The sequence below is a fragment of the Bipolaris sorokiniana genome (genome assembly GCF_000338995.1).
Source record: "Bipolaris sorokiniana ND90Pr unplaced genomic scaffold COCSAscaffold_6, whole genome shotgun sequence".
In the NCBI taxonomy this organism is placed as follows: domain Eukaryota; kingdom Fungi; phylum Ascomycota; class Dothideomycetes; order Pleosporales; family Pleosporaceae; genus Bipolaris; species Bipolaris sorokiniana.
Genome location: NW_006911900.1, coordinates 1 through 257,562, shown reverse-complemented (window position 1 = coordinate 257,562; position 257,562 = coordinate 1). Strand labels below are relative to the sequence as shown.

The window sequence follows — 257,562 nt, the reverse complement described above, 5'->3', positions numbered from 1 at the left end:
GTATATTACCTTATATCTCTTCGCGTAGTTTATACGTTTATAAATAAAATCTATATTATAGACTACTATTTTAGTACTAAGAAGTCTAAGAAATATAATTATCATACTTAGTAGAAGAAGGAGTACTTTTTCGTAAGTTGGATATATTTTCTCTTAATTATAATACGTTACGAACTCTAATAAATTCTAGAGTATATTTAGACTAAGTTTACTAATTTTATTATAGTAATAGACTTAGTCGCTACTATCTACTATGATGATAAGCTAGATAATAACTAGTACGATACTAAGTAACTTATTTAGTCCACTATTCTAGATATAGCTTAGAAGGTCTAGATAATGAAGAGCTAAGGGAAAAAGTTATCAATAGTTAGACTTCTCTCAACTCCGTACTAAGTACTAGTAGAAATTTAAATAGTCTATACTATTTAGAAAACTATATAGTAGTAGTAGAAGAGATAGTAAAGGTAGATAAAACTTATATTCTAGACTCTATAAGCATTAGTTCTAAGATAAAATTAGAGAAGAAGAAGAAGTGGATAAAAAAGTCTAAGAGAGAGATAGAAAGGACTCTATTAGTAAACTAGCGTAGTCTTAAAGATAAGAAGAAGAAGAAGAAGTCTTTTATCTTTTCTATTAAGTAGATAGTTTAGAGTAGTAGATAACCAAATTAGCTCTAGTTAGATTTACTATAGAGATATCCTAGTTTTATTTTATTATACCTATTCTTAAAATGATTTTTCTCTTTTCTCTATATTCAATTATCTTATAGTAAAGCTATATTCTTTATACTCTACTTCTATACTTAAATTTACTCAAATATAGAATAGAGTAGTTCTAGTTTAGTAAGATCTTACTCATAGTGGATTTTAAGATTATTAAGAGGTCTTATAAAGTTTAAAGTATAGTTATTATATAGAGTATCTAAGATATAAGATATATAATTTCATAGCTAAAAATTTAACTTCTTACTCTTCTACCTTTTAAATAGAATTATCTAAAAGCTTAGAAGCTTTATATGCTAGTAAGAGAATTTGAAGATTTTTATATAGTAATTTTAAATTAAAAATCTTTTGAATTTATAGCTCTTATAGTAACTATAAATAATGTAAAGCACTACTAAGCCGGATACACCACCAAGCCGGACACTTTTTCTTAGCATCACGAACATTACTTATAGAGTAATATATCCCAACCACGTAAAGAGATATTAACTTAGAGAGAAGGTAGATTTACTCGTACTATTTAGGCCTATCATACGGGTTAGTTTAAGAGTATTCAACGCACTGCTGCTATCTATAACGTTCCTTTTTAGCGGCTTTCTAATCAGCTTAATAAAATCACTTTTTAGCCCTAGGTATCTCTAAACTACTATAAACTAACTATAATTAAGGAGCAAATAATTATATAATATATTCTTAATCTAGATCTATAAGAATTTGCTCTCTAACTATATAAGGTAGCAGATATAGTAGAGAAACTACTACGCGTATAAGATAGCTAACCTTTAAGTAAGAACTAGGTAGAGCGACTTGTATCGCGTTTAGACGAGCTTATAATAGCTTTTAATTAAGTAAAGGACTGCTAAAGAATATAGCAGGAAGATCTAGAGGTTATTAACGCGTAGTTTAGTCTCGTATAAGAGATAATTAAGAAGTATAGAGTATATTCTAATAATATCTATAACTTTAATAAGACTAGCTTTTAGATAAGTATAATTAGCTTAATAAAGGATATTATAGGCGCAGAGCGTTATATAAGGCCTACTCTTACGTAGTTAGGTAATTATAAGTAGGTTATAGTTATTTAGAGTATCTACGCTGCGGGGTATATTACTCTACTATTTATTATCTATAAAGAATACGTTTATATCTCTACTTAGTATAAAGAAGTAGATACACTATATAACTAGACGCTCTTAGTATTATAGAACGGCTAGACACATAATAAGCTTAGCCTTACGTAGTTAAAGCACTTTAATAAGTATATAAAGACGCGTTAGGTAGGGTTATATAGGCTACTTATTCTAACGTCTATAAGAGCTACCTAAACTAAGAATTTAAGGACTACTATTTTATAAAGAAGATTCTTACTCTTTATATGCCTGCTTATTTGTCGTATATACTCAAGCTACTTAACGTTGTCTACTTTTCGCCTCTTAAGCAGAAGTACTCTTAATGCGTACGAGACTTAGCACGCTACTACGTCTAGTATATTAATAAAGAACGCTTCCTACTAGCCTTTTAAGACGCGTTTTTTAACGTATTTACGTCTAATAACTATAAGAAAGACTTTAAAGTAGTAGGGCTAGTCCCTCTTAACGCGTAGAGAGTTATTAATCGCTTTAACGTACGCCTTTATACCCTACTATAAGAAGCTTAGCTAAAAACACCCTAGAAGTCTAAAACACCTAGTAATTTATATAAATTTAGATTATAGTTAAAGCTAGTAAGAGACTTCTTCGTACAATTACTAATTACTGTATAAGAAGACTTCTTAAAGCTTATTAAAGAAGCTAGGGAGAGACTATATAAGAATATGCTTATAAAGGCCCGCGTATAAGAGCTTAAAGAGTAATTAGTAGTAGTAATAAAGCGCTAGAGGCGCAAAAGAAAGCGAATTTAGATAGGTAGAATACTAAACTTTAGTATAGGAGTATTATAGGTAGCTGAAATTACTTCTACTAGTTATATAACATTAAAGAAGGCGCGTAGTAAGAGTAGTTAAGAAAGGTCTTAGCTAGGTTAACGGCACTATAGAACCTATAGAAAGATAGGTCATAACTCTTATACGTGCTAAAAGAATGTAGAAGAAGATTCTTTGTTAGATATAAGTAAGTCATACGACGCATCTATAGCTAGTATAGAGTAATTTAAGTTTTAATATATAAAGTTTAAGATGCTAAGAAAAATTGTCTGGCTCGGTAGTATGTCCGGCTCGGTAGTGCTTTACGTTAATAAATATTTTCTCTCTTTGAAATCATTTTAAAAGGCCTTTTCTATTTTTTTATGAGGTAATATCTAAGGTAAACTAGAGTAAAATTTATCGTTGAATAAAACTTCGTCTTTAATTTTCTAGTTATTAGAATAATAGTATTAGTTTAATATAGTTTATATTCAACTTTAGACTGTATTTGCTTACGCTTTAGTATCTTTGTAAGCTATATATATTTTAGTAACTACTATAAAAGAGTCCTTATAATTAAGTCTATGTATAATTAGTAAGTTACTCTTTCTTTAATTCTAGTTCTAGCTTTACTAAAGTTTAGTTCTATATACAATCTAGTATAGAGATATACTAATAAACAAGTAAACTAGAGAAGTTTTTACTTAATTGATTAGCGAAAATAACCTATTCTAATTATCTTAGTAGCAGACAATAGAAAAATATAGTCTCTAATAAATATAGTTATTTATAATCTTAATTTAGGTATAACTTCGTTTATAGTAGATAGTAGATAGTTTTACTTTAATATTTATAGTTTAATAAACTTTGAACTAGACATTAATTGTAAATTAAAGACCTTTACATAAAATAACAGTTTTAGGCGTATAACTGGAGTAATAAACCTACAAAATAAATATATTATTAAATATTAAAAGAAAAATACAAATAAATATTTACAATATATATATTAAACTTACATCTCTTTATTCTTGGTTTTATATAGGGTATTAGGCACCACCTAATATAGTGGTGAGAGCGATGAGAAATAGTAGATTTTAGTATTTTTATTACTACTATATCTGATCTTCCACCTATCTAAATTGCGGCCTAAACTTAGATAGTTATATCATAACCTAGAAATTACTTAGTAAGCTAGATATAGATAAGATATATATAAATAATTATTATATATATCTAGTAGATATATATTATATATATAGGAGTTTTTACAACGTACTAGTAGTTTTACAAGAAACTAGAGTTCTTCCACCTTTAAAATTACCGCGTTTTCTAGTATATTCTAAGCGAGATCCGTGCCCACGCTTAACTTCACACTCGTCTGAGAATATATTCTTTTTAAAATCAATATTAGAAAGCTCTTTTAGCTGTCTCATAGCGTAGGCTAGTCTTTCTCTAGCTCTAGACGCGTTTAACGTTGATTTTTTAGAGTAGATATTTACTGTCCAGCCTTCTACTCTAAGAACTCTTTGAAGAGCTCTAGTAGAAACTTCTAGATTATTCTCGCGGATTAATCTAGAATTTATCTTCTTTGGGCTCTTAGTTATATGCCTATTAATAGCTCTTCTAGTCCTAGTAGAAAGCTTTGAAACCCGGCCTCTACTAGCTCTTTCTTACTTAGTAATGTTTTTCTTTTTTTATTAATACGATAAATAGCGTTATAGATAGATCTTAGAGGCTTCTAAAAGAAGATAGAAATATTTTTAATAGCTATATTAGCGTTAATAAGCCGATTAACTTCAGCTTCAAATTTAGAAAGTTTCAGATCCATCTAGAGGAAATAAATGTAACGATGTTACAACTTCGCCATGTATCGGACCAATCCCAGAGCCGGATCGGAGGTAGTACTCGCCGCCCTCTTCATCAACCACTCGTTGTGAGGTCGGATCCGATTCGGATCCGACTAAGATAAGTATATAAGGAGACACTCCCTGTAGCTAGCTCTGTAGACTTTTGATATCCTTTCGTACAAGGCCTATAGGTGTCTATTCGAATTAAGGCTCGTTTGATGTCCCACGCACTCCCATATGCCTCTGAGTGACACTACCGCCGATACTGATCCGAGTAGTCTTGCCTGCGCCGTTACAATAAAGATCTAAGAGACTAAGAATTAAAAGAGTAATATATATATAATATTTTAACTAATTGCTAACTAATATACCGCTTATATAAGTATAGGCTAAGTACTAGATATATTAAGAATCTATTATATATATAGGCTAGAGTAGCTAAGACCATTATTACGTGATCTATATATCTACTACTACTATATATATAACTATTAGCTATATAGCTCTATCTACTCTAGATTTCTAAAAGTTCAAAATCTTTTAGAATTTTTCTAAGTATTTAAGTAATTATAGATCTACCTAATGCTGCAGTAGAATATCACGTAACACCTATGTAAAAGACTAGAAGATCTTAGCTTTAAAAGGCACTAACTTTTATATCTATAGCCACTATAGCTGCTGAGTAATTATGTTTTAAAAATAATAACTTTGTTTACTTCGTTTTTTTTTGTCACCCCACTGTAAGAAACTAAGTACTTATCAAGTTTAATAAAGAATGGTAATATCAATAAACATTAACTTAGGCTTAAGCTAATTTAAGCTTAAATTACTACTAACTAAAGGCCAAAAGGATAGTAAATTGAACTTCATTTTATATTTTCTAATTTAGTTCGAATCTGAAAAGAATCTTATTATAAGAAGTAATAGAGTAATATTTCTTCATAGATAATCTATAGAATAATATACCTACTTTAATTCTATTAGAGGCGTTAGTCTTTACTTTACAATTATACTTTAGTGAATAGTCATATAAAATAGAAATTTATTAAAAAACTAATTATAATGTATTAAGACCGTAATTATAGTCTGAATTTAATATAAAGAGTCTAGAGAGACTTTATTAAGTAAAACAAGGTTTGGTATATCATAAGTATTTTAAAATATAGTAAAATTAAATCTTTATGGATTTTGAAATTAACTTTTTACTAGTAATAGTTATAGCGGGTTTCTAGTCCTATAGAGTATTAATGTTTTCTAAGTTAACTAATAGACTTTAATTAGTAAAAATTTAGCTTAGATATTTGTCAGAGTAATGTAGGATTTACTTCTCTTAATATTAACTTGAAGTTTAGTAACTTATAGCTTATTTAGTATATTATAGATGTAATAGAGGTAGTTTAAACTAGATGTAAAGTCTACTAAAATAATATCTACATAAACTATATAGAAATTATCTCGATAATTGATTAGTAAATTGTTTATATTCTACCAACATATAGCTAGATAATTATACAGTATGGAAAGTATTACTTTGTAATTATATATATTCTATAGTAAGTATAAAATAATCTATAATCTTCAAAGCTGGAGTTTATTTAAACTTTATTAGACACTACCCGAGTATTCAGCTTTATAAATATCTAAACCTAATATATATAAACTAGTAGATTATTTATTAATATTATTAACTGAGTATTCCTTTAAGTAATAGCATTTAGATTATAGTAACTTATATAGATATGTAGGTCTCTATTAGGCTTTTAAATATATCAATTAAAGAAGGTAAATCGATAGTAACTTCAGTTAATATACTCTTTTTAGAGATTTTTTTAAATACAAACTTTTATAGCTTTTAGCTATTTAGGATTCTACTTATAAATAAGATTATATCAATTTAACATATGCTTTATAAGAATAGTCATAGAGTAATTATCATAATATTTTAGTAGCTCAATAGTCGCTATTCTACTAAGAATATATTAGTATATAGAGTAGTTGGAAACAAACTCAGCTGTCTATTAATTTAGGAATTTTAAAATTAGTTTGTTATAAATGTTGAATAAGATAGAATTTATCTTATAGATACTAGTTATATAAGAATTTATTCTTCCTCTATTTCATAGTATAAACAAACGTATTAGTAGAAACAACTACTATAGATGATAAGATATATTTTAAAGCTAGAGCCTAAATAGACTCTAAGTTAAACTGTAAAGATAGTTAAAAAAGGCATATTTAGAAAATTAAATAAAGTTTCAATATACTTGATTTTTTCCTAATATAGACTAATATATCTCTAGTACTTATCTTCATTTTGGAAGAGCATCTTTACGCGAAATATTTAGTTATGTATTCGTATTAGAATAGAGTAATTTTTTTAATATAGAAATAGGTAGGATGAAATTATAAGTTAAAAAGTATTAAGCTAGCTATATAAATTAATTTTAAGCAATATCAAACTTTGATTAAAATCATTATTTCTATTTAATTCTTGACATGTAATTATCAGATCATATGTCTAAAATCATAAAGAGGTAGTTAAAAGTCTTTTTTTAATACTATAGATATATAACAATATATACTTATTTATTTAAGTCTACACTTGGTTATCCAATTTACAAACTATAATTTTAAACAGTAGCCTTTACATAAGTACTAATAGAGCGCTAAATAAAGAAAGTGTAATAGTAGAATTTAAATTCTTTTTTTGCTCTAGTAAAAACTCGAGATTCCAAGCTAACTCTATAACGCTTTAAATGTAAAATAACGTGTGGGATTAGTGAGCTGGCCGCCCTACTAAACTTAATGTGATATTCTACACAATTGAGCCATAATAATAAGAGATAATATAATTATATTTTATTATAAGATAGTCTATTATAGTCTGTATTAAGTCCTTTTATAACCTTAGGTGTAGCACTTCGTGCACGTTAGCGGCGCGCGCTGGCGTCTCTTACCCGCCTAGCTCTGGCTAGTCTCTATAACTACCCTTTCTGCCTCTGTAGTAAGCTGCTAAGCCTGCTGTACCTAGAGAACTCTACTAGATGCTATATATTAACGCTACTAGCTCTGCTTCTATTATTAACGTTAATTTTCTATACGTAGCTTCTTATTCTTCTCTATAAGTATTATTGCTAATTGCATTATAAGTTAAGTGCTTTTCGCGAGCTAGCGTATCGCGATACTTATTAGGCTCTTTAGCTACTAGCGCAGCCGCTCTTAGAGATAGCGTAGCTACTGCTAAACCTCTACTACTATATATAGTGTCTCTATCTGCGCTACTGTCTATGCTGTAACGTTATTATCTATAGTAGTCTATAATAGAGATAGCGTTTAGATAACAGTTAGCGACGATAGAACGCGATCTAGATAAGAAGAGATAAAGCCTATCGCCTAAAAGCCTACCTAGATATTCTACTGCGTGAATATAGTCGGCCGGATCTATGTATAGGCTATAAGAAAGTGTATTTTATTAACATACTAGACGCTATAGTGGGTGAGCTTCTTTACCTCGCGTCTGTACGCGCGCTTAAGAGAGGAGTAGTAGCTTATGTCTGGAGGCTGTAGAAAGTGCGATATATAAGACGGTATATAGAGAGTAATAATCTTATTCTCTATATAGTACTAGTCGAACTCTAGTATAGCGTAGCTACTGTAGCCGTCTATAATAAGAAGCTAATAGACTCTAACTATACGAGCGGCTATATACTAGTTAAAGTGCTTCACCTACTCTATATCTAGCTCGTCTATTATCTAGCTATTGTCTAAGACGCTAATAGTCTAGTCTAGTAGGAGGTTATAATACTAAATATCTTAGTGGACCTTACTATATAGAATTATAAAGAGTAGAAGATACTAGCTAGATACATTAATATACTTAATAGCTGTTACCTACTTATAATTACCTAGCTATATAATAACTACGCGACTAACTCTATTAGCGCTAGTAACTACTTTTAACGTTGCAGTAACGCCTATCGCGAATCTAGTCTTATTAAAGTTATAGATATTCTAGTTAAGGACGCAGTACGTTTAGCGCGTCTCTTCTATTAGCTTAAACTAGGCTGTAATTATAATAGAATTCTCGCAGGAGGCACGCTAGCTATATCATCTTCTAGTCTACTTTATTTAAAGCTCTAGCTAGCTCTAGATAAAGCGTAATACCTATTTATTACCTATAGATTATAGAGGTAGATCTTAGCCACGCGCTGTAAGTAACGCGTCTGCTATCTATCGTACGTTAATAATATAGGGCGGAAAGCCTTATTAATTTAGCTCTAGAATCTACTAAATAAGAGACTACTCCTTACTAGGTAATAGCTTACGCCTAGTATACGGAACCTCTAATCGTAGCTAGATACCGCGGAGGCGTATCTAGAGTGTTAATTTTAGTATGTCGTACGCTTTCGCAAGAGAGTAGATAGATTATTTTAGATTATTACGATAAGACGCGATAGCAAGGCTTATTTTACCTTCACGAGAGGTCTATACAGAACGTTATTGTCGTAGCATAGTAGTTATTATATAAAGTGTTGCGTTAAGTTTAGTAGGGCGGCCAGCTTACTATTCCGGCCAGCTTACTAATCCCGCACGTTAGTAGAAGTACTTAAGTAATCACTTCTATATAAGTTTAATAGATCCATCTTTATAAAATTACCTTAATTATTTCTAGACTATAGTATTTTTTTAGCATTATAATTTTCTAACCAAGTGTGATCTACATAATATTTATAAGTATTCTTTTAAGCTTTTATCTCTACTTAAACTTCTCTATCCTATAGAACTAATAAGATACTAGCTTAGTAGCTAAACTTACTAGAGTAGCAGTAATTATAAAAAGTTATATTATCCAATATAAGACTTTTCAATAGTAGTTAAAGAATAGAGAAATAGGCGTAGTAGAGAATTTAAGCTAGGTCAAACTTAGTATCATAGTTAGAGAGTGAAAACTTCTAATTTAATTATAGATTTTATGTTATTAAGAGTTCTAAAGCTTTACTAGGTTAAGACTCTATGTACGTATATAATATTATATTTCTACTTTCTATTTTAAATGCTGCTAGATACTAAACTACTGTTTTTAAATATATCTCCCTATAAATAATCAAAATCTAGGTTTAATGCTTATAGCACTAGTATAATATTTTTTAAAAGATGGAAGAACTATCAAAGTCTTAATATAAGCTTTTTTTTATCTATACTAATACTGTAGTCTTCAAATTCTGTAAAGATCTTCTTCCTTTCTATTAATACATAGTACAAAGCTACACAACTCTCTACCTATCTATTTCTAAATACAAAATATAATTGAAGTAGTATGATTACATTTTGAATACTTAACAACTATTTTTACTCTACTTTAGTAAAGTATTATAGCTCTAGATATTCTTTTACTATACCTATTATATAACTCTATACTAATACTATTCGTAAACGTTTACTTTAATAGTAATCTAAGTTTATTATACGCTGATTATAAATACAAGCTTATTATAACTAAAAGATGAAGTCTACTATATTACTTAAGTAATTAATTAATAAGGTGTACTTACTTAGTTTAGTTTATTAAGAATTCAATATAAGTAATAGAAACCTTCTTAGTAGTTAGCTAAATTATCTAGTTATATTTAGAGAGGTTTTTAGTAGTAAAAACTAGTATATTTCAGTTGAAAGTATATTCTTATATTCATTATTTAACTAAGGTATTTAGTCTATTAGTTTCTACTAATAGAGTACTAGTATGATTCTTTTTTAATCCCACTTCTTCCTCTTTCTAAATAGTAGGCTATTCACTAGCTATCTTCTCCTATTAAAGTTTCTACGTTTTTTAGTCAGTGATCCTTTATATTAGGTCTATAAAATAGTTATAATTTAGTTAAATATAGCGATTAATTTCTAGATTAATAAGTTCTTAGTAGTCTCTTTATCTCCACCTTAGCGAACCTTATATAGCTTTTCTAATGTTAACTTGACTTATATAAGTATTAGAATTCTAAACTACAAGGCTTTAGTTAATAGAAAATTAATAAAATCTTATTTATAACAATATTAAATATAATAGTACAAAGTTCTAGATTCACGTTAAAAATACTTCGATTTAGACATAACCTTATTAGACAGCTATAATGATATTAAAAACTATTACTATTCGTATTAAAATCTTGAACATAATATAATAGCGTAGATAGGACTACTTAAATCTATATTAAAATAACCATCACTTAAAGGTATATAGAAGTGCGTAGAAAATTAAATCAGTCTTAATTTAAATAGATATTTATAAACCTTATATAAAAGAGTATTAAAAATCTTTTAAGCTACTATAGAAAATAAGTAAAGTTTTATATTAGTAGATCTACTGTAGACTAGTGCGTGCCTATATTTAGATCCATTTTAGATGTTCGTTTAGTAGGTACTTAAACGATTATAACTTTAGTCCGTATAGTGCTCTATTTAGTAGGCAGATTTACTATGAGTATTACAGATCTTAAAATCCTTCTGGTTACTTAAACAATATTATAGTGTTAATAAGAGTTTTTAGAAAAGCTTAATTAATATCCTTACTTTAAATAATCTAGTTTTCGGATGTAGTTGCTGCTAGTAGCATTTTAATAAGATTAGGCTTAGTAGTATTAGTAAATATTTATTACTAGTTAATGAACAATTCTTATAACAATCCTCTAATTACCTAATAAACTTCATAGATATAGCTATCATTTTATTAGTATTTTTAGTTTAGTACCTAATAATCTTTAAGAACCAGATAGCTAGTAAGCCTTAGTAAAAGCGTCTCAATGTTACTCTTCCATAGTTAATCTAGCTCTTTATATATTACTAATAGATATTAATTCTTATTAGCGTGTTTAAGAACTTCAACGTAGTTTTTTAGATTAGTAATATACTTAGAGGTAAATATGATCTCCCTTAGAATAATCTCCTCTATAGAAACTTTATTAGATAGAGTAACTATAGCTATTCTAGCTCTATTCTTAGTTAGAACGATTAGATACATTCTAACTATTCTCTATTAATATATTTTATAAGCGAGCGGGCTATATAAGTTAGTAGGCTACTTTACTAACTTTACCCATCTCTTTACGTATATAGCTCTACTATATCTAAATAAAATTCATATTTATAAAAATAGTCAATGAAGTACTATCTAAAGCATTTTTTTTATATATAAGTAAATTATAGCTACTCTCTCTATACCTACTATACCACGCTAGAGCCTTATAGCTAATACCTAATAACTCTTCTTCTTAAAGCTCTTCGTAAGTAATCTACCAATTAGCCTTATACTTAGTAAGTAGATCTTCTTTAGCTCTCTTCATTTAACTTCTTACTTTTCAATCTACTTCTTATTACGCTACCTGCGTTTTATTATAGCTTTATTTACCTTCTTACGGCTAACTATCTAATTACGTATAAGCTTAGCTAAGAGCATTATCATCTTAGCTACTTTCTTAAGCTATTTAATTACTATAATAAATAAGGTTATTAATAAGTTTAAATACCACTAAATATAATCACTTATTAACGTAGATTAAGCTTTAAGCTTACGTGTATTACAAGGCGTACAAGCCTACTAAAGAGCCTCTATAATAGCTAGTAGAGTAGGCGTATAGAGCTCTATATTAATTCTTAATAGAATTCTATCTAGGTAGCGATAAGTAAGGCCTATACTATTAAAGGTAGAGTACATATTAGCTATCGTAAAGAACTAATTAAATACTGCTTTAGACGCTAGTCGAAACTTAAGTTTAGTAATATAGGTTAATATAATAGTAGATTAGACTATCTACCTCGCGGCTATACGCGCGCTTTAATACTAAAAAGTGTTAGAATAAGGAGAGTGCTACTTGTTTTATAGCGAGCTCAGAGGTAGAGTCGTCTACTTAACTAGCGATAGACTTAGAGGTAGCGAATGAATAGGTCCTAGAGTGAAAAGAAAGAAATAATGTTAGGGGAGAGGGACTGAAGAATTAGATTGATCTGATTTTGTCTTATTGTCTGCACTAGTAGTCTGCTCTGTGCAATCCTCTCTTATTTCTATCTACTAGCTATTCTACTACTATATATATCAGTTATACTAGATTTTAGAAGAATCTATCTCGTAGTAGATTACGTAGTTATAGACGTAATAGATAGGTAAATCATATAGGGATTAGTTAACTAAAGAATCTAAGTATAGTGCTGAGCACCCGGATTATGTCAGAGATTACCTGATTAGCTTATATCTCTAACAAAACATATAACTTTTATTGTTTTTTCTAACATCACAGTGTAATAAGATTAAGATAAGACTTAATAATGTTGAACATATCCGTAGCATTAACCCTACTAGTGCGTAATGGTATTAAAAGCTAGATTCATTCGTGTTAATAGATAGAGCTTCGTATAGATGCGCGTAGTTACCTTTTTAATTATGTACTTTACTTATTAGTCTTAATAAAACTAAGATATCTATTTCTTAAACAAATATATCTAAGAAGACTAAAGCCCTAATAATTATAGGAGAGATTGGATGCAGTTTGTTATCGATAAGAGAGAGGCTTAGGTATATTTTTGCTTTGTGCAGATCTATGCGTTTTGATGTACATTATGGCGCCCGCATCCATGCATTCAGCGCTCGCGTTTGAACTACTAGCAACATGCTCAGTAAGTCCTTCAGAAATGAGATAGAATCGCAAACCATTTACTAACAGCCCTAGGTCACCCGGGCGCGCGCTGCGACGCTCCATCTCCCTCATGGGCCGGTGCCCCTCCCCATCTTCATGCCAGTTGCGACCCAGGCCTCGCTCAAGGGCCTTACTCCCGATCAATTAGAGGACCAAGGATGCTGTCTTTGCTTGAACAACACATATCATCTGTAAAGCAAATATGTCTCGTCGACTGTTCCTGAGACTGACGGGTAGGAGAGGTCTCAAGCCTGGACAGGCGACACTCGACTCAATAGGTGGCGCGCATAAGCTGCAGTCATGGCGCCATAACATTCTTACAGGTATCACCCACATGCCAGCTCAAACATGAAGAGTCAAAAGCGCTAACGGGTGCAGATAGTGGCGGGTAGGTGGATATGCCACCTTGATTGCAAAGAGAGCGTTAGGCTAACGCGATAACCAGCTTCCAAATGGTTTCTCTACTCAAACTTGCCAAAGTTACAGAGGAAGGCGTCCGGTTCCTGAGTCCTCACGATGGTTCGCCTATGTTACTAACGCCTGAACACTCGATATCCCTTCAAAACTCCATTGGTAGCGATATCATCATGCAACTCGATGACGTTATTGTCACCACATCTCCCGACCATGCGCGTATGAAGGAAGCCATGGAACGCTCGGTGCGCTGGCTTGACCGCTGTATCCAGGCCCACAAGTACCCAGAGAAGCAGAATCTGTTTTGCATCATACAAGGTGGATTGGATTTGGAAATGCGTAGGGAGTGCACTGTCCAGATGGTAGCACGGGATACTCCTGGAATTGCCATTGGAGGCCTTTCTGGTGGCGAGGAAAAAGAGTCCTACTGCAAAGTTGTCAAGACATGTACTGAGCTGCTTCCCCAGAAGAAACCTCGTTATGTTATGGGCGTAGTATGTCGCATTGTCCCGCTTGAGCGAAGCGCCTGCTGACCAGTTACAGGGTTACCCGGAAGACCTGGTAGTGTCAGTGGCTCTTGGTGCAGATATGTTTGACTGTGTGTGGCCAACACGAACCGCTGTATGTTATTTCTTGTTCCCCTTCACTCAAGTTATATCACTAAAAACAGTTAGCGCTTTGGCAACGCCATCACATCCCGCGGTTCATTGAACCTCCGTAATGCTATCTATTCGGAAGACTTCAGCCCTATTGAAGATGGTTGCAACTGTACTTGCTGTCGACCAACATCAGCAGGTGGTCTCGGTATTACTCGAGCCTATATCTACCACGTTACTGCAAAGGAGACAGCAGGTGCTCATCTTCTTACCATGCACAACGTTTACTATCAGCTGAACCTGATGAAGCTCGTCAGACAGGCTATCATTGAAGACCGATATCCGCAGTTTCTCAGAGAATTTTTCAACAAGCTCTACAACGGGCAGAAGGACAAATACCCTCGGTGGGCGGTTGACGCCTTGAGAGGTGTCAATGTTGACCTTCTCAGCAATGATGCTTAGTTTTCGGGAGATCAATCAGCTACAGATACCGAGCATCGCTAGTAACAAAAAGCTATACTATTCACACTGGCTGATCGACATTCTTTTCAGCATTTCCCATTCACATGTTCACACTTAATCATTCCAAAGAGTGAGCCATGATCTGGTAAAGTGATAGCATTACATTCTTCACTATCTACCAGGCAATGTTGAGTTCCTAGTAGGTAAACACGATGTTATGCCTGTTATGCTTATACAAGCAAGCAACACTTGGCTAGCGGGTTGACAAGGGCCAAGAAGTATGTTCTTGAACACTGTTTCTGTCTAAGCGCTACCCTATAGCCCAAAGGTATTATGCTTCATATTCAGGTGGAGTCCAGATTTTCGTGCCTCCAAATGCGGGTATCACGCGACCCAGCACACCACTGAAACTTTGGACAAAAGGATGTGAAAGTACGCCTGTGACGTTGTTGAAGATCTTGATACCCCATTCAGTTTGTGGATTTGCGATCTGAGGAGCACCCATTATAAGTCTTTGGGCCTTGTCGACATATTGCCTAGTGATACGTTCATAACTGGCCAGAGCAGTGGGAATATCGTTGGGCGTCTTTGATAATTCGCCTGCAAGAACATAGGCGCCCACTATTCCCGCACCTGTACCCTATGGAACTGTCAGCATGTTTGGTTCGAGAATAGGACGATCGAGCCTATGGGCAGGAGAAGGAGACAAGTCACATACCACACCAGAGATTGGACTCGGACAATACGCTGCATCTCCTACCAAAGTGACGTGTCCCTTCACCCACGTATCCATCTTAACCTGCGCAATCTGCTGCATGTAGAAATCATCTGCTTTCTTCATCTCTCGGATACAGCGTTCTGCCTGGAATCCAGCGTCTGAAAACTCTTTTTCAAACCACGCTTGCTGTTCTTCTCTTGATCCTTTCTTCAGCAGGCGATCAATCTCGTCAAAACGGGAGAGATTAGCATCGGTCACAGCAAGGTATGCTTTCGTCGTACCGTACTGGTCCGGTCGTAGGAGAAATAGGCGGCCGCGCGGTGCGTTATACCATTGTGCATACTGGGTGTCAGTTGGATCGCGCGGCATAGTGAACAAGGCGGAGTATTGCCCTAGGCGGTACAAGTAATCGTCGTTGTTGGGACCGTGACCGAAGACGAGGCGTCGGGTACGTGACATCTGACCATCTGCACCTACAACCAGATCATATCTTGTAGGAGCAGTCTTATTCTTGAAAGTGACGTCGACTTTTCCTTCCTCTTTCTCCTCAATCGCTGTGACCATTTCGTCAAAAATGAAGGTTATTTGGGGGTTGTCTTTCACAGCGTCGTAAACGATACGCGCCATGTCTCCACGGAGTATCTCGTACTCGCTCGTTGCTGCATTCAGTTAGCATACATTTACCACTTTCCCCTATCAGTGATTCGTCTCATTTATTAACATGACAAGGCTTTCATGGAGATTTGGACTCATGACGTACCACTCTGGCGCTCTTCTTCTCCTGTTGCCTCAAAAGTCGCTCTCGTTTTTCCATCACGGTATACAAACTGCATTCCGACCTCGGTTGTATTGTATTCTTTGACCTTGTCTAATAGGCCCATTTTCTTTACAATAGGCAGACATGATGAGCGAAGGTCGACTGCCTGGCCACCTAAGCGTGGTTCGGGGCTACGTTCAATGATGGTAATTTGTGAGGATGGAAGGAGGCGGTTTAGCCAGTAAGCAAAACATGGGCCTGCAATACCAGAACCAGATATCAAAACGTTGAGAGAGATGGCGGATGATGTAGGCATTTCTGCGGAGGAACCAGTAGTCTGAAAAAGGGTTAAATGGCTGAATAATTGAATTGGGGTCGAAAGTGTTGACAAAGAAGGCAGAGAGGATTCAGCTGAGCAATTTAAGGCTATCGAAACCCTTGGTCACGAGCAAATGGTTGCACACGCTATCCCATAGACTCTCTCTCGGGACATAAATCACTTTATCTCCGCACGAAACAGCAAAATTGATTTCAGGGACAAAGATCAGGTATTCCCTACTACGGATGTCTTGAATCATTTTCAACCAGATCGATGGCCGGAAGCTAATCTACTGGGTTGGAATGACGTCAGCTAAGGGTACCATACGCAGTATTTAGTGGGCACGATATATTGGCAGCAGGGTTGGATGGGCACTCTGAGTAGTTTTGCTTGGTTGTTAAGCAGCACCGCGCCTGTCACAGTGTCGTTGGGACGCCTGTTGCGGAAGTCCGTAGCCCAGCATCGGGGTGTCGGGGCATGGACAGGCACCGAGCACGGTTGTTGCCGAATTGGAGCACGCCAGTGGGGAGAGGAACTGGGGTGCTGGCGAAATCTGGCCGACGCTTCTGCGCCTGAGTTTGCCTGATGATCGAGTTACACATGTACCATCGGTGAATATAACCATCTATCGTCTCGGCAATCCTTCAAGATATCTGTGGCAGGGCGTATGAAAGACGCCTTTTCATAAGGATTTTTCAGTCCTGTGCGACATGAGCGCACCAAGCTCGTCATACCTGTTGCGCAGAGAGATGTTGCAGTGAACGTTATCAACAAGGCCGTTTGCGCAAGGCTGTAGTACGAACTGTGTCCTGAGACTGGGCTAGAGAAGGGGCAATAGGAAACCATTGGAATGCTGTATGAATGCATAAGTAATCAAGGGCTGGGCCTGGCTACAAATTGCTAGAGAAGTGTTCTTCATTCGTCAACGCCAGTATTGAAAACATTAAATAGCTAGATAAACATATGGTCCCCGTGGTACTTGACGTTATCTCTGTACACGGTTGACTTGGCAGCAACCTCAAGCTCGCGCTTAGGAAAGTCCTTGAAAGACTGGGCATAGGTCGCGACCGAATGAGCAATGAGCTACGGCGTGTAAGTAAATCGCTTGTTCGTGGTCACCGTGGGAGATGGAAAGAACTTACTTTTGTGTTGATGACCCAGGCTGTGATGTTGACATTGCCGACATCGTCACAAAGCTGGTGGTAACATGGGTCATACCAGTCCCCTGCCTTGCCGCCAAACATGCCAACCTCTTCCTTCGTCTTGATACCTTCAGCGCCAGTCGCAATACCACCGCCTGGAATGCCGTTGCGAATAAATCCGTCATAGTCACTGCGACCATCAAATGGAATAAAGGTATAGTTCAGGCCCTGATCCTCATACCACCTAATGTACAGATCGCGAAGCTCCTCCGATCCTCTCGGGTTCACGGCATTGGTGGCATTGTAGATTTGGTAAGCAAAGTTAGGACTGGCCATCATATCGTAATCCATGAACAGACGGATCTTTTGATTCTCCTGGTCGGAGAGCGAGGCAACATAGTAATCAGAACCGAGCAAACCTTCTTCTTCGCCGGCCCACCACGCAAATCGGACACAGTTGGAGACATTGAACTTGGTGAGCTGGGAAGCGACCTCGAGGAGAGATATTGTACCCGAGCCATCATCGTTGATACCGGGACCCTCAGTCACACTATCGCTGTGGGCGCCGAGCATGACGCAATTGTCGGAATCGCCTTCAGTGGTCTGAGCGACAATGTTGACAGTTTGGATTTCATTGACCTCGGCATCAATATAAGCGATGCCATCAACGTGCTTTCCCTGTTTGAGCTTCTTCAAGACTGGCTCTGCTTCCTCTCCAGAGAGACCAAAGGTAGCAATATGGTTGGGCGATGGTGTTCCCAAAGTGCCCGAAACAGGATCCTTTTCATAGTTGTATACGACAGCCGCCACAGCGCCTTTGCGACCAGCGTGCTCGGACTTTGTGCCAAATGGGCATACTCCGCGCTGGATAAAGGCAATGTTGCCCGCCACGGAGTCGGGGAAATCGGATGCCTCGCAGCCTTGGTTGTTAACGAGGATGATATCACCGTGTACGGGCTCCTTGTCCCTGGTTGCTGGGGTCAGACCCATGGGTGCTGCTGATTTGGGCACGCCATCGCCAATGACCAAGCGCGACTCGAAGACGTTGCCAGACACGGCAGGGAAGGACTGGTTGGAGATGGTGTAATAGTCTCCAAGCTCGAGCAGAGTCTCGTAGATATATGATAGGGTGCCGAGATGGCCTACAGGGGGGTCAGTCTCATCGTCTTGACATGGACACACACACCACGTGAAGACGCGTACCAGCGCTACCAATGACTCTGGTCGGATGGTTGTACTCGGCTTCACCAAGTTTGGCAATTTCATACAGCTTCTTCGCGCGCGTCATCAATCTATCGCCACTGATGAGCTCCTGAAGCTCTGTCGAGTTGACTAGCGGCTTAGTCTCTTGGGGGTGGCCGAGCAGCGCCTGGTTGCTCGACGACAGCAGTGGGATCTGAAGCGCAGTGGCGCTGGTTACGGCCGCGCACAGCGCAAAGCCGGACAGGAAGACCATGATGTGCAAGTGGAGAAGGGCAGCGATGGATGTAACAGGACGAGGGATGACAGTTGCAATCACGGTGTTTGTTTGACGGGCGGATCGTCTTGTTGCCGTGACGCTAACACGCGCCTGCCCATGACGCCTGTCCCCGTGCACCAGGCCAGGTCACGTCGCACAGGCAGGATTCCTTTTGCAGAGCATTGAGAGTGTCGTGTTGGAGGAGGCTGAGCTAGACGTAAGCAAGTGTCTAAATACACGCCATCACCCTAATTTCAAACACATGTTTGAGGATGTAGTTTGTTCGCCATGCACACAGTGAGCGCTAGCCCCCGAGGTCCAGGGCATGTCGATAATGTAAGCAAATAAGTCCGTAAGTAGTACGTATTCAAGGAAGTATGTAATTGCATGTCTCTGAGCTACGTATGTGCTAACATGATCGGTTGCAACGGGACAGCTACTTGTATGATGGTTGCCCATGTCCACATTTACTGGAGCATCGGAGCTAGAGGCAAAGCGTTCTCTGTAGTGTACTTACTAGTTACGGCGGGAGATGATCGTCTTTGCTGGGGGGGGGGGAATGTAAGCGAAGATATGGTGGCCATGGAGGCAGCCCGTCGCAGCCCGCTGCAAAGCATAGCATAGCGGCCACGAGGATGCCCATGCAAACATTCCGAGGGGCGTGGTTTCGGCGTCAGCACCAGGTAGAGTACTTAGTCCATGAAGGAAAACCGTGCGGTATTTACTCCTTCCTGCACAATAGTGGTAGGACATATTCCATGAGACGGCGAGAAACAGGGACAAGTCCGGCGCCCCTTGCGACGGTGGCTGGTAGGCTGGTAGGCTAAGGCGTGTCAAGCATCGCCAGGACACAGCGGGCGATGCTTGGTGACGTGTCTGCAGCAATCAAGGCCAGACGGGCAGTGAGAACGGGCTGGCCAGAGCCAATAGCCGGGCGCGGATGCGGGCGCGACGTTGCAGGTTGCAGAGTTTCGGTGTATATGTGGTGCAGCAAAGTCTGGCTGGCGGACCAAGCATCGAGGCTGTGCCCCAGCCCATGGAGCCATGTTGCGACGGCCCGCAACGGGCAAACAGGGAAACACCACAGCCATGGCCGCCCGAGATGACGCCGGCGCCCTTTACATGCACCAGCTCCCCATCATGTGCTTGGTGTTTCGTTCCTTTTTATCTCGTCTACTCCTACTCCTACTCCTATTGCCGCCCTCGCATGCCAAACACCTCGCACGCCCGCTCATCCTGAACCTGACGGCGTCAGTGGCCCCGAGCGCTGCAATCGACTACACTACACAATCGGCCCCAGCCAATCGCCATCGTCATAGTCATGGCCCACAGCTCCCGTCCCTCGCGCGACTACCCCCACGCCCACACCCACGGCCATGGCCATCGCTCCTCGCGCGACCGGGCATACAGTACCGACAAGCCTCGTAGTCGACGGCCCTCAGAAGACCATCGTGGCAGACGGCGCGAGTCGCTGCCGCAGTACAACCACAATGGCCACAAAGTCTCAAAGGGTATCCACCCCGAGGGCGAGAGTGGTAGGAGTGGCTTCCACCCCATCAAGTTCCTCGTCATCAGCGGCAAGAGCAGCAGTACCCCGTCCATGCTTGTCAACTTGCTATGGCCCATTGTCCCCATCGCCATTGCCCTGGTCAGTGAGCCTCATTGCATACACAAACCATTGCACCCAACCCACACACTATGCTGACCCCTCTCGTAGCACTTTGTAAAGCCGGAATGGCACCTTGCCGTCTTCATCACAAACTACATCGCCATGCTGCCTGCTGCCAACATGCTGGGCTTCGCCGGTCAGGAATTCTCCCGCAAGATGCCAAACAAATCGTTTGCCGTTGTGCTCGAGACGACCTTTGGCTCCATTGTCGAGATCATCCTCTTCATGGTTTTGCTCCGAACCTCAAAGGGCGACTCCAATGTTCAGGTCATCAAGGCTGCCATCCTGGGCTCCATTCTCGCCAATCTGTTGCTCTGCTTGGGTTCATGGTACGCCTCCAGTGCCCCTGTCCTTGTTTCCGCTGTCATCTAATGTCAAAATCTAGCTTCATTGCAGGTGGGCTCAAACACAACCAGCAGGAGTTCCACGAGGCCATTTCTGAAAACGGTTCTGGCCTCATGCTCGTTGCTGCCAGTAAGCTCATATCTGCATCCTACCGCATACTCAGATATGCTAATACCCCATAGTGGCTCTTGTCCTCCCTGCTGTCTTCTACTCTTACCTCAACCAAAATCCCGACTACGAAAGTAATGTCGACATTGCATACAATACCCGCCTCATCTCCCGTGGCGTAGCCATCATCTCCATCGTCGGCTACCTTATCTACATTGTATTCCAGACGGTTTCCCACGATGGTCTGCTCCATGAGATCTACGAAGAAGACGACGCAAAGGACAAGGACCGCCACAAGGAGCTCAAGAAGCCCAAGCTCACCTTGATCGAAGTCTTGGTAGCCCTTGTCATCTCCTTGGCTTGTGTGTCACTCGTCGCCATCGCCCTGGTTCAGGAAATCCCATACATTGTAGAGCGCGGAGTCAGCGACGCTTTTGTCGGCCTGATTCTGATTCCACTTGTTGAGAAGATTGCCGAGCATCTCCTTGCCATTGACGAAGCCTATGACAATCAGATCAACATGGCCCTCGCTCACGTTCTCGGCGCCTCGATCCAAACGGCTTTGCTCAACGCCCCTCTAGTTGTCCTGGTTGGCTGGGGTCTTGGTGTTGGCATGGACTACAACTTTTCCATCTTCGATGCCGTTGCACTAGTGCTTGCAGTACTCACTGTCGGTTCGTTCCTTCGTGACGGCAAGTCCAACTACCTCGAGGGTGTACTTTGCGTCATGACCTACATCATCATCGCTGTTTGCGCTTTTTACTTCCCAAATCCAGCCGGTCATGGTGCTTCAGCAGGCCATGGTGCTGCAGGCGGGGCTGAAGGCGGTGCTGAAGGTGGCCACTAAGCCTTCATTGTTGAGTGGTTTAAGCATACAGACCGCCGCAACATTTGCTTCGGTTTGGGAATTACATAGCCATGGGGTTGCGGAGTTGAGTCCAGAAGGCCTAAGCCTACGTTGTTTAGATTCTTGAAGTAAGCATCTTTGGTGCTCTTCCCTTGCAACTAGCTTTTCTTTCCATTTGTACACTCTACTTTGTTATTTCATACAGCGTACTTAGCGAGCGAATTATATCAATTATTTCTTTGCGCACACAAAACTGATATCGTCATTATTTTTGCCATTATGCACATGAAATACGAACAGCAAACCACAAGCCTTCGCTATGTACATACTGTACTGTGGGATGCGATACAGACCTGTCGGTGTGGGGGAGGGTAGCGCAGTCGTCATGCCACATCCGCACTAGATCGCCACGCACAGACCACCACGCACACACTTGCCGAAATATCGACCCAATTCTCCTAACTCTTTCTTCAGCGATAATCCCACTAACCCGACAGCCACCGCCCCTTCCCACGACAACCTCTTTTCCCAGCTCACACAAAAAGTCGCCAAAATGGGTCGCGTCCGAACCAAGACCGTCAAGAAGTCCGCCAAGGTCATCATTGAGCGTTACTACCCCAAGCTGTCTCTGGACTTCGAGACCAACAAGAGGATTTGCGATGAGATTGCCATTATCGCGTCCAAGAGGCTCAGGAACAAGATTGCCGGATACACCACTCATTTGTATGTGCAACTGCCCTGCTGAGGGTTTGCTGGGAGTAATTGGTGATTGAGATGCCGGACGGTTGAATGGCAGCCTTTCAGGACTCACGAAAACCAATGGCTCTCACCACAACCCCCACTACAGCGCGATCACCAACTTTATCTATCCAGTCACAAAGGCTAACAAGTTGTAGGATGAAGCGTATCCAGCGTGGTCCTGTCCGTGGTATCTCATTCAAGCTCCAAGAAGAGGAGCGTGAGCGAAAGGATCAATACGTCCCCGAGATCTCCGCTCTCGACTTCACTCAGAACAGCGAGTCTGGCTCGCTCGACGTCGACCAGGAGACCAAGGACCTGCTCAAGAGCATGGGTGTAAGCATTTACCTTGTGCTAGTCTTAATTCTAGGCAATCCACTAACTTGAGGAACAGTTCGACAGCATCCCCACCAACGTCGTCGCTGTCTCTCAGCAACAAGTCGTCGAGCGCCCCCGTCGCTTCAACGACCGTCCAGGCCGCTCGTAGATGCGAATGCGAATCCACGATCGCACGGTCTCCCTTCTTCCTCCCTTCTCGATTTTCTGAAAATATGGTGTCTGGGAAAGGGTTTCTTCTGCCACGATTATGGCAAGGTTTTACGGCTATATACGGCGGCATGATGATCAGGAGTCAATGAAACAAAAAGGTTCTCCCCCCACTAGGTGTCGCTGAGTTCTCGTGTTCTTCAGCACGAGAACGATGCTTGATTGCCATTTCCCCTCCCCTTGCCCTTATGCTTGACGTGATACTAGTGTGATGTTGTGGCAAGGTGCGTAGCTTTCTGACTGGAAGTGTCATTCTTGAGTGCGAACCCGGTTCTGTCAACCTGGAGACATATGTGGCTTATATTCTATCCATTGTTGACTACTATCGATTTTCTCCCCTCGTTCAATGTTTTTCTTTCCGAGAACAGGCATCTCTCTATTCTCATCTCTCGATGAGATAGCTCTCAAAAACAGAATTCTTGAAGACCTCGCTATTCCTTCTCAACTCCTAACACAATTTGCATACCCGAGGCTAGTGCCCGAGGCATGTCAAGGCCACGCACCAGTATAGTAGTCTGATTGTTTGTTCACATCTGATATAATCGAGACGCTCGGCTCATTTGACTTAGTTGCTTCCTCACCACCTCCAATTTGAATGTCTCTTCAACCAACATCCAACACGGCCTGATGTAAGCTACTTGGCCTGCTCTTCAACGCATCTTCTGGTCCTCGCTTGATCTCCATGGTCCTTGCGGCCGCCAAAGTGGTTGCACCTGTCGACACTGGTTCTGTCATCGTGTTTGGCACAGGTGCTCCTTCATCAGCACCCACAGTAGCCCTGGCAGAAGGCATAGTGAGATTGTTACAAGTATCAAGCGAACCGATAGCAGGCAGATTACTTGTGTCCTTGAGGCTCTGGAAATCGCTCCGCATAGAACTCCAACCCTTCTTGACTACAGTTGGTCCGGGACCTTTTTCCAAGCTCGGATATCGGCCATGATAGTCTTGCGTACGCTTCGTAGGGTCAGTAATGAATGCCGATGAACTGAGCATCTGAAGGCGTGAAGTATTGGGTGAAGAATGAGCAATAGTCTTTGCACGGAAGCTGATTTTGTTGCGAATCTGATGTCGTCGACGATTGATGTATATAACAGTCCCGAGACCGGCAATCAAGACAGTGAAGACAGCGGTCGTGATTCCTGCTATGGCAGATACTGAGAGAATCATATCGCTCCAAAATGACCGATCGAATTCATAAAGAATGGTTTGTCGGAAGAACATGAGGGTGGAACAAAATCGTTGCGAAATTGAGCATAAACAGCCACTGACTCTACACATCAACAAGGTGTGTCACAGAATCAACAAGAAGTTTTTTGAGAATAGGCTGCTTACTCAATGTGGTCCTGGTAAAAACGATAAGCCATGTGTGACATTGTAGCCGACGGGAGGCAGTATATGGCGCAGACATCCGATTCGTATGACAATGTCAAAAAAGGATGTAAACCCATCACCAATGCCACATCCGAGAAATATTACAAGTCCACAAGTGGCACCTTCAAAAAATGTTACTTTATATTGAGGTAGGTTCGGTTCGAAGATGGAGACAATATTGTTTCAATTACTTCCCTTGACAATGCATGATATCACTCCAATCTTCAAGAACCAATCCTGCAGAACTTATCTATTACCCGTTTCTACGGTAAATGGAGCTTTGTTCCTCAGAAACTCTGCCCCCAATCAAGCGGTTACCGTTAACGCACGTTTTTGTTTGGTTTTGCAAACGGAAGCTAAACGGTATATAGATGTACACGGTAAATGTGATGAGGTTGTTTGAAACAGTTATAATGGATAGAAGATCATTGTAAAACATTAGGAATGAGCTGAAATGATATATACAGCTAGGATTGATTGGATGTACTTGCTGAGTAGTGACATGGGGCTGACTTGGGCGAATAACACTGCCCACCTAGTCGTTTAGTCAGCTGGTCACCCGCTACATCCCTGTTTCCTTGGATGTCCTTACTGTAAACGGCTCTATGTGTCGTACCGTTGTATTAACGGGAAGTAATCGTAGCAGGTAAATTGAAAGTGTGCCGGATCTTCCCTATCTTGAGTTCTAGACAGCATATCCCAATGTCAAAAATCAGACGCTCTAATCATATGATGCTCACAAACGAATCTTGTGAGTTGCTTTTGATATAGACTTCTGAAAGACGTAAATCCGTGCCACAGGATGCGGGACGTTCTAAACACCTAGAGTTGTCTTTTATGTCATTCTGTGTTTGAATCCCAACAAATGTCGTGGTCTTGCCTCTATGGTTGCAACAGTATGAACAGTTGATGAAAGAAATGGAATATCGATCGCCGTGTGTGATAAGTATATCAAGTCAGGCGAACCTGGCCAAGATACTGCTCACGGGCTCATCCATTCAAGTACTTTCTGTGTGAAAACATGTTTTGGTGGTTGGTGAAGTGAAACGACATCAGCGAAAACACACCAAAGCATACGATGAAGTTGTCTGTGATACTGAGCCTGACAAGGTACTAAAGAGAGGAAACCTCCTTCTGGCGTGTCGTGGTGCATGCGCCAAAACTTTGCCCTAGGCCGTTTACAACCATGTCGTTTGGACCACAATTTGGCTGGGGTGACGGCACGTCACGTGCAGCTCCAATGCTCTGCCAAGCAGTCCCCTAGCAGCGCTAGCTACGCGAGCGTGAATGTTTTCACCTACACTCTTGTTCTGACAACCCCAACCACCCCGCAGCACTCGGCCTCAACCACGAACGTCTATCTCAACCGTGGCCGGCTCATTTCTGGACCTTTCTTCTCTGTAATTACATACTGACTTGCAAGTGTTCAAGTTACCCCATTCGGTATATCAGGTCATCTGTCGCGCTTGGATCAACATGTCACCTGCTCCAATCGACCAGACTGTTAGTACCTTGCCCTCGTCGCCACCACAGCAGCACCCCACTCCCAACTGTGAGTCAATGCCTATTCGAGATATGTCCTATTAAGATCTAACGCCATGTACAGCGACACCTATTCCTGCTTCCAAACACTTTGATGATATATTCCATGCCAAGTTCATGAACATTATTCAGGAATGGAAAAATGACCCCTCTCGTGGCCAACTTACCCAAAAGGATCGCAAGACTTTCATCGAGACTGCGTTTTCCGAAACTGACGAGCTCTACTTTGGCCAACGCGTAATGTCCGACAATGACATTAAGCTTCGCGCTCTTACCAAAGTCTTCTACAAGGTATTAGCCGAAGAGCCCTGGTCTGAAGACTGGATACGCGCTCCGGATGTTGAGCGCAAGCTTTCCAAGTTTGAGATGCACGAGGACTCGGTTGCACTTGCAAAGAGATACGGCTTTACCACTCCACGCGAGGCGGTCAAGGCTGCACGTGAAGCCAGTGTCAAGAATGCCGATATTCTCAAGGAGGCGCAAAAAGAAGGAAAGATAGTCAAAGATCTCAAGCTCGACCGTGGCCCGTTTGACGACATTGAGATTGTGTATATTGCCGGCACAGTCTCATCATCAGCGACAAGCAAGATTGATCGCAATAGCATCTACCCTGTCTCAGTATCCTCGGTCGCCAATGTTCTCCAGAACCATATTTGTCGGGACATGGTGCGGCCCTACTCGATGGCTGAGCGCTTTGTCAACTGCACTGACACAAGGGATCTTGAGGAAATGCGACGATTTGCTTGCAACGTGTGCGACTTTTGTCCCCATCTCCTTGATAACGATAATGTCAGTTTGCTGGTAGTGCTCCTCATCCTTTCGCGGTCCGATTGTTGTCGCCGTTTTGAGGCCAATGGCATCCGTATTGAGGGCTCGACCATCAGTCATCGTAAGGCCGAGTGTATGAAAAACAAGATGGGATGGAGGACAAGCGAGGACAAGAAGCCCTACGACAATTTTGCTCAGGAATTCCAGACACGCGTCAAGAATGCCTGCTTCCCAGCTCCTCGAGCTCAGCGAATTGGCGGCCGGAAGCCTGCGCGCACTTCTTCCACTCCTACAACCACTCCCATCTACCTTCACAGTCCAGTCGGCTACATGGCAGCTCCTCACGCCTATCAACACCACGCCAACGCCGGCATCAATATTCCTGCCCCGCCACCCTACAATGGATTATCGCAGACAGCACCCAACACGATGAAGATGCAGCAGCCTTTTGCATCGCCTGGTGGCAGTAATGCAGAGCCCATGGATCTTTCTTAGATGCATCAGTGTCTATTGCATAGAGGCGCTACCCCTTCTCCTTGGACTGTCTTAATGCATCGATATGGCGTCTTCCTGGTAGTTTGTAGCTTCTTCAAAAGGGATATTCAAATGGCGTTTGGTAGTTGAAGGGCGGTTGAGCATTCGTAGCGGTGGCATTATGCGAGCTCCGGTTTGACTTGAGCCACTTTGATGTACAATAGCCGAATTTTCGCCTTTCATGGCTATGTAATGTAAATCTATTAAGCAGCTTGGCCTCGTTATAAGTGCATGGCAGCGTGGTGGTCTAATTGTGATTGCTATGTCCATGTCGCGAACCATGGCAGAGCGTGAACCCAGTCAAGAAGGTCCAGGTGTACTAAGAAGATCAGCCCTAGTGCCCATCAACCGAGCTCTAGGCATCATGTGTGCTTTTTGGCGTATCGTTTGGCCCTACTCCAGTCGTTGACCAAGTTCGGTTGCCAAGCCAAGGGGTCGTTGGTGCTCGACGCAGAATGATAATGTGTTGATCGGCCCCTCACTCACCGAGTCCGTAAGCAAGTAGACTGCAATCATGGAGCTCACCGGCTTTGACCTCTTTGCCTTGTTTCTTTGCTCAAGCATTTTCGGCTTGCTCGTTTCCGTATGGTCCAAGGCATGTCACTCACAACATGTTGACTTTTATGTTTGCACACTGACACTCTCAGTCTGAGCTCATCAGTGGGCGCGAGATGACGCTTGTCATGGCGGTGTTTGTGGCGGTCGTGGCAATGTTGTTCACGCAGTTTTCCACAAGCAAAGCGCTGGCTGACTTCCTGTCCGAGGACGTTAGCAGCATTCACAAGAAGCAGCTCGAGGACCTTGCAGAAGCCTTTGGCCGCCACACGGTTGGACTGAAAAGCGAGCATTACAGCGCACATGTGCGGCTACTGAATAAGATCAACGATGCAAACGTACGGTTCGATCGGATTTACAACGAGTATGAGCAAATGTCGACAAGGTATCAAGAGCAGATGCGCAACATGCAAGAGAAAGAGGATCGCATTCAGTATCTTGAAACAAAGCTTGGGGAATTTGGGCAGAGCAGGACTAGTATTGCTCGCGTTCCCTTGTCTGCTCCGGCGACGCAAATCAGCTTTGTGAAGCCACCACGTCGCCAAAGATTCAATGAGGGGAACCGATGGCCTCCTTCCACAGGCCTGCTCCCCAGGGTTGTCGAAGCTGAGAACGAGTAGTTGCTGCTGTGCATAGTGACGAGGAATAAACAGGGGTTAGGATAGACCGACTGGAGCAGGTGACAAAGGCATAGCAGGGCCGTGACTTCCGTTTTGGGCAGTTTTGGGCTTGTTGTTCAATGTGCAGGCGCGACGGGCACATGCACTTGGATCGTGGCTTCCTCATCAGTGCAATACGTGAGGTGTAGTGGATACATGCTGCCATAAGTACATAGTTAGATGCTTACTGGCCGTCTGCTTTACCTGTGCCAGGGCTTGAAACGCGTTGCTTTCTTTGAGCGAACACTGAGTGCTGTTGTGATCAAAGTCATTCTACTAAGCATCTTTCTTGTGGATGCTGCATTGCAGCACCAGGGATCCCATGTCCAAGTCTACACATATACTTGGCTTAAAGTGAGTTAAACCATTGCCGCCCCATGTTCGCACCCGCCATCGCTTGCAGGCAGGTTGACGGGTGGATTGCAGCCGGCATCTTCAAGGCCACACACTGGAATGATTTCCACCAACCCCTGATACAGGCTCGTAGACGTCATGGCGTGTCTCTGGGACCATGCAGGAACAGATGCTCGGGGTTCGCTCGCTCGCTTACTAGGCGCAGGCGGGACTTGGTCTGGCCTGGGTTGCAGGGAGGGCGACGCGACCTTGTTCTTCCGTCATAGCGCCCGTTGCTTCTTCCACACCACCAGACGTTTGCCAGAGAGACGGGCCTCGACGACGCCAACGGGGCAATCCGGGTCCTGCGACACGGCCTCCCAGTGCCAGGATGCAGAGCCAACGACAGTCAAGCCCCGCTGCAGCGCCATCCCCGCCGCGGCCAGCCAGGCAAACGACAACAAATAATGACACGAACCTCCTTTCACACCCGCTGAAGCGCCGCTCCCTGCAAACAGCCACCACCAACATGCCGCTCCCCCAGCCGCAGCCGCAGCCTCAGCCGCACTCGTCTGCCGTCCTCAACCCCACCCCACCCCGCCGTGCGCCCTCGACGCCCAACTTCAAGGCTACCCCCTCGATCCAACGCAGCCCCAGCGTAGCCAGCTTCCGCTCCTCGACGCCGGGCCTCACCCGAAAATCGTCCACTTCATCTCTACGCGGCGACGCCCCTCGGGCTTCTGTCTCGCGCCGCGCGTCCTTCAACCCCATGATGCAGTCGCCAATGCCAAAGAGCCCACTGGCTACCTCGTGTCACCAAGACAAGCCGCCGCTGCGCGCCTGTGATGTTGCCCTCGACTTCTTCAAAAAGGAATTGGCCCGCCACGAGGGCATCACCGGCGCCGTCAACGCGGGCACCGTCGTCATTGTGCACGACCAATGCTACGGCCACCGCTTCTCCAGGCCCAAGACGGCCAAGAGCACCCTCAGCCTCATCATGGAGCGGCCAGAGAGGATCTTGGCCAGTGTCTTGGGTATATCGACAGCCTATGTCCGGCTGGGAGAGCGACACGCAGACGGCAGCCACCCGCCCCATCCACACCACAACCCCCCGGACCGCGTCCCATTTAAGATCCGCAAGACCTCACGCGCTGTCGACATCACATCGCCTGTCGTTACCAACGTACACGGTACAAAGTGGATGAATGAGCTCAAGTCCTTGTGCGACGACGCCGAGAGGAAGCTGGCCTCGACAGGCAAGGAGCTAGCTCGGGATTCGCCTGCGGTTTTAGGACAGGCGTCGAAGGAGCTGCATGCTGGAGACCTTTACCTATGTCCCGAGTCCTTGGATGCCTTTCAGGGTGCGCTCGGGGGTGTCCTGGATGCCGTTGATGCCGTCTTCCAGGGTACAAGCTCAGGCGAGGGGCCTTCACGGGCTTTTGTCTGTATTCGTCCTCCAGGTCACCATTGCTCCGACGACTTCCCCTCTGGTTTCTGCTGGATCAACAATGTACATGTCGGCATTGAGCACGCCATCATGACGTACAACCTCACCCACGCCGCCATCATCGACTTTGACCTACACCATGGAGACGGGTCGCAGGCAATTACCTGGGCCCGAAACAAAAGGGTACACAACATGTCCAAGAATACACCCAACTGGAAGAAGACATCGATTGGCTACTTTAGCTTGCATGATATCAACTCATATCCCTGCGAAGACGGTGATGACGACAAGGTCCAGGCCGCCAGCTTGTGTATCGACAACGCGCACGGCCAGTCCATCTGGAATGTGCATTTGCAGCCCTGGAAGACTGTGGAACAATTCTGGGCCATCTACGAAGAAAAGTACATGGTACTACTCGAGAAGACACGGCAATATCTCAAGCATCACACCAACCGTCTGCGAACTTCACCGAACCATCCGGCACCCAAGGCTGCCATCTTCCTATCTGCCGGGTTCGACGCAAGCGAATGGGAGACTGCAGGTATGCAGCGTCATTCTGTCAACGTACCTACCGAATTCTACGCCCGCTTCACTCGTGATGTTATTCGTCTGGCTGAGGAGGAGGGCACATCTGTCCAAGGTCGCGTCATCTCCGTTCTTGAAGGTGGTTATAGCGACCGAGCGCTCACTAGTGGAGTCATGAGCCATCTCAGTGGTCTTGTAGATGGCCAAGTGTGGACCGATGCCAAGCTCGCAACAGGCCTTGCGTCCTCTGTGCGCGATCGACTTAGTGCCCTCAGTGTCGACGATCAGCAAGTCTTGACGCAGTCTGTAGAGACGGAAGCTACGCCTCTAGGGTATGATCCTTTTTGGTGGCACTCGACCCATCTAACAGAACTCGAAAATCTTGTCAATCCTGCTCCCTTGACTGCTCCAAAGAAGCCGCCCCCTGGACCTAATGCTCACTTCTCATCGCCTACGCAGTCATTCGTTGCCAAAGTCGTTGATCCCTCCAAGCTTACCCGTAACCTCTCTGCCAAATATGCCTCCAGCCCCTCGAGAGCGCCCACACCTCCTCCACCAGAGGTTGATTGGGCCACTGCTGCCCAAGCTCTCAGCAGTCTGTTGATTCCTACTGATCGACAGACGCGTAGCCACAAGCCAGAAGATCTGATGGAAGTAAAAGCAAAGAAAGAGAAACCGGCTCCGCCAGCACTGACGTCTGTACATGTGGACAAGTCAGGGCGGCAGTTGCGTGGCCGCAAAGCTGTGCCTTCATACGCTGAGCGTAGCTCGGGAGACGAGAAGTCGCATCACAAGGAGTCTCGAGCCAGTAGGAGGCAAACCATTGCTGACTTTGCTCCAGCCAGCTCCGAGGTTCCGCCGGTGCCTTCTGCCTCACGTCGCATGAGTATTGCCTCAAGTGTGTCTTCAATAGGAGACCGTAGAAGTTCGAGTCGTGAGCCCAATGTAGCAACGAGTAGAAGAGCTGTGGCTTCCTCAGCAGCACCTGTCAATGAGGTTGGCCTGAAGAAAGTACGGGGCCAGACAGCAGCGGCTGCAGCTCGCGCTGCTCAGCGTCCTTCTGCACCACGCGCGCAATCAAACTACTCCAGCACGAATATCGCACTCAAGGGTAGGGAGAACGATGACGTCGAAGCACTGACCTCTGGCCTGAAACGCATTACATTGAAAATGCCCTCAAAGGAGGAGCATGACGCTCGTGAAAAAGAGAGAGAAGAAAAGCTCAAAGTTGCAGAAGCTCCGAAGAAGAGCGGGACACGAAAAACGCCAGCGGCCCGCGCAGCTCCTGCCAAGCCCGCAGCGAAAGCGATGGGCACTGCTAAAAAAGGCACGGGACGGGCAGTAAAATCATCCAAGGTTACCTCTCCACAGGAATCAAAGGCACCTACACCTGTACCTGAGGATCCCTACGTGCAAGCTACTGCTGCCGCGACTCTGCGGCAGCCTCAGCCGGTTTCATCTCAGTATGCATCGGGACTGGTGCAAAATGGGACCCTACAGTCTCCTGATGGAACCGAAGTTCCAGATGAGAGCTTGAGAGTCGACCGACGGATTTCTGGTGGAATCGTGCAGCCACCGACAGAGCTACACGACATGGCCATAACCCCAGAGCAGATCCGTGAGCACCTGCCAATGCCATCGTTTGTTACCGTGACGGAACCATTGACAAACGCTTCCCCACCTCCTCGCGCCGACACACCACCGCCTCCACCGCCAACGAGCATGCCTCAGTTTGTCAATTACACGACTGAGAGTTTTGGTACCGCGCCGAGTTTTGCAGCGCCATCGAATGTGTCTGACCCGCAAGCGTCGGCAACTTTGCAGTGGGTGGCCAACACACACGCCGAGACTACGGACATGGCTGCGATAGCACCCATGTCACCTCCGAGCAAGCGGAGTGATCTTCCTGTCTTCACGGCGAATGGCGCAATACCTTTTGCGTCGAGCTCTGATGTACTAGGGCAAACAGCTACGGGCACAGGGGCCAAGAATGGATAGGGTGTCAGATAGGTGCATTCACCAAAGCACTTGTCGATTTGATGGATGAGTTGCCTTTGTTTTGTTATGTATTTGTGTTGAAGATTAGAGCGATTGTAATTTAGAGGGGTTATTGCCTGGCTACGCATGTCAGATATTTTTTTTTCTGTCTGACAATGTCTGGCTGGGGTGTTTGCTGGCGAATAGCGGGGGATCCTTTTTGTTCCCTTCTGTAATGCGCAAGCGAATCGGGTCAAGAGCCGTGAGGTGGATCTGAGGGTCCAAGGGCTGATGAGTCGGGCCTTCTTTGGATTTAAGCCTCGGGGTAGCGATTGCTTAGCGTGGGATTTTAGTAGAGTAGTATTTTAGGTGTAGAGTTGGTGGTGGTTTGTCGTGGTTGCCCAGGCTTGTGCGCACGTAGAAGATACCCCCAGATCTGACCATTGGGCAGTGGTCAGCGCCTATGGTGCAATTTTGTCCAATGGGAACATTCTATTATTCATGTCATGGCTGTGTATGTGGTCGAGTTATATTAATGTGTTGGATCACAAGACGAATTTTCCGTCCTCTCGTCTACTGATGATTGGCGATGTGTGTGTAGCATTGGCCTACCGCGGTACACGCTCGTATGTATGTCGGAAAGCATTCCGGACTATCTTGGCTAAGCGCCCAGGTGCCCATTCCGTACTCATGCGGTACTCGTGCAGTATTCGTATTACGCGGGCAGTGAGTGACCTGACGGCAATGGCTGCAGTCCCCGCATTCAAAAGGTTGCAAGGGCTGTATGTGGGTGGGTGGCCCGTCTGCCAATCATGGCTGCGAATTACCCTTCTAAGAGACAGGGATGGTACGGTACGCCTGGGCCGAGGGGCCTTTTGGGCAGACCAACGCGCGACATGCGGCCTGCATGGCTCCGTTAGCGTACGTGTGTGACGTACGTTTGGGTTTTGGCCACTAGTCTCCCATGCCCATGCCTATGGTGACCATGTGCACGAGACGAGATGAAGACAAGGCGTGAGGGGGAGAGGGGAACGCTGCTTGTTCGTCTTTCTTTTTTCTCTTTTCCCCCTCTCGACTTTCCCATCACTGCTGAAGTTCGTCGATTTGTTATTTTCGTTTTGTTTCCTGCTTGGCCGTGCTGCCGTGGGTTGACGGCTGACGTGCTTTGGGTGCAAGGCAAGGGCAAAAGGGTAAAGCGGGTACTCTTTTGTTTCGAAGGAACGAAGCAAGCGAGCGTGGCGTAGACGTGCCTATGCGTTTCGTCCCAGGCAGGTACATTCCGTGTCTTTATCTACTAGCTCTTCTTAACTTCTGCTGTCTATTTCTTCTCCCCTCTCTTCCCCTCCTCCTACCTCTTCGCCCCCCTCGTGTCACCCCTCCTCTTCCGCACTCTGCCATTGGTGATATAGCACAGTCAGGTCTGCCTCGAGTCTCCGTTTATTTGCAATAAACGTCGACATCCCCCCCCACCATCAGCTGTCATGGCGTCATCCGCGCCCCCAAGCAATGGCTCAAGCCGCAGCAGCCTGAATCCCTTTGCAAAGCGCGATGAACATTCCTCCCAGGCTATACTCCTTTACAAAATCACTACATCGCTCAGCTACCTCCTCCTCGTCATAACAACCTTCTACTACACGTTCCATGCCCCCAGTGGCCACGGCGCCCACCGCTTCTGGCAGAACAATATCCCCACGCCATTTGCACAGAGTAGCCTCTTCACGTCAATATACTGGCTGATTCTGTTTGCCGTGCAGCTCGTGTATGCTTACGCCCTGTACATGAGCGACACGGTGTACGTGACCGCAGCAGCAAACATTGGCTCTCATTTTATTGCAAACAACCTGCTACTCTTTGGATTTGTCAATCTCTTTGTCCGCAGCCACTTCTGGCTCGCAGAGGTGCTGCTCGTCATCAATTTTTTCAATCTGGCCTTTGCCTACTTTCGACACAGCACCACGCCCCGCGCCATCCACATTGGCATCGTCAGCGGCCCGCTTGCATGGAACTTTGTCGCCCTCGACTGGTGCGGTGCCATTGCCCTGCACACAAATCATGAGGCTTTCCGCATTGTTTGCAATCTCTTCATCTGGGGCTGGCTTGCCTTTGGCCTGTTCTTCCTTGTAGCCTACAAGGACTACACCATGGGATTTGCCCTATCGCTTCTGGCGTTTTGTACGTTTTTTTTTTCGTTCTTTCCTTCCCTCGTCCTGCATAAAAACACATAGAAAAAAGAACTATCCGCTAACATTGTCCCAATCTAGCAACGGGAGTGGGTCAGTTTCTCACTCGCCCACATATTCTGCAATTGCAGTGGATCTTTGCTTTTACTATTGGTGGTCTCTTGTTCGTGCTCAGTCTTGCTGTCGGCGTGCCGGGTCTGCTGGGTCGTGATCCTTTCCCACGCGGCCACGTGGTCAGCGAGGATAGGGAGAGGGCACCACTACTGGCTGATGACTGAGGAGCAGACAAAGGCGGGGTTCATGGCTGTTGAGCATGATAATGATAGCCTTGGGTGTGCTTCCTTTCAGATAAGGTGTACGTTTGAGGCGGTGGTTTGAGTCATACTACATTAGTGTGCAGTTCTTTTGATAGCTTGTTGTTTTACCTAGCCTATAGTTCAAGCATACCCTTCTGGTACGTCGTGGACCTGATGGAAATAGTGAGTCATGTCTGACTTGTAGGTGTATTATTACTTTATGTACACACTCCGCTCTGCAAATTGCTCAAAGTAGCAAGTCTTGATTTCCATCATTGACCCCTGGACTAATCACCATATGCTGCGGCTCATTTTGATTAACTACCCATCCCCCTCCAATCCCCCCAACTGGATCCGCAGTGATTGGGCTTCCGCCAAATGAGCTCTGTCGGCCCACACTTGCAAAATACATGTCAGCATCATTCACAGCACCCGCCATGCCGTTGCCGTTGCTGGGGCTGAGACTGCTATTGCCATTCGTCGTCACGTCCAGCTTAGTCCGCTCGGCCGCAGAGCGCTCCCGGGCTTGTTGAGCTGCCTTGAAGGTTGGCAGCTCTTCCTTTTGCAAAGCGGGCGAATCCTGTAGTTTTCGCGGCCGTGCGCTGCGGAACACTTGGTTGACTGGCTTGAGGTAGACGGTTGCCAGTGTACCCACATTAAGACACATTTCCTCCAAAGTGCCGGGGTCCAGTTTCTCAGACTCTTCAGCTGTAATCGGAGGCTTCTCCCCCATGACCACCTTTTTCGCTTCTTCGGGTGCCGAAGAAAGAAGACGCCAATACATGTAGCCTCGATCCCGTAAGTCGGGATTGTCAGTTTCTTCCGTTGCCCATTTGAGCACCTTGGGTACGATGGCCGACCCTCGAGTAGGTCTCTGGATGAACAGCTTGACTGTGGCTGTGAGAAGAGCCAACTGCACCTCGTGTGTTTCTTCTTGGAATGTGTCCAAGAAATCCTCAAGAAGAACATCAGAGTCTTCTATTCGGTCTGCATACTCACCAATCACCCAGATCATGGCGGCTTTTGCTTCGGGTTCATCAAGCGAGTCGAGGTTCTCGCATAGTGTCGAGATGATGGATTCATATTGGTTGGGATATTTGCGGAAGATGTTCCGGATGACGACTGTCGCTTCTTGCACAATATAAGATACCTTTGTACTGACAAGTGAGAGAAGGGTGCTGATGCAGAGCTGGGCTGCTGGAGCGATCTTGATGGCGAGCTTGCCAATGGCACGGACGGATTTTCGGACAAAATCAACGTCAATCTCAGTGGCATATCTACTTGTTGTTAGTTGAGTGGGTCAAGGAAAGTTGAAGGGTAAACTCACTCTGCCAGCTCAGTCAGCACCTCCTTGATATTGCGCTCAGTGGCCAGCATGAAGATAAGTTCGAGCTTGGTGACCTTGACATAAATGGGGTCATTGTATTTACAGAAGAAAACGCGGATATCGTTGCGCAAAACCTCAGGTCGGCGCTGTAGGATAAGAAGTGCATTGCGAAGGGCCAGGTACTGAATCTCGGGGCCTTTGGAAAGAAGGGTGACGAGCGGTGGGGAAAGCTTGTTACATAAAGAAGTGATGACCTTTTGGTCGGATATATAGTTCATTAGGTAAAGGATAACGCGGATGCAGGTAAGAACGACAGCGGAATTCGAATGTGAAAGGCGAGGAGATATGCGTTCGGCGAGGATAGCGGCTTCGCTGTTGTCTTGAGGAACATAGTTCATCATGGCTTCGAGAATATATGTCTGGCCCCATTCGGAGCAGTCTGGCAAAATGGAGACAATCTTGGAGGCGCTGGCATAGTCGATGGTGAGCTTGATGTTCTCGCTTCGTTCCCAAATGTCCATGAGGCTGGCGAGTGCACTGGACACTACGGTAGGGTTCTCGTCTCTTAGCATGCCATTGAGCCTATCGATGAGGTCCGACTGTTCGACCAGATGTCGGTCGTGGTCGTAGAGTTTAGCGACGCAAAAGGCGGCGGTTTTTCGCACATAAGGGTCGGCGTCTTTGAGAAGATTCTTGAGGTGGGGAACAGTGGCTTCGACAAATTCGCGGACATGCACGTAGGACATTGTACGTAGGGCAAGGGCGCGCACGAGGGGATTATTGTCGTTCATGTCCTCCTGTATGATGGGTAGTGCCTTGAGGGCAATGTCAGGTTTTATCCTGGCATAATTGACCAAGTACAGAAAGCACCTGCGTCTTCGTCAGCAGGGCACATGCAGCAAAATCAAAGGGTTACGCACATCTTCTTGATCTCCAGGCTGGGTATGTGCATGCAGCCAACAATGTCCGGGAAGAGGGCGACCATGTCGTTGTTGCTCATGGTCATGTTTGCGACAATCTTCTTGAGGGCCGTCTTCTTTGCAGAGAAGTTCTTGTCCTTCTTGCCGCCGCTGTTGAGCTCGAGGCGGAGTTCGGCGACCTTGCCCTGTGGAGCGGGCGATGGGTGTAAGCGTGGGCTGTCGAGAGCGTAGGGGAGAAACATGGTGGATGGATGGACAGCAGACGTACCCTCGCGAAGAGCTTCGCATCCTGGCCGCCCTGGCTCATGGTGGGCTAGTTGTCCTGATATCTGCCTGGCCGTCGCGCAATCAACAAATGGACCCTTGCCCAGCTGGCACCCCTCTCTGTTGGCGGGTGCGGGTGGTGGCGATGCGGGGTCTTGGAAGAGTAGCTTATTCGCTCGTGTGTCGGGCGTGGATGGCGTGGCGCATGTCGTAGGGAGGGTGGTAGAGGGATTGGGGCGGGCGTCCGGGGGATTGGGAGACGGGGGTTCAGACGAGTGGTGACTTTTATGGATGGAGACACGCCCGGCGGCGGTCAACACGGAGGAGGGGACGTGCATCCCTGCCAAGCACTCCCGCACTCCGTCTCCACCTACGGCGCGCTCCGCACCACCGCAGCCGCAACACCATCACCACCACCGCCACCATCCGCGTCTTGAAGCCACAGCCACAGCTAGGCACACATCTACGCCCATAACAGCCATCCACCTCTCGATCACAAATGGCTGCTGCCCCGCCTCCGCCTCCGCAATGGGTCGTCGACCTCAACTCGACGCCCGCATCCAAGCCCAAGAATCCCGCGCTCATCGACCCGCCTGGCTACACAGCCTCGCTGACCAAGAAGGAGCGTTCCCAGGCCTCCAAGAACCAGCGCGTGTCTCCGACCGCAGACGAGATGGACACGCTCAAGATGAAAAAGGCCTGGGAGGTTGCCATTGCCCCCGCTAAGCAGCTGCCCATGAATGCCTTTGGTACTTATTCCCGCCTTCCATCACACCTCCACCTTCACTAACTAGGCAACCAGGCATGTACATGACCGGAAACACGCTCCAAATCTTCTCCGTCTTCATGGTCTTTACCCTCTTCAAGACGCCCGTCCTCGCTGTCCTTGGTCTCCAACGCACCTTTGCCCCATACCAAACACCCGGCACCGCCGGCCGTCTGCTCGGAGTCAAACTCGTCTACATTGCCTGCAATTTGCTCATGTTAGCGCTCGGAATCTGGAAGGTCAATGCAATGGGTCTGCTGCCTACGACTCGGTCAGATTGGCTGGCATGGGAAAGCGAAAGAACATGGTCAGAAAGAGCTGTGCCCCAGGAATGGCTGTAGCCTTTTGTCATCCATTTTGAATAGACAAATTGAACATATGAAGCCCTCTGTGTCCATGGCCTCTACAAAATAGTCTTCTGTCAATCCGTTCCTTTCCCCTTGATTTTGACTGTCTCTTTGCTTTTTTTCGCAAGCGCCTAATCCCTAGTCTTCGTCTCCACATTTTCCACGCCAACCATAGCAACTGGCCTATCTTCCCCAACGGCCTTTGTCGTTTGCTTCTTACTCCTCACTTTGAGAACTAAAGGGTTCCGTACTGCGCACTCGAGTTCTGCCGCTGTCGTCAAATCTGCATGGAACAATCTCACAATGTCTCTCGGTATCGTTTCGGGACCAACATGTCGCATATCTTGCGCTATGCCCACCAGTGACATTCGCAAGCCCTGACTGTCCATGCCTCCTTCGTAATCAGCCGCAGTCATGCTCCTGATCTGAGCTAGAAGAGGGTTTTGGTCGCCCTGTTTCTTTCGGGTCCGACCACGAACATCTCGTTTGGAACGCCCAGAAGGGGCTGCGTCATTCTGCTTGACCATAGTTTCTTCCATGACCGTCAGCACGCCTCTCACATCCAGGGCCGTATCTTTTGCCGCCGCTGACGCACAATCTGGAAAATCAATCAGTTGCATATCCGGGTACCCACGATACCGATGATGCATGTACACGGGGTACAAGCTCAACATGACATTGGACGCCTCGATCTTGCTATGCACCATACCATGCTCATGCAAGAACTCGACTGCCTCGATCAGACCGATACATATGTGCGCCATCAGCCAGTCTGGAATGCTTCCGCTCCTACCACTGCTACTCCTTTCACTAAATTGCTCAAGCGTGGGCCCAAAGATAGGGCGCAAAACCATGTACGACGTCCCTGGCGCCTCTGTGTACTGAGATCCCAGTATACATGACCCTATATGCAGCGTAGTCACTTCCCCAGCCATTCTATGAATCTCTTCCACTACCTCGACTTCTCTCCGCACCTTCTCTTTCTCCGTAGACATCTTGACCACTACGAGCTGCGGCAGCATCTCGATCTGCCCTGGACGCAGTAACGATGTCCGGTTTTCCTGCATATTTTGGTATAATACATCTCCTAGCCTCTTAAACTCGAGCAGACCAAGTTGCTGCTGTAGGCGTGCGTTCCCAGTCATCTTCCCAAACGCTACTAAGATTGGTGCGCATCGGTTCGAAAGATCTTCGTCAATGTCCATTGTGGGCTCAGAAGAAGGAAGATTGCGCGGAAGACAGAGATATACAGCTGTACTTGAAGAGCTTATTGAAAGAGTCTTCACCACACGAAACAGGACGCCTGGCGGTCGCGCCACGGTACGAGTCGGTTCCGACATGACTTTTGTGGTATTGGAAATCTTCACGGTGTGGAGTCAGGATTGTGAAGTTGGCAAGCGGGGTATAAGTGAGAAGAGAATTGCATATTATACAATTTGCAGTGATGGTAAAGTTGGTTTGCGCGGTGAAGAGGGAATGAGGTGAGACCCTAGTGATGGTGAATGGGGAACATTTGACCAATTGTTATGAGTTAGGGTCCGTAACATAATGTCTATAGTCTGTTTGCTCCAAGTATCCGCTACATGCAGCCTGCTTCAAATGTCTCTCAGACCTAGTTAACCAGAAGATGACCTCGTGTGGCCATACTCCTTCAACGACTTCTCTATCCTCTCAAATAAACCTTCACGCCAACCTCCAGCTCCATCTTCCTTATGACCGACGCCGTAGTCAAACTGCCATGCCAATATACTCTCTGCCCTCGCTCCGTCCTTTGCCTCAAGGGTGCCCACTGCTACATCAACGAAGCGCGGTCGCGTGCTCACGGTATAGAAGATGGTCGTAGAGCACGTATTGCAAAAATATCGATGCACGCCAGGCGAAGATTCGTAATAAACCAGAGAACCAATTCGTGCATCCTTGCTATCAACCAAAGCAGCCAAGTCTTGCATGTTTGATGGAAACCCATTCTCATCCGAGGAGATGGGGAAAGAGATGTGCCGCAGATCTGCAAATGTCCAATAGAAGACGTCGTTTCCAGTATGCAATCGACAGCTATCGCAGCTGCAGAGCTCGGCCTTCAACTTTCTACTAGTTGGATCCACGTTCCAGGGCAAGTGCTCAGTGGCGACATGATCGTAGTTGCCGCGGTTCAGGACGAGGTCTACGCCTCGGCATTTACACCGGATGGGTATGGCGTCTTGTTGCTCTGTAGTTGTGTCTGGTGATTCCAACTGCAATTGCCAATCATCTGCCAGTTCTTCCACACCGTCGCCTCTGGTTTCGGTCTTGAAACACTTCAAAGGTGGACCGGAAGCATTGATATACTTCATCCATACGCTTGCGCCTCCATCTCTTGTATCGCCTATGAATCCCATGTGCGACCATTTCACCACTTCCACATCGCACGCAAAGTTGTTTAGTGCGCCCGTCACCATAAGCAGTGGCTTCGTCTCATCTTTGAAAGCGCCAATCATAGGGGTAGAACATGTTGCGCAGAACAAAAGGTCGAATGCTGGGCTGAAGTTGAAGAACTTGTAGCCTGAGAGGTCAACTGTAGAGCGTGGCGAGGGCCAAAACGCTAGCGAACTGTATAGAGAGCCCGACACATGACGACAAGTGTCACAGTGGCAGATGTGCGCTTTCAGAGGGAGGCTGAACTTGGGGATAGTGGTGGTATGAACGTGCGCCTTGCAAAGACAGGATGCTGTCAAGGTGATTGTATCGTCGGTCATGTCGGCGGTGAAGATGTTTGGAACTGTGGAACTGAATAAAGTTGGAGATAGAGTAGCAAGCCATGGTATCGAAGATTGTAAATGCTATGCTTGATTGTAATCAGGCACCATCGTATTTTCTTGAATACGGGACAACGTCATAGGGTTGAGAGATATTGGTCAGCATTGCGGGGCTGACAAACTGGCGTCTCGTACCTCGCATTCATGCACAAAGACACAAAGATATGTGACCAGCCATTTTATGGTAAGATTTTGCAAGCCCAGTATGCATTGCTACATCTTCACAACCCGCATGACGTCGAACAAGCCGACTTTCTGCTTTTCTGACAGGCCATCTTTCAACGCGCCAGTAACGTGCTCGCCGACTCTTCCACGCTGGTTGCTAACAACTGTCGTCTGCCCTTTCTTGAACTCGCATGTTCGACCTGTCGCTCCTGAGATCCACATCTTGACAGCACTGAATGATGGGTTGTCCAGAAGGTTTGTTCCGTATGAGGAGGCCCATGGAGCGTCGACTTGCCATGGCTCTAGGCATCCACGAAGATCTGCTGCAAACGCTGTGACGACGATAAGCTGCCGTTGTTGCCTGGATGCAGAAGTATCAGGGGCTAAGCTGCTCTCGCCTGCGCTTGGATTCTTTAGTTCGTCGACTAACCACTGGAGGTCTCGCTCATGTTCCGCGTTGTGCTTCTCCACGCTCCAGTCCTGAATCCCATCTACCTCGTCAAACTCTGGCATCTTGCGCAGAGCAGCGCTTGCGTCCGACTTTGGTATCTGACTCCACAGGGTGCATCCTAACAGTGTAATGTTCGTTCCCGGTACATCACTTCTCGTCTCGTAGAGTATCTCCAGTCTGCCTTGCGTTGCTGGCTCTTTTTCCAGCTGGTGCGCTAATTGTAGTCCTTCCATCCATCCAACTCCATGGAATTCGAGTGCTCCAAGAACTAGGTAGACTTTTTCATAAAGGTTACATCGCCGTATGAGAAAGGCGAGATATTGTTCATAGTCAAGCAGGCGACCAATATTTCCGGCGAGAATTAAATACGGCGCTGCTACCGGTATGTGAAAGGTGAGGTACTGTGATTCGTGGTCCAGGTGAAGATCCGAGAGAACTTGGAATGAAGTCTTGGGTCCGGAGAAGAGGCCTGACAGCCGCCGCATCTTGGAAATTTGCATCTCAGTCTTGTTGTGGATTGTTGCGTAATCCAGGGCCAACCAATAAGGTGAGACTATCGCAACTGCGATGGGGATCGTGGAAAGGTGTGTAGGGGTATGAGCCAAACAAGAAGGAAGAGAAGAGCTGAGAAAAGCGGGAATTATACTAGTCTATTACGCATAAACGAACAGGATTGCGTAGCTCCGTCTGATGCGCAGCAGCTGAGAAAGGCTGAGCCTTAGAAAGCTGACAATGCAGCACCGAAGCCTACCGCATCTTCTCGCACATCATAATGCAGAGGCCTACACCGCACAACAGCAATAACAACATCCACTGTCATCAAACCTGCTGTGTCCGAAATTAGATGCAAATCTCCTCTTATGTTGCGTTGTCAGTGTTGAGAGGCGGTGGCTGTGAGAGAAGAAGGATCCCGCGAGCGACTGAATTAGAATCCGCCTAAGCTGAGTTGAGATGGCGGCCTTTGTCAGCCCCACCATCTCCGCTCACCTTGCTTGTTAGTCCTACTTGCTACGCTAACAGTAATGCATGCCATTGTCAACTCATTCGCAACAGTCCTGTCGTGTTGGGATTTTTGATTGTCTGACTCTCGTTCCGCCCGCCAAGCAAAGCCTTCCGTCATACAAGTATCAAGCCTGCCCGTTCAGTCGTGGATAGCTAGCGAATCTGGCTTTGATAAGCCCTGGTGGTGGATATTCTTTGTTTTTGTGTTTCGGTATAGAGTTATACGCTCATGCGATATCCCGTCTCCTCTCTTAGTTTCCATCTAGCTGATTCATCTTGTGCGTCAAAAAACGCTTGGATCACGAACATACTGCAATCCATATCCACAAATTGGGAGTACCAAACTTCCCCTCGAAAGTACGAGTCACGTGATATATACTCTTCGCTTTGACTTAGTATTCCCCTCTGCCTCGGTCCCGGGAACACAAAGTAGTCGGTTTTCGAGCAACCGAGAGTATTAAGCGCAGACACAAGACGCGGAACATTTATCTGGTTCCGCGATATTGGCTTGGGAGTCAAGAGCTGAACGTACGTTATCCGGTTAAATGTATGCTGTATTTGCACATCCCCTGCCATGCAGCTTAGCGGCTGGTTCCTAGTATCCTCGCAATGACACCGATCTTTGATCCTATGAACATTTCCATGTTTGGCATCCTTGGTTGATTTGCTCAGATCAATTGTGTCTAACCTATCACCAATATCATCTACACTTTTGGAAAGGGTTTGGTAAGACTCCAAAGCTACTTCAATGGTGAGGCTGAAATCCTAATGTATCTAGCGTCTCACCATGGACGGGTCGAGATTGCATCTGCGCGATCTAGCAACCTTGGACCTGGAACCACTCAGCCAGTAATGGCTAAGAATAGTCTCGCTGTATGCACGCCAAGTATGAGTTCCAGGTACTCGTTCAATATATCACTGCATCTGCTTGAAAGGCGGTACCGGCCCTTTTGACCGTCGGGACAATGTTTGCCAGGTGACTTATGTTTGCACTGGAATACAAGTCAATTCCACACAGTTAATTCGAGGACAGTTGGTTGTGGTATGCGCTGGCATGGAGCGTGTCACAAATTCAATTACCTAGCGCATGGGAAAGCTGACGAGAAGGGCGCAAATCAAGTTCGCCATGTAACAATTACTTAGACTACGCTGGAAATTTGTATGACACACTAGACTCAAAAAGCATGTGTAATATAATTCACGTATTACGGCAGCTTTTTGCAACTAGTTTCGCCTCCCGTATCTGAGATCCGCCATCCAGGCACAAGTTACCTTCCTCTTTGCTCATCTGACCAATGATTTAGGCTGTATATCCCGCTCCACTGTCAGCTACCATGCGACTGGAAAGTATGTTTCTTCCTCGACCGTGTGGTCGAACACCATGCAACTAAAGTGCGGCAAAATCGATAGATCAACGCCACGAGGGCCCTACAGCATTCATCAGACTAGGACCAAAGCCGAGGGTCTTCGTATTCATCTATTCCGAGTATCTAGAGCTCATGGTGGCTTTGATAGTCGAATTTCAATCTAGGCTGTCTAGCAAATCATCTTCGACTCTGGGATGCATAGGCTGACTTTGCTTTTAGACTTGTAACCTGGCATGGAAAAAGATCTTGATATAAAAGCTGCTGTAATCACAGCACTGTATCAATCCAGAGTCGCCATCGCCTTTTATCCATTCGTTTCAATACCACAACCTACAATGAAGGCTCTCTCCTACCTCAGTTATGCCCTTCTGGCATACATCCCCCTGGCCGAAGCTCACCCCGGCATGGGCGATACAATGGCCGAAATGCGCTACCTAGCCGCTCGCGAGAAGCGCCAGACTTCTAAAGAACTCATTGGTGATCTCAAGACCCTCGCAGATTCTAAGCTTACAGCTATTGGCAAAGACATCAAAGCCATTATCCTGGACCAGAAGTCTGCCGAGTCAACAGTCATAGACAAATCGATTCCAGTTGGCAACATCGGAAGTGCAGCCTGCAAAGCTGATTTGTGTTGCCACTGGAAGTGGCTCGCATATGAGATGACAGCCAAGTTCAACGGCACCTCCGGCCGTTGCAACAAATTTGCCCGTCAAGCTGTGCGTCTGGGCTTCCACGATGCAGGTGTCTGGTCGAAGAGCAGCGGCTACGGTGGTGCAGACGGCAGTATTCTTCTTAGTGATGAAATGACGAGAACAGACAATAATGGTCTTGCAGCCATCGCTGACCAGACAAAGAAGTGGTACACTAAATACAACCAGTATGGAATGAGCATGGCAGACATCATCCAGTTCGGCGCCAATGTCGCGACTGTCGTTTGCCCGCTCGGCCCCCGTCTCCGCACCTTCGTTGGCCGCAAAGACAACAGCAAAGCGGGCCCCACTGGACTTTTGCCTGGGGAGAAGGACTCAGCAGATAAGCTCATCAAGATGTTTCAAGATAAGACCATCGATGCCCATGACCTCGTAGCCCTGGTAGGCGCACACACCACGTCGCAGCAGCACTTTGTCGACACCAGTCGCGACGGCGACCCACAAGACTCGACACCCGGTGTATGGGATATGGCCTTCTACCCCCAGACAACCAACAACGCACCGCCTCGTGTCCTCAAGTTCCAAAGCGATATCAACTTGAGCAAGGACTCGAGAACAAGTACATCCTGGGCGCAGTTCAGCGACAGGGCTACTGCACAAGGAAGGTGGAATGCGGCAAGTATTTCCAATCATTCTGTTCGAGAATTCAAACTGACAAAAGGATCAGGACTATGCCAAAGCTTACACGCGTCTGTCGTTGCTCGGTGTCAACAACATCAATGATCTCAAGGAATGCACTGGTGTCCTGCCTGCTGAGCGCACATCATTCGTCAACCAAGACCAAATTGTGCTGGATAGGTGGCTACAAGGAGAGTTTGATCAGCTCAATAACCTGGTGGATGACGCTATTCAGTTGACTGGTGTCATCTCGGGTAGGGATGCGGAACCGTAGAGTGCTCGCATCGTATCATTTCGTATGAGAAATTGGTGGTCATGATATGTTTCAAGTAGAATACGCACTGTGCATAACCCAGCTAGAAAGCTTTGTAGCTCATTTGCACTCTCGACTCTTGAACTGTCAATCTGCATTGTTTGTTCATCGAACTCTTTTGTTTTAGCAGTCCATGAACTGTGCAGCGGCTACTCATGTCCAGGACCAGTAAGAGGAACCGTTGAGATTATACTTGCTCCTGAATTCTCACGTCAAATTGATCGGACAGAGACTGTACGAAGAAAGTCAAAGGCCGCGTGAGAAAGACGCGAAGAATGTGTGTGTGTGGGGAAAAGGGGTTTAGCAATTTCAGGGTCGTAGTAAGACTAAGTCTAGGAGGAACAAAGACTTTCTTTGTTGACATCGCGTTCGTGAATCTGTAATGTTACCTCCGCAACCATCTTTACCCCTAATGTGATCATCTCTCTTGAACACCTGAGAGAATCGGTCCTATGGTTCACGCGTATTCTTCGTGAAAGCTGTCGTATCCTGTTCCTACAGTTGGTGTAGCGCGGGCTATCAGAGTCAATTGCAGCAACGTGTCTCGCACACTCCCGAATAGCCGCATGCACACAATCGCACCAAGTCCAGGCTTCACCCGAGAGGGATTAACAATGCTTCCGAGTACAAAGAAGCGTTTGACGTTTTCTTGTGAGTCTGCTGCGTCCTCCCCACGCTACTAATAATGTCGACGCTGGTCCTTGATCGCTCCGCAAAGGTTACCCCAACCACAATCCCAAGATAATGTCTTTCTCCCTGTAATTAAACTGTCGAGCCTGAGGATTTCAGTCGTACACACGATATGCAGCCCCTTGAACAGAGCAGAGACTATCGAATGCCTGGTCGTGTCGTTGAGCTGCTCGAGGGGAATCTGGCGCACGGACCGGCGTGGAGTTGGTTGCTCACAATCTTGCCTGCCCCTCATGATCATACCCCCCTCAGCTCACCTAATCCAGCGACATTGGCATTAGACGAAGTCTTTTACTTCTCTTGTGGGAGTAGCTGTCGTCCTTCAGAAGACGAATCTGCTTCAGACTAATGCACGCCGCTGACAAGGAAAGGGACCGAGAGCTGCGCCGAAGACACCGAGTCAACAACAGAAACTCTCCCCTCAGCGATCACCAGAGACACCACAAGAAGCCACCCATATTCTTCATCTATTGGAGCAGCCGTAAATGACTTTCCCACATCCGGAAAGTTAATTGCAGGCAGGCTTTGACGCAGCTTAATAATCTCGCATTAGCGATCACCCGCGAACCCCCACCACACTAAGGGCTGTCTGCATAGTGGTTAGCATACCCGGATAACAACATACCTTGTCCACAGAACCAGAGAATAACCGGAACATGGCATCGGCTTTCGGCCCTTGGAGAATGCTTGATAGACAGATGGTCACGATCCTTCGCATCTAGGTGTCATCGGGTCCTTGATGAACTCACATAGCTGTTTGCCAAGGGACTTCCTCTTTGGTCACTGTAATCCGACTCACCTACAAGCAGATCAGTATTGTGGCCAAGTATGACTTTCTATGTCTCTCAAAATCACCACACGAGCACTCTGTCTTACAAATTTGACACAATCCGTCAGTACGCTGTCTCATCTCCTTCCGTCGCTCAATCTTAGCCATCTGCAGGCCATGTGTCGAGACGTTCTTCCTATCAACCTGAATAGGGAACGGAGACGCGCATATGTGGATGCGATGGTAGCAGTATCATTTTCTCTCAATATCGGGATGACAGGCGGCTGCAGGAAGACACATACACATCAGGCGCGTACACTTCGCCGCACCATTGCGAGAATCCGTATGCCGGGGGACACGCCGACCAATTACCAAAACCCAAAGCTGGCAAGGCGAGCTTTCGATAGACTGGACAGTTGCATGTATCGCTTCGGGATGTTTCTTGTTGCTGACAGTGACGAAGTCATACGCAGGTCGTCACCCATCTACCATCCACGAATCGCATGATCGTACCACAGAGTCACGACTTTGGGAACAGCTGCACTTCTCATGCCTCTTTGATGTCCACCACTGGGAGCCGAATTGAATAATAGGAGCGAAAAAGCGGTTATTCGCCATGACGGTCCGATCTTCTCCAATTTCCTTGTTTCCTGGCTCTGCTCCATGGTTCGCCATTGCGAAAGAAGCACACTCAATCCCAATCTCAGGCAGCCCTTGTACGCGTTATTTATCAAGTATCAAAATACTAAGAACAAAAGAAGCTATTGGGTTCTCCGGTCTATGAGATCTGAGCTAAGGCATATGTCGAGAGCGCCTTGTGGTATGGATACTGTCACTGAACATCCTTGGGCGAATAAGGCTCAATTAGCCATGGAAGGTTGATCCTTGGATTGTTTAGCCAGTATTTGAGTATTCACAACCACATTCATCCACTTCATTGCTCTTGACTAGATTTTTGGGGGTCTTTTTCAGCAGCTAACCTAGGAATCACATCGCTGCATTAGTCTGCTTGAGCGACTGCTCTACCGGAATGGCCTTGGAGTCTACTGCTCCTGTCGGGTGGCATGTCGTTGTGATTGGCCATGGATATGGGAATCAAAGAGTAGGAAAAAGGAATATTGGAATCCCATAAGACATACGCATGTCTCTAGTAAGAGTTTGCGGCTTTTTGGCCGTTTGAGACGACAATGCTCAGTCATGGGTATCCCAATTTCGACGACTCCATGGTTACTGGCGACATCGGAATCAACCTTGGGCTTCTGTTCCCAATGTTAGAAAAAGGCAAGCTGAAGTAGAGGCATCTCGCACAATGCCAGCGAGATAGCGGTCTAGGAAATGAGGCCTGCTGCAACCGAGTATGCTGTTCTTGACGACAAGTCGACACCAAGGCCATTCTCTGAACCTCGGAATAGGAGACTGAACCTCACAAACTGCATGGCATCGGATCAGTGGCCTGTTCTATGGGTCTTCCGGCATATAGATGCAGCTGTTGGTTTCAGGATCGTGTCAATAGGCCAGGCAATGAGATCATAGGCGAATTGTCCAGAGGGTGCCAGGAATGCTTGCTACGACAGATGGAGATTGCATACCCATTATGCCACGTTCGGCATTGTCATTAGATCCCCAAACACCTTCTTTTTGTAAAAAGGAATTTTTCATCTACCTCTTGACATATCCCTGCGTCTCGCTGACGTTTGGTCTTCGCCTCGTCTTGCAAGCAACCATATCTTTGTCGATGATGCTGGAAGAATGGTTTTCCACAGTCTGGATATTATGACTCCGCCTCACAGCCGAACGGAGATACCACCATACTAGATACGTGTCTATACGAAAGTGAATCCATCAATCGCGAGGCATGAACGGTATCAGCGGTTTGTTGTGGGAACACCTGGCCATACGCGTAAGCTTTACTGAGGTTTGAGTTTCATGTCGGCTCTGACTGTCGTCGCAGGGGTACGAGTAGACTCATGGTTGACCTCATGCTGAGAATAGCCATATGCATACCATGCTGTGTTCCCTGGGCGTACTGCTTCAGATGACATTGGAGGTGCAACCACTCATCGCCTCCGCTCTTCTGTCGCAGGGATCGTAGAACAGATGTTTGAGCATGCCGGCTGGCCCGAATCACCTGATTACGGGCTCTTCTTTGTCTGGTTTTCTTTCCATTCCATTTATGGCGTCCAGTCGGAAGCAAGCAACTCGGCTGATGCTGAGCCAGCGCACAATGCAGGGTTCTGTGTGTGACAATGGCAAGCATATCGGCTATGTTCTCGTCTCGCGTCAGCGTCTGGTCTTTATGTCGCCTCGCACCTTCATACCTGTCGCCCGTACCGTTCTATGGTCTTATTTTAGGATCTTGCCTTTCATGCTATTCATTCGGCAGACGGTCTCTGTGCGGAGACATTTCTGTGAGTGTTGGGACTCATCATGTTGGGCATTCGCATTTCGAAAGAAATCGTGTAGTCTGCTGCAACCATACCGCGCCCGCACTAGAACCCGTCTCCCACGTTGCATAAAATGCCGCTCGGGTTCGACAGGGTCGATCGGGATTGCTATGGATTTGTGTCAGTCAATCTTTCTCTGATATGTGAGCGAAGGTCTACGCATGGCTTATCTAGTGAGCTTTGTCACATCTGTGGATCACAGCAGCATTCTCCGATTCGGCCAGGTTCACATAGCATTTGCATGCTCCTTCGAACTCCTCGGTTGGGTTGCCGCCAATGCAGGTTCGCGTGAGGGTGTAAACACGTTGTCAGTCGTGCGCTCCTAGCCAGAAATGGCTATGGGTGTCCTGATCATCCGCTACGAACCTTCTGCCGTGCATTCATTGGTGTCAAAAGTGTTCCGGCACCTTTGTTACCTCGAATCGCTGTCGTTTTTACGGTTGCTTTGAAGCTATGGGAATTGAGTGCGTTGGCGGGGCTCCTGCGGAGAAAAAGCACGCGATCACGACAAGCGCTGATGTTCTCAGGACGTGAAGCTGCTACTGTCGCTAAACTGCAGAAGGTTCCCTCAGCTTCTGGAAGTCTGATAGGACTCTCAGTTGGCGATGGCTACTGTCGGACAGTCTATCGGAGTCGGGCCACTGAATGGTGTTTCTGCCAACCACTCTCGTGGATACAGACCTGGTCGAAGAGCTCTATGCCCAGAGAGTTTGGCTTACCAAATGCCATGCCAGATGCTTCGATGAGGCGCTGTGAAGGCTATGTCGGGGTCGAACAGAGATAGTTTGTTGTCCAGCCTGCTCGCCGAGGGGCTCTATCGGAGCCGCCACCTACAATGCTGATTACGAAGGAAAAGAGATGGACCCCAGTCGCCCATAGAGGCCTTCTACACCTCCGGGAGCCCTCTGCATTCTGTTTTGTCGATCGGTTGACCGCCCCGAAAATGTTGGTGGGATAGCGGTGGAGTCGCGGACGAGACTCAGGTGAAGCCGGGGTACTGGCGCTATAACCAACAACCATCAGCGTCAGAACACGCATGATGCAAAGGTCAGAGAAGACGGTATTCCGCTTTTTATGGCTGTCAACATGAGTGCGGTATCGTGCTTCCTGTCAGCAGTCCAGTAAGGGGTCAGCTTGTCGAGCGTAACAAAGAATATCGTTGCTCAAGGTTCAGCGACAGGATGAGCAAACATATCCCGCAAGCACCTCTTGGCTGCACTTCATCAAAGCCTAGAGATTATACGTGGAGAGTGGCCATATGCAGATCGAATTTGTTCATGTCACCAGAATAGGAAGCGTTCCGTTGCAGAATTGAGAGTTTGTTTTGCAATAAGCTACACATCTTCACCTGCACCGCAGGATACCTCAACCTGCGTACAGCAATTGAGACTACGGAACCACAACAACTTAGCGTTGATGAAAATTTGCTCCTACATCACGTCTACATGCAATGATACCGGTAGATGGCAAGCATCTCTCTAGGATAGAAAGCTTCGTACTCAAACGATGACGGAAATAGTCCTACCAAGATGTTGATAGCATCTGGCACCAAACAACAAACTTGGTTGCTTGCATAAGGCAGAGTATAGTCCTCGCCATTAATGATATTCATTGGTGCATACTCAAGTGAAGCCAGGGGATGCCGCTCTACCGTTTGCAATCTCTAGTACATTGCTGTTGCCCTGTCAGCCACTCACTCATCACCTCAGACCGGAGACTAAGGTCTTTTAGCTGCTATATAGGTTTAAAAAACCGTCACTATTTCCTAGGAACATGGCTAACGAAAAGATAGGAAAGGACGTAGGACTCCCTGGTCCGAACCTTTTTGCTCTAGTATATGGCTGTTTACAGAGTGAGGCTACTGCTTTCGACTCTTCTGAAAGCAAGGAGTTGGTCCTCTTTTTGCCCCTGATTTTCTACAAGTGGCCAGTAACCATGACTGTCACCACAGCCGTATTGCCTCGAAAACGGCGAATAAGGCTGCCTCTATGTTGATATTTGCTTACCCGTGTTTTTCATAATTAAACAAACTTTTTAGCAGGGAAACATAACGGAAATACCTTGGGAAGATGATTCGTAGACCCGTCAGGGAATTGATATGAACAGCTCACAAGGAAGTGCAGAACTGTGCAACTGAGAGTTTAACATTGCTTTGTTGATCAGAAATTCAAGAAAAAAACACCACAAAGGGATAGATTATGGATCTTCTGATGACCAAGGGCCACGAAAATGGTCAACAAGTGCCTGAGACCTGGCTTATAGTTTGTTTGTGAACATGTCATACTCCTACAACTTGATGGTAGTTGCAGCAGCGATGCATGCAGGAATATCATTTAGACCGGAAACGATGAAGGCAATATTTCTAGCCACTTTACGTCAGTGGGCAGGAGATATTGAGGCTGGTGCTTGTGCTGGAATGGTTTGGCGCTCACATGATGTCTCGCTTTTGCGTCAGATACATCCTGTCAGTACCAACTGTCACAGCAAGATTGCAGACAATAGAAGATGGAGTAGCTATTGATTCTGCTTTGTCAAAAATCCTTTGGATTTCACCGACTTGGATATTTGATCAATTTCCCACGTACGACTTTTCGATACTGCAATCATGTTTATTACCAAGAGAAGGACTAAGTAGATTATTCGACTTTCAATTAGCAAGACACTAAGATAATATCATCAAACTCAAATGCCACTTCTAGGAGATCGCAGAATGAGTAAAAGGGGGCAATATACAGATGTTGGTTTGTCGCGAACCTTATGGGAAACACTTATAGAGTCACAGGGTTATTATGATAGTTCACCAGCTATGCATTTTTGTTTTTATCCTACGTGGAGGCACTCTGCATCATTTTTTGCAGATAGGGTCAGTTTCTCAAGGATGGTCAAAAAGACAAAGGGGAGAAACAGGGTATAGAGGGGGATCGTTTGAAAATTGACTAGAGGTGAGGCAATCGCATAATTGGAAAATGCTTCAACTTGAGTAACTCAACGTTCCAATGCCCACGAAACAAAAGGTCTGTATTGACCTCTACAACTCCTAGATACTTTACACACTGTTGGAAATGCATCAGAAAGCATGGTGTTTGTTCAACCTCGATAATATAAGATGTGAAAATGTAAGGAAATCCAACGAGGGTGATGTTGTGGACTGCATAAAACTATGGTTGTGCTAGGTATCATCTCTTGCTATATACAATCTACAGTTTGTGATTATGGGAGGAGTATCTCTTTTGCTTCTACGCGACAAGTAAAATAAGGACGTCTATTCGCTACTATGCTTCAACGCCACCCATACAAAAGCACACCAAAACCTCATTTCCACTAGGCCGTCGGTGCCCACTTACTCTTCGCTCTGATCCTCGCACCGTAAACATAGAATAGTATCGGTACAGGGATAAACGCAACACAGATAAAAGCCAAGAGACTGGTCGCCCAGGGCACGCCCAAGTTATGATACATGGCATGTGTGAAGAGGGGGAAGAAAGCACCAGCAAACGATCTGATAAACGTATTGACCGCAATAGCGCTGTTGGAGTAGAACCCATAGCAGTCGATAAGGTAACTCATACCCTGCCAAAACGGGACCATACAGCCGAATCCGAGCAAAGCGACAGAAAGGACCTGCGGCACCCATGTAATGTTGGGGTTGCTCGTCCAAGCGAACCAGAAGAGACCAGCAGGAAGAGCAATAGCTCCGATAATCATGGGTGGGAGACGCTCCTCGGGAATTATCTTGCCGTGCTTGCGGTATGCGCGAGTGAAGTTTGTAGCGGAGCTGTATGCGATGCAGGCTGCGCCCATGAGGATCCCGACTATAAAGGCACCGAAGGGCAGCTGAGAAACGCCGAGGGACCAGCCGCGTTCTTCATAGAAGGACACGGGAAACTGTGGGTGGAATTTGAGTTTCATGTAAAATATGGGGTATCAGGTATGGGGACTTACGGCTTCGAAGAGGAGGTAGACTATGCCGTAGAGAAAACTCATGTAGGCTGTAACGAGTGCCAAGATAGGTTCTTGGGCGAACATGATAAAAGGTCGTAAAAGGTAAACATTCACGACTCGATCGAGAGTCAACTTGTTTGCGTCTGCAGCAGCATGGTATTGCTCGTTGCCTGTTTCTTCGCGTAGTCGCGCAGCACGTATCTGTAGAATCCTGGCCGCTGACGTCTCAGGGATAACAAAGAAGCCAACGAGACCAAAGAGGCCGGCCATGATAAGCGTGATCCAAGATGTCCATCTCCAACCAAGATGCGATTCAGCAATGAAGCCTCCGGCTATAGGGCCTGCTACGGGTCCTGCAAAGCCGCCAGCAGCAAAAACACAAATGGCATAAGAGCGTGGGATGGGATCCCACAGGTCGGCGAGCGCTCCACCCACGACTGCCAGCGGTGCCGAAGCAAAGAAACCCCCGAGGAAGCGGCCAACGCATACCGTCGTGATATTTTGTGCTAGAGCGACAGGAATCTGGAAGATGGCGAAGAGCGCAAAGCCAAACATGAGCGGAGTCTTGCGCCCAAGGACTTCAGACATAGGTCCGAATGCAATTGGCCCGAATACAAATCCCTAGAATGAAATCAGCTACGGGTAAATGCAGGTGAAATGGTTGGACACACAAGAACGAAAAGCGCTACACCTAACGTAGCAGTGACGATCTTGACGTTGAATTTTTGTTGTACAACGCCCAGGTTTACGCTGAAGATTGAACTGGCAAATGTGACTGTAAACACCATGAGACCCATTGCAATCGTTATTGCCCATCTTCGTTTCGGAGTCCAGTTTTTAGGATTGTCGGGATCATTGGGACCATCGAACTCGACGAAGAACTGGTCTTTCTTTTCTGATGTCGTGGGCGCAATGTCTGTTGGTCCTTTCTCGGGGTCTGTAGAGGCGTCATTTTGGCTCTTTTCCCAGTCCCTGTCCCCTGATGGTATTTCTTTGTTATCGAGTAGCAGACCAGGCGGTGCCACAGGCGCTGGTACAGGCTCCGTAGTCGTGGTGTGATCAACCATCGCAAGGGAAGGAAGCAAGGACGTCGTAAGGAGGTTCAACTGCACTGCTTTGGAAGCGGTAATGAGCCGCCCAGGATACTTATAGCCGCATCACATGTCGTTTGATGTATCTCGTTATTCCCGGACTTTGAGTGGACTTACGCCCTTCTTCCACGACGATCCCTGCCACCGCTCTCAGACCTGCATCCAAACGCCGGACCTCGCTCCCTTGCTTTACCGAGCCAATTATTCAGCACTACACCTGTCGTAAATTAACGGAACTAAGAGCTATAGGCGTTTGACGAAGCAGTACTAAACATTGAAGGTGTTTACCTTATGTGGTCAAAGCATGCAAAGGACGTCATCGTCTTATCCGCGTGGCGCCCCTGCAGCTGATTAGCGTAAGAAAGTATAGTAGAGCTGCTACAACTCCGAGAAATCCCCAAGAACTCCGTTGTGTAACATCTTTCCCATGCCTTTGTCTTCTGTAATGTTGAAAGAGTGCTTATTAGTACAGGTTCGTCGACCGATGACATTGTAGCATGATGCTCCTGTTGTTGACCTTGTAGAACTTGGTCCTGGAGATTGATACGAAGCAAGCCTCTTGCGTCTTCGACAAAGGAAGTTTGCTGTTTCCTGCAGAAAACGGTAAAAGAGATATATGTAGTCATCATCGATATCTCAAATGCACGTGCTTCATTGTCAGAAAGGATATATCTTTACATTTTCTACTTAGGGCTTGCGGCTGTAGCTACAAGGTCTCAGGACCTGCATAGAAACATGGAATACATCAGCTTTTTAAAACCATTGCCATAGACTGTTCAAGACTATTGCATGATGCACTCTAAAGCACTCGTTGACTACTAATTACATTCCATCAAGCAGCTAACACCAACTCACACTACACTCCTACTTAGTTCCACCCAATCCAACTCTTACTCATGACACGCCAAACTCGTACCTCACCAGACCTCAAATCCCCCATCCTGAAGCTCTCAGGCTTGACTTTCTTGTGCTCACGTCCTTGTTCCCACGCTCGCACCTTTTTCTTACTGCCATCCCATTCCAACACCACACCCACGTGATCGGGCTTACCAACATCCATGCTGTATTTGCCATGCATAGGTCCAACCTTGCCTTGGAACTTAGCGTTACGGAAGCTGATAATATCACCAGGGCGTATCTCGTCAAACGATAGCGTTGATGCATTAGCCAGGTTGGCATAAACCAGCGCACCGTATGAGCGGGTCGAGACGGGTGGAAGGGCGTCACCAAAAGGCTTGAGCAGTTCTTCAACAAGAACATAAGGTGAACCATTCCCGACGACTGTGTTTTGCTTGGATTCGATAGCCTTGGCAATCTGTCGGCCAAACTGTTCGTAAGCATTCTCCAACTGATCCGGACGCAGACGGGGAGGTGGTGGTTCCTTGTGCTGTTCGAGTTCAACGTCAGAGACGTTGTTGGCCTCGAAGCGGGCAGAGATGATTGTTTGTGAGTAGTCAAGGTAAAGCACCTTGATCAACCTCTCCACAGTGTTGCCAGACTGCGACTCTTTCCGATCTATCATTACATCCTTACGGCCCTGTAGCGATGGAGGAAGTAGGTTAGGTTGAGTCCACCAATGGGAAGTAGCTCCAAGGTCGAGTTCTTCGGCGATAAAGTCCTGATGTTGCATTGGACCCGAACGAAGCTGATCCATAGACTGTCGTGTAGCCATCATATGACTCGCGTCAAACGACTTCCGATTTGGTAATGGTCGAGACTGTGCGTCCATAGGCGCCATCTGTGGAGATTGGAACTCTTTTGGCTGAGGAGGCGGCGGGGGCGGGGCAGCTCTTTCTTGAGGCGGAAAAGGCGGTGCTTGTTGCTGGGGAAGAGGTGGAGGAGCATGCTGGTGCGGTGGAGCATGGGGTGGTGGAGGTGGTGGCCGATCATGAGATTTTCGAGGTTGAGGTGAAGAGTACAGATCGTCTTCTTCCTCAGACTCAGCTGTTTGATTAGGCATAGAAGGAGGAACAGATGGCGGCAGGGGTGGTGGAGGACGACTCTGTGGAGGGAATGGTTGACTTGGTGGAGGTGGCGGCGGAACTCCTCTAGGTGCAGGCGATGCAGTGAGTGAGGGAGGGCCGTTGTACTTGAAGGGGTCATATTCATCCTCCTCCTCCACTGGTTGGGTGTTACGATTCGGCGGCGGTCCAGGTGGTAGCAGGGGAGCGCGAGGCGCGTCTAATGATGATCGAGGCGGCTGTTGGGGCGGAGGGGGCGGCACCGTACGATTGACAGGAGGTACAGGTGGCATACCCTGAGGTATTAATGGCGATCGTCCTGGTGTAGGCTCATCTGATATAATGTCCTCTTCGACACTTGAGCTTTTAGCATGTGACTTCAAAGCATCTTTGTGCGTTGCCTCGGGGGCCATGTCTGTATCGTAATCTCCCTCATAGTCTGTCTCTCCCTCAGTACGATCGATCTTTCTTTGGAGGGGATCCCCATGGCGGGAGGGGGGCGCTGAAGTTGGCGGCGGTGGCGGCGGTGGCCGGCTTGCTATTGAGGGCGGAGGGCCTGTTGGAGGAAGTGGCGGTGCACGCCTTTCGGACGAATCGCTCTGCTGCTCGCCAGTTGCAAAGTAGGAGACACGCTTTGAAGATGGCGACTGGACAGAAGCAGATGGCGTGTTAGCTGCATCTGTCAACTCGTCGCCAGACTCAGAGCCAGGTCCTGGGGACATGACCTGTGGCGGCGGCGGTGGGATAGGGCGGGCTACAGATTGTTAGAATGAGTCTAGATTTGGTAGTGGTATGGCTTACATGCTGATGGAACTGGCGGAGGAGCAGGTCGTTCTACAGGGGGTTAGACTTGCAGCAGAGGGGTTGGTATAGATACAGAGCTCAATGTACACACATACTAGACACGCATACAGTCATGACATATTCCGAAAAACCGTCACAAGTGACATACGTCTTTGACAGTGTCTCGGAAAACGGCAGCTGAAGGTAGTCTTGGCTATGGTGCACGAAGGCCGGAATCGGTTTGCGAGGAATCAACAACTTACTGTCTGATGGAACAGGCGGGGGTTGATCGCCTGTAGGTGTGGGCTGGGAAACGACATCTTCGACGTCAGGTACCTCATCTGGTGCATGAGAGCTCGTGACTGTCTGTGGAGCCTCTTCTTCCTTTTCTACTGAAAGCGAGCGGTCATCCTGTTCCTTACTCTGGCCCTGTGGCAATGGGGGAATGCGGAACATGGGCACCGGCTGCTGGGGCGACGTGTATCCCTCTGATTCCTCTGCCTTTTTTTCCATGATTGGCTTCTTTTTGGCAGGTTTGGGGGGCTTTGGAGGAAGAGCTCCCATGGGCATACCGCCAAACATACCGGGCATGCCCATGCCACCACTCATCTTGGCCATACGCTGGCGTAGCTCCAACTTTCGTCTTGTTTCAGCATCCAACTCATCTTCCTCTTCCTCCTCATCTTCTTCGATAGCGTCTTGCTCGTCGCCAACATCGGGCTGTTGCGCCGGCGCATCAGCAGCTCTGGGCGCTGGTGGAGGTGCTTGCCTGCTCTTCGGTCGGTCCTCGTCGTCTTCGACACTCGTAGACTCAGCCCCAGCATCCTCCGTATCACCAGCGCCTGATTGATCGGCGTCATTCTCACTGACAAGCTCGCGATTGCGAGCCTGTGCATCGGGCGACTTGACGTCTTGTGATGTGCGAGGACGGGCCTGGTCTACGGAGACCCGAGGCTTAGAGGTTCCGCTTCCGACCCGTTCCAAGCCAGTGTCTTCGCTATCATCAGCCTGGGACTCTTGGGGCTCGGTTCTCTTCGCGACCGGTGGCCGCTTAGGCTTCTCCTTGAGCATTGCAGCAGCCCTTTCCGCCTGTTCTTGCTGTTGTTTCTGGAGAAGGGCAATCCTTTCCTTCAAGCTGACCTTGGGCTGTTGCTCTTCCTCACCCTCGTTTGAATTTGGAGCATTGTGGCCAACAAGCCCAGCACGCTCGGCATCTTCGCGGTCCCGTGCCTGGCGCTCTGCGATTTCTGGATCTTCTTCACGGCGGTACGTCTTGATTGGCGGGGCTTCGCGAGCAGGAGGAACATATGCATTACGACTCGGCGGAGGAGCGACAAAAGGCTTCTTAATGAAGTTGGTGGGTGCACCGCCAGATGGCTTGAATGGCTGAATTGGGGCAGCAGCTGGAGCATTGAAGGCAGCGATGCGGTCCCGGAAGGCATTGGACTTTGCCGCAATGGGCGGCGGGGGCTTTTTGGCGGGAGCAGCAGGTTTCGACGTTTCAGGCTGCGATTGAGGAAGCTCTGGAGCTTTTGCACTGGATACAGAGGGAGGCGACATGGGCGACATTGGCAGAGGAGTGTTTTTGGCGATAGCGGGGACCTCTACTGGAGGCAGCTGAGGCTTGGGCGGCTCAGGCTCAGGCTCCTCGGGTTGAGCTGGCTCAGGCTCCTGCTGAGGCAGCTGGGGCATGCGGGGAGCTTCCTGTGCGGCTGGTGGCTCCAATGGCTTGTAACGTGAGGCCCGGTTGGGGCGTGGCGGCGGCTCTGGCTCGTAGCGCTCGACGAAATTGCGAGGGAAGAGGCCATCGTGCTTAGTGCCGCCATTGTCTGTGTACTCGCCGACATACCAGTCGGCGCCCTCCTCCTCGGTAACAGTGATGACCTGGCCGACCTTGAAGTCGAGGTCGTCCTCGTGGGGAGACGAGTAGTCGTACACGGCCTTGACCTTGTACATGGCGGCAAGCTGTGGTGGAGCAGCAGCAGCAGCTGATGGAAGAGCTCGGGCAGTTGTAGGAGGGCTCGCTAGGCTACTGTGATAGCTGCGGACCCTGCCACGGGGAGAGACGAGAAAAAAAGAGCTTCAGCTGGATTGGGAGGAGGAGGAGCAGAAGCAGGAGGGAGGAGGTCTAGGGCGAGTGCACGGGGCGGGTCGTCTTGGTGTAGCTACAATGGCGCGGTGTCAGGCAGCGAAGGACAGCGGGAGGCGCGGAAGAACAAGGGCAGCGTACCATTCGGCGTGGGTAGCCATACAGCAGTGAGGCGAGAGGCGAGAGGGAGAGCGAGGGGGGCAATGAATGGGGGCAACGATGGGGGCGGCGGCCGGCAAGAGCCTCGTGGGGACAGACGGACAGTGTGGTGACGAAGCTCAAAACAGCCCCGCGCGCTGCCCGACGCCCAGCTTGGCGGTTGGCCGCGACGCTCCACTTGGACTGATGTATCTCCTAACACCCGCCGATCCTACGTACCATCACCGCTCTGACTGCTGCTGTTACTTCTGCTTCTGCCATCACCACCGAGTGGACTGGACTGGACATGCCCCCCAAGTCCATCCTCAAGAAGACGCCGACTGTGGCTGCCAATGCCCCTCCCACAACCGCCGCCGCCGCCAAAACAGTCAACCCGCGCCATCTCGCAGTCGCCCGCCACCATGCCTCCGTGCTCGAGGACCGCAAGCGCGTCGAGGCAGAGGTCCTGCAGGCCGTCATGACGCTGATGGATTTCCCCTCGTCGCCAGACGCCGATGCAAAGCGGCCCACGCCCGCGGACGCCCGCTTCTTCCAGACGGCAGTCATCTCCTTCCAGCCCGCCGACTACGACGCCCTGATCGAGGAGCGCAACATTGCCGACAAGTGCGGCTATGCCCTGTGCCCCCGCCCCAAGAGCAAGGCTCGCTCAACCGCCAAGAAGCAGTTTGTCGACACAGAGGACGGCGTGCAGATTGTCGACCGCAAGGTGCTCGAGGTGTGGTGCTCCGATGACTGCGCGCGCCGGGCCCTCTATGTCAAAGTCCAGCTGAGCGAGGAGCCCGCCTGGCTGCGGCACGGCGGGTACGGCGACAAGATTGAACTCATGGTGGAAAACGAAGAGGAGCACCGTGTTGCCCTGCCCCTACGGCCGAAGCAGCCAGTCGCCTCCACCAAGGATCAGGATGAAGCCGACGACGTGGATGCAGCCTGGGCCGCCCGTGAAAATGCCATGGCCGACCTGGCTCTCGAGCGAGGAGAAAAGCCGGGCCAGGTTACCAAGGCGAACAGCGACCTCGTCCAAGACCAGATCCTCGAGCGGCCTCTGAACAATGCGCCCCCACAACCGCCCTCGCTTCCCACGCAGACATCTGACCACACCATGGCCATTGAAGGCCACGTTCCGCGCATCAACAGAAAAGACAAAGATGACGATAAAGATGAAGATGAAGATGACCCACAGGACTGGGAAAAGCACCTACCAGGATGATTGAACGACCTAATCGCCTGGTGTTTTTTTTCTCGCCCCCAGCCATAAACAAACTAGTACTAGGCTTCAATGCCAGTGCTACAGCCCCGTGCTTGATCTTTGCCTCTAGCCATTGACCCACAACACAGCATACCATGGATCTATATTTCATCACTGCCCATGACGGTAAAAATTGTGAATCTGCATGCTGCTTAGAAGCACACCACATCTTAGAGACTGCGTGGTAACGACAGGCTTGTCACTTCGATATAATTATAACATGACCTTGCTAGCAGTACAAGTCGCACAAGGCTTTATCGGGGAGAAATTCAAGTAGTATGGTAGATGATTTTCATCTGAGAATCACCAAATAATAATAGTTAGAAATAGCACACCGTATAACTCTCATCTGTGCGAGCAGTGAACGCGAAGCCTTTGTCAGTTCGGCAATGCACACAAACCCAGCAGAAGCCGCGGAGGTGCGCACGGACCGCATCACCGCAAATCTAACTCAACATTTGCTCGCAACCACCAATGACACCACTTCGGCCGCCATTGAACGCCAACCCGTGGCTGTCGCATCGCCAATATGGCTCTAAGTCGCCAGTCCCTCTCGCCAACCTCCCATCTGCTGCGCAATTCCCGACTCTTCTCCCTGCCCAACCCTCTCCCACGCCCACCCGTTAGCGAGACCTTTGGCGCGGGCATCACAAAGGCATCGGACACGGCAACCCTACCATATCCAACACACCAGGCCATTGCTACCACAAAAGCCTCCCTTGCACGCGGTGATTGGGGTCTGAAACGAGCAATTCCCTCACGGAGTCACCTTGTCCAAGTCAGTGACCCGGTCCTGAGAGTGACGCAGCTGGATACCATTGAGCATGTCACCGACTTTGACTCGGCGGCCGACCATGTGCGAACAAGGCAAAAGTGGGAAGAGATGGGAATTCCCATGATGAAGGGCATGACGCAGATGCGTGACCATGACTTGAGCGTAGCGCCGCCTGCGGGAGCCTTTGAGGTCCGCGATGACACTACCAATTACGACACTGACATGGGATTGGATGAGGCGGGTCTATATCTGAAGGCGCTCAAGAAGAGCATGCCCGCAGAGAGAGCAAAGGCCGAATGGGAAGCTTTCAATGCTGCCTGGGAAGAGAAGTGGGAACTGCAACAAGCACTCTGGAAGGCTCGTGGTTGGGACACCGAACTTGCCAGCTTTGAGGCTTTCCAGCAAGAAGCAAACAAGGCAAGGAAGCAGGCTCGAACATCACGAAAACGGGCATTTGAAGCAGAACTCAAGGCCTTCCGCGAGCCTCTGAGTGCCAAGTGGGCAGCAAAGAAGGCGGAATGGCAATCGCGCGGCCTCACCGACTCCGAGCGAGCAGCTGAGGCCAAGGTTCTGGTCGAGGAGACTCGTGCAGCCAAAGCCGAATTCCGACAGAAATGGGACAAGAAGAAGGCCTCTCTCGCTGCTGCCAAAGCCCCGGCTTCTATGCCCTGGCTGGACGAGTTCACAGAATTTGAACAAGAGCAACAAAAGGCAAAGAAGTCACTTAGACAAAAATTGGCGGGATCGGAAAAATCTGGATCCAGGCCCTTTATTCCCTTTACTCCACCTCCTGTAGACCCCATCGTACACAATACCAAGCGGTGGAAGCATGACGGTCCGTGGCTACCAGGCATGGGAGCTGACGACTTTGTCGCCTATATTAGTAAGGAAATCACTTCTCGCAAAAAAGAATTCAACAGCTATCTGGTTGAATTTGTGAAGAACGAAATCTACACGTCCCGCCGTCTCGCCGCCACAAAGTCGAAAGAACAGCCCCCAATGGATATCAAGGAAGCCGAACAATGGCAAGAGCGACAAGAAAAAGCCTGGCGTCACATTACACGCAACGACATTGACACTGGCATCAAGACTCTCCGTAAAGAAACGGCCAACAACCCGTTGGGAAGCAAGCTGGTCAGCAAGCTCATCCTCCCCTTCCTGAAGCTGCCGGCCATCAAGTTCAAGCCCAAGGCGTGGGCATCGGACGCATCGAGCCGTGACATTGACCAATACTCGTTTGATCAAGAGACGGCACCGCTCTCGACGCATCCCAGCGCCGGTCTCGGCTACCTTCGCACAAAATCCTACATGGCCAACCACCCAATCCTCGGCCCGCAAGCCAGCCATGCACCGGTGCCTGCGCGCGTCGTGCAGGCCCGACGCACAGGAACCAAGAATGAGACGTACGCGCGCCTGGGTGTCGGCGGCTTCGTAGCAAACGACCAGTTCAAGAGCGCAGAGACCATGTCGGCGTCACGCGCCAACATCATGGGCGCAAAGGACGTCGAAACAATCGACATTGATACGCCTGGCGGCCGTAAAATTCCCGTGCAACCCCTCTTTGGCAGCGTCACCAACGATGGGCGAATCCACATCAAGCTCAAGCGGTCCATAGGGCCCGAAGTCGCCGTCGCGAGGGGCGAACTCGACGATCGCCCCCCAGTGCGCGACCATGTTGACGAGGATCCGCTGCGGAGCCTAGGAGCGGGCATGGGCAAGAGCGGAATTAAAGAGCTGGATGAGCAGAGTGGCGAGGCGCAGAGGTTCAGCCAATTTCTCGAGAGCATGACACCACAGGGCAAGGCGAGTCCCCCGCCGGGTTTTCCGGGCGTGGCAGATGCGCTGAGGAGCGACTAAGAAAAGACACCTTTTGGGCATGCATGTGAATTGGAGTCTTTTTTTTGTTTGCTGGAAACACATCATCTGTAACAGTATCTTGTATTCATGACATGACTTTGTTCCTTTTTCCCTGTCATTCTTGTCATCGTTATCACCCAATGGTTGTCGGCCCGGATTTCGTACATGCCTGGCCGTGCATGGTTCCCATTCTTTTCGCTCCCCACTCAGTGGAATTTTTGATGTCGGCATCTACTAGCAGGTGGGAATACACACACACCTTCTCATGCAAAGTCTGGGGTGGCACGTGAACCATGGCCAATATTTCCTGCCGGGTGTCTTCAGACGACCAACACATGACCTTTACAACCCGCATGCGACCAGTCAGATCAAAATCAAGCCACCAACCACGACTTGGACAATCAAACCATGCATGCCATGAGTAATGTTTGCATGCAGTGTGTTGCCTACAATCTAAGACATTTGCTAGGCATCACTATTGGTTTGAGGACATTTTGAACAAGAACGTGATGCAAGGATGCAGCCCACGGTCGGAGGCCGATGGGGGGGGCCAAGAGCAATGACACTTGCAGTGAGGAATGGTGAGCAGTAGTGACAAGGCTACAAGTGTGCTTGCCTTGACCTGAGGCAGTATCGTGGTGATCGCTGGTCCAAGGGACAGGTAAACTGTTAGTAGGTTCGTATAGAGATAAACCATGAGACGCTTGTGGGGTAAATCGACCACACCAAGTAACATTTTAGACGCGGCTTGTTGGGCCGAGGAAGCCCCGCGAGGCAACCATGTCTCGGACGACTGTGAAGGTGGCTGTTTGGGAAGCCATGCTAGTCGTACCGATTAGTACACACACCAAGTGTAGAAGTACAGGTTGGTTGCGACGCCGACTTTGGGCAAACAAGAACCAATCCCTTGATCAAGTAAAACATTTCAGCTACAATGGTGCCCCTGTTGCAAAGCTTGTTGCTCCTGCCTCAGGTCGTAGGTCAATATCACTGGCGGTTGGGCCCATATCTGGTCGGGAAGCTGACTTTGCTTACGAGTTGGAAGAGGCGAGACGAGGACGGAAGAGAACGGGAATGCTGGGTATACTTCCATCTGACGGCAGAATGGGCTGGACTAGGGCGCGCGCCCAAGCACAGGTTGGGTAGCGACATGTGCGCATTGTGGTATCTGGGCGATTGAGCACACCTCGAGTGACTACTTACTAGTCTTTGCCGCGTGGATGCGGGTTGAGATGCTGAATGGGGTGCATTTACCGTCGGCAGCGCTGCGAACACCATTCCCGAACGCCAGGGAGATGGTGCATTGTTAGTGATGCAAGTGCGTTTTTTTTTTCATTGTGTCAAAAGGCTGAAACTAGCACCCTGCAGCGGTAGTACTGGTTCATGAGCCAAAATGGCCCGTTTTCCTGACGTCGACGAGGGTTGGTGATGCCCAACCGTATGGATATTGTAGGCGAGCGGCCTTGGCACCACTGTCTAAGTACATGGTTTTGGTGGAAGAAAAAAACGAGCGTCCGTCTTTTGATGCGAACTCTGATCTGGGCAGGCAGCCGCGGGGCGGAGCAAATGTAACGGGTATAGCATGTGCGGGAAGAGGAGTGGCACGGCACGGCACGCCTGAGATGTGCTACAGGGTGATTTGTTGAGAGAGGCTGTGGCTGAGTTGTGTGCAAAACTGGACAGAAGCTGGTGAAGATGACGGAGATGAGGGATGGATGTGATGATAGCATGGTGGAGAAGACGACGGGCTAGTGTTTGCATGTCCAATATTTTTTTTGTGGTGTTGTGGTCATGTGGGGTAGTGTGCAAGTGCGCATTTGGGGAGGTGCGTCCCCGGCTGCGGGAGCAGGGAGGGAGGTGCGTCCCGAATGCAGGAGGAGGGGCACACACACACACACATGGCAAAAAAAAACAAGCGCAAACCATGTCTCTATCACCATATGCTGACGGGTTGTCTAAGCGCGGCGTCGAGCATTGCCATCATGACAATCATCAGCGTCGTCGTCATCTGCTATTTCCGATTGTAGCGCATATGTGCATTTTGTCAGGGTCTGCAGACGGATGGCTGGTGCTGGTGCTGGTGCTGGTGCTGGTGCTGCTTACCGCTGTGGCTGCTTAGCATTGTGGCGGTGCGCACTCAACTTGGGAGCTCGTCCATGGCAAATTTGGTGTGTGGGAGCGGGAGTAGCGGTGTCGCAGTAGATTGCAAGCAGGTTTGGTTCACGCGCTAGAGAGACGGCCGTATCAGAGAGCGTGAAGCGGGAGGGTCTCGCCACCAGGGTGGTGATGCTGATCCAGGCAAGTCGGGGGTGGAAGGCTGTGGATGGCTGCAATATTGCTAACACAGTGCGCGAAAGCGCGAGGGCGAGGGCGAGAGCGACGCAGGGTTGACCAGAGCGCGTCCAGTTTGTCACTCTCATTCACACTCACATGGCCAGCCAATTTGCCTCTCAGCTCTCCAACATGGACACGGCCACCGCTCATCAACACCATTGCCATGGTCATCCACTCGCGTGCGCAGCGTGGCAAGGAGGGTGCTGCAATCGTCGAGCTGCGTCATCAACACCACTGGACCAGTGCAAATTGCTCGCCGGCAGCAAATGGCAGCCTTCTGGTGCCTGGCGTCGCGCCCATGCTGGCCGGCGATACGGGAATGACTGCATAGCCTCCACCTGCATCCGCCAATTTTGCAGCTGACGGCGCGCCATCCGCATGTTGCCATGGACACTCGACCTTCCAAGTGCAATTCTGCCCCAGGGTGAATCCAATCAAGCAGAGCCCAAAGCGGTGCGCCCGTCCGGGGTAGAGGCCGCTGCACCGTCGGCTGCTGCTGATGCTGCCGCTTGCTGCTTGCCATTGATGCCCATCCAGCCCGCAACAAACTCCGCCATCCCGGCCACACCCTCTCTCTCCGGTTCGCGCGCTCGACCGTCTTCACCACTTTTTTTCCTTCCTACTCTCGCCGGCCTCCCTCAGACACGCGACACCGCGCGACACACGACTCGACACCGGCCGCGCCCAGGGTCTACACCTATGGGGGGCCGAGTCTAGGATTGCTCGCAGGCTGTGCAATTCACCGCTGCGCAGCAGCAGCAGCGACAGGAAACAAAAAATGGCCCCAGGGCGCCCGGATCATGTTCATGCAACCATCCATCCTGCCCGTCGCTGCAGCCTGGCTCTGGTACTTGTTGCTGAGGCTCATCCCATGTCACATCCACTCACACTGCCCTTGTTCAGGCTACAATCAAAGCCGCCTAATACCACTTCCACTTAAAGCCAACCAGGCCGGCACTTTAATTCCTCTCAAGCTGCTGCATGGTACCCACTCCGTCTCATCTGCACTGATTTCCTCGCATTTATTATTACCCATCTGCTTCTCTGACTCCTGCGCTTTCGGGCCTACGCCTCCTTGGACTGCCTGCCTGCCTGCCTGCACTCATCCTGTCCGGCGCTTGTCTCAGCCCGGCCATCATCTGCGCCCTTTAAATACACTCGCCGCCCACCACCATCCAAATACCAAGACCAACCTACTTGTTTGACTCATAGCTGTCCTCCTTATTGTACCTGCGCCAGTCCGCCCTCTGGCCTTGGTGCCATCTGCGTCTGTCCTGGTCAAGCATTCCCTCTAGTTATTAACTAGAGTCCCTTGGCCTGGCAACACAATCCAACACTTGACGCACACTCACCAACCGGACTTGCCACTCTCTCCTATCCTGGTAGTATTACATTTCCTGTCGCCACCATGTGTCGGATCGAAGGTGACTGCACCTACTTGTGCGACCAAGCGCGCAGTGGGAGAACCTGCCGCGACTTGCGGAGAGTTCCTGTTGCCTACACTCACCAGAAAGGCTCCGCCTCACGCGATGACACCCCTTCTCCGGTAAACCCACCAACTCCCACAAGCTCTGGTACCTATTTCACTCAGCGTCGCCGCCCATCCAACAGTGGTAGCCGTCCTTCCACTCGCGATGGACAGCGCCTCAACCCTGAGATCATCATCGAAATTGGCTCCAAGAAAGGAAAGGGAAGCAAGTATCCGTCAGTCTCCATTTCAACAAAAGGCCACAAGCGACAATCCTTCGGCTCCATCGGATCCAATGACGCCGCCATCGACTCAGGAGAATCGGAGGCTTCCTATGCTGTGCGGACTGGCTTTCCAGATGCCCCTTTACCCCCTCCGGCTGCCTTCGACCAACCCAACACCTTCCTTCCCACGCCCCTTGCATCTCATGGATATTACCACCGACAGACGCCTTCTGCCTCTTCCAGCCAGACGCCATCGCTGACTGTGCTGTCCGAGCCAGACTTTGATCGATCCACCGGTCGGCGAAACACCCGCCCGTCTGCCACTGTCATCCACAACTCAACTCCCACCCCTGCATCTCCTACTCGGCCACAGCATGGGTTCTCTTCCGGGCCCTACAAGACCAAGAGCATCGTACCAAGGGATCCTCTCCAAGTCGCTCAAACACCCACCAGCATCAATCCGCTTGATTACGACCAGTATGCTGATTATTCTGGCTCTTCTCGTGCCAGTTCTGGCATAGCTGAAACCACACGGCCTACCAAGAACAGTGGCCAACGGCGAAAGAAACCAAGTGAGGATCTTCGCTATCAGGAAGACGTTGACCAAAAGAAGAAGGAAGACTTGGAGAACGACAAGCACGTTCGCTTCGAGCTTGACCGTTACGAAGCTCGCGAAAAGGAGCGGGCTGAGAGAGCAAAGGCTGAGAAGGAGAGGGACCGCGCCGCACTCAGAGAAGAGGCTCGCGAAAGGGACCGCGCCGCAAGAGCACAGGCTGAGAAGGAGAGGGAGCGTGCCGCACTCAAGGAAGAAGAGCGCAAGCGCAAGAAGCTCGAGCGTCTGGAACAAGAAAAGAAGGAACTTGAAAAGAAGGAGCTCGAAGAGAAGCGAGCAAAGGAACGCAAGAAGGAAAGGTCAAAGCCTCCGACAACCGATTACCCCACACGGCCGACCAACACGCGAAGGATGTCTTCGTTGATGACTCCCCAAGAGCAAGCTGAGCAAAAGCGTCTTGTCGAAGCCGATAGTCTCATCATGCATACAGAAAAGCAAGCGGCAGAAGCTCGCGAGCGTGAAGAAAGGAGGGCAGCTGCTCGACAGCAACAAGACTCATCAACATACTATGACCCTCGGGCCGGTGACCGGTCCCTATCAAACGCCAATGCCCCTAGCAAGCCGCGTCGTGATAGCGTTGCCTCTACAATGCGTCCTTCCGGACTTACTAGGACCTCTAGTAAGCGTCGCCCGAGCATCTCGCAACCCAACCCGCCCACCGTCAGCGCTCAACCACCTACGGACTTCTCGACTCGATCCTCAAACCCGAGAGCACATGCACCACCCCCAGTCTCCTTTCCAAAGACCTTCAACCAAGACTACGGTCGCCCACCATCAGCTCGCCGTCCCTCCCTCACGCCAGACAACCCTTTTTCGCCTAGCTCTGTAAAGTCGCCAGCGGCTGACCCATGGGACCTGCGCAACATGGAGCCTGCGCTTCCATCTGCTCGCTCTTCGGATAGCCGCCAGAATCACGGTATGCAGCCGCGTGGTGATCCAATCATCCATGGCCCTACCCGTCCTGTCCGACGTGCACCCGAATACATCAGTGCATTCGACGATGATGACGATGGCATGGAGGATTATCCCCCTCGATTTGCTTCACGCACGGGGCTGAGCCGAAGTGATTCGAGGCGGAAGCATTGATTTCCGTTACCCGTTGTATTTTAGTGTTGCTTTATGATTTTGTACTGTTTCGTATGGCGCCCCATCTGCTTTTGTTGTTTGGTCTTGCTCTTGATACCCCCTTCACCTGCCGCGTACACTTAGACTACCCTGCGAATGTTATGATGAGCGTATACCATGTTGTCTTTGTCTTTCTCCAGTGTGTATTCTAGCCTGTGCATTGTTGTTATTATTGTTGTTGTTGTTTTTTTCGGCAAAAAGCTTTCAACGTTTGTGCCCTTGTGCTTGGACCTCGCTAGATAGTAATGTACTGCGTTGCCTCTGCGGCGAGAGTGTGGGTGTTGCGACACTGCGTACATGGCTGGTGCCTCGTCCTTATCACTTACTACGTTACTCTAAATCCTAGCGCCGGCATGAATGAACTAGGCTTGTAGACCCTTAGATGAGCTAGGAACGGTCCAGACAGTGCTCTGACACGTAGTTAGGCTCCGACACGTGAAGAGTGACGCGGGGTACACTAGTACTACCCCTACCTTCCCCTCTTATTTTAGACACATTCTACCAACTGCATCCACCTCACCACCTATAGCACCGAACAATCAAACGTGACGTGTATTGTGATCAGCACACGGCAATGCAGGGACCGCAAGGGCTCAGGGCTTTCTCGTGTCGAGAGCCCTGTCAACATGGCCATATCGAAAACGCAATCTAGCTCGGCCGCATGGCGTCTTTCGAGATAAAGCTATCGACCGATCTTCTTCAGGGATTAACACAAGTAGGCTTTCGGAACTTTCTTGCCCGGCTTCTGCAAAATCAGGCTATGCAGGGCCTAAAGAAGGTGGGGGTAAGCAACTGGCGCCTAGCCGCATGATTCTAAGACAAGGTACCACCGGTGCAAAAGTATAAAGTTTTGATTGTGCCTGTAGCAATTGTAGATTCATGTGCTGGTCAGATACCTGGTAGTAGTCGTTACTCAAGTAGCTGCAGTCACCGTCGCACAGTTTCACATCCGATTGGACACGCGCGTGTCCGAGGTAGGCTCGAACATTTGCTTGAGCATGTTTGCTATAGTACTTACAAGTTAATACAGACAAGCATCCACCATGCGGTTTCCCGCCGTCTCGCTCTTCTCAGCTATTGCGCTCACAGCGCTTGCAGAAACGACGCCTGATCCTTCCGGTTCAAATAGCTCCCAAGCCATAGTTTCCGATGGTATAGAAGGAGACGATGCAGCAAAGTTATTGCAGTCGATCCAAGCAAATTCCACCGACTCTTGCCAAGCAGCAGTAAGCTTTCCTCTCATCTACCCTAAAATCTTTTACAGATATTCAGTATGATACTGGAATCTATACAGCGTACTAATCTTCTTCCTTCAATTGCTAGTGCGCTTCGCTCCTGGGAGAATTCGGCGCTGCTAAAGTTGCGGGCAGCGAAGACCCGGACTATAAAGCCGCGATTGACGGCTTCTGGTCCCAGCAGCAGCGAGAGCCCGTACCACGCTGCATATTCCGGCCCGAGACGGCGCAAGAAGTTGCGAATGTAGTGCGTGTGTCCCAGGCGAACAAGTGTCGGTTTGCATTTCGGAGTGGAGGCCATGCCCAATTTGCAGGTGCATCCAACGCAGATGGAGGCATAACTGTACTTTTTGAACGCATGGCAGGCATTACGTTGTCTGAAGACAAAAAGATTGCTTCAATTGGACCCGGGGCCCTCTGGATGGACATTTACACCAACCTGGCTGAACACAACCTCGCGGTCGTGGGTGGCCGTGTCGCTGACGTTGGTATTGGAGGACTTATGACAGGCGGTGGCATTTCCTACTTTTCCAACCAGTATGGGTGGGCATGCGACAACGTTGCGTCGTATGAAGTCGTCCTTGCAGACGGACGCATTGTGACTGCCACACCTGATTCAGAATACTCCGATCTCTTCTGGGCATTGCGCGGCGGTGGCAACAACGTTGGCATCGTGACCCAATTCAATCTCGAGACTTTTGCTCACGGCCCCCTCATGTATGGTGGAAACCGAGTATTCATCAACGAAAGTTTCTCAGCCGCCATCGATGCCTTTGTCGACCTAGCCAAGAATGTAGAGAAAGACCCCAAGGCCACGCAGTTCCTGTCCTTTGCCCTCGACACAAGGAACAACATGCGACTTGCAGTTGCCGATCTCCAATACGCAGACCCAAAGGCGGACGCACCCATTTTCGACACGTGGAACAAAGTCCCTGCGATTGTCGACAACACCAAAATCGACAGCCTGGTTAACTTAAGCTTGGCTCTGGCGGCACCCAGCCCAAGTGGTATGCGACAATCCTACTGGACCGCGTCTGTGAAACTCAAAGACCGTGAAATCATCGACCGCCTCGTCGACATCACCTTTGACGTTTTCGACAAGCTCGCACACGTACCGGGTATCGGGCCCGCACAAACCTTCCAAGTCGTCACCGAGCCACAGCTCAAGAACATGGAGAAAAACGGCGGCAACGCCCTTGGTCTCTCCGTCTCCGACGGCCCTTTTCTCCTGCTCCTCCAGTCGTTCGCGTGGGTCAACTCCGAGGACGACGAGCTCGTGCTCAAGACTGCCGCGGACATGGTTGCACAAATCAAAAAGGTGAGCAAGGACCTGGGCGTAGATCACGACTACCTGTACATGAACTACGCGAGCCAATTCCAGGACGTGATTACGAGTTATGGCGAGAGCGCGAAGAAGCTAAAGGATATTGCGCGCAAGTACGACCCCGAGGGCGTTTTCCAGACGCTGCAGCCGGGATACCACAAGCTGAACGGGCCGAAGAGCCAGGACTTGCCTGTTTGGGATCGCATCAAATCTTTTTTCAATGAGAAGTTCTCGTAAAGAGAGAAGAGTCATCGCGATACCAGAGTCGACACTCGAATCTGACACGCGAGGGAAATGAATGAATGATGTGAGACGAAACTGTCCAACAGTTACATGTACCTAGCTTTTTAGAGCAGAGAAACCATGCTGTGAAAATGTCAATGGCTGTCAAAAGCATAGTTAAAGGAAACGATGTGTTGTTCTAAAATTAGTGTCAAACATCAAGGGTCACTGACGTCATCTGAGCATCGAGAAATCACTAAACACAAATTCATTGGCAATGCGAACAAGAAACACAGCAAACAACAACTAACGTTTTTGATCACCACGCTGAGTGTGCTTTCTTTCTGGCGCCGCTGCTCTAGCGGACCATATTTTCTTCTAAGAAGTTACGTGACGAAACATGATCGCATAGTCCGTTTTGCCTACATATTACGCCAGGACACAAGGCAAAAGAAAAAAGGAAATTCTTTTGGCACAACAGAAAGAAACAACATGGCGCCAGGCCATCCAAGTTATAAGCAGCACTTGCTACAACCGTCAGTGAAGGGTATTATCCAAAGAACACAAACATAATGCAGCGCCTTCAATACCAATGCCGTCAAAGATCAACATCAACGAGATAGTTAGACGTTACCATGAGAAAGAAAGAGAAGCAGTATCAATCGCCAGGATGGTAGGAGATAGGAGATAGGAGATAGGAAATAAGAGATAGGAAATAGGAGATAGGGAACAAAGCAACAGGAACCGATGACTATGAAAGAGATGTCAATTGTGCGTCACGCAGCAGCTATTGCTGTGGGTGCTGCCTTCTTTTGTGCCTCTGGAGGTTGTCCTTGCGCGAGAAGCCATCGAGGTTGGTGCAGTCGGGATGTTCACAGCGAAAGGTGTCCATGATGGACAAAGGGTCTCTGTGTTGAGGCTTGTGTCTGCGAAGGTCCTTCGGGTACATGAAGCCCTTGCCGCAAGTCGGGCACACGTGAGGCCGCTCATTGCGGTGGGATGTCTTTTGGTGACGGCTAGTGACGACGGTCAGTTACGCTGACTTGCATACTCTCGAGACTAGACTCACTTGAGGTCGCACTGACGATTGAATACTTCAGTGCATCCCGGCTCGTTGCAGACAAAACCACCTTCGCGAGGAGGTTGCCGCCTGCTTGAGCGCTTCCCAGACTTGGTCTGGCGCGGCGACGAACGGTCGCCGGGAGTGTATATATCGTCGATGTACGCCTGCACAGTAATAGGCTGCACAGTTGTCTCGTTCGCATCAATGCGCTGGATGTACTCGTTCAGAACTGGCCTACGGTCGCCGGTGACGTAGTCCCAAACTGGTGTCAAGTTCACTTCCGTCTCGTGTGTATCCGGCGGCGGCATGGACATGGGAGCGTGGTGTTCGGGCGCTGCTACGTAATTGTAAGGCATCTGCGGCTAGTATCGTTAGGAAGGAGTTATACACAGACGGGTGGAAGTCTTACTAGGGCCATAATGCACTGGCAGAACTCCAACTGCATGCTGGCGCAAAAGTGGCATACGAAGAGCCCATCTACTGGGTATGTCAAGTCCAATGGACTGATAGGTGGTGTTAGATCCATGATTGGGCCTGAAGCTGCCGCTGGCGGGAGTAGAACAGTGAGCAGCACTGTAAATAGTAGCAATGTGTACATGCTCTGGTGTGGATGTGGATGCCTAAGGAAGAGACTTGGTTATGGTGGAGTGTGCGAGGATGGCAGAGGCAGTGAAGAGGACAATGAGGGTTGCAAGACTGTATGGTCAGAGAATACCAACAACGGAGAGAAAAGTGTAGGAGGAGAGGAAGAACTGCCCAGACAAAAAAGGGCGTGAGATCTGGGATCGCGGGTGCATGCCAGTGGCAGAGGACTGGGGGAGGCCGGCTGCCTGAGGAGCCACAGGTCACGGGGAGCTGTGGCTATGTTGATGATGTAGGTGCCGACCATTTTAGCGACTTTGAGAGCTCTGCAGCTGTAGTTTTGTCAGTTGGACATGTTAGCAGTGATGAAAGTGCAACTTTGATGCAGTAAAGTGTGCGATTGTGGTGGTTGCGTGTCGAAGGGAAATGCGGCGGCACCGCGCAGCGATCAGGGATGCGCAACCCTCCACTGTCTTGACACCATGCCACTTCGAGATCTGGAGAGGGGTTATGCGGCTCAACTCGGCACGTGACTTGCCTACATTGGCAGTGTCTGAGAATCTTTTTGATCTCCTTTCCTATTATGTGTCTCGTCCAGTGTTGCGTAATCTAGGTGCCTTCAAGAAATAGTTGCTTGGTACTTGGCGAAGAAATGGTCTTGCCATCTCTTCTCACGTGCCAACGCGTCCGGAAACTTTCACCCTGCCCTTGTTATCTTTTCATCGCGAGCCCCCACGCTTTTACGATATAAGTAGGCTTCGTCATCGCGATTGCGTGTCTAATTCTCTTGAGCTCGTATGTCGATGATGCTGCACTGAGTTTTGTTGATTTGCAGACGAGGTTTCTGGTGCAAAAGTACGCAGTCTAGACAAATAGTCTCATATATGTAATGACAACTGCCATGGATATAAAATTTTCCACTTTCTTCACGTTCAGGCTGGGAATTTGTGCTGGATATATATTGCAACTTCTTTACAGGCCGCCTATGGCACACCAGCGTCACGAGCCATCCTTACATTGAGGCAACCGCTTCAGCCGTACCATTCAGGTCGATGCTTTATGAGGCAAACCTCACGCTTGTTGTTTTTTGGCTTCGATAGCGAGCATTTCAGGTTTGAGTCACAACTCCAGTGCACTGGCTCGTCAGGACGTCTCAGGACTTACGTTGCGAGCGGCCTCCTAGGCATCCACGAACAAGGGTACCAACCAAGCTCCACCTTGCGCCACTTTCCGCCCACTCTGACTTGCCAGCGCCTAATTTCGATAGATACTAGAACTAATAACTTCAGTGTGCTAGGTCAAGATGGCAAGGATCACGCTGTATGTCAGAAATCTGGCTGTGGACGGAGTCTGCCCCGCATTGACTTGCGTACGTAGCCTAAAGTCCTTGACCAAACCGCAGCCTTAGCAATCAGCAAACAAACCACTAACAACGCATCGTAGAAGCCATGTTATCAGCCCGGGGGCGTCAGTATGCAGCCTTGGATTTGGCGGCTGGTTATACCAAAGTTCGTGGCCCTTTGTACAACAAAGACACGCATCCAGATGGCCTAGTTTCTTTTAAAAACGCCGAAAATGTCAGTGAGAGTCATGTCGAATACTACCAAGTCATGTATGAGAGAGAGAGTGCTGATGCATGCAACAGTTTCTCATGCATGATGAAGCGCTTGACTATATCAAGACAAAGGTCAGCCTTCACAGACACAATGGTGTATGGTACCTAAAGGATAATTTAGTGCATACCATCTCTCGAGCCAGAATCTTTGACGTATCATGATGGCCCATTCGGTTCTAAGCGTCTGAGGGCCGCCATGGCTTCCTTTATCAACAAGCGCTTTTCACCGGCCTCAACCGTAGCCATTGAGCATGTTTCATTTGTCAGTGGTGTGACGGCATTGAATGACATACTGTCACTGTGCATGACCGATGGGGAGAATGATGCTTTGCTCCTAGGCATGCCGATCTATGGATCCTTCGTTCCCGATCTGCAGAGCATGTCAAGGTGCGTTAGGTTCCTCTTGGAATAAGACTTGGGACGGCATGACTAACACTGCTCACAGTTGCAAGCTGGTTTATGCCTCGTTTGGAGATGTGGATCAGTTCGGTGTCAATTCAGTCGAGTGTTATGAGCGTACTCTGCTACAAGCCGAGCAGAGTGGTATCAAAGTGCGAGCGCTTGTTTTGGCCAACCCGCACAATCCTCTTGGTGTGTGTGCGGTCGTTTTGTCTTAAAGCATGAGAAGCTAACGGTGCAGGGCAATGTTATTCCCTAGATGCGTTGAAGGCAATCTTGAGCTTCTGTAACAAGTACAAGATACACCTTATTAGTGATGAGATCTACGCCTACTCTGTATATCACACAGATGCCTCGAGCCCAGGCTTCACATCTATACTCTCGCTAGACACGGCCGGTTTCATCGACAATGACCTCGTTCACGTAATGTACGGAATGGCAAAGGTAGGTTTTCGACATGTGATTTTGCATCACTGGCCCCTGACAAACCATTGACAGGACTTTGCTGCTGCCGGCCTGAGATTGGGATGCTTGATCACCAGGAACACTGAGCTAGGACAGGCTTTACAGTCTCTATCGTAGGTTACTATCATTCTCAGCGAGCGATGACTGACCATTGGCAGACGATTTCACGGCGCATCACCAATGGCCGACGCGATCGCTACATGCATACTCGAGGATGAGGAGTGGCATCTGCAATTCTTCAACAAGAGTGCGCATATTTTGCGAGAACACCGAAAAATTGCTGCAGAAGCATTTGATAGTGCTGGTATTCCATATGAGAGGAAAGCGTAAGTGTTGGGCGTTTTATGGCCTTTCCTTGTCTAGAGTTGACAGCTTGGATAGAAATGCCGGGTTCTTCCTTTGGATCGATCTATCGGCGTGCCTACGCAGCCCGACATGGGAGGCTGAAGACGACCTCAAGGATAGGCTCTACGATTTTGGTATGGAAATGGCAGCTGCGCGCGGATATCACGGGGAAATGCCAGGGCACTTTAGATTCCTATTTTCAGTGGATAAAGATACCGTAGAAGAAGCAGCAAGGAGGATTGTCGAGTTCTACAAGAATAATAAAGTGGGCCGTACGTAACCCATCGGGTGCGTAGCATATAATGAAGTCATGGCGCAATAGACCTAGCTTTCCTCCCAAACCTTATTCTTTGTTTTCTAGAAAAAGGCGTGAGGCTGATCTTCTCGGATACATGCCGACAGAACGCTCGTGACCACGCGACAGGGCGGTACGCGACGGGCGGATCCCTGTGCTCGATCGTTCCGTGCGATCGGAAATCAACAGGGGCCGGCCTTGCGTCATGATTCCTGCCACGGCACTTTCACCTTTGCAAACAAACAACACAACACTTTAATCCTGATATCGCGATAGTTTGATATCTGCAGGCATAGACATGCCGCCCATACTTGCGCGAAAGCGCTTGCACTCTACCTCGCCCGTCCCAGAATCGCCACCAAAACGTGCCCGTACTACCCGCAAACCCTCAGCGCCCGCTCGCACAGGCAAAGTGTCCGTCTTCCAGACTTTGGATGCGCCACCAAAGACCAAGCGCACACTTTTGCAAACTAAGGCTCTATTGGAAGAAGAAGAAGAAGAAGAAGACGGCGACGGTGAATCATCGGAGCCAGAGAGCACCGAAGATGAATTTGAGGATGTACCGTTGAATGGGGCAACCAAGGACAAAGGCAAGCCTAAGGCACGGCCAGATGAAGACAGCGACGAAAGTGAAGATGGTGACTGGGAAGATGCGCTTGGTACGCATCATCACACAAAGCCAGACCATGGGCCTGCGCCCGTCATCACTGGAGATATTGCGTTGACGCTGTCTGCAGCGCCTAAAACCGTATTCGAAACCAAGCCAGATGGGAAAAAGGGCCCCTCAAAGGTTCAGAGACAGATACGGACCGTGACTCATTGTATGCATGTACAATTCTTGATGTTTCACAACCTGATAAGAAACGCATGGATCCAGGACAAGGAGGTTCAAAAGACTCTGGTTCAAGCCATGTCCCCTGGGTGTTGGCGTGAACTAGAGAAGTACTGGAACGACGCAGGAATTCGAGATGGATCCAGCCGGGTAGTGGTGCAGAAACCACCCAGTCCAAAAAAGAAAGAGCCAAAAGCTTCCAAAGGAAAATGGAAAGAGAGTGGCAAGGCGGGTGTCAAGGTGTACGAGAGCCCGCAAAAGCGAATAGATGTTCGCAATAAAGCTAAGGGCAAGGGAGAGAAGCCTTCCGAACGTGACAAGAAGACACGCGACTGGGGCGCAGCAGCCGAACCTCTCGAGCCTAACTCTCCGAACCTGTCCGCTGGTGACCCTTTGATCAGGCTTCTCAAATATCTCTCAGCCTACTGGAAGTCCAAGTTCCAAATCACTGCCCCAAGCTTGCGAAAGCGTGGCTACCTATCGCCATCAGTATTGGAGGCCGAGATCAAAGCTTGGAAAGATGATCCTAATCACCCCGACACTTTTGGCGAACGCGTGGAAGACATTGCTGCTTTCCGGGAATGCGCAAAAAAGTGCCAAGGCAGTAGAGATATTGGAGAACAGCTTTTTACGGCCCTAATCCGAGGATTAGGTATTGAGGCCCGAATGGTGGTCAGCCTGCAGCCGGTTGGTTTTGGGTGGAGTCAGAATGAAGAAGGTAAACCAAAGAACCTTAAGAAGTTGAACAACTCGAAGTCCGCCGATAATCAAAATACGGAAAAAGAAACTCCAACTAGCAGCAAAGCTAAGAAACCCGCTACTGCAAAGAAGACGGATGGATCAGTCGATGTCAGCATGGATGGCAGTAGCGACTTGAGTAGTGTCATATCTATATCCTCAGACTCCGAAGATAACAGACCACCAAAGAGATCACCGAGAGCACGCAATTACGGTGAAGAGCTGCCATACCCTACCTACTGGACAGAAGCCATTTCACATTTGACCCACACGCCTATATCAGTATCTCCACTTCCTCGTACCATTATTGCAAGTGCTGCTTCTCCAGATAAGCTTGTGGATTTCTATGCTCGTGGCGCAGCGGTTGACAAGGCGAAACAAATCTTGGCCTATTTGATCGCTTTCTCTTCCGACGGCAGTGCAAAGGATGTCACTACACGCTACCTACCCAAGCATCAATGGCCTGGTAGAACGAAGGGTTTCCGCATGCCTGTGGAGAAGGTACCGATCCATAACAAACATGGGAAAGTCAAGCGATGGGAAGAGTGGGATTGGTGTAAATCGTTGATGCGACCTTACACACGAGCTCACGATAAACGCCAACCTTGGGACGAAGTGGAAGACGAGTGTGACCTCGTACCTGCACAAGCAGAAAGAAAGAAAGGCATGGACGAAGAAGGTGGCAAGGAGACGCTACAGGGGTACAAGAACTCCACCGAATATGTACTGGAGCGTCATCTACGACGAGAGGAAGCTCTCAGACGCGGTGCGAAGATTGTCAGGTTCTTTATCACTGGCAAGGGAGACAATGAAAAGTCGGAACCGGTCTATCGCCGCAAAGATGTTGTATTGTGCAAGACACAAGAATCGTGGCACAAAGAGGGACGGGAAGTGCTGGAAGGTCAGCAACCGCTCAAGCTCGTGCCTATGCGCGCCGTCACCGTTACTCGAAAACGTGAGATTGAGGAGCGTGAACGCATCGAAGGCGGCAAAGTGAAACAGGGTCTGTACTCCAAGGAACAGACCGATTGGATCATTCCCGACCCCATTGTCGATGGCAAGATTCCACGTAACGCATTTGGGAATATCGATGTATACGTTCCAACAATGGTTCCCAAAGGGGCTGTTCACGTGCCTCTCAAGGGTACCGCACGAATATGCCGTAAGCTCAACATCGACTACGCAGAAGCGTGTACAGGTTTTGAGTTTGGTAAACAACGCGCTGTACCGGTAATCACAGGTGTGGTGGTTGCAGCAGAGCACGAAGACATGCTTATAGATGCTTGGGAAGCCGAAGAGGTGGAGAAGCAAAGAAAAGAAAGGGAGAAGAGGGAGAAGTTTCTGCTAGGACTTTGGAGGAGATTTGCGTCCGGACTGAGGATAGTAGATAGAATGAGGGAGGAGTATGGGGAGGATATGGAGTTGCCTGTCAAAGAAGAGGTATTGCCATCGAAGGATGAAGAGGAAAAACCCAAGACCGGACAGTCACAGTGGGAAGTGTTTGAGGCTCAGACTGATTTTGAGGGGGGCTTTGTGCGAGAAGATGTGGAACTCTCTGGTGGTGGCGGTTTTGTGCCGGACAAGGCACATCAGACAGCCGGGCGTGACCTGGACATGGCAGGCAGTTTCCTGCCCGCGAGCCAGGAAGAGGATGTAGAGCTGACAATCGATCACGGAGAAAAGAAAGACGTGCGGGCGCCCGTCGTGGAGACTGCATATCGCACGCCCATCTCACTTACTCAAGCGTTACAACGACCCCCGAGCGAGCCAAGCGAAAACCCGGATGCCAATGAAGCAACGAGTATCGACCAAGACACAGAAGACGAGGGAAAACGGAATGACGAGGATGAAGAATACGAGCATTCAAAACTTGAATCGGATCATCGAAAGTCGACAACTGCCACATCAGGTGGTCGTGGTCGTGGCCGTCCTAGAGGACGTGGCACCAAGGCCCCGGCTCGCTTAACTCGTAAACCTAATTCAACGGGAGATGAATTGTCCAATGGAGCACTTTCCGATGCGCCCTCAAACCCGCAATCACCTCCACCCTCTAGGCGGTCAGCGCCAAGGCGCAAAGCGGCCAGAAAAAGCGATGCGCACGTCAGGAGCCACTTTTTTGCAGAGGCAAGCGAAGACGAGACAGATTTGACAGACATGACGGATCGAACCTCGCCAAAGAAGAAGTCGACGAGAGGGCGCGGAACGGGAAGGGGTAGAGGCAGGGGCAGAGGCAAAGCGGGGAAAGCCAAGTAAATATCGTATCAGATGTATTTTCGAAATGCATTTGCACGCTCGACAGCACCAGGCGAGCTGGGCAAGGCCCTTGCTACTGACCAATAGTGCACCGTGGTGGGGGATACTATTATGATGCTATTATGATACTAGAGACAAAAAGAAACTTATCGATTCTAATCCGGACAGGAATGAGACGAGAGAGCCTCCCACCGTTCTCCACATGTCACAAACAGCCCCCCTTCGGTGTAGTCGGCACCGCCCTATGAGTAGGTATCCCAAGCCCATGTGGAGCCGCACAACCGAGGCCAGCCTGCCAGGCACCGTCACGAGTCGGGCGTGTCTATTTGTAGGACGGCCCAGTCTCCCAAGGCTTCTTGGCAAGCCTTCCGATTTACTTGGCATGGCAGGGCGCCCGTTTTCCCCTTATCATTACATGAGCCGACAGCGAACGGCGCGGTTGACGGCGGCGTGGGTAGCCTTGTTGGTTCTAACGTGTGCGCGCCTTTGTTGACGGGGCGTGCGCGCTGTTGGGTTAAGAGTACAAGAAGCAAGACGCTGGCTTGGGGCGGAACATGGCACGACGGCGCATGGCTGGAGAATTTCCGCCCCTGTGATTGGAAACTCCACTAACGAATCCTGCTATCAAGTGGAGAGCAAATGGCCCGGCGGCTTTTGAATCTCCCGCATGTTTTCGCTGGGGGCGCCGCATCGTATTCGTTCCTTCGCGGTGTTCTTGGCTCAATACATGCATGGCGGATCTCCGACCTAGCTCGCGCTCGTTAGCTTCCTAAATCGTCATGCCTCCCCGTCCCACAGCAGGACTGTTGATACCCCCATGTTATAAGTATTTGCTGCCGTCGGTGCCTTTTATTTTCCCACACGCTTTCGCTACTCGTCATCTGGTTTGCCATTCTTTGTCTTGGCAGACTGTCCATTCGCTTTTCTAATCATCTCTATCGCTTAATCTACTTAGTACTATAATATCTCCTAGCATCATGCGCTTCTCCGACGTTGCTACCGCCGCCTTGGTGGCTCCTCTTGTCGCCGCTCATGGAGGAGTTCCAGGTGCCCCCAAGCTTTTTGGTCTTCCTCGCCACCTCCAGGACGATTTCAAGGCCCCTGTTGCTGCCCGCACTCTTCGACACTCTTCTGAGCCCCGACATGGGCTTTTGGAGACCCGTCAAGGCGGCCAGAACGGTCGCTGCGGACCCGGCTTTGGAAACGCAAAGTGTGCTGCCGGCTACTGCTGCTCTGGTGCTGTATGTCGTCGTCGACAAGGAAATCATGCCAAGGAGCGATCATACTGACAATTTCAAGGGATATTGTGGAACCAGCAAGGACCATTGCTCAGCACCTGATTGCTTGATTGATTTCGGCCCGGCTTGCGATGCCAACAAGACTCCTGGTGGCGCCTCTACCCGCAACGATGCTCGTCCTCAGAAGGGCAATGTCCCTTACGGCGGCGAGGGCATCTATGTTTGCCAGAAGCCAGGAACTGTCGCCATTACTTATGACGATGGGTAAGTAATTATCCGAGGAACCTCCAAGCATTCGTGTCAGCAAATTGACCCGTCTAGCCCTTACATCTACACGGACCGTGTCCTAGACCAATTTAACAAATACGGTTTCAAGGCCACCTTCTTCGTTACCGGTATCAACATCGGAAAGGGAGCTATTGACACTACCGCTCAGTGGGCCAACGTCATCAAGCGCATGGTCGCTGAGGGCCACCAAGTCGCATCTCACACTTGGTCGCACCAAGATCTTAGCGTCATCACTGAGGAGCAGCGCTATGATCAGATGGTCAAGAACGAAATGGCCATCAGGAACATCATCGGAAAGTACCCCACGTACATGCGCCCCCCTTACTCATCCTGCAATGCCGCCTGCCAGGGTGTGATGAAGAAGCTCGGATACGTCGTCAGCTACTTTGACTTGGACACCGTACGTGAAACCATATTATTTTTTCCTTTTTCTTGTATGAGCTTCACATACTAACACGTCTCAAAGGATGACTACAACCAACTCAAGAACATTCAAGTCGCAAAGGACAACTTCAAGCGCATCCTCGACTCCACTGCCGGCGGCCCAGCCACTGGTGACCGTCTGGCCATTGCCCACGACATCCACGAGCAGACCGCACTCAACCTCACTGGCTACATGCTCGAGTACCTCAAGTCCAAAGGCTACCGTGGTGTCACCATGGGCGAGTGCATGGGCGAGCCCGAAGCAAACTGGTACCGCAAGAGTGGCGAGGTCGTCAACCCCCCTTCCAACGGCGGCGGCAACGGCGGCACCCCCGTCTCCACCGACGGCCAATGCGGCTCTGGTAAGGGAACCTGTGCCGGCTCTCCCTTTGGCAACTGCTGCTCTTCCTTCGGATGGTGCGGTAGCACCGAAGGCCACTGCAAGGCTGGCTGCAACTCTGCCTTTGGCACTTGCACTGGCGGCAGCACCTCCCCCTCCAAGCCCATCTCTACCGATGGCCAGTGCGGAGCAAAGGCTTCCGGCGCTACCTGCCAAGGCTCGCCTTTCGGTAACTGCTGCTCACAGTTTGGATGGTGCGGTAGCTCGCAGGGCCACTGTGGTGCCGGCTGTGACAAGACATCTGGTACTTGCAGTTAAAGTCGGGATATGAATTCGGATATATATGTCTGTCATTTGTCCCTGCTTTATTTTTTGTAAATACCACGATCTACGTATGAGCCCCGTTGCTGTAATTGTTGCGTTATATCAAGAATCAAAAGTATGCTTATCTTACTCTCTCTTTCTCACTGTGTGTGTCTGTATCTTGATCTTTGTTGTTGTTGAGTGGTCATATTGCTTTCTGGCTGTGATGCACGAGCCTTTTCTTCATCGCTATTGTTGATGCTGAATGTATGGCAGCCTCGTTTGTTGATGCAAAGTAAGTCCGTGTGAGATGGTCAGAACGTACTGGCTTGTTGGAGGAAATTTCAAGTGCGAAGAATGAACCACTAGCCTAGTCTATATATACACTTTTGTCGTTCTCGGTCCTCGATTTTACTACTGTTTTTGTTTTTGGCAGCTCGACGTTACATGCTTCTGCCTCACTCAACTTTCCCAAGGGGTGTGGTAATCGGCATACTTTTGATCGTCTCCTTTTGAGATGTATGCTATCCCCAATCTGGCATACTTGTGGCACAGCATGATCCACGTGCTTCTACGTATCTTGTCAGTAGCAGCGGGGTTACTGACAATCGTGTCTCACATTACTCGAATTACACGATTCCCTCTCTCAACGTAGTAAGTCCTCGCGCAAACATTCAGATTATGAGTCATACGTACTTAGAATGCCTCAACCCGAACAGCAGGCATGAGTGCAAACGAGTCCAAGAATCAAGCCAGTGGCACGACACTATCTAGTCACTCCAGGCCAAACCATCGGAAGGTCATTGAGGAGTTTCTTGACGTTGTGCGAAAGCAACAAGCCATCATGGAACATCTTTCCAGAGACCTGACCTTTACCCGCTCCCAATTCGAGACAAGCTTAGAATACGATAATGGCAATGGAAACTATCTAGCTGACGTGGGAGATGAAACAATCGACTACAAGGCTGGAGGTATGGATGTTGGAAACGGGATAATCAGTGCAGACACAGCAAGAGATTATATGGGATACAAGGTTGCTATGGATAACTATGAAGCAGGACTTAAGAAGACGAAGGACCAACTTGAAAAGATATGGGATGCGGTCCGTATGGTCCAACGTGATGATGAGTTTATTCAGAAAAGTTCATTGACGCTCCCTGACTGGCTTGCAGATGGTTTAGAGAAGGGTCGAAAGGCTGCGGCACAAGAGTAACCATGAGTAGTCTATAATCCATCTTTGGTTCTACATATGTATTCGCGCTAAGTACTCGGTGTCTCTTCGAATTTGGGGCAATACTACCCGCCTTGAAATACGCTCCGCATATGCCCAGCACAGGGGAAGTTGGTTCTGAGTCAAAACCTTCTTTCTAAGTGCTATTTAGTCACCAGGCTTCTCCCAAGAAGCAAGCTCGAGTGCTACAAATGAAGCGAATGGTGCATCACGTGACTATCTAAGCGTCATGCCGCTATTAACGGGCCGTCAGCGGTGTATTTCCGTCCTGTCGCTTCCCTGGCGCACTGCTTACTGTCAAGTAACGACTCAGTTGCAATGGCGGTGAAAATGGTACACGGCTGTCTTTTCAAAATGGAAGGTGGGCCCGAGCGAACTTTGTAGTACGTGGACTTTCCCAAACTGGAATGCCCTTGCGTGACCCGGCATGGCCTACGGGTATCATTATGTTACTCCCTTTGGCTCTCGGAAGCCACATGGCTATTCGCACCGTCTTTGGTAACATTTTGCCGTTTCCCGTGTTTGATTGGTGATGAAGGCACGGAATGGACAGCTAATCGTTACACATTGGACTAAAACTCCGACAGCAACCGAACCATGAGTTGAGTTTTAAGGCCAATTTCTAAGATAAATTTAAAATTTATAGTCTTTCAATGTGGCCAGTTGACGATTTTAGGAACGTCTTAGTTGGTGATGGAGAAACACCTGGAACGTTTCGGAATTGACGCAAATTGCATCGTGATAATTTGTGATTCAATTGCTATTGCAACATGTTGGGTAATCACTAGTACATGCTGATGAAAAAGTGTAAATGAGCTATCAAACCCCTGATCAAAAGGACCCAGAAACACATCTATCTATCAATCACGTAATATCCAACTCTTCATTTCTACTCCAGCCGCCAGCAACTCCATCTAACGGGCCGGCTCCGGATACTGTTCTACAGAAGCCACAAGCAGTCTCTGAAGATTACATTCAGGCGCTGTACTCTGCGAGTAGCTAGCACTTGCAAATCCAGCTTGATGCATGAACTTCACCCACACTTTTAGTGGTTGAATGGCATGATCGGCATCGTTCGCCAGCCACCAGCCGTCTAGCAGTCCAAAGACGACCTTATGCCAATCTATCTTGGTGGTGATTTCTGAAAGCACCAAAACACCATTGGAGTTTAGCATTTCTTTGATACGACGGCAGGTATCGGCCCTATTGGTTGTCGCGTGGACGCAGTTTGTACTAATTACGATGTCGAATTTGCCAATTAGATCTGTGGGAGGTGGAGTCTCTCGGTTGGGCAATCTGAATTGCATGCCGGGGTGATTGAACTTCTTGGATGCGTTTCGGACAGATGTTGAGGAGATGTCAGTGAAGAAATACTCAATAGGGTAGTTGAGGTTGCTCAGACTCAATAGGGTAGTTGAGGTTGCTCAGTGCTTCGATGACCCGCTTTGTAGTGCCTCCTGTGCCCGCTCCGACTTCAAGGATGCTAATAGGCGCGTGGGCGTTTTTGGCCAGACGAAGCAAGAAATCAACAAGGAGCTCGGTCAGAGTGGCGAACATGGTCGCTTTGGCGTAGAAGTTCTCGATGATTTCTTGTGCCTTTGGGTTACCAAAGAGGAGTTTGATGGGGTCTTCAGTGCCCGTTAAGCACTCTGCTACCTTCGATCCGGTGAGAGACATGAGTTCTGCCTCGCAGCTGTATTGGGGGAAATCGGCTAAGAATTTGCCCCAGAGCCGAGACGAAGGCGCAAACTTACATGAGGTAGATGATCGAACGCAGTCTGGGCCTTTCTTCTCGATGACTTTGTGCTTTTGGAGAATCTCGTAATACCTTTGTACTACCCTGGAGTGTTTCGGTTGATACGAGAAGCTAGGAATCTTTTGGCCGATTCTAAGAGCTTTGAGATCAACTCCCAACTTTTGGAGCTCTTCTGTCATATATGCAAGGAGAAGTTCATCTTGACGAGCAGCGGCTTCAGTCAAATACCCTGTATATTGGCAATTTGTCGCGTATACGGGAAGGGAGCTCTCGGCTGCCACGAGAGACTTGAACGGATCCGTAACACCTGCAGCCCTCCCACAACTGCTTGTTGGTACACTTTTCACAGTCGAAACTGGTGGTTTTGAAAGCCTGGGTTTTTGCTTTGATGAAAAGATACCAGCCAATTGCATAAGGTCGATAACGGAACAATCGGGGAGCACATTGGTGCTTTCAAGATTGACGTTCAACTCATCAGAAAAACTTGATCCCAGTTCTGTAGTAGAAAGGGAATCGAATCCGAGATCTGCAAGAGATTGGCTCTCTTGTATGAGACTTACATCCACACCATAGAGCTCGGAAATGAGTCTGAACAGGTTGACTTGTCGTTCATCACTTTCAGGCTCTTCAGCGGCCAAGTTGAGCGTTGAAATAGTATAGACATTCCATTCCTTAACGGAGCCGAAGTCGCAGAGTTTGGACATGGTGACGCTTTCGAGTCCCGAAGTTATGAACACTTGATCTCTAGAACAGGCCGAGCTGCTATTGATGAGTAGGCCGGAGACCTCAAGGAACATGTCGATAGAAACAGTGTCGCAGTGCTTCTTTACCGCGCTTTCGCCGCTTCCGATATGACTATCTGGTATGCGGATTGTAGCTAGCGCCTCATTCTTGTTGATGGTGATGCTTTCAATTCCTTGTGAGGATTCAGCGTAATGAACAACCTTGGAAAAGAGCTGATAAGCTCGTCCACACATTATCTTCTCGGAAGTGGGACTTGATCGAATCGAATCGATGCGTTCCGCAAGGAGGAGTTTGTATGTGGAGAACCTAGGCTGTTTAGTCAAGTGTAGTTTGCCTATTCCATGAACGGTTGCGCGATCTGGGCTATCTACAGAACCAAGAGAGCTGGGAATAGTGGCCGACCTCTGATTGAATGATCGCTTATTAGCTTACAGAAACGGGTTGCCGAACTGTTGACGACAAATTTCTACGTATTACCAGTAGACCCAACATGGCGTAGTAGATGCATAGGAATAGCTGCCGGAGATAGGAAAGACCAAGGAGTAATATTATGCCCTTCCTTCCAAAGACCGATAGTGATTTTGGAAAGTGACTCAGTAGGCCGCTCAATACCAGCTGTCTTAATGGCATGGAATGAGTGCCTATCCGAGTTGGCAGCAGCACGCTTGATCATTGAGACTATAGGTGAATCAAATCCTGCCTCGAACCAGATACAATCTCTAAAACGCTCTTCGATCCGCCTAACCGCGTCAATGAAGTAGACTGGTTTCCGGAGGTGCAACAGAACGCGTTCATCAGTAATTGAATCGGTCTGCTGCTGTGTGCAGGTCTCGATGGGAATGGATGCCTTCTTGAAAGATACTGATTGCAAGGACTCGGAAAGTTCTGTGAGGAGGGGCTCAGTGAACAAAATGAAATCCATGGGTAACATCGACCCTTTAACTCCTAACTCCCTTGAACGAGGGATTAGTCGCCAAACCCTTTTCCACATCGGCCACTGCCATCTCGTTTCCGACGACAAACTGACTGTTTAGAGCGTTGAAGCAAGCAATCTCGATAGTCTTATTACCAGCGGCTTCAATGATGTTTTCAACAACAGAGATTGGCGCGAAGATGGCAAGCATGGTGCCTTTATCTGGACCCCACTTGGTCACCATAAGCTGGGCGCGAACGGCAACAAGCTTGAATGATTGATGTATATCCAAGTTCTTTCAGGATACCATCACACTTATTCATGTATTGTAGCCTGGGATTGGACTCTTATAGAGTTTCTGATGAGCCAATGACCTGCTTGCTTTGACCAGCAAACGCAAGAACCATTTTTTTGGATGCCCGAGGGATCTCGCAGGGTGAGATGTCCGTAGAAAGCTGATGAATTAGGCCGTCAATGTAGGAAGCTGTTGTCATCCATGCGATAGGTTGTCTCTTTCGCCGTTCGGAGAGGGTAAAAGCAAGATTTGCTAGGTCGATATTCGTTCGACTGATGTGAGACTTCAATGACTTTACACAAGCCAGAAGACTCTCTTGTATGAAGGCAGAGAGAATGATAGGATATACGGTGCTTATATGTGAAAGGGTTCGCCTAGGTATACATGTTAGTCCAGGCAGTCTTGGACCTAAGAGCAACTTACGCTTTACCAACATCCTTCCGAGGTCCTTCGCAAACAACGACTGCTGCATTACTTCCAGCAGCTCCATAGTTGTTCACTAAGGCTACTCTGAAAGGAGTGTTCCATGATTCTAGATTCCTTGCTATAGTGATCTTATCTGGGCCCAAAGAAGGTATCTTCGGGTTCAACGTATTGAATGACACATGAGGCGGAATCGATTTCTTCTTCAACATGGCAATGACTTTGACAAGCCCTGCAACGCCTGCTGCCGATTCTGCGTGACCGGTTTTGCCTTTGATCGAACCAAGATACACCTTGTTTGGTCGATCCGATGCACCAAACACCTCTCTGATGCTGCTGACCTCCAATGGATCACCCTGAGACGTGCAAGTGCCATGTGCTTCTATGTATGAAACATGGCGTGGGCTCATCTTGGCGCCCTTAAGAACTGACTTATACAAGTCCACTTGGGCTGGTGGATGTGTCAGTGTCAGATTCTCGGACAGCCCTCCTTGGTTAGTGGATGATCCTGATATGACAGCCAACACTTGGTCGCCATCTGCCAAAGCCTGTTTCAGGGGTTTTAATACTGCAATTCCAGCTCCCTCACCTCTGCAGTATTCATCAGCTGACTCGTCAAATGGCTTACACTGACTCGTCGGGCTCAGGAAACCAGCCTTTTCAAGATTTAAGTAATTGTGAACACTGGATATGATGTTCACTCCGCCAGCAATAGTCATTGGGCATTCACCAGACTGAATGGAACGGCAAACTCTGTTGATGGCGACAAGAGAGGACGAGCATGCAGTGTCGATGACTTCGGCTGGCCCGGTCCAACCATAGCAATGACTTAGTTTTCCACACAGAAATGCCCGAATGGTACCGACTGTTGAGTATGCAGTGGGTGGGTAGGCGTTTGTGTTATCCGCATACTCGACATAACTTGCTCCGATAAAGCAACCGACTTTATCGCCGTTTTCACGGCGATGTCTGCGGAGATACCCTGCAGAATCTAGAGCTTCATACGTCAGCTCTAGTAAGGTGCGCTGTTGTGGGTCCATATTGGCCGCTGTTTTGACGTTCGAGCGGAAAAAATTCCAGTCGAATTCGTCTGCTCCATCAATGAAGTTGCCGAACCATTTCGGTTTCATTTTTCATTCTGCATTGCGCGAAAACTTTCGTGCATAGGTACTCTGTCGAGGCGAATTTCTTCGTAAGTCGATATCCCGGCGGAAAGAAGGTTCCATAACTCCTCAAGATCGTTTGCCTTTGGCAGTCGATATGCAGCTCCAGTGACGGCGATGGCGCTTTCGAGACTGGCGTCGATTATTAGCATTATGTTGATTTGGGCAAACATAAGGTCACAGCGCGCTCGTGTTCTTGGAGTTATTTACTACTCGTACTCATCTAATGCGGCATTTTGAATGGTGGTGTAAGCTTCCACTTTCGTTATGTGTAAACGAGCATTGTGGAACGGCAACAGAGAAACAACATCTCCAAAGCCAAATAACACGAATTTGTGAGATTCGTTATTGATGCCTGCTAGATCTCGTGATGCTTCCTTCAATAATTGATACCACTTGCAGTGGGAAGCAAGGGTGGCGTTTATCGCCTCGTAGGTCAGTGAGCAGTCTCGTACTAGCTTGCCATTCAAATTCGATCGCACAGAGACTCACAGTTTCCTGGTATCGGACAGGCTCATTTCATCATGTTTCTGACATATGTCAAACAGCACCTTAACTAAAGGTGCGTTCTCTGGATTGTGTACTTTGCCGCGGATATGGATATCAGAGACCGTTAGGCCCTGATCACGTGCCCTGTCGGCCACTTTCTTGAGCTCGAGCACTGGACCTACGATACTGATATTTCTCGGCTCTGTTACAGCCGAAATATAACACTAGTCACTGTGAGCATGTAGTCATTGCGCAACAAGGAGATCGGATGACGAAGTGACAGGCATCTCTCGACCGGAATACGGCCGGAGCGAATGAGACCATAGGTAAGACGGGAAGTTACGCAGGGACCGATGAAAATGACTTACTCCAGGAACATCTCTGATTAGCTCGGTTCCTTGCTGAGAAGATTTCAGCCGCACCGCGATTGTTGCCGCTCTAGGAACTGATTCACTGTCGCCAAGTTGGCCAAATGCTCCTATTGCAAGGTCCAAGCGGATAGCTTTACTGGTAATGCGAACGACGCTTTATTCGTCTTCAGCGCAAGCGATGGTGAATGCTGTAGGAAGACCTCCACAATATCCCTGCGCACCGCCACCACTTTCCAGACTTTGTAGCACTTCGGCGTGCGTGAGGTTGTGAATGTCCAGCCATTGGAAGTATTGGCAGATATGAATGACGACGAGCAAAGGTAAATAAAGAATCCTAGACATCGATTTGGACACAGGTCCAGATATGCCTTCGGTAACCAATCGTTCTAGATTGAGGACATGTTGCGGGCCTGTTGTGACTTTGGCAATGTCCGCATACTCATTGCAGAGTGTGGTCCATGTGTCCTTCAGTCATGTAATTGCCTCTAAAAGAGGCTATAGGCGAGGGTTCTGGGTGAGGTATTTTTGTAATTATGTGAGGTAGGCCTCTGTTGGAGCCTTGCTCTGTGAGCAAAAGAACGCTACCGAAGGTGCAGACTCGTTGAATTGGCTCTGCATCGCGGCAAATTTCAAGTTTGGAAAAATCTCTGGGTGAGATAAGATATGTGAGGAATGGCAGCTGAGTTCTTGACTCTCACTTTCATGATCATCCACTTCGCTATTTGTACATCTATGATGGTCTCCACGTACGAGCAGCCCCACTATGGGCTAAGTTTGTATCTTGCTCACCTCGTGTATGGGGTCTTTATCATATTCGTTAAGGTTTCCGGACATAGAAACTACTGGTGACTGATTTTTGTTGTTGTTTCTTCATGAAGGCTAGGTTGCGAACTTCGCTGTCAAAAGACACCGAGTGACTTACCGTGCAAAGGGCCAGGTAGCAGAGAACCACCGAACCCGGATGAAGAGCCGTGCATGAATCAACTGGGCCGTCCCTCCCGTGTGCCCGTCAATTAAGGGTCATAATAAGTCCGTTTTTAACCCCGCAAATGCTCAGCGTTGATCGTGTGGGCAACTCCACTGGGTCCACTTGTTGATCTTATTGCCAACAATCTATCTTCTGAAGCATGCTGGCACGATAAAGATGAATTGAATATCATTTTGCACATTGTACTTGTCCCTTCTCCCCAGCATTGGACGTGTAACAATGATAAAGGTTGTCTAGCATAACTGAGCTCGTTCAGATTGCCTTCATGGTTGGATGGCTTATTGACAACGTCATCTTTGACCCACCTGGAAGATATCCGGTTCCGCTACTCGAAAGAGTCTCTCTTGTATCCCATGTTCTCAATAGATGAAGAAATAAGATGATATTGGATGCGCACTACTTGCGCTAGCACTAAGGTCCGGTTGCATGGCTGAAACTTCAAGAGACCAGGCTATTTATACGAATAGCGCGCTATCACAGATTAAGCCTTCATCTCGAAGCCTACTGTTGAACGTGTTCAATTTTTCTAGCCTTTTGAAGTAGTAGGCTACCTAACTTTCACTGCATCCCTTGGTTCACTGAAATTGTCAACACATAACGGTTGAATCCGCTCTTTCTTCCTAGTTCGATAATAACAAAACAAGGCGCTCTCATCAAGTCGGCTGAAGACATGGTAAGGGAAAGATTGGACGAAAAGAGAGCTGATCGAGGCCTCTTGGAACCAATCACTAGTGATCGAAGGGGAAAGCGCACGTCTCTTGTGGGGCCAGGTAGCCGGTAAAGCCGTTGTATTTATACATCGTAGTGGATACGGAGATGACAATCACCATGCTCCCAGAAGTGTTGTGTCTACTCCTCGCGTATCCCCGATACTAAGTGAGGTTGAGGCAAGAGATTTGTGACAGCTTCCGTGGCGGATACGTTGCCTAGGCTGCTGTGTTGTTCATTTTTATTCAACAACTTTGCATCTTGGGCGATGCTTGGATGAAATTTTGAGCAGTCAAACTTGTCCGTGCGGAGAAACGGTCACAGGAAGGTGTTCATATTGAGTTCGAAGACGATGACACAAAGGCTTGCAGTTCATTTATGGTTGGTCTGTGCGGTTGCCTTTGAGCTAGTAGTACTTCGTAGTCCGCTATGTACCCCAGCGATCTTTGACCCTTGATCCAGTTGCTCGGGGCATCTTTAAGCTTTGGTCCAACCACCCCTTACATGATAACAAGCTATGATACAAAGCTCGTTTTGAGCCCTTCATTGTAGGTGTTCGAATTCGATCTTGATGAAAAACGCATATATTGGATGAACCAACAGACACGCACTTTTTTGCTGAAGTCATCGAAAGCAGTCTCGGTTCACAGTGCAAGCTACAAGCATCAGCTTTCCATTCCTACATAAAGCAAAGATAGGGCCAAGAGCAACCGGTGAACATATTGATGGATCTCGGCATTTCTGGGTACAACTGTACTGTTCGCGTAACTTCCTTCCCCACGCAAGTGTAGCGTATCACTTTCGGCAATTTAGGGATTAATATTCCTATTCCACCGAGGACGCGTGGGCTCGCGCATATCCACTGATGGCTCTTACTACTTATATCCTAGTGCCAGCACTGCCCTATACGTAGATTGCTTGGCTCTTTACATAAATCCGCCTTGCTGACGGAAATCTTGTAGCCAACTTGGATGGTCAGCTAAAGTCTGGTTCCATCCATCATCTCCGTCTTGATAGAAGAGCCTTCGTGACTCTCGTTGAAACATCTCGTCCGTAGGAATGATGCCCAAAAGCATCTGCTGTCTCGCGAAGCGGCTGAGATGGCGGGTAAGAACTGTAGCAAAATCATAGTTGTTGTGTAGAGACGGCGTTGTTCGAAGCGCAGCCAGAGAGTCGCTCAAGTCCTGCTGGTCCTGAAATGGTGCATCCTCCGTGGTAAGTGCGGACGCTGCTTCCTCTAATTGGAGATGCGAGAAAAACTGCTTGGTATGGTCAATTGAGCCTGGATTCGTCGCCGAGAAAGGGACCACTGTTTTTGCTTGATCTGCAATAAGATAAGGCGGGAATGCATTAAGGACGCGAGCAGATACAGCAGGCTCAAAGCCATGTTCTCCTGTCCAGTCGTCCATCGTCTTTCCTTCGCGGAAGTGCGCTGTCAAGTGGTCTGCCCTTTCATCCCAGCTTCTCAAGACGGCATCGCAAATGCCGCAGCGAGACGTTATGGGACCTGACTCGAGTTTCCAATCGTCAATAAGCGGAAGCGTATCTAGCCCATGGACGAGGCGGAGGTGTTGAACAAGGTGATCCTTTCGGCGAAATATACGAGGCGTAGATTGGCCGTCACCACAAACCTCGTGGTTATGCTGCTGCAAGTGGGTAGGGGTTGGGTCAAGCGCACTGCAGTATGCACAATGAACTCTGCCAGTCAAAGGCAGCACGACAGAAGCCCCATGTGGCGTACACACCCACTCCTCCATATTCAGATGTAGTGACTTCTCATGCCGTGTCCAATCATACTTGGTTTTGAATGTATCGCAACAGAAGGTACATTTAAAAATACGGTTTGAGTCGTCTGCATTCTTGATCTTGGCCTTGCCCTTTTTACGTGTTCTACTAGCTTGACTGCGGCGTCTAGTTTGCGATGTAGCAGAATGACTTGAATTGGCTGATCGCAACGAAGATTCACTCGCTGCACTGTCCAGACTGGTTGTCGATGATGGGCCTCGGTACTTTCGGAAAGCACTTTGATTTGAAGAACAACTGATCCTCGGTGCTATACCTACGGGCCGGCCATCGAGAGCGTCGCATATAGCGGTGAAAGATGCTGCTTCATCTTCAGGTGGCGAATTGCGCCATCGCTGCATCGTCAAAGATTGCTCTTGTTCGTTTTCATATTGGGAGCTGATTGGAATGGCAATGGGACTAGATGTTCCTATTGATGTCCGGATCATGTACTTGCTGCGACGACGAGGAAGCGTGTGCTGTCGTAGTACAGGTATTTGTCGGTAGCCTTCGACTGCTTGATTGGGAGTAGCATCCATTAGGTAGCTTACCGAACAGGTATTGCTTGACGATCCGGGTTTGCTCCCTGCATAAAGGTCCTGGTAGTTCGTGTTACTCGTCCGAGTGTTGATGCCGAATGTGTCGGGCGGCATGGATGTGGCAAGGGTCTCATCTTGGGTTACATCTGTAGCGAGGAATTCCTCGAAGTAGGATGCATCTATTTCTTGTTCACTCCAAAGCGGAAATTGCCAATCATCCAGTTGCTGCTGCTGGTCCATGGTGGGAGAGAGGGAGCGGGGGAGAGGCAACAATGAAGGGATCAGACCGAGACCGGCACGACAAGGCAATGAGAGAATTCAGGCTGGAATAGCACTTGTGTGCAAGAAGGTTCAGCGATATAAAGCAATAGGCCGGCTGCATCATCTCACGTGTGTTTTCCATGAGGCATGCATACTATCTTCTCGCAAGGCGTAGGGCGTGAGGAAAGTGGGGGTAGCGGGGTGAAGGATTCGCGGTAGTTGCCCAGTGCGCTGGACGCTGGAAGCAGTTCCTTCTTTCATCGCTTTGGAGCCCCAACTCCTACTGACCGCAGCTTGTCTTTCATCATGGACAGCGAGGGTGAGAAAGTCCTGGAAGGTATCTTCGGTGCGTCTTCTTGTTCCTTGTTGCTTCTCCATCCTGATAATTGAGCAGCTGTTGCCAAGCCAGCAAACGTCTCGTCTGCAGATGTTCTCCTCAAATTGCAGGAAACTTTTGCGCCATCAGCCACATTTGCGCCACTGCTCAGGACGCAACCCAAGCGTACCAGCAAATCGTCTAATCAGGTGTTTCGTCTCGGACACGGCGGGACTCTGGATCCCTTGGCTGCTGGAGTTCTTATTGTGGGCATCGGCCGTGGCACTAAACAACTCTCTAATTATCTATCTTGCAGAAAGACTTATGAGACAGTTGTGCTGTTCGGCGCAAGCACGGATACTTACGACTGTACTGGCTCCGTAACCCAGGAAGCGGGATACTCGCACGTGACAAAAGAATTGGTTGATGAGAAGCTTGGGGGTTTCAGAGGAACAATACAGCAACTGCCCCCTCTGTACTCGGCATTGAAGATCAATGGTATCAAGGCTTGCGAGTACGCGCGTCAGAGGAGGGACCTGCCACGAGAGCTGGAGAGCCGAGAAATGCATGTTGACGAGTGTACGCTGCTGGAATGGTACGAGCCGGGCCAGCATGACTTTGCATGGCCGGGCAAGGTCGAGCCCGCTTCAGCACCTGCCGCGAAAATACGACTGACGGTATGCTCGGGCTTTTACGTTCGCAGTTTTGCACACGACCTCGGCGGTTCATGTGATACATGCTCGCACATGGTATCTTTACTTCGAACAAGACAAGCTGATTTCACCACATCAAACCCACCTGAGCCGTCAAGTTTGACAAGCACGCTAACATATGCGGATCTGGAAGCTGGCGAACACGCCTGGGGGCCGAAGCTTAGACCACAACTTGATCGCTGGGTCACTGCCCATCCGGTCGTCCAAGGGCATGTCAATGGAAGGGATGCAAGTGTGAAGCGCAAGACCGAAGAGCAGCAAGCAAGACCGAGGCAACGGTTCCGTGGAGAGTGGGTGGCAAGCACAAAGAAAGAGAGGATTAAACAGCAAGGAGGCAAATTCAAGGGCAAATGGGGAAGAAAGCTTGCGACCGACAGGGAGGCAAATGACAACACCAGTAACCAGTCGATAGTGCCTGTGATTAACGATCAAAAGCCATGAAGATACCAATATTTGCAAACAAGCCGGAGCATCGGAAGATCGAAATTAGCAGTGCGCAAACCCGAACGACGAGGCTCCACAAAACGATTGCGCCGTCAATTTCCCACGTGCGAGGCTACCGGCACCAATCCACTATGGTAGCCTCGGTTTTATAACTCCAAAAGCCACCATGCCGGTCCTGACGCAATAACGGAGTCTTTCAGCTCGACTGGCTGCGACTCCCGATTCATGTTCCGCACTTGGGCATGGCGAGTCCGAAGTCTTTGCCTACTGTTTTGTGCTAGCACTACACAGCATACGTACATAGTGGCGGGACAGCGGGCGTAGGGTCCCATGGCTGGGACGCCGACCGGCCGGACCTCATGCCACTGTGTCCCAAACTACATCGGAAACAGAAATATCAAGCGATTGCGTACCGCTGGACACACGGTTCGATCGTTGCATTGCGGGCATTACCATATGCAGATGTTCCCACATTCACATTTGTTCTGGGGCTGAGTGGACGCCTTTTGGTGATAAAAGGTTAATCGGACTTAGCAGCGTTGTGCTCGTGCAATACCCGTCGCACGACGGCAAGCACAAAGTATCCATGGTGTCTGGCTGTCCATTCATGTTGCCGGCGGGTGGCTGCTTAGTGAAAGCTTGGTAGAACGAAGGATATGTTTACAGTGCCTAGTCCAGAGACAAGTATGTACTCCTAGAGTAGGTGGTAACAAGACAGGAGGAAACATAGGGCGATGCAGGGCATAACCTTGTTGTTCATTGGGAGTTTTGCTAATCTCATGCCGTTGCGCGTACACACTAAGGCACTGGCCGAGAAGTTGATCGGCGGGAGCGAAAATTGACCTGATGTTTGGGATCTAGCGTGACGAATAGTGGGTCGCCTGGATTTGATCGCCGGCCAACCCCGCGGACCCGCCAAGTCCCCAACACTCTACGCGGCGAGTCAAGCAGTTAATGTCAGCCCTTCTCGAACAGATTCCATCTCCATCAGTGCCAATGAATGCACTGCAAACAATGCCTCCGAAGCCCGCTTAAAACGGTTTCTTTAGCACGTGGAACTATCTGCCGAGTGCCAGGTTTTTTCACCTCCTTTGATGACGACTCACCCTCACCCAAGATTGCGCTATCGGCCATTGAAGCTAGCTCAAAGTTTAAAGTTTGGTACCCCAAAGGTTGATATCAGCAGCCGGGCGTTTCTAGAGTTGCCCTCTTCCAAGCTATTCGGATGCTGGTTGTTTTGCATTCCACACTACCCGACTGCCGCTCAAAGGGTCCGAAAGTAACTGGTTTGCCGCCTGGGCATGCATTAGACATGCCGTCTGATGTGATTTGAACGAGTTACGAAGATCAAATCCCATGCCAATAGTGTTTCATCGCTCTTCCAAAAGACGAATCATCGCCTGGTCGTCTTCTCACCCGCAACAGCATGCGTCACTAACGTCAGTGTAAACTGGGGCCACCGAATGGGATTTGCAACAACACCCTGTCATTGTTTCTATTAGACGGCAAATTTCTCTAGCCTTGGATAACCATCAAGTATCTTGGCCGCAAGGGTCAACGCTAATGGCGATCTGGGACGCCGTGGATCATGTCCCCGATGCGAGATATGGACGGCCCGAGTAACATTCCTCGGACGTGTGACTCGCGGCAGTGGAATACCTTTCGCCTGTGATTAGCTTTTCACACTCGCTCCAACTACTATATGCAGCTGTGGAAACGTCAAACATGCGACAGACGCTTATTCTTGCCTTCCCCTCTTCTCCTTCTATATCCAGCCGGACCCCATGTATTTCCACTAAGTATACCGACGTGTGGTTACTCGTATCGTAATGGAGATCGTGACATCCATTGTAAGCTCCCATGTCTGCTTTCAAAAAAGCGGCCTACTTACCCACTACAGGCGATCCAGGCACTCTTGCTTGGCCTAGCATTTGGTGTCACTTGTATGCGATGTTGGATCCGCGTTCGCCTCGAGCAACGAGGGTTGACACTGGTCGACTGGCTCGTGTGGGGAGGATGGTTGTGCGCACTAGGATGGTTCAGTTGCTCAACTAAAGCGCTATACATTCTCATCGATCATCCACTGGATGAAGAGACGCGAAGCGATTCAGTTGATTATCTCAAGGTTCGTGCAAACTACCAGGCAAAATATAAAGCAAATAGAGGCGACAAAAACTGATTAGAGTGTGATTAGACCGTCTTCGCGTCCGTGTACTTCTTCGATACTGGGCTTTACTTTCCCAAAGCGTCCCTTGTGGCCTTCTACTGGTGGTTAATCCCATCCGGCTTTCGACGCCTTCGAATTGCAACCTACGTTACCGCTGGTGCTGTGGCTTGTGCGTTTCTCGCAAGCATATTGACGGATACCCTGATTGCCCCCAAGATCTCTGACAACTGGTATGATATGACCACTGCGATACTCAGAGATGCATATTTCTAAACAGAAATGACAGGTCAATTGAAAACCAGCTCTATTCGACATGGAACACATATGCCAACTTGGTGATTAATTGGGCCCTCAACTTTTCCACTGACCTGCTGCGTATGTGTGCTTCTGGACACCCATTGCTGAATTCTTTTGGCTAACGAGCAATTAAATACAGTGTTCATTCTCCCTTTCTTCATTGTAAACTGTCTCAAACTACGAAAACGACAGAGGATCGGTTTGGTTGGAGTTTTCTCGCTCGGCGCTATCACAATGGCAATTAGTCTGGCCCGCTTCATCGTCTACAACATGGACTACAACGTTAGCGATGCAGATGGAAGTGAGTCTACCACTAAACAAAAAAGCCATCTTATTGAAGGTATTATTTGCTGACAAGTACTACTAGATCTCTGGTGTACCGCCGAAATGTGCACAGCCATCATCGTTGTCTCGCTCCCCTTTTTCAAAACACTCATCATCCGGTCCAGTAATCCCACCACGACAAGCCGCAGCAACACCGGCTATATTTCCGGGCCATCCAACAGAGTCCACGTATCTGGCGACGACACTTACTCATCGCATGTGCAGGGCGGCCCATCTGACGACGAGGTGGAACTTACTTTTCAGGACCGAAAGCGAAGTCTTACACCCCCTGGAATGGTCGATGAGGTTCGAACGCAAGATGGAAAAGATAATGTGATGATTACGACAAATTGGACGGTTACGAGGGATATGTTGTAAAAACACGCGTACGCATTTACGGGTTGGGACAAAAGTGGATAGGAAATAGATGGGCTGTATATATTTGTGGCATTCGACGCAGACTAAGGAGACAAGGAGAAACACGCTTGAACTATTCACCCTATGTATATTATTATTTTTCAATTACTAATGATACCTTTCAGGGGCGAGAACCCTCAAACTATTCATGTTTACCCTGCTCTCATGGCTCTCACCACGGTATGTATCAAATCGTCGTTGCTCGCTTTCCCAACCGCTTTGCATACGTACATACGTACATATCCAAATATACATACCATTCCACCCTGGACCACTTGGGACCCAGTACCACCATCCCACGCAGGGCCCACCCACCCCGAGAATACGAGAGCAATTCCACGTGTGCGGCTCACCCGTCTTCCCCCATAATTAGCCCTTTCGACAAGATGAAAACTAGCGTTTTGCTATGCGCAACCTTAATTTTGACTTTGGGGCCGCTGCCAAGAGAAATTGCGCCATGGTGGATGTGCTGGCGCGGTGGGGGGAAAAGGTTTGTGCCAAGGTGGTGTGGGATGCCTTTTTGCTTTAGGTGGTACAGGAGAGGGCAGAGGGCAATGTATGGTATGAAGCTGGCCGTTTAGTGTAGTATTTTTGGTACTAGAGGTCGGGCGGGTATGAGATATACTTGTATTAGGGATGGTTTGACATATGCAGGGGTTTCAGGGACTGGGTCGATGAGGTAACGGATGCGTGGGTACTGATATTTCCTGGTGGGGGGGGGGTGGGTAGGTAGGTAACGGTAATCCTTTTTGTGCGTTGTGAGAGGGGTGGCTTGATGGTGACAACTGTACAGTCGCTAGTGTTGTAGCTGCGCGGTGGTCTTGGTGCTGGATCCAATTCTTGTGTACATCTTATTCCTACGCATTTGGATCTACGGTTTTATTCCCACACATTTACGTTTCGGGGGATGAGAATGGAAGGAAAGATGGGTGGGTGGAAGAGTTTGATTGTAGTTGGATTCATGTGAGATAATTGTGCAAATTTATTGTTTCTTGTTTTGATTAGGGTACCGGGTCTATTCTGATCTATATTTGTTTGATTTCCACACTAAGTCGTTCACACTAGGAAAACAAAATTTCGGATGGATGGATGGACAACTAAGACAGACTTGTAGCTCTAGGGGTAGTAGTAAGAGGTGCTACCGGAATTAATAGGAATTAAACATAAGACTGTCTTAACTGCTACAACCGAGATTCTTGCTAACTGACTCAGCACGTACCACAATCTACTGGTAAAAGACAGTTAGGGTGGGAGCCAATGGATTGGCAGCTAGCAAGGACAGTGGAAGTTAGGAGGACTAGCGCCGTGATACTGAAAGTCTTCATTTTGAAGAGAGAGAGAGAGGGTTACATCAAGGGACACAAGGTTTTTAAGAGAGAAATGGAACTGTATATACCTTGGCCAATGACCCTGAAACCATGAAATGGATCTTGTATTTATAATTGGCATGTTGGGTTAGATGATACGATGCAATATATAAGGTTCCTTGGTCTTCTCCACCGAAGCACAAAACCAACACGTTTTCAAGGACTTCGAATAAAGGAAATCTCTTTCAGAATGACATAAGACCTTTTGCTGTAAGAGTTCTTACTTCTTGACGCCGCATTGATATTCAGGTTAGAGGGTTTTGCTGGCTTAGAAGACATGGCCCTCGTGTATCAGAGCTGGCCAGTGCTAGATGGCCATCACCTGCTGTCATTTTTGTTTCATGTCTCACCTCATGTGGAAAGATAAAAGGCTTTTTGTACCCACTATATATGTATGTTCGCAACTATCCAAGACAAATGGTGGATGAGGTTGATGGTTGTCAGCCTTAGATCTGCCCCCAATCTGGGACGCTAGAGTGGGGCGGTGCAGTGTGCAGGTAGCCAATCGGGGCTCGTGGCAACGCATCCCCGATGCAACCAGCACAGCAAGCGCCGTCATGGCCGACTGCAGTTCTCTCCTGCTGACCCACGCACGCACGCCAACATCGCCGCCTGACGCCTCTCTTCACGCCGTTCCTGCGCATCGCACATCGTCTTACCCTGCACCGCCACAAACCCCTGTGAACACCCAACCTCGCCCTCTGTTGTCGCGGTTCTGCATGCCGCTGTTGTGATGATGATGATGATGATGCTGCCCGCCACCCGCCTTGGTCCCCTGCCAACTCTGCTGCTGGTATGGGTGGCCTCCGTCGCCGCCAGCGACACAATCACCTCGGGCAAGATCAAGGTCCAGCTGTTTGCTGCGCCTTCGTTCCTAAGCGAAGTCAGCGTCGACGCGTACAACAACCAGTGTCTCTCACTCGATAACAACCTGTACGTACCCATGCAAGATCTACGCTCCCCTCACATCAGTCCCCTACTGACACCGGGTCAGCATCGACGGGCGCGTGCAGAGCATATTAGTCGGCGGCCACGACGTCGCGAGCGTACTGCAACGCGATGACTTCTGGAACTGTAGATTTTATAAGTGAGTTCGCGACGAGGCTGAGGGTGGCTGACGAGCTAGCATTGGCTGACAAGAGAACAGCAATTACGACTGCAAAGGCGACATGGACATGGATTCGTACCTCACTGTTCCCGACGGCGTAAACAACCTTGGTAGCATCGACTGGGGCACCAAGATCCACAGCCTCAAGTGCCGCAATTTCGCGTCCACCGACGATTGAAGCGCATGCGACAGAGAATTCGCGAAACGCGTAAAACGAGTCAAACACAGTACCAACTGTACAACAAACACATCACGGACGACCGTCAATGCGGCGCTTGGGCAAGACCCATTCCACCGTCGAAATACGATACCATCGCCGCGGATAATACCCACGTCACGCGGAAGAGCCTGTGAATACCCTCACGATTGGGAGATGTCTGGAAGCGTAATGTCTTGTAGAGCATTCAATTCAAGGAGAAACATTGGTTCGGAGATGGCAGGGCCCTTGTGTAAATAGGGTAATAGGGCCATGAGCGGACGATGAAGCATGAATATAAAGGAAGATAGCATGTATGGCCTGCTGGCGATCGAAGTGCTCGATGCCCTAGCTATTTGTAGATACTGTAAATAGTCGTAGTAAAGCATGAATCATAATATAAATATGAAAGATTAACTAAAATCAAAGGCACTGACTATTGGCACTTGGTGATGGGTTCCAGAGGAAGTTGCGACCCAGATGTTGCCCTTGGTACAGGTGATTTGATAATGGTGGATTCCAAACAAAGAGAATAATGTCAGGGCCAAAGCAATCAGCCAGCTCTTTCTTTCCTCCCTTCCTGTTGACTCAATCCATGTCTAACTTGCACAATTCGCTCTACTCAGCCATAATATCGTGAGAAGTAACCCCGGGTATCTCCAGCGCGAAATTCCAATCACCAAACGCCATACTATTATAACAAGTCCCCTTCTTTCCAATAACTCGTTATAAATCAATTAGATCCGGCGCCTCACCCGACCCTACGCCACGCAGCAGAACAATCATGTTCCCGCTCTGACACGCTTCCCCAAGCTTCTCGTTGAACTTGAGTAACCTCCCGCCCTCGACATGAAAGACGCGCAGCTTCTCCTCTTCGCCGCCACCCCGGTTGTTCACGTTCTGGACTTGCAGCGCTTTGGCTGCCATATCGAGCACGCGACCAACTGTCCATTCCTTGTTGTAGAAGAATTTGCCCGTCGGATACTTCGCTTTCGTGGTATCGGCCGAGGCTTCGACATGCAGATATATCCGTTTCTCCTGAGGAACACTAGCCTCGCCTTTTGCCGTGCGCTTCAGCGCGTTGAGTTCGGCTTGGGCTGATGATGCCGCCGATGTCTTGCCTAGACCCAGGAATCCCGTTTTCTTGGGCGCGGCTCTCCGCTTCTCGTCTTCCTTCTTCTTGTTCTCGGCCCAGGCTTTGAGCTTCGAGAGCGCGGTTTGCGTGCGTACTTGGACGGAGTTTTGTGGGCGCGCGCCGAGCGGTGTCAGATTCTTGCAGTCGTGATCTTCTTCGAAACGGTGCTTGAGACAGTAGCGGCGATTGCAGCGGGTGCACTGTACGCCTTGAGTGCGAGCGGTATCGATGAGCGTTTTGCACGAGACACTGGCACACTGTCGTTCGTGGTTGAGTAGTGTGGGCTTTGGCGCCAGATCTTCAGAGCTGCTCTCAACTTTGCTCCGTGCCCACTGGCCCTGCTTTGGGCATTTATGTGCGCTCTCGGTACGGTGGTCGAGACAGAATGTCCTAGGTTGTATATCAGCGTAATTCGATGACTTCAAGTGGTAGTTGTATCCCATACCCTTTACAGCTCTCACAGGGGAACGGCAGGAAGTCGAGGACATTGCAATACTCCATCTGGCAATGCGCCCCGATAGCTTCTACTTCGCCCTTCATCTTCGTGTTTGAATCGTTCGCAGATGACATGATGGTAGCGCCAGTATCAAGGTTAAGTATGCTAATGTGAGGGAGATTACAAAAAACACCGTCGTTGAGCGAGATGTTTAGAAATATAGTAAGAAGACGCAGGAAGCGTCGAGAAGGTCGCAAGCCCAGGCAACTGAGCTGACGATTGCTAATAAGTCGGAATGCTTGGGATAGTTCCGAAGGTGGCACGCTAGTACTAGTGTCAGGGTCCGAGGCTACGCACGGCTTCAGCCACTGCCTGCGGCTGATAATTACGCTCCAAAGGTTGGAATTCCAAATTACTAAAACCAACCCTGGACACTACAAAATCAAAACTATTAAAATAAAGACTCTAACTACTCCAGAAGGTAAGAGAAGAATTCCAGCTACTTTGGCTGTACTAGATGCCCACTGAACTGGCTGGAGCAGCTAAACATACTCTAACACCTTTCGTAAGAGCAATAGTCTAGCTTCTGGCATGTTGGGATTTTATTTTCTAAATTCTTTTTGGTTTTAGAGATGTTGAATTCCGACCTTTGAGGGATAATGGTCACATATGGATCGACTCGGCGGTTCCTCGCGACAAATGCTACTAATAATCCTACGCGACGACAACTATGGTGTCATTGGCTCTTCAACCCGGTTAAGAACCATACCCATTTTCCTGCAGCCGCGCAGCTATTGGCGCGCAGGGTTTCAGGAGCGTGTCTACAGCCGAGCGAATACCGATGCCTCTGTTGCCGCCTGGCATGGCAAGACTGATCTATTCAGAGTAACTTTTCATGCGAAGTAGCCTTGAGTCTTTTTAGGTAAGAATCACAGCGCTACTGTGGCTGGATATAATGAAGACGACTCTTGATCTGGTCGCTGTTGTCCGGAAATTTTACATATTACCCTTAACTCATTTTATGTTGACTGGTTCAATCATGAAACCTCTATTTCGAGAGAATTTGGACCCAAAGGCTCCGAATACGACAGCCGCACACGATCGCTTGCAGAGATCGGTGAGGCCTAGCTATGAATACAAGACTTTGTCCGAAGGCCATATACGCCTCCTCGTCTTGCTACCAGGACCCCGAGAGGCCGCGATTTGCTGTTCCCTTAAACCCGTTGCCCTGGCCGATTTTGAAGACAGATATACTGTAAACTCGAAATTGGAACTTGGGACGTATGAAGCCCTTTCGTATTGCTGGGGAAAATCGGAGGAAACTAAGATAATTGACTGCGATGGTCAGTCACTCGAGATCAGGGCCAATCTGGAAAGCATACTCCGCTATTTTCGATATGAAGACAAAACCCGAGTCATGTGGGTGGATGGTATGTGTATCAACCAGAAAGACAATACAGAAAAGTCACAGCAAGTTTCTCTCATGGGCGTAATTTACTGGAAAGCCACTAGAGTACTCGTATGGCTTGGTGAAGAAGACAAGAGCGCGAAGCAAGTCAGTGCTGCGAAAGCGTTTGAATTCATACGCAGATGCAGTGATTTTAAAGAGGCTGCGGCAAATAATAGACGTGGTCATCCAACTGCGATGCCAGAAAAAATAGAGGATATTCAGGGGAGTAAAGAAGCTGTCTCATGGGAGTCAGTTCGACGGTTGTTCACTCGAGATTGGTTCACGCGAGTGTGGGTAGTTCAAGAGCTTGGTTTGGCAAGAAATGCGACGTTCTACTGTGGAGACGCCTCAATCGATTTCTGGGACCTCGATCGCTTTTGTGAATTCCTCTTGTTCCACGCTCCGTTGAACCAAACTCATTACAGACTCAATTTGCAAACACTTAATCTGGCTCTTAAATACCAAGAGAGCACACGCGGTAACCACCGGTTGGAGTTTGGCAGCGATCCCCATCTTGCGGAAGATCTATGCGACGTTCTGGCGTCGGCAAGGGGCTTGGAGTGTACTGATCCAAGGGACTCCGTATACGCCTTCTTGGGTCATCCCTCAGCATTCAAACAACAACTACTGGATCCAGAGCCTTATATGTGGTACCCGCGGAACTTTTACAATAACAGGCCAACCGTTATTCAGCCCGACTACAACAAAGACACGACCGCCATGAATGTATACTTCAGATTTGCATTTACAATGATCGAACAACATGGACTAGGGATGAAACTTTTGCGGTACATTCAGCACAATGAAATATCAATCGAAGGAGATACCCTGTCAATCGAAGAAGATGCCGCATCAATCGAAGAAGATATCCCATCCTGGGTACCTAGATGGAATATTTGTGAAGCCTCGCCATTTACGAGAGCTGTAAACTTTTACACTGCTGCTACGCGCTTGCCGTCCACTTCATTTGAAGTTTCACTTGGTACTGCGGTTGACCCCATCACTCTCAATATCAAAGCCCATTGCATGGGGCCAGTGTACTGCTCAATGTTGATCCCATATGAGCAATATACAAAGCACTCACCAGATATCGAAACAGAAACTGCACAACCCCCCGCCGCAAAAGAGGACTACTACAATCCTCTAGAAAGCATAATCGAGACACTGGACGTGCTCAAGAATGATTTCGCAACCCAAGAATACTGCGACTTGAGAAGCCTTTCTGCCACCTTGACAGGAGGGTTGACATGCAATGAAGAAGGCTTACGCGAGGTTATCAATGAGAAGAATGCAACACAGCACTACTACGATTTCTGTGCGTACCGCCACGCCAAATCTGAAGATACCAGAAACCCTGGAACAACAGAGGCTGAATCCTCGACTCTTTCTCTCTCTCAGGACTACAAAAAGGGCGACAACAAGCGGTACACTGCCGCATACCTTGCCGAAAGTACCCGCTGCTTCCTAACTCGCGACGGACGGTTAGGACTGGGGCCGAGAATCACTGCAGGCGGAGATCAGATTTGGCTTCCTATGGGCGCCGATACACCGTTCGTGCTGAGACCTCTTCACGATGGCAACTTCAAGATTCTTGGACAGGCTTACTTGCATGGCGTTATGCATGGAGAGGCGGTTGCGCATTTGACCGAGGGTGATTTCGAGGTCGTGAAGCTGGTTTGAGTGGTGAGAGGTACTTGATAATGGGGAGATCTAGAACATTCTTCTAAGCTAAAGTGTTTTTTTCTTGGATGTGTCATATAAACGAACTTAGTGGTGCTATTGTAGTTCAAGTGTCTTCGTAGGTTCGAGATTCTTCTTCTCATATCTGTACCCCTATGAACTTGCAAAAATGTATGGATTCAATTGAGCATAAGTACGCCCCTTGAAGTTCACATGTTTTCCAAATTTCACAATGTTCTCTGCAAAACAGTCAAAAGGTATATTCCACTCACTCCTCATGACCAAATGCTCCCCCTTCTAAAGTCCCATATACCCAGGCCAGTCCGGCAGCAAAGAAGAAGCAAAAACATGCATCTCCATTGCTGCACCCTCTTAAAACGCCCATACCAATCCATATCGAAATGCTTCCATACACCCAAAACACCAATATCTAATACGCCCCTCAGTAAACCCCTAACCTCAAAAAACACTCCCAAATCACACCTCAACTTCCGCATCAACATCTGCCACCCTCTGCACAAGCCCCCTAATCTTCGGCCACAACTCCGGAATCCGAAACGGCTTCGAAATCGCATCATCCATCCCCGACGCGAGCGCCTGCTCGACCTGCTCCATGCGCGCATTCGCACTAACCGCCAAAATAGGGAGGCGCAGAAACTGGCGGTGGGCAGGGTTATTATTACTCCCAATGGACGAAGTGGAATAACGGTGTTTTGCCAGCGATATGGAAAAAGGGTCGTTATGGTTTGAGGATTGGATTGGGGAGACGGAGACGGCGGAGAGGCGGCGGAGCTGCGAGAAGGATGGGGAGGGAGGCGCGAGGAGGCCTTGGTGTTCGTAGTCGCGGATTAGGCGGGCGCAGGTGAGGCCGTCCATGATAGGCATTTCGATGTCCATAAGGATGATGTCGAGCTCGTGTTTGGTGGATTCTGCTTGGGTGGGGCTACTATCGGATTCGGGTTGCCAGTATATGGTGTTTTTGAGCCATTCGAGGGCTTCTTGGCCGTTTCCGGCGACGCTGACGTTCCATTTGAATTTCTCAAGTTGTTTTCGCAGGACTTTTTGGTTGACGAGGTTGTCTTCTACGATGAGGACGTTCAGTTTGATCGTGCGCATGGCTTCTTCGCCGGATATTGTGCGGTCGAGAATGGGCCGGGTTTGTGATGCTCGTCCAACGATCTGGTCGACTGGCGGATATGCCAACCGGGTGCTGATGTAGAATGCAAATGTTGACCCTTCCCCTTTTGCGGAGCTCACACCAATTGATCCGCCTTGTAGTTTGGTGAGCGATTTGGAGATGAAAAGTCCAAGGCCCGATCCGCCATACTTGACGTGTGTTCGAGGTGTTGTTTGTGAGAAGCGGGCGAAGAGTTTCTTCTGCTCCTCCATGGTCATGCCGCATCCAGAGTCTTGTACTTTGAGCCACAGGAACGCTTTGCGGCCATGTCCCCATTCCGGTTTATCCGTTATATTGAGGTTATCGCGTTCATCATCGGTAAATGTGATTTCCTGCCAGCATTTAGGTGGCCTGGTCCATGACGCACCGATCGTAACAGCAATTGTCTTCCGAGTGCAGTCCTTGGTGAATTTGATAGCATTAGTCCTAGGTCTGTTAGCAGATGTTGTAAAGGATTGTTTAGTCAAACTAACAGCAGGTTGATGAGAACTTGTAATAGGCGTGAAGGGTCTAGCATCGCCCACTCTACACCTTTGAATGTCTCGTCCATACGGAAGGTAAGTTTGATATCTGACTGGCTACATTCGACCTCGAACATTTTTACAGCATCCGAGACTACTACCGCGGGCTGTACACGCACCGGCGTAATCAAGATCAGATCAGAGTCGAGCTTTGATAGTGTAAGAACGTCGTCAATCACGCGTTTCTGGTGCATAGAACATGATACAATGATCAGCAATGACTCGATACAGCTTCGAATCTCTGCCGAAACTTTTGCAGCATTCAAACTCTGGCCAGGCGCTGTAAGTTCTCGAGATAGCAACTGCTGCAGTGAAGCAATGACTGAATCAGCACATTGTATGACGGCGGAAAGGGGATTACGTAATTCGTGGGAAGTCATATCGATAAAACTGCGACAGTCAGTAAGTTCCCAAGGCACTTTCAGAGGCATCGCTATACTTTTCTTGTTGCCGTTTCGCCTCCCATGCTTCCTCTATCCGGCGACGTTGAACATCTTCGGCCCATTTGAATTGCGAGATATCGAACAACGTTCCCATGATGCCTACCGCTATCAGCAAGAGGATCTAGAGATTTATGGGACTTTTACTCACTAATAACTTTACCACTTTCGTCGAGCTCTGGGTAGCTTGAGCTTTGCACCCAGATGTTCGAGCGCATTCCGTCCTGATTGACCCAAGTCTTTTTCAACCGAAACTGCACTCCGTTGGACTTTCCACCTTTGAGCATATTTTCCCAGTCATTCTTGACTCTGGATACATCTTCCTCAGAGATGAGATCAAACCATTCGAATTGGTTCACCGGTGCATGAGCGTGGCCAGTCAATTCAAAGAATTGATCGTTTACAAAGTTCATGCCTATTGCAAGATTAGTGATAGTCAAATTCTGGATAGATATAACATACCGTTTTCTGGAACGTAAATGTATATTGCTACCGGAGATACCTGGGCAAAACGAGCGAATTTCATCTCTGCCATTCGTGCTTGCTCAAGAGCCTCCACTTGTGCCTGTGCTGCTGCCTGTGACTTTTTCTGGGCGTTGATGTCGATTGTATTGCCAGCAATACTTATCAGTTTTCCTTCTTCGTCGAGAACAGGCACACAGGCTGACAGCACCCACTGGGCAGTATCCGTTGATCCGGGGCGCGGTTTCCAACGCATCTCAAAAGTGACAGCTTTGCCAAGAGCCAGTCTATTCCACATGGACATGACTAACGCCTGATCTTCAGGATAAACGAGGTCCATAAAAGAGAACTCTGAATGCTCGAGTACCCCAGGGTGAGAGCTGAAGGAAGTCAGTCACGTGATTCCACAGATGCTGATGCTGCCGTTGCACATACCTGAGCCTATACCAGGCCTCATTTGCATGCATCAGTTTTCCTGAAGAGTTATATTCAAATACCCCCACATCGCTCATCTCCATCATCGTCTGGATGCTTTCCCATCTGGCATTGAGGTCGGTCGTGGGCAGGTTCTTGAGAGACTTTGGTTTCTCGGGTTTGACTTGCTTGACGAGATCCGTCCTTGAGCGTGAGGAAACCAGGCCTCGATTATTATTAGATTGGAAATTTCCATCTGCCTTTTCGTCTAATAAATTTTGATCTTTTTCCGGGGGTTCGGAGCTGATTGCTCTTATTATCTTCCAGCTGCCAGACCGGCCCGCGTACTCTACAGTCCATCTTCTGCTGGAAAATTCGTATTCTGGTTTGAAATCACCCAAAGCCTGTGTCCACGATCGGAAGAGGAGCGCTTCTCTGCCTTGAGCTAAGATAGGACTGCGCAGATCAAGTGCCCGGAACGGTTGGTTGCAAAAAGCAATATCATATTCCGGTGTAATCTCACCAATCTTGATGACAAACAGCGGGGTTTTTTCCGACTCGAGGTCTTCTAGATCCAAGAGGCGAGGGTGGGAAGGATCGGCTGATGGCATCCCGATCCGATTCCGGCAATGCTCAACCGGACATGCGTATGGAAGGGTCTCTGCAAATGGCTGCGAGTGTATGATATCCAAACATATAAACAGCCTGGCTGAAGAGTAGGGTAGGATGTAGGTGTAGGAATGGATGAATGCCTTGGCGCTCCGCGGAATGTCGTGGCGAAGTTGCCGTTCAATATCGTTCCACCGCTAGGGCAGTCGGGAGCCGAGTCTTTGAGCTGGAGTTGTCGCCACAAGCATTCACATAAATTCCGGACACGCGACGACTGCACAAGGATAAAAGTGAGGATTTCTATGTAGTGGCGAAAGCAGATTGGCCAGCTCTAGACTGATTACCCAAGCGGTGTTGTTGGCAAAGCAACACCGGCGAACAGCTCCAGGCGAGGAGGCATGGGAGATGCTGGCTGTAGAACTCGACCGATCGTAGATCGACTGGCTGCCTGAGATGTAGAAAACTTGACGGAGAAGCAGACGCGTGGCGCCATTGGGCCTCGAGCTGATGGTACGAGTCTGACACGCACGCTAGTTGCATCTCGACCGCCATTGTAGAGTGCCCACCCTACGGCGAGGCTTGCAGGTACCAAGGTTATCTCCAAGGCGGCTCATCTACGACAGCCCTGCCTCCCATCACGATCGATCCTTGCTCCTGTTATAGTGTAGTCTTGTCACGTGGCACCGTATTTTTTACGCTGCCCAAAATGAACTCAATCGTTGCACATGTACTGACAGTAACCTGTGTACTTAGGTCGGTTGACAGGAGGGGAAAGTTGGCGGAATTAGTCCGAGTAGAAGAAGCATTTCTTGGTGTGATGTAATGCCTGTTTCAACATCACTGAGACCCGCCGGAAGCAATTCCCAGTATTGCGTTGTGTGTCCAGCAGGTAAACCTGATAGTCCATGTAAGTACATCAGCCCAATGGTCGTCATTTTTGCCTCATTCGGTGAGTCGATTCGGTAGAGTTCTGGAAGACTTCGCCGTGGACGAACCCATTGGGCATCCCCAGTCACGTGCCGTCGCGTTTCCGATCTAGCGCGAGACTTCCTGAACACTACTGAGTCGTGTTCTTCTTCTTCACTTCAGCTACGATCTTTGGTATTTTGACTACGTTCCAAAACTGCTAAGCTCTTGTCACACGTGTCTCTCAGTATGAGTGATGACGAATTTGGGTGGTCGTCTGAGGACGATGAATACCTCGCTGCCACTGCCGCTCTCGACGCCCCTGGTGCAAAAAGGAAGCTCAATGATGACAACTTTAATAGAGTGCCATCGCCCAAGCGATCCAGATCTGAGTTGAAAACTGATGCAACTCCTTCTCCCAGTACTGCACTTGCGAATAAGATTCTTAGGGAACGCTTTGGTCTGAACAGCTTTCGCCTTGAACAGGAGAAGGCGATCACACGAATTCTCGATGGGGGCAGCGCAGTAGTCGTATTTCCCACTGGAGGCGGAAAAAGTCTCTGCTATCAGGTGAGTTCGAATGTCTGGTTTCGAGACGCTTGGTTAATATCTCAAGGTACCTGCAGTTGCCTTTAGGTACCAAGATGAGGAGCTCAAACAGCGCGCTGCTGGACACAGCGGTGTCACTCTAGTCATCTCTCCACTGATTGCTTTGATGAAAGATCAAGTTGATGCTCTCCTGCGTCGTGGTATAAAGGCTGCAGTATTGAACTCTTCCATTTCACGCGATCAATTCCTGGCTGCACAAGATGATCTCCGGAATGGACGTCTGGATCTCATCTACTGTGCCCCGGAACGGCTCAACAGCGAGGGATTCATTGCCTCACTCAAAAATATACCTGGCGGTATTCGATTGCTCGCAGTCGACGAAGCCCATTGTATTTCAGAGTGGGGTCATTCTTTCCGCCCAGACTACCTCAAGATAGCTCGATTTGCTAAGGAAGCTCAAGTAGAAAGGGTCATATGTTTGACAGCGACTGCAACCCCAAAAGTCGCCAAGGACATCCAGAGTGCCTTTGACATTCCCGAAGAAGGCCTGTTCAGAACGACAATGTATCGTCCCAATCTCCATTTACTAGCTGAAGCAAACACCAAAGATGCTGATTACGTAGCCAAGCTCGTCGCCCATCTCAGAAAGCATCACGGTGCGACTATTGTATACGTGACGATTCAGAAAGGCACCGAAACACTAGCTGCAGAATTGCAAGTACAAGGGTTCAACGCCAAAGCATACCATGCGGGTATGCCCGCTGCAGTACGGTCAAAGACGCAGGATGAGTTTCTGTCTAGTCCCGACATGATTGTAGTCGCCACCATAGCCTTTGGCATGGGTATCGACAAGCCTGATATCCGCAACATTGTGCACTTTGACATACCCGATAGTATCGAGTCTTACAGTCAACAAATCGGAAGGGCAGGTCGAGACGGAAAACCAAGTGTTTGCATGTTCTACCTATCCACAAAAGACTTTTACTTACGCAACATCTTCACATATGGCGATCGACCCTCCCTGCGCTCTTTGAAGCTCCTGATGCAAGACATCTGCTCTCCAGCTCATGCACACCTTAAAGCCGGAGACACCTTCACACTCTCTCTCTACACGCAAAGCCAAGAAACAGACATCAAACCCATCGTCCTCGGCATCCTCTACGCCCAGCTAGAACTCCAATTCAACCTCTTCCGCGCCGCCGGCTCCCTCTACACGAAATACATGTATATAACCAAAGACGCCGCCACCCTCCTCAATGATACCTCCCCCGCAGCATCCGCAATCCGCAAAGCTGCTACCAAAGCCAGCAAATGGACACACGTAGCTCTGGACGACCTAGCAGCTTCAACTAGCATCCAGCGTGCCGATCTCGTCCGCAAAATCGACGAATGGAACGAACGCGGCGCAATCGAACTCAAGAAAGAAGGGGTACAAAATGTATACCGTCTCGAGCGCCCCCTACCCCAATCTCCTACAGAAATCAATGATATCGTACAAAAGCTTGACAAGAGCATGCAAGAAACCGAGACCCAGAATCTCGCTCGGACCCGCGCGCTAATCGACCTCATAACGGCAAAACGCTGTTTCGCAAATAATATGGCAGAATACTTTGGCGACGCGGAGCGCGGCAAGAAAGAATGCGGAAATTGTACATGGTGCGAGACGCATGTGCAGGTTGTGCTTCCTGATGAGCCGGCGCAGCCGCCTGACCCGGTCAAGGTAAAGAGGGTGCTGGATGCGGTGGGGATTCGCGATGATGCGAGGATGTTGGCTAAGCTTGCGTTTGGGATCAAGAGTCCGCGGATGGGTGCGCTCAAGTTGTATTCATTGGATGTGTTTGAGTCGATGAATGTGTGTGAGTTTCCCGAGTTGCTGAAGGTGTTTACGGAGGCTTGTGAGAGGGATGGGGGAGTAGGGGAGTAGGGGAGTAAGAGGGAGGATTTTGTTGTCTCCATACGTTGGTTCCATCGTTGTTTGATAGTGATACCCTGGATGTACAAATTTCGTAGAGTATTATATGTATAGATTGAGCGGATCGTATACTTTATGGGTATCGTATTTACAGATAGACGAAGAGGAATATCTCGGCATGATTCTCAAGTCACTTTAAAGTTCCTTCTTCAGTTTGTTCGCCTCGGTCTCCTCTTTCCTCAGCTCCTTTGCTCCAATCACTGGCCTCCCCTCGACAGCCTTTTCGCCTCCAAACGTCTTGAATGCATTGTAGAAGATCCATTCAGTTGCGTGCTCGACAGGCTCATCGAACATATAGGGTAAGAAAGGAACGGCCGCAAGACCCAGCTATTGTGTGTCAGTACTCTCTCAACCGCATATACTGAACGATTTAACACGACTTACTCCAATCGGAGCCCAAGTCCTTAGCGTCTTGTTCTTTACATCCTTGAGCGCACGCCCAGAATACCTGACAATGCTATGAATAGTAAAAGCTGGTAGTCCCATCGAAGCCACAGCCTGGAAGACCGCCCGCTGCGCCATGACAGCTCTGTAATCCTCAATGGCCGGTATACGTCCTGGAACAACCTCTCCACCCGTCAGTGGACTAGCAGCACCACCATACTTGACGCCCTCAGCATTCGTCGCATTCTTCGCCAGATCCTTTACCTTATCAAAGATACCCGAGCCAAACGACTTCCCCGTCGCCACCATATCCTTGTCTTTCTGTTCTCCAAGCGACTTGTCTGCGGCCTCATCGATGAATTTCTCAGGGTGCAGCGTACGCTGGTTGCGGCAGTAGGCCTTGTAGCCTTCGTGGGCGACGTCGCCGGTGAGATAAAGCCAGGAGATGCCGTAGGCGCCTTTGACCAGGTAGGGGTGGGCGATGGGACGGAAGGACTCGCCAATATCGGAGGTGTAGGCTACATAACGATGCGCCGAGAGCATAATGGTGCGGATGCGCGAGGCGTAGGCTGCATAGCGGAGAGATGTGTCCGTTGTGTCGTCGCCTCTGTCGTGGTATGTTAGCTATCGTGAGGAGCAGTAGGCAGAAGGCATCTGCGCATTGCGATGGTGTATGCGATTTGGCAATGAGAGGGTGGGTTAAGGTAACATACTCGCCATCATACAAGACCTCCCACAGCTTCTCCTCATCATTGAGCGTATCCTGAAGCTCCTTAGGAAGCTGTTTCCTCGGCGGTAGAACCGAAAAGTCAGGACGCGCTCCCCCTCGCTCTACCGGCACACCATCCACCTCTTCGACCTTCTTATTTGCATCTTTAGCCATTCCGACACAATCGCAAGTTTTCAATCCGAAATCTTGTCTACCAAAGGGTAAAGAGAGTTAGTAAGAAAGGAAGACTCCACACGCAAGTTTTATCATCGTACCACTGTCAACCTCGGGACACCCCAGCCAGCAACCAACCCACCACCTCAGCCTCACATCATAATCCCCCGCCCCCATCCCTGTCGCGCAGCCACACCAGCCACATTTTATCAGCCACATTTTTCGTCTGCCAAGCCACGCACCTCGTTCTTCCGAAGCAGACCAGCAAGCTCCGAACTGCAACGAACCGTTCTCTACCCGCCCGCCCGCCATCCATTGACGCATCCGCATCTCATATACTCCCTGCGCTTCCCCCCCGGAACGGATCACACAGCTTTCACTACCGCAAAGATGGTTGCCATGTATACGATTTTCGGCCGCCAGGTCGGATCGCACGTTGTATGTCCTCTTTTTCCTCCATCCCCGGAGCGGGTTGAGTTGCAGGGAAAAGTTTGGGACGACATCAATTGAGAGGTTGCAATGCCGGCAATTGATTTCTCGGCAATCTCTCCTCGCGTTGCTCTTTTGGGGGGTCATCAAGGGTGGAATGGACGAGCAGATGAAGAAGATGGCTAACAAGAGATGTATAGCTTGCGATTGCCACGCTCGCCACCACATTCACCGGTGCTGCGCTCTCGATGGGCGGAAAGAAGGCCGAGGACCCGACTACGCCTCCTATCAATGCGAAGAGCAGTGAGGAGGAGAACTTTGTCAAGTGCGTTTTATCCCCACTATACATCTTTCCTACCGATAGCCTCGGTGCCATTGCAGTGGATAGAGAACTAACACATCTTGCGTCTACAGGGAGTACGTCAAGAAAGCCGCAGACAAGGTTCAGGGAAAGCAATAAGTGCACGCTTCGACCGCGAGAGAAGATATGGGAGTTGGTATAACCGTTATACGGTGGACGTACTACCCAGCATACCACGGTTTCGAAGGGGAAGGGGGTTTTTTTTCTCTGCAATGTTAGACGGAGCAAGAGAAAAAAAAAGTTGTGTAGATAAAGAATGAAGCCGATTTGGGGATCGAATGACCAACAAAAAACGAAACCTATCATTGTATACATATGTTCCATGGCTAAACCTGCGTAGATGTGCGTTGTAGACGATTCGAAACCGATCATACACCTCAAATAAAATAGAAGAAGAAAGGCATGGAATTGAAGGGAAGGGGGGTATCATTCGATACTACAACGCAAGCAAACAAGCCAAAAACTCATCCATATGCTCAAAAAGGACGTCGACAACGCCGTCTCATCATGCACCCATACCCAAAACGCTTCCTGCCCCTACAATCACTGACTCATTCACTCACTCCCCTCCATCCTCACTCTCGTCCTCCTCCTCAAGCACAACCTTCTTATTCATACTATCCAGCACCTTGCAATAAAACTTGACGGCCTGCGCACTGGGGAAGCAAATCTCTTCGGTGAGATAATCCGGTAGGATATCCAGGAGCTCTTTGTCGCGCTGTTCGTCGAGCAAAGGTTGGTATATGAATTCTGTTTCTTCGGATGGGGAGGAGCCTGGGGCGACGGTAAGGTGGAAGTGGAGGGCTTTGTAAAACGTTAGTTTTCGGATGAGGTAGGTTGGATGGGGGTAGAGGGGGGGAAAGGGAAAGGGAAGGAGGAGGAGGAGAACTTACTACGTCCCCGGCCCGTCTGAAGACAATCGTATACATCATCTCCTTCGTCTGATTTCTTGACGCTCAAAACGACGAGGTTAGTCAAGTCGCTGTACAGATCGACTTTTTGGCGTGCGAGGGTTGCTTCTTTTGCGGCTTCGACGGTGCCGGGGAGGACGACGCCTGTGGTTCGGGGTTTCACGGCGCTGCCTGGCACGGTCTTGACGTCTGGTTGTATTGTCGACGAGGATCGAGCTGCTGCAAGTTTGGACGAAAGCGTTTTGTTTTCATTTTGTGTGGCTGTGAGGGACTCGGCAAGTTTCTTGTTTTCAGCGGCGAGACGTGCGGATTCTTTGGAGGCGGCGGCTAGTTCTTTCTTGAGGGAGGCGAGGTCTGCAGTGCGGGATTGCGTGTCCGAGACTTGCTGTTTAAGAGATTTTATGACGGCGTCTTGGTCTTTGGCGATCTGGTCGGTCCGCTTCTTTAGTTGGTCAAAGTTGGACTCTTTCCCTGATGATGCTGCTTCCTTGAGAGCTTCGTACTTGGCTGTCATGGCGTCCAGCTTCTTCGTGAGCTCTCCTAGTTTCCGGCGCATGATGGGGTCTCGCTCAGAGTCTGATACGCTTCCTGTCCTCCTTACTCCAGCAGACGTCCGTCGCGCCCTACTGTTCGGTTGTGCATGTGCTCGGCGCGCAGAAGGCCGCACCGGTGGTGGCATGCTCTCTGGTATCTCCTCTATTTCTATCGACTCTGAAATATCCATGGTTTCTGTGTCTAGCTCTGGCTGTGTCTCTGGGATGGTCATCTGCTCCGGCTCAGGTTCGGATTCGAGCGCGCGCTTTGTGCCTCTTGACTTTGCGGTTGTCTTGGATTTGGTCTCCTTCTCCAATCCCTCCTTGACTACGGCTTTGCGCCCTCTCTTTGCCGGCGCTGGTACTGATTCCTCCTCGCGCTTCTCTTCTTCTTGCACTTTCTTTGCTGGCCTGCCTCTCTTAGTCGGCTTGGCCTGTGGCGCTGGCTCCTCTTCCTCAACGTCAGCCGCTTCCTCGCTATCGCTTCCGTTCGCATCATCCTCCTCTACCAGCGCCTTGCGCCCAGCTTTTGTAGTCGCTTTCTTTACTGCTCCATTACTCTTCTTCGCAACTGTCGCACTAGTCCCGTTTGTCGCGCGCGCCGCAGACCGTCCTTTAGCAGGCGCCTTAGTCGTAGAAGCGCCCGCCTTTGATTGCGCAGCGCTTCCACGCGCTTTGCGACCTGTCGCCTTGGTGTCGCCGTTGGATTCGGGTTTTTGGACTGCATTGAGCTCGTCTACCGTCATTTCGTCTTCCGAGGCGGATTCGACGGTGAAGGAGATGTTTGCAACTTTGCTGCGGGGCGCCATCTTGTTGTGGCTTTGGAAATGTTGTGTGTGGTGGGCAAGTCCGTGGCACTGCTTGGGTGTTTGGCGGGATGATGGTGGAGTGGCATGCATGTAAACATGGTCCGAGCGTCGTTCCTAGGCATAGCGCGTTGCTTTGAGCTTTCTGCATGTGACTATGACGGGACTATTGGAAACAACAGTCACATCATGTCATTCATCTTACAAACTATAAAAAAGGCTTTCATTTAATTGACGAGCGTTACTCATCGTCATTATTAGAAACTATATACATATACGCGACATAACCATTCGCATCTCCAGGTCCAGGTATCATTCCAATAATTCATCTCCATAAAACAAAAAACGCCCACAAAAACAGCTTACTCGTAAAATTCGTAAACCTTGTACTCACTTTTCACATTACCTACCGTGAGAATCAAAGCAGGACCCGTCTAGCGTCCAACGCTGCTGCCACCCCAGTTGCTAGGCGTCATGCTACTAAGCTTGCTTGAGATTGTACTGCCCGAAAACCAGCTGGATGACACGCCGCCACCGAAACCAAACTTCCACCACTTGTTCCTGCCATACTTCCTGCCACCACCAAGACCGGTTCTATTGCTCTTCTTGTCGTCAATCTTGTCCTGCCACTTGAGCTTCGTCTCCATGATGGCATGGATCGAGTTGATGATGAGGAAAGTGGTGGATCCAATGGCACGGAAGATGGCGAGAGCAGCGACAGCCCACAAGATGAACGTGAGGTAGAAGTTGTTGGTGACCTTGCGGTTGCCGTAGGCTTCGCTGATGGACATGGCGAGAATGGCGTTGGAGATGAGCCAGATGACGACCATGTATGTACGCACGGCGCGGTAGTAATCTTCCTGCTGCTGCGATTCCGAAATCGGGGGCTCGGGTACTTCGACACGGTCACGCAGGTTACGAAGCGCTTCATCGTAGCCACTGTCAATGTCGAGTTGCTCGGATGGCATCTCGAGTTCGACCACGTTCTTTGTCTTTGCGCGGGCGTCTCCAAGATCCGTCTTTGCCACGTTGTCACCCTTGGTTCCCCATGTAATGTCGTGCGTGTTGCAGAAAGCGTACACTTGGAGCGTTGCAATGTACGAAGGCAGGAGAGCAAAGTATTGCGCGCTCGAAGTAAACATGTGCCAGGGATCCAGATACATGAACGACATGAGAAAGTAGAGTCCAGTAGTGGTTGCCGTTGAGATGATGAGATTGGTAAAAGTGTTTGAGCCTATCGTCTTCTCGGCTTTCGGGTCTTTCAGCTGAACAATGACGATGTAAAAGGAAGCAAAGGTCGTGTATGCCATGATGATGCCATACATGACCATACTCCAGAAGAACATCTTCTTTGCACCCTGAGGTCGGTTACCCATAGACAGGATAAACTGCATGCAGATGAGTAGCGTGCATGTATATCGCAAGATGTAGAAGATGTATTTGCCAACGTTGTGTCCGAATGGGTCCATTTCCGGGTCAGCGAGGGAGCCAGCGACGAAGTAGAAGGTAAGGTAGAAGTTGGCCAGGGAGAAGAAGGTGAATAGCAGTTGAACGAACTGATAGACAAACTCGATGTGGAGGAGGATCTTGCGCCAGATAGTGTGGTCAGTGGCCCACACCTGCTTCCAGTGAAGCAGCGAGTACACAGCAGCAAAGAAGGCACCATTCAGCCAGCGACGACGCTGGGAAATGAACTCGGGAACCGCGTCTGCAAACACATTAGTAAATGGTCCTACAAGAGCAATGAGTAATCATCTTACCTGGCACATCCGTCTCTCCAGTGGCCGCCTTGACGTACTTCAGAACCCATTGCTCGCTTCGCTTTGCCACAAGCTCCCAACACAGAATACGATCCTCAGCCAAGTACATGTTGGCCGTGAACACGTCTGCATCTTGGCCATGAAGTGTTTCTCCCTTGAAGTACTGGCTGAGGGGTCCATGTCCAGTGTGGTCGTTCTGCAACGCGTGATAGCGATATGCTGACAGTGCACCTGGCAACACAGTAATGTAGCCAAAGACCGACTCCAATGGCTTGTCAAGAATGTTGGACATCTTGTACTCGAAGTTTTGCGATGCAACCAGCGGATTGAGAAGACCGAGCCAGGCTTTGCCCTTGCCAGCTTTGATCTCACCAGCTGCTCCGGCGACCGAAGAGTCGGTGTCAAAGGCCTTCCATAAGTGGTACAGCGCTTTGGGACCTGGCTTGGTTCCGACATCGAGCAAAATGCAAATATTGGGGTTGAGCGCGCGCCCAAAGGCATTGAAGAACCAGCGATGCGAGTTCAGTTTCTTGGAATTTCGTTCCTTCAAGCAAAAGATCATTTGACATGGCACAATACCCTTCTCAGCACCCTTGAACTTGAGATCAGAATCCAGAGAGACTTGGGTCGTGTATTCGTAGACGTGGGCTGTGACTTCCTTCTGGTTGACGTGGTTCTTCGCAATACCCTCCTGGAAGCAGCCCATGGCAGCAATGGCGTCCAGCGTTCGAGGGTGAACCTTTCCACGACCATCCGCAATGATGCACACGACAATCTTCTGCCATCCGTCCTTGCCCCAAGTTCTGGATTTCATGCGAGAACAGAAGTGGCTAATGTTCTGCATGACACCGTGCATGGTACGGGTAAAGTCGATTTCGTTCTCGTTGTACATAGTAATGGCGATGAAGACCTCTGTCTCACGCGGGTTGCCAATGTTCTGGCGTAGTTTGTAGCCACGGTCCACAAAGTCGTCGGGGTCACAAGTAACGGCTGTATATCGCATGTGCGTAAACTCAATGTCGTCTCGTCGCGGAAGGAAACTGTAGAGAATGGTGGGGATCTTGCACTCGAGAATGAGTTCACCGTTGATCAGGCGAACTTCCTTCTTCGTCATGACTGCATCTCGCGCACCACGTCGGGCCTGCGCACCATCTGGAGCGGGTCCGTAATGCTCCGCCTTCTCGTCTACTTCAGTGTAGACATCTGTATACGTGTCGTCGGTCAAATAAGAGTCTCGCGAGCGCAACTCTGGCCGGTCATCGCCCATCTCGGTGAATGGGTCATCGTCGTCATACATGGGTATCGAGCGCATATCGCTCATATCCATGGTGCGCTCCGAATCGCGGGAACCAGGCCTTCCGCCAGCAGTGAACAGGGGCTGGGGTGGCAATGGCCGCTGAGGACTGCCTGGTCGCGGACTGCCATGGAGGTCGTATGGCTCGTAGGAATTTACTGAAGCAGGCGGTCGCGAGTAGTCGACTGATGTGCGCGTGGGTGAATACGGTCGATCTGGCGATATTGACCGTCGGTAGGGGACGTAGTCGTCGTCAACTGGAGGGGGCATGTTCGGGGCATTGTCCATTAGTGATGGTGTCCTCGACAGGCTAGATACTGAAGATGGTGATGGGTGGTACATGCGCGATGTTGGCTGGGGTTGTCTGTGAGAATGATGCATCGGTAAGTCTGGGTCTTGCAATGGTGTTGTTTTTGAAGGCGACATCCAGCCGATGGCTTGTTGTCTGAATGATTTTCTGCTTGCTGAGTTGGTTTGCGCTGACGCCGCACTCCCAGTTGCATTGAGCGCATTGCCAGCCTCACGCAAGAAGTCGTGGATTTCGGCCTCGGCCTCCCTCTGCTTGCCCGCCTCAGAGGGCGTCATGCGTGCGCCCAGGGCGGCAGCGGTGCTATTTGCGGACGACATGTTTGAAGTGTCCTCGAAGGAGCGTCTTCTGGTACAGGAATGAGATTGAGTCCACAAACGTGGGACGCAAGTGAGGGTGAAAGTGAAGAAACAAAGAAAACTAATACTCACGACACATAGCTCTGGCTATCGTCTACGTTTGTCAACAAACGCATGGTTGGGCCTCCTTGGAGCTGAGGGGAGCCGTCTTCATCGTCATATGCAGGTGGCCGTCCATAGTGTGCACCACCTGGGGTGGTGGGTCCGTTCATGATATGTCGGTGAGTCGTGAAAAAAGGAAAAGAGAGCCCAAATGTGGTAGAAGCGTCGTGCTCTCTCTCTAGTGTCACTCAAAGAGCGATTGCGACGTCGGGAATGCTAAATTAATGTTTCTGGGGAATCGATGCAGTCGCTGGTCTCTAGAGTTAATGCGAGGCGGCACATCCGGCGGTGTTGTTTCTTCCACGGTTGTCGTGCCAACACTCCGCCCAGCCCTAGAGCCGCCAGGTACGGCCCCCAGACTCGACCCACTTCAGGCTTTAGACCGTTCCACACCAGCATAGCAACCACTATTCGTCCGGAGCCGCGTGGGACGGTGCACGCTGTCGTGGTCAATTGGCTGGGGATTGCCGTCCGTTACACGTTTAGTGGGTGTGTGGTTGTCCTGGGAGACGCCCGATCCGTCACACCGTGTACAATTTAGGGCTGAAGCACGTCATACCGGTCCATGCATATGTGAACAGGGCGTTTGCAGGATACTGCGGCGCTGTTGAGAGACAGTGTGCATTAACGTGCAGAAATCTAGATTTGCTTCTGTCTATGTCCTGAGAATTCCTGCAAAATATGCTTCCACCCCCTCGAAGCCCGCTTCGTCGAGCGTGTCAATGTATCCTACGTACTGGTCTGGTCTAGCGACTACGACACATCCCTTTTCTCTATTCACGCCGTATTTCTTGTATGCATCTGCAAACGCTTCGTAGTAGTTGCCATCATCCACGTACACCGAGTCATAGTCCCATCCAGTCTTGGGATCAAAGGGATGCAGAACATCGGGGAAGTCTCTTAGCAGCTCGACGTCGAGGCGCTTGGATGAGTGCAGGGTGAGCACATCAATGTCCTTGATGAGCCGCGGAGCCAGGAGGGGTGATGATGAGAGGCGCTGGCAGAAGCCCTTGAGGCGAGTACTCTGCTCTTGGTTGACGACATTGCCGGCAAAAACGATGATGCGGAATCGTCCATCGCTCTTTAACTTTTGCTGAAACTCCCATGCCCGACCGTCTGACTGGTTGAGGACCTGGTGGCTCGGGAAACGCATACCTATCTTCGTCTCCGAGGCGAGTTCTTGTTTGCCAATGGCCTGCGTCTTGGACGATACATCTGTTCCATCGCCCTGTTCCGCGGCGTTGCCTGGTTTGCCTACTAACATGCTCGTACCATAATCGACCGAAAGGCCAGAGGCGAATAGACCGCCTGAGTCACATCAGCATATTTTGCGGTTTAGAGATTCGGCACTTACCCTTCAGGAATGCCTGCTTGAACTCGTCCATGCTTACACCCTCCTGATCCATAACATCCTTAGCCGGTCGGCCAGAGAAGAGTCTCGAAAACTTGTGGTCAAATGCGATGAGATCCTGGGCAATTCGTCTCCGCTCAGACTGGTATGTTTTGAGTATACTTGGTTGAGCCACGCCTTTGACTACCAGTCCCAATTTCCAGCCCAGATTGTAGGCGTCTTGCATGGATACGTTCATACCCTGTCCAGCCTTTGGGGAATGCGTGTGAACAGCATCGCCGGCCAGGAAAATGCGGCTGTCACGATCAAAGCTCTTGCCCACTCGTTGGCCAATTTGGTATGCGGTCCACCAGTCGCAGTATTCATATGTCAACTTGTAGGGCGCAATGATTCTTTGTGCCGCTTTGATGATGGTATCGGGTGTTATTTTTGACCTGTCTGCCCGTCCACTGGCATCTGGTTTGATCTCCGTGAGCTGGATGTACAGTCTGGTAAGTTTTTTCTCCCGTGGAATGATCATCATTGAGCCTGAAGATGCGCTGTGTATGGCGCAGCGTTTTCGAACATCGGGAAAGTCTGTGATGGGAATGATATCGAGTACGCCCCAGATATGATCTGTCGGCTCTCCTTCAAGCTCGAAGCCCAGCTGCTTTCGGGTCCAACTGTGTGCGCCGTCACACCCTACAACGTATTTTGCCCTCACAGTCTCCGTGCTACCATCTTTCCGTCTGCTGTTTGCGATTAAATCTTGGGTATCATCCTCTGCCAGGTTGCTCCGGAACAGGCCGTCATTGATGTTGGAGCCCTTGCTCTGAGCGGGCATGGCCTCCTCTTCAGTCAGATACCGCAGCTGCACCGTGATGGGGTAGTTGTCCGGTGAGTGATCATTTACTTGGTCTTGGTCGATATGGAGCGATTCAGGAAGTACTCCACGCTCTACACATAGGGTATCTTTTGAATGTTTCTTGATGTGATCTAGGAAAAATCGTTCGATACGACCCTGGTGGAGGACAATCTCCTTGAATCGGGAGACTCCAGGAACGACATCTGGGACTTGGTCGGAACGACGTATGACACCGTCTTCGCCAGGGTTCTGTATGTGTTAGGGAAGATCGAAAGAAGTGGGTCTGCAAACTTGCCCACATACAAAACTGGGAGGTGGTTAGTCAAGCCAAGTCAAGCCAAGTTGGTGAACGAGTATACCTCTATCAAATGGTTGGCCTCCTTCCACGCTCTGTCGGCGAAACCAAAACTATCAAAGATTTCCAGACTACGCAGCTGCAGCCCATCTGCCTGTCCAGAGTAAATCTTGGTGCCTCGCTTGTCGACTATGCGAGCATTGATGCCACATCTTGCCATCCAGGTAGCAAGCATCATACTAAACAAGGTCAATCACTCACATATGGCAGTTTAAGAGTTAAGTACGTACCCTGCTGGACCAGCACCGATAATTAGACTTGAAAGTTGTTAGCTGTGTTTGAAGATGCACTGAATTCACAGACTGACACATCGCATTTTGACTCTGGTACATCCGAAACTGCCATGGTGAAAGATGACTTTTGTTGATGTGCCTTTGGGTATCTCTGTATTGGTGCAATCAGGTGAGGGATGTTGTGTCGTGTTACCCCGCTCTACTAGTGTATGATGCGCATAAGATTCGACAACGAACAGACTTCAGGGTCACATTCTTAAATAGGTACCCTCGCAAGTTTTTTAATAACCGGGTAGGCACACGGCAGTGGATACCAAGTATATCGGTAGTTTTCACATTCTAAGGACCTGATCGCGACAGGTGCGCGACTACCCCACATGACCCCAAATTTCAACGGAGGCAGAACAGGGCGGATGGCCTATGGAGACTGCTGGAAATTCTGATTCGCATTTTGGTCGTGGAAGTGCGGGTCTGTGACATGGTGCAGGGCCGTATTTGAGGGTTTGTCAAAGCTTTGTCAGGTGTAAATAATAGACCGGTGTGACCAAGGCTGACGACAATCTTACAAACCACCATGAGTATGCTACATATTTGATTTATGTCTGCCCCTCAGAATACAAGTATAATGTGAGAGAAAGGCATGTGCAGTCAGAACACTGGCATTACTTGCCTCTCTTGCTTATGTGCAGAGAAGGTCTATGCTAGCAAGGGAGGATTAACTATCTTATTTGCTATCTTAGTCATCTCATATACGGCCGTACGAAGAGGGAAACCCAATCCGACCTCAGTTTCCTCCGTAGGCATGTCTAAACTTTGGTTCACCGAGAAAAGGTTGAGCCGGAAATTGCACATAACGTAAGCAATGCATGAGGCTGGTGTGATGAAAATTCGTAATTGTAGGTTCAGCTCAATAACTGGACTTGATAAGCTCCAAAGTCATACGAGGTTCAAGCCCTGCTGAGTGACATGCTTCGCAAGCTTGCGTGACCTCAAACGTGTTATCCTCTCATAAGAACAAGACGTGCTACATCCAGGTTGTCGTCCAGATCCTTGTACCGGATGAGGCCATGCACTAGGGTCCAGGAATCTAATAAGCACTCTCAAGAGAGTGCAAAAATGATGTACATATGTAAGTATCGAATCATTTGAGAGCAAGGCAATATGCTAGAGTTAGTGACTGATCAAGTGAAGTTTAAAAGCAACAGGTCCTTCTGTTGAAGTTTGTGTCCTCAAGTGCGAATTTGCCACGAGCATGGCTCACAGAGTGGCTACAAGTCTCTTTGTCCGCATCACAGTCAGAGTGGCGCTTGGCCTCGCAGTAGGTCACATCCAACATACGTTTATCATAATCATTTCCATGAGGAACTGGGGTATCATGCAAAAAGAGAAGGGGAAGAAAGAAAAGTGAGCAGCGCGCAGGACCCGATTCGATATCTGTGTGGCTACAGATATGGATCACAGGTGGAAAGAAACTAGTAGTCGTCGTCGAACTGGGGGGGTTGCAACTTGTCCAAGTACTTGGTCACTTGGGTGAGTCTCAGGTTGATGCTAGAAAGAAGTGGAGTCTGCACTTTAGCGCCGTTTGCTGCAGCCCGCTCGAAGCAAGCATGGGCTTCCTTGAGCTCTCTGCGGGCATTGGAAAAACGCTGGATCTGGGTTGAAATGGGGATGCTGCTGTTTGAGCTGATTCGTGCAGAACATTCAGCATCCCAGTCTTCGTCGATGTCGAGTGTCCCGAGTGCAAGGTCGCTGATCCACAGGGCAATGTTGGCACGTAGTTGGAGAAGACTTGCCTGTCTGTCAAAGGGTGGCGATGCGATGACTTGGTCAAGACGCTCGGCAATCTCGGTGGCCTGGGCCAGCTCGTCTGCACGGATTGCCTCTTCATTTGCGCTAGAGTCATCCGGTCTTATGGAAGTAGCACTGTCAATTGACATGCTCCTCGACGTTACGGATCGGTTTGCAAGTTCGTCCTGCAGCTGCATCTTTGCACGCTTGCTCTTGTCGCGCACCTCGTAGATCCACAGCGAGAACATGGGTGGATAGAAGATGCGCTCGTCGACGGCGTGTGGCTGGGTTTTCCGGGTTGGGTGCTGGACAATGAGACGCTCGTAGTAATTCCGAGCCAGTTCGAAACCCTCTGGGGAGAAGAGGCTAGTTTGACCAGCAGGCTGAGGTCCGTCATGGGAGTCGGAGCGTGACGTTTGCGGGCTGCGTCGAAGAAGAATCTCGGCGCCGACACCCCAGCGGCCATGGTTGCGAGGGTCGACGTGGGTTCCGCCAGCAATTTGAGTGCGTAAGATCATGCCCCAGGCCCGGCTGGCGCGGTCATAGTCTCCCTTGAGCAGACACGAATGCATTAGTGTGGAGAGGTTGTCAAGATGAGACCTTTTGAGGTTGTCGTGGGGGTCGTGGGTCAGAGGGTGTGTGGGAGCGGGGTCTACAGCGTACAGGTGGACAGGTGGGCTGGCCATTTGCTGTTGGATTCTAGTGGACCCATGGGGCTTTTTGAAAGTGCTGGCAGGCGCATGTGGGAAGGGTGGTGGAGGCACGTCGTGTGCGCGGTCGGGCAATAGGCCTGCGACACGCAGTTGGGCTTTTTCCGGGGCGGGCGAGGCGGCGGCGGACGATTGGCCTGGGGTGCGTGGATATGCTTGCGGGGAGGGTGCTGGTGCGGATGGTGCTTCTTCGTCCTGGTCGTGAAAAAGGTCGGAATCAGAGTCGGAGCTGGCGTGGGCGGATGAGTCGGCGGGGTTCCTTTTGGAGGATGCTTTTGCGGGCCTTTGGCAGTGGGCAGCGCGCAGAGAGGCGGGCGCGGTGTGCTGGTCGCGCAGGTGGGTGGTGAAGTACATATTGCATGGGTGTCTGTGGTGGTGGTGGTGTTTGTGTGGCGGTGGTGGTGCCGGGCGGGCGGCGACTGAGGCGGCGGGCGTAGGCGCGGACCCCCTGCGCGGCGACACTGCAGCCAGGTGTAGCACTCTACTAGCAGCAGTCGGGTGCGTGGACGCGGACGAGGCGGTGAGGGTGCGAGCAGGATACGACAGGACAGGATGCGACGGGATAGGACGAGAGGGATGGCAGGCCCAGGAGATTGTCGTTTCTTAGCAGCGTCAAGCTGTCGCGACCTGTTTCATGGCTGGCCCGCCCGAGCAGAGGCAGGCCTGGCGGTTGTGCGCTAAGCCGCTTCGGGAATAGCCGGTCCTGGTGCTGCGCCATACGACGGTGGCCGGTGGCCGTGGCCGGCCTGGCTGGACTGTCCGTCGGTCGGCGTGTCTATCCGTCTGTCCGTCTGTCCGTCTGTCTGTCTGATCATCGTGACGGTCTATCTGCCTCTCCGTCTGTCTGCTGTCTGCGAAGGCCACCCTTCCCATCTCTCCCTCGCCCGATGCCCTCGTACAATGGGCCAGGCACACTCCAGAGGCGCGACTGACGCCCCAACCCGGCCCAGGCGACGCCCGCGCTCGTGGGCGCCTGGCCTGCTTGCCTCGTCCTCGCCCTCGTTGCCGCCCGTCACCGACTTGGACACGACCACCACCCGCCCCGACAACCTCTCCAGAGCCCCCTCACCACCACCCCCGCCAGCTTCCTCCCATGCACGCTTCTCCCGCCGCCTGTCCTCCCACCTGGGCTGGCTTGATGCCCGCAACGAGCCCCCGCCAACGCACCGCGAGCCCCCGCCCTCCCGCTCGCGCTCGCGCTTGCATAGGGCGCGCTCCTCGCTCAGCTCCATGACGGGCCTGCTGCATGCCCGCCCTTCACTGCGCACACGTGACACCGAGCCTACTTTGCCCTCGATGACCCCAGACGCTCCTTCGCGCTCCTCGCCCACCCGTTCAGCCCTCCCGCACGCCGCCACCGATCGAGGACTGGTCCTTCCACGTGTACAGGTCCCGGACCTGGGCTTGGACTTTGACCAGCTGCTCCGCTCAAACTCGCCCATCGACCACCCAGATGCTCACCGTCAGCGCCCGCTGGCTCCTTTGAGTCCGTTGCGGCGCGACGGACGCACCCTAGGCATCATTCCCTCGCAGCGCCGCATACGCAATATGATCGGCCACCAGCGCAGGAGACGCTCGCTGTGGCAGGAGGGCGAGACTATGGACAATGCCCAGCAGTTGCGCCAGGGTGAGGATCAGGCCGATGTGCTATCCAGACTGCTTTCCCTCGCTGCAGCCGCCACCGCAGCCTCGCTCGTGGGTGACGACAACCAGGCTGCCACTCGAGACGGCACTTTTGATACGTTTCTACAGTCGCTTCAAAATGGTAGCATAGCATCGGCATTGCGAGGTAATGAGGATGGTGCTGCCGGTGATACTCCTGGCGCGGGACAGGCGCCGCTCAATTTCTTCCGCATGTTTCGCTTTGGCACGGCTACCGACAGCACACGGAGTGACAACGACGGAAGCCACGGCAGCAGTTCCGCAAACGGTGCTTTGGAAGGCGAAGAAGAAGGTGAAGGCAGGATGGTACCCATAATTATTGTAGGCATCAGGTCTATACAGCCAGGCAGTGGGACAGGACAAGATGACGCCAGCATACCGCCCTTTCTCGATGCCCTTTCCAGCTTTCCCACCCCTCCTACCTCTCCCGGCGACGCAAACATCCTACAGCCACCACAAAACGGCACTCGCTTCAGCCACCGCCGCCGGGCCTCCATGGGCGGCTTCAACTTTTCCTCAAATCACGACGGTCAAAGACACCACCGTGGAAATGCCCAAGAGCGCCCTCGTCCTTGGTCATCACTCACAGACTCGCCCCCGGGACCTCAACCCCCTCCATCGACACCAGCTACCACCATGAATCTGTCGGCCGGCCCCTCGGGTGCCACCACACCAAATACGTCTACCTCGCCTCCATCGCCCATCCTCCAGTCAGCCACGCCCTCTCGGCGAAACAGCTTTGTTCCAAGAGGCGCCGGATCCACTCTAGAGCCGACCGAAGAAGAACCGCAAACACAGCCGCGCAATGCACGACCCCGTCGCCTGAGCGAATCCGACTTTACACGATACGGATCTGGAGCGCCGCGGAGAAGAGGAGTGGTGGAGCCGGACAATAACCCCGGCGAAGGGTCACGGAGTTGGATCATCTATGTGCTGGGCGGCAGCTACCCGGAAAACCACCCCATCCTAACGACGCCCAGCCTCTTTACCGACTCTCCGACGTACGAGGATATGATGCTTCTCTCGTCAATATTAGGACCGGCAAAACCGCCTGTTGCAAGTGAGGAGGACGTGGCTTCGGCACCCGGGTTGCTCAGGATCCGGGCGAATGGCAGTGTGCTAGTAGCCGAGGCAGTCGAGGGCGAGGAGACGATTGTTCTCGTGCCTGGAGCGCGCTGCCTAGTTTGCCTATGTGACTTTGAAGCGGATGAAGAGGCACGCAAGCTCATCAAGTGCGAACACATGTTTCACAAGATATGCATTGACCAGGTATGTTGACACGGATATATCCCTTTGATGTGTGGGAATACAAGATGACTAATGTGTTGTATAGTGGCTGACTACAGGACGCAACTCGTGCCCTCTATGCCGCGGCGAGGGAGTCCACGAGACGGGCAAGGAGGGTGATGTCGAGCCCAGTGCTACTCCTTCATCTTCTTCATCATCATCATCATCATCATCTTCTCCTCCCTCTCCTCCACCGTCGTTACCGCAAGCAGCTGTATGATGGGCCAAAAGATTCGTTCGTCTAGAGTATAACTTGCCCGAAATTGTGCTCCTTCTTTCTCTTCCTCATGATACACACACACAGAGAGAGAGAGTGCATGATTGCTCAGATTCTTGATATATACCCCCTTTTTTCCATTTTCCTCCTCTCCTTTCCTCATCTCTCTGTCTCTATCTATCACCATCTGTTTCTTCCCTTTTCTATTAAACGGGGCCTTGTCTCTATTTTGTCCAACATCTATGTTTCGTCACAGTTGTGGGGGTTGGATGGGATGTGAGACATGAAATTTCTTTTTTTTTCTCCTCCACTTGCAAATTTTTCCTGTCAGGGTTTCATATACGTTGGAGTGTCATCTCTTTCTGTTCTTTTCTCTTTTCTCTCCTCGTCATCCTGACATATACGGGCGAAAAGCAATGAATGGAGTCTCTCTACCATTTTTTCTTTTTTTGCATGCGAATTTTTTTCCGGAAAAATCTTGATTCTTGTTGTTCGGCATTTTCTGGCATCATGGATGGGCGTAGCATCTAACCGTATAGTCAAAGGGGAAATATATGGCGTGTGTGTATGTAACTTTTTTGTCATCTCTCTTTTTTTGGATTGTCTTTTCAGGGAAATACGCAGCGAGGTGTGGTGGTGGGAGGAAAGAGGAGAGAAGAAAGAGAGAACAGTGTGCGTGTGTACGGTGAGACATTTTCAAGCATGTGAAACGAATTTCCTTGCAAAGTTTCTGATTTGCAACCTTGACGTAGCAACGGCCGGTGGGAGTGCGAGTAGCGAAGAAATATCGGAAAAGTCCAGCACAAAAGGATTCGAAAGGAGCGAGTGGTGGGGAGTTGATGTGTTGTTGTTTTTCCCATAGTTAATGACTAGACTTGCCTATTGTTTTGTGCCATTTTACATGCCCTCTACCTTTCTCTCTCTCTCTCTCTCTCTCTTTCTCTCTCTATTTACTATTTATTACTCCGACATTGAAATTTGACAGCACACCCTTTCAAAGGTACTAACAACGACATGTCACTCCCTTGAACTCAAACCCACCTTAGTCCTCACAAGTGCCTCGACCACGGGACAAACGGACTACACATTCATCCGTTCGTTTATTCCTCTTTTTTTTCGTCCCTCTTCCTCATTAAAAACACAACCGTTAGTTCGACCCTTTCTCAATCTCCTTCTCCGTTTCTGTCCCCGCGGAGCAAATTAGCACACACACACACGTGATCTATATTGTGATTTTGTAATTTGAAATATTCCGCTACAGAAACCAGGGGGGGGGGGGTTAAGGCATGAAAAGGGTTAAAGATGGCAAGTAATGTCAAATAGTTAGGTATCAGGTTGGGATATGAAAGGGAAATGGTACGATGGTGATGGTGACGATGATGATGCTGACAATCGAGGTATAGTATGCATGTGGTTGCAGGGGACGGGGGGCATGACGTGGGGGTTTTTTTTGGTGGGGTTGGGTTGGGTTGGCGGAGGGAGGGTTTGCTGGTGATCGGGACAAGGACAGGGCAGGGTTGGAATTCTGCGTTAGTCGGTGACTCGCTGGTTTTTTTTGCACCAACCAAGACGCGGCTGCGTGTAGATTGGACTAGGAGGCATAACTATCGGTATGTAGTGTGTAGTGTTTGATATTAAAGCTGATGGTATAGAAATTACCCTAGGCAGCGAAGATCTTTTTGATTTCGCTTGGCTTGCGCGCACCAAGTGTGCAGCTGAATGGGCTTTGCTTGCACTTGCTTGCTTGACCTGCCCTGACCTGTCCTGTCTGTCGTGCGTGCGTGCGTGCCTGATAATGTATAGTAGTGATTATATTACAATATCAGAGCCGTCATTCGCTGGCCGGGTTTACTTGCGGCTTTTTTGGACAATTGTTTTTCCCTGGTTTCTTGGCAAAAGAGACAGGCCTGTGTGTCGATATAGCAAAAGATACGTATACGAGTACGGTTTACTTGATTCAGGGCTAGTGAGAGGGTTGAAGTTTAATCTCCACTTTTTGTGATAACATGGACATATCATTCTATAAATATAAGTAGTATAACTAGTATATTCACATTCCATATGTATATCATTATCTATCTGTACTACAAAGGCACGGTCAGGACATATTTGGGCCGTGTCGGAAATTGCAAAAGGCTGGTTTGGGAATCAAGGACGTCAACAGAGAGAGGGGGGCGATCCCATTGTCAATAGCAAAGGATTTTATGGCGAGGTTCCAGGAGTGTGCGCTCTGGATTGCAAGCAGCAGCAGGAAAAAAAGGCCTGGCCAAAGAGAGCCGCCATGTGGACATTTTGTCGGGGCTCTAGCCAGTTAGTCTATTCGCAGAGACGGTCCGCGGACGGCGACTTGGGTGAGTGAGACAAAGTGGAGAAGGGTCGATAGTGGCCATGGCACGGCAGATGGAGTATGACGTTTGGTGCCCTGGGCAGCAGACATGTGACGGGCAAGTCTTGGAGTGCAGGACAACAGAAGGGGTCCTGCATGTGTCCCCAAACGTCGCACGATGTTGTTTTTTCTCGGTGGTGGCTTTGCTTGTTTGTGAACCGGTGTAGGGAAGAATGTGTGTGATGTTGTGAGTAATGCAGGTCCAAGCGCTTGGAGAGAGGAAGGCACGGAGGGCAAGAAGGGCTGACCCTGTCGACGACACGTGGGGCTGACTGTGCCGTAGCCGCGGAATTGGACTGTTCCGACTTGTAACTAACTAACTATTCCATCACACACCATTCATTTCATTCACACTACTACTTTCTCACACACACACACACACACCGACAGTGACGCGCTTTATGTGGCGAAGCCATGCGCCCGCCTCATGTGCCGTAGCAACAGCACCAGCAGGCTTCCAAGCTGGACCGGCCGGCCGCTCGGTCGCTGGGGTCATGCAAGATGGGCACCATCAGCACAGGGTGCTTGTCGAGCCCGTCAGACGCTGCACACTGACTGCATGCTGCAAATGACAATGCCGTGTCCATGATGCGTGGCGCACGGCACTCGACCACTCAGGGGGCAGCCGGAGCAGCCATTGCAGCATCCGCTGCTCGCCCGCATCCGGCCTAGCGCTAAAACGTGACATAGACGTCTGCTCTCTCTTTCTGCCTATCTGCCTGTCGCTCTTTGTCCCTTGTTGGTAATCAGCCAGACCAGGCCCATGACGATATCTCACCCTAGCCTCCCCATGGTCTGACGACACTAACTAAGTATACTCTACGACCGATATACTCTATTCACGCTGCTCTGCTCCAGAGAATCTACTCGACTCGGCGCTGGCCTGCCGTGCAAATTGCACTAGGCGCACCAGAGTGGGCAACTCGGAATCCTCTTCATCATGCCACTTGGTTCCCGCCGCATGCCTACATACACGTACATATGTACATACTACGGCTCTTCTACACAAGTACACACATACCAAGTATCCCACCCGCACCAGTTTCCAGTCTGACGGCCGTCACGGGACTGGGTTCCGGACTAGAGTTTACGTCCATGTAACCATGTATGTAATCATCATGTACGTACAGTATGTGATAGTAGAAGCGTTGCGAGTGGCTAGAAGTTGGCAATGCTGTCACCTTCTCGAAGCAGCCCTCCTTCTCCCGCGCGCGCGCGCCCTGGTTGAGTCAGGCAGGCCCGGTGGCTCCAATATCCACCCGTCTTTTTATAACCACGCACATTGATGAGGCTTGAAAGTCTAAAGGCCGTCCGTCGGGCAATTGCTCTGCACTGCATCGGCCCAATCCCCACTTCAGGCTAGCAGTGGGGGGGTCCACGCCAAAAAGAAAGGGCCCATGGCATGCATCCTTAGTAACCACTTACTTACCTCCATGTACCATGCCTGTCCATACCTAACCACAGCCTTACCTACTAGTATACATACGGTTTATACGTACTTACATATGTACATGTCTGCATCTCGACTTACATACATACCCAGTCCATGTCCATCCATCCACACGCACGCACTGTGACGACAACTTCGACCTGCAGCACGCGTCGCAATCGCCGCGACGCCACTCACCCACGGCTGACTTGGGCAACGGATGTGGGAGGGAGCAGCTGGTAGAGGGAGCCCTTTTGGTGCAGGCCCCACCATGCCGCCCTCACCACCCTGATGGTGGATTTGGAACTTGGGGCTGGCGCATATCATGTCCGCCTTGGTGCTGTGTCGTACCCTTGGCACGATCCGTCTGCTGCAAAGGCGATCCTCGACCCTCTTAGATTTGCAATTGCTCCATAGCTCCTCGCTCCATGGCTCCATGGCTTGATTACCCACCGCCCCGCCCATAGTACTCTAGCAGCAGCCAGCAGCCGTCACAGCAGCCGTAGCAACAGCGGCGCGCTGCACGCCTAACAAAAATGCCCTGCTCTAGCCGTAGTCCATAGGCTGACAGGCGGGGATCACCATCGGGGATGTGTCAAAATGGGCCGTATCTGATGAACTGCACTTAGATACTCGCTCGTACATGGGCCTACTTTATTGCTCGGAGCGGGCAGACCCCTTGGCTGCTCCGTTGGCGGTTGCCCTGCTCTTCCTTGCCCTCCCCTGCCCCCCCTCTCCCCAGACTTGAGGTGGCTGCTGTCGGTGGGTGGACCTGTTCGCACGGCCTGGGAGTGGCCCAGAGCGATCAGTCCTGGGATTCCAGCGCTGCGCGGAAAGCGGAAGCGTTTGCGTGCACGGCCCATAGCGGCCTGGAGACAGCGCAGTGGGCTTAGGGCTTGCTTTTTCCCCTTCACTGCACCCCGGCTTCTTAGATGCGGACGTTTGATGAACCTCAGACTATCCCTTCCTGGACATACACCATTGCTTCTTCCCAGGACTAGGCACACGCCTCTGCTCTCGCTCGGGCCGGCTCTCTGGTCTGCCTGTCTCTCTGTCCACCGACCTCGCCCTCTTCGCTCTAGCTCCGACCTCTCTGTCTCTTTTTTCCCCAATCTCTCATACCATCTTTCTCGGTTTATCGCTCTTGCACAACCTTGAACCTGCGCCCCCTGCTGTGCTTCCTCTCTACCAACACTCATCACTTCCTCCCCCTGTTTCTTCCTCCCACCCTCCCCTCGCCGGCCCCCCCCCCTTTTTTCTGGTTCTAGATCGGTGCTGCATATGCCTCCGTCGCCAGCTTTCTCTGGTGTCGCGCAGTCTACCTGGTCCCGTGTGTGGCCATCACTCAGGGTTACCGGAGACGTAGTTGAACCGCCTGTCCTAGCTGCTAGCTGGGGGCCTGCACCCGCGCGCCCAAACCAGCCTGCATTAGACTAACCCACGGCTCCGGCAAGCCTGCTCCTACTTCTATATCCTTTCACTTTCCCGTACCTGACGCCCGAGCCATTGTCACACCCGTTAACACGGCGATCGACCTCGGACCCTTGCACCTGAATGACGTGGGTCCTCTTCCTGCAACCACTATCCTCACCAGTCTTCCATCATTGCCACCACTTTCTCTTGCCCTCTCCCTGACTGCGCGGTCTCTCCCCCCTCGTCCCTCACAAGACATGTCTGGATACTACCCCCCGCCAGGCCACAGCATCCCGCCCCAATACTACAACATCGACCAAAACTCGATCCCCAACAATAACAACAACGGTAATAGCAACAACAATAACATTCAGCATGCCCCGCAGACGGTGATCGGACATGGCTCCTATCCCATGGCCATGCCAGACAACCCCTTCCAGCCAGGAGCTTCCGGTCCTTTCATGCAATACGAAAACATTGGCCAGCCCAGTTATCCTGATCAATATGATGATGCATCTGGCCCCATCGGCTCAGTCCATGCCGCCAACAGTCGCGCGCGTCGCCGACCGGCGCCTGGCGAGCAAGTAAAGCACCGCAGAACACGGAGCGGATGCTTTACCTGCAGGCAGCGGAGAGTCAAGGTATGTGGCTTTCTCTCTACTTGCACCAAATGGCCAGCGCGATTAACATGTAGCAGTGTGACGAAAACCATCCCGTCTGCGAGAGTGAGTGCTTGCTTCTGCCTCTGACTCGTTGAAACAGGGCTTGATTTCTGACAGTGTTCACCAGGGTGTCACAAGGGAGGTCGCGAATGCATCTATCCCGACTCACAATCCAGTCAGAAATCTACCCGCAGCGGCTCCAAATCTGCAAAGTCTTCCTCTGCCGACAACATCTCGTCACCCGAGGACCGTGAAGAAGATGCCAAAGAACGTCTGCCTTCCATAAGGGATGAAGATGAGGAAGAAGACTACGTCGACTATGACGACGACGATACGTCAAGAAGCCAAGACAACCGCGACTCGTCTTACACCCCTGGCTCGAACCTCGACCAGAGTGTCTCCCCATCGACCGAGGCCTCATCTACTGTCCCGCCCATTGTACGGCCATCACTGTCCCGGAAAGGAAGTGCGCAACCCGCGAAGCCCGCCCAGGGCTCGACCCAAGACCTCCAGTTCTATCTCAACTACTTCCGCAACCACATGAGTGTCCATCACTACTCGCTCAAGCGCGACACACGTGGCTGGCTCAAAGGCGATTTTATGCATTGGGTTATGAGATTTGAGCCTCTCAAATATGCCGTTGCGGGATATGCTGCATATTTCCATACCCTATCCCAGCCTGACGGTCGCATATCGACGTTCCTTCAGTTCTATAATGAGTCGGTCTCGCGCTTGCGCATGGCAATTGAGAAGAACAAGAAGCAGGGTCTTGCTACTTTCTTGACCATATTGCAGCTGGCAAGCATAGAGGTAAGGCCAGCATCTTCGGACTGATGTTACTCTTCTAATAGGATACTAGGAAATGCTTGGTGACTGGGTCAATCTCATGGGCCACCAGAAAGCTGCATTTGACATGCTCACACGCCTCTTTACACCACAGAGCATCACAAAGTCGGATTTCCTGTCCAAGGTACTTCTTTGGTACATTCGATTCGATCTATTCGTTGGCTTCCAATCGGGCGGAGAGGCAACATTAGGCCGGGAATGGTACGAGGCTGCCCACGAATCATACGTTCAAAAAGTCAAAGAAAGCCCAGACGACCTGGGGATGCAATACGAAGAGCGCTTTGCGTATTCCCGGCTGGTAGCAAAGGACTCGAACGATCTTTTCGCAAGGACCAGTAAAGGACTGGTCAGTCCTCAAGAATTCATGGCTCAATTGCCCGCGCTTCAAGAAAGAATGGAATCCTTGCCGAAAAGCATTCCCCAGGTTTTGCTAGATCCAAGTCACAAGGTTCATAGCATCCCTGGAACCCCAGATTCCGACGACATCACCAATCCTTACGAACCAGACATCATTTGGGGTGGGCCATTGTGGACGACAAATTTCTTATTCATGGACATATGGGGCCTCCAGTTCATGTACGCCATATCGTCGTCGATGGCGTTGAAGCAGCCCATAGATCCCGAGTACAATAAATTGGCGTATCAGGCAGTACAGATGTTTGAGGCCATGTGCGCCTATCCAGACGCTCCTCCAGGCGCCCTACTAGAGGCTCAAGTCAGCTTTGCAATTGCCGTCTTGTTTCTGCCCAAGGACCAAAAGACCATGCAGTGGATTCGTCGGGCGTTTACCAAGATTGAAGCATCAGGGTAAGCACAACCTGCCCCTCGAGAGGTCAGGACTTGTTGGTTCCTGCAAGGTAGTCTGGGTGCGTGATTCATTATGCTTACATGGCTCTAGATACATCTACTCTGACGTTCTCCGTAACCGTATGCTTGAATCCATGGGGGCCCCGCCATCAGATTGGTGGCTCCCTGACGACGAAGGGTGCCCCCCTATCATTCGCTCAATCAAGGACTTTATCAAGGACCGCACACAGGCGCCAAAAGATCAAGTCTCCGAGGACTTGCGCGAGATGCGCGGCATTTTCAATTCGCTCACCATATCCGACTCGCCGACGTCTGACAACATGACGGTCACGAGTACCGACGGCTTGGGCTCTGCATACGGTTCTCCAGATTGGCATTCGGGCTACGGAAGTGATCGGAAGTCGTCCATCGCGGAGAGTTACTCGCCTGTTGTACCAAGGCAATACTCTGTACAGTAACGTGGCTTACTCGCATGAAGCTACCTGCGCTATGAAGACGCTTGCAATGAAGTAATTGGGAGGCGCATGTTTTGTTGGTACCAAAAGACGCTTATCGGTCTGCCCATGTCTCTTGATGCAGCGCCTGTGTATATCGCAATAAAGGACATGTTCTACCTGAAACACTCTACTCTTCTGGTCTTTCCGGAGTTGTACCGCCGGTGATGTCTCCCGAGAGGCGTCCTGTCACACACTGACTGGCAAGTGCAACTGGGCTGACGTGGGCGAGACGCAATGGCTTGCCTTGGTATCACATCTCAGGGCCACGATCCCCCGGGGAGCTCACTACAGAAAAGAAAGAATGGAGCGAAAGCGGGGTCCACTTATGCGGTGTGACTGCTGCAGGTCATGCTGGGGCGCACGTTAGTTTTAACATCGGACGGCGATCGGGTGTTGGAGGTTCCCTACCTACTAGATTGCGAGTACGGAGAGGCCAAGCACCATGTACATGCATGGGCATGAGCATAGAAAGTTCATTCATAGGCATGAGGAGGATAATTCGCGCGGTGGATGGCAGTGTGCGCAGAATCCGGTTGCAAGGCTTAAGATACCTCCACATGTGGTCGCCGTTTATGGAACACGAAGGGTTGTGAGGCATTTGCACGGCATCAGTAACCGTGAACAATCAAAAGTGTATTGACAAAGGATTCAAAGTCACAAGCTTGCACGTGATAGTTACTAATGACCCATGGCTTTGTGTTTCTAGTAATCAAGGACATTGTTCATGGCGCAATTTCTCCTCCCTCTTACATGGCACCGCATCCAGCTGCAGAGTGTTGATTGGAACTGCTTTTGGTCAGCAATGCAGTTTCAGACATTTGCATGCAGTCTACATGACTCCTGTATCACTCCCTGCTATAGGGTAGTGGTGGTGAGACAACCAGTGGGGCCAAATATGTACACGTTTCCCCTGTGGCGTGCTGATCTTTTATCGATGTGTCTTTTTTTTGAACAAGGCATCTTTTAGCGGAACTCACAATAGCATCCCATGCTGAGTAGGGGATGGAGTTTTTTTTTAATGAATCATATACTTACAGCACGATAGCCGAGTATTACTTTTGTGAGAATTGTACCAAGACGAGAATGAATACTTTTCCAGATTCTCTGTCTGAAATTGTACGCATCTCAACCCATGTATCGAGCAAAAACACCTGCATTGTATAATACTTGTCCAGGCAAAGGGTTGATATAGTCCCAAACAGGACTAGTGCAATGCAGGGCTCATGCGCCGCCCTGACAGCAACGGCGGCGGAGAACACATGAAAGTCGTAAGAGCACGACAACAGCCACGCCCCGCCCTCGACAACAACCACGAGCAGAGTCTTGATACACCGTAACCCCGCTACACCGCAATGGAAAACCTTGGCAAGATTTCGGCGTTCGGAAAGAACATTTCGTACGTACAGCCCCGCGCCCCCCTCGCCGCTTACTTGCACCCCGGCACCAGATAGGAACACTTGGACTGACACGGTTGCTACAGCGCTACCTTTACCCCCTGGGCTGCCCGAACACAGCAATATGTCAAGGAGCAGGTTGGCAATGTCGAGGACAAGGTGCGCAGCCTCCCGATTGAGTCCCTGTGCTATCTCACGAGGGCATCCACGCCGTTAGCAAGTGCACCATTAACACGGTTCATGACAGACTCAACTGCCTCCGGACTACATTGAGCTCGAGAAGCGAGTCGATGCGCTAAAAAAGGTCCACACGACTATGCTCCAGGTTACGTACGACGCTCCGTATCCCGCCTAAAAATCATATCCTGACTGCCTAGTTCACAATACGCAAACGAAGCCTATGACTACCCAGCCAACATCCGCGAGTCCTTCAACGACCTCGGCCGAACCGTCGCAGAGAAGGTCAATCTACTCTCGAGCGCCACCTCCCCCGCCGAAGCCCAGGCGGCTCTTACTGCCCCTCCCTCCGCAAAGCCCCAGCCCAAGACTTTCAGCCATGCTGTTGCCCGCGCCGCCCTGAATGCCTCGCACATGCTCACCTCTGAGCAAACATCTTCAGGCGAGGACCCGCTCGCTACTGCCCTTGAGAAGTACGCCATTGCCAGCGAAAAGGTTGGCGAGGCACGTCTGGCGCAGGACGCTCAGATTCAGAGCCGCTTCTTGGCTGGGTGGAGTACCACGCTCAACACCAACATTCAGTTTGCCACACGCGCTCGCAAGGCTGTCGAAAACTCGCGATTGACACTTGATGCGACCAAGGCCAATGCCAGGGGACCTGCTTTTACGCTCCCTGGTCAACCCGCCAAGAAGGACAACCTAGATGACGACTTGACTGAGGAGGCAAGAGCAAAGATTGAGCAGGCCGAGGACGAGTTTGTTGGCCAGACTGAGGAGGCTGTTGGTGTCATGAAAAACGTACGTTGTGAATCATTTTGGTCTAAGATACTTATGCTGACTTTTCTCTCTTTCTTCTACAAGGTCCTCGATACCCCAGAACCACTCCGCAACCTTGCTGACCTCATTGCTGCCCAACTCGAGTACCACAAGAAGGCATACGAGATTCTGTCTGAGCTGGCACCTGTTGTTGAGCAACTGCAGGTTGAACAGGAGGTGCGTAGACACCAGTCGTCTGACTTTTAGGTCCCCCTAGCTGATGCGTTGTGGTGATTAGGCCAGCTACCGTCGGGCTCGTGAGGAGTTGTAAAGTGGTGTTGATGTAGGGGGTGTTGGTGAGATTAGGGAGGGTATGGAAATGGGAGAATGGATAGATACAGTGTCATGAAGGGAGATTGTCTCGGTATTGGCTTTTGTCCAGAGCAGGATCTCCTTACCAAACAGAGTATAGTCTAGTCTAGTCTTGGGATGAACGAGCAGTTCGTATTATGACTTGAAAAGTTTTATCCTCTTCGATTTTTACTAATTTTTTTTTTACGTCGTGCCTCTACTCAATAACCCCACTCTCATCCCTAAACTCAGCAGCCTGCCTCTTAGCATACTCGCCCATCACCCCTTCCTCCTTTCCCCCATCATCCTCCGGAATAAACCCCCTCATAACCCCGCTAACATACTCCTCCGGCACCCCACACGCAACCGCATCTTCTATCCCCCGATTCATCCTATACACGTACTCCTCCCTCGGTCTCCCCGGCGTAACTCTTTTCCGATCGATATACACGAGTACACGCTTATCGGTCTCGCTGGGTGGGGTAGTAATGTCGATTTTCGAGGCGGGCGAAGTAGCGGACCAGAATGTGGCGGGCAGGTATTCCTTGGTGTAGGCGAGGGGCACGCCTTCGTTTTTGTCAAGGTGACGTTCGTCGTGGGTGGTGAGGTGGAAGAGGAGGCCGTAGACGTGTGGGGTGGTGTCTGGGGTGGAGGAGGAGGAGGAGGAGGAGCGGGAAGTAGGAGCGGGAGAGGGAGTGGTTTGGGTCTGGGTAGTAGATGAGGAAGGGGAGACTTTGACGATGTTGGCGTAGCCCCGTTCGTTGATGATCCATTTGTAATTGTCCAAGCGGGCGATTCCCTGGTAGGTGGAGGAGGGACAGCGTGTGGACATTTGGTGCAGCCAGAGGTTGGAGCCGTAGCCGAAGTAGAAGGTTGGGGGCGTGGATGAAGACATCTTTCTGGGTGGAGATATTGGGTTGGAGATGGTGATAATCTTTTCTAGTTTAGAAGGTGTTTGAGATACGGAGGTGTTGTTTACTCTTTTTTTTCCCTTGAATTCTCTATTCAAGGATTTTTGGAGTTGTGAGGGGTTGTTTTGTTTAATTGCCTTTTCTTCTCCTTCTTCTATATGAATACTTGATGTTTGTTGAACTCCTGCGATTCGAATGGTTGATGATCGCCACAGTCCCAGGAAACGTGAATGCCTTTTTCTAATAGCAATTGAGATTCCTACACACGAATCCTAGTATGTTCTTATTCTTTGGTAGACTAGATATGACGGCTGTAGTGTATCCTCCGGCTCCAGGACGGATTTCACCAAGCACGCGGGGTGATCTAGCAGAGTCTGATTATGATTAGCCATGGATACGTAGTGCTGGCTCGCAACCTTCTCGTGTACCTTGTAACTTTGAGATTGACTTGTAGTATTTGTACAACTATATTCCGGATACAACACGGTCACGATACATGAATTGATGTGGCGCGGTAGTCAGATACCTCGGGGCGATATCAACCCACATGCCGAACGAAACTGACGAATCGGCGTTGAAGGATTACACCACGCTCCTCTTCGCGACGACCACCACATTCGGGAAGAGACGCGAGACATGGCTAGCAAGTACGCGGCCATTCTGTAAAATACCTATATCATGTCGTCTCTGTCACGTTGAATCATGTTGCGCAGTCTTTAGTCCGGTGGCGTTGATAGGAGAACGCGTCTTGACGCAGCGTCGTCGAGTCACATTACATTTTCCCAACCTAGAAGCTCAACCGCGACACAAACCCAAACATGCCATACTCACATCATAGCCACTCTGGCCAGTTCTGTGGCCATGCAAAGGACACGCTTGAACAGGTCATCCAGGCAGCCATAGCCAAAGGCTTCCATACCTTTGCGCTAACAGAGCATATACCCCGGCCAATCGAAGACTTCTACCCCGGAGAAGCTGAGTCGCACACGGTTGAGAGCCTTGCCAAGCTATTCGACGACTTCATTGTCGAAGCCAACCGGCTGAGGGATAAATACTCGAGCCAGATACAGATCCTGATTGGCTTTGAATCAGAATGGATTCGCCCGTCGACCCTGGAGCTGATTCAGAGCGTCCGCGAAAAATATCCGTTTGACTTTTTCATGGGCTCTGTCCACCATGTCCATACGATACCCATCGACTACGACCGCAAGATGTACGAGCAGGCGAGGGACAAGGCGGGCGGGACAGACGAGAGGTTGTTTGAAGACTATTTCGATTCTCAATTGGAGATGCTGCAGGCGCTGCGACCCCCAGTCGTCGGGCACCTGGACCTCATCCGTCTGCTGAGCGATCACCGCGACGATGGGTTCAAAGGTATGGCTGGTGTTTGGCAAAAGATTGAGCGAAACCTGGAATTCATTGCTTCATATGGCGGTCTGCTCGAACTCAACTCTGCCGGGTTGCGCAAAGGTCTGGCCGAGCCGTATCCGTGCTTGCCAATATGTCAGGTCAGTCACACCGCCATCTGCCCGAGCTCGGCGGCGAGCTGAACTTGAACTGACTTGGGGTCGTTTATAGATGTTCCTTCGCATGCGAGGCGGTTTCGTCATGTCTGACGACAGCCATGGAATCGATCATATTGGCACAAACTATGCGTGGCTTCTTGCCTTCATCCAGACTGTAGGCACTGACCGCATACACTATGTCGAGCGGGCCGAGCAAGGTAAAGGCACTCGCTTCGCCAGCATTGCTCTGACCGACCTGGTGCAGTTGCCATTTTGGGAGAAACCAAACTGAGGTTGGCTTCGTCATGGCCCGACTTTTGGTGCGCCGCTGACGAGGGTTCGCTCTTGTGCTGAACGTTGCGGGTCTTACGACCGGAGCAATAGCCTTGTGGAATATTGTGCAACGGTGGTTTTAGGGTACCTACATTACAAGCAATGCGCAACCTTTTCATTGGACATGTTGGAGATGACAATCGTCGACTCGTATTCTTGCCTGGCTGCAAGTGGTTTAGCACCTGTGCTGTAGCTTGAGTTTGGCCACGTGCTTAATGTTCACGATGCTGCACTCCATATGCGTGGGGGTGATCACTTCTCCACGACTCAGCCGCCACTGCAAGCGCACCTCGTCTAGCCAATATAAAGAGTGGATTGCTCCCGGACCGTATCGTTGGGCTCCCGACTCAGCGCACAGGGCTAAAGATCGTCTTGTCCGAAGGTTACAAGGCGGGCTGAAGAAGGCCATGGCAAAGGCACGGTCAGAAAGACCACGTGTAATGGCTATGGCATTTGCTCTTCAGCCCCACGCCACCCGTGCCTCGTTTTTTTCCTTCAGGGATGTGAATTTCGCGTTTGCCGCGAGAAGCACGATAGGCCGCTGCTCCGCATTTGGCTGTTTTACAACGCCAGACGCTACAAACATGATTGTTCCCCGGGTGGGTCTAGCACCGCACGGCAATCGGCAGTGCTGCCGCTTCTACTGTGATTGGCAAATCTCCAGAGACATGCCACCCGCGAGATGATTAGGGTTTGTTGGGCCCCTTGGCTTCACGGTTTCGACAAAGGGATTTTGGGGCGGCACATGGGGGTAATGCGAACAATGACGATGAGCCATTGTGTTCGCCACTCCAGCCTGCGAGACATGAACGCTGGATTCATGAGGCCATGGGGGGGTTGCATACTTATTGAACTAATCTAGTATACGTAAGTAATACGGCAAGTCGCCCCGTGAAATGGACCGAACATTGCTTTTTAGCAAACGGTCCTGCATTTCCCTAAATCCATGTTAGCCTTGTTCACTCTGAATCTACTAAAATACTACAAGACCGCCAGCTGCCTTCTCGGGCCTCGAGTAGTCAGGGGGACTCGCGCTGGTGCGGGCTCGGCTGCCGAATCACATTCTATACAACTTGCGGTAGTAGCTTATTCGTCAACGACTTAGCCCTACGGCATTTATAGGCGCTTTTCCTTTGCTCAGGTCGTGCGACTTTCTGGAGAGGTACAGTGTCGGCCTTTTTTTTGCGCACATCCCGCCGTTCCTCCATGCGGGATTAAGGTTTTAGAGTCGTGCCGTGCATTCTTTGTGACGAAGGGCGTCTTCGTGGTGACAGTCATCGCACGTCGCGGCCTTTGATAATTGTAGCCTTGCACCCCCACTAAGGTACCCTTTGTCCCCACTCTTACTTCCTTTTGCTCACACCATCCTAATTGGTCACGTTCTCAAGACCATTCCTTATCCCACCACGGCCCAAAAATAATTTTGAATGTCTTGTTTTTTTTCCTTCCGCATGGATGCAGGGTCAGCCGCCGCGTCGCAGGGCAAACAGCGGTGTTGGAAAGTTGTCATGCTGCTCGGTAGTCGCGGGAATTGAGGAACGGGTACAACCATCGACCATGTTAGATGTGGAGCCCACATCGCGTGTCAGCTAGGATGTTGCAGATGACGAACGCATTCAAAGGGCTAGACCAACCTTACAAACTTCTGACATCCAAAACGGCTCGAGCGTCGGGTAGGATTCCCCGGGAGACAGTCAGGTTCTGATGGCGGCTGTGGTTCGTAGCCCACAATTACCTTCGAGCCGAAGCTGTGGAACGGATGCGTATGCGAGGGGGGCTAAAGGAGATGCTGGACGGATCGGAGCAGGCCAATCTATCCCATAGCTGTGCTGCAAACCCCCGGACTGCTTTTTTTCTTGTCAAAGCAAAGACCATTCATTAAGCCTAAGCTTTTTTGCCAAAGCATACACGGAGCATCTTCCTTAAAGCACCACCACACCTTGCGCCTGCTATTAAATCTTCGTCTTGTCCACTTCCTCACGCACTTCTTGTTTTCTACACTCCTCTAGCTCCTTTTTCTATCATATCTAAACTTGACCAACGTTCGACTTTTCGTCCACGCTAGCATCCCGCCCGTTACAACATACTTGCGCCTCCAACGCCACACACGAGCATAGCACATTCTTTCTACACTATGGGTGTCGAGAAGGTTGTTGCCAAACCAGGCAATGGAACAGACTTCCCCAAGAAGCACGACGAGATTTGCGTTGAATACACCGGTATTGCTGCTAGCATTCACAAGTCATTGCCAAAATCTGACCAGGATTGCAGGATGGTTGTACGATGAAGAGGCACCAGACAACAAGGGAACACAGTAAGTAGACTGGCAACGTGTACGCCTTCACATGGACTTGGGGCATCTTGCTAACCAAAATGCTAGATTCGACACATCAGTAGGTCGAGGCGATCTCACGACTCTAATCGGCGCAGGCCGAGTCATCCGAGGTATGCGCCTTGCAATCCTGACCAGCCCGGTCCACACATGCCAAATGGCAAATTGAGGTGTGCACGTCAACTGACTCTAACATGCAGGCTGGGACGAGGGTATCTTGGGGTCCGAGGATATTCCCCCCATGTCGTTGGGTGAGGTAGCAATCCTCAAAATCACATCGTAAGTAGCTTTTGCGGGTACACCACTTGTATATATTTTTACTAACACCATGTGTAATATAGTGATTATGCTTATGGCGCTCGGTAAGTCCGTTTTGTAAACTTCATACTTGATGAGCCCGACCGCGGGATCAAACCGAACGACCGGCCTCCCACGGCCGCTTCTGCGGCCGACACATGTAACGAGGCTCGGAGTCCGGACAAAACTTCAACACTTCGTTTTCTGTGTACCCCAAAATGAACATACCGCTGTAGCCGCCAGCCTGGCATGACTAGGATATCAGTAGCCTCCAATTTCTTGTCTCGGAGCAATATCGCTAACTGTCCTGATCATAGTGGTTTTCCTGGACACATCCCCGCAGATGCAAAATTGATCTTGTAAGCACCTAGTCTTTTTCTTTATCATCTCCAGAAGAGTCTCCGCGCCCCAAACACCTATCTTCGTGGTGTCTGCAACTTGCGTTGTTCGCTTGACCAACGCACAGCTCACCTTCCGTCCCTCTACCCATGTCAACTATTACGGCAGAATTGCTGGGGCACCGAATCAGAAAGACTGACGAAATGACAGTGAAGTTGAACTCAAGTCCATCAACAAGAAAGGGGAATAGATCGCTGGTCTCCTTTCCCCGATACAACGTTTTTACGCCGCCCTTCTTCACACTCTGTTCGACATATACCCCATTACTACCCGACCCATTTTTTCAGCCTATCATTCCTCACCATTGTAACCTTCTGGAACGACTCTAGCGCCTCCCCCATGAGCCCAGTCCTCTTACATCATGTGCTTCGTGGGGGGAAAGAAAAGGAGCTTTTGCGCGCTTTATGCGGCAATCACGGCCAAAGGTTTACTATCTATTTTTTTGTACACGACTATTTACGCAAATATGCCTGATTTCTTGGCCCCCGCTAGGAGTTTGGCGATTGGATAAAAGCAAAGCTCGCCTCGTTCGGCAGGTGTAATGCTAAGCATCCATTGTAGATGGAGGGCTATGCATGCAAACATGGGTTGCCTGCATGTATAGATTTGTTTCCAAGAGCAGCCTAGCGTTCTAGTTCTTGAGCCTGATGAGTTTGTGCATTTACTCACTGCGTAAGGGCCCAACTTTTGCTTCTCATCCTGTATTCTGTTCCTTGCAATATCTTTGGTCGGAATTCTCCTTCTTTGCTTCATTCTAGTATTAGCGCACATGTATAGAGCACGATATATGCGGATGGTTTCCGCTCATAGTCCCATTTCCCCCCCAAAATACCTGTAATCTAATAATGCTAGTACTGTCTCAGACTGTTACTCTCTCTAACCGAAGTCCCTAGTACCCAAAGGCTTACAGCCGGGCCGTGTAGGGAAAAGGACTCAAGGGAACCCGCCCGCCTGGTATGCATGTAGTGTAGGCTACGCCTGACGTCGAAATCTGACAGACGCTGATTCTCGGCTGAAACCAAGGCACCCGATATAATCCCATTACTATAGTGCACACCGACACTCCGTCATCTCGAACCCTCACTGGTCGGGTGCTGCCGAATCTAACCATACAGTCTTACATCGGCATACCGAAGCTTGGCTGAAGGACTCGGGAGCTCACGGGATCCTGTTGGGTGGCGGTAGAGGCGGCTTGCGCATAATCCGGCGGTTGTCCTGTTGTGTAACCGAAGTATTCAACCTTGGCTCAAAATATTATACTCGACTAACGCGGTATTCCCGCAACTTGAAGGGCCGTTCGCCTAGTACCCGTCTGGGCCCCAGAGGTCTAAAGTAGGCTGCCTATTTCATTGTGGCTTGCAGCAAAGCCGCCAGACGAAGAATGCTCCTATTTGCTACTTTTTGCCTGTTGCTGTGCATATTGGGCTCAAGGATAAAGTTTGCTTTTTCTTGGATGACGCTATTTACTTGTGCATCGCGATATCTCATGGAGGATCTGGCATATGTGCCTCTGAGTATCAGCGTCATCATCATCAGTGTTGTTGAATGTGACGCTCGTCTAGACCAACATATGACCCAGATGCATGAAGGAGCTGATGGGGCAGCAAGTAACAATTGGTCCGTTTCAAAAGTGCATTATCAGAGTACTCATTTGCTCACCGGCTGCGGGCCGTTGCCGTTCCATACACCCACATACACACACACTCTCTCTCTATCTTATGACTTTTCCCGTCAGCATCGGGAACGGGGACGGCTCTCTAGTTCTTACATGACTTGCAAAGAAAGGGAACAAGCTCCGACGACAAAAAGTGGAACATGTTACGATATTCCGTTCTATTGCGGACACAACTGCATAGACCACAAGCCTAGAACGTTTCCATTATGCTCGAGTCGACTGGTCTCCGCGCGGGAAGGATCTCCACTGGGGCCAGAAAGTGGGTGAACAGGAGCGTACTGTTACGTAGTCATCCTTGGCCGTCTTGGAAATTTTTGTACCCCATTTGCGAAAATAACCCACCCGCCTAGCACTTTTTTTCAAAAAGGATTGCCAGGCGGTCGATTCGAAATATAAAAAAAAGATTGGGTCAACCTGTTGCTTCTTGCCCGAGTTCTGGACCGAAAAATGTTACTAAAACCGGTGGTATTGGCCCACGCAAGGTGGAGCAAATGCAATGTGACATGCAATTGCGTGCATAGGAAAATACGCACATGGGATAGTAATGGAATAAAAAGAACCCATGTCGATGGCTTTTCCTCGCGCGTCCCCAAGCCAAACTTGAGTTCCACCAGGATGTAGCCACACGTGGTAGGATGGGTCAGGGAAACAAAGTTACAAGGTTACTCTGTGGGAACTTTAATGGTTTGTTCAAAAGAGTGACGTTGGGGCGAGGGTTCGTGCTTTAGTCGAGCCAGGGCAACTTGCATCACACGTCTTGCATGGGTCCTGTACGCATACGCATGCCCCTAGCCCTTCGGGACTTTTATTTTCTGACCTTCTCAATCATGCCGCACTAAGATCTATCTTCTGATCATGCGACTCGATCCCCATCCGCGGCCAAACAAAGGCAAAGCCCACTCCTCCTGTATATACGCCGAAGCTCGTAGATTTTTTCTGGTGGTCACGGCCCAACCTCGTTTATCGATTTTGAAGTAGCGTCGGTCGCATTTCTAACATTACTGGCCGTCGTTGGCCAGTGAGTGTCTACTTGTCTACATGCAGTGGCGCGTATTTGTACCGTTTAATGCGCCGCCACGTACCTGGAGCTGTTCTGCTGGACTAACTATGCGGCCTTGTGGATGGTACAAGAAAAGTAGGAGGTGCTAGATATGGTAGGTCGGTAAGCGCGGTAACAGCCCTCGAGTCAACAACTTTGGTAGACTATCTCAGATGACGGCTCGTATGTATTGAGCTTTGCTAGCGTTGACTCACGACAACATCGTAGACGGAGATCCTCACTCTTCTCTTTTGGTGACGTATGCTCTATGAAGGAACAATCGAGATGGAGAGGAATCTTGTGATGGGGGTCTTCTTTCCAGTTAGTCTCGAATAGTTCTCCAACCGATATGTGGGATTAAATATCGCGTGCTTGACATGCATTAAGCATCTGGAGACTAAAAGTTGATATCGGGAGTCATCAGAATGAGGAAGAGAGACACGTCAGCAATCTGGCGGGTAGGGCGTTGCGACGGACGAGCGGAATGATTGTTTGGTACTTGTTGGGGGCGGATTCGGCGGCTACTGTCTGTTGTGCTTCATCTGTGACACCCCACTACGACAAGCTAAGCATGATATGTCCAACCCACACAGAATCCTGTAGCTGATCTTTCTGGTAGGAAAATGGACAGGTAACAAGCTCATTTCGTATTAATATGACCTGTAAATATACGCTGAAGGGAGAGTCAAATCGCTATGGGCAGCCCTGTAGAACACTTTCAGAGAATCTGATTACTCACAAATTGATCACAATCTGTTCAAGTTGACGTCAGTCTGTTCTAGTACGCGACTTGCCAATCACATGTGAGGGGCTGGCAAGATACTCAATAGCGGATAGAGTTGTTGAATAACATCTGCACAAGACATAATAGGAACAATACCCCTGAACGTCCGGAAGCCGCGAGTTCCCGTCAACGCCACAACGTGGAGATGGAACCTTGATTTTTTCTATTCCAGAACTTACTTCTCATACGAGTAATGTTGGTTGTTTGAGCCACGATGAGCCACAAGCTATACGCAACGATAGGTTCGTGCTTCCATTAGCTTGTTTCAGGCAGTTCACATCAGGTCTCGATTCTGTCATGTTCTAAAGGATATGCTTCTAGATGTGCACGAGTATTCAAGACTGCGTTCGCTCAGGCGTGGAGGTGGGTTCTGGTTGTCACAGGGGTTGTTATTGTGTTTTCTTTCTGCTTTATTGACGATAAAAAAGGCAGCCTTGGGACTGCCTGAGGGTACTCCAAAGATCCAGTATTCTCCATGTTGGCTTTGTTAGAATGAATCAAGAGGTCTAGTTACTTGATAATAGTGTCGAAATTACACCGATGTTCGAGGTTATCGCAAAATGTCGCTTGAGCGACCGTGGAAGGCGTATGTTTGACAGAAGGAAGCCACTAACTCGGCCTGTACTGTACTATACTGTCATTATGTAAGTCTCCAGCATAGCTTGCTTCTTGAGCCAACGCCATGAAAAGACGTTATGCTTGCGCTGTAATACTAGAATATGCTGTTTAGTTTTTATTTAGATTGAGCCATGGCATTGGCGTGCCCCAGACAATCTACTCAAAGATCACCTTTTCTTTGGGCAAAGGTCCACTTGCCTAGAGCTGAATGGTGTTAGCACTAGCGGACGTAGTGCCCCTGACAACGAGCAACTCGTGACCTGGAGGGATACCATTATGCTAAACAATTATGCCATGCACAAATGCGGCCATATCCGACTAGGCGACTCAGGTGTCAAAATCTTCGTGTAAGAAGAAGATTTGCAACGTAAAGATATAGGAAGGGGGTCGTGTGTGTACTTGGCACAGGTAGCTGATCAAAAGTAGTCGAATCGCGAAAAAGGATTGCTAGTGACTGTCACGTGATTGTCAGACGCGTCTGACTGCACATACATATATGTACGTAGGTGCTTTGCAGCATCGAAACTCCCTCGATTATCCCGACAAAAATGAATCAAACTATGCAATAACATAGCTTATTGAAAAGTCCGCCTACAACAGCCGAACATGGATAGTACGCCCGTAAACGAGTCGCGTCGCAGAGATGCTTCCGAAGGTATCACCACACCGGTCGCGCACTTCGCAACGCCACGCTCCTGTCCCTGAGCTATCGTGGCAGTCCCTTTTTCACTCTGACCGCCAAGCGCAACAACTGGGCACTTTGATCATTTGCGATTCTATCAACCTTCTCTTGCGCCTATAGTCTTGGATGGTCTCGGGTTGGTGTGTGCGGGAAATTAAATGCGGGAATTGAGATGGGGCTGGGCGGCGGAAAGTATGGGGTCTGCTGCAATATTGCGACAACAACTGGGGCTTAAATCGTCTTCTGCGATGGACTGCCTTGTTATTATACGTTCTCGACCGGTATTATAACAAGGATTGCGGAGATAGACACACCGACAGGAGCCTGACAGCTGCCGTATGTACAGCATCTTGTCGCATACCGCCTTGCTATCGTCCCATGACTCTGCGTGGATAGCCGATCAAGTCTGGCGCAGCCCCTTTTCGAGTTTCGCGGTGCGGGTGAATGATTCGCTTTGGGCAGTGGCTGAGGCTGCCAAGTGGGTTCATCTCGGAAATGCCTCGAACAGCAACTGAGTTGAATACTGGAAGCCGACCCTTATGCGTTGTGAGCAACTCTCACTCAACAGCCTTAATTATTAGCTAACGTAGCAGCGTGTCTGTGTCTGTCGAGTAAGACATGCCGAAGCTGCTGTGTCTATGGTTCACGCCGGAAATTTCTATAGCTAGTGCAGCCAGACAATGACCTCGATCGGCAAAATCCCTGCGTTAATTGAATCTGCTTTGTGGCTGATCCAATGGGAGGTGGTTGAACGGTCGTAAGTTCAATACCAAGTGCCCTGATGATCTTACATGGTTCAGGTCCGATTGGGCCGTTCCGTGCCCTACTTGGGAAAAATGCGCCTGGGATGCAATGTTGTTCCGTGCTTGTCCTCCGAACTAGCCACGCGTTTGGCACCGTCTAAACAAGCTCACGCTATGGCGACAAGTGGTTCCGTCGCGGGTGATGTTGATAGTGGGCCTGGTCACCACGTATTTACTCATGCACCCCCCAGGACTGAAACTCTTTCTTTACCGTGCCGTTAGCACCTCGTTGCCTACCCACGTTCATTCGCTGAATAACTTCACTCTTTTAGGTGTTCAGCACACATTCATTCGGTCGTTATTGTAGAAGTCTGCATCTGCCCATTCATCCATACACCGGTCGAGTCAATTCACAATGCAGCTCACTACCTTCCTTTCGACGGCTTCAGCCATTATCGCAACCGCTTCTGCAAGGAATGCGATAACCCTCAACCAGGAATGCGATTTGAGTCAACCCCGCGCTCGCATCATCAATCGCTGTGACTACGATGTTCACCTCTGGTCCGTCTTCAAGGGTGATGGTTGCCCCGATAGCCAAATGGTCACGCTAAAGACCGGCGAGACCTATGCGGAGAACTACCACAACTTCACCGACACCAAAGTTGGTGTCTCTATCAAGCTCTCCAAGTCGACAGAATGCAAAGGCAAAGATATCACCCAGCTGGAGTACTACAGGGCATGGGATGATGAAAATGAGGATTTCCGATTCAACTACCTCGACGTTTCTTATGTTGACTGTGGAGGATTGGACTGCCCAGCTAGGAAGGACGGATACTACCTCGTCGCCGGTGACCAAGTCGGCGAATTCAAGGCCTCTGCTACCAACACATGGTGCCCGATCCTCTCCTGCTCCGATGCCGAGTCCTGCGACAAGATGTCTTACGTTCTTCCCGATGACGTCCAGACTAAGACTTGCCAAATCAACGCAAACATGGATTTCTACATGTGTGGCAGCGAGGCACCCACTGAAGACTACGGTTCCGCACCCAAGACCAAGCCAGAGCCCTCCAAGAAGCCAGCCGAGTCTTCTGCAGCACCATCGTCCACTTCCAAGGATAATGGTTACGGAGCCGTCGTTACTCCTTCGCCCACACCCACGCCTTCGCCGTCCGGACCCGGCCTCATCAAGACGGAGGTCGTCTACGTCACTGCATACGTCAACGCTAATAGGCACGAACATGGTCGCCGTCACCAAGTTTTCCACGCATAAATTCACGCGCTTTTGAATATTTGGCGGCAAAGCCCTGATCGGCCAGTTCAGTTGTATCATCGTACGACCTTCATAATTAAGAATACCTACTTCGCGACATCTTGGGACAAGTAAACAGGAGAAGAAATAAAGTCTAATTCAACTCGAGTATCAACGGAAGAAGACAGTGTCGCGTACCAATACATGCGTTTCTTTGTAATCCATTTCTCGACGCACACCCCTCCGCGCTCGAAGATATTTTGCTTGGGTCGTATATGCCACCTTCCATGCGCTTCAAGTAATTATTCCAGGGGTGCGCCTCCTGGAGATCCTGTGTCTTGGCAGCTACGTTCTCTCACACATTTTTAATTTCAATTCTCATGAAGTAACGACCACTATATTATCTTGGGGTTCTGGCCTCCATTCTTCTAGCCTAGTGGGATATCTATTTGTTTCATATGTTCGCTTCATCAGGGATGGTGAATTGCTGTCTTGGATACGGGGGAGCGTCTGTCCGGAAGGCACTCCGGTCCAGTGGATTTCCTATGTATCTACAGAACATATCCTCTCGTTATATTACTACCTAATGTAAACCACCTAAATGTGCGTCAGGTTACTTGAACGTGCAAATTAAATACGTCACAATGCGCGCTCCCCAGATTTTGCGTAATCACTAGTAGGTGTAAGCATGTGAAGATGCCTCAGACTAAACTTGCGAAATACTTGCTACATGGGCTGCGCGTTGAGTACGAAAATTAATTAGGTAGAATCTCATAAAAACAAGTGTGAAACAAGCGCAATGTCTAGGGGGGCTGTGTCCCTCAAATGTGTTCATCGTATTGCGTCTCTCAGCACACTCAACACCGAAGGTTGAGAATGCGGAACGGCCCTGCTCACGTACATCGATCGACATGTCTATCATGCTTGTTCGCTCCTAGCGACCAAGATCATCAGCGATCAGCGAACATGTTGAGGGAGCAGAAATTCTGGAACATTTTTTACTTCACAGTTGGAAAAACTTGTGCATCCATCCACCAATACTTCTAGGGAGAATTAGAGACCGTCACAGCCGGTCATGGATGGGCCATGGTTTGGGTGCACGAGCCAGATGCAGGGCCACGCAAGCACGTTCGCTTTGCGCTGTGGTTGAATGCCTCTCTCGTACATTGTAATCGCGAATCTATATGTCAACTCTAAATAGTCAAAATTCTGGTATGTCCTGTTTGCGTTCCTTGAGTCGTGTGACGTGGTATAAATCTTGATATGCGACCTTGCCAATACACATTGTATGCATCAGGTGCCTTAAATCGTGCAATATATGGCGGTTCCTGGGAAGCCGCTTTAGAGTTAAATTTGAGCCGACCATTAGATTGCGTACCGAGGTACATTGACAATCAATTCGTTCCATGGTTTTTCGATTGTCGAGTCGCACAAGCATAATCGTAGCTTACCCACTTGACGTAAGCATGTGCATGGGGGGTTAAGTGGCATATTGCTTCATCTGTCAATAGTTCAATATTCCAAGATTCTAGAATCGCACATATGAGAATTGTGGCCCTACTCCACAACTGTCGTCATCAGCCCAATCTTTACTTCTTTTGCTCATAAAAACATTCTTTTAGTTAGCATGTGCATATTTGCAATTGCCGGTGCCGATAAAGGTCCTGTCAATATATATGGACGCTAGCTTCCCTCTTCAATTTGAGACACGGAAGTTTAGGCGTACTTAGGCTGATAGTACCTTGCTGAACTTTAGATATTGTCATAGCAAGGCTGAGATTTAGGCTCTAAGAAGTAAGAATGACGTCCTTGTGCTTTCACGTGGGTCTGGCGCTTTTGTGATGGGTGGTGTCTTCGCAACGATCTTGGAAGTATAGGAGAATGGCTTGTCTGAAAGGGCACCATGTAATATTGGAAAAAAAAAATTAAAGTGCATCAAAGATGCAAGACTACATAGCTAATCATACAGAACTATCTGTCCTTGGTTTTGTAGAAGGTTGACCCTTTTTCCACGGAAGCAAAGGTATCCCAGATGTACCTTTTTCACGAATATGAAAACCTACTTTTGGCGCTTCTACCCATTCAACCGCATCTTCTCCACCAACCACTTCGATACCCCAGCGAACTTCACCGTCCCGGTCTTTGAACCAACCAAGCTTAGTTTGGATTTGCTTGTCTTTCTTCAGTGCTACACCTTGCTCCTGCACTAGCTCAAGGAATTTGTCGCTGCCAGCAACAAGGACTAGCATGTCGGCTATCAGTTTCACGTCGCGCATCATCAGGCTTGTGTACTTTCGCTGCACACTGATGATAATAAATGTTGTTGCGATGAGCCATACGAGAATTGCTGTTGATATGTAGGTCGCTACAGTGTTCATGTGGAGAAGGCGAATGCGATTCGATACGGAGGCCGTGATATTTCGATACGGGTTTGGATCAGGAATTGCTCGTCTCGAAATAATTGTTCCGTTTTCGTTGACGGGTCGGCCAATATTCCTCATACTCTGATCACCAACGGGCTGGTAAGCATAACCGCCATTTTTCAACGATAAATCGCTATTTACGAATTCCTGAAAGAACGACTGGAATGTGCGATCAGCTGTATCTGCGAGAGTTCGGTAATCGAGCAGTACTTCTGGGTCGCTGCCTACTAGAGAGTACATCGTGTTCGTCATGAGATCCATGTTGGTACCGAGTTCAGGGTCTCGGAACACGAACGCATTCTCGTCGAGCCTTTCCTTGGGCATCCCGAATATTGGGTCCCTCATGAGAGACCTAAGCATGGAGAGAAGAAATACAACACCAAAAGATGTGGTTACATTCATTGGTCCTTCGTACAGGTCATCAAGAGGTCCCAGACTAGCATTCATGAGCTGATGCTTTACGAAAACTTCTGCCCATGCAAAATCGATCGGCGACACAGGCTTCTTGATCTCGTATGAATGAACGGCACCAGAATGTGCATCAACTGAGACGGTGGCTTCTGTTGTTTCTATTACTGGTTGGCACCGGGCGGCCTGCATTTTTGGCTTCTCTCTGAAATAGAGATAGTGCTCTTCATTTCTGTACTGCACTGTTATGCCTTCGCCAACAATCCATTTTGTGACAAACGATAAGGGCCAGGATGCAGAGGTAAACGGAAAGCTTTCGTTATTGGGTGTAGCAACAGACCAATACCCTATGGCGTTTCGGCGTGGTTGTTCCATCGTGCCATTCGAGCAACAACTTATTGCTGTTGCGTCCGCAAGAATTGTGGTTTGAGAAGAGCTATTTTGAAACATATTGCCCGAGAGCTGATAAAGCTCAAAGCCCCCTGTGCTATTGAGTCGTGCAATGTCATTCTTCGTAATTGAACGGGAGCCCGTAAAATTGGCGATTTCGAGCCAGGAAGATGTCTCCGCGACTTCCTCGACCGGTTTACAGTCCAGGCGTGCTTTGATCGCAGGTACCTCCAGACTCACGTTGGTGGATGCAAACACGCGATTTTCGCTAAAATCTGGTGAATGTTGCGGATCTCTGGACGTTGAAAATTGTGCGAGGTCAACCGGTAGAAAGTTCCATCCTCCTAAGGTCCATGGCAGCTCAGATCCATTGAATGAATGCTTGATCCCGGCGCCGAAAAGCCAGTTCTTCCGTGGGTTAAGGTACAACTCGTTCAGAACGAGTGATGGTGTATACTGTATTCCATGCCTAAAAGTCAATTCGATTTCAGAAACCAATGGCTCGTGTCGGATTTCCAGACTTTGCTGTGCCGTCATTTGCTGTGTGACATTTGTCGAAGCTTTTTCAAAAAGCGCTGACATCGAGACCGTAAGGACCTGAGCTAGGACAGAGCCAACTGTGACCAAGAACAATATCCAGTGTTTGTAACGCGCAGCTTTGAAAGCCGCACCGGCCCACGTTTTGGATGTGTACGTCAAACCAGCTCCAGCATTGATCGGAGTTGGTCCTCGAGACATCGATACATAGGGCTGGAGTATTCTAAATGTCATATCCAACTGGTCCCACCACAGACCAATTGCGATACTAGCAACGGTTGGAGCTATAGATATGGGCGCGAATGTTGGAAAACTAAGCTTAAGCTTAGATATATCGGCCTCATAGATAAAGCCAGTCTGTGATAGCTGCGATCGAAGGGAGAAGGCATTCAATGTTAAGATAGCCGTTACGATGGATGTAAGCAAAGCACCTAAGGCAAGTAACATTCGCGTACGAATGACACGCGGCCTCCAGTCACGCTTGATCTTAATAGGTGATTTAACAATAGCTAAATTAACGTTGTTAGTAGGAGACATGAGTCTTGGTGACATTTCAACATACCGGGCTGGGCACTCCCCTGAATCAAATACATGTCTGAAGTCAGGTAACTCTCTTTTCGGAGTGATTTATACAAATCCTCCCTCGATTCGTTATGCATCTTTCTGAAAGTTGCATTTTTTACCAGGTGGGGTTGCAATAAGAGACTCAAACCAACAATGCTTGAGGGGTCCGAACTCAGCTTGAGTGGCCGATGTGACAGGCGAGATGTCCAATAGATCGCCACAAGCAGCACGGTCGAAGCGAAGAAAAGCGCAGCAAGGGCGAATCCGATCTCGACCAAAACGACTACTCTCTCCTGAACAACGGTGGCGGTTCCCACGACAGTATTGGTTTGAAAGAGGTCTGGTGAGTTCAGTGTTTCACGGATCATTTCCGTGAAAAATCTCCCCTTCACTCTTGCTGCTGTTTTAACGATGTTTCGGTCGTTCATTAGAGAGACCAAGTCAAAGTCCGAGAGCACAGCAAGCATAGGTGCCAATCCAGAATATCCTGGAAATCTAGCAGCCCATGGAGGTGCCAGATCAGGCCCAGCAGCTTGAAGAGCGTCGAGCCGCATGGTTTCTCTATCAAAATATGTCCTCCATTCGTCTGTCATAGTCTTTCGTTGTACCTGAACAATGTCCAGAAGACTTTCCGGGAGGTCCTGAATATTCTGATGGCCTTGGGCGCTTGCATTGATGTTGTTGCCGACGCTGTCCGCCAGAAACGCATTTATGTTATCCCTGGACATAGAATAATGAGACTGACAAAGCATTCCTTGCATACGAAAGTCCGCTGAGCGCTCATATGTCATGTTTTCAGGAATCCAAGGACTCGTTTTGAATGGGGTATAGTCGATGGGGGCTGTCCACGGTGTGTTCATGATGATGATATCATGCCCATTACATTGTTTGGATGCGTTCAAACGAGCGTATACATGAGTCGAAGTAACGTTGGGAGCTATGGGATGAGTGCCGACGCCAAGGGGGAGGGTATGCTGTTGAGGGAAGAAAGTAGTCGCATTGGACCATGTAATACCTCCGTTGTATGCGAGATCGACGATGGGATGCATCATCAGTTCGTACGTGCATCCTTGAGTGGAGCTCAATACAAAAGTGACCATAGGTTGTGTTCCTTTGCGGGGGTAGCGGACCATAACATCCCATACATCCGAGTAGGGCTCCTCGCTCATCTCTGCACTTTCGAGTTTCATTTCCTGGCAATCGTAGCCAGACATCAGCGTGGTACTTTCCGCGCCCCATCCATCGTAAGAAGAGGTCAGTTTGGGGCCAAGCTTAGCTACTTCAGATGATGGCCAGAAAGGAAGGGTTAACGTAGTATCGGTGACCCAGGCTGAGGTCGAAATATTCCTCATGAGCGCAGCCATTGTTCGAAAGTAAGTGTCCCTGCTCGCAGAATCAGGAAGACGTATACTATCCTTGGGTACAAGTCTCGTAAATTCGGTTGGTTTCGGGATGCGAATCTCTTCCGAAGTGAGTAGCGCTGAAGATAGTGGTGAGATGGCCAGCAAGGCAATTACGTTTACCAATGCCGCACATACTAAACTCCAGCTAGTCTTGCCCATGGATTTCCGTCGGAAACAGGTATCTGTGAAGATAGACCACCATGCTCTTGGTGTCTGAAGGATCGTGCCATATGCACTTGTGCCTTCTTTCGGTGCTTTGGCGAGGCGAGCAAATGGTTCCGTTCTCTTCACATCCTCAAACAATATGACCGTCATCTGTGCATAAAGTACAGCAATAAGTGTTGGGGTGAACCGCCAACCAAAGAGTATAGCCGAAGAACCGTCGTTGCCACCGAGTCCATGATTCTCATTTGAGTGAAAGCACATCCAGAGGATAACTGATCCAAGAGTGAGACCGATAGCAGTCGTTAATATCAAGTAATACCATCGTAAGGTGAAAGGAAGCCAAGTGCTGTCTCGCACAGGGTGGTTTGATGCTGTCAATAGTCAGACGAAAATTGTCAGTTTCTTTGTCTATTCCCTTACTGTGAGGTGCGAGTTCTTGTGTATTTTCACTCGTTCCGGCCTGGCATGTTTGGGTAGCTAGATTTTCGCAAGGCGGTAACTCTGGTGGCGCTGTATCAATCGGAGAGATTGAACCAAATTGATGTTGAGCCATAACTCCGAGAGAAGAGATTATGGGGCAACACCCTTCGAAACGACGCAAGCAGGACTTGGATGCTTCTCGAGCCGTTGGATATTCGAGGTATTTGAATCATCACAGCAAGGCTGCAGAACCTCTTCAGCCATACATGCATCCTTTGCCCCCATAGTATACATTGCGGCACAGCAACTAGCGCAACAAGAACCCCACTACCAAGAGTTAAATCCAGTAAAAACATACCCGAAGTTCTGGACGCGATCATGTTTCATGGCCGCCGTGCAATAGCACGGCTGGCTAAGCGCCCGGCTGAAAGTTCAGACGACCGTGCAGCGGTTCGCGCCGACAAGCCAGCAGCAAAGGGTACGCCTACATGGCGATCGTGCAGTCTAATCGCAAGGCGCACTCAGGGCAGCGACAGTTTGGAATTTATGGGTCCGCTATGGACTACTGAAAGGAAGCTCGAGTGCAGTCACGTTACCATTGATTAGGTTTTTGAGCTGCAGACTGATGAGATTCGAGGACGCTCGAATCAGTCATTTAGCCCGATGTGATGTTTTCTTCTAGGCTTATCCAAGACTGTAACACATGTTCTGGTGTTGTTTCCTGCGGAAGTTCATTACAAGTAGCTTTTGTTGTCTATTTGCGTGGGGTTGAGAATTGTGCTGGTTTATGACTTATGCTAGTCGGGATGTATTGGGCGTATAGTAGGAGATGGACCCAGATTTTAGCCGCCCGGACTAAGTACCGAGATGTACCTGGCGTATACCCACATTTTAGCAAGGCCACTCTTATCCGCCTGCCTTTTTCGCATGTTAGCCTTGTTGTATCCTATCAGGGTATTGGAAAGTAAAGAAAGGTATCGCAAACTGGCAAGGTGCAGACAAGCGCGGCTAGCAGCATCAAATCATCCAAAGGTATCGACATTGCATTATATATACAGCTTCACTTTCTCAAGTCTACCTGTGTGTTGCACAAGTCCATTTGCCCATACACGCTACTTTGGTATTGACAATGTTTTGAGCCAGGTTCTACAGCAACTTTCTCCCAATCTATAAGTTGCTGTCTCCTTTCGTAGTTGGCACAATAGCTACCGCAGTCGCGAAGTCTTCATCGTGACTAATACTGATCTCGCACAACTGTCCCTCCAATTCATGCACATTGAGAAGTAGGGGAGATTGCGCCTTGTGACCAAAACCAGCATGCGTAGAATCAGTCGAAAGCGCCCGTGCTTTGTAGATCTCGTCGAGAATTAAGCCCTGTGGACGTGACGATTGGTGTTCGTTACGATCCAGTGAAGTAACGGGGAGAATCATGATTCGTTGGAAGCCTCTGGAGTTTTTATCCAGATGGTCGCATGCTTTGCGACATGCTTCCTTTGCAGCAAATCTTTTGTTGTATGAGCTTCTGGTTTCAATAGCTTTGCAACTTTGTATACACACCGGCCTGCGAGGAATGCAGCAACAGCATCAGTTTTTGTGAGAATGTCGTCTGCAGATGCAAAACGCTGCCAAAAGTACTGTTGTTCATGGCTGGTAAGGACTCTCGTCAAGAATTGGTGCAGTGGGCGCAGCGGATCGCCATCGTTGCGCTTGGTAATAACGCTACGTATCCTAGAGATACTGCATATATCTGTGCCCACTCTGAACGGGAACGGAAATGCTCGGGGTGGCATGGAGGTGAGTGGTGTTGTGTTGTGTTGTGTGCACGAGGAAAGCATAGTGCCAAGCCCAACGGGACACAATCTATGCGCAGATAAACAAAAAATTAGTTTACCTCCACAAAAAGAAGAACTAGGATATCAGATCAGCATAATGAAATGACAAAAAAGACGACGTTGGCCAGATTCGAACTGACGCTCCCGAAGGAACAAGATTTCTAGTCTTGCGCGATAACCACTCCGCCACAACGCCTAGTGTTCGAAACGTTCTTAATACTTCGATGGAAAACTTTAGTATAGTATATATTATAACCTATAGATATATCTATCAGTAAGTAACGTCTCGGCAAGTCTAGCCTAGTTCCAATCAGAGCTTGAGTAAGCAAGATAAAAGATATTAAGTGCTAGTCTAAGCGGCATGTTTTCGCGGATAAGAGAAAAGACAATAGAAAGCGAGAGTTCTCTACTGTGTAAGAGAGCGTCTTATTACTATACAGGCCACTTGACTACAGCTCGCCTCGGGTTGCATCCTTCGTGCTTACTTACTACTAGTTCTTAGTCGTACCACACTCGGTTGGAAACATCTATCAGCCCCACGACTCGATATGTATGCTTCATGGCGCTCGCTTCTGGTTTGTTCATACTCGAAATTATTGTAAAAAAAAGTCTAACAGAATGAATTGTGCACATGCAAAAGGCTGAACGAGGGATATGTACTGTAGATACGTACCGGTGAACTGTACGACAGTGCACACGCTTACGGTCGCATCTCGGAATTTGAAAGCTGAGAGAACCAAAGAAAGAACTGTGCTTTCCCGATGCCCTCGGCATCCGATGATCGGTTGTGCGCAGTCAGCTTCGTGTTGAGCCGACCATCATCCCGCTCAGACCGCACGCATGTACGTAAGTACCAGGGTTGGTGCTCAAGCAAGCTGCAAGTGTTGAAACAGTGCTGGCAGTCGTCAACGCCAATCCGCATGCGACATCCAGGGCAAATGGCAAGTGACGCAACGCTACACCGTCATTTTGCGAGGCTTACAGGCAAGGGGCCCCAGGTTTGAGAACGTAGGCTTGGGGTGTGGTTGCGGGGCTGAATGCTCGGACTGCTTGGCTTTTCTTCCGTAGAGTCCGGACTAGGGACAGGAATGGGGCCGCTACGGGTGTGGTACCTGCGATGGCGGCATGTCAGTCAGTGACGATCGATGCTGTGGCAACGGTTGTTGGCATGTCCCTTCTAAAGGCCCGTTTTCCAACTGCTTATTACCTGCTTTGGTTCTGTCGCGCATTGCTTCGGATTATGTACTACGCTTCCTATTTCCAATGCAACTACTTACTTCACCAAGCCTCCTAGGCGTTCGGATTCTCACACTAGATGCTACCGGACCTGAATACTCGCGCTGGCGACGCAATGTCAGGTTTGCTTTGGAAACGAAAAATCGGTGGAAATACTGCAATGGCAGGCGTCCGATGCCGATGCCAAAGGCTACACCTGCCATAGCCGAACCTAACGATATACAACCAAGTTTGCTGGAAGAACGACGAGAATGGATGCGACGAGACCGCGAGGTCAAACTTGACATCTTCCAGTCACTAGCAGAAGAAGTGATGCAGGATGTATTCGGTGTTGGCCCTACACTTCCTCCCACACAGTACACTGCGCAGCAAATGTTGCAAGCACTGGACAATCGGTTTAGTGTCTTTGAGTTTGAAGGTTACCACCACGCGTTTTGTCATTTTTTGAACTTGCACGTGGATCAGTACGAGAGCCTCGACGATTTCAACAAGGAGTTCCGAGCGGTGCTGGAGGATCTGCATGACTATGGCCACCCGATGTCCAATGTCCAAGCATGCAGCGCATACTTTTCCAAGCTGCAATGCACACAGAACCCATGGGTAGCAAAGAAAGTTGCAGAATGGGATATCCAACCTTTGGAGCCGCAGCTGTGCGATCTCATGCAGGCAGCAGTGCTCTGGCCGTGCACCAAGTCTCTTGCATGCAACTCATGGCGGGACTGCTTTGCGAAGCCCAAACCAGAAGAGCACATGGATGATGGCGTTGAGCCTGGACCTACATATAGCGACCTTGAACCTGAACTTTCTGACACATCCACCCTGTCATCCAAAGCTTCACATTCGAGGGAAATGTCTGAGATGATTTCCGAGCGGCAAATTAGAACGGCAATTCATTTGGGCAACAAGCAGTTCGATCCAAAAGCACTGTGTGAAGCGCTTGAGAGAATTCCAGCTATAGTGGGTTCAGAAAGGCCGAGTATGGACCAAGGCGTAAGATCAGAGTCGGCAACGCCTGAATGGCTAAGCGCAAGAGAGAGTATTGATTCACAGCCACCGATGCAGAGGAATGCGGGATCAGAATCAGCCAATATCCCAATAATTTTACTACCACTAGCCGCGCTCCATAAACCAGACAGCAACCCACATACGCGTTCTCTATCAACTCCCATGCCTGAGATAGCGCTCAACCACCCCACGATCCCAGAAAAGAGCCCTCGACGAAAAACAACCGACTTTTCATTCAAACAAGCCGTAATCTCAATCCAAGCAAGTCAAAAACCCCCCTCACTGTCCGATCACCCCGCATTCCGAAACAGAGCATGGTCCCCCCCAGAAGCCATAACCGCAGACCTCCACCCAGCCCTGCGCCCAATGACCCCACTCCTCAAGCCCCAAAAGCCAAAGCCAAAGCCGAAACAAAAAGAACGTTCCTGCTCGCCCCTCGACCTCTCAAGATCCAAGCCCCCGCCTCCGCCACGCAACCACCGTCGCCGCGCCCGCAGTGTAGGAAACTTTTCCGCCCAAGAAACCACCTCATCTTTCCTCTCGCCACCCCCAAGCACAAACACAAGCGGCAGAAACACAAGCACCGTGCTTACCCTCCCCCTCCAAGGACCTCTCCTTCTTTCCATCCCAGACACCACTCCGCCATCCTCACTATCATCATCCACCTGTCCCTTACCCCCCTACAACCCCACCCCGCCCCTACCGCCCCCCTCCCCAGTACACTCCCCATTCCAATCTCAAAAACCCCTCCCTTTCCTCCCCTTCCCCTTCATCCACACACACACCCGATCGCCCTCCGCCCCGCCACTACCAACCCAGCGCCCCATCCAGCCTCCAGTCTCGAAATTCTCGCTCTCGGCTACACCGAGTGGGGGGGATGCTGCGCTGAAAGATAAACATGCGAGGGGTGGGCATAGACGGTTTAGGAGTACAGGGGATTGCGATACCAAGTCCAAAGCTAAGACTAAGGTGGGTCCTAGTAGAGATGGGAGGGATGCAAGGGACGCGAGGGATGATAAGAAGAAGGAGAAGGAGAAGAAGAGGGAGAAGAGTTGGAGTTTGGGGGTTGGAAGAATGGGCAAGTTGGGAGGAGGAAAGGGAGAGGAAGATGGGGATGCGTAGTCAATGTCTACCCTCTCTTCTTCTCGATATTCGGGTTGATTGCTGTTTGAAGCGTATGTATCGTTGTTGGGGAGTCACTCGCTTTTTTTTCTTCTCTATATACCCTTTTTGTTTTGGGGTTTCGGTAGTCTACCTAGATTGGTTAGGAAGAATTTCCATTCTTGTCTTGTCTTAGCATGCTTCCTTGCGAATCGAAACAAATTGAGCGACTGTAGTGTCAACTATCTCCTTCCCCTACTTCTCATCATAAGACTTGTATACTCGAACATCAAACATCACAACATGAAAAGGAACTTTTGTCTTGTACAATTACGGAAGAAGATCAAAACTTTTGCTAAAATGACAATTGGTCTATATTCGCCATCTTATGCTATCGGAATGACGCAGGCGTCTCAAGTCTCCCCATCAAGTGTCATTAATCATATCATGCATGTATTGCAATCACGACTTGTCTACCATATAATGTTGTACAAGCCCTCTACATCTACTGCGTCTCACGCACGACCTTGTCTACAGCCTTTGCAAAGTAGTCAATGTTGTGTGAGTTGAGACCAGCCATGGAGATACGGCCGTTCTTAGTCATGTAGACGTGCGAGTCCTCTCGGATTTTGAGCACTTGCTTCTCGGTCAAACCGGTGAAGCTGAACATGCCAATCTGGTCGGTAATGTGGTTCCATGTGCCGGGTGTGCCCATTTGCTCGAGCTTGCTGCGAAGCTCCTTACGCATTTCCTTTATGCGGCCAGACATTGTCCGGAGGTTCTCTTCCCACTCGGCAAAGAGGGTGGGGTCGTTGAGGACTGTCGAGGCGATGCGGGCACCGTATGCAGGAGGATTCGAAATCTCGGAGCGCTGGAGGATGGCAAGCTGCGAGGCAATACGGGTGATGGTGGACTCGGCGTCGGATGAAGGTGAGGTGATGAAGTGGAAGCAGCCAGCACGCTCGCCGTACAGACCAAAGTTCTTTGCGTACGACTGAGCAATGCACATCTCAAAGCCCTGCTCGACAAAGTAGCGGATGGCCCAGCCATCGGTCGCAAGGTCGCCAGATGCGAAGCCCTGGTAGGCAGTGTCAAAGAAGGGAAAGTGCTTCTTGGACCTGATGACGTCGGCAATCTTCTTCCACTGATCTTGGGTAGGGTCAACGCCCGTGGGGTTGTGGGCACATGCGTGTAGCACGATGATGCTACCCTCGGGCGCGCCCTGGATGGCAGAAATCATGCCATCAAAGTTGAGGCCCTTTGTGTCCTTTGAGAAGTAGGGGTATGTCTTGTATTGGATGCCGACATTGGAGAAGATCTGGAAGTGGTTGGCCCATGTGGGGTCGGAGAAGTAGACGGTGCGCTCTGTCTGTGGCTTGTAGAATTTTGCGAGGAAGAGGGCGCCCAAGTGGACGGCTCCGGTACCGGAAATTGTCTGGAGGCTGGTGACCTGTGTGGAGTGAGCTCAGGCCATGGGAAAGTGGCGTGAGAAGCTTACCCGCTTGTCTTTGATGGCGGGGCTGTCACCACCAAGAACCAGCTTCTGTGATGCGGTTGTAAACTCGGGTAAGCCGGCAATGGGCAGGTATTCGTGGTTAAGGTTGGGGTCGCTACGGAGGCGCTCTTCGGCCTGGTAGGATAGTGTGAGTAATAGTAGAGAAGAAGGTTGATAGTAGGATGCGGGGGCGTGAATCACCCCGCACTCGATGTAGACTCACCATCTTGACGACGGGCAGGATCCAAGGCTTTGCATTGTCGTCTCTGTAGGCGCCAATGCCCAGGTCGACCTTGTTGGGGTGCTCATCACGACGGAAGGCAGCCATCAGACCAAACAAGGGGTCTTCAGGCGCCTGAGGGACGACATTGGCGTCGAAGGCGGTGGCAGCCATGGGGTCAATGTGCGAGGAGATTTGGGAGAGCCGGGTTTGAGGGGTGGTAATGGTGTTGGAGGAAGAGGGTGAGGGGCAAGATGGGGATGAAGTAGATGAGGCTGGCATAGCTGTGGCGTCGAGTGCCAACCAAGAGCACCACGTCTCGCACCGGTTACGTTTCACCGCCCGAGTAAAGGGAAACTGGACGCCGCGTCTACCCACGCTAGCCCCCGCAGATTCTATTTGAGGGAGGGGAGTGACCGGCCGGTGAGGAGATGCGGAGAGCGGAGAGTGGAGCACGGGAGTGCCGGCGCGACGAGATGCAGATGCAGAAGCGTGAACGAAGAACGCCAGGCAATGCAGGGCCTGACTGTACCCAGCAGGCCGCTATATATGTACCGCGATACAGCTGTTTTCTTGCTCGGTTCATCTGATGCAAGGTCGTGTGAGCAAGCCGAGGCACATGTCGAGCACCACCATGGCAGCCGAGTACCCGCCCAGGCCTTCTCACATGCGCTGCCTCTGCGACTGTATTACGTCGTGACAAGCTTCCGTCCAGGTTTGCGGGCAGTCTAGGAATGAACCGCTGTGGGGGGACCCCACAGGGCTGGCATTGCTTGCTTCTTGTAGCAATCTGGTCCACTCAGCATGCGCCCGATGCTAATGCGCCGAGCCTGGCATTATCTTTGCATCTTGGGTATCTACTACTTCATACAACTACTACCTCATACTGCTCTTACACAAACAAGTCCCACAGCACCAGCGTCGCGCAAAAGACACTCGTCGCCCAAAACACTTTTTGCGCCGTGCTGCCCCGCTCCGTCGCCCGCTTCAGCTCCTTGTTACCACTCCCCACATTTTCCTGCGTGTTGAGCGAGTCCTCCACCAGCTGGTCGATGTGCGCTGCTTGCATGCTGAGATTGCTGGCGAGCGTCGACTGCAGCTCAGAGATCTCGGTGAGTGATTTTTCCGTTGCGCTGCGTGGGCGTTAGCAGATGCATAGTCACGCGCATACACCACCGCCACATACCGGATCTTGTCAAGCTGGTCTTCGTACTGCTTGAGCATGTCCTGGTTCTCTTGCGCAAACAGCTGAAGCTGTTCGGGATCCAGCTGATTCTCAATCACCGTGCTCCCTTCGTCCGGGTTGTACGATGCCGTCCCTCGGTAATCTGCCTCAGCACCCTGCCCACCCTTGGGCTCATTGTAGTCGGCCATAGCCGGGGCTGTAATCCTGGTCTTGTGCAATACGCTCTTGCTCTTCTCCACCTCTCGTGTGAGCCGAATCTCCATCATGTTGCTCTGGAACTGCCCACACTCCTCGAGCTGCTTCTGCAGCGACCATATGATGCTCTCTCTATGCGCCTTGATCGTGTTTGCCTTGGCCTCTTCAATCTCCTCCTCTGGGCTCTTTGCTGTGATTGCTCCGCCTGCTGCCCATCGTCCCAGCGCGCCCAGTCCCTGTTTCGCCCGCTTCCTCAGCGCAACTTGGCTTTGGGCTGCCTGCCGTGCTTGCTCTGCAACTCCCAGTGTCTTGATAGCATCGTTGAGTTGGCGTATTGACTGCTTCGCTTGCAGATCAATCTCGTTGCGCTGCGCATCGCTAAGGTACTTTGAGTCCTTGTCAACAGTAGACGAAGTACTGCTTCGTGCCAGCTGTTTTCGGCGGGGTGGATTCGCAGTAGAGAGATAGCTCTGCCGTATCGATTTCAGGTCTGTGTGCAGCTTTGTTATGTGTGTTCGCTATTGCAGTTAGCTACCATCACTCATCTTGCCGCGATGCGCAACGTGGCCTACAATGCGGTATGCCTCTTTGACAAAGTCGTCGAGTGCCTCGACTCGAAACTTAAAGGGCTTGATTGGCGGCGCATTGTGCTTTGCAAGCACCTGGTTGAAGGTGGGCGTGATGTCCATTGTGTCGAGGTGCAAGCAACCTGCTCGTATGAGATGACGATGCTCCCCGCGGGAATGCCATGCTGGTCTTTCTTTCGCTTCTCGGCCAATGACGTACAACCCCTTAGCACCGGCAACATGGCCAGACTGCAGGCTGCCTTCTTCTCTTCTCAGCCCATCTTCAGACTAGATCCAACCCACCTTGCCCTATCCTCGAGGCCATGTTTGATATATGTAACGTCACATACACCAACTCCCAACAATGCTTCCTCGCCCCTAGCCGCTTGTGTAGTGTATTCACTCTTCCGTATCCCCGCATTCCCGCATTCATAGAGGTACCACTAGTCCCGAATCTTGTACCAAAAATACTACCAGCTGTGGCTTGCATCAGAAGATGTACTAGAAGGCTGAGCCTTGGATCGCCCCCAAATAACACGCCTAGCCATCCGATTGGGCCCCAACAGCCATCGTCTCACGACTAACTGCGATCATCTCGCGAATAACCTGTCAGAAGGACGGGATGCCCTAGCCCCAGACACGGTCACAGTATACATTTTTGTCTTTGATGACACGGGCTTCTTGATTCCAACCCGAGTTGTAAAGCTCTTCGTCCTCCTACAGGGACAGCTGACATGTCATCTCACAGTGATCTCTGGCCTTTGACAACAGATCACTCGCTAGGTGAAACCTGAGCGTCGTACCAACCACCGCCAACATATCAGCTTATTATTAGGCTACCCAATGACTGCTCGTATGCAAGATCGTATTCCCTATTGTTCCAAGGCTGGGCACGCCGATGGCGTAGTCAGAATCGTCTGTTGACGTTACTCTGGATACCAGGGTGATAGTCACAAAAGAATGTCACATACAGGACGTTCCTGACTATTTGTACACTGCTGCCCTCGCACGCTCTGGTTTTTCTTCACTCAATCCACTCAATTCACTAGCAATCCTAATAGTAGACTCCCTACCACACCAAAGCTCATTCGAACCACCTTCCCGAAGACGAGACACCATGAAGTCTAATAACATGCTCCTTGCCTTCTTTGCTTCTGTCGCCATGGCTTCGCCTACCGCCCTCAACATGCGGGCTGACGAGGCTTGTATGCCCACGTCTTACACTATTTCCGAATACTCGCTCGTTACCTCGCCCACGTCGGGCAGCGTCCATTTCACCTTCCAGTCGGCCTTTGCCCCTGGTGCCACCGTCGACGATTCGGTCCAGAATGGCGCCCAATGCAGCGCCTCTGATACCTCTGTTCCCAACAGCAACGAGTGCCAGGTGCCCAATCGTCGTCTGCTCTTTGATCTCCGTGCACCCCAGGAGCAGGCCTACTACCAGATTACGCACACTTGGTCTTGCAACGGGTAAGTTTAGTACTTACATTGTGTTGGACATGACCATTACGTCATCTCTTGTTGTCTGAACTAAGCTAATAACCGTGACAGAAGCACCTGGCTCTCTGGCACTCCTGTCAGAATTGATCCACTCACCTGCCATACCGAGGGCAACGAGCGCGTATGCATTGGCGGACCTCTAACCCTTACGCCTCAGAATGTGCGCAGGATCTGCAGCACTCCTACATGCCCCTAGTCTCATTTTGTGCACTATAGGAGAGCTGTCTAGAAGTTTACACAAACTAGAGATGTGTATGTTCATGGGGGGTATGGATTTTGGCCATGAAACAGGCACAGAGTGGTTGATAGCCGAAAGAGCCGATATACCAAAGGCTCAGTAATCCCTAATAGAGAGAGAGATGTAGGCCAGAAAAGCGTCATTACCTAGAAATTCAGCAAATCCAATCGTACTCAATCTTTTTCCTTTCAAAACAACATGACGTGCCGTGCAAGAAACCCTCGCTCGTCTGACTGACACACCATTTCACCACCACCTCGCCCCAAATATCTTCGGCGCAACCCTATCCCTCTTCTTGTCCGCCATCAAATCAATCCTCTGATGTCCCTTTATATCCACCGCCAACGTCTCATACTCAAACTCATCCTGACTCGGCCTCTTGATCAAATGCACATGCACCACACCCTGCCCCTTCGGCCCCTCCACATAAAACTTGAAGCGCAAGTGCTCTGTGCCCCACTTGTCCGTCTCCTGTGTACTACTAATATGGCGATTGCGCGCCCACCGCGACCACGACGGTTCGCCGTACGCCGCGATTTCCGCGCCAGGACCCAGCAGTTTTTGGCAGCGGGCGTCGGTGCGAATGAGGCTTGTTGCGCGGTTGAAGTAGGCGGTTTTGGAGGTGGGGCTTAGGACATCGGAGAAGAGGAAGTAGCCTACGCCGCCCTATAGTTGCACGTTAGCCGTGTGTGTGTGTGTCTAGGGAAAGGATGCGAAAGGTGAAAGTCGTACTGTTGCTAAGAGGCCGACGAGAACGACGACTAGGTTGACGCTTTGCTGGGTTGTGCGGACTATTTTTTCGCCTGGTGAGAGGTCGGACCAGCGCACTTGGCCCGTGTCGCCGGTCAGCGAGATGGATTTTCTTTGGGGCTGCGGCGACGGATTGCTCGTCGATGTGTGTGTTGCTTGTGCATTTGGGGTGGAGGAGAAGAAGGCTTTGCGCCCGAGTTGCGCCTGGCGACTTGAAGCGGGCTGGATGCGTGGGAGGAGGAAAGTAGGTCGCAGTAAAGCGATTGCTTCGGCCGGTTTGTATACTGCAGCCATTGTGGGTGTGGTGGTGAGGGGTCAATGCGATCGCTCAGCAATGCGGAGTCGGAGGCTCGTGTGACGGCGGAGGTGGGAATGCAGCCAAGGCCGAGGCTGCAGCTTGGTGGCGGCCCGTAAGTCGGTCCCTGGATAGCAACTAACTTTTGGGTTATCCAAACCACCAGTATACCCTACTCACACTCGCTATTCACTCTTTTCCACAGTCTCATTCTGCGCGACTTGTACTGCTTGTGTTGCATCGGGCGACATTGAGCGCCAGACAAGATGAGTTCCAACAAGAAGAGTAGCCTCACAGGCTATCTCCCGGATATCCTCATGGCAGCTGCTGCAGTACGTGTCTACCCCCCCGTTTGCTTGCCCGACTTTTTTTTCGATATTGAGAGTTGAGCTGATGTTCAAGACAGCCATTAATAGCCTACTTTGTCATCCGCAACCTGCTCACGCGCCTCGATCCCGAAGCCCAACAAAAAGAAGAAGCCCGCGCAAAGGCCACGGCCGCAACTCGCAAACTCGATGCTATTCTCACAAGTAAACGGCGAAAAAGCTATAGCGAGTATGATAGTGAAGATGACGACGAGACGGACTCGCGGCATCGACGGCCACGGATACAAGACCTCAATCTCAACACGTACGAACAAACAATTGCCATGGAAGTCGTTGCGCCCGAGGAGATTCCCGTCAGCTTTGAGGGTAAGTCGTGACAAGCCCATTGGAAGGGTGCTCAGCTCTGTACTACAGCTTGGAGATGACTGGCGCATGCATGTGCATGCTTTCAACAGCGGTGTTTTGAAAACGGCAACGGGACTGACAATAGACAGACATCGGAGGTCTCGACTCCATCATTGAAGAACTCAAGGAATCTGTCATCTATCCCCTCACCATGCCCCACCTCTACGCCCACAGTTCCTCGCTCCTCAGCGCACCTTCAGGTGTCTTGCTCTACGGTCCTCCCGGCTGCGGAAAGACGATGCTGGCCAAAGCCCTCGCACACGAATCCGGCGCTTGCTTCATTAACCTGCACATTTCGACTCTGACAGAGAAGTGGTATGGTGACAGCAACAAGCTTGTAAATGCCGTCTTTAGTCTTGCGCGAAAGCTACAGCCCAGCATCGTGTTTATCGATGAGATTGATGCGGTTCTTGGACAGCGAAGAAGCGGCGAACACGAAGCAAGCGGTATGGTTAAAGCAGAGTATGTTTCTCTCTCACACTCAGAAAGCAAGTGGATTAAACTCACAATATCAGATTCATGACCCACTGGGACGGTCTCGCATCCTCGACCTCCTCAGGCACCTCGGACCCCCAACGCATCTGCATCCTCGGCGCCACAAACCGCATCCAAGACATCGATGAAGCCATTCTCCGCCGCATGCCCAAGAAATTCCCCGTCGCCCTCCCCTCCGCCGCCCAACGCCACAATATCTTCTCCCTCATTCTCCGCGGTACCAAAATCGACACCGCAAACTTCGACCTCGACTACCTCGTCCGCATCTCCGCCGGCATGTCCGGCTCCGACATCAAAGAAGCCTGTCGCGACGCCGCCATGGGCCCCGTTCGCGAGTACATCCGCCGCAAGAAGGCCGACGGCACCCTGCGCAGCAGCAAGGCCGTCAAAGCCGCAGACGTCCGCGGTCTCCGCACCGAAGACTTTTTCGGTCGTGGAAAGGGCCTCCGTGATCTCGATACCCTCGATCAGACGCGCGAGGAGATGAATACCAATGTTAGGAGTAGAGTCCATACTACCGAGGAGGAGTCAGAGGAGGAGGATGAAGAGGACGATGCTACGACTGAAGTCACCACCACCGAAGAGGAAAGCGAGCGCGGTAGCGAGGCCGTGTTCCGCGATGACAAGTATCGGCCCAGGACCACGCCGCCCGCGGAGAATAGGCGTGAGAGAGACCCCGTGGTTTCGAGGTGAGAGAGAGAAAGAGAAAGAGACTGAGATATTCGCATTAGTATGAACATTGTATATTTCTCCCTCTTCTCTTCTCTTCTCTTCTCCTCTCCTTTTTTCTCTCTTTTTTTTCTTTTTCTCTCTCAAGTTTTTTTTTTACATATCATTGTTGTTATGCAATGGAGGTTGGTTGGTCCCTTTGTGATATCTTGAAAACGAATTACTCACTCAAATCATGGTCATGAAAGATGAAGACGATGGATGGATGGGTTTATGTACCCACGCCGCATAAATAACAGACACACTCTTACACGCATACGTACCCATATATATATATATATGTCAATGGGAACATGTATCATTAGAAATAGAATGGAATGGCGAGTTTTTTTTCTCGTCCCTTGATTTTGAATAAACAAAAAACTGAAAAAAAACCTTTCATGTCCATTTTGTCAAGGTCTTGAAAATAGGACGTACACACACTCTCTCTCTTCCATAAGACTACTCTAGATTATATTCTCAAGCAGCAACGCGCCAAACAGGCACACGACATCATTCATCATAAACCATGACTCTACTTCTCATCCTCATCCTCTTCGTCTTCCTCTTCGTCATCCTCCTCGTCCTCCTCGTCCTCTTCTGCACCAGCCGCAATCTCCTCGTCCGCATCCTCAGCCTCTTCTTCCTCTTCTTGTACAAGCAGGTCCTCCACAGTACCACCCTCCTTCTCTAGCCTCAGATACTCATCCCATTCAGGGAACATCTCAGCATCACCCTCACCATCACCATGAGGCGGCGTACCAAGAAGCCTGGCTACCTTGCTCTTTTGCTCCTTTTCCAATGACGCCTTCCACTGCTTCACCAGCTCTGCAGTTGCGCTGGGCTTGTACGTTTGTGAAAAGAGCACAGCCTCGGCAAAGCGGCTTGTCTTGACAAGAAGATCAATGCAGGCCTGTACATCGCCAATCTGCCACAACGCAGAAAACGCCACGTTGTTTGCCGTCGCAGTCTCCGCGAGAGCGGCCAGTTCTCTTAGGCCAGTTGTGTCGCTAGTAGCGCTGTACAGAAGCAGGAGCGAACCAAGATCTTTGGCCTTGACAAAGCATTCTTGTGCCAGCTGCACATCCCAGTTGCTAAGCGCAGCGTCGCCCACCGTCTTCCACTTATGCTCCGTGTCTTGTTCCCGAGCAATCGAAACGGCTTGCTGAAGATCGCCTAGGGACAAGGCAAGGTCAAAGCGGTGTTCAGGGTCAGTGGCAACCTTAAGAGCCATTTCCTTGTATCCCTGGCCTTCCAAGAAACGCGCAATCTTGTTGTTCTGGTCCTTCGGTACCGACGGCAAAGTCTCCTCGGCAGCCTCGAGATCACCACGGAGAATGAGTGTCTGGTACTCAACGACCGCCAGAGACAAGGCAAAAGAGACGACATTGACATCCTTGTCCGCGACGTAGATCCTCGAGTCACGAGGTAGGTATCCGAGGACATAGTGTGGTGAATCAAAGTGCGAGATGGTGTATGTTTGGTCGCCCACAAGGTAGTTAAGGCGGTTTGTGCTGTTTGTGTAGATGAAGCAGTCTCCTACCCACGTACCAGTGCGAACGCTTTGATTTTTGTTAGCCGTTGCAATTCATCTACTGTGAAAGTCGACTTACCTCTCGTTGATGTCGCATACAACTTCGAAAGCAGACTCGGCACCATCCTCGTCCACCTCGCCGTTCTGCACTGCCTCGAGATAGTTCTCTCTTGAATAGCGCAAGACGTAGAAAGTGTCTTCGGTCGCCAAAGTCACGAGCTCACCACTCTCAGACCAGAACACGTTGTTGGGCTCAACTTCGATCCTTCGGACCAGAGCTCCAGAATCCCAGTCGAACAGACCAATGCCGCCCTGGCCTTTTACACCAAGGAGAACACCACCACTCAGACCATCGGCAGAGAAGCCAACGTTTAGAACACTTCGCTCCTTGAAGTTGCGGAAGATCTTGACGCTGGTGGACGATTCCCGGATGGCATAGTCTTTGTCGTGCTCTTTCGACGCCCAGCAAAAGTCCATGGCAGAACCAAACGCCTGATTACGGAGAGCGAGTGCAGTGTAAATAATGTACTCGCCATCGCCACAGACTGCCACAAAACGGCCGTTTGGCGAGTGGAGCAGAGCCTGTGGATAGAGCTCGGTCGAGCCGAGATCCTTGCTAGGAAGCGTGAGCCGTTCACCGTCCTTAAGCTGGTCACTGCCCTTGATGACGGATGTGAGAATGTCATTGTTCTTGGCCCAAAGCAGCTTTCCGCTCCCGTCCATGCTGACTGCCGGCTCCTCACGACCCATAGTAATGACGACAGCGCCATCGTCGAAACCGAGTGCAATGCCGTTCTTGCCTTTTTGGTATGACACACACCACGCGCGTTCAAGACCGTAGTTCAATGACTGCTCTAACCGGTAGGTTGAGGAATGCCAGATCTTGATCGTGCCGTCTTCTGAGCCGGAAACTATGACGGGAAGCTCCGGGTGGTAGACCGCGAAACTAACGTTGGAAGTGTGGCCCTCGAGGGTTGCAATCAATGCCTTTGTGGTGTAATCCCAGACCTTGACCGTCCGATCGTCCGAGGTAGTGAGTAGATATGGCTTGTCTGACTGAGGGTAGTAATCGATGAAGTTGACGCCTTTGGTCTCGTGCGCCTCGAGTGTGAAATTGGGTGTTGAGCTACCGAGGGACCATATTTTGACTGTCCTGTCAAGACAGGCAGAAGCAAATGTGTTGGGGTCCTTGGGGTTAATGGCAATGCCCATAACGTAGTGCTGGTGGCCAGCAAACTCTTGCACGCCTAGCATGTGTCAGCACCTGCTCTCTTTTCACTCAAAGACGAGTTTTGCACATACACTTCCATGACTTGTCCCAATCCCAGAGCTTTATTGTCATATCATCCTGTGCCTACATTAGCCTCCTCTATGTGTTTCCTTAGGGTATTACCCACACTGGCGGTCAGGACGAAAGGCTGTGTTGGATGAACGGCGATGGCGCGAATGTAGTCGGGGTGGGCCTCAAAAGATGTAACCTTTTCTGAGGTGTTGTAGTTGTATACGCGCAATTGAAAGTCATCAGAACCTGAATTGGCGCTTGTCAATTCCTCTTCTTGTGTACATGAGATGACCGTATCCTACCTGCCACTATCCAGTTCTTTCTAGCGATGAAGCGACCGGCGCGGACGGGCACGTCGGTGAGCTCGAATGTCTTGACAATCGACTGCGTAATGTACGACCAGATGTGAACATGACCTGTTTCCGTCAGCGCTGATCCATGATTGTAGGTCCAAGATTATGCATACCGCTGTACAAGGTGGTGAGGATCCATGGCTCCGTTGGGTGAAAGTCTTTGGCGGTATTTAGTGACGGTCGTTTGTTGAGAGAGTACAATTCCTACCGATGCCTGTAGCGTGTCAGTTTAATCCAAGAGCTCATGCGCATTTCAAGTCTGCTTACCCTTGACACGCTCTGAGCGCGCAAAAAGCTGCCTCTATAACGATGCCCAAGTCAACAATGGTATTTCACCATGAAAGCATTCCAATTGCGTTATGCGACGTACCTTTACGTCTAACCGCATCTTTGTAGCTCAGCTATGTTCGTTGTGGAGGGGTGGGTTATGGGAACGTGGCTTTTATAGCCAGTCCGTACAAGCGCAGGCCGAGGGCAGAAGGAGATCGAGGCGCTAGTGCTGGAGGTTGTTTGGGGTGAAGACGGGTAAAGGAGTGAGGAATAAGCGTCAGCGGGTTGCGTCGTAACTTACTGCGAGTCCGCAATGTGTTCGATGTCGGCGGAGCTGCGCCAAGACCGCGACAGGGTTCAGGTCACTATTTCCCAACGTGGCAGTTTCTGCAGACCATAGAAAGCAGACGAAATGCGCGACACGACCGCCTTTGCACGTTACACAGCATGATTGAGGTCATCTCGATATCCAGAAGAAGCAAGGCACAGCCGTCTAAAGTGAATTACAGGCTTTGGTATTAAATCGACTAATCATACACCATCTTATTACCCCGCTGGCTCATGCGCTTGTTCATCACTATCTGGTACGCCTCTGTAGTTTGTAGACTTTTCTCGATTCTCACCAAAGACTATTTACTTGGAACTGTAACCTCCCCACAAATGCCCCTCATTATCCATACATGCGCGATGCATGATAGATCCAGTGGACTCTATACCAAGTTTCGACACCGGCATACAGTTACCACCGCACCCATCCACAAATCGAACAGAGGAAAAAAACGGTCTAGCTTTTTCGAAAGCATAGACTGGTATCTTAGAAGAGAAATACAACGAAAGGGAAAAAAAATAGAAAACTATGTTGGAGTATAATCTTTAGCTTTATGACAGTGTTAACGAGAGTGTCCGAACGGTAGTGACGACAAGATAAGAGGAAATTCGAGCAGCTAGATGCAATGCAAATGCTGGCCTGAATGAGGTCGGTGCAATAGATGAATGTGGACATCTTGATAAAGTGGACAGCCGTAATGTAAATACATCAAAGGGCGTCAGACGTTGGCGGTGGCTTGCAAAGTGACAAACGTCCGGTATATGGTACAATCACTCCGCTAAGGCGTGACGTGAGAAGAGCGGCAAAAACGCCTTAGTTCCAGCCGAGAGAGTTTTCAGCCATGACGGGCGCTGAGATTTGCTGTGTCCTGATGCTGCGTCCTTGGCTGGCGCTGCTGCCTCGGCTGCCAGGCGTCATGCGACCGTTGCGGGCACCGTGCATCCAGGCAGCCGCACCGCCAGGAATGGAGCCAAAGGTGTTGCGACCCGTGCTAGGCACAGAGCTAGACCGCTGGTGGGCCATGCGCTTGTTCCTGTATCGGCGGGCAACGAAGAACATGGCCGCGCCGTAGGCGATGGCTCCAACAATGGCGCTGCTAGCAACAATGGCACTGGTTGAATTGACCTTGCGGCTGGCACCAATGTCTCCTCCCATTGCGCCGCCACCACCAGATCCACCATTAGGAGATGAAGCATCACCACCTTCGCCAGAAGAACCCCCAGCGGGACCATCGGCTGGAAGGTTACCAGCGGCAAGTGGGCACGCGGTGTTGATCAAGTTGGTCAAATCGTTGACAGTAGAGTCCTCATTGTTCCACAAAGCAGAAGCAGGGTTGCGAAGTTGAAGTGCCAGCTTAGTCTGGAGATCCTCGGGAATGGTGAACATGGCCACGGTGGTGATGAATCCAGAGTACTCCATTGTGTTGAGGGGCTTCAAGCCGTAGTTCTTGACATCGGAAATAGAGATGTTCAAAGCGTCGGCAATGGCAATAGGGAGGTAGTGGAAGATTTGCTGACCACCATCATTGGCAGAAACAAAGGGATAGTTGAGCGGCCACTTGAAGCACACTTGGCCCATGAAGGTGTTCTGTTGAATGACTGGGGGGACACCTCCGGGGGGCGCAATCATCCTTGGCAAGCTTGACGGGATGGTGCTAGCAGTAGGGCTAGCAGATGGAGTGGGCATGGAGGAGGCCTCAACGATGATGCTAGTACCTACAACCAAGGTAGTCGCGCTATCAGTTGCAGTCGCTGTAAGGGACACGATTGGCGCGGCGCTGCTGATGGAAGATGGCCTGACGGGAATGATGAGTGAGGCAGATTGAGTACGGGTAGGCGAAGGAGTCGGCAAAGGAGTCTCCGACGCGGGTACTGGTGTCGAGACCGCTGGTGTCGAGACCACTGGTGCTGAGGATACGGAACCTGTGCCAGCAGTTGGCGTAGGGAGCTCACTCTCGGTGACGTTGGTAGAGGTTTGCGGAATCAGTGTGGGCACAGCACTGCTTGCTGAGCCTGTCGGCAGTCCGGATGATACCTCTTCAGATGCTGGCACACTCAAAGACTGGCTGCTCACAGGAGGTGTGACAGTGGGGGACGCAGATGTGCCAACAGCTCCTGTGCCGGATGGACTGATACCCGAGGCCGGAGGTGTGACGCTAGCTGGAGCAGAGACAGTGGGCGTAAGGCCAGTCGAGGAGAGAACCTCGGAAGTAGGTACACCAGACGAGACAGGTGTGGAAGCTGGGACTGGCACAGATCCAGTTGGCAGAGTACCTGAGGAGGGAAACACTCCAGAAGATGGCAGGATCTCCGACGCGAAGCTTGAGGCCGAGACGGTGGGAACGACAATAGGCTCACTAGTGGGGATACCAGTACCAACAGACGAAACCAGCGAAGAAATGATTGTCGGACGCAGGCTGGCCTCGCCGGAAGTAGGCACCGGAGTGGGGGCAGTAGAAGCAAGGCCTGTACCAGAAGGCAGGATGCCTGACACATCAGGTAGAATGGACGAGCTCACAAACTGCTCTGGTTGCACAGAGCTAGTGGCAGCAGCCTCTGAGGTGGGAATGGGTCCCGAACCCAGGGGCTGAGATGGGGTTGGGGAAGCAGACCCTTGAGTGCCGAGAGCAGTAGTGATTCCGATGAAGATGCCCGAAGATGGCAGAGCTGATTCCACGCTAGAAGCGCTAGTGGGAAGAACGATAATGTCAGGGATTCCTCCAGTCGAGCCAGTGTCTGGGCTGGGCGTAGGAAGGACAACCAATGGGGTGCTAGTGGGCAGAACAATATTGTCAGGAATTCCTCCAGTCGAGCTACTATCGGGGCTGGGCGTGGGCAGAACGATCAAGGGAGTGCTAGTAGGGAGGACGATGATGTCAGGAAGCCCGCCAGTAGAGCCAACTTCTGGGCTAGGGGTGGGAAGAGCACTGGCGGGGCTGCTCGTAGGAAGCACAATGATGTCGGGGATTCCTCCAGTCGAGCCAGTATCAAGGCTAGGTGTGGGAAGAACACTGGCAGGGCTACTTGTAGGTAGGACAATGATGTCAGGAAGCCCGCCAGTTGAGCCAGCACCAGAGCTAGGCGAGGGAAGGACAATCAGTGGTGTGCTGGTAGGAAGCACAATGATGTCGGGGATTCCTCCAGTCGAGCCAGTATCAAGGCTAGGTGTGGGAAGAACACTAGCAGGGCTACTTGTAGGTAGGACAATGATGTCAGGAAGCCCGCCAGTTGAGCCAGCACCAGAGCTAGGCGAGGGAAGGACAATCAGTGGTGTGCTGGTAGGAAGCACAATAATGTCGGGAAGCCCGCCAGTAGAACCAACGTTGGAGCTAGGTGAAGATGAAGGCTCAAGAATATTCTCAGAAGCGGATGGAGTCGATCCTGGAACAATGAAAGGTCCAAGGAAGCTGGACGACTGAACGGAGGACGGCTGCGCAGAAGGGGCAGAAGATGCAGTGGGAGTCACTACTGTCTCGGGGATGCCTCCAGTAGAACCAATGCGCTGTCCAGTTGATTGAGAAGCATCCGATGGAGTGTTGGGAGTGGGCAAAACAATGACATCAGGCAATCCACCAGTCGTAGCAGTGGGGCTTAAGACGGGCGCATCGGAAGTTGGCTTCACAACATCTGACGGTTGGTCATCCGGAGTAGATGATGGGCTCGGGCTGGAAGGCGTAGGCAGCACAATGATGTCGGGAAGCAGGCCGGTAGAACCAAGGATTGGAAGAAGGGGCGTAGGCTGGGGTTCAGGCTCCGGTGATGGCTCAGGAGTGGGCTTTGGCTCGGGCTTTGGTTCAGGCGAAGGAGTTGGCTGGGGTTCAGACTCTGGAGACGGGCTGGGCTGAGGCTCAGGCTCGGGAGATGAAGTAGGCTGAACAATCACCGAGGGAAGACCGCCTGTCGAGCCAGCTGGGGATGGCTGCGATGGAGTAGGCTGAGGCTCCGGCTTCGGCGAGGGACGAGGCTGAGGCTCCGGGGATGGCGATGGAGTAGGCTGAGGAGTGGACTGACGCTCCGGCGATGGCTCAGGCGAAGGAGTTGGCTGGGGTTCAGACTCTGGAGACGGGCTGGGCTGAGGCTCAGGCTCGGGAGATGAAGTAGGCTGAACAATCACCGAGGGAAGACCGCCTGTCGAGCCAGCTGGGGATGGCTGCGATGGAATAGGCTGAGGCTCCGGTTTCGGCGAGGGACTGGGCTGAGGCTCCAGCGATGGCTCAGGAGTAGGTTGAGGTTCCGGCTTTGGCGATGGCGATGGCGACGGAGTGGGCTGGGGCTCAGGTGACGGCGACGAACTTGGCTGAGGCTCAAGTGACGGCGAGGGAGTAAACTCAGGCTCAGGCGCAGGTGACGGCGACGGTGACGGCGATGAAGCAGGCTGGGGTTCAGGCTCTGGGGACGAGCTAGGCTCCGGCTTCAGCTCTGGAGTGGGTTCAGGCTTAGGTACGGGGGATGGCGACGGCGACGGCGATGGAGTAGGCTGGGGCTCAGGCGTGGGTTGAGGCTCCGGTGACGGTGACGGACTGGGCTGCGGCGACGGCGACGGCGACGGCGACGGCGATGGAGAAAGATTGGGTGTCGAGGTGGGCACCTGCACTGAGGGAGCCGGGCTGTCGGTCGTAGACTCAGGGGCACCAGATGGAGACAAAGGTGCAGTAGAGTTTACTTGGGGCAGCGTTGGAAGAACCTCCAACGGGGCATTGGGAGTAACATCAACATCGTTTGTGTTAACGACCGGATCCGACGAAGTCGACGTTGTCGACTTGTCAGATGAGCCACGGAACAGAGTCTCAATAAAAGAGGGGAAATCAAGCTGACGCGACGAGAGCTGGCCAGAGGTGCTTTGTTCCGAGGAGGGAGATGACGATGGTGATGGTGGTGCGGTCGCGTTGACGTCGTCTCGCTTCACGTGGCGTGGAAAGTAGTATCGAGGGCGATCCTGTGCTTGTCCAGGTCCTGGTGCGGGCATGGCCTCGGCAGTGGTGAGCAGTGGGCCGGAACCAGACATGCTAGCCATGAAGAGGGCGGCCGCCCAGATAGTTGAAGATCGTGGCATATTTACGATTATGTCCCCGTGCTATGGATGATTAGGTGTCTAGCGGATGGTTAAAGGCGAAAGCCTTTAGAGCCTAAGGATTGTCAGGTCACGACGCGTGCAATTGGAGTGATTGGGAGAACGGACTGTCAGGGTTATGGTAAAACGAGTGGACTTGACGATTGTCAATGTGGGTAAAGAATGGACCTATTGTCCGTCAGCATGGTGCCTGAGGGGGACGCGACAAGGGCAGCGTCACTCACTAGACTGTCAATGCAGCTAGAATTAACGCAAAAGCACCAGCAAGTGTAGTGATGGCGTCGTCGCAATGAATCTGGAGGCTGTCGCGAAATCTATGCCGTCATGTTTGACAGTGACAGGTTCCAGAAGGCAGTCGTCACGCAGGGTCGGATGCACGGTATGGACCAGCGTCAAACCAGAGTTTGGTAGACAGGTAGTTGTCAACCGGCAACCGAGTGTGGAGCAAAGCGTCGCAGTCGTCGATCAGGGTGCGTTCGAGAACAATGACAGTGGGCGCAGAGTGGGCAGAGTGGCGATGAAGTTGCGACAAGGTGGAGTTGCTTTGTTCCTGGCTAACGGGGAGGCTTGCGCGTCTTGAATGGGTCCAGCGGGGCTGAAGCGCGCGTTGGAGTCCGGAGCTTGTGCTGGCAAAAAGGAACGAGAGCGACGGTTGGCAAGAAGCAAGGGGCTGATTACGGCGGTGCGAATGCGGGAGCAGAGGTGGGATTCAAAGGAGCGTTTGTGATTCGGAGAATCGGTGGGTGGTGAGCAAGGGAGAGAAGGGGAGAGAGAGCGTAAGGCTGCGGGCTTGTCGAAGGGGCGCCACGGGAGGGGGGTTGAAGCAACGGGTGGCTTGGTGGTGCGCGCAGTGTCGGTGGAGGAGAGAGCCCGGTGGGAATTGTCGGCTGAGGGTGAGGAAGAGTCGGCTTGGGGAGGCAGCGCGGGCGACGGGGACGGTGAAGAGGGAGAAGGAAGGGCAATGCCGGCGTCAGCAGCAGATGTCGCCCAGGTGTCGAGGCCAAAACGACGGCTGGCAGGGAAGGGACAAGCGTGGCTAACGTGTGCACCCTGCAGGAGAACCAAGGGCTCCAGCAGCTCGTGACTAGCGGTGGCTTGGGAGCTTCCAGGACGGGAAAAGGCAGGGTTTGGCAGGGTTTGGCAGGGCGGGTGTGTGCATTCGATATTCGATAGTGGCCAAATATAACGCCGCTTTGCTCGACGGGGCGTAGTCGCGTCGTCGATTGCGCTCGTCGAACGGTGGTGAAGGCTTGACAGACGCAAAATGATGAGGGCAGTAGTGTAGGTGTAGAGTTACGGGCGAGGGAGAGAGGAGGAGGAGAGGGCAGCCAGGTGCAGCGGCTGTGGCCACACGCACACGTCGCGCCCGCCTATAGCATGCTGCGTGCAAATTGCAGTCGGCGGCCACTGTTGTGCTTGTGGATGCGGATTAATTTGCATCTGGCCGGTAGAGCCCTGGTCGTGCAGACGGTTGTCGGTTGTGTGGTCAAACAGCACTAGGCAAGGGAAGAGCAACCCCGGTTCTGTCCTGGTCCCCCCCAAAGCCCAAGCCCAGGCTGGCAAGATGGGCAGAAGCGGCGGCGACGGCGACGGCGTTGGTGCTGGCGGGCGCAGAGGCCATGGCGATGATGCGACACAAAGGCTGCAAGTCTAGACACGCTCGCTGATCGTTTCTCTCTCTCCCGCCTCTGTCATGGAGGGCAGCGTCTCCAGGTGCAGGGCAGGGGCCAGGAAATACTCGGCAAGCCAGCCAATCACGGGCCAGCATCATCGAGCCCTTCATTTCGGCAAAACACGGGGCCCGCTGCTGGCGGCGAATGACGCTGATCTCTGCCCTCTCCCTCCACTCACATGTTTCTCCCCCGGCGCCCCGTCATCCAGATGCGAGCATTTCCTGGGCCATGACGGTTGGCTTGACAAGGACCATAATTACGCCCAACCTCCTGCTTCCGCCCGCTGCTGACATGGCTTGTTCTAGCTGTGTATACATTCATACGGGTCTAGTAGTATGCAGAATAGCACTCAGGTCCTCCCAACGGGTTGCACCGACATTGCTCCAACCTATGTACTGACCTACATGGAATTAGACGCAGGGTCAGGGTGCCACGCAGCCCCTTCAATAACGCCCTCCTCTCCCGCTGCCGTTCCTTGGTATCTTTTCAGTCGTCCCCCGCCTGTGCAGCCAGATAGTGCCCACGCCTGCATTAGCAGTCTTTGGTAACTGGAGCACATGGTTTTTTCCAGTCGACTATTCCTACCACTGACAAGGCCCAAGGTTCGCCCTAGGCAGGTGGGCGGTTTTGGCTTCTGCTCGCCGCTCCCAGCTTGGTGCCTTGCCCGCTTGTGCGTGGCCTGCTGTGTCGTGCGGGACATGGATCAGCCCCTGTCTGTGCCCCCCAGAGCCTGGCTATCAACCCGCGTCGGCTGCCAATGCCGGCTGATACTGCTGCTGCTACTGTTGTTGTTGCTGTTGCTGCTGCTATTGCGCACTCTGCAGGCACAGCCGTTTGCCGTCATCGGCGACAAAAAGCAACTTGTTGCACGCCGTTGTCAATTCCAATGCCGCTGCAGCATCACGTACCACTTCCGCTCCCGCCACAACTGCCGTGCTCAAGACTACATACACACCGTGTACATACTTACATAGCACACTAATCGGGCTCAGACTCAATCCTTCCCCCCGGATACAAAAGGCAGGCACCACCACCGTCACCACCCTACCATTGTACCGCGCCGCACAAACACACAGGGCTCGCGGTCCTCACAGCGCCTGCCGATCCTCTCACTCAGCCTAATTAGTCCTCATGGCACTTCCCAATTCAGTCACCTGCCTGTTGCTTTCGGTTCCCACTGCACAATCTTCTCCTTTGATAGCGTCGCGACCACAATCGCTAGCTACACCTCCAACGCTATCCAACTATTGAACTCTCTACTTAGTCCAACAACCAGATCGACATGACTCCGCTATCCATATCCGCATAAACGTTTCGATTCAGTCCTGCCATGCCCACTTCGCTTCCCTACTCATGGTCACACACACACTATGCTGCTCCTTCTTCATCACCCATAATAGTCATGCATCTTTATGCTCTTCCATTCGTCATCTCCTTTTACTCCACAGTAGCCCCGGCCCTTTTTCCCACATGCACATGCTATTGACAATACTCGTCCATACTCCTCTCGTCTAGTCCAATGCGCATCATACTTTGTTTCCTGTCAGACCCACCTCCAGACTGAGCCCCTTCGCTGCCTGTCATTGTTTGTCCATCGCCCGAGCCCTTCGAAACGCGTTCCGTGTCGCTGTCACCACCATTCCTGTGGCGCAGTCGCCCGCATGAATACAAGACTATACCCTCTGAATACTACTTTTACTCCATTGTCCCAACCTTTCCCCCCCAAAGCCCCCAATGTCAGCCTCGTATACCGTACGGCCATTTACAGTGTAGCATTCGGCCCAACCCACCTGTTCATTTACTTCTCAATGACACCCCGTCATCTCCTCGGCCTTGTCCAGCATCCCGCAACACGAGTTTCAGCCTGCCAGCGATGCGCTTACTGCCGACGCTGCCTCGCCCACATATTAGCTTTCTACCGCTTATTCACTCCCCCCAGCCCTAGAAGAAAAAACAGAGGTAATCGCGTCAGGCTCTCTTGCCAACACTCCTACCGTATGACATGTCATTAAAGCCAGCCTGTCCGCTTCCGCATCAGAAAATCCCTTGCTTTTTTCTGCATCTGTCTACTTGCGTACCATTACGTGGGCGATCCCCTTGCTTCAACGTAAACACCACCAGTCTCGAATTCATCCCAAGGCCTGTTTAATGTGACACGCTTAGCATGTACTCGATATAGACTACAGAAACAACTCTAAAAGCCGAATTCATGCCTAGTAGACTAATATTAGTATACACTGTCGTGCTCCTGGTCCGTAGAAGAAGTCTGGAAAGAAGTCGCTATGTTCTCGAACACGTGGTCTTGCTTGGCAGTATGTGAGATTTGAACAAGGAGAACAATCGACATGGTCATTCCCAGATCATTTGTGAGGTCGCTGTATTCCCTGTTGTAGTTCTTGCCAACTTTTCATACATTATCTGCATAATAAGTTGAAATAGAAATCAATATCTTGATAATGGAAGTCATGTATGTGTCAAATCTCAGTCACGTGATATGCGCCTCCCAAAAATTGAACTGATAAAACAGGTATGCAAATACAACTAATAGTAGACATGTTGAAAAATGAATTTCTCTTGAATGGGAAATGAGAAATATCAAGTTATTTATCCAGGTTGTCTTTGCTCCACGCACGTCGAAATCTTGTTGAATTATTTTGTGTATAATTTACGTCTCTTTTTTTGGAGAAAAAAATATGTCACTATCATACTTACATTGCCCAATGGAAGTTTAATGACTCTCGATCATAGGTCATGGTTACAATTCATCGCTCATTGAACCAACATTTTCCCTGTTTAACAATATACCTTTATAATATCATCTTGAATTTGTCAGATGAGCCAGCTGATAAAAGGATAGTAAAAAGCTCACTCCGCAATGTTCACTTCAAGCACCGAACAGTGAACGAGCTCAAGTTAATAAAGCTCAGTATGATGTGCTTTGGTCGCATCACTGTGTCACTTTTACCAATGCAAGAATATCGTCGGCTTTGTCATTGTGATATATACGCATCTACCCACTCTTAGAATCATACACCATGCGTATTCTCAGATCTTCTTTTTTTGTACTCCTCACCCTTACTCGCCCTTTATGTCTTCTCTGACAATATTGATTCCTATCCCACAAATATCATATAGCAACTTCATCACATCACTTCGCCTAAGAATCAATTTTCTTTGCGCCGCCCGTGTTATAACGCGTTATGACTACCAAAGTTGAAAATTCTATGCAGAGTCACATTGGCAACGGTAAGGCATATCATATCTTTTTTTTTACCGGCTCAAAAATCATAACGGAAGTCAAGATAGAGCAATGCCGCGCATTTCCATCGGATGGGATATCATACCCTGATTAACAAATGCAAAATCCGCTCCGCATCTCAGCTCTAGTACTACCACATTATTCCTCAACAATTATTCTAACCCCTCACTCACGACACCATCGCTCAAAACAATACAGCAGATATTATGGTGCGGACTGAGACATTATACGCCCCAAATAGAATAAAACGTCTCCCTGTCTAGGATACCCAAGCGAGTTATTGCATATCCTAGACAAGTGCAAGCGTACTGTAACGTCGCGAATGCGCTTGACATCATTCGGGACTCGACCACCACTGCCGATCAAATCAAGCAGACTATTGCATCACCCTCTTTGAGCACAAGTACGAACACAGCTGACAGCCGTTGCAAGACGCAGTCACATCATAGGAGGATTTCGATTGCCGATCTCTGCCAGGCTAAATGCTGGCATGCACGCACACGACGTTGCGGCTGAACCCTACAAGCGGCGAAGCTGGTTTGGTCAGATCTTCATTGACATCACAGCCACAGTCAATAAATATGCATATAGACCTGCGTCGAGTACGAGTTATAACCCTCCCCACCTCAGGAAATCGATAAAAAAAACCCACCCGCTGCTTTCCTATCGTCACAACCCTGCCGCGTCATTCCGCGAATTCGTCATCACAACACTCACCATGCGCACCATCTTCACAGTAGCAACGACGGCAACACTCTGCTCCCTCGCCTCCGCCCTGCCAACATCCAACCTCGCCCCGCGAGCAGGCGGCCCGGCAATCGTACCCATCCCTTCCACCTGCACCGTCACGTCCCTCGCTCCGCCCACCACTAGCAACAACAACAACAACCAGTCATTCCTCCCCGCCCCTGGCACCGCCGACGCCTCCCTCTACAGCGCCTACTACCCCTCCTTCTCCTCCAACAAGACACAAATGGCGCAGCAGTGCCTGCAACAATGCTACGGGTACGGCGACCACGTCGAGTGCAAGACCGCGTTTTGGGCCGAGAACGTGGTTGTGCCGTCGGGTTATTATGGGACTGAGGGGGGCTATCTGGCTACGGCTTGCTTGATGTTCGATCGGTTGTTGGGCGAGGGCGATTTTATCGGGGCACCCGAGGGGCAGGGGACCGGGGCTTTTGCTGCGACGGTGGAGTGTTGATATGATGATGGGGTATGATAGGGTATGAGATATAAGGCATGAATATGGGTTGGCGTTTTTCGGCTTTGTGAGGGTAACATGGGTTTACGAATATGGTTGAACGTACCAGGACGGCATTGGTATGAATGAATACGTAATGATTTCGCTTGCAGCGTGTTTTTTTCACTTTCAGAAGCGAAGTCCTTTTAGAATAAAACTCAATTCAAAAATCATACATGAATGATGGATAATGCGAGACGGATGAGTGCCACTTGCGGACATACTTTTGCGGGAGACCTTTGGTACATATTTTCTTTCTATGAACCCTCTTTGCTTTTTTATTCAACGAGCTTAGGGATTATATTTGATCAATCAGCTATAAGTACACTAGGTATTTGCTGTTTGCAAAGTCGAGACACCGTTCAATGATGTTTTACCTATTCATACATATACATTTTGTTTGTTTTTTCGATAACGCCAGATCGACCAGATACAAGACAAGTACATGCTTGGGAAAATTAAACTTCAACTTCATCTTCGCTGCAAGTGTGCGACCGGCTCTTCGCTATGACATTCCTTCGCTAAACTACTGTCTCATTTCGGATCACTCATTGATATTCCATGATACCATAACTTGTAACCACTCGTATCTGCAACCACAAGCAACATTGTGCTACTACTATATCGCTTGTTTCATCTCACAACTAAACTCGCTACTCGTGTTACCAAACCAATCCAACTCTCGCCCACCCCGTACCTCTAGCAAAGTACTATTCCCCATCCCACATCGTTCACCCATACCTTCCCAAATCGAAAATCTCAACCACTCGTATCACTTGTGGCAAGAAACAACGTACGACTATCATACCACTTTTCTCTTCGTATACCAACCTCCCTCCTCAGACCACTTCCAAAACTCCAAAACCAAGACCATCAAAAAAAAACAGAGCCGCAACCGTTACAAAGCCATGTAGCATTTCCTAGGTTATATACCGTACCACGGTACACATCCCGCCTAGCCTTCATCCCGTCCCGCAACTACACCTTCCTTCGGTCCCAGGTTCCTCGCGCATTTACCATCGACCAACGCCACTCGAAACGTGACATGTACCCGTCGTAGTAGAGTACTTGTAATTCTTGCGCCACTATCATACCACAAAAAAAACCCTGCGTTACTGTGGCGGCTCAAGACACAAGACTTGGAGTTAGACGACGGGGTTCCCCGACGTGACGTGACGTTCCTTATTTTAGTACATACTTACTTTACCATCTACGTAACTTGACCCAAGAAACCTTTGGAAAATAAAATAAAGAAAGACGATGGATTAGTTACGTAGACTACAGGGGAAAAGGCGGGAAAGAAAAGAGCGGTTGGAAGGCTAGGCTGGATGGGGGAGGTAGTGCCGATTTGACTTTGGGGGGGGGGTTTTTTTTGTCACGCACATGGCAACTTGGTTTGATTGCGGGTACAGCTTTGTTTGAGTAATGAGGGAAGACGGAGAGACGCGCATGGTTTGGATTGTGTGTAGAGAATGGCAAGTGTACGCGGGATGAGGGGCACCTCTCTTCTTTTCCCGCCTCGCTAAACATACCCCCACTGAAGTACTAGCCCCACCTGTGCGTGGCTAGTGTGTGTATATGTGTGTAGTAAGTAAATTGTTTTGGCCCCCAGAAGAGGATTTTTTGGGGGGACATCGGACATTTGTCGTGTCTATTTGTGTATGTGTGTGTGATGATGCTGCAGCAGTGGGGGAGTCGAGAAAGCGGCCTGCAAGTCTAAAATTATTTGTCGTGGTGGTTGTTCTTGTTGAGTGCAAGACATGTGTGTTTTTAGCTCCGCGGTGAAAGAGGCGGCAACACGTGAGCTGTGCTACTGTACATGGGAAAGTCGGGTTCGGGTACCTGTCCCGCACGTGCAGCAACAACCTACCAACTTTTACTCCCCCCCAGCCTCGACGTCTTGTCCGGCCTGCATTTCGTCCGTACTACCCTTGCTTCAAAATTATACAGAGGTTTTTCATTCCCCGATATATGACTGATATCCTTCTCTTTTTTTCCAAGAGGAAGAGAGAGAAAAAATGACCATTACCCACATACGGCAATACCCATTCGCTTGCCTGCAGCCCAAAGTCCAGCCCAAAGCCAAAACCCCACCCACGGGATACCAAAATAACTCCAGCTCCCGGACCGCAATCACCTACGTGCCCCCCCCCGCCCCACCTCGCTTGACCAGTTTTTGTAATGTACTCCACCAAGTGTACACTGTCCCAAGTATGTGGGGTCAGACAAAACAGGCGAAAGAAAGTTAGGTAAGAAAAAAATAGTACACTAGCAGTAGTATTCCGCCATTCCCCTCCCCCGAATTCAGGCTCCTGCACTCATCCCTTTGAAGCAAGAAAAGGCGAAAGAACAAAGTAAGCTTGAAGCGATGTACTGTGCCATTCCCCGATTCACATTCATGTCTCGGATCTCAAAAGTCGCCAAAAGAAGTAGAAGAAGCGAGATACAAAATAAGATACATGTACATGTGAGGCCTTATTTTTCTTCATGCTTCCCCTTTTAGCACGGGAGCTAGTACGTAGTTAGGTACTGGGGGCCCAGTCAGGGCGGGTAGAATAAGAAGAAGAAGAAGAAGAAGAAGAAGAAGGAGGAGGAGGAGGAAACCGGGAAATGCCATGTGTATAGTAAGTAGTAAGTAAGTATGTAGGCGCGACCAAGCCAGCCTAGCGCCCAACTTCACTCGTTCCCAAGCCAGCCTTTTCATTGGCGGAAATGTCCGTAGTGACGGATGTGAAAGAAAAAGAAAAGAAAGAGAAAAAAAGAGACAAGAGGCTGACGAGGCTGGTTAGAGCTTGGCCAACTTAAAAACTGACTTGGATACCTACCGGCTTTGCTGACTATTCGGCCTGCTATATCGGGATACGAGTCCGTGGCTTGCTCTAGCGCAGAAACGCAGATATGGGGGCGCCGGCGGCCGGTGCGCGGTGGAGTCGACGACGAGCGGAATGCGGTTATTTGGGATTTTTAGGGCTACCCTGGGTGCAAGGGTCACGGGTCCGTGAGAAAGGGCAGGTAGCACGCAAGAGGTACAGTAGTAGTAGTAGTAGTGGCAGTAGTCCTAGTTGGGCTAACGCGAGATATGTAGTATGTAGGTAGTGTGGAAAAAGTTAATTCTATGGCATTATGGTTTCCTATCAAACAAAAAATAACTATTTCGGCCGTAGCTGCGTCAAGGACTTGCCCGCGGTCTAAAAAGATATTTACGCTTTCCGACAAAACAAACATTTGCCTATTCTAGACAGTGGTTTTTGTTCGTTGTGAGCGAGCGAACAAGCGCCATAGTCATTGGATGTAACCTGCCCAAACCCCAGACCCCAAAGCAAAAGCGCTGCAAAAGAACAATCGTCGTGTAAGCGTGGCGAGAAGAAGGGGTATACAAGAATTGAAGTCGTGCAACAAGCGATGGTGGAAGAAAAAGACATGTCTGGCTGATCAGGAAACAGCTTCAGTCTTCACCGGTGTCGTACTCTTGAACTCGCCGTGCAGTATTTCAAGTAGTTTTCGTAGAGTATCTGAGTTTGTGCTGCGTCGACGTATGGAAGTGCCGTCCTCATCTTCGCCCTCGGCATCGTTGTCCTGTGTGAGCAGCTCAATGGTTTTCCGGAGCTTCTCGTACGCAGCGTTCAGCTCAGAGTGTGAAACTTCGAGCTTGGTGTACTTTTCGTTGAGAATGGAAAGTTGGGTTTCAAGGTCCCGTGCATGCTTTTCTTTTCGCTCACGGAAAGCGCGCTGGGCAGCACGATTTTGAGCTCGTCGGCGCTAGTGCTGGTTAGATCAGATGCTAAGTATTTTTAGAGTCAGACTTACACCAGAGGTTGTGTGTGTTCGCTCAGCTGGGGCGGGTGTGTGTACGGCTCCAAAGGTTGGCTCGACATGTTGCAATGGTCGGGGACTGCAGTATGGGCTGTCGTGGTCGGATCCAAAATCAGACGGAGTCATTGGCATGGGATACGATCCAAACTGCATGGGCTCGTCGACAATCTGAGGATAGTATGCATGCTGTATTTGGGCGGGAAACTGGTCATATGTGGAAGAAACCTTTTGAATATGAGTTTCGAAGAAGACGGCACTAGCGTGATCAACTACTTACAGGCGATCCGCTGAGGCTGGGGACTTTGGACAGCTCTGGGGGCATGTCGAATACGGTGTTCTGGTGCGGGGGAACAACATAGTTGCCCTGGGCCATCCAGTAGTCAAAGGAATGGGAATCCATTGCGGTAGTAGTTGGGTGCGCTATAAGCAATGACGAGAAGAGTGGTGGCGGTGGTGGTGGTGGTGATTAGTAGGTCTGGTAGTACGTATGGCAAGGCTAAGAGCGTGAGTAGGTACGGCGTGCGATGGCGATGTCTGTCTAGGCAAGTTGCTTATGTGGTGAAGAAGGCTTACACAACGGTGGGCAAGCTGAGATCTTATACAGGAAGCGCACGACGGGCATCGAGTGCGTCGATGTACTAGTCGGTAGAGATGGTGGCCGAGGGCTTGGACAGGGATTTGGGAAGCCCATAGCCATGACCCATGCCACCATGTCCGCTTCCAACGGCCACAGCGGAGCCTAGGCAAGTGGCGCTGAGCGAAAATACGTGCATAAGGCGAGCCTGACGCTTGCCTTTGCGTGGGACTGTCGCGATACTTTCGGCCCACACGTCCGGGGCACAGGCCAGGCGTGCAGCGGGCATCCCAAGATGTTGTTATTCTCGTCGAAGAATGGCTCGCCAGGTTGGACCACCGATTGCCGCGGGCCAGGGGCGTGCATGGAGGCGTGCGCTATGCTGGTTTGAGTGTTTGATAAAAGATTGACAGGCCTGCTGAGCTAACCCGCACATGTGCAGCACGCACGCCCGTCATTTGTGCCCGCCTTTGACAGCATCCAAAAGGTGCCTGGGCGTGTCTTTTCGAGAAGACAGGCGCTGACCATGCGTGGTAAGGTTAAGGGGGGGCGAGACAACGGTGGCGACGGGCAGTGTGTATGTAGGGAGTAGTTGGTAGATAGTAGTAGGCAGGTAGTACACCCACCCACACAAGTGGGATGGGGTGGTTTGGTGACTGGGCGGTTCGCATGCAGACCCGTGGATGGTGTCCGGGACCGTCGAGTATGGTTTGATGGTACACTAGCCAACGACAGGAGGGCCAGGTGTCGCTATCGCTGCAATGACGTACGGAGCCCGGGGTGGCCTTCAGCTCGTCTGCATGTGTTGCTTGTGGGTGAGGGGAGGGCAGGCCTATGCGTAGTGTAGTGTAGTGTAGGCCGAAGTTCGGTCGGGGTCACGTGTCGTTCACGCTAGCCACAGACAGCCACAGATGCAGCCGCCCTCCAATTCTGTCACCGCCCTTCGGCCTCGCTTGAAGACGACTCCGGCGAGCACACGGTGCCGAAAGGGCGCCTGTGTGGTGCACAGAATAGCCGGCCTCAAGCCGCTTCAAGCGGTGACTCTGCGATAACAGCCCTGCATCCTGGGGATGGACGAGCATATGCTGCGACTACACTAGTATTGGCGAGTGAGTGCTGCTGCTTGCGACCAGACCAAGGCAGGCTGTTGTGTCTTGCTGCCACTATGTCCAGAGGATATACTGCAGACAGTCGGCCGACAGTGTCTTGGTGAAAAGCACGCATTATCGCGCAAAGTTGATGGCTGGTAGCATCTGGCACACTCGATCGGTCAGAGATGGGGTGTCGAGGCTGGGGATTGGCGGGCAGACGTGACTGGCACTAGCACGTGTTGCCCTCGACTCTACCAGTCCACGTAAGCGCCATAGCCATGACTTATCAGCAACCTCTTCCATGTAACATTGCTGTAAGCGACCGCTGCCTGCCTACTCCCCCAGTGCGACTATTGTACCCTCCCACGCCACCCTCCGCCGCGCTATCGACTCATTCTCCCTCCCTCATTCTGCTCCCCAAAAGCAACACGTTGTCCCCGTTGATCGGTGCTGGCCGCTACACTTATATATACATACTTGTATACAATCGATACTACTCCCTCACAAAGGTCGCTCTCATGTGTGCCGTGGCGTACGACTTGCACACATATTTGCACCAATCTACGTGGCCGTCGAGTAGGCCACAGCCCTACCTGCGGCCTTCTGCTGCCTTCTGCTGCGACTACGCTAGACTGCTGGCTGAAAAGAGTAATTTTGCTTTGGGCAAACAAGACCGCTCCGGTGACGTACAACCCTCCATCGAGCCGTCTGGACTCTGGCCCCAGCCATTCCCCTCGCCTGGAAAGCCCATCCGCTTCCAATCCCCTTGACCAGACATGCATATGCATTGCCAGCTAGCCGCATACTGTAAAGATCATCGGCCGCTGCAGTAGGTCTACAGTGTACACATATGCCTACAGCAGCGAGACAATATGGCTATCTTATCTGATTTGCATTTCTCCCATCCACTGATTTTGTGGCCCGTGCTACCTGCAAGCAAGCCCCGACAAGATATCTCCAACCCTGCGTACACAATCGGTCCTGCAAGAAAACCACTCGACATGGCTTGCCCCGCTGCTGACACAACCCTCCTGCTGCACCGTAAAGCACCAAGCCTACCCAGCCGGCTAAACAGTCAGCAACAGCAGCAAACTCCCAAAAACACCCTATGTACCACCACATTTTAGCGACTCGTGGGGTTTGATTCTGTTCTCCCGCATTGTCGTGCACCCGCTCCGGAAACTATCGACACCACTAGTCCCAGCCCGTGAATTGTTAATGCAAGTCTTCTGCATTTATCAACACAGCCGTCTCAATAACAAGCACTGAAGGATTCCCAGCACCTGACACTTGTCTGGTAAGAACGCCTAACGACCACGAGTCGGACTGCATTTATTTTCTTCATTTCACCCCCAGCCTATCCGTCCCGCCTTATAAATATCTTAGCACAGTCCCCAATCGTCATAGCGTCGTGGGGCCGGCGCATCTCAGGGTCCAGTGCCAGGTCAATCCGGCGGACGCTAACACAGCCCTACAAAAGCACTTGGACATTGCTGCTTTTACTGACTGACACTGGTTGCTTGCTTCCGATACTCCATGACCCAGATCCATCGTACGACACAGACACAAGCCCACACCATGTGTATGCCAAGCTTTCCCATGGCATCTTGACACGCGGGGAACTCGTCGTGAGAATTGGGGGAGCAAAAGCCAGCCACCATCGGACATCCGTCGTGGTTGGATACTCCATGCATCTGTATCGGTAGACTACGCCTTGTGTATACATGAACGAATATCCTATTGTAGACTGTAGTCTGCCCTAGACGTCCCTCACTCTTTTTCGCTTGAAGCTTTCCCAACACTGGTTTCTTCTCGCCTCTTGGTAAGCTTCGCGCTCGCATCCCGCCTTCGTTATTTCCGCCTCTAGCAGCGATCCGTCCGTCACTTGTCTTTTCCTGCCAGCTGCCTCTTCCCCCCCTAAAACAAAACCACACGGGAAAGTCACTCAAACATACATATTTGCCGATTATGTCCGACCACCGTACGCGTCAACGGGACGCCTGGAAATGCTGCCTGCGGATTCCGCGTCTGCCCACAAGCTCCCAAACGCAATCTTGAGTCCACCAGGAACATGCCCTTGTAGTAAAATACCTCACTACTATCGTCATAGTAACCTCCCCCCTCCAGAATTAGTGTAGTACTATCTTACACAAAACTACACCTACGTACGTACGCATGTATCTAAACCGCCCGTGCACCCTTTCTCCCCACCCCAGTCGAAAACCCCAACCCCCCAAAAAAAAACCACCGCTCGGAACCGACCCGCAACCGAATCTTTACCTGTAGCACACCAACAACCCCATGTCAGCGACACCACGCATGCACAACTCGAGACTAAACCCATGTACTTACTTTCCCCTCGCGTAAGCAGTACCCTGCCAAGCCACCCAATCAAAACCTCTCTCTCCCTTCTTTCTTCACAAGCCACAGTTCCAAGACCAAGACCAAAGTCGGCCCAAGCTGCAGCCCAGCGAGCCAGCAACAAGCAAGGGTCTTGATACGTTATTTTCCTGACTGCAGCAAACTATGTGGTCAGTGCGTTCCTTCCATGCATCCTTCTAGACGCACCTTTTCTCTTTGCCTTTTGTGTCATTGTTGGGCGAGGGGACTGCGGGTGTGCGTGAGCCTTTGACGTCAGTACGCAGGGACATGCATGGGTGCGTGGATTTGAGCCTCGACTTTTGCTTCTTCTTGATGCGCTGACGTAGGCTTGGGTGTTCTTGGGAAGAGAAAAGCTTGGGTACGCTTGTTGCTTACTTAGATGCTTGCGTGTATGTGCTTGCGTGTGTGTGTGCTTGCGTATGTAGGTTTGGACCTTGGGGGAAGTATGGCGACGTCACTGCGTGAATTGTGCAGGGGCTTGAGGAAGGTTTGATCAGCATTTGTTCATGTCATGTGGATATAGTAGAGTGGTATGGTTAGACTTTGACTGTGCACCTTGGTCTTCTTCTCCTTCTTCTCCTTCTTCTCCTTCTTCTCCTTCTTCTCCTTCTCCCCCCTCTTCCTCCTACTCAACTACTCACTCTCTGCCGTCTTTCACAACCCCACCCCTGGTTATCCAAGCACATGTCGAGTGTTAGAACGTAACGATCGAACAAACAAGAGACACACCAAAGACTTGTGCCCACTTGAAGCAACTATGACTGTTAAGCCATACTTTAACAATCCATTTATCCAAGCCCACACCCAATATGCACTACTCGAGCTGAGCACTTGGATCAACAGGCAAATGCATCACTAAGAGCATTCATGTTTGTCCAGACCATGTTCGAAACTCAATCATAACATTTTTCATCGTCTATTTACTACCGAACCCTATCAGTCCCCATAACATCCGCCTCTCATCTTCATCATGCCCACTTTACCGAGGGTTAGCAATTCACATCTTCACAGGCATAAAAATCGTAACAGTCGTCACATTAAACACATAAATATCATCCTCGCACTGACATGAGCTTTGCAAACATGAACAAAGCATCATGGGCAGAACACGAGGACGTAAAGGTGCAGGGATTGGATACTGCTTGGAAGGCGGTATGGAGGGACCGGAAGGCACGGCATATGTCGCAATCGGTAATCGCAGGACCTAGAGTGAGTAAATTGGCGCATGGGAGAAGCAACCGAAAGGTAAACCAAGGAAGGAAACCAAATCGCGAGGGCATTTTCAAAAGTGTTCAGGGTTCCAAAGAGGGCTCCAAGGGGGTTTCCAAGAGGGCAAGGACTCCAAGGTTATGGGATTATCCGGGTGGGTATACGGCAAAGGACTTTGGGAATGACCGGGTGGATGGTTTAGGGAAGGTTGCTAGGTGACCGGGCGGAGGGTGTCGCAAAGGCTGCGGGAGTAACCGGGAGGGTATGTGATACAAAGGCTGTGGGAGTGGCCGAATGGATATGGTATGTCGCAACGGCTACCGGGGTATGGAATGATTGTCGCAAGGCGGTCGAAGGTTGCTCGGAGGTTGCGCTGGAATCGACCGTAGCTGCAATGGGGCTTACCTTCACACTTCACCTCGACACCACGCATTGCCATGAGGCACCGACCAGATTGAACGTGGTAGTGCTGATAACTACTCGTGATTAGCATGCAAACTCCTCCAAACGCCTTCGCTTTTATTTTTCCGAGACGCCGTATCGCTATGCAGAACAAAAAAAGAAATCAAAACGTATACTCTACAGAGTCCAGAGACCACTCCGTCGTTTGCCCATGGGGTAGACGAGGAGGGCCGCCATGAACAAGCCGACAGTAATTCCAATGGCAATCTGGATCATGGAAGCTGCGACGTTGAAGACAATAGCGTTCAGACTATCGGGGCTCGACTAATTTGCGTTAGCAGTGACCATTTGAGATGATACCAAGTGTCTTACATCAGTCGCTCCTGCTGCGCCTTTGATCAAGGCGGATGCAGTTTTCAGAGCAGAGTTGATACTCCCGCTTGATGCAAGAGATCCAGGGACCTGTACATAGACGGCGGGTAGGAGGACAGCAGCGGCAACTCCGTGGCGCAGTCGACTGTAGAGGTTGGCCAAAACACCAACGGTGAAGGCACCAAATGTGTATGCGATTGGAGCAGAAGATGAGAATTTCTTGCTGGCGTAGAAGTTGACCAAGTAACCAGCAAAAGCAATGATGATCATGGCAGGCATTTGCTTGTACTTTGCTTGTACGGTGAAAGTCGTGAAGAAGACATACAGAGGAACGAAGAGGAAGCTCCAGTATGGGTGTAGGGGTTCCTGGCATTGGGTCGCGTTGGTGGCATTGCTATCGATAGCACCATAGATAGCCGTGCCGACGGTTATGCCATATCCCAGAAAGAGAGAGTAGATGATGGCAAAGACAAGTCGGATGGAGCCAGGCACAATGGCACGGGACTGGAGTTCGAGGGCAGAGCTCAGGACCAGCCATCCGGGAAGGATCAAGGCGATGGCGCTTTGTGCAATGGCTGAGAAACAGAAGAGGTTTCCATTGTTGATGCTGCCAAAAGCACGAGCAAGGAAGCTCATGAGAATGGTAGCGGAGATTTCGAAAACAGTGCTGTACGTCTTGGATAATGGAGCGATGACCAATTGGAGCACGCCCAAAACCATACCAAGGGCGAGGATAATAGGCATGTCAATGAAGCGTGCTGAGAAGAAGACGGAAACGGCCGCGCTAGCCAAGCCATACATGATGACGGTCAACCAGACGGGATGACGGTCTTTTGCGTTGATGACGGTGTCGAGGCGGGCAAGAGCTTCGTCGAGACTGATGACATCATGCAGGACTTCCTTGTAGATCTCATGAGTATCTTTGAGCTTACCCAGGTTGACGCCCTGGGCAGTGCGGACAATCTTGACTTCGGCGGTATGGGTAAGGTTGTCGTCGAAGGAAATGATCATACAACCAGGGATATAGAGAAACTGGCTGTTAATCTCGAGAACCTTTGCTGTCATGGCAAGATATTCCTCGAGGCGATGAGTAGGTGCGCCAAAAAGCATGAGAGCACGACACATGCGAATAATGTATTGCTGTCGCTTGAGGATGTTGGCCACATGAATCTTGATCTTGGCGTCCTGGTCTTCTTTGGCCTTCCAGACTTTTGCAACAATGCCACCACTGGCCGTCCGCTTGTGCATGCGTGGTCGCAGAGCAGGGTCTTTCTTTTCATCTTTAGGGTTGGCCAACTTGGCCGAAGCACCAATCAGAGTAGCCAGTGTGTCGGTTGATTGGATGGGTTTGTTGGCATTGTACCATTTCCGTTTTGGCGTGTTGGCACCCGAAGAAGAGACTGGATGGGGAGGGGTAGTGTTGCTGTGTTCAGAGGCGGCGTCGGGAAAGGCAGGTACGGGATTCTTGTATGTCTGGAGGATCTGATAGAAGATGCCTCCATTGTTGTTCCCTGTCACGGCATAGCCGCCGTCCGAGTCGGTGTCGCTAAAAGCATGACCTTCTGAACTCTCAGCATGTGCGGTTTCAGCATGTGCAGGGCGGGCATTGTGGGCGTTGAGCAGCTCTTCGGCATCGGTCGTGTGCTGGTCGACGGTGTTTTCTCCCGAATCAGACCCTTGGACGGGGTCATAGCTGGGAGAGAGCTGGGGAGAAATGGGGACTTCAACATTGGCCGAGCTGTTGAAGCGCACTCGTGTCCTACCCGTCGCCTGCTCAGGCTGTACTGAGGGTGTTGGGTAGGTTGGGGCAAGGTGGTCGAGCTCGTGAGCATCGACGTTTGTGCGATCAGATGAATGGGACGAAGTGGGCTCCATTGCGGGGTGATGGGGTGCCCGGAAGGGGAGATGGCAACGAAGAAGAGTGTGCTATAGTGTGGATCAAAGGAATGAGGGCAGATGTGGTTTGAGGGGAAGTCAAGCATATATCGGCGTGGTGCTGGGAGCTCAGGGCTTGGGCAGTGAGTCGTCGTCGGCGTTACCTCATGGGCCCAACTGCGTTTGCGGCCGTCGATGCGAACCCAAACGACCAGTGCGTCGCGGGCGCGACCTGGCGGTGGATCCAAAGAATGGATCAAGAGATGGTAGCGATGCTTGGGAAGCGCCGAAAGGAGAAGTATGTGAGCAATCTCGAAGCCAAAGGCGGCGACATCGGTCACGGGTGATGCAACGGGCCCGGCTAAAAGTGGAAATCTGTGTGTCATGGATTCGCTGATTGGCCACCCGCCACCAGCAGACGGGCTAAAGTCAGCGACATCCGACATGCTCTGTGAAAAAATCCATCTCACCACCACCCGCCGGCACACTCGCCCTCACCCCCGACTCGACGACGCGAGTCCCCGTGGGGCCTGCGACAGCGAACACTGGCCCAAATCCTACCTCGATCCCTTCTTGGCTGCGCTGCCACCGTGTCAGTAGCAAATTAGAGCACGCTCTAGAAGCATCGCTGGATCCACACAGTCCCTGATTATGGCCTCTCCGCGACGTGCCTCCAAGGGGTATGTACTAGTAGTATATACTATGTACACGGTAATATGTGTTTATGCGGTACATCTGCTATACAGAAAGGAGTGTCGTAGACCGCCTCTTTTTGCAAATGCCTTCGCCGTAACGGTCACGCGCATATAGTACGTTGCCTTGCGCAGATATCACAGCTCCCTGGCTAGGCGAATTGAATTGGCATGCGCCGTGTGTATGTACTGCCGTATTAGCGTATAGTGTATTGCTCCATATGCCTGCAGCCAAGGTAAGATTAGCAGGTAGAAAGAATACGGACAAAACCTTCTTCTCAGCAATCACCTCAACATGACGAAATATTACACAATGTCCTAAACCCATTCCATCCATCTCGGAGGCAAATCCCGCATGTTGCTGAAGATCTTTTCAGTTATCCGGAAATAGTACCTGACTGAACCAACAAACAAGATACCAATGGGAGCGGAGCCCCTGCGTCCCAGCAGGGAAGGTTGCTCCGCTAGCATGCCCATGACGCACCTCATGGCGCGTCCCGGCACTCGAAACCGATCCCGAGCAGATCGCATCTTTAGCGAGAACCCCGTCAAGAGATCATAGCCTACGCAGATCTTCTGAATGACTGACCATGTCGGCACCGGGTACTTGTCGATCCTGGTTGCTAGGTTGCTGTATCCGTCATTATCGCGTAGGCATATTTGGTGTGTTTGGTAGCTGAATATCCTAAAGCAGCTCTTCATCTCGACCTCACGTCATCCTCGTCTTGCATACTGCTGGGTTCATATACACAAGCAACTTCCTCGTACAACTCGCCCTTGACCACCAACTGAATCCTCCCCCTTTCCCTAAACCCAGCTTTTGCATAGAATGTCTCGGCCGCCTCTACAGTACTCTCCAAGTACGCGGGCACCCGTTGCTTGTTGCATGCGTCGAGGCCCCAGACAAGTAGCTTTGTGCCCACGCCCTGATGGCCATGGCTCGGTGATACGGCGATCCAGGATAGTTCTGTCGAGGCCGACATTACCAAGAGTCAGTTGGAAGCGAAACGTGACATGTATACTCACCGTAATGCCGACAATCTCCAATAGTACTCTCCGCGACTTTCGCAGCAGCAGCTCTCCATGCATTTAAAATATCCCAATCTGTTCCCTCTGGTAGATTCCAACGCGGTGCTGTATATGTCTTTTTGACACCGCTGCCTCTTTCCTCCTCTTTATCTTCCGGACAAGCGTGGCACCACACTGCAAATCCTACGATTTCTCCTCCGCCATCCGTTTCCATATCTGTAGACTGTGCAACCACCACACTCGTCCTCTCATCAAGCATGTCAGCGATTAGCTTTTCTTCTACGGCGCGTTTGAATGCCGCCCAAATTGCTGGCGTAGGATAGATGGCGCGCATAAGCCGGTTGGAAGAGAAGGCTGATACATGAATACTAGCCAGACGTGGGGCAACAGAAGGAGTCGCGGGGTAGATGCGGATGGTCATCTTGAACTGCAGGGCGGGGTTGTGGAGGGAATAGCCGTTCCGTTATATGTGATGCTTGGCCGCGATTATGGGCGATATAAACGGACGTCTGGTGCTTGACTGGTGCAGTCGTTGATAGCAGATGCCGTGGTGATGTTTGGTGGTTGTGCGAACGTCTCCAAAATGCACCGCCACACTGTTCCAGCGCGTGAGCATATATACACAGCCACCCTGCCTGACATACGAGGCAACTGAAAGCTGCCTAAAAAGCCCTGACAGCGCTGACCGTTTAAGATCGGAACATCTCGTTTCCACAGAAACATGAAAACTGTAGCTGGCTCTCCACACCATAAGCTATCTAGATAGCAAATACCTCGCTTTACTAACCGCTTGACCTAACCCGAGAAGAATTTCGACTCCTTCGCATACACCCCACCAACATCTCGGAAAGCATCATTTCATGCCAGCTCTTCACTACTAGTCTTGCTGAAGAACCATCATACAATGCTCTGTCCTACGAATGGGGCCAAAGAGACATCACCAAACCCATTGTAGTCAATGGTACCAGAGTCCAGGTTACCCCCGATCTCGAAGCCGCATTACGGCGCATCCGTCAGTCTGACTCAGAATTCATCCTCTGGGTCGACGCAGTGTGCATCAACCAGCAAGATTTCGACGAAAGGAATACCCAGGTGGCCATGATGAGCAGACTGTATTCCAAGACTACGCTGGCTTACGCATGACTGGGTGAAGAAGATGATGGTAGCGCTCAACGTACTTCCCTTATCCGCGGTTTCGTCGGTAATTTTAACAAGCGTTTTGAGGACATTGATCAATTCACTATCAAATCCAGTAGGGGCCTTTGCGACGACATAAACTGGAGGGTGTGCGCGTATGTTACACGAAATCTTCGGGATGGTAAATTGGCATTGGTCATAGTTATCTAATATCCAAGACATGGAATTGGTATTTTCTAGATCATACTGGTATAGGACTTGGATTCATCAAGAGCTCGTTCTTCCACCCAAAGTATCATTACTTTCCGGCTCGGCATCTATATTATTCAGTATGATGACGATTATTGGATACATGATCAATTCCATTCGATACCAATGCATTGAGTGGGCAGACTGTACGGATGAAACCCGTACCACTTTGTGGAAAGTTACCTTACCTCCCGCGCTTGAACTAAACGATAATTGATCTGGGGAACATTCTTGACGTAGTATCACTTCTGAGGCTATGTGAAGCTACAGATCCCCGCGACAAGATCTACGATATCTTGGGTTTTTGTGAAGGCCCTATGCCTGTCACCGTCGACTATACTAAGCCAGTAGCTCAATTGTTTGCAGAATTAGTTTCAAAACGTTGCCGAACAGTAATATTGATCCCTGCATCCCGAACCTGCCGTCCTGGACGCCAAATTCTCGCCAAGATTTCATCGAATATACCATTAAAGACTGGATTGGGGTGCATGCCCATGGAGGATGGAAAGCAAGAATATTTCCCACAACTTCTCAGTTGCTACGAACCTCTGGGTGTGTAGTAGATACCATCCAGTCAGTTGTTCAATCTCCGACTCATCAGGCGACAGACGTTTTACTCGATTTCATCGTATCCAACATCACCATGTCTCATCCAACGGGTGCTACCTTTCTCCAAGCACTTTGCTGTAATATCATCGAATATCACTCCATGGACAACTTTCAAACCCGATTTTCAATGTATGAAATCCGTACGTTCTTGCACTAGATACTAGGCTGTGGGAAGGAAAAACCCATGTTGCATTGGCGATTCCACACTTTTGTTGAACAGAACAATCTCATGGCCGTCTTTGAATCTGTTCCAGGAGAAATCTTCATGAGCTTGCGATTTGCGACAGTTACCGGAGCAATCGATCATCTGGTTGAGCCGTATAAGGACGCTAAAGATTATAGCGCTTTTCTCGCAATGTCTCCACAACAACGTATGTCGCCTTTTTGGGGGTCTGAATCATACCCCGACGCTTTCCAGGCAGATATAGAGTGGTGAATTCTTTCAAAACATGTCAGCCTTCAGTACATGAGGATGAAAACCGAACAATTAGCCAACAGAAAAAGCTTGATTGTCATAGAAAAGGGTTATATAGGCTTGGGAACCTGTGATGTTTTGGTAGGGGACGATGTTTGTATTGTCGCAGGATGTCCATACCCTACTATCATATGGCCATCAGGCAGCCGTCATCAAGTCGTTGGTGGTGGCTTCATCTTTGGATTGAGGGACTGTGAGTTATTCAGAGATGGGTACTTGACGGACGACAGTCAGGAGACTAGTTGGGCCGACTTGTGGAAGAATGTATGCTAGGCTAGACCCATTTAACAACGGTCTTGCTGGCATTGGCATGGTAAAACTCTTTAAAGGCATGAAGATCGTCCTCCGCTCAGACGGGCGAAACCCTTCTTTTTGGGTGCATTGGCTGCGTTTGACGCCTCATACCGAGATTTCCTACATTGTTTGACAAAGAACAGGGCTGGTCGCGAGCATGGAAACTGGACATACTGCCGCGCATGATCATGAATTGTTCCCGAAGAAATAAAACTTCATGCTTTGCCGTGATTTCCAAGGTTTAAGCGAGCGGTTCCAGGAGAGATTTTGTGCTGCCCCTGTTGCGGATATGAATTCCGAGGTCGAATATGCGATGATTGGGAGTAGTATGGTCTCAACGGCTGCACAAGGCCCGTGCACTCAGACTGAGGATCCTCGATCGCCATCGCGTGCGGAGACTATTGCGCGACATATTCAACGTGCCGTTCTGTGTCGGGCGATGGTTCTGTATAATCGCTATGAAAGACTAGGTTCCTCTTTCACAGGAGAAACGAGCATGGCCGTCGGATCTACTTCTCTTTGCTCTGTGGTATAGGCAGTTACAGCTTGCTATCATCGCATCGTGCCAGCATCACGACAACCTGGTCTCTGCTTTCTCGATCGCATCAGCTCTTCAGGCAACACATGCCGACCACTAAGGAAAAAATCCTCATTCGCTTGTATCCCACCGCCTGGCTTCGGATGAGGTCGCAACCGGCGCCGTGGCGTGCACTGAAACCAGGCACTTTGCTACAACAGGTTTTGCAAACACGAACAGGGGCCTGAGGGTCCCTCAGGAACCTCCGAGAGTTGAAATTACTGACATCAACATCGACCTCTAGCAGGGACGATGGCTTGGACCTGAGGTTCGAGGCTGTCAGGACATGCGGGCCGTTGCTCGTTCCGGCAAGTTGAAACCTTATTCGCCTCACATCCCTAACGCGCATAGGCCTTATGGCATCGACCAACAGAGCCTCAACACTGCAATATTCCTGCATCTGGACTTGCTACGTATTCTCCGACAGTTCCTGTCAGGCCAAGACTGCCACCGCTGGAGTTGCACTCTTGGTCTGGTTGCTGGTATCTAGCGCCTCTGATTGGACCTCGTTGCCCAGCGCCTCATTGAGCACATGGGTTTTACCCTAGCACGTTCGTGCCAAGCACCATCACTTGCGGCTAGACGGCAAAGTGGCAGCTGTAGATGTTGGAGAAGAGTGGGGAGACTACCTTTTGGTTGCCCTGTCTGGTCGCCCTGGCGCCTCAAGGCACCATGACTATGCAGAGAATGCGGCCAGGAGACCGAGATCAAACACTTGCAAGTTTACACCGACTCCACGTAATGTTTTTGCTCCCAGATGGATGTTCCGATTCGGCCTTATTCCTTAGCAACAACCCAAAGTACATATAACGTGAAAGGCCTGGCGCCTCATAGGTTTTGTCATCTCTCTCATCAAAACCGTCTTCAAGTCCCTTACCTTCTTTTCAACAGTGCCGAGCACTCATATTTTAATCATTGTTGAGCTGTGCTCTTCATTCTTTCATTTTACCATTGTAATACACAGACACTCGGTGACCCGCATCCAGTCCTTTCAGGAAAACAAAAAGAAACCGACCATTCATAATGAAGACTATTTACCCACTACTCACTCTCCTTTCGGCTGCGGCCGTAGCCGCCGGTCCTCTCCCAAGGAACGTACAGCCACTTCCGAACGCAAACCTCAAGCCTACCCGCGTCGTCGCGCGCACGCAAATGCCTGCCGAGGCTGCACCAGCACCAGCACCAGCAGCAGAAGTTGATCCTGCCAAAGCTGCCGCGGATGCTATGGAAGCGATGCATGCAGCTGAAGCGGAGGCCAAAGAAAAAGCTCATCAAGAGGCTGCTAAGCAGATGGAGGCCATGCATCAGGCAGAGGCAGAGGCAAAGGAGAAGGCCCACCAAGAGGCCGCTAAGCAGATGGAGGCTATGCACCAAGCAGAAGCCGAAGCAAAAGAAAAGGCACACCAGGAATCCGCAGCAGCTATGGAAGCCATGCACATTGCATCTGAGAAAGCAAAGGACGCTGCCCACAAGGCGTCGGCTGATGCCATGGAAGCTATGCACGTCTCGCGAGAAATGGCCAGCATCTCCATGGCCATGAAGACAGAGGCTCCAGCTGCTACTCCTCCTCCACCACCACCTGCTGCCATGCCTCACGAGCCTCCTGCCCCGGCCCCTACACATGTTATTCCCCCTCCCGCCGCCGAGATGCCACCACCACCACCACCTGCTCACACAATGGCACCCCCTCCACCTCCCGCTGCAGAGATGCCACCTCCACCTCCTGCCCACACAATGGCACCCCCTCCACCTCCTGCCGCGGAAATGCCTCCTCCTCCCCCAGCTCACGAGATGCCAGCTCCATCTGCCCCAGCTGCTGCAGAGATGCCGCCACCGCCTCCTGCTCATGTGATGCCACCACCTCCCCCTGCTCATACAATGGCGCCTCCTCCTCCTGCTGCGGAGATGCCACCTCCCGCACCCGCTCATGAGATGCCTCCTGCTGCTGAGATGACTCCTCCTGCCAAGATGTCTTCTGCTCCCGCTGAAATGCCTTCTGCTCCCGCTGAAATGCCATCTCCACCTCCCGCTGCTGAGATGCCCCCAGCCGCTGGTGGCATGAACGGCAGTGAAGCTGCACCGCCTACATCATCTGCTCCCCCTGCGGCTGAGGTCACCGAAAGCTTCTCTCTGATTATGGATCAGGCTGCTAAGGCTACTGGTGCTGCCAACATGACTGCTTCCCCGGCCATGAGCACCCCTGCGGCGCCTGCTGAAACCGGTGCTGCTGAGGAAGAGAAGAAGAAGGCTGAAGAGGAGCAGAAGAAGGCAGCTGAAGAGGAGAAGAAGAAGAAGGCCGAGGAAGAAAAGAAGGCCAAGGAAGAGGCTGACAAGGCTGCTCAGGAAGAGGAGAAGAAGGCTGCAGAGGAACAGAAGAAGCAGGAGGAAGCTGACAAGCAGGCTGCCGAGGAGGAAAAGAAGAAGCAAGAGGAGGCTGCTCAAGCCGAGAAGCCCGCTGAGGACGCTGCGCAAGACAACAAGGGCGAAGCCGAAGCCTCAGCCCCTGCCGAAGCACCTGCTGAGGTACCTGCTGAAGCGCCTGCCGAAGCGCCCGCCGCACAGGAACAGCAACAAGAAGCAGCCGGCGAAGCAACCATCAAGCTACCAGCTGGCTTCCTCACTTCCTCACGTCTGCGCCGCGCCAATCTCGCCAACGTACCCGTTAAGCGCGGCATGAAGGCTGTCGCTTTCTAAACGCCCGGTCCCCATTTTTTCTTTTTTGTGTACTTAGTATATGGGATAAAGTGAGAGGCGGGTTGATGAAGAAGACAATTAGATGTGTGTGTATGTGTGATTATAAGCACAGGACTGTTTAGCGTTGTCCGTGATGCTGGTTAGACGAGAAAGCGCGTTTAGAGAATTATTAGTGTAGCGTAGTTACTTGACCGAGTGCAATCATCCTGACTCGTGTTTCCTTTTTTTCCGAATAACAAACTTTATTCTCATTATGATCTGTTCCTTGAGACTTTGCTTGTGCTGATGGATTTGTATCTGCTGATTGGAATGAGGGTTTCGCGATCTTACTTTGGCTTGGAAGCAGGAGATGGCAGTTGATAGAAGCAGAGGTGGCCCTGGAAGTGTCTAACTGAGGTATATAAGTATAGTGTACATGCGTAGCGCTCTTGTGATTAACTAGTTTACAACTGTCTTAGTATCTGTAGGTACGTTGGATACGAAAACAGATAAAATAGCAGCGTAAGCTGCTGCCACAGCCATCATCTCGAAGCTGGTCACTTTGAGGAAAAGCGATACGAGGAATGACAGCCCAAGTATCCACGCCGCGATAATCGCCAACTGAATGTTTTTAGATGACTCGTGCGACAGAACAACCAAAGGAGCGATGAGAAACACGGCTGTAAATGCTGCGGTGAGTAGACGCCCAGTAATCTCGGCTATGAGAAGAGTGTCTGGGTACAACCATGGTTGGTAATGGTCGTAGTGGTGCTTCATCCGAACTTTGACCGGGTCTTCAATGTCCTGGGATTTCCTCAACAGCTTCCGTAATCTGAAGCGGCGTAGGGACTTGTGGAGCCAGCGCTGGAACGGATCGGTGCGCGCTCGCGTTCCGAGATCTACTCGTACTAGCCTTGTCTTGTACATCTCGCATGGTTTGATGGGTTTACGTAGGCTGAGGTCGCTATGTATGCTGGAGAGTAGCTCGTCGTCGATCAGGGAGTTTGTTTCCATCATCATGATTTTGTTGAAGGCATCTAGGGCTTCGTCTTTTTTTGATGCAGGTTTTGTGTCAGTGTGGGTAGTCGAGGTTAAGTTTAGAGACTGCGTACCATATTCTTTCAACAGATTGCGAAGCTTTTCAATAAATTTTTGAGTGATTACTTCATCGGTCTTTGGGAAGTTGAGTTCTCCTGTGCTTTTCTTGAGACCAAGCCGATTGGACGAGGAGATAGGCAAGCCGAGGCTGAGGCCGGCTTTGTACAAAATGTGGTCCATTTGGGCAATCTCATCTTCTAGGAAACGTAAATTTAGTAAATGCGTAGTTTTAAATCGACGGAAGCTGTGCAATGTGATATTTTTGTTAGCCGTGCTGGCTATCCATGCATCTTGAAAGTTGATGTGCGTGCTGATTTTTAGACTTTGGCGCGCGTTGTCTATAGGCAATTCGTCCATGTTGAAGTAGTAAAGGTGGGTGCGAAAAGGCAGAAGTTATAGGAAGGAAAATCATCTATATATTTAAAAACCCCAGGAAGTAGGTCCTTGATCCTTCATGCATGCTAATCCCAAGCCTAATCACTTCTTTGGTCATGATTCGCGATAGAAGCGCCTTGAGTAACCAACGACTAGGGTAATGTGTGGCGCAGCTATGCGGCGCATGATCCTGTGTTGAGAAGGCTGAGATAATGTAATAGGCTGAAATAGGTCGATCAGGCAGAATCAATGCGACAAGGCTGAAGCGACATTGCCTTGCTGCACACACTCATTTTCACTGAAACAACATGTCTTTTTAACATAGTACCACCTTCCTTTCAGCCCAAGTCATAACAAGTACTTTCAAGAATGGCATCTGGCAGTACGCCCGCCAGCTGTGCAGATTACCACGTCGCTTTGATATGCCCTACCGCCAACCTCGAATTCTTTCCTGCGACGCTGATGCTTGATGAGGAGCACCCAACACCGCCTTAAGATACTCATTACGATGAAAATAATTACGTATGCGGTACTATCAATGAACACGCAGTCGTTGTTGCGACTTGTCCACAGGGAGGGACAGGTAATGTCAACGCTGGCCGCTTAACTGGGCCTATATTTAAGACATTTCCCAACATTCGCATGGCGGTGCTTGTGGGCATTGGAGGCGGTATCCCCCGCGAAGAGATCCCCGACGAAGCTCTGGATGATATTCACCTTGGAGACGTGGTCATGGGATGGCCTGGTGACGACGGACCCGCGTGTGTGTACCACGAAAGGGGTAGAGCCAAGGTTGATGGGAGATTTGACATGGCGAGGACAATGCGAAACCCAGATTGGAGACTTACCCAGGCACTCAGTGTCCTTGCTAGCGATCATGAAATAGGAAAGACTACTTTCGAGGTCTAACTTCGCAGGCTGCAGCGCACGAAGCGAGCGAAGAGATTTGCCCATCCAGGCCTCGAGCATGACAAGCTCTTCAAGGCTCGATATCATCATGTCGGCAGCTATGAATCTAGATGCAAAGATTGCGATGCAAGAAAACTGGTCCAACGCCCCCAAAGAACTGAGGAGGGCCTGCAAAAGCTAGTCTTTCATCAAGGGAGGATTGCTACCGGTAATGCAGTTATTCAGAACGCCGAGCTGCATGGCAAGATTAGAGCGCGATGCGATGGAGCACTTTGTGTGGAAATGGAAGCGGCAGGTGTTGATGCGAGTAGAAGATGCCTTGTTGTCCGTGGCATCTCCTATTACGCAGATTCTCACAAAAATGATTTGTGGAGAGCGCATGCAGCTGGTAATGCGGCTGCGTTCACTAGGGAGCTGTTTTGCAGAATTCAGCCGGCCACAGTCAAAGACATGGAAGTGAAGCCTGAAGGTCAGTAGCAGGCCTTTTTAGGGCAATGGACCACGTAGGGATATGGAAATACAACTTTGAATTATCGATAAGACGTATGTGCACCATGCTAACACATTACGGCACCATGGTTTGTTCCACTACCTAGACCACAGTCCTTCGTCGGTCGCGGGAAACAGCTTGCTCTACTAAAATACCCACACAGCTTCAGAAGGCTGCTGTCGATATGCTATATACGGCCTAGGTGGTTGCGGAAAAACAGCTCTCGCTCTTGAGACAGCCTATCGAACACGAGAGCAGCAGCCTCAGCGTGCTGTGTTCTGGGTACCTGCAATCGACCAAGCGGATTTTGAACAGGCATACCGAGAGATATGACTACTACTTCGCATACCTGGCATCACAGATGCTAAGGCCGATGTCAGAAAACCTGTCAAGGCAAGACTGAGCGACGAAAATTTTGGACAGTGGCTGATGGTTGTTGACGACGCGGACGACGACAGTATTCTCTTCAACCCACTTATAGGGGGAGCGACGAGGATCAGCTGATCGACTATCTTCCATACAGCCAAAAGGGCTCTCTCATTTTTACCACCCGATTTGTAAAGGCTGCACACAACTTGGCTGCAAATAACGTCATGGAGCTAGGTATGCTCGACAATGGAGATGGAAAAGAGGTCTTGAGAACTCGCTTGTTCGAAAAGTACCAACATCTGGTCGAGGATGAGGTAATGACAGACGAATTTCTCAATATGCTTACTTGCCTCGCCCTCGCAATCGTTCAGGCGGCAGCATTCATCAACCAGAACGACATCCAGCTCTCCGACTATATACAGCTATATCGAGCAAGCAAACAACAGGCGACTCAGCTTCTCAGTGAACATTTCCAAGACCAAGGAAGGTATCGAGAAATGAAAAATCCCATCGCAACAACTTGGTACGTCTCATTCGACCAAATCACATCACGCGACAAACTAGCGGCTGACTACCTGTCATTCATGGGATGCATAGCAAATAACGATATACCCGACTCAATTCTGCCGGGCGAAGGGCCACAGCTAGAACAAACGAAGGCGATTGGAACTTTAAAAGCATACGCTTTTGTTACTGAGCCAATGTTTGCGGGGGACAAGTATGAATTTCAGCAAGCGCAGACACAAAGGCCAAAGATATCATTCAACGTCCACCCATTGGTGCACTTGGCAATGCGGGGCTGGCTGAAATCACAAAGTCAGTGGCTCAAGTGGGTAGAGAAAGAGATTGTGCCGTTTGGAGATCACAGAACAAGAGAAATGTGGACGCCATACCTGCCTCATGCCAAATATGTCATGGGTGTGCCTGAAATCTTCGAGCAAGATGCAGGGTTGGATCTGCTTGAGCGGATAGGACAATGCGAAATGATGCTGGGACGCTACAGGGTTGCGGAGGAGATACACCGTCAGCTGCTGTGCAGAACAGTCAATGTGTTTAGTGAAGAGCATCCATACATTACAGGTTACAAGAACTGCCTGGGAGTAGCACTATTCAAGCAAAATTGATACGGAGAAGCAGAAGCGATATTTAGAGAGGTAACAGTGCTACGTGAAAAGACTTTCGGCCAAGATGATGGATGGACAAGAAATGTCAAAAATAACCTAGCAACTGTACTAAGACTCCAGGACTATTTCGAAGTCGCGGAGAAGATATATCGACTGATGATAACACTGAGTGAAAAAGACTTTGGAAAGGAGCATGTAGTCACTATACTCAGTTTGGGCAACCTAGGTTTAATGTTTGCTGATCTAGACAAGAATGAAGAGGCGGAGCAAATGTTCCAAGAAATACTAGCGATAACAAAGAAAGTTTTTGGAGAGGAGCACCCCCATACACTACAGATACTATGTACAACTTAGCAAGGGTGCTACGAAGATTAGGCAGGTGCGAAGAGGCGGAACAGATACTCTAAAAAACCATTATTATTAGAAAAGAAAATCATGGGCAAGGAGCACCCGCACATTGTAAGCGCTATGGTCAGCTTAGCAACAGTGCTACGGCAATTAGGCAGGTATGAAGAGGCGGCACGTATGCTTGGAGATACTTTAGCGCTAGGAAAGAAGGTCTTAGGCAAAGAGCACATAAACAATTAGGTTGTTATGATCGATTTAGCAGGCGTGCTAGGAAATATGTGTAAATACGACGAGGCGGAACAAATGTACCTAGAAACGCTAGGGCTAGCGGTAAGGATACTGGGCAAAGAGCACTCAACAACGCAGAATTGCCTGGAAAGTTTTGTTGCAATGCTACAAAAGCTAGGTAGATTCGAAGATGCCGCATCTGTAATGGAGAAGGTAGCTTAGCTATTTTTTCATGAATGCAAAATGCGATATCAAGACAACTCCTACACACTTACAATATCAATGACCTAACTAGTTGGGATGTTGTCCGCGTCTGCTGCTTGGGGACGACTGTTGCCAGCGCTGTACTGGCGCTTGGTCGGAATGTTGTCCACATCCGCGGCTTGGGGACGACTGTTGCCAGCGCTGTACTGGCGCTTGGTCGGAATGTTGTCCACATCCGCGGCTTGGGGGCGACTGTTGCCAGCGCTGTACTGACGTTTGATCAGGATGTTGGAATCCACAGCTTCAGTTCTACCAGTCAATGGCTGCGTGGGCACGGCCACAGACAAAGCCAATAGACTCGTGAAAGTAAACAGGGTAGAGAAATGCATTATGAGTTACACTTAAGTTTTGATTGTACAAAATGGTGTGTAGAGAGGTTTTTCGTTACGGGGCGTCTTTATAGATATATTTTCTTGCAATGTAAATCCTGCTTCTTTTCGTGTGATTGCATCGAGAGCGTATAGGTGAACTGCCGAGAACTCAACTCGATCTACATTGAAATCCACACCGCAGTTTCATCGCCGCTATTATCATCGTCAAACTTCCTACCGTGTATCTCTCCATTACGAATATCCCTGCGTGCCAGAACCAACTAATCAGCTTGCAAGTTTGGGGCAGAAGCCTGTGATTCAAATAAGCTAACTGGTCGGTTCTAGGACCTAGGGATTTCCGTCGCGAACGGATACACGTTAGCATAGACATGCTGCTATTATCACTATTCATGGTGTCATGAGGGGTTGCCATCGACCCTGTAATAAAAGACGTCAATATTCTATCACTATCTCGTATATATGCTAATCTTTCCCAAAGAAGCTGCACAGGTGATAAGCATAAGCTTACGCTACTAGCGTAGTATCCTCGGCACTACTAAAAAGCCGCTGCAATCAGAAACACTTTGTAATCGCGTTTACGCATGATACAGTATCAACTGAATCTTATAGCTCAATTAAGAAACTACCAGCTACAGAGCTTAAGTTACTTGTTACAGAACAATGCTTCAAAAGCTATCAACATTAGATCTACGCAGTAATGTAAGTAACGAGATTTCTTCCATAGTGACTGATCTTTCGTGATACCAGGACTTCTGCTGAATCGGCCCTACTAGTAATCTCCTGCCGATTAGAGTGCTAAGTACATCAAATATGTGCTACTGAACCCCGGTATAGATTGTAGATCGGTCGACCAAGACGCTCCCCTTGTTCGTAGAGCATACGCGTCACGTCAGCCTATACGAGGTATCCGCATTTCAAGCCGTGTCTATCCCTAACTAAGCTGTAGTATACTATTGGCATCATCATACCAAGTCTCATGACGAGAAGGCTTAGTTATCGTTGCCCTTACGATTGGGTCCGATGCTGCTCAATCTTAACTTCTTATTTTTCTACAAACGATATCTTACATTCCACAGTCTTTGTTAAACAAGAGATTATACGCGACTTGCCGCCAAACATACTTGATTGATTAATACTATGTCAACTGTTTCTGATGATTTGCCAGATATCGCAGAGCAAGGCGAGAAATTCGCTCTCTTACACCAAGAAGAAGTATCAAGGAAGCCATCACGCTTTAAAACGCAATCATGGCTAATAGCCGTATGCGCTATTATTATTACGAATCTACTTTCAATTGTTCTTACTGCAAGATTTACAAAATCCCAGAGCTACTTATCATACTCCTTAGACTTGCCTAGAAGTACGTGTTTTCATGTCCTCGAAATATACTAAGACTAACTCTTTGAAGTGGAAGGAATTTATCCTGAACTTGACAGATCCCACATCCTAACTCAATTCAGCGAGCATCGGGTTAATGGGACAAGTAGATGGTCAGCTCCGCCAAGTCCCTCAGTGGACAGAGCTTGGCTAGAACTAGGAGTTCGCGATATTGGATTTCTTGTTCCAAAAGCAGTCGGTATCAGTCATGGTCTTGACCCCAGAGAGCAAAAATACTACCCAAAAGGAACATATCGCAGCGATTCTGAACTAGAAGGATTTATCGTGTTTGTTCAAGCCTTCCACGACCTACATTGTTTAGTAAGTACAGTTCTACCTTTACGCTATCAAAGCATTGCTAAGGTGCGACAGGATGAGCTCCGAAAAGCCCTCTACTTCAACAAACCCTACTACCGCCAGTACGAGGATGATAATCTCGTGCCGGAGTGGTTCCGTGTAAGCCATATTAGTACGTTGTTCTGAGTGCAACAATCTATGATTTTATAATAGAACAGTACTAACTTGTCCTATTAGATCATTGTCTGGACAATATTCGCGAGACCTTGATGTGTGCAGCTGATATAGGGGTGATACCAACCGTATGGACTGGGTCGCATAACAGCTCTATTAGATTTTCTAATAAGCATCAATGCAATAGTTACGATTCATTGCTCGAGTGGAAAGCGAAGTGGGATGCAGACCATCCCGCTTTCGTAAAGGAGTTACAGGAGAAGCTTCAAGCGCCTCCAGATGCAGTTTTTCATGATCCTAGCGAATGGGTGGCCTAAGTTATAGCATGAAGGCATTTCAACAACCTACCTTTCATGAACGTGCAACGTGAAATGAACACGACTTACGCGCACACTTACAAAATCAACAAAGACTTGTTTTTGAAGAAAAACATGCAATTTCGCTAAAATGCTACGTAATGCAATCTAGGATAGCGACCGTCACCCCCCGACTAAACGCCTCTAAACCCAAACCAAGAAGAACCGAATCGCTCAACGCCGTACAATAAAGATAAAAAAAAGATGGCATACTAACCGTGTGATGAGGTAAAATGAAATCGTAAACATCATTCATGAAGAGAGGCACCAAAGTACCATCTGATATAGCAAAAAGGGGGGTGGCATAAAATAAAAAGGAAAGACAAGAGCAGAGAATCGAAGATGCATGTATATTAAACCAAAAGCTATTTAGGCAAAGGAAAGAAAAAAAGAAAGGAGAAGAAGATGTCGTGAGACTAATAATTTGGGTGATATCAAATAAAAAGAAGAACATGGGGCAGAAAAGGTATCAAAGAACAATGACCAAGAAAAAAAAGAAGCGAATGGAGGATGAAACTTCAGAGTAATACAGTGTGATCATTTGGTCCTTTGAATTGGGGGTAAAAAGAAGGAGAAGAGGAGTTGGATAAAGGCAGGAAGAGGAGGGGGTAAAAACGATCCTAACAGCAATTTTCAAACTTTTGGTCCTCGCGAACCGACCCGTGTCTTCTCGTGTTCGCGCATGTAAAAATCAATAGACTGGTCAAAGGAAATGGAGTGAGAAAGGTAATCTGACAAATCATTTGACGCTTTCCTACCACCATCATTGTCATCGTTGTCGGAGTCCTCGGTTGCAGAGAGATAATCGTTGACAAGAGGATCGCGGTGTAATTTTCCAGCCCGTGTGCGGGATTGTGTTGTGTCTTTTGCTGAGCCAGTGTTGGATGTCATCTTCTTCGTCTTTGTCTCTGTTTTCGCCTTTGCACCCTTGTTTGTACATGTAACATCGCTGGATACAACCTCCATGGAATCGACTGGCTTGGAGATACTTTGATGGGAATCTAATGCGCCGATGCTGGGAGGACGGATCGTAGTATCCGACGTCTTTTCCCCCAAAGCCTTGTTCTCAACATCAGCGACGCGAACTATGTTCTTCGGTCCAACGCTTGGTATCGAATGCCGAGGCACAGATGTTACAACTTGCTTCTCTTCTTTGTGGGGCGATGCTGGGGTGGTGAAAATGGGTATCGCCTGAGGTTTGATCTCCGATTCAGTACCACGGACACTTTCACCGAACAGGGTGCCATCCTTCTCATCCCAGAGCCTCTCATCGATACGTGCTTCCTCGTCTGATGAAAACTGCAAGTCTTTGATACTCCCATCAAGGCTATGCCGTATCCGTTCGCTCTCATACGACACCCGCTCTGGTTCCCCGAACCCCGAATCTTGATGCAAAGGCATGCGGTGTCCTTGTGACCCCGAAAGACCTGTTCGCACTCGTCTTGATAGGGGTTCTGGTCGATCGAATATCGAGAATCCGGTGCTCGTCCGCGATGGAGGTTCCGTACTAGGTGCCGAGGAGTCCATGGCAACATCGTACTCGAGGCCGGCTAGTGTGCTGGAGTCGGGCTTTTGCGGTTGTTGGCTGTCATAATAATAATCTGGAGTTTCAGCGGGTTGAGGGGGTGTATGTGATGGCTGCGGCCATGATTGTGCAAGATGGTGCACACGCTCACTAAAGGAGGCCTCATTGCCGCTACTGTGAGATTGTCCTTTTTCAGACGATCCCTGCAGGCTGTTTCTCATCGACTGTGACTCAATAGGCTGAAGTCCACTTCCCATCGACAAGCCCAGTGGGGTTTCTTCGGAAGTCTTACTGCCTATGAACGAATCCTCCATCTCGCCTGGTGGACTCGCAAATCGGATGTCTTTCGGCTCCTGTGTTACAAACTCATGCACATCAAGGTCACCACAAGCTCGTTGAACAAGCTTGGTGTCGCCATCCACATAGACTTGCTCCCATCGTGTTTCCCTGCTAGCTGGTAGGCTTGCAAGTTCATTTTCGAGCTCTGAGTCATCCAACGACATGACGGATCGATGGCCGGGATAGGGCGAGCGTGAGCAGTCGCTCCGCCTATTTCTGTCGCTGATACTGAGAGGATGCGGGGAACGACCGCGCTGAGAGCGTTCGTTAGGTATGATATAGGAGCCGGAAGATTCGGGGTACTCTGTGCGTGGAACATGAACCTCTTCGAAGAACGACTGTTGTCTCGACTGGCGACGGTGGTTGGAAATATCCTCCAGGTCTACAGCTGTCTTAGGATCGATGTACTCTTTGTCGCTCCTATGCGTGGAGATGCTGTCTCTCACAGTAGCCCTTGGCTTGAAGTCGTCTTCTAGGGTATTTTCGGGGAACCGCTTGAGTAGGTTTGCGGCTGACGGTCTGGACTGGGGTGACTCGCTCAAGCATGCTCGAATGATGTCACGGAAGTAAGGCGGGATGTCAGTATCGCGTCGATCCAGTGTGCGGGTCAACGGTCGCTGCTGGCGCTCAGGTTCATCTTGCTGTTCTGCTAATGCCCAAAGCACCATACCAAGCTGAAACAAATCAGACTTGACACCAATGTATATCGATATACGCTGTCCACTCTCTATGAGCTTGGCAAGTTCCGGTGGCTCCCATCCGACCGGGCAGCCGCGGCGGTTGATATCAATGATTTTAGCGTTGTCATCATTGTCAATGACAATATTCGACAGGGTAAAATCTCCTTGTACGAAGCCAGCTTCATGAATTTCTGAAAGACCCTGAATGATCTGCCGTGCCCATCGCTCCCGGCGCTCCCAGTAAAGATGACTTGTTGTTTTGAAGTCGTAAATCATATCGACCAGTGCACCATGTTCGGCATAGCTAATCAAGAGTCCCTTGATGAGCTCGTTTCGCTGATCGACAATAACGCCTTCGAACTTGATGACAGACTTGGAATTTTGTACGCTGACAAGCGCGTTAATCTCGTAGAGGAATTCTTCGACCGCGTCTGGCCCAGGGATTTCCTTCTTGATTAGTGTCCGGTTGTTAACCGAGACTTTGTACACAAAGCCAGAAATGTGGGAGTCAAAAGCAATCGCGTCTTCACGAAATCGCTTGCAATCCAGATGCACAATCGCCGAAACAGCTGGATACGGAATGATTTCGTTCACGTCCTCTGTGACGTGAACATGGAGGCGGCCATCTGTCGTTTCAAGTTTCAGGTTTGTCACGGTGTCATAGAACTGTATAGCTGGCAGAGAGTCGCGGATGGCCTCATAAATACGCGAACTCTTGTCACGCTGGTAATGGAGAGACTTGAGATCTGCCTCAAGTGAGTCTGGTTCCATGTTTCGGTAGTCGCAGGACACTGTGACCCTTCTCCATCTGTTTGGCTCTTCGGCAAACGTCACAAAGAACTTTTCGCGGTCTGACATGTCCCGGAAGTGCATACTGAGGTTCAATATCCATTTTGCTTCCAGCTCTTCCTGCAACCGAATATCATCAATGACGGACCCTGAGTGATGTGAGCTATGCTCAGAAAAGGTATCCACTGCTTCAACAGGTGGCGGTGGCGGTAGTGATGCGGGAGGTGGAGGTGGAGATTGCGATGGTTGCGGAGGGGGAGGGGGAGGGAGAGGAGGCAGCATCAGTTCCCCAACAGAGGCGCCTGCAGACATGTAGTCTTCGGGCTCCTCGATGCCATAGTCGACCTGACGTGCACCGGGTGGAAGATTCGAATCTGGACCTCCACCTATAGTACGCTCTTCCATGACGGGGTGCGGCTCTTCTTTCACATGGCTTTCACACAAACTCAGGACGTTGGGCGCTGACATGGAAGGGGCAGAAAGGGGAGGCGGCGAAATGTCTCGTTTTGAGGGTGCTGAACTTTGTCGATCGACCGAGGCAGCTCTCCTGTGTTCGCCCGGGACAGGGACCTCGAGCAGTTTATCCCTCTTTTCACTCTGCATTCGCTTGAACGTCAAGGGTCTAGGCAGCCCTGGAATAACCTTCTTACTGCCTCTGCGTCCCAGCAAACCAGCACTCGAATGCGGTCGTGTCGGCTCTTTGTTCTTATCTTCGACGGGCTTCGCGGCTTTGGTCGACGATGGCGGCGGTTCCTGCTCCTCCTTTTTCAGCCAGGCGCCAATCTTTTGGAAGCTCAGGTGATCCCACATGCTCCTGTGCTTGCTGACTTCTGCGCGCGCTCTCTGCCTGCTGCGGCTGCTGCTCGTCTCGCCATTGTCCGCTGATGGCAATGGCATCTTCTTCTCACACTGGCTCTCGCACACGTCCCACGCTGTGCAGCGCCGTGTGGCTGGTGTCTCGGCTCGTTGCCAGCCGTCTGATGGTCGGGTGGTTGCCTTCGCGGTGTGTCGAGGACCAAGTGACTCAGACAGGCGGTGGCAGGCCTTCTATTCGTGCGGCGGGGAAATTGGCAGGTCGGGTCGGATGGATTAAAATTGTGCTATGGGTTTGGCGCCAGCTGCATGCTGTGTCGCGATCATGTGTCACTGTGGCTTCCTGCGTCCACCAACCTAGTTCGTGCTCTGTGCCTTGATGCTGCGATGGCGCATTTGCCCCTCTCTACCGTAGATTTTTTTTCTTTTTCTTTGTTTGTTTCCTTATTTTTTTCCTTCCCTTGGTGCTAATCTCTGCAACTCAATCTTGGCAGTCCCGACGTGCGAATGGCAGACAGGAAAGACCGATAGGTGTTTTATTGCCGCCCAAGCGACATGCCAGGGAGCGGATTGGCGCCTAACCTTAATCAAAGGCAGGCGGATGACGGACGGAATCTCCAGCGACGGGCTCGAGTCAATGGGGCTGTCGAGGGCAGGCGGACAAGCAGTCGTCGATGGTCGGGGGGCTGGGGAGGGACGGGAAAGGGGAGGGCAGGCAGCGATGAATGCGACGTGCGACGATGAGTCTGATGTGAGTTGGGATGAGTGCGCGACAGAAGGCTGGGCTGGTGGCAGCCAATGAATGCGAACTGAGGGCACGACTTTCTCCGTCGAGCCGGCTTAGCAACACCACCACGTTAGCGTATCCCGACCGACTCAGCAAATCAAATACCCCAGGGCCAATCTATTGGCACCTTGCACAAGCCTGCAGTACCGGTACCAATGTAATCAGAGTTGCACCAAGGCAGGGGAGAGGCTGAAGGGGGCGGCGAGGGAGCGAACGGGGGGGCGAGGAAAAAAAGTGAGGGCGGATTTCAGCAGCAAAAGTGCGCAGCAGCATAGCACCGTTTTGGGGGTTGCTGTCATTGTCGTTAGACAGCTGGCGGTCAAGCGCTTGTTCCGGCCATTGGGCCACAGCAAAAAAAAAGAGGGCCCTTTTCAGCCTGCAGCATGCGCAGCACGCAGGCAGACAGGCAGCCAGCAAAAGTCCGAATTCGGGTACATTTTGGTCAAATCAAGCGCTGGTGAGGCAAAGAAAAGCCGCCTGGTACCGCCGGCTCAGTGCCTGATTGGCCTATGGCGTGCGTGTGGCAGCCAACTACACCAACCTGCGGTGAGAGGGACACACTGTTTGGCTTTTTGGCATCAACGTCACTCACGCCCTGACTCTCCGGCACCTCCCTCTGGATGCATATGACAAGCCTGCTGCTGCTACGAGAATCTGCGTTGAAGAACTTTCACGGACTACTACCCCTCTGGCGCCATCCCGCCCCCTCATTAATCCTTCACATTGGCATAGCAGCAAAAAACCCCTCTTTCGGGCCTGCATACATTAGCCCAAGCAGAGACGAGGGCCAGACTACTGCACCTCGAGGTCTTCGCGGAATCGTCCCTCGATGCTGACTGGAAACTCTGCATGCAACTGCCCTTGCTCCTCACCCAACAGGACGCAGAGCCAACCCTTTTCGATGCGTCCCGAGTCAACCGGACGTGGAAAGACGGGACAACTCGCCAAAGGTGCCTAGATAGCTCCGTTCTTGTGAGCAAACTTCTCAACGGCAGTTTCAGGATGCTTGCGCGAAAGCAGGTACAGGGATGTGTTCATCTCACTTTCGTTTTTTTCCTTCTAGTAAGTATTACATAGTACAGCCTACACCGGTGTCTCCTGCTGCATTGGTTCCTTAGTAGCCTTATCAGTGGTTAATATACCTATATATATATATACATATACACACGCACAGTTTATGTACGTGTATTCACATGCAATAAATATGCCACGCTGCGCCCCAACAAAAAATTGTGCAATTCTCTCTTCATAGCTCACCTTTGAACAAAATGACGACAACCTCGTTCATAGTACATTACCACTACAAGCACAAATCTCCGGCACCTATGACAGCATCCTTCTCCCTCGTATCGACCAGACACCAAAGATCGAGAGATTGCCAACCTTGATTCGTGCCCTCTAGTTCGCAGAGTATGCGTTGTCTCTTCCCGTCACTCTCCCTCGTGCAATCTGCCCGTCTGCCAGCTTACCTGCCGTGTGTCCGCATCATCCCTCCTGACACGTCAATATGGTTCATGCCCACGCAACGCATGACACTTGCAGCATGCAGGGCCACGCCACGCCACGCCACGCCACGGCATGCCACGCAGTCTCATAACAAGAGACAAAAGGGAGCCGTGCGAACCAACGCACAAATCCAAAACAGATAGATATCCGATGCGGCTTGTGCGATGATGGAGAGTATAAGAATAAATCAAACCAATGATAGGTCTATAGAGGAACAACGTGTAGTCGCATGTGGGATAAGATGCTACGAGTAGTCACTGTGCGGCGGTTGGCGCGCAAAATCGTGTAAAATTATTTGTTGCAAAATCCAAACCGCATCGCCTTCGTACCACCAAGACTAGATTTGCGAAGTTGACAAACAGCGATGTTGCCTGTCACAGCATTGTGCGAAAAAAAAGGTACGCCTTGTACATTTGTAGAAACGTACCGGGTAACGGGCCGACCCGCCTTCTCTTCGTCTTCTTCATCTTCTCTCGCCCGTGTTTCTAGCAAAATTTAGAGCAAAACGTCATCCATTCTCTTTTGCATAAAAGGTAAAACAAAACAACAATTGAAGCCCACTTTGCATTGATGTAGAGAAGAGAATTTCATTCATCGCTTCATTACCCAAGATGCAGTCGAATTCATAGCCGGCCCGTATTCTTCATGGTCCAATGCTTTGTCAAACAGCATCATTAAAAACGCCTAGAATGCGCTTGCGTTGCTGCAATCCCATATCTCACCTAGTCACTGTACATATCTTACATCTACGAGTCTAGCTTAGTCGTCGTCATCGCCAGACTCTTCCTCCTCCTCCTCTTTCCGCTTTTGCTCACGCTTCTTGCGGTCGCCCTTCTTGGACTTTAGTTCCTTCTCCCACATCTTGTTGGCGGCTTCCTTGTCAAGATCGGGGAACACAATGTCAAATACTTCCCGGTACCATGACACGGGGCGGCCCTCAATGCCTTCTTTAATGTTCTGTTCGCAAGTTAGCCAATCATGCTCTCCTAATGCAGATAAGATAAGATACATACCTCCGGTAGCTCGAGCCAATCACTCATATTATCGTGTGGGAAAATCACTGTTTTTGCACCTGCCCTTCGTGCTGCGACAGTCTTTTCGCGTAATCCACCTATTCTCAATACTTTTCCGGTAAGAGTAAGCTCGCCAGTCATGGCAACGTCGTCTCTAATCTTTTTGTTGAGTGCTAAGCTGAGCAAGCTGGTAGCCATCGTGATACCGGCGCTTGGCCCATCTTTGGGAGTACCGCCTTCGGGGCAGTGCAGGTGTATCCTAGCATGTTCGAAGAATTTGTTCTTTGAGAAATCGCGGGCCATGATGCTCTTTGCGAACGAGTAAGCAACCCCAGTCGACTCCTTCATAACATCTCGGAGTGAACCACTGCGCTCGAGACCAGGTGATGACGAAGCGGACAGCGCATTTTGCAGGATAGATTCAATGTAGAGTGCAGAGCCGCCCATGGAGGTCCATGCTAGACCCATGGCTACACCAGGTGGCGTAAAGTCGTATAGGCGGTCAGAAGTAAAAATTGGTGGGCCCACGTAATCTTTGAGATTGTCCTTATTGATTGAGACGTGCACTGAATCTGGTACCTTGAGAGCTACGCGGGGCTTTTCGGTAGTCTGCTCCTCGATGTTCTTTGGGGTCTCCTTGGGGTCGTTCTCGTTCTTGTTTGATTCCTGTTGCGCAGCCTTGCCCTCTTCAGTCAAAGCTGCGGTCTCTGGAAGGGCCTCCTCGCCCACATCAGTGACAATCTTCAAAGCAGACTTTCGGTAGACCTTTTCGATATGCTTCTTGAGATTTCGCACACCCGACTCACGACAGTACTTGTTGATGAGCTCGACAATTGCATCTTTCTCAAGCACAACGTCGGCATCCTTCAAACCGCTCATTTCCTTGGCCGCAGGAGATAAGTACTTCTCAGCGATTGCAATCTTCTCGTCGGAAACATATCCCGAAAGCCGTATTACCTCCATACGGTCAAGAAGTGGTTGCGGGATGGTCTCGTCCATATTGGCTGTGCACACGAAAAGGACTTTGGATAGATCGACAGGCACGTCCAGGTAATGGTCTAGGAAGCTGTTGTTTTGCTCTGGGTCAAGTAGCTCAAGAAGGGCAGATGCTGGGTCACCATGGTTGCTGTTCCGACCAATCTTGTCGACTTCATCAATCAAGACGAGTGGGTTCTCAGTTTGACATTTCTTGAGAGCTTGAATGATACGTCCAGGCAGTGCACCAACATATGTTCTGCGGTGACCTTTGATTTCTGCCACATCGTACATACCACCGACACTGAAGCGGTAGTACTGGCGGTTTAAGGCGCGAGCAATTGACTTTCCAATAGATGTTTTGCCCACACCTGGCGGTCCAACCAAGCAAAGGATTTTGCCTTCAACAGTGCCGCGCAGTTTACCGACAGCGATGAACTCCAGGATGCGGTCCTTTACATCTTTTAAGCCATGGTGGTCTTCATCTAGAACTTCGCGCGCATGTTGAATACCAAAGTTTTCGGCGCTACGTAAACCCCAAGGAAGCTGTGTGAGCCAGTCAAGGTAGTTGCGGGTTACATTGAACTCTGATCCGTTGGGCTCGAGGCCTTGCAACTTGCTCATCTCCTCCTCGAAGACCTTGCGCACGGCTTCTGGCATAGCCAGCTTATTGGCCTTTTCGTTGAACTTCTCAATCAGCTTGTCTTTGCCGTCGGACTCAATGCCGAGCTCACGTTTGATGCCTTTCATTTGCTCCATCAGCATGTATTCGCGATGCTTCTTCGTAACTCTGGCGTTGACATCGTCTGCGACCTTCTTTTGCAGTTCCGCGCTGATGAGTTCCTTCTTCAGAAGCTCTAGTGCTTTGCTCAGCCGCTTTTCAATATCCATCTCCTCGAGCGCGTCTTGCAGCTCGTGCGACTCGGCTTGAGCTACAGCAGCTGCAAAATCGGCCAGCTTGACGGGATCCTCGCCAACATTCATGGTAGTATGTACAGAGAAGGTCGAGACATGGTCTCGGAACAGTGGGTTCAAGAGTGCGACACCCTTGAAAGTGTTGACAATCTCGTTGACCAGCACTTGGATTGTCTTGTTTGACTTTAGGTCGAAGGGCTCTTCAACCATGTTGTCCACGTCGGCGATGCTGACCTTGCGGCCTTTGAGAATGGTGGGGACCAGGGCGCCTTGGGCCGTCTTAGTCTCTTCGGTGGACTCTTCGAAGCTGGCAACGACGTCGCCCTTGGATTGAGTCGCAGCTGCATCGGTCTCTGATGTTTCAGAACTTTCGTCCAAAGTACTCTCAGCTACTGATGGCTCCTCCTTGGCTTGTGCTGGCGGCTTCAGACCCGTCATCTTTATGCGGCGGTGCGGGTAGAGAACGCAAGTCATGGCGAAGTTGTCATCGGCGCCCACGGGGAATGCGCTTGTAACCTGACAGAATGTGCCCACATCGTAGACCTCGTTGGGGTCGTCGATAACGTCCTTGTCAGCGCCCTCATCCTTGAACATGAAGGCTCCAATGTACGGTTGCCCCCGCTTGACCATGTCGGCGATTGCCTGGCCGACCTCTCTGTCTCTGATTGTGATAGCCTTGTAGAAGCCAGGGAACAACGGGCGCTTAACGAGTGGTATCGCCATGACTTGTGGGTAGACGTCTGGTATCGTGGGCTTAACGAGGGCGCGTTCGGAGCCCTTTCGCTTCTTGCCGCCGCCATCACCACCGTCACTGCCTCCGGTGCCTCCACCTGCTGCGCTGCCTCGCCCGGAACCGGTGCGCGGGGGTATTGGTTCGGGCGTGTCACTCTTGCCCTCGACCTCTCGGCTTCTCTGCTGCTCTTTGAGCTTCTTTAGCTCATCCGTCTCTTCGGCTGCGCCCTCGTCCAGTGGTTCAGGTGGTGTCTTGGGGTCTTTTTCCTTTTGCTTGCTCAGCGACGTGGAGAAGTTGCGGTATGCGAAGAGGGCGGCGGGTGGCGAGGGGCATCGGTGGAGTGGCCGCGCAACCAGCGATGCTGTGCATTGGGCGGGAAGATATCGTGATGATGATCTGGTGGTGAATTTTGTACAATTCGAGCGCGATGCCTGGCGGAGGGCTGCCCGCCACGGCAGGTTCTGGCTCTGGAACATGATATGCTTATGTTATGAGTGCAGCCAGGCGGCAGAAAGTCTTATGTGTGTATACAAGGAATGAGAGTAGTGTGCGCGGAAACACGCAGCACACGTGTTCTCGCCACGTGAATTGATGCAAGGAGAAGAATACTTAAACGATGTGCAAATATAAAAGGCGATGTGGTAGTGGCGGCATATGTATGGTCTACGCATCAATTGATCAGCAACGTCGGAATCTCGACATCATCACCGCACGTCCAAGCTCCTCCGATAGCCGCGATGGCAAAACCTCGGCACCACGCAACACTTGGATTCCATCAGCTCACACCTGCTCTACTACCCATCTTTCTATTTATGTACATTCCTTATACCACATACAACTATATAGACATCAACACACCTCTCCGCACATCTCACCCTATCCAGCGCCTCTGTGCACTATACTCTGTTATCCTCGATCGCCATGTCCGTACCTTCGCCGCGATGACAAAGTCCATTTCCAATGCTGTAGAACATTCTCGAATGCCGCCCGCTTCTGCAAAGAACAGCTGTGCAAACTTCCCCAGTCGCTCAAACCCACATACTACATACACTACATTCAATCGATCCCACACGCACAAGTTCTTGGGACTTTGAATTCTATCCTCAAATATATTATGAAATCTATGCTCCTCTACATATCTGTCTGTCTTCTACCCAATGGCAATGCCCTCCGTCTCACCCACCAAACTCAGAAATGACACCGGAGCTAAATTCGCAACCATTCGTCCTATTCAACAATTTGATCATACGACTTACCTCTCCAAAGGTGCTGAAGCCGTCCTAGGTGGTTTTCATAGTGCCTAGAGATCTAGCTCACGACTCAAGCTTTCAGACTGATGCCATTTCCCACCACTAGACAAAAGCTGCTTATTCCTTTCCTCCTTCCTTCTTGCATCGCTCTCTACCCACGGTTCCAATCTCTTGAGTTCAGGCTTACTTAGTAGTTTCCGAGCCGCGCATTGCGCTATCTTCAGCGTCAGGTGACGGCGCGGATGGTCGCAACCTTCTGTTCAGCCGTCTTCTGCAGGGGCTTGCGCCGAGGAACCCGTACTTCCCGATTGTTAATCTTGTTCCAGATATCTGACGCGATTGGTTCCTCAGCAGCATACTCAACATCTGCTGGGTTCACTGCGTTAACATTTCGCATCGTGCCTGCTCCAAGCGCACGGTACATCCGCTGATCTTAGGAATGCTCGACAGTGTTATGTCTTCCATGATTATTCTCATCAGCCACCTCGGCTGTGATGAACACTCGCTCCGACGGCGCGAGTAGGTCTTCTCCAACCTGGTGTTCAATATCTACGCGAGGTGCTACTGGATTTGTGACTGGCGTCATGTTCGCTAGTACAGGGTAAAGATGCCCATATGACCGACTGCTGGGATGCACATTTATTGGACGCCCAATATCCCGAAGTTCGAAACTATCGCCTTGGTTTTGTTCGTTTTTTTAGCATGTTGTACATGTTCCTCGTCATAGCACGGGAAAAACTGCCGCTTGTACTGATGGTAGCCAAAGTAGGTTACTAGCCCTGCTATCACAAGTGTCATGAGGACGAGTACCGTTATGAGAACCCATGCATTCATGGTTGAAGAAGGGCAAGCGGTAGCTGGATCCAAGACTGGAAATGCTTCTGGATTGATGTTTGTTGCTATGTGGGGGAAGCATCGACCACAGGAAAAATGTTTGCTTATTATAGTAAATTCACAGAAAGGACGAAGTTTCATAACTTGCAGTGTGGCGACTATAGCCAGCGCTCCCCTTCACAATGTACCAGTAACAATGCTGTTGTCTCAATCACATTGCGGTAGTTCACAAGAGCAAGACATTGTGTGAAATCCGTGCGGACGCCTTCAGACATGTCGTCCATAGTTAGGATTCTCGCTATTCTGTGAGAGGAATATGCTGTTGCATTGTACCAGGTTTAGCAGTTCTCATGAGGATGAGCTGATCGGTTTACACCTTTTGAACCCAGAAGATGCTTTGGTGCTATTATCGTACTGGAACCGATCTATGCAAGATGGTTATAACTGGGGAATATTTTGGTAAGAGTCATATTTCCTCGTGTGCACAAGATTGATTTGGCATCAAAGAACAGCATATGAATTCATGAAAACTTCTCGAATACCCAGATGTATCCATTGTTGCTATTTGAGAGTCAAATGAAACCACATCATTTCCTCTGGAGAAGCAAAATACCAATCGAACTATCAACGTCAATTCAATACAACTTGGCATCCGTAGCATCAGAATCTAGAGCATGCTCCAAGCAAGGCTGATACGTCTCTCCTTTACTCATAAGCCCTGCTACCACAATTGATTCGCATCCCCAATACTTTTGAGTTGACCATCGAAGTCGCATTGAAGTCATGGAGAATAAATCATTATCGTATAGCTATATGACTGCTGCCACCGAAAAGTGAAAAGAGATCGCAGTATAATCGCCGCTCTTGGTCACGGCGGGTGAAGCCGCCACCGCAATCCGGCTTATAGCTGGCTTTCTTCCCGCCCGCTCCCCAGTCTTTCTCCCCTTTCGGATTATAACTTTCGCGTTGAACATCAGTTGATTTTTCTCATTCTAATCAACAATTAAGCTATTAAGGGATTCTCATAAAACAAATTTTGTAATGCACAGCCAACTCTCACTTTCTTTGACCGGTTTCCTCGAAAAGGAGGCAGATAAAGAACGCAAGAACCTTGCTAGTGCCAGTGACTGCGAGACACAAGAAGACCCAAACCACCAACTCTATGATAGTCACCGCCATAATACTCGTGAATATCAGTGTGCCCGCGATATAATATATACCCCAGGCCATTTGAACTGGCCAGTCCTCATCGGCTCCCTGAATAGCTGAAACCACCTTGCCTTTGTCACATTCTACGGTAATCATTGTATTTTTTGCTACTGCTGGTCGACTTTCGTGTACTGGGAGTGGAATCAAATGAATATCGTCAGGCCGAACACCAATCCGAGCTTCTCTTTCTTGATCCAGTCTCTTGATCCGTGCTTGTCTCCGTCCCGCAAAGGTTCTGTGGATTGATGCTGGAAGTAGAGCGACGACATACCAGGCGGTGATGAAAAAAGGAACAACGCAACCGAGCGCAGATCTTTTACTGTATATTTCGTTGAACACCAATGCCGCGTAGCAGGCCAAGAGGCACACAGCAAGTATGACTACCATAAAGCGTATGGCTGACCTTCTCATGTTCCACGCGTATCCTGCCAAGCCGTTACTTTCTTCGTTTCTCTGATGAGTCGATAGAAGGGCTCCTTTTTCGGCCGGTAGCGGTACAAGACCCAAAGCCAGGACTAAGATATCGCACAGCCATGGCAGGGGCTTGGTAATGTGTACAATACGGCGCTCTGGCCATGCGACGTCCTTCAAAGTCAATGGTATGAGACCCATGACCAATGCTGTGGCTGCAAACTGTTGCTTCCGGCTTTCACCACAGGACTCGAAGAGACAATCTGCAGCGGTCCAGCAACTTTGTACGTCATGCTTGAACTTATCAAACTTCCAATATGGTTTGAATGGTGAATAGGCCATGATAGATTCAACATTGTCGGGACATTGGCCGGTTCCAATGCGGTCGCTTCCCGTTTCGCCGGCGGCTGCTATTACATTTACTTGAAAGAAGAGGATGAAGAGCAACGTTCGCACTGTCTTCGTCATAATGCGGTATCTTGTACTGAGATCAATTCAATAAATACGATGAACCGTGGATGCAGGAACCAAGTGGTGTTTAAGCCAGTCTCAGCCTGACGGCTACATGGCTATTTACGTGTCTTGATGCCAAGCATTATCCAATACTTTGTGCATATCTAAGCCTCATGTATCACTCCATGCTGGTTGCCAAATACCATGTGGATTTGATTTGCAACACCAGCGCGAGTCATTGTCCTCAAGCGCATGAACTGGAAGCAGCCAAGCTGCAAATGGAGTGTGGGGGCGAACACACAAGGCTGAGCAAAAGGCAGTTGGCTCAATCGATAGGTACGGCACGATGAAATGTGTCATTTGAGGGCCCTCGAATGAAACGAACTCTTCATGTTTTGTATTCGAGTGATACACCCCTGGTACATGCGCCTCCATTATGGCCAATATCAACAAGGCGTGTCCGTCACATCGTGAACATCTCATTTCGGCCTAGCGCTGGGGCCAGAAATCGCATTCAGGAGGAGCCCTCAGAACTCAGCAACCCACCAATACAAATAATGCATACTCTTTACTGATTCTATTACTAATGTATACCACAGAGAGTTGCTTTTCATGTTTCCGCACTTACTAGAAACGCGATATGTACAAAGTTGTAGAGGCAACATATGATGGGATTAGATGGACACTCACAGCGTGGTTGAAGAACGAGGCAAAGACAAACAACTTGGACATGAAACCACAAAACATAGCTCGGACTGCAGTGAGCTTTTAGTGGCACTAAGAAAATGCGATTGGGTTGATATTTTTATATACTATGTATGTATCTTCCAATCAATCATGATACGCAAATTTCCTTCTACCACTCCGAATCTCTTCATTGGCATACCGAAAAGACTCGACACTCGCAGCAAAGAGAACATTGGGATCCCGACATTGACGTTCCACCATCCCATTGATGACTTTTTTCCCTGCCGAATTGATCCTTGGTTCTTCGATGGTCGGGTCGGCATTGCAAAGGATCGTCTGAGGGGGATGTTAGCGGACATCAGTCACAAGATGGAACAAAGTCCAGCCCAAAGAGCCTTACTTGACGTAGATAATCAAAGCAATGTTGCCAATGCTTATCACTTATTCCAGTTTCAGGGTCTCCGTGCCCATGGTCGTGACGTACGTGGATGCGCGCAGAATTGGTCTCCTCTTGCAGCCCTTGCACAACGCTTCGGATCATGGCGAGGCAGTGTAGCTGGTGGAACATGCTGACACCGTATTGATCCAACTCGCCTTTTGCAGATGGAAGGATTAGAAACCCACCGTTTTGGGGGATTAGGTCATCCCAAAGCAGATCGTGGACGTGTGCCAGGCTCTCATATTCTTCATACCTACCAAAGGTAGTGCTTGATTCAGCAGGGCAGTTGGACACAGACGGGCGGAAGTTTGGAGATCCTGGCAATGGAATGCATAGAGGAGTTTCGACGTGGAAATACGCGAATGTAGACGATATTGAGTCTTTGATGTAAGGTTGAGATGTTAAGAGAAGAACAAAAACGAGGGAGAGGATACTAAGAATGAGGAGGTGCAGAGGTGTCTTCAACACTTTGGCAAAACTTAAATTTTGCATTATATCATAACTAGCACGATGAGGACGGCTAAGAATCTCTCATTTTATGTTTTCGCAATGCTGATGATAAAGAACGCGATGATGTCCCACTTATCAAACGAATGAGGGCGGGAGGATGAGTTGTAACCCTTGCAAATGTTTCGAACGCCGATCACTTATCCGTCAATGTCGTATTTAGGAAATTTACGCCAAAGCATAGATTTAGAATATGGCTTAGTAAACGTGAAAGGTTGATAAACCCTGAATAAGCCCCAGTCAGCTGTGCATGGGTTAGTAAACGCGCGCACATTAGCCTCTGTCCGAGAAGCCTCGTGCAGCAGATCAGTAGGCGCCTGACACAGGGTGGAGTCTACAACTAACCATAATAGGTAATTTGCAAAACCCCTGTCTTTCAGTCGTTTCTTCTTAGACATTTGCCTATTTTGATGTGATTATATCCCTGGATGAGGCATCGTTTTGTCAGCTTATCGTGTTGCTCAACTTGACTTAAGTAACAATGCCAATGATCCTAATCGGCAATTGACATGCAAATATGGTGATATTGCGTAATCCTACTCTAGATATATCCAACCAAAATCGACAAAGAAGTTTCTACCTTTACTGTAGGCTAGATCCATGCGCCCGCTAGATGTTTGTGGTATCATTGTGCTGCTAACGATTATGGACCAAGAATGACCAGTGAAGCTTCGAGCACAGTGCTTATCAATTCGACGTGCGGCAAAATCCATAAAATTGCCTTCAAAGGCCGAACACGACAGCAATTGTAGTGAGTCCGGTTTTGATATCGATGAACACTAACTTCCTCGCGTCATGTTACAAAAAACATCCCTTTTCACAGCCATTGTTGGCTTTGCGATAGCTGCATTGATCACATGGGCGAAATACCCTGCTCTTCATGAACTGGAATTCCAAGCGTTGTTCTGGGATCCTCTTCAGGTGTCTGCCAAGCCCCCAAATGATACACTGCACCAGTATCAGGTCCACGTACTCTCTCGCGAGCCATATGTTGTTTACATCACCAATTTTCTCTCCCAAGCTGAAATCTCCTATATTTTATCTCTCGGGTAAGTCTACGACGAACGTCCCATCGCAATGCTAACTGACAAGTTAAGGGAGCCCTTGTTTGCCCCATCGCTGGTAAAGACTGGCTCTGAGGATGTATCTACACGTTCGTCAACGTCGGCATTCTTGCCCACCAATGACAAGATCACATCCAACATCCAAGCTCGAGCCGCTTCATTCCTAGGCTCATCGCCATATTCGGACATTGCACCATTGCAGTTGGTTCGCTACGGGCCCACGCAACACTTTACGTACCATACTGATTGGTCACCGGAGCCCCGGCGCTCTAAGTCAGGATCACTCTATCAGGTTTATTCGAGTTTCTTTGTCTTTTTGCAGGCCGAATGTGAGGGCGGCGAAACTCACTTCCCATACTTCGAAACCCAGGGCTGGGGCCTTGAGGAAGGCTTGGTCGCCAAGACTGAGGCAATAAGAGGACTAGGTACAGCCTTTCGACCCACAGTTGGTAATGCAGTGTTCTGGTTCAATCTCCACACGAATGGCACCGGTGATGATCGCACGCTGCATGCAGGGTTACCTGTGCAGCAAGGTATCAAAACGGGGATGAATATTTGGAGCCGGGTTTTATGGGAAGAGTGATAACAAATTGGGATAACAATGTGAAATAGTAACATGTACTTCTATCATGAGATGATTCAAGTCTCGTCAACGGGGATACACTCTAGTGACTTCCCAAATGCACATTCTCCTGCTCCATCCACTCTTCAAATCCTGGCATCGGTGGGTACACATACGTACCTGGGGGAGGGCTTTCAGGACTTCCCGAGGTAAATTCCTTGTCTGTGACAAATTCTTTAGCCTGCCACTCTAGCATTGCTTCATGGCTCCTGCATTGTCGGTTGACAGCGAAGTCTGGGAAGGGTCCTGGCTGACCCTCAACCCAAATGTAAGTGTAGAGATCTAAACTTGGATAGCATGTGAAATATTGCAACAAGATAAGTAGGCAGTGATCCCTGTGCGCTTCGTGTAGCAGCGGCATCACGGGTCCTAGCTCGGCGGCATAGTAATGATCGTAGTGGAGATACTTCCGGATGGCGTTCAAACAATGAATGTTGTGCTGGACATCCAGCGAGACTGCGTACTTGTCGTCGCCAAAACCAAATTTGGGATCAATCTTGACGGTCTTATCTGGGTCTTTGCCGAGCTTCAAAAGGTCCTCTTTGCTGATGCCCCAAGAGGATACCTCAGAAAGTCTGTGCCACGCCTCATCCGTCTCTGGTGAAGGAGGGCCGCGAAGTGCGTTCTTGGGTACGTCAAATAATGTTCCGTTTACGGTTTTTGAAACCAGAGGCGGTTCAAAGTACTGGCGTACTGGTTCTAAAAATGAACTTGGTAAACATGTCCGTCCTACCCATCTCGATTCTTGGTGTGAGCGCTTACCGAAGTGATAATTACTGTCCGTTCTCCAGTAGTCTGAAGGTGCTTTTGAAAAAAAGACAATACCAGCAATCATGAAAGCAAGTGAGCAGCAAAAGAGTAGTGAGTTGATTTTCATGCGCCATTTGAGCTGAAGTTGAACATTGATAAGGCCAGGGTTTTGAAGAATTTCAGCATCCTCATCCATCGAAGTCTGCTGCATTAAAATGAGAATGTAGCTGTATCTCATGACTTGACGTTCTCACCTTTGCGACGAAATGCTCTGTTTCGGATGCCTCAAGAGGTTGATATGATCCCATTGTATGTAGCTTAGATAGTTTACCACTGGGTGTGTTTTAGACAAACAAAAGTTCGTTTCCTGAGTTGTGACCCGATGGCCAGATGTTGTGCAGGAGATTGGTCACAATGAAAGACGTGAGTAGTTTGGAATTCAAATCAGAGTAACTGTACATCGACGAAACGCTGTATTGCTCAACCCCTAAAATTAAGGAATTTCCCACAACAGAAGATTGCCTAAATTGAGCATTGTCGAAATCAGAGAATTGCCCAAATGAGGGCATAAAGTTGCGTATTGACTGTCAGCAAGCGAGGTGTTGCTGATCACGGAACTAACCACATTGCGGAGACCTTGCAGGCCATCTCGGGGGAGTGCGGAACCACGTAAAGCTACGACCACATCAGCAAGCAATAGCTGCGCTTACCAATAAGAGCTCTGTTTAGTTAGACCATCTGCGATACATGCTCACAAGGGACATCAGTTTACAAAACTGGATAGAGATCAATGCCTACAAATGGAGAAAGTTGCGCTATTACTGAGACGTAACCGGGCGGAAGAAGATCAGATAATCATGTGGCTTTGGGCATTTGTAACACAACAGGTGGCAATGCATGCGTTCGCAACTAACCCGAAAGCGCAGCTCGGGATTCAGTGCGGAAATACCGGCCGAGGATCGAGCATACGGTTCTATCGTACACTCAGCGTCTTTGAAATGAAGTATAAGTATCACAGAATTCGTCAACATTGCACCACATCCCACGGCTCAGATTATCACAGCATCGCATCACCACCAAACACTCCACAACTTGCAAAAGTCTTAAGCCTAACAGTACAACGCAAGTATGAAGTTCTTCGCAACTATCGCTCTTCTCATTGCTATCGCCATGGCTGCTCCCGCCGCCGACCCCGAGGCCGTCCCAGCCCCCGTTGGTAAGTACCGGGCAGACTAGCAGCATTTCTAAACTAAAAGCTAACACATCGAAGCCGAGAAGTTTGTCGATAACGTGCTTCAGCGCGGACCTTATCCTTACCTCTACGAGAACTAGGTTCTCGTCTTCTCATTTGGACGGTATATGGCCTATTGGATCCCATTTGTATGGAAGGATATGTTGTTCAGGATTTTAAAGTTTTCAGTAGAAGGGGACTTGGTTTGGCATGTATTCCCAGACTAGACCTATACCTAGGCAACAAATCAAAGTTCTTACTGAAACATTGGATGCCCTTGACAAGTCCTTCGATGAGTTCCTTTTGCATTTGTAGAGATCGTCAATTTCAAGCGATGCAACCCTGCCTCAGATACTTGTGATGGGATCCCATCGAAATACATAGTATCACGGGTATTGTAGTTTATTCTTGCACAGCATAAAAATTTCTGGTCTCCGGAGTCACTAGTTGTGAGATGGGGATTATGAGAGTTGCAAATCCAACGATCTACAAAGTTAGAGAGCATATTGCTCTTCAGCGCATTGGCGACATTCACAACAGATGAGAAAGATATCACGAGCGCTCATACGCTAGTTCTCAATTTCTGTGAATAGCCGCTTGTTTACTAGCTGCAGCAACCATGACAACAAGATAAGAGGCACTATTCTCTTCTAGGAAATGGCAGGGTGGCAAGCATGAGTATGTCAGCGCTTGCATATCCATAGTGGCTGCTATGATCAGACTGGAGAATTCCTAATATAGGTTTTAGTAATCATGTTGTTCAAATCATGCATCATAAGTAATCAGCGACGTGTCATCTGCGCATTGTGATCAATGTTACATGTTCGTCATTTATGTACATGTTAACTTTTCTCACTCCTCGTTGTAAGCGTCTTAGCACAGCTCTCCACTGCCAAAGCACCCAGTCGTACGGACGTCACAACACGCGGTTTATCATGGATTTCTTGACAAATTATAGACGAAATGTTTTCAAGCGGTACAGCCAGGTATCGGGCGAAGACGCGGGGTCGGAATTCGGTGAGGAGAACCACAAGGCGAATGATCATGCGAATCTTGGCCAAGAAGAAAGGTCTCGTGTCTGGGTAGTGCTAACATGGTTCTTTGCCTTGATGTCTACGTACCTTGTCTTCAAAAATTGGGAACTACGAAATAACAATGGCTTTGGCACATACGGTGGTGGATTCGATACGGAGTTTTGTAAGGGCCCCTCCATCATGTTACCCCTTATACTAACTTAAGATTACAGTGCCAGCTACACGAGCGATCAGGTCTATCAAAACAAGGTTCTCCGGTAGCCCGCGATTTGACGAGACAGGAGAAGAGTACTTCTTGCCTAACTCGGATATATCTGTATTCGCCGGACCGCCCAGCCCAGTTGTTGACGAGGGTTGGAATAGAATTACTGGTGGAATAGGAGGTACTTTTTCACGACTAGCTTCCTTGCAAATTCAACTAATGATACAAGGTCTCTATTTTCTCGTCACCGACGAAGAGGCAAAACAATCATGGGGAGAAAGTCTAGATGAATACTGGGATGATCGTCGTGGAGGATACCGCGCCGGGTAAGATCACACTTCTCGATACTACATCGAAATTGCATGGCTAAGAAATAACAGACTCGATGTTTTTCACTCTCTCCATTGCTTGGTACTGATCCATGCGCGATGGGTATCATGACGTACTAAGCGTTTGCAGAATCATATAAGAATGGCACTTTATCCAGAGTACTATACACAACACAAGGTTCACGGAAGAAAACACACAGGTACGAGCTGAGACAATCTGTGAAGATAGTGAGAAGTCTGTTGAAGATCGATAGATCACTGCATAAACCAAATCCGTCAACTCATTATGTGCCACGGGGACATAACACCAATTCCCACTAAATACTATGCCGGTTATGGGGGCAATTACATCAACTCAGATCAAGTTCACGTATGCCGCGACTTTGAATCTTTACTTCGATGGACAACAAGCAGGCATAACGGCAGGGAAGCTGTAGATCCTAGGTATAGAAATGGGACAGCTAAGGTATTGGATTTTGATGAACCGTAACAACATACTGCATATTTGATTTTCTGTTAGAATTATATGTCATCTGTGTCCCTCCACTGCAGAAAATTAGCATAGATCATTTTGTATATGCGTGACGTTAACGTGAAGACCTAGCTGTAGATAAGGCTCTGTGTGCCCTTTGGTGTAGGTGGTGCGTACTGACGTAGTGTTGTTTTGACTGGTGTAGCTGGACAAAATTCTCAGCAGGGGATGTAGTTCTCTGCTCTCATTGAAATCAACTAGCACACTTGTTGAAAATTGGGGTTGTTAACGTGCTATAGAGTTCCAGCTCGCCAACACATTGAGCCATTCTTGTGTAGTGATAGGTCTCACACACTAGTAGCGCTACACGCCAAGATAAAACACATGCATGCTGTCCAAATACGTACCAGCTGTGGCATGATTGATAATCCGTCCGGTTAAGTTGCCTGACTAGGAAATAATGAGGGGCTTCAAAAAGCGCACATTATATCGGGAAGCGAGCGGAGATGCGCGTCGGGAACCCGCGTTTTCGGTCAGCCACACATGGCCGTTAGAGCTAACTCCGGGGATTCCGATTCGTTACTAAATTCTCCAGGGCTGTGAAGATTTCCGTGCAACATACAATATCCGATGAATTCTGGGGGTTTGGGACAAGTGTAAATCCAATGGCATTTTCCGGAAGGCAAAAGATAGGTAAACCCCATATCCACAATGGACGAATCGGAAGAATCGGAGTTGATCTATCTATATATGCGAGTGCACTCAAGAATAAAGTTTGGACGGGCTTTAAAGACCAAAACTACCCCCTCTTCGCGCGAGTGAACGGGCAAACCTGAAACTCTCAGTCCTATAAAGATGGATGCGAACCTTTACATTGTTATCAGCATTGATGTTATGACTCACGCACACAAGAACTGACATTTGAATTTGTGATAATCACCAACTCTGACACACCACAACGAAAGCTTGTCGTTATGGCACCCGCGCGCGATGACAAGTTCCTACTAGAAGTTTGGAGTCTGTACTCAGTTGGTGCACTATGGCTTCTTCTCAGGTTCGCAGTACGCCTTCGTACTGTTGGAGTAATGGGGCTGCAACTTGACGATGGCTTCGCGTTCGTTACACTGATTGCCTGGACCTACACGTGCGCCGTAACAGAGATAATGTATCACACCGGAACGAATACCGACTACTCTGCAGCCGAGACAGCTCTGTTCAATGAGGACAAGTTTGCAGAAGTAGAGTTTTCAAGCAAGCTCTTTCTAGGCTCTTGGTACGCGTAGTAAGTATGAACCCATCGCATTATGGTACAGATATTTATTAATAATAAGCATTGTTTTGATCTTCAGTCTTAAAGGTGTCGTTGTAATGCTCTACCGACGAATCTTCCTGGAGCTCTGGCAAATCTACATGCTACGTTTCACGATATTTCTATGCTTGTCAGGATTCACGGCCACCACACTAGCTTTCAGCCTCTCATGCCTGCCATACTACCAAAGGTGGCAGTTGGTTCCACGTCCACCTCTCGTATGCACCGCGTCACCGAAAATACTCATTCTTGCAAGCTGTCTTAACGCTACGACAGATGTCTTTGTAGGTCCATCGATAAGTACAAGTCAGTACCTATACTAACACAGCTAAGTTGCTCAGTATACCAGTTCCGCTTCTTTGGCAGTTGAACAAGCCTTTGTACATGTATGTGGCTTTGTTGCTGTCTGTATGCGAATAGATCCTTACATGCCCAGTCGGTTTGGTATTTTTGCCCTTTTAGCTTCTGGTCTCTTCGTTCTGGCTGCATGGTACGTGATGATGTTATTATCTTCATGCAAACGTAAGGCTTACAATCAGGTTGGGAAGTATCACCCGTGTATCACTCACTGTTGTACCCAACATGTTCGTTCTCAATATTGCGCGCTGGGGTATACGAGAGTTCTGCATCGCCATTGTTGCTGTTAACAGTGCTTGTCTCCAACCTCGTAAGCTTTCCTGGCCCTTTTCTTTACATCCCCCGCTGAGCCATTAGTATTCCACAGATCGTTCTGGGCCAATCAAAAACCTCATCCAGCAAACCGGAGTAATCGAAATTACGTCTTCGCATCTGCACAGCGGGCCCGTCAACGCTTCACAAAAGCACGGAACCATAGCCATGTTCTAGACTCTACATCTGCAGGCGCATCCATCAGCAACGCGTCTATGCAACATGCAACTATGAAACAAGAATATGTTGGTAAGAACAATATTTTGAACAACTTAAGATATGAAGTCGCTTCGAATCAACCACGAAATGATCAGCACGGTAGTGGAATGGAAACTATATCAGTCATTCAGAACTTAGGAGAGCTTGACATAGAAAAAGGCGAAGCTTTCCTGACAGGATAGCCTGAACAGACAGTGGTGTCTTGCTATTTGGAAAATTTGAGGTGAAGAAGCAAGCATAACATTGTGAAAGTTAGAGCGAGAGTTTTTGTTTCAATCCTTAAACAATATAGTAACCTCACTCCCTGGGGTTAGAACATCCCACCGCGAGAACCACGAAAATCTTCAAGCGACACCACTCTTCAACCCACCGTTCTATGAAGCTCAAACAAGCACGATGATATATCCCAGTGAAATTACAATTGGTTACTAAGATTGAACAGCAAAATTACAACGGTCTTGCGCATACTTATCGACATACTCTCGCCGCTACCGGAAGCTGCGACAACGATGAACCCTGTTCTCTTGTCGGGCCCCACGATTATCGCCACTTCCGAGGTTCTAGGGCACGACTCACCATGTTAAAGTGTGCCTTGCAAAGTTCGAAAATCTGCAGCGACTAGGAACATCTGCTTCGGATTTATCCATGGAGACGTGCAGGCCTCCCCACTTAAGCAAGGATTCTCCGCACGCTGAAAAAGCGCATACTTTACACTAAGCGGCTTATCCAATTCCTTCTTCTGCTTCGCCCTCTTCTCCTCCCGCTCATTATATCGGTCGCCAAAGAGGTCAAAATGCGGCCTCATGACGATTGTGTACTTGACGAATTCTTCCATACAATCCACCAACCTATCCCTGTTCCCGCTAGGCATGAGCCTGCTCCCCTCCTCTTCATCTGTGAAGTGCTTATATGCCATGGGAATGGAGCTCTGGTTTGGAATGGCGAACATGCGCATCCAGCGACCCAGGATTCGTAGCGCATTGACTGTATTGAAGGATTGGGAGCCGCCGTTAACCTGGGCGATGGCGAGGGTGCGGCCTTGGGTTGGGCGTACGGAGCCCGTAGAGAGGGGTATCCAGTCGATCTGGTTCTTGAATACTGCCGTAAGAATGACATGCTGCTCCGGGCTAATCTAGATGTGTCCATCACTCCATTTACTGAGCTCCCGCAGCTCCTACACTTTGGCGTGGTTGTGGTGGAGGTCGTCCTTAACGGGCAGGCCAGTGGGATCGTACATGCGGACGTCGCAGCCGAGTTGGAAGAGGATTCGGCTAGCCTCGTACGCTAGTAGTCGCGAATACGATCTTGCACAATTAGATTAACAATTCTTATTAACTGGAGTTCCTACCTTTGTCGCATGCTGCCGTGTAAGACAACAACACGTAATCTGTCATCACCACGCTTAAGAATCTGTGTGTCCACCATCTTTAACGCAGTATTAAGCTCGAGCTGGGCGACCTAGTCCTGCTTCGCTTCTTCTCTATCAAGCAGAAACAGTCTGTAGCTTTTCCGAACGTCGGCATCGTCTTCTGAGGAAGGTATCGCTAGAGAAACACTATCGTAGGTTGAGTCCACAGCGAGTTCAATTCGAGCCCGCTCGGCTGATGTGTTGTTTAGATCTGCGGATCCTGTCGCCATTGCACGGGTAAACTGAGTGAAAGTGCACCGTGGGCGGGGTATAACGACGCTGCGAACACGGATGTGTGGTATCCATCGGAAGATGTTCATGGGCTTGTACAGTTGTTATAAACAGGCACGTTATAGCCTCAGCTTCCAGCGAGCATGTCATTGCGAGCCTGTCATTGGTTAGACATGTACGGTTGACCCTGCGTCAGTAGCGGCGGCCACATTATCAAAGCTACTGTCGCTTGCAAGCATCACTTCTACCACTCTAACACTTTTCGCAGCCTTGTCGAACGCGGTTCAAATTCCACTAACCATCTAAACGTTTTGAGACACCAGTTGCACTCATACTGCACTCCCATTGGCCATAGCCACCCACGTGGCTTAAGACCCTCAGGCCTTCGCCCAGAACTCGTCGTCATACTCGTCCATGCACTGCGCATACTCCCCACCGGATTTTGCCTATCCCTTGATACCCTCGACCAGCACTAGACTCTGCATCTGTTCATCTTTCTGGTCCTCGATATAATCAGCGAACCAGCTGGCAGCTCGGGTGCCCCGTCCTTTAGAAGATGCTGCAATGTGGTTAGTCCAGTTGACTCTGGCGTTACGAGAATCGTCAGACACGTACAGCAATACCAGATGATTTTACTCAGGCCAGCAGCTTTGAAAATAGCGTACAAAGTAGGTATGGTAGGGTATAAGTTCTGCGCGGGAAGATTGATCGAGCCGTGGATAGTCCCACCCTACAGTATTGTGAGCTTCGTTACTCGCATGATCGTGGATGTGTGCATAGAAGTTTACCTCATGATCGTTGCGGCGTAAATCTACCAGCACATAATCTTTACCAGCCTTATTTTGCCCAAGCTTCATTATCTCCAATACGTCTTCTCGACGGATAGCTTCCGGCTGTGAGTTCCTGGGTGCTGGGTACGCAGCATGCCATGGCGCCGGTGAAGATGCAGAGTTTGCTATAGCCATTGTCACTAGAAGTGGCGAGCGTGAAAGTATTGGTAAAGCTCTGAAAATGTGCGCCAGGATGAGGAAGGTGATTGCACGAAAAATAGTTGATCGTCATGGCAGAATGCTGCTATACATTCCATGAGCCTATATCTAGCATGTCACTACTCGGCTCTGATTAGCCAGCCATAGCGAGTAGCCAAGTCAACTAAACACTAGTGTGGTATTTGGACTATCCTACCGCATTCGTAATCATAGCAGTTCGTCATCAAAGCTTCCAGAAGTACACCCTCTGCGTATTCTACTCCTACTTAAAGACCCGGCTGACCTTCTTGAAAACCACATTTCGGCTTGCCATCATTCAACCGACCTACCACCGTCACTGCCACAGCATGAACGTACCTACCGACTGGTGCTTCACACATTACGCTCTCCATCAGATCTCACCCGGGCAACTGAAACCACCTCTTACATATAAACGTCCATGTCTGCACCCAAAGAGTACGATATGGACACCGCCAGTCCACCCACCAAGCCCTCAGACTCCGATATAGAAGCGCAGCAACAATGTCCCATCTCGGAAAGCGAGAAGACCGTTCCAGTCATCAAAGGCCTCGGCTGGCTCGACCGCTTCCTCGCTGTATGGATCCTGCTCGCCATGATCATCGGCGTGCTGCTTGGAAACTTTGTCGAGTCGACCGGGCCCGCGTTGCAGAAGGGCAAGTTTGCTGACGTTTCGGTTCCGATAGCCATCGGACTGCTCGTAATGATGTATCCGATCTTGTGCAAAGTCAAGTATGAGACGCTGCATCATTTGTTCAAGGAGAGAGCGCTCTGGATACAGATCGGTTTCAGCATTATAATAAACTGGATCATTGCTCCATTCCTCATGGTTGGTTCCCCAGTTCAACATCGATACAAATGACGCCTGTTAACCATTTTTCCAGCTCACACTTTCATGGGCCTTCCTTCCAGACCGCTCTGAACTCCGCGAAGGGCTGATCCTAGTCGGACTCGCACGCTGCATTGCCATGGTATGTCTTCCCGCACAGTACCCTTGTCCTCTTATACCGACATGTTGCAGGTTCTCATCTGGTCCGGCCTAGCAGGCGGCGACTCCGAATACTGTGCCATACTTGTCGCAGTAAATTCCGTACTTCAAATCATTCTGTACGCCCCCCTAGCCATCCTCTTTATTACGGTCATCAGTAGAGAGGAAGCCACGTTAGCCATATCCTACAGCTCCGTTGCTACAAGCGTAGCAGTATTCCTCGGAATACCTTTAGGCGCGGCAATATTGACCCGATTTGCCCTCCACAAACTTGTATCACCTTCCTGGTTCGACAATGTGTTTCTAAAATGGATAGCGCCCTGGTCTTTGGTCGGTCTCCTTTACACAATCCTCGTTCTCTTTGCCTCCCAGGGTCGTCAAGTTGTGCACCAGATCGTGTCCGTCGTGCGCGTAGCTGCCCCTCTTCTCGTTTACTTTGTTGTCATCTTCTTCTTTACACTGCTAGTTACACACAGAATTGGCTTCGGATACAAGCTCGCAACTACTCAAAGCTTCACCGCTGCGAGTAACAACTTTGAGCTCGCAATTGCTGTTGCGGTGGCGACGTTTGGGCCGAATAGCGATCAGGCGCTTGCGGCAACTGTTGGACCGCTTATTGAAGTACCGGTCTTGATTGGGTTAGTTTATCTGGTTAGGTGGATTGGGAGGAGGTGGAATTGGAAGGGGTAAGTAGTCGCTCGAGGCTATTAGGTTAGGATCGCAATCTATGATATCATAAGGAAGGGGATTCAATCATATCACGTTCAAATGAATATGATGCACGTTCTAAGAAAACAGACTCAAGGATTTATAAATTTGTTGGACAGAGAACTGGAGACCACTACACTAGGTTAGCGACTCTATCATCGCATTTAGTACTATCTACTATAACACCAGAATTAAATTAAAACATTCCTTGCGTTTCTCTACAAGTTGCTCAAGTACTCAAGTACTCAGCCTAATCCTCTTTCTCTCCACCATCCGTCTAACTTGCGCCCGCCTCTTCTGTACTATCCAGGAGATACTCAAGGCCCTCTTTGCCCTTACCACCCGCAGCTCTTCATTGACCGTATTCGCTTAGTTCTGTTCCCTAGAATCAAGCTTTATAAGACTCCTGGCTCTCTCATTTATCCCCTGAGCTTAGTCGAAAGGTACTGCTAGCGTTGGGCCTTCGTCCGTCGCGAGGGTCGTTCTTTGGCGCGATACCACACGGTGGTACGAGACAAAAGGGCATCGCTGCGTTCTTCTAGAGCAGTATAGGTCCTGCGCACACCTATGGGTAGGTTTTGCGCCAGCGCCTGGCTAGCTGGATCCATAGCTACTCCCCGTAGTGATGCTGATGGATGGCGCACAGCGCGAACATCGACGGCTCGCAGTGGCGGACAATCGTGGACAACGTGCGTTGAAGATAGCACGAAACTGGTGGCTGTGAAAACTAGATAAAGCATAGCGCGTTTTTCGATACATAATAACATAACACGCTCAATTGAATGCTAAGCTCTGTGGCAATATCCCTCTCGATCTGAGATACTCTCGGATTTCTCATCACGGATACGCTATGCCACTAAAGCTTCAGAACGAGGACTTTCTTGATAGAACCTTTGTGCTATAGCCCCGAAACCTAAAGATGTGCTATCGTTCGCAATCTAGCAGGGGCAAATAGCTGAGGCGCAAACGGTGATCGCGAACAGAACCTTCGACGACAAGCTCAAGACCGTTGTGATTCTTAACTCGAGGTATAGAGATACATACATGACTAGCTAATCTATTAATACACCATGTCTACACTGTTATGCTATCGCGTTGGCATGTTCTAGGCATCAAAGAAGAGGATGTTGTTCCGTTAGTTTTTACAGTGCCTAGCTGCTTAAGGGATGTTGGAGCGATGTATTAAGTGAAATTGCTGGAAGTGTTCGAAATAAAAAGATTTCAAGAGACAGAGTCGAATTTAATCTTGGTGCGAAGTTATATAGCATAACCATCCCTCCGATGTTTGACGATCGGGGTGGTCTCTGCAAGTGTAGCGTCGCGCATTCTGACCACATGCTCTAGTAGCCTTAGAGCGTCCACGATCTGTCCATTCGCCCAGTAGGAAATACCAAGCTGATGGTGCGACGCTAGCTGATCAGGGTGAGTCTCTGCGAGTGTATAGTCTTACACCTTAACTAACGTCCATCCCTGCGTGACGAGACGCCACAGATACTCCCTATCATAACAAAGTCAACAACAGGTCATAAGAATAGATATTCTTGGAATAGTAGTTCTAAGACAAAAAATCTATCCTCCTCTAATATCTAGTACGAATAAATTCTACTTACCGTGCAACACGACAGTTTGCTATGATCGTCACGCAACCGCGTCACACAAACAGGTTTGGTAGGGTGCGCGGGATACCAATAGAACAAGTTAGTCGCGCTGTCATAACTGATAACTATCTACGCAAAAATGGTATGTTAGGGCAACCCTTCAGCCTAGAGCATTATGAAAGGGGCTAGATGACATTAAATGCTAGAGGTATAGTTACTTGGCTTGTTGAAAGGAAGGTAGGTAATCGTAACACAAAGCTGTATTTCTAATAAGTTGTATCAGAGCGTTTTGTGCTGTAGAAACCCGCCTCCCGTCCCTTCAGGCATCTAGAAGATTGAGACGGCTGACATGGTTTCTCTAACTGTGTATCTCTAACTGTATATGCAAACCGCAAGGCTAGCTGTATCTTCCTAGCCCCACCGAGTTCCACAATTGACATCGTTTGGCAGCCTGTGCCCTCCAGCAGCATCTGATTAAGTATCTCAAGCTCTTCTCTCCTTCTAGCGAAGTATCAGTTCTTACGTAGTAGTATATAATAGGAAGGTTTGTGGATAGCTAGTAGGTCAGTGTAAAAGGATCGGACATATAAAGCTAACTATCTAGCTGCTGTTGTACGTACTAGGTGTATAAGTAGTGATGCGCTCTCTAAGGCTCCTTTCTAATGCCTGTGGCTAGGATGGTTCCTGCGAGTCTTCCGTAATTACTCTTCATAGCCTTTTAAAAGTATTAGTCTTAGCTTCGCTGTAGTTAAGTAAGGTAAAGATGCCAAAGATATCTAGTAATATGTACGCCTTATCTTTTTTGTACGTAGTCTAATGCTTACTTAACTAAGATAAGCACTCCTCTATGCAGAAGGTATTTAATAGAGCTTCTAGAAGGGTAGAGTAGAGAATATTTATAATCTCATAAATAAGTTATTTTGGTTTATATTAGTTACTTAGATACATTCTATCTTTAGAGAGGAAGCTTATAAGGAATAGGGTAAGCTACTCTTAGAGTGTCTGACCTTAAGTAAACTACTGGCTTTGATAAAACACCTCTTTCTAAGCAGGTATCAAAATGGGCTGCACCCGTGAGTGAAACACGTAATTATATCACGTTTTCTCTTTATACCGCTTAGTCACGAAAGCTTATTCGTACGAAGGAACCTAAGGTAAGAGTATAAAGTAAGAGACGTCGTATAATAGCTTTATTTTCTTTATCTCTCTTCTTCTGTAATATACATAGGTTAATGCATACTCATTCGAAGGCCTCTTCGCCCTTAACAGATAGTAAGTTGAATATCTAATTTATTTAAAGCTGGTAGAGTAGCGCTGCATTAAGCTATTTGATGATAATATGGGAGAGGTGTGTAAGTTTGGTGGGGTGTGGCGCTCGCTCGTGAAACACGTTAGTTTTTTTAATAACTACCTCTTGTTGAGGGCGAAGAGGCCTTCGAACGAGTTTGCATTAGCCTATGGTACAGAAGAAGAAAGATAAGAAGAGTTAAGTTGTCGTATGACACCTCTCTCTTTATACCTTACTTCTCTACTCTTCGTACGAGTAAGTTCTAACTAAGCGGTGTGATATAGGCACGTGATACAATCACGTGCTTTCACTCCACGGGCGCAGCCCATTACACCTCTAACTACGTTAACCTAGTTTCTAGCCTCACTAAGGCTGACTAAGCATACTTTAACCGTATCTAGATAAAACTACTACCTCTTAGCTTTTCAAATCACTAACTCGATTAGAAATAGCTCTACTATTCAGCTAGTAATACTACTTTAGATATAAGAACTTTTTAGAATATACTTTTTCCATGTCAGCCCTCCGTAGCAAGTATACAATTAGGACGTGATACGCCCTCCCAATACTACATCTGAGATAGGAGTATTTCTACATTTAGACATGGCATACACTTCAATATCAGTACTTATTTTTTCCGCGTAAACGATCACCATTCAGGCTCGAAGCAATGCTCTATGCGCTAGGCAAAAGGCTAATCCCTTTAACGCTTAGCACCCATATTCGGACAAAATTAGCAACAGCTCTAGAGCGAGCTTCCAACAATGCTTTGTGTATTATAAGTTAGTGGCACCGCTGCGGCAAATGTTCAAAGTCAAATCATAGACTTCCTTTCTACATTCATCAATATGCTCTTCAACAGCATCGTGCTCTTCGCCGCAGCAAGCCTCACTCACGCTGTCGTTCTCCCTGCACCACAGGTCAGCGATCGCAGCAAATGTATCGACTCGCCGCAAAGAATTGAATGGCGCAAGCTCGAGCCTGCTAAGCAGAAGAGCCACATTGACGCCGTGCTTTGCTTGAAAACGAAGCCTTCACGTATCTCTCTCAAGTCACTGTTCGACGACTTCCCGCACGTCCATTTCCAAGTGGCTAGCAGTAGTAAGTCCGCCATTTGTCTTGATAGTTACGCCGCTAAGACGAACTCTTCCAGTCCACAACCAAGCGACGTTCCTGCCCTGGCACAGGTACTTCACCAAGTGCTACTTCGATGCGCTCGGCGAGTGCGGATACAGTGGTCCTGGAACGCAAGTCTCCCACTAGCCTCTCAAAAATAGACTCCACTAACGTAGATGCAACTACTGGGATTAGACACTCGACCACGACTCCCTCATCGTATCCCCGTTCATGTCGTCCACCACCGGCTTTGATGGCAATGGCGACCCCAACCGCAGCGAGTATTACGCGCCGAATGGCCAGATACTATCGTGCGTTGACAGCAGACCTTTCAAGGACTTGCGCCCAGAGTACCTCCCCAATTCACCCACCGAGATCACAGAGGGAGGTCACTGTTTCTTCCGCAAATTAGCCGAGGTCAACAAGCTAGAGGCATGGAATACGATGAAAGACACGCTCACCCCGGAATACGTTGCCAATCAGCAGAAGCTTGAGGTTTTCGCAAAGTTTGCGCCGGCTCTCGAGGCCAATCCACATGGAACTATCCACGCCAGTTTGGGTGGCGAGATGAACCCCACGACTTCGCCAAACGGTGAGTACAGATGCGCATTTGATGTGCTGTTGAGTATGCAAGCGACTAACGAAACTTCCAGAGTCACTTTTCTTCCTTCACCACCCACAAATCGATCGTCTGTGGTGGACCTGGTAGCAGCAGGATACGGAGAAGCGTGTAGCTGATTACAGCGACGTGCATTGGCCTTGGGGAAGCACAGACTACATTCCAGCGTCTATGAACGATACATTGAACATGCTGGGCGTCGCAGACGATGTGCTAGTCAAGGATGTTATGAGCACCACCGGGCCAGTGTTATGTTACCGGTACTAATTGCAATTTACTTCACTCAGAAGGCGGAAGAGTATTACTACTTATAATATAGATAGTAGTAAGTGAGTGGAGTATTCCAAATTATATAGAATTGATAATACAAGCCATGCTAACTAACTTGGGAAGAGTGTCTGACGGTTTAGCAGTGCAAGCATAATGACACAGCGCAGTGCTATATGTATCGAGCGATATAAGTAGAAAAAAGATCGAAACGTGCTCGATAGGTGATCACTCGATCCAGAACATACATAACTGCAAGCTAGCCAACAGAACTATCAGAGCTCGTGGCCAAGATGAAAATGCTCCGAAGACTTTCATCAAACAGGATCCACCAAGCATCGAAAAGGATCCCGATAATAAACTTTAATAAGCATATGTACTGTCTAAGAGGCACGAATCTGAAGACGCAAGGCGTTCATATGCCCTGTTGCTTTGGAACGTATTCCACTAACCTTGGACGTGGTACATCGTAGGAGAACCCACCGTTGACGACAAGCTCCCGCCCTACCTTGCCCAAGGTATATTTGCCAAACCTGGTACCTACAACATTATCATGCGCTACTCATCTCTAACCCCCAAGACAAAACTCTAGCGCTAACACAGAGTCGGCAACGCCAAATTCCGACAAATACTGGTATCAAAATATAACATATCTAGAAAGAGAATGCAACATAGATAACTATAGAAAACAAAACATACCTAGAGAAATACTTAAGAAAATAAAACATAAAGAAAGAAAACAATTGGTCTTTACGTAGAGTGTATATTATGGATCAGACTGTGCCTACCCTAGAAAGCTTAGGAATAGAACGGACACGTGACGGAGGCTTTAGCCCCAAACTAAGCATGCGACTAGTAGATTTTGCGCTTACTACTACCGCATGTAGAAGATAAGATAATGTTTTCCTGGTCAACCACATTGAAATTGAAGGGTCATTTTGTATGGGCCATACCCGTGAGGCATCTTAAAAGTGCTTACCAGTACCGCGTAGTGATACTCGGAAACATCAGGGTGTCGACAGTGCCAAGAGCGCTGAGGATAAGGACAGTATAGAAGGGAAGCATAGTCTCCGGAATGATGTCATTAGGTTGGATGCATTACTCGCAGCGAGTTTTCGGGGGATGCAGGACGTGGGGCAAAGCTCATCTCCTTAGAGTTCTAGTCTTACACGTAACATTGTGGTAGAGACCAGCTCGTATGCTAATACGATCATTGATAATTAGGATGAATGAATCTTTTTTCTTGCTTATTGAATGGATCATTACTTTGATTGATTTTGCTTTATTGAAGTTACTTTGTGAATAATCCGCGTGCGCAAGACTCTAATATATCTAATTTTGCTTTGATGGCAGACCTAATAGAAAAGCAAAGAAACTAAGTACATCCTGAGATGGAAGATGTACTATCAGAGATTTTGATAGATTCTAGAATAAACAATTTTAATGTAGAAACTCGCTGGTGATCAATTCGTCATGTTCTTGCACGCATTGCGCTTCCCAGTGAACAAAGACTCCAATCGTCGCGGATACCTAATATCTCGGGGTTGTAGGCCATAGAACAGTTTGGAACAGATGGAGAATGTTACTATGCTTATCTGATGGGTGTTGTGTAGTCGTCGTTGGCATAAGGAACCTAATTCTAGAACAAGGCGTAGTGACAGGTTGCGTAAGCCTAGCTAAAGAGGGCTCTGTATCGACTACGTCCGATTATGCGTCACAGCCGCAAATTAGATTGACACGATTAAGCATTGAAGCCTATCGAGAAGAGGGCGGTACGTTTGGTGAGGAAGTCCATGGTATGTCCGATATCTCCCATGTTTGCCTCTTCGAGTTGTTTGTAGAGTGCCGAAATAGCCGGATGACAATGGGAGCACTAGAAGATGTATTCGGTCTTGTGGTCAATTACTCTACGCCGGATGGCATCGGCGGAGCCTCGAGGGGTGATGGTCGACATGTAGCGGGGGTCGATCGACTGCGATTGTCTGTGACGTTTCAGTACTGCTGACCCTTTGGTTGTGGTATAGGGCGAGTCTTCTATTTACAGGCTTTGAAGCTACCACCGGTCCTTTTTATTTAGCTGTACTATAGCCAAACGGACGAGTGACCGTATTACATTGTCGCACCACGCGTTCTCATCGCGACCGCCGTCTTCGCAGTTACGCGCATTGAGGAATATCATCTTCACCTTATTTCATACTGCAGAGAGCTCTTGGGCGGAAAGCGCATCGTTCAAGTTGAAGTCTGCAGATTTTATGATCTGGTGGTCCACGTCCGAGTCGTTCTTGATGATGTCCTATGACGGGTGTCAGCAAGGCCCAAGCACGGAAGGACGATCACGTGCACCATACCTTGAAGCCCCGGGGAATGAAATGCAAGTCAACGTATATGACAAGATAGTTGGCTAGGTCTTCGACTTGCTGAGGTGGTTGGTCCCGCAGGCCGTTGAGGTTCTCGGTCAGCATTGGCGGCGATACGCTCTCCAGGATGATTGGGGGATTCGCATGTCGGACTTCACGCATGTGAAAGGTTGGATGAAGCACTCTCGCCACCTAATTACGACGCGCTTTATTCGGGCCAGGCCTCGTCATTCTCACCCAATCTGTGCCGCTTGGAGCTTTGGTCTCGGTGCAAAGTGGGGCCTATACGTTCTCAGAAAGGGACATGGCGCGCCTGCGCGTACAAGCGTCCGGCGAAAAAACGTCACCCGGTGTTGGAGTTGGAGGACAGAGAGAATTGTACCTCTATTTGAGCCAGATATTCACGATCTCAGTGAGTGAAATACCGTTCATGTTGAGACATAACTGCGTTATAAGGCGGGTGTTGTTTGCTCGCAGCCTGCAGCCGCTGCCCAAGTGGTACTACTACGCATATGCCCCACGTTCACGTGCGAACGGGCTCCGCTACTCTTTCCTATGCACGACTTTGATGATTGGCTGCGTATATACATTTGCATGTGAAAACTCGTCGAAAAGACCTCCATGATTATAATTATTTCTCAGATATTGAAGGATAAGTAGAAACAGAATCATATGTGGATCTTTGCCTGCTAAAGACACGAAAAGCTGATGGAATAATATTATTAAATTAGTTCCTAGTAGTTCTCGCAAACTATTCTCACTTGCAGTGATAAATAACTTCTTCTGTGGTAACTTCCCATGAATACAGGTAGTAGTTGGTATAGTATTTCATTACCTTGTAACCAGGATCCGGAATGCAATCATGTCCCTATCTCGGCAGCAACATCGACAACTAGTAAACAATTTCGAAATCGAGCGGCGAGGTCAAGGACCGCAAGCGTCTGATCGCCTCCTCTCATGCTTCTCTATAACGCTAAATCTATGATCGCGCTGGCTGGCATGGTAAAAGATACAAGTACGCGTTTTTTTCTTCATAGACGGAAATTGAGATGAATGGCGATAGATGCTTCACGTGATTTCTCTATGCTAACAGGCTAACAATTGGGCGATCTCAAACCCGATAGGGCTCAATCCTTCATGCAACTTTGTTGTGAAATGTAAGCATGCGAATTTTTTGTTCCAAGTTGCCATCACAGAAATCTCATGTATTCCTTGGGATTTGGACCCAAACGTGATACAATGGAGCATTGCGCGTGACGGCCATTAGTGCTTATCGTGCTCAATGAAAATTATCAGTACAGCGACGAGAGAATCCAGCTATTCTGCAGGTGATTTACGCTAATAACAACAGTGCTCAGCCTTGCCGCTTTCTCTAGGCATTAAACCACTGATGTACTATACAGTTGCAAAGCAACTTTTGAAACCGCGACCAGATATTGGGTCTAGAACTCAGGTCTAAGCCCCAATCCGCATCCTATGTGCGTGTGTTAGGATCTATGATTGGAGGAGGTGGCTGCGCCACACAAAAAACCCCGCAGGCGTTCTTTCAGCTGAAAGCCTCAGGCTTGCCCACCTGACATAAGTTGAGAGTGCATCTCAGGCTCCATCCTTATCACCTTCTCCTTCCCTTGAACTCATTACAATATCAAAGATCTCAATTTTGATACCATCATCTTGATACAACCACAATGCGAATAACTATCTATACGTGTAAGGTGTCTGGTAGTGAATTCCACATGAGCTATGTGCTAAGAAACAGTCTTAGTGAACGGGGTCAGCCATACACTAAATCCGGACCCGAATGATACCATCGAAGATGCTATGCGTCTACTCCAAGAACAGACGGGTATTCCACCATCGCGGATGCGCTTTATATATGGGGGGAAAGCACTCAACCCAGTACGCACACTAGTTGATTACAACATTTATGAGGGTAGCACTATTCATTTGGTGCTTCGTCTGACAGGCGGCATACCTGATTCGACGGATGTCGTGCAGCTGGTTCCCGAAAACAGCGCATTCCCTACCAACAAAGATGCCGAAAAGACAATCAAAGAGTGGCACACGCTTGCCCAGAAAGGAAATTTCGATGCGGACATTCACATTGTAGCTCCACATGCTTACTATGCAGAGTTAGAATCGACTGAGCAAAAGGTCGTGCTACGCTCCCAATGGATACGTCAGGGTGGAGACCTGGCAGGATACGGCCCAGAGACGTGGTCGATGATCCATGATTTAAAAAGCATACCCACAACTCCTCCTTGGATCCAGGACCTGGTGGAAGATCTCAACAGAAATGGAGGAGCCCCAGTAGACAGAGCTTTGATGACGATATGTGAAATCTACCGCACACTTCTTGGGCTAATTGAAACCTTCGGCATGCTGAAGAAGCAAAAATTCTGCTCCACCTTCTTCAGTATTCTTGTTGAGCAGAGCCAAGGTGCAATTGCCGAATTGGTGCGAGTAAGGGAGGAGGATCTTAATAATCTTTTGGAAGGGCTTGAATTTGCCTTGACGTTCGCTTCCAATCGAGAAAGACTTCTTCTAGAAGAAGGAGATGATGTTGTTATGCAGTCGCTCATGGCTCCTGCAGAGACAATGTTGACGGTTCTCGGCTCAAAAGAGCTTTCCCCAATGGTCACTACATTGGAAGAAGCATTGGATCTCTCTCGTATGCTTGTGTATCTGCTAGACCTAGGGATGGTTTTTTACGTTGGCTCTCATACTTCAACACTGGACAAGCTCGCTTCTGACCAAGAGATAAATGGCATGGGTCTCGACGACCAGAGCGTGTTCAACTTTACCTGCAGAAAACAACCTCTTGCGTGCCTCGGTGGATTTCTGGATGATAATTCTGTCTGGGTATTTCACTTTGGAAGCCGCGAAGTAACTTCTCCCAACAGGAAGTTTGCTATTCTCACGACAATAGAAGTTCTGGCAGATGTCTGGGGTCCGGTATGGGCTGAGGCGAAAAACACGATCAATCCTGGAGATGAGCAGAGGATCACGAAATACTCTGTTTCAAAAGGTTGTATCCGTCGTGTTCGAAGCAACGCACCGTGTGAGGTGCCCGGAGCTATCAGATGTCATTGGTACAACTGGGCGCATGACTTCAGGCTGCGCTTCTCTAATCTTGTTACAAGATCAGAAGAGCTAACCATGTCGGTAAACGACAAGTTACTCATCGGCACAGAACTTCGATTGAACCCAAATTGCAATTACACTCTACAGGAGTATGAAATGAGCTACGACCAAATGATGAGACCCCTAGGGCCAAGACCGTCATCATGGAAGCTAGATGGTGCCACACTAGGAATTCAAATAGCCGCACCAAAGGTTGTTGCATTCCAAATTCAGGGAAACGTGAAAAAAGTCCCTGAAACTACGATCAAACAGTTTATAATGGAAAAATGGCGATTTGAGCCAGAACGCGCCAATCCTGGGATACTCAACAGCTACTTTGGCTTGGAGATTAGCCACTGCACGGGAAATGCCAGGAGGGTGCCGCTGAAATATATCCTTCTGATGCCCTGCGTCCAGGAAATGTTGGAGAGACAAATTCCAGGATGGACACTAACTCAGTGGGGCATGTCTTTCATAAAGGCAATGCAGGTCGAGTCAGACGAAGCCATCTTCGCGTTCTGGATACAACATCCGCATGAGCGACCTCTTGTAGGTCAATTAGTTCGCAGCGTACTTGACGTACTCGACAGTACAGGCAAAGATGACGTTGGTTTCCACGCAGCGTTTCTTCATGGAAACAGCGAACATGGAGTCGACATTGATGAACGCAACAACGAATGGGCGCACCTGCTGAGGGATACGTTCTTGATGGCCACCTATGCTATCGTAAACGAGACGTGTCTTGAATGCCGACAGCCTGACCACACAGCAGCTATATGCAACGACGAACCAAGATATACGGTCCTACAGACGCAGGTTGAACTTCGGAAGGGTGATGTTCTAAGAGATCGCTTAAGGATTGAGCCACATAATCAGACCTTCCGACAAGTTGACAAAGAGCCGGCGATTCAACGAACTCCGCAATATCTAGCGCCTGAAGTAGCACTCAAGCGAGCGCTGCTTGGAAGCTACAATCTGGCTATCGCGAAAGAAGTATCAACCCAAAAAGAACATCCATCAGGTGACATTGCGAAGGTAACGATTCGAGCTTCTGGCAGAAGTTTTGGCGGAATGAGATATAAGAGAGAGCATATAATGCTAAATGCAAGAGCTGATCAAGCTACAGGTATGGGCTGTGGTACTGGATTCATGTCTACACCTGAAGATTTAACGCAGATTGAGATTGAAGAACTAATCAAAGCGCAGCAGAAGCAAGAAAGGGAACACATTATTACACGGGGTTAGGTGCTGATACTTCTCTAAGCTCGATCAGGGTTAGGGTAAGTAGGATAACGTGAATAGCTCCGTGAGGGTTTTGTCTGGCGATGCAGTGGAGTGGCGTGCTTGTAGAAAAGGTACAACAGATTCGACAAACTCTAATCTATTCAATAGACCAACGAGTAACAATCTTGTAAAGTAAAGTAACTAGTAAGAAAGTACAATTTAAGTTGACCTTAACGAGAGTAAATAATAAAATCCATCCATCCTAATATCCTTATTGCTTCCCATCCTTGGCGGGATGCTAGCTCTTGGCGGGAGGCCAAGTCATGCGATCTCGCCCCGCGATGATCATCCTTTTCGTCAGGATCCCAAGTGGTTTCTCAACTATTCGTCAGGATCCCAAGTGGTTTCTCAACTATTCGTCGTTATACCCAGGGGAGAGATGCTTCCCGCTGTTACTTGTAACACACATGATTTGCAAAACATAAAAGATGCTAGGGGTGTAAGCATAGGCGACTTTGTTTATAGTATGAATGTAGGCGCTTTCCGTGCCAATTCTTCACTATTCTATATGCCCTTACTCTTCTATATAGTATATCTTAGTAGTATAGAAACTCTATTTTTCCAAATACTAATGACTTTAATAATAAAATAAGCTTATTATATTGTGTTTAGTTACTTATTATGTAGTTACATGGGCGGCGCGAGTAGCTACGTGTCAGATTGTGATGGGTTATCAAAGATAGGTGAAAAATGGATGGGTTATTGATTCGGTTGATTGATCTGATCTGATCTGATCTGAGTTGTTGTTCTTGTCTTGTTTGATCTGATCCATGCTGATCCCCTGAGTATGATCGCGGTGGATCGTGCACTCTGACTAATTACAGAATCCGGGTTCTATCCACCACCCAAAATATGCCCATATTCTGGCACTACGTGCTAGGCTGGATCTAGCCTACTTATTACACTACCTAGTGCCTCCACTCTAGAGCTTTTTCAATATCTATTTAAAAGGTTTACTTTTAATAATACTTAACTATTTTTTTACATCTCGCTATTATTTTTTTTTTTTTTTATTATTTTATTATTTTGGTTTTACGTCCTGTCTCAGCCGGTGGGCTATATAAGACGTGCAGGCTA

At 49.4% G+C, this 257,562-nt stretch overlaps 97 protein-coding genes and 1 non-coding gene across 98 annotated transcripts; 52 read left to right on the top strand and 46 right to left on the bottom strand.

Moving 5' to 3' along the window:
• Positions 1-13,029: 13,029 nt before the first annotated feature.
• Positions 13,030-14,837, top strand: COCSADRAFT_36061 (uncharacterized protein). The gene is made up of 7 exons (XM_007700898.1): positions 13,030-13,136; positions 13,190-13,347; positions 13,397-13,479; positions 13,535-13,544; positions 13,602-14,064; positions 14,114-14,191; positions 14,245-14,837. Exons 1-7 carry the CDS (start codon positions 13,080-13,082, stop codon positions 14,626-14,628), a joined length of 1,233 nt encoding a protein of 410 aa, XP_007699088.1. The 5' UTR covers positions 13,030-13,079; the 3' UTR covers positions 14,629-14,837.
• Positions 14,825-16,476, bottom strand: COCSADRAFT_115588 (uncharacterized protein). Its single transcript, XM_007701096.1, has 3 exons — positions 16,107-16,476; positions 15,347-16,005; positions 14,825-15,268 (listed from the first exon to the last, which is right to left on the bottom strand). The coding sequence occupies exons 1-3, from the start codon at positions 16,417-16,419 to the stop codon at positions 14,960-14,962; spliced, it is 1,281 nt and encodes a 426-aa protein (XP_007699286.1). The 5' UTR covers positions 16,420-16,476; the 3' UTR covers positions 14,825-14,959.
• A 776-nt stretch (positions 16,477-17,252) lies between these two features.
• On the bottom strand, positions 17,253-19,232 carry COCSADRAFT_115584 (uncharacterized protein). The gene is made up of 3 exons (XM_007701095.1): positions 18,768-19,232; positions 17,565-18,706; positions 17,253-17,505 (listed from the first exon to the last, which is right to left on the bottom strand). Exons 1-3 carry the CDS (start codon positions 19,018-19,020, stop codon positions 17,374-17,376), a joined length of 1,527 nt encoding a protein of 508 aa, XP_007699285.1. The 5' UTR covers positions 19,021-19,232; the 3' UTR covers positions 17,253-17,373.
• Positions 19,233-20,115: 883 nt separating this feature from the next.
• COCSADRAFT_140739 (uncharacterized protein) lies at positions 20,116-22,239 on the top strand. The gene is made up of 4 exons (XM_007701094.1): positions 20,116-20,671; positions 20,741-21,021; positions 21,078-21,166; positions 21,220-22,239. The coding sequence occupies exons 1-4, from the start codon at positions 20,345-20,347 to the stop codon at positions 21,990-21,992; spliced, it is 1,470 nt and encodes a 489-aa protein (XP_007699284.1). The 5' UTR covers positions 20,116-20,344; the 3' UTR covers positions 21,993-22,239.
• Positions 22,240-22,545: 306 nt separating this feature from the next.
• On the top strand, positions 22,546-23,217 carry COCSADRAFT_88174 (uncharacterized protein; the record flags this gene model as incomplete). Its single annotated transcript, XM_007701093.1, has 3 exons — positions 22,546-22,715; positions 22,889-23,066; positions 23,125-23,217. 3 exons carry the CDS (start codon positions 22,546-22,548, stop codon positions 23,215-23,217), a joined length of 441 nt encoding a protein of 146 aa, XP_007699283.1.
• Positions 23,218-23,879: 662 nt separating this feature from the next.
• On the bottom strand, positions 23,880-24,649 carry COCSADRAFT_189745 (uncharacterized protein; the record flags this gene model as incomplete). The annotated part of the gene is made up of 2 exons (XM_007701092.1): positions 23,880-24,546; positions 24,609-24,649. 2 exons carry the CDS (start codon positions 24,647-24,649, stop codon positions 23,880-23,882), a joined length of 708 nt encoding a protein of 235 aa, XP_007699282.1.
• Positions 24,650-25,972: 1,323 nt separating this feature from the next.
• On the top strand, positions 25,973-27,660 carry COCSADRAFT_36054 (uncharacterized protein). The gene is made up of 2 exons (XM_007700897.1): positions 25,973-26,199; positions 26,254-27,660. Exons 1-2 carry the CDS (start codon positions 26,124-26,126, stop codon positions 27,450-27,452), a joined length of 1,275 nt encoding a protein of 424 aa, XP_007699087.1. The 5' UTR covers positions 25,973-26,123; the 3' UTR covers positions 27,453-27,660.
• Positions 27,661-28,186: 526 nt separating this feature from the next.
• On the top strand, positions 28,187-28,872 carry COCSADRAFT_36053 (uncharacterized protein). Its single transcript, XM_007700896.1, has one exon. It carries the CDS (start codon positions 28,202-28,204, stop codon positions 28,664-28,666), a length of 465 nt encoding a protein of 154 aa, XP_007699086.1. The 5' UTR covers positions 28,187-28,201; the 3' UTR covers positions 28,667-28,872.
• A 481-nt stretch (positions 28,873-29,353) lies between these two features.
• Positions 29,354-33,496, top strand: COCSADRAFT_36051 (uncharacterized protein). Its single transcript, XM_007700895.1, has one exon. The coding sequence runs from the start codon at positions 29,430-29,432 to the stop codon at positions 33,006-33,008; it is 3,579 nt and encodes a 1,192-aa protein (XP_007699085.1). The 5' UTR covers positions 29,354-29,429; the 3' UTR covers positions 33,009-33,496.
• An 854-nt stretch (positions 33,497-34,350) lies between these two features.
• On the top strand, positions 34,351-35,554 carry COCSADRAFT_313334 (uncharacterized protein). The gene is made up of 2 exons (XM_007701091.1): positions 34,351-35,159; positions 35,249-35,554. The coding sequence occupies exons 1-2, from the start codon at positions 34,469-34,471 to the stop codon at positions 35,443-35,445; spliced, it is 888 nt and encodes a 295-aa protein (XP_007699281.1). The 5' UTR covers positions 34,351-34,468; the 3' UTR covers positions 35,446-35,554.
• A 156-nt stretch (positions 35,555-35,710) lies between these two features.
• On the bottom strand, positions 35,711-37,952 carry COCSADRAFT_25679 (uncharacterized protein; the record flags this gene model as incomplete). Its single annotated transcript, XM_007700854.1, has 3 exons — positions 35,711-36,740; positions 36,791-37,660; positions 37,711-37,952. The coding sequence occupies 3 exons, from the start codon at positions 37,950-37,952 to the stop codon at positions 35,711-35,713; spliced, it is 2,142 nt and encodes a 713-aa protein (XP_007699044.1).
• A 421-nt stretch (positions 37,953-38,373) lies between these two features.
• On the top strand, positions 38,374-39,144 carry COCSADRAFT_115566 (uncharacterized protein). Its single transcript, XM_007701090.1, has 2 exons — positions 38,374-38,723; positions 38,777-39,144. Exons 1-2 carry the CDS (start codon positions 38,474-38,476, stop codon positions 39,079-39,081), a joined length of 555 nt encoding a protein of 184 aa, XP_007699280.1. The 5' UTR covers positions 38,374-38,473; the 3' UTR covers positions 39,082-39,144.
• Positions 39,145-39,218: 74 nt separating this feature from the next.
• Positions 39,219-40,427, bottom strand: COCSADRAFT_25677 (uncharacterized protein; the record flags this gene model as incomplete). The annotated part of the gene is made up of 1 exon (XM_007700853.1): positions 39,219-40,427. One exon carries the CDS (start codon positions 40,425-40,427, stop codon positions 39,219-39,221), a length of 1,209 nt encoding a protein of 402 aa, XP_007699043.1.
• Positions 40,428-40,637: 210 nt separating this feature from the next.
• Positions 40,638-41,955, bottom strand: COCSADRAFT_313317 (uncharacterized protein). The gene has a single exon (XM_007701089.1). The coding sequence runs from the start codon at positions 41,817-41,819 to the stop codon at positions 40,704-40,706; it is 1,116 nt and encodes a 371-aa protein (XP_007699279.1). The 5' UTR covers positions 41,820-41,955; the 3' UTR covers positions 40,638-40,703.
• On the bottom strand, positions 41,956-43,136 carry COCSADRAFT_313321 (uncharacterized protein). Its single transcript, XM_007701088.1, has one exon. It carries the CDS (start codon positions 42,993-42,995, stop codon positions 42,093-42,095), a length of 903 nt encoding a protein of 300 aa, XP_007699278.1. The 5' UTR covers positions 42,996-43,136; the 3' UTR covers positions 41,956-42,092.
• Positions 43,137-45,241: 2,105 nt separating this feature from the next.
• On the top strand, positions 45,242-46,594 carry COCSADRAFT_115559 (uncharacterized protein). The gene is made up of 2 exons (XM_007701087.1): positions 45,242-46,189; positions 46,242-46,594. The coding sequence occupies exons 1-2, from the start codon at positions 45,269-45,271 to the stop codon at positions 46,464-46,466; spliced, it is 1,146 nt and encodes a 381-aa protein (XP_007699277.1). The 5' UTR covers positions 45,242-45,268; the 3' UTR covers positions 46,467-46,594.
• A 1,439-nt stretch (positions 46,595-48,033) lies between these two features.
• Positions 48,034-48,619, top strand: COCSADRAFT_36046 (uncharacterized protein; the record flags this gene model as incomplete). Its single annotated transcript, XM_007700894.1, has 1 exon — positions 48,034-48,619. The coding sequence occupies one exon, from the start codon at positions 48,034-48,036 to the stop codon at positions 48,469-48,471; it is 438 nt and encodes a 145-aa protein (XP_007699084.1). The 3' UTR covers positions 48,472-48,619.
• A 4,922-nt stretch (positions 48,620-53,541) lies between these two features.
• Positions 53,542-55,462, bottom strand: COCSADRAFT_115555 (uncharacterized protein). The gene is made up of 3 exons (XM_007701086.1): positions 55,022-55,462; positions 54,351-54,971; positions 53,542-54,293 (listed from the first exon to the last, which is right to left on the bottom strand). Exons 1-3 carry the CDS (start codon positions 55,415-55,417, stop codon positions 53,730-53,732), a joined length of 1,581 nt encoding a protein of 526 aa, XP_007699276.1. The 5' UTR covers positions 55,418-55,462; the 3' UTR covers positions 53,542-53,729.
• Positions 55,463-56,097: 635 nt separating this feature from the next.
• On the bottom strand, positions 56,098-60,473 carry COCSADRAFT_36044 (uncharacterized protein). The gene is made up of 3 exons (XM_007700893.1): positions 58,449-60,473; positions 58,204-58,236; positions 56,098-58,156 (listed from the first exon to the last, which is right to left on the bottom strand). The coding sequence occupies exons 1-3, from the start codon at positions 60,139-60,141 to the stop codon at positions 56,310-56,312; spliced, it is 3,573 nt and encodes a 1,190-aa protein (XP_007699083.1). The 5' UTR covers positions 60,142-60,473; the 3' UTR covers positions 56,098-56,309.
• A 140-nt stretch (positions 60,474-60,613) lies between these two features.
• COCSADRAFT_36043 (uncharacterized protein) lies at positions 60,614-62,022 on the top strand. The gene has a single exon (XM_007700892.1). It carries the CDS (start codon positions 60,720-60,722, stop codon positions 61,638-61,640), a length of 921 nt encoding a protein of 306 aa, XP_007699082.1. The 5' UTR covers positions 60,614-60,719; the 3' UTR covers positions 61,641-62,022.
• A 186-nt stretch (positions 62,023-62,208) lies between these two features.
• COCSADRAFT_89013 (uncharacterized protein) lies at positions 62,209-64,311 on the top strand (the record flags this gene model as incomplete). The annotated part of the gene is made up of 2 exons (XM_007701085.1): positions 62,209-62,695; positions 63,251-64,311. The coding sequence occupies 2 exons, from the start codon at positions 62,209-62,211 to the stop codon at positions 64,309-64,311; spliced, it is 1,548 nt and encodes a 515-aa protein (XP_007699275.1).
• A 1,435-nt stretch (positions 64,312-65,746) lies between these two features.
• On the bottom strand, positions 65,747-66,251 carry COCSADRAFT_36041 (uncharacterized protein). Its single transcript, XM_007700891.1, has one exon. The coding sequence runs from the start codon at positions 66,235-66,237 to the stop codon at positions 65,788-65,790; it is 450 nt and encodes a 149-aa protein (XP_007699081.1). The 5' UTR covers positions 66,238-66,251; the 3' UTR covers positions 65,747-65,787.
• Positions 66,252-68,053: 1,802 nt separating this feature from the next.
• On the top strand, positions 68,054-70,036 carry COCSADRAFT_88558 (uncharacterized protein; the record flags this gene model as incomplete). The annotated part of the gene is made up of 1 exon (XM_007701084.1): positions 68,054-70,036. One exon carries the CDS (start codon positions 68,054-68,056, stop codon positions 70,034-70,036), a length of 1,983 nt encoding a protein of 660 aa, XP_007699274.1.
• A 902-nt stretch (positions 70,037-70,938) lies between these two features.
• On the top strand, positions 70,939-73,044 carry COCSADRAFT_115541 (uncharacterized protein). Its single transcript, XM_007701083.1, has 3 exons — positions 70,939-71,049; positions 71,106-71,301; positions 71,399-73,044. Exons 2-3 carry the CDS (start codon positions 71,119-71,121, stop codon positions 72,869-72,871), a joined length of 1,656 nt encoding a protein of 551 aa, XP_007699273.1. The 5' UTR covers positions 70,939-71,049; positions 71,106-71,118; the 3' UTR covers positions 72,872-73,044.
• Positions 73,045-73,643: 599 nt separating this feature from the next.
• Positions 73,644-74,227, bottom strand: COCSADRAFT_87605 (uncharacterized protein; the record flags this gene model as incomplete). Its single annotated transcript, XM_007701082.1, has 2 exons — positions 73,644-73,872; positions 73,926-74,227. The coding sequence occupies 2 exons, from the start codon at positions 74,225-74,227 to the stop codon at positions 73,644-73,646; spliced, it is 531 nt and encodes a 176-aa protein (XP_007699272.1).
• Positions 74,228-75,571: 1,344 nt separating this feature from the next.
• Positions 75,572-81,599, top strand: COCSADRAFT_198911 (uncharacterized protein). The gene is made up of 10 exons (XM_007701081.1): positions 75,572-75,870; positions 75,945-76,078; positions 76,147-76,188; positions 76,238-76,503; positions 76,562-76,707; positions 76,757-76,959; positions 77,014-77,093; positions 77,139-77,306; positions 77,410-77,597; positions 77,911-81,599. The coding sequence occupies exons 2-10, from the start codon at positions 75,950-75,952 to the stop codon at positions 81,441-81,443; spliced, it is 4,755 nt and encodes a 1,584-aa protein (XP_007699271.1). The 5' UTR covers positions 75,572-75,870; positions 75,945-75,949; the 3' UTR covers positions 81,444-81,599.
• A 642-nt stretch (positions 81,600-82,241) lies between these two features.
• COCSADRAFT_115527 (carbohydrate esterase family 4 protein) lies at positions 82,242-84,438 on the top strand. Its single transcript, XM_007701080.1, has 4 exons — positions 82,242-82,684; positions 82,743-82,945; positions 83,003-83,369; positions 83,436-84,438. The coding sequence occupies exons 1-4, from the start codon at positions 82,421-82,423 to the stop codon at positions 84,048-84,050; spliced, it is 1,449 nt and encodes a 482-aa protein (XP_007699270.1). The 5' UTR covers positions 82,242-82,420; the 3' UTR covers positions 84,051-84,438.
• A 321-nt stretch (positions 84,439-84,759) lies between these two features.
• COCSADRAFT_159675 (uncharacterized protein) lies at positions 84,760-85,248 on the top strand (the record flags this gene model as incomplete). Its single annotated transcript, XM_007701079.1, has 1 exon — positions 84,760-85,248. The coding sequence occupies one exon, from the start codon at positions 84,760-84,762 to the stop codon at positions 85,246-85,248; it is 489 nt and encodes a 162-aa protein (XP_007699269.1).
• Positions 85,249-86,476: 1,228 nt separating this feature from the next.
• PKS12 (polyketide synthase PKS12) lies at positions 86,477-92,397 on the bottom strand (the record flags this gene model as incomplete). The annotated part of the gene is made up of 11 exons (XM_007701078.1): positions 86,477-88,133; positions 88,244-88,651; positions 88,710-88,947; positions 89,054-89,348; positions 89,398-90,445; positions 90,553-90,692; positions 91,053-91,273; positions 91,418-91,527; positions 91,642-91,885; positions 92,006-92,181; positions 92,343-92,397. 11 exons carry the CDS (start codon positions 92,395-92,397, stop codon positions 86,641-86,643), a joined length of 4,428 nt encoding a protein of 1,475 aa, XP_007699268.1. The 3' UTR covers positions 86,477-86,640.
• A 1,385-nt stretch (positions 92,398-93,782) lies between these two features.
• On the bottom strand, positions 93,783-95,890 carry COCSADRAFT_36034 (uncharacterized protein). Its single transcript, XM_007700890.1, has one exon. It carries the CDS (start codon positions 95,675-95,677, stop codon positions 94,043-94,045), a length of 1,635 nt encoding a protein of 544 aa, XP_007699080.1. The 5' UTR covers positions 95,678-95,890; the 3' UTR covers positions 93,783-94,042.
• A 74-nt stretch (positions 95,891-95,964) lies between these two features.
• Positions 95,965-97,492, top strand: COCSADRAFT_140681 (uncharacterized protein). The gene is made up of 2 exons (XM_007701077.1): positions 95,965-96,044; positions 96,093-97,492. The coding sequence occupies exons 1-2, from the start codon at positions 96,005-96,007 to the stop codon at positions 97,166-97,168; spliced, it is 1,116 nt and encodes a 371-aa protein (XP_007699267.1). The 5' UTR covers positions 95,965-96,004; the 3' UTR covers positions 97,169-97,492.
• Positions 97,493-98,727: 1,235 nt separating this feature from the next.
• On the top strand, positions 98,728-100,448 carry COCSADRAFT_313127 (uncharacterized protein). Its single transcript, XM_007701076.1, has 6 exons — positions 98,728-99,021; positions 99,072-99,296; positions 99,366-99,568; positions 99,625-99,713; positions 99,775-99,936; positions 100,003-100,448. The coding sequence occupies exons 1-6, from the start codon at positions 99,001-99,003 to the stop codon at positions 100,335-100,337; spliced, it is 1,035 nt and encodes a 344-aa protein (XP_007699266.1). The 5' UTR covers positions 98,728-99,000; the 3' UTR covers positions 100,338-100,448.
• A 1,962-nt stretch (positions 100,449-102,410) lies between these two features.
• COCSADRAFT_36029 (uncharacterized protein) lies at positions 102,411-103,465 on the top strand. The gene is made up of 3 exons (XM_007700889.1): positions 102,411-102,676; positions 102,738-102,830; positions 102,891-103,465. The coding sequence occupies exons 1-3, from the start codon at positions 102,489-102,491 to the stop codon at positions 103,027-103,029; spliced, it is 420 nt and encodes a 139-aa protein (XP_007699079.1). The 5' UTR covers positions 102,411-102,488; the 3' UTR covers positions 103,030-103,465.
• A 10-nt stretch (positions 103,466-103,475) lies between these two features.
• COCSADRAFT_198905 (uncharacterized protein) lies at positions 103,476-104,880 on the bottom strand. The gene is made up of 2 exons (XM_007701075.1): positions 104,628-104,880; positions 103,476-104,572 (listed from the first exon to the last, which is right to left on the bottom strand). Exons 1-2 carry the CDS (start codon positions 104,750-104,752, stop codon positions 103,774-103,776), a joined length of 924 nt encoding a protein of 307 aa, XP_007699265.1. The 5' UTR covers positions 104,753-104,880; the 3' UTR covers positions 103,476-103,773.
• Positions 104,881-105,657: 777 nt separating this feature from the next.
• Positions 105,658-106,422, top strand: COCSADRAFT_87866 (uncharacterized protein; the record flags this gene model as incomplete). The annotated part of the gene is made up of 1 exon (XM_007701074.1): positions 105,658-106,422. A coding segment is annotated over one exon (765 nt), but the record flags the coding sequence as incomplete, so codon positions are not given.
• Positions 106,423-107,115: 693 nt separating this feature from the next.
• Positions 107,116-107,748, top strand: COCSADRAFT_170497 (uncharacterized protein; the record flags this gene model as incomplete). The annotated part of the gene is made up of 1 exon (XM_007701073.1): positions 107,116-107,748. The coding sequence occupies one exon, from the start codon at positions 107,116-107,118 to the stop codon at positions 107,746-107,748; it is 633 nt and encodes a 210-aa protein (XP_007699263.1).
• A 477-nt stretch (positions 107,749-108,225) lies between these two features.
• Positions 108,226-111,373, bottom strand: COCSADRAFT_88671 (uncharacterized protein; the record flags this gene model as incomplete). The annotated part of the gene is made up of 6 exons (XM_007701072.1): positions 108,226-109,351; positions 109,399-109,836; positions 109,886-109,988; positions 110,038-110,301; positions 110,349-110,728; positions 110,784-111,373. 6 exons carry the CDS (start codon positions 111,371-111,373, stop codon positions 108,226-108,228), a joined length of 2,901 nt encoding a protein of 966 aa, XP_007699262.1.
• A 1,153-nt stretch (positions 111,374-112,526) lies between these two features.
• COCSADRAFT_355778 (uncharacterized protein) lies at positions 112,527-114,948 on the top strand (the record flags this gene model as incomplete). Its single annotated transcript, XM_007701071.1, has 2 exons — positions 112,527-112,847; positions 112,894-114,948. The coding sequence occupies 2 exons, from the start codon at positions 112,527-112,529 to the stop codon at positions 114,748-114,750; spliced, it is 2,178 nt and encodes a 725-aa protein (XP_007699261.1). The 3' UTR covers positions 114,751-114,948.
• COCSADRAFT_88292 (uncharacterized protein) lies at positions 114,934-116,065 on the bottom strand (the record flags this gene model as incomplete). Its single annotated transcript, XM_007701070.1, has 3 exons — positions 114,934-115,125; positions 115,183-115,789; positions 115,896-116,065. 3 exons carry the CDS (start codon positions 116,063-116,065, stop codon positions 114,934-114,936), a joined length of 969 nt encoding a protein of 322 aa, XP_007699260.1.
• Positions 116,066-116,455: 390 nt separating this feature from the next.
• COCSADRAFT_87990 (uncharacterized protein) lies at positions 116,456-116,954 on the top strand (the record flags this gene model as incomplete). Its single annotated transcript, XM_007701069.1, has 3 exons — positions 116,456-116,503; positions 116,695-116,819; positions 116,909-116,954. 3 exons carry the CDS (start codon positions 116,456-116,458, stop codon positions 116,952-116,954), a joined length of 219 nt encoding a protein of 72 aa, XP_007699259.1.
• A 460-nt stretch (positions 116,955-117,414) lies between these two features.
• On the bottom strand, positions 117,415-119,045 carry COCSADRAFT_88334 (uncharacterized protein; the record flags this gene model as incomplete). The annotated part of the gene is made up of 2 exons (XM_007701068.1): positions 117,415-117,659; positions 117,749-119,045. 2 exons carry the CDS (start codon positions 119,043-119,045, stop codon positions 117,415-117,417), a joined length of 1,542 nt encoding a protein of 513 aa, XP_007699258.1.
• A 494-nt stretch (positions 119,046-119,539) lies between these two features.
• COCSADRAFT_25652 (glycosyltransferase family 2 protein) lies at positions 119,540-122,786 on the bottom strand (the record flags this gene model as incomplete). The annotated part of the gene is made up of 2 exons (XM_007700852.1): positions 119,540-120,813; positions 120,866-122,786. 2 exons carry the CDS (start codon positions 122,784-122,786, stop codon positions 119,540-119,542), a joined length of 3,195 nt encoding a protein of 1,064 aa, XP_007699042.1.
• A 742-nt stretch (positions 122,787-123,528) lies between these two features.
• COCSADRAFT_115498 (uncharacterized protein) lies at positions 123,529-125,899 on the bottom strand. Its single transcript, XM_007701067.1, has 6 exons — positions 125,785-125,899; positions 125,708-125,734; positions 125,482-125,656; positions 125,418-125,429; positions 124,282-125,371; positions 123,529-124,235 (listed from the first exon to the last, which is right to left on the bottom strand). Exons 1-6 carry the CDS (start codon positions 125,820-125,822, stop codon positions 123,583-123,585), a joined length of 1,995 nt encoding a protein of 664 aa, XP_007699257.1. The 5' UTR covers positions 125,823-125,899; the 3' UTR covers positions 123,529-123,582.
• A 1,093-nt stretch (positions 125,900-126,992) lies between these two features.
• Positions 126,993-128,602, bottom strand: COCSADRAFT_36021 (uncharacterized protein). Its single transcript, XM_007700888.1, has one exon. The coding sequence runs from the start codon at positions 128,560-128,562 to the stop codon at positions 127,183-127,185; it is 1,380 nt and encodes a 459-aa protein (XP_007699078.1). The 5' UTR covers positions 128,563-128,602; the 3' UTR covers positions 126,993-127,182.
• An 836-nt stretch (positions 128,603-129,438) lies between these two features.
• On the top strand, positions 129,439-131,377 carry COCSADRAFT_25649 (uncharacterized protein; the record flags this gene model as incomplete). Its single annotated transcript, XM_007700851.1, has 2 exons — positions 129,439-131,139; positions 131,204-131,377. 2 exons carry the CDS (start codon positions 129,439-129,441, stop codon positions 131,375-131,377), a joined length of 1,875 nt encoding a protein of 624 aa, XP_007699041.1.
• A 2,076-nt stretch (positions 131,378-133,453) lies between these two features.
• On the bottom strand, positions 133,454-135,654 carry COCSADRAFT_189713 (uncharacterized protein; the record flags this gene model as incomplete). The annotated part of the gene is made up of 9 exons (XM_007701066.1): positions 133,454-134,056; positions 134,145-134,246; positions 134,313-134,434; positions 134,671-134,725; positions 134,782-134,840; positions 134,889-134,980; positions 135,190-135,204; positions 135,300-135,350; positions 135,388-135,654. The coding sequence occupies 9 exons, from the start codon at positions 135,652-135,654 to the stop codon at positions 133,686-133,688; spliced, it is 1,134 nt and encodes a 377-aa protein (XP_007699256.1). The 3' UTR covers positions 133,454-133,685.
• A 770-nt stretch (positions 135,655-136,424) lies between these two features.
• Positions 136,425-139,568, top strand: COCSADRAFT_312964 (uncharacterized protein). Its single transcript, XM_007701065.1, has 5 exons — positions 136,425-137,243; positions 137,300-137,327; positions 137,392-138,074; positions 138,124-138,917; positions 139,009-139,568. Exons 1-5 carry the CDS (start codon positions 136,860-136,862, stop codon positions 139,373-139,375), a joined length of 2,256 nt encoding a protein of 751 aa, XP_007699255.1. The 5' UTR covers positions 136,425-136,859; the 3' UTR covers positions 139,376-139,568.
• Positions 139,569-140,684: 1,116 nt separating this feature from the next.
• On the top strand, positions 140,685-142,189 carry COCSADRAFT_36018 (uncharacterized protein). Its single transcript, XM_007700887.1, has 6 exons — positions 140,685-140,810; positions 140,895-140,967; positions 141,056-141,138; positions 141,186-141,783; positions 141,847-141,978; positions 142,040-142,189. The coding sequence occupies exons 1-6, from the start codon at positions 140,767-140,769 to the stop codon at positions 142,070-142,072; spliced, it is 963 nt and encodes a 320-aa protein (XP_007699077.1). The 5' UTR covers positions 140,685-140,766; the 3' UTR covers positions 142,073-142,189.
• A 111-nt stretch (positions 142,190-142,300) lies between these two features.
• COCSADRAFT_36016 (uncharacterized protein) lies at positions 142,301-143,113 on the bottom strand. Its single transcript, XM_007700886.1, has one exon. It carries the CDS (start codon positions 142,985-142,987, stop codon positions 142,310-142,312), a length of 678 nt encoding a protein of 225 aa, XP_007699076.1. The 5' UTR covers positions 142,988-143,113; the 3' UTR covers positions 142,301-142,309.
• A 552-nt stretch (positions 143,114-143,665) lies between these two features.
• COCSADRAFT_140639 (uncharacterized protein) lies at positions 143,666-144,965 on the top strand. Its single transcript, XM_007701064.1, has 2 exons — positions 143,666-144,511; positions 144,582-144,965. Exons 1-2 carry the CDS (start codon positions 143,822-143,824, stop codon positions 144,798-144,800), a joined length of 909 nt encoding a protein of 302 aa, XP_007699254.1. The 5' UTR covers positions 143,666-143,821; the 3' UTR covers positions 144,801-144,965.
• Positions 144,966-146,669: 1,704 nt separating this feature from the next.
• COCSADRAFT_312928 (uncharacterized protein) lies at positions 146,670-148,192 on the top strand. The gene is made up of 7 exons (XM_007701063.1): positions 146,670-147,060; positions 147,113-147,155; positions 147,222-147,286; positions 147,374-147,452; positions 147,515-147,535; positions 147,788-147,829; positions 148,020-148,192. The coding sequence occupies exons 1-7, from the start codon at positions 146,976-146,978 to the stop codon at positions 148,057-148,059; spliced, it is 375 nt and encodes a 124-aa protein (XP_007699253.1). The 5' UTR covers positions 146,670-146,975; the 3' UTR covers positions 148,060-148,192.
• A 3,299-nt stretch (positions 148,193-151,491) lies between these two features.
• COCSADRAFT_312913 (uncharacterized protein) lies at positions 151,492-151,918 on the top strand. Its single transcript, XM_007701062.1, has 2 exons — positions 151,492-151,609; positions 151,689-151,918. The coding sequence occupies exons 1-2, from the start codon at positions 151,582-151,584 to the stop codon at positions 151,856-151,858; spliced, it is 198 nt and encodes a 65-aa protein (XP_007699252.1). The 5' UTR covers positions 151,492-151,581; the 3' UTR covers positions 151,859-151,918.
• A 1,907-nt stretch (positions 151,919-153,825) lies between these two features.
• Positions 153,826-154,680, top strand: COCSADRAFT_25642 (uncharacterized protein; the record flags this gene model as incomplete). The annotated part of the gene is made up of 1 exon (XM_007700850.1): positions 153,826-154,680. One exon carries the CDS (start codon positions 153,826-153,828, stop codon positions 154,678-154,680), a length of 855 nt encoding a protein of 284 aa, XP_007699040.1.
• Positions 154,681-156,549: 1,869 nt separating this feature from the next.
• COCSADRAFT_115471 (uncharacterized protein) lies at positions 156,550-160,369 on the bottom strand. Its single transcript, XM_007701061.1, has 2 exons — positions 158,980-160,369; positions 156,550-158,926 (listed from the first exon to the last, which is right to left on the bottom strand). The coding sequence occupies exons 1-2, from the start codon at positions 160,343-160,345 to the stop codon at positions 156,621-156,623; spliced, it is 3,672 nt and encodes a 1,223-aa protein (XP_007699251.1). The 5' UTR covers positions 160,346-160,369; the 3' UTR covers positions 156,550-156,620.
• Positions 160,370-162,003: 1,634 nt separating this feature from the next.
• COCSADRAFT_198885 (uncharacterized protein) lies at positions 162,004-162,793 on the bottom strand. The gene is made up of 2 exons (XM_007701060.1): positions 162,527-162,793; positions 162,004-162,473 (listed from the first exon to the last, which is right to left on the bottom strand). The coding sequence occupies exons 1-2, from the start codon at positions 162,757-162,759 to the stop codon at positions 162,137-162,139; spliced, it is 570 nt and encodes a 189-aa protein (XP_007699250.1). The 5' UTR covers positions 162,760-162,793; the 3' UTR covers positions 162,004-162,136.
• Positions 162,794-162,916: 123 nt separating this feature from the next.
• COCSADRAFT_t38 lies at positions 162,917-162,997 on the bottom strand. The gene has a single exon. It is a non-coding gene; the product is annotated as a tRNA-Ser (tRNA).
• A 1,050-nt stretch (positions 162,998-164,047) lies between these two features.
• On the top strand, positions 164,048-164,880 carry COCSADRAFT_140626 (uncharacterized protein; the record flags this gene model as incomplete). Its single annotated transcript, XM_007701059.1, has 1 exon — positions 164,048-164,880. A coding segment is annotated over exon 1 (816 nt), but the record flags the coding sequence as incomplete, so codon positions are not given.
• A 1,582-nt stretch (positions 164,881-166,462) lies between these two features.
• COCSADRAFT_140624 (uncharacterized protein) lies at positions 166,463-168,360 on the bottom strand. The gene is made up of 3 exons (XM_007701058.1): positions 167,862-168,360; positions 167,642-167,773; positions 166,463-167,593 (listed from the first exon to the last, which is right to left on the bottom strand). Exons 1-3 carry the CDS (start codon positions 168,138-168,140, stop codon positions 166,649-166,651), a joined length of 1,356 nt encoding a protein of 451 aa, XP_007699248.1. The 5' UTR covers positions 168,141-168,360; the 3' UTR covers positions 166,463-166,648.
• A 290-nt stretch (positions 168,361-168,650) lies between these two features.
• COCSADRAFT_140619 (uncharacterized protein) lies at positions 168,651-169,987 on the bottom strand. Its single transcript, XM_007701057.1, has 3 exons — positions 169,812-169,987; positions 169,045-169,757; positions 168,651-168,991 (listed from the first exon to the last, which is right to left on the bottom strand). Exons 1-3 carry the CDS (start codon positions 169,926-169,928, stop codon positions 168,751-168,753), a joined length of 1,071 nt encoding a protein of 356 aa, XP_007699247.1. The 5' UTR covers positions 169,929-169,987; the 3' UTR covers positions 168,651-168,750.
• A 935-nt stretch (positions 169,988-170,922) lies between these two features.
• Positions 170,923-171,501, top strand: COCSADRAFT_87627 (uncharacterized protein; the record flags this gene model as incomplete). The annotated part of the gene is made up of 2 exons (XM_007701056.1): positions 170,923-171,275; positions 171,357-171,501. The coding sequence occupies 2 exons, from the start codon at positions 170,923-170,925 to the stop codon at positions 171,499-171,501; spliced, it is 498 nt and encodes a 165-aa protein (XP_007699246.1).
• A 288-nt stretch (positions 171,502-171,789) lies between these two features.
• Positions 171,790-172,587, bottom strand: COCSADRAFT_25637 (uncharacterized protein; the record flags this gene model as incomplete). The annotated part of the gene is made up of 2 exons (XM_007700849.1): positions 171,790-172,209; positions 172,276-172,587. The coding sequence occupies 2 exons, from the start codon at positions 172,585-172,587 to the stop codon at positions 171,790-171,792; spliced, it is 732 nt and encodes a 243-aa protein (XP_007699039.1).
• Positions 172,588-172,854: 267 nt separating this feature from the next.
• Positions 172,855-174,507, top strand: COCSADRAFT_88000 (uncharacterized protein; the record flags this gene model as incomplete). Its single annotated transcript, XM_007701055.1, has 4 exons — positions 172,855-172,920; positions 172,995-173,280; positions 173,409-173,781; positions 173,835-174,507. The coding sequence occupies 4 exons, from the start codon at positions 172,855-172,857 to the stop codon at positions 174,505-174,507; spliced, it is 1,398 nt and encodes a 465-aa protein (XP_007699245.1).
• Positions 174,508-174,630: 123 nt separating this feature from the next.
• On the bottom strand, positions 174,631-178,079 carry COCSADRAFT_355752 (uncharacterized protein; the record flags this gene model as incomplete). The annotated part of the gene is made up of 8 exons (XM_007701054.1): positions 174,631-176,084; positions 176,136-177,303; positions 177,359-177,404; positions 177,454-177,584; positions 177,641-177,754; positions 177,805-177,849; positions 177,959-177,992; positions 178,062-178,079. The coding sequence occupies 8 exons, from the start codon at positions 178,077-178,079 to the stop codon at positions 175,058-175,060; spliced, it is 2,583 nt and encodes an 860-aa protein (XP_007699244.1). The 3' UTR covers positions 174,631-175,057.
• A 337-nt stretch (positions 178,080-178,416) lies between these two features.
• Positions 178,417-178,967, top strand: COCSADRAFT_312773 (uncharacterized protein). The gene has a single exon (XM_007701053.1). The coding sequence runs from the start codon at positions 178,523-178,525 to the stop codon at positions 178,829-178,831; it is 309 nt and encodes a 102-aa protein (XP_007699243.1). The 5' UTR covers positions 178,417-178,522; the 3' UTR covers positions 178,832-178,967.
• Positions 178,968-179,102: 135 nt separating this feature from the next.
• COCSADRAFT_88834 (uncharacterized protein) lies at positions 179,103-179,918 on the bottom strand (the record flags this gene model as incomplete). Its single annotated transcript, XM_007701052.1, has 1 exon — positions 179,103-179,918. The coding sequence occupies one exon, from the start codon at positions 179,916-179,918 to the stop codon at positions 179,103-179,105; it is 816 nt and encodes a 271-aa protein (XP_007699242.1).
• A 73-nt stretch (positions 179,919-179,991) lies between these two features.
• On the top strand, positions 179,992-180,879 carry COCSADRAFT_88082 (uncharacterized protein; the record flags this gene model as incomplete). Its single annotated transcript, XM_007701051.1, is given in 2 exon segments — positions 179,992-180,100; positions 180,116-180,879. The coding sequence occupies 2 exon segments, from the start codon at positions 179,992-179,994 to the stop codon at positions 180,877-180,879; spliced, it is 873 nt and encodes a 290-aa protein (XP_007699241.1).
• A 2,204-nt stretch (positions 180,880-183,083) lies between these two features.
• On the bottom strand, positions 183,084-183,341 carry COCSADRAFT_61048 (uncharacterized protein; the record flags this gene model as incomplete). Its single annotated transcript, XM_007701022.1, has 1 exon — positions 183,084-183,341. A coding segment is annotated over one exon (258 nt), but the record flags the coding sequence as incomplete, so codon positions are not given.
• Positions 183,342-188,545: 5,204 nt separating this feature from the next.
• Positions 188,546-189,762, top strand: COCSADRAFT_36001 (uncharacterized protein). Its single transcript, XM_007700885.1, has one exon. It carries the CDS (start codon positions 188,782-188,784, stop codon positions 189,490-189,492), a length of 711 nt encoding a protein of 236 aa, XP_007699075.1. The 5' UTR covers positions 188,546-188,781; the 3' UTR covers positions 189,493-189,762.
• Positions 189,763-192,866: 3,104 nt separating this feature from the next.
• COCSADRAFT_312732 (uncharacterized protein) lies at positions 192,867-193,863 on the bottom strand. The gene is made up of 3 exons (XM_007701050.1): positions 193,622-193,863; positions 193,339-193,569; positions 192,867-193,290 (listed from the first exon to the last, which is right to left on the bottom strand). Exons 1-3 carry the CDS (start codon positions 193,742-193,744, stop codon positions 192,964-192,966), a joined length of 681 nt encoding a protein of 226 aa, XP_007699240.1. The 5' UTR covers positions 193,745-193,863; the 3' UTR covers positions 192,867-192,963.
• A 1,424-nt stretch (positions 193,864-195,287) lies between these two features.
• COCSADRAFT_355746 (uncharacterized protein) lies at positions 195,288-196,104 on the top strand (the record flags this gene model as incomplete). The annotated part of the gene is made up of 1 exon (XM_007701049.1): positions 195,288-196,104. One exon carries the CDS (start codon positions 195,288-195,290, stop codon positions 195,777-195,779), a length of 492 nt encoding a protein of 163 aa, XP_007699239.1. The 3' UTR covers positions 195,780-196,104.
• Positions 196,105-196,742: 638 nt separating this feature from the next.
• Positions 196,743-197,602, bottom strand: COCSADRAFT_189696 (uncharacterized protein; the record flags this gene model as incomplete). Its single annotated transcript, XM_007701048.1, has 5 exons — positions 196,743-196,926; positions 196,965-197,130; positions 197,183-197,289; positions 197,362-197,469; positions 197,578-197,602. 5 exons carry the CDS (start codon positions 197,600-197,602, stop codon positions 196,769-196,771), a joined length of 564 nt encoding a protein of 187 aa, XP_007699238.1. The 3' UTR covers positions 196,743-196,768.
• A 1,397-nt stretch (positions 197,603-198,999) lies between these two features.
• COCSADRAFT_312716 (uncharacterized protein) lies at positions 199,000-201,377 on the bottom strand. The gene is made up of 2 exons (XM_007701047.1): positions 199,375-201,377; positions 199,000-199,326 (listed from the first exon to the last, which is right to left on the bottom strand). The coding sequence occupies exons 1-2, from the start codon at positions 201,247-201,249 to the stop codon at positions 199,180-199,182; spliced, it is 2,022 nt and encodes a 673-aa protein (XP_007699237.1). The 5' UTR covers positions 201,250-201,377; the 3' UTR covers positions 199,000-199,179.
• Positions 201,378-202,639: 1,262 nt separating this feature from the next.
• Positions 202,640-203,512, bottom strand: COCSADRAFT_198874 (uncharacterized protein; the record flags this gene model as incomplete). Its single annotated transcript, XM_007701046.1, has 2 exons — positions 202,968-203,512; positions 202,640-202,908 (listed from the first exon to the last, which is right to left on the bottom strand). The coding sequence occupies exons 1-2, from the start codon at positions 203,389-203,391 to the stop codon at positions 202,640-202,642; spliced, it is 693 nt and encodes a 230-aa protein (XP_007699236.1). The 5' UTR covers positions 203,392-203,512.
• A 41-nt stretch (positions 203,513-203,553) lies between these two features.
• COCSADRAFT_198873 (uncharacterized protein) lies at positions 203,554-204,315 on the top strand (the record flags this gene model as incomplete). The annotated part of the gene is made up of 2 exons (XM_007701045.1): positions 203,554-203,578; positions 203,779-204,315. The coding sequence occupies 2 exons, from the start codon at positions 203,554-203,556 to the stop codon at positions 204,111-204,113; spliced, it is 360 nt and encodes a 119-aa protein (XP_007699235.1). The 3' UTR covers positions 204,114-204,315.
• Positions 204,316-207,133: 2,818 nt separating this feature from the next.
• COCSADRAFT_35995 (uncharacterized protein) lies at positions 207,134-209,211 on the top strand. The gene has a single exon (XM_007700884.1). The coding sequence runs from the start codon at positions 207,335-207,337 to the stop codon at positions 209,003-209,005; it is 1,671 nt and encodes a 556-aa protein (XP_007699074.1). The 5' UTR covers positions 207,134-207,334; the 3' UTR covers positions 209,006-209,211.
• Positions 209,212-209,334: 123 nt separating this feature from the next.
• Positions 209,335-210,446, bottom strand: COCSADRAFT_312678 (uncharacterized protein). The gene is made up of 2 exons (XM_007701044.1): positions 210,097-210,446; positions 209,335-210,033 (listed from the first exon to the last, which is right to left on the bottom strand). Exons 1-2 carry the CDS (start codon positions 210,437-210,439, stop codon positions 209,444-209,446), a joined length of 933 nt encoding a protein of 310 aa, XP_007699234.1. The 5' UTR covers positions 210,440-210,446; the 3' UTR covers positions 209,335-209,443.
• Positions 210,447-210,826: 380 nt separating this feature from the next.
• COCSADRAFT_189691 (uncharacterized protein) lies at positions 210,827-211,412 on the top strand (the record flags this gene model as incomplete). Its single annotated transcript, XM_007701043.1, has 2 exons — positions 210,827-210,839; positions 211,008-211,412. 2 exons carry the CDS (start codon positions 210,827-210,829, stop codon positions 211,364-211,366), a joined length of 372 nt encoding a protein of 123 aa, XP_007699233.1. The 3' UTR covers positions 211,367-211,412.
• A 236-nt stretch (positions 211,413-211,648) lies between these two features.
• Positions 211,649-213,937, top strand: COCSADRAFT_355719 (uncharacterized protein; the record flags this gene model as incomplete). The annotated part of the gene is made up of 5 exons (XM_007701042.1): positions 211,649-211,835; positions 212,020-212,131; positions 212,338-213,174; positions 213,376-213,454; positions 213,725-213,937. 5 exons carry the CDS (start codon positions 211,649-211,651, stop codon positions 213,935-213,937), a joined length of 1,428 nt encoding a protein of 475 aa, XP_007699232.1.
• On the bottom strand, positions 213,937-214,542 carry COCSADRAFT_189690 (uncharacterized protein). The gene is made up of 2 exons (XM_007701041.1): positions 214,201-214,542; positions 213,937-214,124 (listed from the first exon to the last, which is right to left on the bottom strand). The coding sequence occupies exon 1, from the start codon at positions 214,516-214,518 to the stop codon at positions 214,213-214,215; it is 306 nt and encodes a 101-aa protein (XP_007699231.1). The 5' UTR covers positions 214,519-214,542; the 3' UTR covers positions 213,937-214,124; positions 214,201-214,212.
• A 1,404-nt stretch (positions 214,543-215,946) lies between these two features.
• COCSADRAFT_44294 (uncharacterized protein) lies at positions 215,947-216,578 on the top strand (the record flags this gene model as incomplete). The annotated part of the gene is made up of 3 exons (XM_007701012.1): positions 215,947-216,219; positions 216,271-216,367; positions 216,433-216,578. Coding segments are annotated over 3 exons (516 nt in total), but the record flags the coding sequence as incomplete, so codon positions are not given.
• Positions 216,579-216,772: 194 nt separating this feature from the next.
• Positions 216,773-217,268, bottom strand: COCSADRAFT_312642 (uncharacterized protein). Its single transcript, XM_007701040.1, has one exon. It carries the CDS (start codon positions 217,177-217,179, stop codon positions 216,820-216,822), a length of 360 nt encoding a protein of 119 aa, XP_007699230.1. The 5' UTR covers positions 217,180-217,268; the 3' UTR covers positions 216,773-216,819.
• A 90-nt stretch (positions 217,269-217,358) lies between these two features.
• On the bottom strand, positions 217,359-220,955 carry COCSADRAFT_88941 (uncharacterized protein; the record flags this gene model as incomplete). Its single annotated transcript, XM_007701039.1, has 2 exons — positions 217,359-218,326; positions 218,396-220,955. 2 exons carry the CDS (start codon positions 220,953-220,955, stop codon positions 217,359-217,361), a joined length of 3,528 nt encoding a protein of 1,175 aa, XP_007699229.1.
• A 1,982-nt stretch (positions 220,956-222,937) lies between these two features.
• Positions 222,938-223,397, top strand: COCSADRAFT_35991 (uncharacterized protein). The gene has a single exon (XM_007700883.1). The coding sequence runs from the start codon at positions 223,071-223,073 to the stop codon at positions 223,305-223,307; it is 237 nt and encodes a 78-aa protein (XP_007699073.1). The 5' UTR covers positions 222,938-223,070; the 3' UTR covers positions 223,308-223,397.
• A 50-nt stretch (positions 223,398-223,447) lies between these two features.
• COCSADRAFT_115426 (uncharacterized protein) lies at positions 223,448-227,522 on the bottom strand. Its single transcript, XM_007701038.1, has 2 exons — positions 224,178-227,522; positions 223,448-224,121 (listed from the first exon to the last, which is right to left on the bottom strand). Exons 1-2 carry the CDS (start codon positions 227,274-227,276, stop codon positions 223,924-223,926), a joined length of 3,297 nt encoding a protein of 1,098 aa, XP_007699228.1. The 5' UTR covers positions 227,277-227,522; the 3' UTR covers positions 223,448-223,923.
• Positions 227,523-228,276: 754 nt separating this feature from the next.
• COCSADRAFT_159629 (uncharacterized protein) lies at positions 228,277-228,515 on the bottom strand (the record flags this gene model as incomplete). Its single annotated transcript, XM_007701037.1, has 2 exons — positions 228,277-228,419; positions 228,473-228,515. The coding sequence occupies 2 exons, from the start codon at positions 228,513-228,515 to the stop codon at positions 228,277-228,279; spliced, it is 186 nt and encodes a 61-aa protein (XP_007699227.1).
• A 103-nt stretch (positions 228,516-228,618) lies between these two features.
• COCSADRAFT_35988 (uncharacterized protein) lies at positions 228,619-228,857 on the top strand. The gene has a single exon (XM_007700882.1). It carries the CDS (start codon positions 228,666-228,668, stop codon positions 228,825-228,827), a length of 162 nt encoding a protein of 53 aa, XP_007699072.1. The 5' UTR covers positions 228,619-228,665; the 3' UTR covers positions 228,828-228,857.
• An 835-nt stretch (positions 228,858-229,692) lies between these two features.
• COCSADRAFT_355698 (uncharacterized protein) lies at positions 229,693-231,024 on the bottom strand. The gene has a single exon (XM_007701036.1). The coding sequence runs from the start codon at positions 230,970-230,972 to the stop codon at positions 229,941-229,943; it is 1,032 nt and encodes a 343-aa protein (XP_007699226.1). The 5' UTR covers positions 230,973-231,024; the 3' UTR covers positions 229,693-229,940.
• Positions 231,025-231,427: 403 nt separating this feature from the next.
• On the bottom strand, positions 231,428-232,604 carry COCSADRAFT_312601 (uncharacterized protein). The gene is made up of 2 exons (XM_007701035.1): positions 232,045-232,604; positions 231,428-231,980 (listed from the first exon to the last, which is right to left on the bottom strand). Exons 1-2 carry the CDS (start codon positions 232,573-232,575, stop codon positions 231,789-231,791), a joined length of 723 nt encoding a protein of 240 aa, XP_007699225.1. The 5' UTR covers positions 232,576-232,604; the 3' UTR covers positions 231,428-231,788.
• Positions 232,605-233,541: 937 nt separating this feature from the next.
• COCSADRAFT_51715 (uncharacterized protein) lies at positions 233,542-234,216 on the top strand (the record flags this gene model as incomplete). The annotated part of the gene is made up of 2 exons (XM_007701017.1): positions 233,542-233,639; positions 233,688-234,216. Coding segments are annotated over 2 exons (627 nt in total), but the record flags the coding sequence as incomplete, so codon positions are not given.
• A 211-nt stretch (positions 234,217-234,427) lies between these two features.
• COCSADRAFT_69475 (uncharacterized protein) lies at positions 234,428-234,883 on the bottom strand (the record flags this gene model as incomplete). Its single annotated transcript, XM_007701034.1, has 1 exon — positions 234,428-234,883. A coding segment is annotated over one exon (456 nt), but the record flags the coding sequence as incomplete, so codon positions are not given.
• A 2,309-nt stretch (positions 234,884-237,192) lies between these two features.
• COCSADRAFT_159624 (uncharacterized protein) lies at positions 237,193-237,823 on the top strand (the record flags this gene model as incomplete). The annotated part of the gene is made up of 3 exons (XM_007701033.1): positions 237,193-237,454; positions 237,504-237,674; positions 237,723-237,823. The coding sequence occupies 3 exons, from the start codon at positions 237,193-237,195 to the stop codon at positions 237,821-237,823; spliced, it is 534 nt and encodes a 177-aa protein (XP_007699223.1).
• Positions 237,824-237,872: 49 nt separating this feature from the next.
• On the top strand, positions 237,873-238,406 carry COCSADRAFT_140581 (uncharacterized protein). Its single transcript, XM_007701032.1, has 3 exons — positions 237,873-237,904; positions 237,953-238,022; positions 238,077-238,406. Exons 2-3 carry the CDS (start codon positions 237,965-237,967, stop codon positions 238,310-238,312), a joined length of 294 nt encoding a protein of 97 aa, XP_007699222.1. The 5' UTR covers positions 237,873-237,904; positions 237,953-237,964; the 3' UTR covers positions 238,313-238,406.
• Positions 238,407-239,268: 862 nt separating this feature from the next.
• COCSADRAFT_88406 (uncharacterized protein) lies at positions 239,269-240,673 on the top strand (the record flags this gene model as incomplete). The annotated part of the gene is made up of 6 exons (XM_007701031.1): positions 239,269-239,576; positions 239,626-239,887; positions 239,937-239,989; positions 240,040-240,093; positions 240,152-240,270; positions 240,318-240,673. The coding sequence occupies 6 exons, from the start codon at positions 239,269-239,271 to the stop codon at positions 240,671-240,673; spliced, it is 1,152 nt and encodes a 383-aa protein (XP_007699221.1).
• Positions 240,674-241,071: 398 nt separating this feature from the next.
• COCSADRAFT_159622 (uncharacterized protein) lies at positions 241,072-241,916 on the bottom strand (the record flags this gene model as incomplete). Its single annotated transcript, XM_007701030.1, has 3 exons — positions 241,072-241,618; positions 241,670-241,795; positions 241,840-241,916. The coding sequence occupies 3 exons, from the start codon at positions 241,914-241,916 to the stop codon at positions 241,072-241,074; spliced, it is 750 nt and encodes a 249-aa protein (XP_007699220.1).
• A 479-nt stretch (positions 241,917-242,395) lies between these two features.
• Positions 242,396-243,158, bottom strand: COCSADRAFT_140578 (uncharacterized protein). The gene is made up of 3 exons (XM_007701029.1): positions 242,919-243,158; positions 242,746-242,860; positions 242,396-242,689 (listed from the first exon to the last, which is right to left on the bottom strand). Exons 1-3 carry the CDS (start codon positions 243,093-243,095, stop codon positions 242,577-242,579), a joined length of 405 nt encoding a protein of 134 aa, XP_007699219.1. The 5' UTR covers positions 243,096-243,158; the 3' UTR covers positions 242,396-242,576.
• A 256-nt stretch (positions 243,159-243,414) lies between these two features.
• On the top strand, positions 243,415-244,872 carry COCSADRAFT_198861 (uncharacterized protein). Its single transcript, XM_007701028.1, has 3 exons — positions 243,415-243,966; positions 244,022-244,108; positions 244,159-244,872. Exons 1-3 carry the CDS (start codon positions 243,559-243,561, stop codon positions 244,813-244,815), a joined length of 1,152 nt encoding a protein of 383 aa, XP_007699218.1. The 5' UTR covers positions 243,415-243,558; the 3' UTR covers positions 244,816-244,872.
• Positions 244,873-248,542: 3,670 nt separating this feature from the next.
• COCSADRAFT_355670 (uncharacterized protein) lies at positions 248,543-249,718 on the top strand. The gene is made up of 4 exons (XM_007701027.1): positions 248,543-248,820; positions 248,873-248,970; positions 249,031-249,427; positions 249,489-249,718. The coding sequence occupies exons 1-4, from the start codon at positions 248,568-248,570 to the stop codon at positions 249,542-249,544; spliced, it is 804 nt and encodes a 267-aa protein (XP_007699217.1). The 5' UTR covers positions 248,543-248,567; the 3' UTR covers positions 249,545-249,718.
• Positions 249,719-253,689: 3,971 nt separating this feature from the next.
• COCSADRAFT_115413 (uncharacterized protein) lies at positions 253,690-256,688 on the top strand. Its single transcript, XM_007701026.1, has 2 exons — positions 253,690-253,788; positions 253,844-256,688. The coding sequence occupies exons 1-2, from the start codon at positions 253,767-253,769 to the stop codon at positions 256,444-256,446; spliced, it is 2,625 nt and encodes an 874-aa protein (XP_007699216.1). The 5' UTR covers positions 253,690-253,766; the 3' UTR covers positions 256,447-256,688.
• Positions 256,689-257,562: the final 874 nt, after the last annotated feature.

Bases quoted from the DNA above. Each gene is read 5' to 3' on its own strand.
- COCSADRAFT_36061 (XM_007700898.1), top strand. From the start codon at position 13,080: ATGGCGCCCGCATCCATGCATTCAGCGCTCGCGTTTGAACTACTAGCA. The intron at 13,137-13,189 runs GTAAGTCCTTCA...TAACAGCCCTAG, and splicing joins AACTACTAGCAACATGCTCA to GTCACCCGGGCGCGCGCTGC. The intron at 13,348-13,396 runs GTAAAGCAAATA...GACGGGTAGGAG, and splicing joins TTGAACAACACATATCATCT to AGGTCTCAAGCCTGGACAGG.
- COCSADRAFT_115588 (XM_007701096.1), bottom strand. From the start codon at position 16,419: ATGCCTACATCATCCGCCATCTCTCTCAACGTTTTGATATCTGGTTCT. The intron at 16,006-16,106 runs GTACGTCATGAG...AACTGAATGCAG, and splicing joins AGAAGAAGAGCGCCAGAGTG to CAACGAGCGAGTACGAGATA. The intron at 15,269-15,346 runs GTATGTGACTTG...ACAGTTCCATAG, and splicing joins CGAGTCCAATCTCTGGTGTG to GGTACAGGTGCGGGAATAGT.
- COCSADRAFT_115584 (XM_007701095.1), bottom strand. From the start codon at position 19,020: ATGGTCTTCCTGTCCGGCTTTGCGCTGTGCGCGGCCGTAACCAGCGCC. The intron at 18,707-18,767 runs GTACGCGTCTTC...ACCCCCCTGTAG, and splicing joins CAGAGTCATTGGTAGCGCTG to GCCATCTCGGCACCCTATCA. The intron at 17,506-17,564 runs GTAAGTTCTTTC...TACACGCCGTAG, and splicing joins CCTGGGTCATCAACACAAAA to CTCATTGCTCATTCGGTCGC.
- COCSADRAFT_140739 (XM_007701094.1), top strand. From the start codon at position 20,345: ATGGCCCACAGCTCCCGTCCCTCGCGCGACTACCCCCACGCCCACACC. The intron at 20,672-20,740 runs GTCAGTGAGCCT...CCCCTCTCGTAG, and splicing joins TCCCCATCGCCATTGCCCTG to CACTTTGTAAAGCCGGAATG. The intron at 21,022-21,077 runs GTACGCCTCCAG...GTCAAAATCTAG, and splicing joins TTGCTCTGCTTGGGTTCATG to CTTCATTGCAGGTGGGCTCA.
- COCSADRAFT_36054 (XM_007700897.1), top strand. From the start codon at position 26,124: ATGTCACCTGCTCCAATCGACCAGACTGTTAGTACCTTGCCCTCGTCG. The intron at 26,200-26,253 runs GTGAGTCAATGC...CGCCATGTACAG, and splicing joins GCAGCACCCCACTCCCAACT to CGACACCTATTCCTGCTTCC.
- COCSADRAFT_36053 (XM_007700896.1), top strand. From the start codon at position 28,202: ATGTTGTTCACGCAGTTTTCCACAAGCAAAGCGCTGGCTGACTTCCTG.
- COCSADRAFT_36051 (XM_007700895.1), top strand. From the start codon at position 29,430: ATGCAGAGCCAACGACAGTCAAGCCCCGCTGCAGCGCCATCCCCGCCG.
- COCSADRAFT_313334 (XM_007701091.1), top strand. From the start codon at position 34,469: ATGGCGTCATCCGCGCCCCCAAGCAATGGCTCAAGCCGCAGCAGCCTG. The intron at 35,160-35,248 runs GTACGTTTTTTT...GTCCCAATCTAG, and splicing joins CCTATCGCTTCTGGCGTTTT to CAACGGGAGTGGGTCAGTTT.
- COCSADRAFT_115566 (XM_007701090.1), top strand. From the start codon at position 38,474: ATGGCTGCTGCCCCGCCTCCGCCTCCGCAATGGGTCGTCGACCTCAAC. The intron at 38,724-38,776 runs GTACTTATTCCC...CTAGGCAACCAG, and splicing joins GCTGCCCATGAATGCCTTTG to GCATGTACATGACCGGAAAC.
- COCSADRAFT_313317 (XM_007701089.1), bottom strand. From the start codon at position 41,819: ATGACCGACGATACAATCACCTTGACAGCATCCTGTCTTTGCAAGGCG.
- COCSADRAFT_313321 (XM_007701088.1), bottom strand. From the start codon at position 42,995: ATGCAAATTTCCAAGATGCGGCGGCTGTCAGGCCTCTTCTCCGGACCC.
- COCSADRAFT_115559 (XM_007701087.1), top strand. From the start codon at position 45,269: ATGGGCGATACAATGGCCGAAATGCGCTACCTAGCCGCTCGCGAGAAG. The intron at 46,190-46,241 runs GCAAGTATTTCC...CAAAAGGATCAG, and splicing joins CACAAGGAAGGTGGAATGCG to GACTATGCCAAAGCTTACAC.
- COCSADRAFT_115555 (XM_007701086.1), bottom strand. From the start codon at position 55,417: ATGGTTGATCACACCACGACTACGGAGCCTGTACCAGCGCCTGTGGCA. The intron at 54,972-55,021 runs GTGTGTCCAACC...ATTTCATTCTAG, and splicing joins GTGTAGCGCTTTTCGTTCTT to GGATTTGTATTCGGGCCAAT. The intron at 54,294-54,350 runs GTAAGTCCCCAT...TTCCACCCACAG, and splicing joins TCTACCTCCTCTTCGAAGCC to TTTCCCGTGTCCTTCTATGA.
- COCSADRAFT_36044 (XM_007700893.1), bottom strand. From the start codon at position 60,141: ATGTACAAGGTCAAGGCCGTGTACGACTACTCGTCTCCCCACGAGGAC. The intron at 58,237-58,448 runs GTAAGTTGTTGA...AACCCCCTGTAG, and splicing joins CCCGCCTGTTCCATCAGACA to AACGACCTGCTCCTCCGCCA. The intron at 58,157-58,203 runs GTAAGCCATACC...AACAATCTGTAG, and splicing joins TCCGCCAGTTCCATCAGCAT to CCCGCCCTATCCCACCGCCG.
- COCSADRAFT_36043 (XM_007700892.1), top strand. From the start codon at position 60,720: ATGCCCCCCAAGTCCATCCTCAAGAAGACGCCGACTGTGGCTGCCAAT.
- COCSADRAFT_36041 (XM_007700891.1), bottom strand. From the start codon at position 66,237: ATGGTTTGCGCTTGTTTTTTTTTGCCATGTGTGTGTGTGTGTGCCCCT.
- COCSADRAFT_115541 (XM_007701083.1), top strand. From the start codon at position 71,119: ATGCGGTTTCCCGCCGTCTCGCTCTTCTCAGCTATTGCGCTCACAGCG. The intron at 71,302-71,398 runs GTAAGCTTTCCT...TTCAATTGCTAG, and splicing joins CCGACTCTTGCCAAGCAGCA to TGCGCTTCGCTCCTGGGAGA.
- COCSADRAFT_198911 (XM_007701081.1), top strand. From the start codon at position 75,950: ATGTTATCAGCCCGGGGGCGTCAGTATGCAGCCTTGGATTTGGCGGCT. The intron at 76,189-76,237 runs GTCAGCCTTCAC...AGGATAATTTAG, and splicing joins TTGACTATATCAAGACAAAG to TGCATACCATCTCTCGAGCC. The intron at 76,708-76,756 runs GTGTGTGTGCGG...CTAACGGTGCAG, and splicing joins CAACCCGCACAATCCTCTTG to GGCAATGTTATTCCCTAGAT.
- COCSADRAFT_115527 (XM_007701080.1), top strand. From the start codon at position 82,421: ATGCGCTTCTCCGACGTTGCTACCGCCGCCTTGGTGGCTCCTCTTGTC. The intron at 82,685-82,742 runs GTATGTCGTCGT...GACAATTTCAAG, and splicing joins GCTACTGCTGCTCTGGTGCT to GGATATTGTGGAACCAGCAA. The intron at 82,946-83,002 runs GTAAGTAATTAT...TGACCCGTCTAG, and splicing joins GCCATTACTTATGACGATGG to CCCTTACATCTACACGGACC.
- COCSADRAFT_36034 (XM_007700890.1), bottom strand. From the start codon at position 95,677: ATGGACCAGCAGCAGCAACTGGATGATTGGCAATTTCCGCTTTGGAGT.
- COCSADRAFT_140681 (XM_007701077.1), top strand. From the start codon at position 96,005: ATGGACAGCGAGGGTGAGAAAGTCCTGGAAGGTATCTTCG. The intron at 96,045-96,092 runs GTGCGTCTTCTT...ATAATTGAGCAG, and splicing joins AGTCCTGGAAGGTATCTTCG to CTGTTGCCAAGCCAGCAAAC.
- COCSADRAFT_313127 (XM_007701076.1), top strand. From the start codon at position 99,001: ATGGAGATCGTGACATCCATT. The intron at 99,022-99,071 runs GTAAGCTCCCAT...TACCCACTACAG, and splicing joins TGGAGATCGTGACATCCATT to GCGATCCAGGCACTCTTGCT. The intron at 99,569-99,624 runs GTATGATATGAC...CAGAAATGACAG, and splicing joins CCCAAGATCTCTGACAACTG to GTCAATTGAAAACCAGCTCT.
- COCSADRAFT_36029 (XM_007700889.1), top strand. From the start codon at position 102,489: ATGATGCTGCCCGCCACCCGCCTTGGTCCCCTGCCAACTCTGCTGCTG. The intron at 102,677-102,737 runs GTACGTACCCAT...ACACCGGGTCAG, and splicing joins CTCTCACTCGATAACAACCT to CATCGACGGGCGCGTGCAGA. The intron at 102,831-102,890 runs GTGAGTTCGCGA...ACAAGAGAACAG, and splicing joins TGGAACTGTAGATTTTATAA to CAATTACGACTGCAAAGGCG.
- COCSADRAFT_198905 (XM_007701075.1), bottom strand. From the start codon at position 104,752: ATGTCATCTGCGAACGATTCAAACACGAAGATGAAGGGCGAAGTAGAA. The intron at 104,573-104,627 runs GTATGGGATACA...TATACAACCTAG, and splicing joins CCCTGTGAGAGCTGTAAAGG to GACATTCTGTCTCGACCACC.
- COCSADRAFT_115498 (XM_007701067.1), bottom strand. From the start codon at position 125,822: ATGGCAGTTTCGGATGTACCAGAGTCAAAATGCGATGT. The intron at 125,735-125,784 runs GTCAGTCTGTGA...ACAACTTTCAAG, and splicing joins CCAGAGTCAAAATGCGATGT to TCTAATTATCGGTGCTGGTC. The intron at 125,657-125,707 runs GTACGTACTTAA...GACCTTGTTTAG, and splicing joins ATCGGTGCTGGTCCAGCAGG to TATGATGCTTGCTACCTGGA.
- COCSADRAFT_36021 (XM_007700888.1), bottom strand. From the start codon at position 128,562: ATGTACTTCACCACCCACCTGCGCGACCAGCACACCGCGCCCGCCTCT.
- COCSADRAFT_312964 (XM_007701065.1), top strand. From the start codon at position 136,860: ATGTCTGGATACTACCCCCCGCCAGGCCACAGCATCCCGCCCCAATAC. The intron at 137,244-137,299 runs GTATGTGGCTTT...AACATGTAGCAG, and splicing joins GCAGGCAGCGGAGAGTCAAG to TGTGACGAAAACCATCCCGT. The intron at 138,918-139,008 runs GTAAGCACAACC...ACATGGCTCTAG, and splicing joins ACCAAGATTGAAGCATCAGG to ATACATCTACTCTGACGTTC.
- COCSADRAFT_36018 (XM_007700887.1), top strand. From the start codon at position 140,767: ATGGAAAACCTTGGCAAGATTTCGGCGTTCGGAAAGAACATTTC. The intron at 140,811-140,894 runs GTACGTACAGCC...CGGTTGCTACAG, and splicing joins GCGTTCGGAAAGAACATTTC to CGCTACCTTTACCCCCTGGG. The intron at 141,784-141,846 runs GTACGTTGTGAA...TTCTTCTACAAG, and splicing joins CTGTTGGTGTCATGAAAAAC to GTCCTCGATACCCCAGAACC.
- COCSADRAFT_36016 (XM_007700886.1), bottom strand. From the start codon at position 142,987: ATGTCTTCATCCACGCCCCCAACCTTCTACTTCGGCTACGGCTCCAAC.
- COCSADRAFT_140639 (XM_007701064.1), top strand. From the start codon at position 143,822: ATGCCATACTCACATCATAGCCACTCTGGCCAGTTCTGTGGCCATGCA. The intron at 144,512-144,581 runs GTCAGTCACACC...GGTCGTTTATAG, and splicing joins CGTGCTTGCCAATATGTCAG to ATGTTCCTTCGCATGCGAGG.
- COCSADRAFT_312928 (XM_007701063.1), top strand. From the start codon at position 146,976: ATGGGTGTCGAGAAGGTTGTTGCCAAACCAGGCAATGGAACAGACTTC. The intron at 147,453-147,514 runs GTAAGTAGCTTT...TGTGTAATATAG, and splicing joins GCAATCCTCAAAATCACATC to TGATTATGCTTATGGCGCTC. The intron at 147,830-148,019 runs GTAAGCACCTAG...ACGAAATGACAG, and splicing joins GCAGATGCAAAATTGATCTT to TGAAGTTGAACTCAAGTCCA.
- COCSADRAFT_312913 (XM_007701062.1), top strand. From the start codon at position 151,582: ATGAGCCACAAGCTATACGCAACGATAG. The intron at 151,610-151,688 runs GTTCGTGCTTCC...ATATGCTTCTAG, and splicing joins CAAGCTATACGCAACGATAG to ATGTGCACGAGTATTCAAGA.
- COCSADRAFT_115471 (XM_007701061.1), bottom strand. From the start codon at position 160,345: ATGGCTGCGCTCATGAGGAATATTTCGACCTCAGCCTGGGTCACCGAT. The intron at 158,927-158,979 runs GTATGTTGAAAT...ACGTTAATTTAG, and splicing joins TCAGGGGAGTGCCCAGCCCG to CTATTGTTAAATCACCTATT.
- COCSADRAFT_198885 (XM_007701060.1), bottom strand. From the start codon at position 162,759: ATGCCACCCCGAGCATTTCCGTTCCCGTTCAGAGTGGGCACAGATATA. The intron at 162,474-162,526 runs GTGTGTATACAA...ATACAACAAAAG, and splicing joins GCTGCATTCCTCGCAGGCCG to ATTTGCTGCAAAGGAAGCAT.
- COCSADRAFT_140624 (XM_007701058.1), bottom strand. From the start codon at position 168,140: ATGCCAGCCTCATCTACTTCATCCCCATCTTGCCCCTCACCCTCTTCC. The intron at 167,774-167,861 runs GTGAGTCTACAT...CTATCCTACCAG, and splicing joins TCCTGCCCGTCGTCAAGATG to GCCGAAGAGCGCCTCCGTAG. The intron at 167,594-167,641 runs GTAAGCTTCTCA...CACTCCACACAG, and splicing joins CCGCCATCAAAGACAAGCGG to GTCACCAGCCTCCAGACAAT.
- COCSADRAFT_140619 (XM_007701057.1), bottom strand. From the start codon at position 169,928: ATGGACATCACGCCCACCTTCAACCAGGTGCTTGCAAAGCACAATGCG. The intron at 169,758-169,811 runs GTAGGCCACGTT...TAACTGCAATAG, and splicing joins TCAAAGAGGCATACCGCATT to CGAACACACATAACAAAGCT. The intron at 168,992-169,044 runs GTATGTGGCGGT...ACGCCCACGCAG, and splicing joins GACCAGCTTGACAAGATCCG to CGCAACGGAAAAATCACTCA.
- COCSADRAFT_312773 (XM_007701053.1), top strand. From the start codon at position 178,523: ATGCGCTTGTTCATCACTATCTGGTACGCCTCTGTAGTTTGTAGACTT.
- COCSADRAFT_36001 (XM_007700885.1), top strand. From the start codon at position 188,782: ATGCACGCACACGACGTTGCGGCTGAACCCTACAAGCGGCGAAGCTGG.
- COCSADRAFT_312732 (XM_007701050.1), bottom strand. From the start codon at position 193,744: ATGGATTCCCATTCCTTTGACTACTGGATGGCCCAGGGCAACTATGTT. The intron at 193,570-193,621 runs GTAAGTAGTTGA...CATATTCAAAAG, and splicing joins CCAGCCTCAGCGGATCGCCT to GTTTCTTCCACATATGACCA. The intron at 193,291-193,338 runs GTAAGTCTGACT...AACCAGCACTAG, and splicing joins GAACACACACAACCTCTGGT to CGCCGACGAGCTCAAAATCG.
- COCSADRAFT_312716 (XM_007701047.1), bottom strand. From the start codon at position 201,249: ATGGAGCCCACTTCGTCCCATTCATCTGATCGCACAAACGTCGATGCT. The intron at 199,327-199,374 runs GTAAGACACTTG...AACGCAAATTAG, and splicing joins GCGCAGCAGGAGCGACTGAT to TCGAGCCCCGATAGTCTGAA.
- COCSADRAFT_35995 (XM_007700884.1), top strand. From the start codon at position 207,335: ATGAAGACTATTTACCCACTACTCACTCTCCTTTCGGCTGCGGCCGTA.
- COCSADRAFT_312678 (XM_007701044.1), bottom strand. From the start codon at position 210,439: ATGGACGAATTGCCTATAGACAACGCGCGCCAAAGTCTAAAAATCAGC. The intron at 210,034-210,096 runs GTACGCAGTCTC...CATCAAAAAAAG, and splicing joins CAATCTGTTGAAAGAATATG to ACGAAGCCCTAGATGCCTTC.
- COCSADRAFT_189690 (XM_007701041.1), bottom strand. From the start codon at position 214,518: ATGCATTTCTCTACCCTGTTTACTTTCACGAGTCTATTGGCTTTGTCT.
- COCSADRAFT_312642 (XM_007701040.1), bottom strand. From the start codon at position 217,179: ATGTTCTTCTTTTTATTTGATATCACCCAAATTATTAGTCTCACGACA.
- COCSADRAFT_35991 (XM_007700883.1), top strand. From the start codon at position 223,071: ATGCGTTGTCTCTTCCCGTCACTCTCCCTCGTGCAATCTGCCCGTCTG.
- COCSADRAFT_115426 (XM_007701038.1), bottom strand. From the start codon at position 227,276: ATGTTCCAGAGCCAGAACCTGCCGTGGCGGGCAGCCCTCCGCCAGGCA. The intron at 224,122-224,177 runs GTATGTATCTTA...ACTTGCGAACAG, and splicing joins ATTGGCTCGAGCTACCGGAG to AACATTAAAGAAGGCATTGA.
- COCSADRAFT_35988 (XM_007700882.1), top strand. From the start codon at position 228,666: ATGACCGACTGCTGGGATGCACATTTATTGGACGCCCAATATCCCGAA.
- COCSADRAFT_355698 (XM_007701036.1), bottom strand. From the start codon at position 230,972: ATGACGAAGACAGTGCGAACGTTGCTCTTCATCCTCTTCTTTCAAGTA.
- COCSADRAFT_312601 (XM_007701035.1), bottom strand. From the start codon at position 232,575: ATGCAAAATTTAAGTTTTGCCAAAGTGTTGAAGACACCTCTGCACCTC. The intron at 231,981-232,044 runs GTAAGGCTCTTT...CATCCCCCTCAG, and splicing joins GCTTTGATTATCTACGTCAA to ACGATCCTTTGCAATGCCGA.
- COCSADRAFT_140581 (XM_007701032.1), top strand. From the start codon at position 237,965: ATGGCACTTTATCCAGAGTACTATACACAACACAAGGTTCACGGAAGA. The intron at 238,023-238,076 runs GTACGAGCTGAG...GAAGATCGATAG, and splicing joins TCACGGAAGAAAACACACAG to ATCACTGCATAAACCAAATC.
- COCSADRAFT_140578 (XM_007701029.1), bottom strand. From the start codon at position 243,095: ATGGCTATAGCAAACTCTGCATCTTCACCGGCGCCATGGCATGCTGCG. The intron at 242,861-242,918 runs GTAAACTTCTAT...ACAATACTGTAG, and splicing joins TACGCCGCAACGATCATGAG to GGTGGGACTATCCACGGCTC. The intron at 242,690-242,745 runs GTACGTGTCTGA...ACCACATTGCAG, and splicing joins TAAAATCATCTGGTATTGCT to CATCTTCTAAAGGACGGGGC.
- COCSADRAFT_198861 (XM_007701028.1), top strand. From the start codon at position 243,559: ATGTCTGCACCCAAAGAGTACGATATGGACACCGCCAGTCCACCCACC. The intron at 243,967-244,021 runs GTTGGTTCCCCA...CCATTTTTCCAG, and splicing joins TCATTGCTCCATTCCTCATG to CTCACACTTTCATGGGCCTT. The intron at 244,109-244,158 runs GTATGTCTTCCC...GACATGTTGCAG, and splicing joins TCGCACGCTGCATTGCCATG to GTTCTCATCTGGTCCGGCCT.
- COCSADRAFT_355670 (XM_007701027.1), top strand. From the start codon at position 248,568: ATGCTCTTCAACAGCATCGTGCTCTTCGCCGCAGCAAGCCTCACTCAC. The intron at 248,971-249,030 runs GTCTCCCACTAG...TACTGGGATTAG, and splicing joins ACAGTGGTCCTGGAACGCAA to ACACTCGACCACGACTCCCT. The intron at 249,428-249,488 runs GTGAGTACAGAT...CGAAACTTCCAG, and splicing joins CCCCACGACTTCGCCAAACG to AGTCACTTTTCTTCCTTCAC.
- COCSADRAFT_115413 (XM_007701026.1), top strand. From the start codon at position 253,767: ATGCGAATAACTATCTATACGT. The intron at 253,789-253,843 runs GTAAGGTGTCTG...AAACAGTCTTAG, and splicing joins GCGAATAACTATCTATACGT to TGAACGGGGTCAGCCATACA.